Consider the following 288,358-nt stretch of genomic DNA (forward strand, 5'->3'; position numbering starts at 1 on the left):
ATCTTCTCTCTTATCTAATAGTTCAGTCTGTCTAGAGGTTTATTCATTTAATTGATTTTTTTTCAATAAACCAGCTTTTGGTTACAGTGATTTTCTGTACTATTTCCATGTTTTCAATTTCATTGATTTCTGCTCTACATTTTATTAATTTCTTCCTTCTGCTTGTTGTAAGTTCAATTTGTTTTTAAATGTAAAAGCTTAGAATTCTGGTTTGAGACTTTTCTTCTTTTACAATACAAATAGTCACTGCTATAAATTCTTCTCTAATTACTGTTTTAGCTACATAACCAACAATTTGATATGCTGTATTTTAATCTTCATTTAGCTTAAAATATTTCTAATTTCTCTTGAGACTTCTCTCTGACTCATAGTTTATTCAGAAATATAGTGTTTAATTTCCAAATATTTGCACACTTCAGACATCCTTCTATTATTGTTTCCTTTTTAAATTCTGTTATCATTCAAGAACATCATTTATGTGATTTGTATTGTTTTAAATTCATTAAAGTTTGTTAAGGTTTGTTTGTGGCTGAGAATATGGCCCATCTTAGAGAATGTTCCATGTGCACTAGAAAATACTGTGCATTTTGTGTTCATTGGGTGGAGAGTTCTATAAATGTCAATTAGGTAAAGTCAGTTTGTTCAAGCCTTTTATGTCCTTATTGATTTTATGTCTACTTCTATCAATTGCTGAGAAAGTAGTGTTTAAGTCTCCAATTATAAGTTTGTATTTGTCTGTCAAGTTCACTGATTCTCCTTTTGGCTATGTTAAGTCTGCAAATGAGCCTACTGAAAGTATTCTTCCTCTCCATCACTGTGTGTGCATATGTGTGTAACATTTCTGTTGATTCTTTCTCAGTTTTTACAGTTTCCATCTCTTTGCTGAAATTACCCATCTGATCTTGTATGCTGTCCACCTTTTCCATTAAGCCCTTAAACATATTAATCACAGGTATATTACATTCTTTGTCAGATGGTTTAACATCTACATCATAGTTAAGTCTTGTTCTGTTGGTTGGTTGGTTTCTTCACAGGGTGTTTATTTTTTTCTTTCCTTCTTGATGCTTCATAGATATTTGTTGAAAGCTAGACAGCTTAAGTAGGGTCATTAATTATTGAGGTAAATGATTGTTATGCTTCCTTCTACCAGACATTAATGTGGAAGTTTGAATTAATCTAGATAGAAGTTGGACTGAATTTGAGGTTGGTTGTTGCTATGGTTACTTTTAGTGCTCTACAGCCTTCAAATTTCTCTAGGATATCTTCTATTTAGTCTTTAGAGTGAGGGTTGATTTGCCAGGCCTTCTTCTCCTTTTCATGCATGTCTTCCCACACTCCTTAACAGCCTGACATATTTTACTCATACTTCATGTTTCAACTCAAAATTTATTTAATTTGTAAAGCTTTTCCTAGCCCCCTCAGGCAAATTTAAGTACTGTTACTATAATCTTAATAGAAAATCTGCTGTAATTATTCATTTTCATGGTTTTACTCTTCCACTAGACTGTATGCTTCATTTGAATCTAGAAAGGAGGCTGGAAAAAGGGTGATTTAATAAATATTTGGTTACTAAATAAATAAATTTATGGATGAATATGTGGTTGAATAGAAGAACTATTACTTAGTCTATAGTCACCTGATACATGAGGAATGCATAGATGCACTCACTAAGGTTACAGGAATTAATATAAGCTTATTTATTATAAATAAATTTAATGGGCATATATAACAGAGGAAGAAAAAATAGGAAAGTTGAAAATTTTAGCTATATTTATGCAGTGTTTACTATTTGTCAGAACAGCTTTAAAAGCTTTATGTATATAAATTAATTTTATCTTGACCACAACCATGTTTAATGAAGAAACTGAGCCAAGAAGAGGTAAAGTGATTTGCCTAAGGTCATACAGTTTCTAAATGGCAGAGCAAGAATTCAAATCAAAGTATTCTGGCTCCAGAGTCTGTTCTTGACTACTTTCCATTAAACTCACAAATAAGGACATTTAAGGACATTCTGTGGAGAATTTTTACAATGGAGAAAATGCAAGAAATAATTTCTGTGATGACTGGACTGAACAGCATTCATTTTAATGACTTAACATTTTCTTAGTCTATGTAAAGCCAGAGTTAATAAGATTTGCAGGGGCAATAGCTTTGAAACAATGCCTTATACAGAATTAAAATCCTGTAGATAAATGCTTGGACAGGTCTAAACTTTAAATTATACATTTAAAAAAATATGTTCATGTTAGTATAGCTATTCTAAATATTTGGTCATTAAGAATGCAAATAGATTTACTTTACAAGTTGCTGCTGGTTAAAAGAAATACTAGATTGAGCTCTCTTTGGCACCGGGGCTAGCTGAGGCACACATGGGTAAGTCTGGAAAATTGTTTGGCTTGGGCAATGGAATATATGTTTGTTTCAGGCTAAGATACCTGTTGCCAGAAAACTCAAACTTGGGGATGGGATAACTGTAGCATAATGACAATATTTTAGAGATTGAATGGACAAAGAAACAGCATTGTATGGTATACATCAATTTTATATGTATGTGACTGTCTTTAGGTACTCTTCAAAGACCTAATGAGAAAGGGATTTGAATCAAATTTAAAAGAAATCTTTTACTAAAAACTTTATAAGCAATAGAGATGCAGGAAATATACATTTAATAAACTTTTAATACTCTATCAGAATATGGCTTAAATAAATCATTGTCTTCCATTTTGGTGCAGACATGTAATGGCCCTTCAAGGCTCTATTCCAACTTATTAATTCAATGTTCAACATACTTAGACCATTTACATATGTTTATTTCAATGATTATGTATAGTTTACTTATAAAATTTCAATTCATCATTTTAAAAATATTCTAATGGGCAACTGATTAAGAAAAGTGAAAATGGTTTGTTGAGAATTCAATTTATATTATTAATTGCCAAGTGTTAATATATTTAATTTTAGTGTTTTATCTTCCAGGAATTTCTGAAAGCAATGGACTTATTTAAGCACCATGGTCTTCAAAACATTGATTTTAATTTTTAAATCTGTTGTTATATCAGAGGAGCATCTGTATTCTTGCTTACTCATCTTAACCAATTAATAATTCAGAATTCTCAACAGACAAAAAAATTAGTCATTTCTTGATATTTTGCTTCTCAGAACCTCCATGCCCAAAATGTTAACCAATTCTCACTACCACAAGAGAAATATGGATAACTGTATGGTATTTTTAATACCTCCTTTTAATTAACTGCAATAGAATTATTTTACTTTTTCCAACACCTTTTTCTGTCAATCCCCAGCTATCTCTCCAATAAGCTGAGCTACAGTATTTTTTTTTTTAATTTATTTATTTATGGTTGTGTTGGGTCTTCGTTTCTGTGCGAGGGCTTTCTCTAGTTGCGGCAAGCGGGGGCCACTCTTCATCGCGGTGCGCGGGCCTTCTCACTGTCGCGGCCTCTCTCGTTGCGGAGCACAGGCTCCAGACGTGCAGGCTCAGTAATTATGGCTCACGGGCCCAGTTGCTCCGCGGCATGTGGGATCTTCCCAGACTAGGGCTCGAACCCGTGTCCCCTGCATTGGCAGGCAGACTCTCAACCACTGCGCCACCAGGGAAGCCCTGAGCTACAGTATTTTGAGATACATTGAAATGTGCAAATGCTTGTTACCTTTACTTTGTATTACACGCAATGGATCCTCAATTATAAACTTAAAATCTATAAAACATTTTGCCATTATTTTTATGTTAGAAATAACTAAATTTATAACAGCATTTGACTTAAAAACAGCCTTCAAAAATCAACAAAATATAGAAACCCTGATGAAATTCAGTTCTTTATTAGTTCATTGAGATTTTCATCAGTTGCTCCTCTTTTCTTACGTTGGTTACCACTCTTAACTATGTGGTAGATTTTATCATGTGTACTTGTATTATTTATAAAGTATAATAATTTTTGATTTAAAAATGTAATAATATTTTTACTTTATGCAAAAAGTGTTTTTCTTGAAGATTATAGCTCTCTCAGTTTATCTTTTATTTTCCTATTTTATTAGAGACAGATTATAAGAATTTATCACTTTTTTTGTAATTCTAAGAACTATAGCACAAGTTATGATGATACATTGCACCTGACATTTGGTATGAACTGCAGGGAATGTTGGTTTATTAGCAATAGCTACTATTCAGCACTAGGTGATTGTTCCAAGTCTGAAGGCTGTCATATCTTCCAATTTTCCACAAAAATCCAGAAATCAGGACGTTGGTATGTAATCTCTTAATTTAAAAATATTGACAACAATTCAAATATTTAAAAAGCAAATCATTAAAGAGAAAACTGGACACCATTTTTGAATCTGTAACCCTCAAGTCAGCAGGTTGTGACCTCTGTTGTGAATGCATTGAGATTTGCCTCTGTTTATGATACATTGCCCTTTTAGTGGGAGATGGTAAGGAAATAAATTCCCAAGGTTGTTTTTTGTCATTTCCTTCCTGGGAAGATATTTCTTTTGTAAATTTCATGGGCTGGATATAACTAAATATAAAGTTTAATGTGTATGTAGTAACTTGAAAAAATAAGGTGACTTTTCACTAAAATAGACTCCTGATCTAAAACTTAGCATCATTTACAAGCATAAAGGACATCTTTATTATTCTAAATCAGGCTTTAAAGAATGATATTCAATAATGGGAGAATCACTCCATTCTTCATTTACAAGTGAATTAGCATAACAAAGCTGCTTAATGTGAGAGTTCACAAAGCTCTGATTAATACATTAATCCTTACATTTTACAATGGGATTTATTTTTGCAAATAATTTCTATTAGAAACTGCCTTTACTCTCATTTTTTCCTTTCTTTTAAAATATTAACTCTTTAGGAACTGCCACTTCACTGAGTAAAATATAAGTTTTGAACTAGGATATGGCATTCACTAGGAGGAATTTGGTGTGGGGAGAGGCACAAGGTCTTTCCCTCATTTAAAGAGCCTGTGAATGATGCTTCTGTAAGATGTTCATATTGAAACCGAGCAGGACTCTGCTGGGGTCCTCCCAGGTACAAACACCTTTCTGTGTCCCCTGTTTCTTACTTGCAGGATAAAGGTTTCAGTCTCCTAGACCTTCTTTAATACCAAAGAGCAGATTCAAATAGTTACTAATCAGGGAAGTAAGAGAATGTAGAAACAAAGGAAGAGCAATCAAGAAACAACGATGGTGCAGCTATTAAAGCAGGATCCTGGTTCCTGCACAAGGGATATACATAACAAAATCTTTGAGTTGTTCTGCAGGAACAAAGGCCCCCACCCAGTTGGAGGATGGTAACTTCAGAATGAGTGCAAGACTCCTGGAGCACCACCCCTTTACCTCACTACCAACCCATCAGAAGAAAGTCACACACCCTGCACCCCTCACCCCAAATTTTGCCTATAAAAACTTCTCCCGGACACCCATCAGGGAGTTCAGGGTTTTTGAGCACGAGCCACCCATTCTTCTTGCTTGGCCCTGCAATAAACCTTTCTCTGCTTCAAAGTCCGACCTTCCAGTTTGTTTGGCCTCACTGTGCGTCAGGCACACAAACTTTCATTCAGTAACAATTTCATATATTGCCTTTTCATTCTACGACAGATCCTGAAACAACTAGCACTCACTCAGCTCTTGCTGGACCAGTTCTGAAACTCTTTTTAATAATTTCTACAGTTATCATTACAAAATGCTTAAAAAATTCGATGAGGATTTGTTAGCTCTGTGTACATACGTAAAATACTCAAAGGGTTTAAATTCAGGTAGATTAATGTGTGGCTCAGGATTCTGGCTTTTCTTTTGGGAATTTTCTTGGGGAACATGGTTGGTTTGGAGCCCAGTCATCTAACCAGTGTTGATGCCTTTACATCCTTGTTGTAACTAACAAATAATTTGATTTATTGAATGTCTATTTTGGTACTTTATTTTATATTGATTTTGAAACCATAAAATTTGGGGAGAAAAAAACTGAAAACTTTAAAAGTGTATTTAAATGTGACATTGAGATCTTGTCTGACTGACTTGCCAGGAAATTGAATCTTAGTTGTTACGTTCACTCTCTTTCTTCCCCCAGGAGAATAAAAGAATTAAAGAAACTTGTCTGGATGTGGGAGAACTAGGGAAAAAACTCTAATCATTAGACTTTCAGTAATATTTATTTTTTAAAACTCACATGGTCACTTATATATGGGTCACTTAAAAACACACCACTATGGATGACAAGGGTGTCCTTTCCAGGAACTCTGATGCCTTGGGTCTGGTGGCCAATCCTCTCACAGAACTAGACATCTCCCTGGAGTTCACCCAGGAGCAGGACCTACCAAGCTTTATCTCCTCTACTGTCATTTACCACATCCTAACCCCCAGTTCCCTTTAACATTATACTGAAGGGGAGCAGAATTTGAACCCTATAATATGTCTCTTGGGCATTAAGATTACCTTGACCTGGCTATTTTCAAGAAGGTGCAGACATAGGAGAAGCTCTGAAAACCAAGTAGAAGTTACCCTTTTGTAAGAAGCCTTCATATTTACAAGGAAAATCTCCATTTGTAATGGCATCTCCCTCTCTCAGAAGAATGACTCTAAGTCTCTAGAAACTCCTATCAATAGAGAAGGCAATGACTTAAATCTGCATAACAACCTTACTGTTATTTACTGTGTTTTTCCCTGGTAACTTCCCATAATCCCCTCCCCCAAACATCTTTTGTCTTTAGCTGGAGATGGTATTTAAAATGGTGGCTTGGGCCATTTCAGGGAGTTGCTCAGTTTTCCTGGGTATCTCCCATGAATATAAGAGGTATATATGTTATTAAACTTCTGTTTTTCGCCTGTTAATCCGTCTTTTATTATAGACGTATCTCAGCCAAGAACCTAGAAGAGTAGAGGGAAAATTCTTTCTTCCCCCAAAATCTCATTTAGGAATCAGATACTCCAGAAAACAGAGTTTAGAAAACAGAGTGTTTAGGAGCAACTTGTGCTTTAGTCTAATAACAAAAATCCTTTCAGCCAGGGATGCACAAAAAACCTGGATTCCGTATTGGAAGCAGGTAGGATAAGCACAGAATACTATCTATCTCCAGACTCTTCCTATTGCATTATTCCCTTAAAGAACAAACAAACAAAAACAAAGTGTAGATTTTTTAATAGTAATGATAATGCCATGTAACATTTAATATTATATGATGCAGTTACTAAACGAAAATTTCCCAAACCCAAAACTTTTTCAACAGAAGACCCATACTATTATTTAATTTGCTCACAAGTTCACCTTTTTATGAGGAGGTTGCAGGGTTTTGAGATCTGGCTTTAGAATTGGCAGAATTTAATTAATTCCTGCTGTTAATTAAACAAGGAGGCCATTAGATGGAGGTGGTTCTGAAGCCTTAGCAGCCTATGTAACAAATCAAAACCTAAGCCTATAAATGCCTCAAGGTCTAGAAACCAAAACCTAAGGCAACCAATCACAACTAGGCTTTTCCAAGTAAGGTGAATGTTTAAGCTATAGCCAATTAAATAATTTCCTTTCTTTGTTTTCACCTTTTTTTTCTATAAGTTTTTCCTCTGGCTCCTGTCAGTATAGTGTTCCTAACAGCTTTAGCTTTGGCACTGCCTGATTCAAATAGATTTTTCCTCCAATACACTCTTAAAATTTTAATAGGCCTCAGTTTATCTTTTAACCCTGCCCAGGCTGTTGAATTTGACTATGTTTCATTAAAGCAACTAATCATGTGGCTGCCAATCTGTAACTTGTGATTATGCAATGTCCCCAGAATCAACATACAAAAGTATTTGGCCTATAGTCTGAAAATACATTATAACCTATATGTAGTATTTTTTTCAAGTGCTTATAAATTCTGTTGTGATTAATAAATTTCAAATTTATTTAAAAGTACTAATAAATGCATACTAGCTTTCTTAATTATGCATTTTTAAGTTAATGAATGAGGAAATTAAAATTGTCGTGTTGGGAGAAAACATTGTCTAGAATATTTTTTTTTAAATTTATTTTTAATTTTTTAATTGAAGTATAGCTGCTGTACAGTATTATATGTTACAGGTGTACAATATAGGGATTTACCATTTTTAAAAGTTAAAATCTACTTATAGTTATTATAAAATATTGGCTATAATCCCCATGTTGTACAATATATCCTTATAGCTTATTTTATACCTAATAGTTTTTACTTCTTAATCTCCTACCCCTGTAGAATTTTTCTTATTTTAAAATTGGTAGGGAATTCCCTGGTGGTCCAGTGGTTAGGACTGACTCTGCACTTTCACTGCTGAGGATGCAGGTTCAATCCCTGGTGGGGGAACTAAGATCTTACAAGCTACATGGTCAAAAAAAAAAAAAAAATTAGTAGTAAAGTAAACCAGGAGGACCAATGCTTCTACTGTTCCAACTTGAGAAAAGCTAGAAAATTACAAAATGAAATTCAATATTAAAGGTAGCAAAGAATTATGAAAGCAATGAAGCCTGGGTGAATTATAAGTATGGAGAAAAAATCACTGAAAGTGAGCTGATGATCGCAGGCTGTGCTGGCTCTGGGAACATTTGCCAATTCTGGGAGTGGACTAAAGACCAGTGTTAGCCTAGGGAGAAGGACTAGGAGCGACAAAGTTGACACTTGGGCAAACTCAGATGCATGGACGGTTGCAGAGATCGTGTGCGCTGTGGTGGTGTGGAGAGCTCAGCTGACCTCTCCTTAAAGACAGTGAACTTCCTCCAATCTCTCAGTGATGAGGAAACAAAACACACTAAAGGGAGAAAGTATGTACTTCTGTACGTGCTTGGCCCCCCTCACAAAACACTTCACAAATTTTGAAGCTACCTAGGACAAGATGCTGGAGAGGTAAGCTGAAAACCTCTGAAGAAGCAAGTTAAGTCTCCTGGTAAAATTCTAAGTTTCAGGAGACAAATACCATGGAAAGGCCATGCCCTACAAACAGGGTAAACGGAGGTAGACTTACAGAGGTAGAGTTTCACATTTTTCCTTGGGTATTTCCCATGTGTACATGAGGTATACATGTTAATAAAATTCTGTTTGTTTTCCTGCTTTTAATCTATCTTTGATTACAGGGGTCTCAGCTAAGAACTCAGAAGCAGAGAAGGAGAATTATTTTTTCTCTCCTACAATTTGGATCCTATGCGAGTAACCTCCATTTCTATCCCCATGGCCCATTGCATCGCCAACCTTCTCCATTCTGCTCTCTTCCCTAGAGCTTGACATCTGTGGAAGCCACCAGCTGAGCTCACCTGCACTCTGGGCTGTCTTCTATGGTTGACATCAGCTGGACTCCACGACATTCTGGCTCCCCCTTAGTCATAGCCACTAGGAGGTTCCTGTAAACCTGTGCCTATCAATCAACTTTCATTTGTCATCATCTTTGCCCTCTCCCATTCAATGTTATGGATATTTTTGCTAATCACACCCTCACCATCCCCCACCATGGAAATTTAATGTGATTTGAATTTTAATTTAACTTTTTCTAGGGTCTCAGTTCCGATTGTGAGAAACTGGATTTCAGTAACCATTCAATTCCAGTTGTGGTGATGGGCTCTCCCTTACTGCAGCCCCGTGGTGCTTCACCGTCCCTTGTGAGTTTCTGTACACACCTCCACATCATTAGACATTATCCTGACTGATGCAGATCTAGATTATTGGTGTCATGTTATGAAGCCTTAGAAAAGGGGTAGAACTACTCTGCATACCATTGGATGCAAATCCAGGACCCAAAGATTACATTTTTGATCTTTAAATTAGGGATGACGGTATAGTGGCCTACATTCAGAGATTCCTCCATTTTAACTCCTTCAAAGTATCCATCCTCTCTGGCAGGATTAAATTCAAATCTATTTCCTTTATATCAGGAACCACCAGAGCCTGACTACTATGTACCACTCTAGGCTTATTCTGCAATATGTTTATATTGGTTGTACCGAACTACATCAAATTCACTCCCTTAAGTGTCTCAGAACATATTGTAATTTCCACATAAAATACTTTCATATTCCCCTTTCCAGATTTCCTGCCTAAGTAATTTCTTCTTGTCCTTAAAAGGTAAACTCTATCATTATTTGCCCCAAGAAACCTTTAGCTGCCCTCTACTCCATCACATCTATTTTTTTTCCCATCTACTCATAGAGGATCCTGTGTAAATGGCTATTAGAGCAACTATTGCACTGTTTATAACTTTTGGTCTATTATCTGTATTCTCACTAGTTCCTTGTATTTGGGAACTACATCTTATTTGAATTATCTGTGCTTAGAACAGTAACTGTCATACAAGAATAGTTTAATAGATGTTGAATAAGTGAACAAATGGGAAAAAAGGGACTAGTATATTGCTTAAATCTCAATGTATGAAAACAGACCAATTTTCTTTCATGAATTTCATAAATGCAGATCAATTTCAAGGTTTCTGAGCCTTCTTTGTCCTATTTTGCCCAGATTCCTCAGAAGTCAAATATAAACATACTGTATTCCAAAGCACTGACTTATTGATGAAAAGATTCCACCCTAAATTCTCATCTCTTTTCCTATCTATCGAATCAGGCTGACAACCTAAATGTAAGCAAAAAATAATTTCCCTCTGTCTTTATATTTTAAGGTTTAGAGCCTTGTCATAGATAGGGCTCCCTAGGAACAGAATCTGAGGCTCTGAGATTTGGTGACTGAAGAGTGCTCTCATGAACACTAATTCTGAGGGAACAAAAGAAGCAAGAGTGGGCACAGGTAAGGTAAAATTGTGTTGTAGTGGCAATAATGGCTTCAGCCTTTCCCACAGGGAGCTCTGAAACTGGCCGGCCCTTCAGAGAATCTCAAATTGAGGAGAGGGACCCAGGCCTTTGTATTCCTACACTGTTTGGTCACTGGTTGCCAACTACCTAAGGAGGGGGGCATAACTTGAGTGAGGAAGCCTCTTTCAATGGAGAACAATTTTCACAATGGCCTGCAGCTGTGAGCTATCAGCAGCCAAGCTTCCCAGCCGTCAAGGGATGGAGTACTTCAGTCCTGAAAGATTTGGAAGATGAACCGCACCATCAGCTACAATCTACCGCTTGTGATGCTTGGATACACCTGCTTCACAGTCAGTTCACCGCATCTGGGAGCAGCTCCTCTAGGATTTTGATTGGTTTCTTATCCAGGGAAAACTAAAAAGAGGAAGATCAGGGAAATGAACTACAGCTTGTGCTGCTGCAGTTGGTCTCAAGTTTGGAAGTGGTTTTCATTTCCTCCCTCTTCTACATCCCATTCCAGACTCTCCCACACTTGACTAGAAGCTATGCCAATCTGAGCTTACCTGGGGCCACCGAGACCCTCATCCCTGAGGAATCTGAGCCTTTGTACAATGCCATTCTCAGGTGGGGTTAAATAGGTCTTACCACTTTGCCTTTTTTACTTCAAGAATTTTAACAAATAAAAAGTTAAAGAGTTGATATACACCCTCCCTCAACTCATTTCCTTCTTTCTTTTCCAAGGCTACTCACCATCCTAAATTTAAGGTCTCACAATTTCTTGCATGGCTTCCACTCTATCTTTACATGTTTGACATACGTATTCACATAACATGTAGCAAATTAAAATTAGTATCCAGGCTAAATGTCCACATCAATAAGAAAAAAGGTAAAATACTCAATAACAATGAAGGGAAAAAAAGGAACGTCACAAGAAATGAACCCAAATTGCCAATAAACCAATAAAAATATTTAAATAAAATATTAACTAGGGGATTACATATTAAAAGTGCAATGAGAATTCCTCTTACATCTATCAGATTGTCAAAAATTAGTGAGCTCCTCCCAATTGTTTTTTTCCTTCTTTTCCCAGTGATGCATTTGGACTGTGAATTAAATACACTTGGACTTTTTCTTTCACTCTTTTGCAGTAAAGACATCTTGTTTCTCTGAACTGATGCTATTCCAAAAAAAAGACACAAAGTCACTATTTTTCCCCTTTTTTGATACATAAAAAGAAATGCAAAAGCTTTACTTAAAAAAAATCACTTTCAAAGGGTTTTTCTTTCTTTTTCCATATTTATCCCTTTATATAGGAATAATTCATAAAATTATTTTAATTATTATACCATGCAGGTACATGTATTGATATACAATTAGTCCATATCTTTTTAAAATTAGCAGTTGTATATATTGATTACTATTTTTTACTGCAGGACAGTCATGAAACTAGCACATGGTTCAATTTTTTCTCTCTTGTGCTTTAAACTGAAGACTTATTGTTCCTCATTTGGCATAATGTTATTCTAAGTAAATATACTTTCACTATTTATTTGAAATGGGGCATATAAGAAGAACAAAAAATTCTTGTTTTTTGTTTTTTTTTAAATTTATTTATTCATTTTATTTGTGGCTGTGTTGGGTCTTCGTTTCTGTGCGAGGGCTTTCTCCAGTTGCGGCAAGCGGGGGCCACTCTTCATCGCGGTGCGCGGGCCTCTCAATGTCGCGGCCTCTCCTGTTGCGGAGCACAGGCTCCAGACGCGCAGGCTCAGTAGTTGTGGCTCACGGACCCAGTTGCTCCGCGGCATGTGGGATCTTCCCAGACCAGGGCTCGAACCCGCGTGCCCCGCGTCGGCAGGCAGACTCTCAACCACTGCGCCACCAGGGAAGCCCCCAAATTTTTGTTTTTGAAAGAAGATATGTATGGTGAGCACAAAGAGAGCCCAAATGGAATTGACAGTCCAGATGTAACTGCAGAACCAGCCCAAAGTGGCCCCATCCTGGTTCTAACAGGATACTGAGTTGTTTTTCAGAGACAACCAAACAAGACCACGAGTCATGCAGCTGAAGCATGCACAGAGGAGAAAATTTTGGCCTCAAATGACAAGGGCAACCAAAGTTTCTACGCTTCCCCTACGGAACTAAAAGACCAAGACAAGACTGGAACCTGAACTCTGGAACCCTTTGAGAAGTGAAGGGTCTGTTGTCCAAGGAAACCCGGGGCTGGAGCCCCTTTTACCATAACTTACCATAAAGGGCCAAGTTCCAAAGCCCTCTAATCAAAACCTGCCCTGCCAGTGCTTCTGCATACCAACCCACTCTCCCTTATCTCATAAAAGTTTGACCAGACCCCAGACTGGGGAGACAGATCTGACCTTTGCCTCCTGTCCCTTTGCTTGGATGCCCTGCAATAAAACGTTTTCTCTCTGCAAAAGACCTTTGCCTCAGTATTTGGTCTTTCCGTTGTGCAGTAGGCAAAAAGGCCACTTGCTCGGTTACACAGACGTATGTACTGTATGTAGTAGAAACCACTTGTGGTGTTATTCAAGAGTTATTACCTCTGAAAGATCCTGGAGAAAATTAATTAAAGTATCTAGCAAGTTGAGTTCAAATTGTATCTGTATCACCATCACTATGAATGTTAAATGGTAGTCATATAAGACTAAACTTGTCTGCAATAAATACATTTACAAGAAGTGGACACTGGCTTTATTATTATTTTTTAATTAATTAATTTTTTTCTCAGTCTTATTTTTTCCCTAACTGTATTGGAGTATAATTGCTTTACAATGTTGTGTTAGTTTCTGCTGTACAACAAGGTGAATCAGCTATATGTATACATATATCCCCATATCCCCTCCCTCTTGAGCCTCCCTCCCACCCTCCCTATCCCATCCCTCTAGGTCATCACAAAGCATCGAGCTGATCTCCCTGTGCTATGCAGCAGCTTCCCACTAGCCATGCATTTTACATTTGGTAGTGTATATCTGTCAATGCTACTGTCTCACTTCCTTCCAGCTTCCCCTTCCCCCACTAGGTCCTCAAGTCTGTTCTCTATGTCTGTGTCTTTATTCCTGCCCTGCTACTAGGTTCACCAGTACTGTTTTTTTAGATTCCATATATATGCGTTAGCATACAGTATTTGTTTTTCCCCTTCTGACTTACTTCACTCTATGACAGACCCTAGGTCCATCCACCTCATTACAAATAACTCAGTTTCATTCCTTTTTATGGCTGAATAATATTCCATTGTATATATATGCCACATCTTCTTTACCTATTCATCTGTCGATGGGCATTTAGGTTGCTTCCATGTCCTGGCTATTGTAAATAGTGCTGCAGTGAACACTGTGGTACATGACTCTTTTTGAATCATGGTTTTCTCAGGGTATATGCCCAGTAGTGGGATTGCTGGGTTGTATGGTAGTTCTATTTTTAGTTTTTTAAGGAACCTCCTTACTGTTCTCCATAGTGGTTGTATCAATTTACATTCCCACCAACAGTGCAAGAGGGTTCCCTTTTCTCCACACCCTCTCCAGCATTTATTGTTTGTAGATTTTTTGATGATGGCCATTCTGACTGGTGGGACACTGGCTTTAGAAATCCAACATTCACCTTTGCAAGGAAGCAAGCACCACCACCAGGTTTGTATCATTAGTTTTAGCAACATGGGTAGGACTTTGTTTTCTGTTCTGCTGCTTCCATATTAACATCAGAACACCTACTTTTGTCTTAATAATCCAACCTCTCAGCCTCATCTCTTACATACTGACCTTTGCTCAACTAACAATAGTCTCTGCAAAATTCCCCTTGGATGTGCTCCATCATTGCCTCATGGTATAAATTAAAAGGACACTATAACCCCATTAAATCAATAAATGTTAAAATAAAAAATGTCAAACAAGAAATAGGGTTATCTAAAGTTGGGGAGAAAAATAGAGAGCACTAAGCTACAAATTTACGCCAAAAGGGAAAACTTTTAGAGTTAGTTCAATTCAAATTTTTAGAATTAGTTGATTCCTTGTCACAGTAAATGGCATATAATAAAACAGAGTAGCTTTAGTACTTAAAGAAAGTGATTTTTAACATTAATTATGTGAAATTCTTAATATTTGACTATCTAATAACCCTTAATAGAATAATAACTTTGTCTGGAATATAATTTTTCTTGTGTTTTTCTTTTCTTAATAAATTGTGCTTCATAAGTTTGTTTATTTTAAATTAACATTATAAGCAATTTTAGTTTTTTCTTTTAATCTGATAGTTTAAGTTGCTGACCTAAAAGAAAATTTAGGTCAAATCTCCTTGATTTCTAAAGAAAACAGTTACAGATTCTGCTTTTTTGTTTGTATCAGTAAAATATTTATGAAATTATATGCATATTATAAGCCAGGTTTTATACTTATAGTATTTAGTTTAATCAGAAAATTAACCCTTTTTGAATTTATATTTTATAGGTAAGAAAGCTGTTCTTCAAAGATCGCATAAAACTAAGTGCTTGTTAGTTTTATGCTCAAATTCATAAAGCTAGGTGGTAACAGTTTCAGAACTGAAACACAGGTCTAACTCCAGAATTCACACTCTTTTGACTATTGTGTACCACATCAACACGATAAAGGTTGCCCCAAAGCAGAGAGTTGTGTGTGGTCAAAGGCACCACAATGGCATAATGTTCTCTTGCCATTTGAGAAATTCCACTTTGAATTCCACAGATACTAAAAGGAAATTGAAAGTTTATGCCATGACCCTTAAATGGAACCAGAAGAGGTTTCTCTACATTCATCATAACCAGCGTCATTCTTTCTCTTCCCCTAATCTAGTAATAGAGGAGTTCCAGTTAGCTAGAAATACTATCATTACAAGATGCCTATTTCCATTCCTAAGAGAATTATAGGGGAAGAAGCTGAAAATGAAGAGGTATACATGGCTGAATATAGGTTATTTTCCAGAGTGAGATCTTAAGTTGTAGCTTCTTGTTAAAGTAAGTTGATTTTTCTGTTTTATTCTTTATTTTGTTTATTTTGTCTTGTTTTATTTGTAGTTCATTTGGCCTTTTCCCTGCCCTTAAAAATGAAAGTGCAGTCTTACTTTCCTCTCTGGGCTGTGAAATATCTGGGTATAACTTTTAATTACCCTTGCACTGACATTAGTTTTCTAATCCCTAGTGCCCAGCTTTCTTCATCAGATGACTGGCTATTTAAGGTGAAGTGTTCATCAATGACCAGACTGTTTAGGAATGGAACTCATAAAACAAAATATGGAAGCTAATAGAAGGACATTGATTCTCTGTCCCACCCAAAGATAGGCCACAAATTAAGTAATAAAATACACATTGCTGCTCCTGACGTTTCATTTCTGTGGAGCTGGAATTAGCAATGCATAACCCATAGGCAGAAGCATTAATCTCACAAACTATCTTGATTGGAAACCGTACATTAACAACTTGATCTTTATTGCTACTATACCATGCGCATTGTAAAAATTTGTATTTTCAATAAATTGAGCCAAAGGTAACAAAGGGAATCAACTAGAACTTGCAGTTTTGTACAAAACAAGACTATTTTGTTCTTTTGGTTTATTGCATCTCAGTGCTGGCTTTGTCTCTCCAAATTAAAATTCTAATATTTTCATCTATGCATATAGCAATGAAGAGTAGTGGTTCTTAAAATTTGCCTCTGTGGAACCAGCATTTCTACATATCCTTTGGCACTCAGGGATGAAAATCTCAGGGAGGAACTGTCTAGGAGGTCTTCAAAAAAACGGTGATGGTTGAGCATTCTCCCCAAGATGACAATGCTTCTCCCAGTCAGATGGATGCATGGGTTGGGGTGGATAGCCTTCAAGCAGAGAAAAATCATACACATAGTGATGTGATAGTGTGTTGGCAGAATGACAAATATTTCAATATGAGAGCAGCTTTGGGGAACTGAAAGATAAGTGTCTGAAAATCTATGCAGAAGCCATAAAATGAAGGGGACCTTTTTTGCTCTGCTAAGAAGAGTAGAATCCATCCTGTAGAAGATGGGGAGATATTGAATGTTCTTCAGCCAGGAAATGAATTGGCAAGGATTACAAATTTGGATTCTGGAAACAGTCTGCCTGGATTCAAATGCTGGATATTTCCCACCAGCAGTGTGACCCTAAGGAAATTATTTAACATCTCTGTTAAGTTTATCAGTTTTCTTATCTGTAAAATAAGAAAAATACCACATATGGCAGTTGTGATGATGACATTTAAAAAATTAAAATATTTAAAGTGCTCTGAGCAGTTCTGGTATATAGTAAGTGCTATATAATTTTTTGTTATTCTAAAAATTGTTATTATTTATTATTTGAATCACTCCACATTCACTTTATTAACCCCTTTCCAAATGCAAGTCACTGTAATATTCAAACCTTAAGAATAAAAAATGAGCAAGATAAGTGTATGCCCTCTGAGAGTTTTGTATATATAAACCGTGCAGTGATAACTGCTAGAAAACAGGAAAATACCAGCACTCTACCAGGACTGAGATATAAGTTATTCTTCCTCGGTGGAAAAGTAAGGTTCTTCCCTTTAACTGAGTCTTATGAATGAATAGGTTTCCTGGGCAGAAAAGTGGGTAGGAGAAAATATCAATGTAAAAAGTGGCATGGCATCCAGGAAGAACCTATCTGGTTTGATGTTCCGGAAAATGAGTAATGTGGTTCCGGTTCAGAGTGTATGGGGGAGCCACCGCAAATATTAAAAACAGGTAGGAAGATGTCAAATCATTAATGACTTTTAATGCACAACAAATAAGATAGTACTTATCTTTAGGCTCAGGTAAATCTTTCAGGACTTTTAGTAAGGACAAGACAAGGCCATGGCAAAGCCATGAACTGCTTTAGGCATTAAAATTTTTTCCTTCTGATAATTGAGGGATATATCTACAATTCAAATGAAACTGCAGTATATTATCTTGTTTGTAGTTAGAAATATCTATGGAGAATTTTTCAAATAATAAAATTATCTCAGTTATAGTCACACGAACCACGCTAAGTACCTAAAAATAATCATCATCTTTATTCAATTTTAATTTTATAGAAAGGAAGAAAGGAAAAAGAAGCAAGAAATAAGCAGAAAAGAAAGGAAGGAAGTGAGAGGGATATAGGGAGAGGGTAAGAAGCAAGAGAAGAAGGATAAAAAAAAGAAAATCAAAATAGGTTTTACAATTACCGATGAAGAAAATTAGAAATTGTAGAATAAAAACTTCTTGGGTATAGCTGAAGAATGAACATTCATTTGCAAAATTGAAACAGTGCAATCTTTTGGTGCAATGAGCAGAATACCAAAAGATGCTTCCCAAACAGTAGTTCTTTAGTACAATTAATTCTCTGATTTAATTGCTCTTTATATAAGAAAAACCCTTGATATACATATGTGATAGAAGAATAATATATTTTTTCACCTGTAACTCTCACTTGGAAATGCATAAGCAGAATCTCCTACCCAGTCATTAAAATAGCTACAACTGAAATTTTAGTACATTAAAAATAACAACTAAATTGATGTAATTTCTGTCCAATTTCATCACCGTCATCCCCATTCAAATAATCAGACCCACCACATTAAGCTGCCATTTCTTTGTTAAATTTTTTGACTTCTTGCAAAGCCTTTTTTCCTCTCCTCCTCCTTATCCTCCTTCATTATGAACCTCTTCAGATGACTTTTTGTAACCCTTAACAGGACATGTCAAAATGGAAGCACTGAAGTGCAACTCTGCCGTGTTTCTAAGAGGACATGTCCGACACAGCTAATCAAGAGTCTTTGGTCCACAGGCTGAGAAACATTTTAAACCAGTCATTGGGCAGAGAAGAAATACTCTGCTGAAAAGCTGTTTAAAATTATAGTGCATGGTTGGTGGTTGATAAGAGAGAGTTGATTGTTTTTTTTCTAAATAGAAGCTTTTTTTCTTAGGTTGCAGGCTTTTTTGGGTAACTATTATTGAAGCATATGAAGTGCCTTCCTATCTTGTAAAACTTTGTGTACAATAATAATTGTCATATTTTCAGTGACAAATTAAATTATAAGTGGGAAAATAAAATATTCAGGGGATTTTTTGTTTGTTGAATGTTTGTGACATCTGCTTGTTATTTTGGCTTTCAAATTACAAGGCCAATCTTCCATGGGAAACTTTCTAATTCCTCATGGGAAGAATGCTTATAATTTGTATATCTTCCACTAAAAAGGAAGAGTGAGCGATGACGTTGTCAGCCCAGATCATCCTACTAGGTTTCCTTCAAGTGAGATAATTAAAAGAGAGAAGTAATATTTAATTTTGCTAGCCATACTTTTGAATCCTAAATCAGAGTGTATTTTTAAAATTAGAACCCATCCAAGAAAAGGCTCTAAATGAGGTCATCATAAATACATTATCCAATCTAAACAATGTGGTCTTTATTCACAAATAGTTTTACTGTCAAACAAAAGCAGAGATTAGGGCCATTATTTAATAGTTTTAAGAACCTTTGTAATTAAGACCAAGATTTTAGTCCTCCTGCCATGTGAGGACACAGAAAGATTTCCTGGCAGTGAACCAGGAAGAGGCCCCTCACCAGGAGGCAACCTTGCTGGCACCTGGATCTTGGACTTCCCAGCCTCCAGAGCTACAGGATCAGATATACACCCTCTAAATTCCAGTTCTTGGACTGACATCTTCAAGATGGCAACATAGGTCATTCTCGACTTCAGTCTCCCTTACAAGAAGACCAACTAGCAACTATCCGTAGACAAGACATTATTGTGAGAATCCCAGAACCCCAGGGATGAGGCTGAAACACCCCTGTGGACTACAGAGTCCAAGAAGGAGTTATTAGAAGGGTAAGAGGTACGGGTTCGTTCTGAACGAATTGCCTCTCCCCTAGGCCAGCACACAGCCTGCCCTGAGAGGGGTCTTCTAGGCCTGTGGTTTCTCCAGTGAGGAAAAGAAAACCCAAAGTGTGCATCCAGCTTCCCCAGCATTGCCAGACACCCCAGGAGGTACATTTGGATCTCTCCTCACGGGGATCAATGGGGAAATCTATGGAGCTTAACAACTGGGGATCAGATAGAAGAAGAGATGAGGGTGGGGCTTACAGCAACCAGGGCTCAGATCTGGGCAGAATCCATTCTTTCTGGCAGCCTGAGTAAAGATACCAAACAGTGTCTCTGCTCTTTTGCAGAACAAAGCCAGTGGCCCTCTCTGGCCAAGGAGTTGGGATGGCAATTCTACATGATTTGGGTCCCCAGTAAATGGGCCAGACTGGCCATGGAGCCTGTTCTACATTCATGGCTGGGAAGAGAAGTCAAATTGGCAGTTCTGCCTAACTACTGGGCATAACCTCCAGTCACACCCTGAAACCATAAAACTCCTAGAAGAAAACATAGGGAAAAATCTTCACATTGGTCTTGGCAATGATTTTTTGCCAAGAAGGGCAAGGCTACAAAAGCAAAAATAAATAAATAAGACTATGTAAAACTAAAAAGCTTCTGCACAGCAAAAGAAACAATTAACAAAATAAAAAGGCAACCTATTGAATGGGAGAAAATATTTGTACTCACATATCTGATCAGCGATTAATATTCAAAATATATAAGGAACTCATACAACTCAATAGCAAAACAAAAAACAAATAAACAAATAAACAGATTTAACAATGAGCAGAGGATCTGAATACACCTTTTTCCAAAGAAGATATACAAATGGCCAGTAAGTACCTGAAACAGTGTTCAACATCACAAATCATCTGGGAAACGTAAATCAAAACCACAATGAAATATTATCTCACACCTGTTAAAATGGTTGCTATCAAAAAGACAAGAGATAAATGCTAACTAGCATGTGGAGAAGAGGAAACATTTGTGCACTGTTGGTGGGAATGTAAATTGGTACAGCAATTATGGAAAACAGAATAGGATTCCTCAAAAAATTAAAAATAAAGTAAACAGAGGATCCAGCAATTACACTTCTGAGTACATATCCAAAGAAATAAAATCAGGATCTCAGAGACATATCTGCACCCCCATTTTCATTGCAGTATTATTTACAACAGTCAAGACCTGAAAACAACCTAAGCGTATGTCAACAAATGAACAGATAAAATAAAAAGTTATATATATGTATATGTATTTATATATATATATACACACACACAATAGAAAATTATTCAGCCTCAAAAGGAAGGAAATCGTGACATTTGCAACAACATGGATGACTCTTGAGAGTTTCGTGCTAAATGAAATGTCAGACAGAGAAAGACAAACGCCGTATCTTCCCACTTATATGTGGAATCTAACAAAACTGAACTCGCAGAAACAGCCTAGATTGGTGGTTGCCAGGGATAGGGTGGGGTGAAATGGGAAAAATGGGTTTAGGTGGTTAAAATGTACACACTTCCAATTACAAGATTAATAATTCTGGAGATCTAATGCACAATATGGTAAATATGGTTAAAAACCCTGTATGTACACTTGAAAGTTGCTGAGAGTAAATCTTAAAAGTTCTTACCATAAAAAATAAAATGTTAACTTTGTGTTAACTAACCTATTTATTAAACATTTCACAAAGCATATCAAATCATCACATTTTACACCTTAAACTTATACAATGTTATATGTCAATTTACTCCCAATAAAGCTAGAAAAAAAATCTTTTTAAAAGAGCAAGTTTTTAAAAATATAAGCAATGGATACTTAAGAAAAAATGCATATAATTCTGACTATATTTCAATGAGTTTAAAAGATTTTTCTAATCATTATGTCCTATAGGCTCTAAGTAGAAAACTGTTCATGAAACTTTGAAAGCAAAAACATATAAACTTTTCAGGTAAACTTTGGCACTTCTGTGATTTAGAATCGCTTTTGGCCGAAAGTTCTTAAGCGGTAGCTTCAATGTGTCTTTAAACTTCTATAGCTTCATCTAACCATTGAATCCTGATAGTTTATCAGATATAAGGTCCTGGTTAGTTTTCTGAATATTTCAACCTCTTTTGCTTATCTGGCACGTCCTTTATACCAGGAGAAATTGCTAAGGGTTGTACATAGTTGGCTGCTCCAAAGGAGGAGGCCTCAATTAGAAGAGGGAAATGAGAACAACCTCTGGATAAATATCTGCAGACTTCATGATTATCTTTTATTTCCAATTAGTTTCTGAAAATGTATATTTTATTCAATTCCTTCAAAGGCTTGAAATAATTTTGTCTTCCAGAGTTTTTGAAACAGTCTTCTTTCCTTAACTTTGGATTAAAATGCATTTAAACAGCAAATTTTAGAAAATTTTGGGAAAAACAGGAAGTCCCTCACATATCTGATAGGTTGCCTGTTGAAATTAAAAGAGCAGAAATATATCCCAGTACAAAAAGAGTAGGCCAATATATACAGCATTTCTATATTCTTTAAATTATTTTAAATTGTTTTAGATATTTGATTTAGAAAAAGTTCTATTATTTTAAGTTTTCCTTTGATTCTTCTTTGTGAATAAGGAAAATAAAGCAAAATTGTTAGATTTCCTGCTCTCCCAGTACAGACGATTTATTTCCATAACCAATTTTTAGTGCACAGAGTTTATATTAATATCCAATTATTACAGCAATGGAAGGATCCCCAGTGTTACATGTATGTGCATGGGAGAAAGGAATATGTTCCCCTCAGTGGTGGGAGAAGGTAGGTCTCTGTCTTAGTCAGTTCAGGTTGCTATAACAGAATACCATAGACTGGATGGCTTATACAACAGAAATTTATTTCTCACAATTCTGGAGATGGGCAAATCCAAAATAAAATCACCAGCAGATGTAGCATTAGGTGAAGGGTTGCTTCCTGGTTCATAGAAGACAGTCTTCTTACTGTAACCTCACATAGCAGAAGGGGTGAAGGTGCTCTCTGTGGTCTCTAATCTCTAATGAAAAGGCACTAACCCCATTCATGAGGGCTCCACACTCATGACCTAATCACCTCCCAATAGCCCCACCTCCAAATACCATCAAACTGGGGATTAGGTTTCTACATATGAATTTGTTGGGGCGACAGACATTCAATCTATAGCAGTCTCTGACTCTGGAACACAGCATAGCCACAGTAGACCTAACTGTTTTTTCAGAGGCACATCAGGCTCTGCATCTAATAATTCCTAAAAGATTGTAGGGTGAGAAAAAGAGAGGAGTGTGCTCTCTTTACACAGCCAGCTTTTGAAGCAGCACCTAATAACCCAAGGTGGGAATATTTTAATGGCTTATCACTCTCTTATCCATTCATTCATTTACTCATTCTTCCATTTACATGCATTATGCAAATGATGGTATACAGAAAAGAATAAAATACTGCTTCATCCTCAAAACCATTATCTAGTAATCTAAGAAGCAAATTATCCTGAGTTAAATGAACTATTAAAATTCAATATAATCACAATAAAATTTACAACAGTGTTCTTTTTATCCTCTGCCCCATAGCTTAAAACTGAACTCCATATGCTTCAGATAGAATATTTACTTAAAGAATCTTTAAGTCACGGAGTGACTTACCCACATGTCAAAATAAAGTAACAAAACCAAAACTAAAAAAAAAAATTGAAGATGGAGCTAATTTATCTAATTCATCCAGACTATCTATTTGCCTAAATTAGTTGCCTATGAGACAGTAATACTAAAATCATATTTTTAGCAACAAATCCCTCCTCAAAAACATTATAAAATGTCCGCAGGGTAAAATAATCCAATGTACTAGCTAATCGTCATAGTTTCTAAAGGTGATGTATTTAATGCAACATGTAATTAAAGGCATCCATTTAACTATATGCAAAGCATAACATTAGATACAAAGGTATATGCAGAGATAAAACATAATCTCTTCAGCTGGTAAGCTTACTTAATAAACCATCTTTTCAAATTTGAGTAATAATTGAACCCTTTTAAAAATCACAGAAAGTCTATTTCTGAGGCTATGTCCATGGAGCCCCAGGTTTCTAGATAACCCAGGTTGAGAGAAACTCAAACCCTCTAGCATATAGAGGCAATGCAATATATTAGAAAAGACTAGAATGGGGTAATTAATGTCTAACTAATGCAACTTTTCAGATATTTATTTATTCCTCAAAGCAACATTGAACGGAAGTTATACTCATTTAACAAATGTAGAAACTTAGGCACAGAGTATTTAAATGGCATGCACAGTCACACAGATGGGAAGTGTTTCTCGACACTAAATATTAAAGTGCTTAAACTCTTAAACCACAAAATGATAGGATAGTCGGAAGTATTATTTTATTATTAATAATTTATTCTTCCGCCTGCTGTTGCTGGTATTACACTTGGGGGAAGGATCCATGTCTACCTCCTTTTCTGAATATGTTTCCATGCAGCTCACTATATGTTAGGCTAAGCTGCTGTAACAAGAAATCCCAAAATACAATGACTAAAGAAGTTTGTTTATTTCTCTCTCATATAGCAGTTCAGAGGTACATAGTCCAAGGCTATAGGAACAGATCTGCCATGCTCAACATGAAGCCTCCCTCTCAGGTTCAAGTTTCCTCCATCTCTCAGCCACAGGAATGGAAAAAGAGACCAGGGCAGTATGTGGCCTGTTTTTATTAAAGGGTAAAACTGGAGTGCTGTATATAACTTCTGTTCATATGCCATTAATAAAATCGGTAAAACTCGTACTATATATTGCAAGTTACAAAAGACACTGAAAAATATAGGGTTTTTTTCAAGGTTACCTTTTCTAATATGGGTAAAATGTAACAATGAAAGAAAGGAACAATGAACATTAGACAGCCTCTAGCATTCTGCCACATTCACCATTTAATGGAAATGCAATCATTAAATGCCTGTTAGGTATATATATTATGCTAGATCCTTTGAAGTTTATGAAATGGTTTGTAATAAATTAATATAGATGCTGCTTTTCTTGGCAAGAGTTCTAGTTTTAAAATTAAGAAATCAATGCTATTTTGTTCCATTTTAATGCAATATTAAAGAGTCATGAAGTGAAAAATTCAGACATAGCCCATGAATAATATTAGACTAATGTTGGTTCTTCTCCACAATAAACTGAGGATCTTAACAGATGGTGAAAGTTTAGTGTAATATTGAAGCCTTCTGGGATGTAATAGTGAGGATAAATATAAATTTAAATTGTGTTTAATAGGTCTACACTGATCAAAGATTCCTAAAGCAATGGACAAGCCACGTGGTTTTCAGCAAGATGCAGGATGCACTGCCTTTCCTTGGTCCTTGTGCCTTCAGCACCGACATGTAGGTGTGAATGTCTAAGCAGATTGTTCCTGCTCCTTTTCACTACCTATTTGCTAATCTTATGAGCTAGAGCTCATTTCAAGAGAGTGTGGTTGCTTCAGGGTGTAGAAATCTGAAAGACTGTAGAAATTTATAGAATTTATGTCAATTTATAGGTCATTTTATGCTGCTGGGAATTTTAGAATATATTATAATATTTATTCACACTTAAAAAAATTGAGTGCCATTTTTACTGCTCAGTGCAAGATAGTATATTCTGGCCTTACTATGTCTTATACCAAAATGAATGCCATGACTACAGTGTTTGGCTTCTTTTAAAAATCTAGCAATGGTTAAAACTTATTTTGCCTTTTCCTTAATTTAGAATGTTATCTTTATCCTATCTCTTAAATTCTTTCTGATAACTGGGCTATGCACTAGAAGCTTGAACAAAATTTTGATTATTATTCTATTTGATCACTATACATTGTTATAACATAATATTTGGTTTTTGAACATTATTTGGGGGGATGATTTATACAATGTGGTAATCTATAGCTATTAAATAAATTAGATGTTTGCCTAATAAATTGACACTGGTGCAAAAAATCACCAATTGAAAAAAATCTCCCTTAATTCTTGACTTCCTCCACCAACTAGATGCATGACCTTTGGGAATTTACTTATTCTGCTAACCTTCATTTCCTCTTCCTTTCAGCAGGGATTATAACACCTCTGCTAATTATCTTAAGCTATTGTTTAGTCAACTGAAGTAAGGTAAATTCATTGGCTTTAAATTTACAATAAATATTTACCAAATGAAGGTTATGTCAGGCACTATAGTAGTCAAGTATCACAATTTTAACATGCAAATACCCTTGCCATATTTACCAAAGCATGCTCCAAGAAAGTCTTATTTCCAAGGCAAATTAATAGCTATTATAGAAAAAAAAATTTATGGGATCAAATAAGTTTGGAAAAATTATATTAAATCAAGTTAAACAGTTCCTTTAAGTCAGTTAATCTTAGAGCTTCTAATATATTTATGTGCACTGGGAGTCTCCAAGATAATATAGAAGGCAGAATTTTTCCTTATTTCAAAGGATACCTCTTAAGACTATTGTTCATTTGATCAAACTTCAGGAAAATTTTCTTTTATCATGAACTCAAAATAATTTACATAACACATAATGCATCTTGGGAGAATGTTGTGAGAGGTGGAAGTGAACTGAGGTTAAGAATTAAATGCCTGTATACTTCAATCTACTCAAATACAATAATCTACTTTTATTACTTAAAATATTAATGTTTCAAAAAATTTCAATTCTAATTTAAAAAAATAATCATCTCCTTTAATTTCTGTATTGTTCTCTTATCTTCCTTTCTCTTAAACATTTTTTCCTGTTGGGACTTCACAACTAAAAGTTTTTTTTTTTTTTTGAGAAACTAAGATTCTACTTCCTTATCACAAACTCCCCACCATCTTTCCAATTAAATAAGCATGAGAAGGAGAGATAAACAAGTATCATATCAGGAAGCTCTAAGGTCATAAAAATTGTAGAATAATGTAGCCATCGAAAATTTGGACCATGGGGGTCTTGAGACAAACTACAGAACAAAATTTTGTTTTGCCACAAATTCAATTCTTTTAGGCAAATATGAAATCAGAAAGGGAGAAAAGCTACAGTCATCACTGTGCAGAGGCTTCTGTCCTCTAGTGTTCTGCCAAGGACACAGAGCACACCTGGAGAATACAAGGCAACTGAAGCCAGCCCTTACCTGCTAGGCGCTTACACCTCGTTGAGCTGGCAGAAACTAGTCCAGTGGGCTCAGTAAATAAAAAGCACAGCAAGGAAATAAAAGCTTATTTAAAAGTAACTATTACGTGTTCTAAAGTAAGACAACTATCATCTCTCAGAGTAGACAAAGTGACTGACAATTTTTGTTGAATGCCAAAGGGACTTTCCACAACACCTTGTAAGTTGGCCAACACTTCTATGGTGCTGTTACCACAAAACCAGTGAAAAGAATTTTTTTTCCAGCTTAGATATACAATTAAAGCTATCAAATCCACGTCTCTCTTGCAAAAGGTTAGGAGGGAGGGATACATGCAATTACACAGTTCCCTGACAAACTGCTTCCAAATTTCCCTTCTAAATCAGCCCCATGCTTTCATAATACCTACAATTATAGAAGTATAGGATTGCATTAGTGACTTTATAAAAGGCAAGGCAAATAGTCACTTGTCAATTCCTCTCTACTTTGACCTTTCATGGCATTTGGTACTGTTAAGTATCTGCCTACTTGGTGAAACATTCTCCTCTATTAACTTCCCTAAAATTTGTTTTTTTCCTCTCTTTCTTTGATAATTTTGTTTGTTCCTTTTTTGGTCCTCAGGAGCAAAGTGTTGAGTTAATTATACTCCTCTTATTAGTTTTCACATTTTCAACATTTCTCATCTTTTCAAGGATATATGTATTATGCATGTAAGCATATGCATATGTAGGTTAATATTCATTTATTATTTTATACATTTTTTTCTCTGTTCTTCATTCACATTTTCCTTAGCTCCCACAGGCAAAAGTTGTAATGTATTTGATATGCTTTATTGAATTTGTATGTACCCTTTTAAAATATGTAGTTTGACTCATTTGTTATGTTTTTAATTTACTTAACTAATATTGTGTTAGAGAACTTACACTGTACTTCATTTTGTAAAATCACCACTAAGTATTTCAGATCCAAACATGAGTTCCAGTTACTACACGGCATTCCACAGAGTAACAGTCAGCTTTTATGAGCTTGTGCTACAATAAAAAACATCATCTGAATTCTAGTAACTCATAAAAACAAAAGCATAATTTTTATTTGCATTATATGTTGTCTGTGTCTTTGCTCTACATCCCTTTCCCACTGGGATCTAGGCGAAGGAAGAACCCCTCTCTAGAGTAGAGTCATTCTTGTGACAGAAGAAAAAGAGACACAGAAGACCCATGCCATAATTTTAAAGCTTCTACTTAGAAAGAGTACATGTCATTTCTACTCATATAACAATGGTCAAGATAAGTCACATTTCCAATTGTGAGAAAGTTTGGGTGGGGAATATAATATCACAGGATGGGCCCAATGTGGAGGATGTTATAAGGAGTATAGTGAATATTTTAACAATAACACTTCTGCTACACATGTTGCTTTGACTCTGCTGTCCATTGTGGTAACTACTACCCACCTTGCATTTAGGAGTTGAGTGCTGCCACTCGGCCCCCATTACCCTGGGATCCAATTACTACTCCCATTGCATTTAAGTTCCCCAATTCAGTGCCCACAGTTCTCACTGTAAGATCTGGCTTACAGAGAATAGCCATCATAGAACTCTTCAAGAAGTCTTAAAATATTTTTCTTACAGTCATGGGGAAAATTGTGTCTTCTCAGTCCTTCCAGGGTGGGTGAGTAGGTCTTAAAGGACAAATCTACTGTAACATTCCAATCTCCCCATATCTTTGAATATTTTCCTCTATAGTAAACCAAGGCAGGTCTGGCACTTCTAACTCATTTACTGTGGGCTACCTTTTGGTCCGTGTTTCAGCCAACCAACCAATGACCAGTTAGACCCCTTTCTAACTCCCTGAGCTGCAACATTAAAGGCAATAGCTGTGCTTAGTGGGCTCATAGAAATACATTTAGCCTGATCTAACTTTATGGTTTTTTCCACCATTATACCACTCCTTTAATATCCATCTTCATATATAGTCTCTGAATTTCTGTCTGTATGACTTAGAAAATTCAAGTCATTATTTTTAGCACAGCTCTTCAGGGTCACACTTTGTACCTCATCCAGGGGCCTGCTGGGCTCCCTGGATCTAGTTATAGGTCTAGTAGCAAAGAGGGGTCGTGGGGATGAGTTCTGAGGAGGATCAACATCATTTTGCAGAGCAACTGCTTCAGGGGAGGCCATTACAGTTTCCTCAAGCAGTGCAGGGTTAATTCCCTCAGATGAGGTGGTGAGGCTGCTTCTACTGGCAAAGAAGACTCAGGAATTTAGGGGCTCAGTTTCCCCAGCTTCATCTCAGGTTCTTCTCACACATCCAGATTCCAACTTTGAGGATCCCATCCCTTCCTAATTAGTGTCCTCACTTTGTAAAATAGATACCCTGTGAGGCTGGGAATTCAATTTGGGTTGTAATTCAGCCACTCACAGCATGAGGCTTTGGATTTGGTTTTCAGCAATCTCAGCCCTGTGGCTATAGGTGATAAAGGTCTCTTGGAGGGCACACATGGAAGATTTCAGGTCACTTACGTGGCACTTGAGCTGGGAATTCTAATCCCTGGGCACATTGTTTTTCTTCCCCGCTTTGTCCAGCAACTTTAGGAACAACCAGCCAATTTCATTTTAATTGTTAGTTTGACAAAAATATTCAAAAGTATCATATACACTGTCACCTAGATCCTTGCTTCTTACAAGTGTTTGATTATGAATATCCAGTTGTGATCTTTGCTTATCTGTATGGCCAGATAATGCCATGGACTATCAGTGCTCTATTTACTACTAGAAATAGAGACATTAGTGTCTTTAAATCTAACCAGATTAGACAGCTATTCTGGAAACCCCAGAATCAGTTAAGAAAACCCATACCTAACATTTTATTCCTCTAGAACCACTCTCTGTACCAAAAGCTGTGTTAGGGTTCTCCAGAGAAAAAGAACCAATAGGATATCTGTGTATTTATACAAAGGGATTTATTATAAGAAATTGGCTTACATGAGTATGACTTGAAAGCATTATGCTATGTAAAAAAAAAAAAAAAAGTCAAGAAGGACCGCATATGATATGATTCCACTTACATAAAATGTCTAGAATAGACAACTCTGTATAGACAGAAAGTAGATTAGTGGTTGCATATAGCTGTAGATAGGGGAAATGAGTAGAAATAGCCAAGGGTTACTGAGTTTCTTTTTTGGAAAAATGAAAATATTCTAAAATTTATTCTGGTAATAAATTCTCTTAATATACTGAAAGTGGCTGAATAGTAAACTTTAAATGGGTGAAGTATATGGTATGTGAAGTATATCTGAATAAAGCTGTTAAAAATTCTTATAAACTATTGAGAGACTAAAGAGAAATCATAAGGAAAATATTAAATTTTTTGAATTTATGTAAATGAAATACAAAGTATATTTTAGATGTATTATATATTTATATATTATATCTGTATGATGTATACATATAGTCTGTGAATTACAATTAAAACTAATTTTAGAAGAAAAATTATACTTAAATGCTTACATTATATAAGAAGAAATGTTCAAAACCAAGAGCTAAGCTTCCAATTAAGAAACTGAAAAAAAAAAGTGCAAATTAAATCTAAATTTATGTAAGAAGGAAGTAATATTAGTAAAAGTGTAAATCAGTGAAATAGAAAATGGACAACTATGAGAAAAACAAAAAATTTTTTTGAAAAAAATACGATCGATTAACCTTTAGCTGGACTGATCAATAAAAAGAGAAATGAAATGTTAATTACCAATATCATAATTAAAGAGAGAGCATTGCTGCATGTTTTAAACAGCAAAATGAAGATGAGGGAAGATGATGAACAACATTATGCCAATAAATTAACTAGCTTAGAGGCAACCAAAATTTTTTTGAAAATCAAGTTACCAGAACTGACTCGAGTAATTAAAAACCTTAATTACCCTATATCTACTAAAGAAAATGAAGTGGTAATTAAAAACCTTCCCACAAAGAAAACTCTAAGCCAATACAACAGCACTTGTGATATCTATAGAATATTTAAGGAAGCAATAATATCAATCTTACACAATCTCTCTCAGCAAATGGAGGAAGAGGGAAGGAACACTTCCCAACTGATTTTATGAAGCTAACATTACCATAACACCAAACCAAATGAGGACAATACAAGAAAAAAAAATTATAGATCACTTATAAATATTTATACAAAAATTTTAGAAAATCAAATTCGAAAATGTATTAAAAAATAAGACAACAATGTGAAGTTGGGTTTTTCCTGGAAATGCAAGGTTGGTATAATATTTTTAAAAATTGATAAAAATTTTGACAGAATAATGAGGAAAATCATGTGGTCATCTCAATAGATGCAGGAGAATCATTTGACAAAATTTAAACTGCGATCATGATAAAAGCCCTTCACAAACCAAAAATAGAAGGAAATTTCTCAACCTGATAAATGGTATCTAGAATTTATATGGAATTGCAAAGAAGCCAGACACAGAAGAGTACATACTGTATGATTTCATTTTCATGAAGTTATAGATAACATCACGAAAAAATAATCCATAGAAATAAAAAAAAATCTACAGAAATAAAAATCAGAATAGTGATGGCTTATAGGGTTATGGGGATTTAATGGGTAGTAGAAAAGTCCTATATCTTGTTTGGGGGTGTTGTTTACAGGATGTACACATTTATCAAAACTCATTGAGTTTTTCATTTAAGATCTGTGCCTTTCACTGTACATAAATTTTACATCAATAATTTTAAAATGTGTCACTCTCTGATGTGTCTAAGCAGGATTTTGCAGATTTGGTGCATAGGTAAAGATGAGATACATATGGGGAGGCATGAGAAATCCTTTAGAAACATTAATAAGCAAAAGGGCACCAAAAATGACAGCCTGGATGAAAGAGGAAAGTCAGGCACTGCTTGTGAAGTTTTTAATATCCTAAGCTGAAGGTTAGGAATTATATTGGATAGGTGAAGGGGTATATCCTAGTCAAGAATGGGATTAATGAGAGTTGAATTTGGGGAAATCTAGTTTATTAAGAAATTCAAGCAGCAAACCCACTAGGATACCAATAGCAGAGTTTTTGAACAACATGTTAAAGGCCTATGTTGGAAGTGGAAACAGAAAGGAAATAAGAGGAAAAGAGGAAGAGGAGGTGCTCACAATGGCCAATGGCAGCAGGACTGGTAAAACTGTGCAGAATTCTTTTTCTCAGTCATGCAGCATCATTTTTGATTCCAAGAGCCATGATTTCCCCTCCTGTGCAAGAGCCATGATTTCCCCTCTGTCTATGCATTTGCTCAAGCTGTGTGAAAAACTAATTCCCAATACCTGCTGATTTGAGACCAAGTGCAAGTTTAAGAAAGGTTTTCAGCTTGTCAATTTCCCCCGCTATGCTCTACGGAGAACTTGTGGCCTGGGCAGCATAACCTCACTTAGAAATCTGCCTGAGGTGCACAGTTTTACCAGGGGTTGGTGTAGGAAGGTGAAAAGAGTCAATTTATGTCATTTTTATGTTCCTAAAAGATCACAGTTAGCCCTATTTGATTTTTATGTACTCAGTGGGAGAGTAAAGGGGATAATGTTCAGCAGTACTTTGCATTTAAATGATTCCTTTATTCAAAGAGATTTACAAATGTTACATCATTAAACAAGGTTCCCTTTGAGATGCATTAGAAGTAAATACAAAATTGTAATGCTTATTTCACAGTGGGACAATATTATGTGGTTCAGGAAGAGAGGCCTAAAGAATGTCATTCAAAAACAGTGCACACTAATCAATATGTAGCAATAATAACTTCTTACATAGTTTTAGTTCTGCCTCTCTCACTTGCTCTAGAATTTTCTAATAAATGCTTGATCTTTTTGAAGATACTTGCCTTTATCTCTTAAATGGGGCTAATAATAACTTTCCTTTCCATCTCATAAATTGTTAGGAACATCAAGCAAAATAGTATATATGGAAACAGGTAAAAATTGTACAGATATAAGAGTGAATGAAGGAAGGATCATTTCTGGTTTTTCTTTCTATTAACGTGTGTCCTACTGACACGGTACCTTGTAGAGAGTAGGCTTTTAATACCCACTGCATTGTTGTTTTTAGCTAATAAAGTATCAGGAAAGTCAAGGCACCTGAATTAAGCTTTAACTTTGAACTGCATAGTTCTTAATATTTAAGGACATACTAAGGTCATTCACTTTGTTTTAGAAGACACTAAGAACTAGTGTGTTTATCTGGATTGCTGAATGATACATGGACAGTTAATGACAGATTTGGAATTAGACTCTAGATAATTTAGGCCTTAGCATATAGTGCCAAGCTGAGCATTTAGTGCTTTTAAAACTGTGGTAATAAAAAATTCTAACTTAGTTAAGGCAAGCTTTTTAAATGTTTGAATCATGCAAAGGAATTTCAAGAAAAAGAAAATATCAGAACAGCAAGCCTCAAAAATGAAATGACATAAAAAAATCAGTAGACAAATATTCTTGTTTTGGAGGAAGAAAAAAAAAAATCTATCTATCTATCTCAAGATAGTCATTACTTTTTAAAGCAGAAAAAAATAAATCTAGTTACAGAAGTCCAGACAGGGCCTGTTGAGAGACTAATGACCATAGGCAGCATAATTATAGAAGGAACATTATTCAGTGAAATTGCCTTAGTTAGACCCAACTGATTGGGAATTTTGATAATGTGTACAGGGATTTAGAGATGCCATTGTTTAGAGATGCCATTGTTTATAAGGACCTTAAAAGTACTAACTTCCATGCTTTACTTTCGTTCCTTGCTAATCACCTTTAGCTTGTGAAGGCAGAATTTTGGTACTTCTCTTTAAGCTAAGCACTTGTGACTAAAAAGTCATAAATGCTGATTCAGTTTTAAAAGCCTATAATTCAGATTTTGAACATTTTTAAATTGTCCAACTTCTGCTTACAAATTACCCAGAATCAGTCACTCAGCTAAAGGCAAAAGAAGTTGAAAGAGAACCCAAGTCTTGCAGATTTGGAGGCAAAATGATTGTCCATTAAATTCAGTTAGAACTTTGAGCACACATTAGGAAGGGGGAAGGGAGGAAGATTTACCAGCAGTCGGGATTAGAGATGTCCAAAGCATAATTGAGGAATTGTAAATTTGACTTTGAAATCCTTGATGAAAAAGCACTATAGGAAACATAATTATTAGCATACTGTATAATGTTTTAATTAGATGAATTTTGCTGCGCTGTGCCAAAGTGATTTTTGAAGTTGATTGTATTTTTGCCTTCCTTCCTATTCTTTAAAGATCAGTCAACCTTAGTAAGAGAGAAAAAGGAGATAAATTACATAAAAGAAGGGAATAGCTAATGATTTAAGAATGTGTGGTTTTCCCTCACATGAAACAGCACTCTTAAGTTTCTCATTTGGGGACAATATCTATTCTTTTCTAGAGAGAAGAATATTGTATTAGGCAGCAAATCATTATGGTGTCGGGTATTTAGAGGAATTCTCTTGGTTGTATTAAATTATCCTGGCATCTATACAATACTCGACTGGCTTTGATTATAAAGGCCTTTAATCATTGATAGCATTTATTTGTTAAGTGTAGCTTTCTTTGTGCTTGAATAAGCACAGTTGTCGGTAATTTCTAAAAAATTACCAAGCACAATATCAATGAACTATAACTTTAATTTATTTCATTATAATTTAATATTGATCAGTGTGGAAAATGTAGAATTTTTTTTTAAAAACTAAAAATTTTACAAGCATATGGTTTTATTTTGCTTACTAATTTTTATTTTTTTTTTAAACATCTTTATTGAAGTATAATTGCTTTACAATGGTGTGTTAGTTTCTGCTTTATAACAAAGTGAATCAGTTATACATATACATATGTTCCCATATCTCTTCCCTCTTGCATCTCCCTCCCTCCCACCCTCCCTATCCCACCCCTCTAGGTGGTCACAATTGCTTACTAATTTTTTAATACAAAAACTCAAAATACAGTCATTAAAGACTTACCACTTTTCTCTTTCAGCCATATAGATTTTTCTTTGCAATCACTCGGGGGAAAAAAAACGTAGTCTCAATTCATGTGAAATTTCTTTGATCTTCATGTAAATAAACAGGCTGCCTTCCTCTCATAGGATCCTTTCTTGAATGTGATTTCTTTCATCAAGTAGTTTATCTCATCTCTGTAAATATCAAGGTATTTGCTTCAGAACTTCAAACAAGCATTTCCTACACATTTACAGGAAATATATTAAACACTATAAATGGCAAACTTCCTCTCAACTTCCTAGCAAGACAGAGCAGGAGACAGTTTATGTTGCACGCCAACCGGTAGGAGGCACGTCCTACATTGTAGCCATAATATTCTAGACAAACACCAAGCATTCTCTTCCCTTGAAGGTCAAAAAAGGAAACGTGTATGCTGAAAAGGTGAGCTAGCTTGACAGAACATGGTAAGGAAATCAAGAATGGATTACTGTTGAGAAGCCATAGACTATGAAGAGTTTTAAGACCGAATATTTATTACACTAAGAAAGTTACATTAGAAAATTCAGTGAAATGGGTCCAAGTGTTAGACATAGTTTAGCTTGAGAGGGTCAGTGAAGATTTGAACTGTTCTTATTTTTCCAAACCAGGTCTAATTTGTCTGAGTTCTTTAACTCCCAGTTGGCTTAGCAATTTTATGATTCTTGGCACTGTGTGAAATGCATTTTTTCAGATCTTGGAAAGTTGACCAATTTCTTGCTGGATGAACCAGTCAGCCAGCTGTGAAGCCAATTTTCTTAGCTTCAGCAGACAGGACATATTTTTAAAATTTTTTATTCAGAAATTGAAGAATTTTTAATTAACTCTAAATGAGGATATAAAGCAGTGATATTTTCATGTCTTGATATTTAGATTGTAAACTGATAGTCTTATTAAGGAAGTTCTCTTCAGAATTTTTTTTTTTACTATGGCAGAATGGAAATAACATAGATCCACCTTATGGAATAAATATATATATTTTATTCTGAATTTTTAGGAAGAGTTGTTTAATTCATCAGTAATTATGACAACTGATAATATCTTTTAGTTGCTCTTGTTCTTTCTTTTGAAACTTTGAAACTCAGAAAGTGAAAGCACCCAGATTAGAATCTGAAGAATGGGCTTCTAAATTCTTTTTATATTCATCTGAGAATGATATCTGCCATTAGTTCTTTCTGCACATGTTATTGGAGACTCTCATCTATTTACATATCCTCTTTCATACCATAACTTCTTTATATAATCCTTTATTAAACATTCACGTGAACTAAATGTGGTTTAAGCCTTTAGCAAGGAGTTCTACCTACACTCATTTAGTTCATCTATTACATTTTTTTTGTAATTACATTACAAATAAATTTTGGTTGTAAAATCAGACTCTATATAGTATCCTGTTCTTATTAACAGCTTCCTCAAACATTTGACTTTACAAATGTCATTCAGCAAGAATGGTTCATTATGGGAAATTAGGTTTTTCTGACTGGGCATTTGAACTGTGCAGTTCTAGAAGACCAAGAATTCTGTAATTGTGATCATCTGCAAATACATGATGCCTAACTTTAGAGCCTAACTAAATTATTTTTTGCATTTAAAGTCATGCCAACCGTTATATCCAATAAATCCACGAAGTTCAATGACTTCACACTTCACATAATAAATGTATATTCCTCACTCATATAACAATCAAATGCAAGTATTAATTCGCAGGTGTCTTTCCTCCATGTAGTGGTTCTGGGACCCAGGATTTTTCACCTTGTGACATTCTATCTTCTTATGTCTCGGAGTTCTCTATTCCCAGCTGACAGACAGGTAAAGAGATGGTTTAGAAATAGGTACACCCACTTATGTAGTCACCTTGGTTGGGAAGAGAGACACATTACTTTTACTTAAATTCTACTGGCAGGAACTAGTCACACAGAGAAATGTAATCCCTGGCTAGGCAGTTTCTTCCTAGAAACAACCAGAGAGAGCACAAGGTTTTGGAGTTATCCACTGATTCTGCCATACCAATTATTTCTTTTGGAAAGTTGGAATGAAATTTCCACGTTATCTGGGATAACCTTGAATACTAATGATAACACATTTGTTTAAAAAGCTGTAAAAATATTGTTGGGAAACCTATGCCTACTTGTTTCTAGTTTAATAAATTTACGTTTTCCTTTTATTTTATTTGAGCATAAGAAAAGATGTATTTATCCATTTACTCTTTCATTCATCAAATATTTCTTGAGCGCCTATTGTAGGCCAAGCACAAATTGTGGTACTTGGGATACACTGGTGATTAAAACACACAAAGATCCCTGCCTTTGTGAGCTTGTATTCTAGTAGGTAGAGACAAACAGTAAATATTATACATAATAAATAAGCAAATTATTTTGAATATTAAAGTATGTTAAATTCTATAGAAAAAGGAAAGGTTAGTCAGGGTAATGGGAATTATGAGTGATTGAACTATGCTAGGTGCTGGTTACAATTTACAAAATGATTATCATTAAAGGACTCGTTGAGAAGGTAGCCCCTCAGATATCTGACTCAAGAGAATTCCCGGCAGAGAGAACAGCCGGGCCAGGGACCTTAATGGAAGTGTTTGCACATTGTGTTCAGGAAACAGTGAGGAGCCCGGGGTGCTTAGAATGCTGTGAGCAAAGAAAAGACTAGTGGGTGATGGTGCAGAGAAGAAAGATCATGTAAATTCTTCTTGGTAACATTTGTGCTTTTATTTTTAATGAAATGGGAAACCTTTATGGAGTTTGGAGTAGAGAAGTGAAATAATCCTTATAATTGAAAAAATTCTCTCCGGCTGTCATGTTGAGACAGACGGCAGGGTGCCAGATGTAAAGCAGGAAGGTTGGTTAGGAGGTTATGGCAGTAACCAGGTGAGAGGGGGTGGTGACTAGGAAGAGAGTGTTATCCCCTTCATGTGATGGAAACAGTGTTTAATATGTGTGTTGTCTACCAGCATTCTGATCTTTATTTGATATTAATGCCTTGAGAGTATTTTGACATGCTACATGTTAAATCTCTGGCCATCATTTCAAGGTTTCCATAAGAAAGAACCTAAATTACCCTGAAAACTGTTAGGGGAAACACCGACTGAAACCGCCCACCCTGGCTAAGCACCACAGTAACCATTTGCATGAGTTATCTTAACCAGGAGGTCCTGGTAAGGAACACGGAACTAACAAGCCACCACCAACTGGAAGAATTCGGGAAAGGTCAAAAGGAGACACCAGTCCATATGCCCTACAAACCTCCCAGAATCCTCTTCGCTGGAATCCATCTCGGCTGAGTAATGTGTGCACCACCAGGAAGGGCCCTGAGTCAGAATGATTGGCCAGAGACAACCATGAAACTAACACCATTACCATAAAACCTGAGACGGCTAGCCACGTGGCAGAGCAGTTCTCCTGGGTTCCCTTAGCCTCCTGCTCTCCACCCAGGTGCCCCTGCCCAGTAAAGTCTCCTGCTTTGTCAGCGTGTGTGTCTCCTTGGACAATTCATTTCTGAGTGTTGGACAAGAGCTCACTCTCAGGCCCTGGAAGGGGTCCCCCTTCGTGCAACAAAACTATAATGGACCACTGGTCATCAGGCAGAACTGGGGAGAAGGTACTAAAACAGTGCTGTAGCTTGAGATACATTATCCTAAAATGAGGAGAGATAGGAATTAATATTCTTGTTGGATTGAAGCAGATAATCCCTAAAGTACTAAAAACGTAAACTTTAAGCAAGACATTGTCTTTCTTGCCTTAATTTTTAGTTTCAGGTGACTCTTTCTAGTATGTCATAATTATCAAATACCTTCTGTGCATTACAGAATAAGACAACACATTAGATGGAAAGAAAATTGCCTCTTATCCAGCCCGGCACTTGCCACCATTAACATCAATGTTGATGAATTTACTTTGTTTTTTCTTTAATATCTCTATATTTACAAATTTATAATAAAATTTTAATCACTGTTTCCACTTAATATTATATAGTGAACATGATTCCATTTTCAATGCTTATGCTTCAAACACCTGCTTTAGCATATGAATAAAAATTAACACCTGCCTACACTGATATATATTTAACCTTTGCATAGTTATTGAAACATAATTTTTATTAATATAAATATACTTTATATGACTATATTTTTTTCAAAGTTCTGATGATTTTCTTAGAACATGTGAACAGACCAGATCAAAGTGAATAGGCAACCCATTAGTCAATTTCATATTGCAGGGAATATTTGAGCAAGCAGAATACACATAGGATCCAAACATCATGATTCTTGGACCTCTTGTACTTTGCAATTCAGGAGTTCAATTAAGAACTTGATTCCTGATACGAACCATAGTATTGAGTTACACTGCAGATACTGCAGATTATACCAAGTTACAGAGTTTTGATCGGTAACCTCATTGAGCACCTGATTACACCCATGCACCCATTCACCCCCATACCTTACACATGCCACAGAAAAGTGGGTGGCTTCTTATTCTAGTGGCTCTGCTTTCTTATGACTCAACCCATCTTTGTGTTTCTCTCTGTGTTTCCAATTCTTTTTCTCCTGTCTCTCTATGGCTATACATTTTGTATCTACTACTATATCTCTTTCACTATTACTCTTTATTTCCTGATATCACACTGAGAGGAAACTGATCAGATCATGCAATATGGTATGTTCTTACTGGGAGCTACCTTGAGGTCATCTCAAAGGCCATTGGGTATGTACATGTTTAGCTGATAGATATTACTTTTCGCTATGGCACTGATCCTTTTTAAGGTAGGGGAGTATGGCAGAGTCACAGAATGAAAAACTGACTAGAAAGAACCTCTTTCAGCTGTGGGCAGGGCTAACACTTAGAATTTCACAAACTTTTCTTTAGTATAAACTTTTTTTTTTTTCGCATTTGGCACCTTTATTTTTAAATTTTTTTAATATCTTTATTGCAGTATAATTGCTTTACAATGTTGTGTTAGTTTCTGTTGTACAACAAAGTGAATCAGCTATACGTATACATATATCCCCATATCCCCTCCTTCTTGAGCCTCCCTCTCACCATCCCTATACCACCCCTCTAGGTCATCACAAAGAATCGAGCTGATCTCCCTGTGCTGTGCAGCAGCTTCCAACTAGCCATCGATTTTACATTTGGTAGTGTATATCTGTCAATGCTACTCTCTCACTTCCTCCCAGCTTCCCCTCCCCATCCCCGTGTTCTTAAGTCCCTTCTCTACATCTGTGTCTTTATTCCTGCCCTGCCACTAGGTTCATCAGTACCGTTTTTTTAGATTCCATATATGTGCGCTAGCATACGGTATTTGTAGTATAAACATTTTTGATATATTATCCTCTGAAATGTACTGGTTGTGTGTGTTACACACCTCTCACTATATATTCTCTCTTTTTCTTTTTTCTTTTTCCTCAGAACTGTGTCTAAATCACCTACTGCAGTTTGACAATAAATTTTTGGATATTGAAGAATTATGTATTATTGATTACATAGAACTTCTACAATTTTATTCTGAGGTTACTCTTGACTGTCTTCTTAACTTCACACAGATTTTGTAGTTGAAATACATCCTTCTTGAGATCCCTGAATTTATGATTCCTTCCTATCAAGCTCTTCAACTCAGTGTGTCTCTAAATTCATGTCCAGTTTTATTATGTTCACTGACATATGAGAATAATAGTTTCTTCTCTAATGTGAAGTCTTTACCACGAACCTTTGTCCTCAATCATCCATTCCTCTTCCAGGACTATCTCATTCCCACAGTAACATTGTTCCTTTTCCCCAATATTTTCCTTTTTGTTTTAATCCATCAGTTCTTTTTTTTTTTTTTGGCCATGCCATGCGGCTTTTGGGATCTTAGTTCCCTGACCAGGGATTGAACCCAGGACTTAGGTAGTGGAATTGCTGAGTCCTAACCACTGGACTGCCAGGGAATTCCCCAGTTGTTCTTTTCGACTACCACCAAACATTCACAACTGGGTTCAACTGTCCTCTGTAGTTGTCTCTCTATTTTTGCTACATTTTTTGTTCTGAAACCTTGTGCAATGATTGATGTTGCAAACCAGAACTTCAGTTACTATGTGGTATATTGTGTAGTAATTTCTCTTTTCTTCATAATGCATAGCATAGTCTGAAAGTTAGTTGGCACTCATATTACAGGTTGTTAAATATCTCACTCGGGTCGCCATTGTAAATATTAGCTGTTTTTGTGTTGTTTCCCCACCCTAAAGATAGATGGTAGGAATCATTATTTTGAACATGATTTTGGTTACTCCCTGATGTGTCGCAGTTGATTTTCATGACAGGAGACTGATGCTGGTGACGTTGTTCCTGTCTTTTCCTCTCAATTATTTTTGAAAAATAAAGGAAGAACAATATTCTGCTGAACAGTTTGGACTATGGCAAAGAGCTGAGTGATATATTATCATTATTGTTACTGTGAGCATTAATAATTATGTCACAAAATCTACATTGCTAATAGTAATCTTCTATAGCCTTTTGCAAATGTATTCAAAACTCCTTATGAACTCCAACTGAGTCAGCTTCACCACATCTTATAAAGATAAGAAAACTTTCGATCAGGTAAAATTACTACATCAATGAGTCTTACTGTTTAATATTCCACTCTATGACCACAAAGACTTACAATCCTAGTTATTTTATTCTCTGAGTCTTAGTTCACTGACTCTGAGACTTCCAATTCCTGGACCCACCCTGCCTTTTCTCTAAGTCCTGACTTTAAGTCCTTTGTATTGACCTGAGACTTTCAGTGAATATTTAAACCATTTGCTGTTAGGCACCTCAATCTTCCCAGTCTTGTTCAAAGAATGAACTTACAGGCTATATGCATATTGAATGACCCCAATCATCTCTAGTCTCTACCAATAAATCCAGCCTTAGAGTTAAGGTTTGGGGTTGGGGTGTGTTCTAGTTATTTGATGGTGGATAACAGGTTACATAAAACTTATGGTATAAAACAATCATTTATTATGTTCCTGGACTCTGAACTGTCAGACATTTAAACAAGGCATATCTGGGATGATGTGTCTCTTCCAAAGTGTCTGGGTCCTCATCTGACTCATCTGGAAGGTTCCAGGATTGGTGGCTATAATCATCTCAAAACTCATTCACTCACATGTTCAGTGATAGAGGAAAGAAATAAAAACCAGTTTAGCTGTTACTATGTGCTAGGAGTTTTACTGGGCAAGCCATATTAATTAGCTTGTTTAATCCTTACAACAAATGATTGATATCGTTAATAGTAACCTTAATTTAGACATGAGAAGTCTCAAAAGGTTGCCTACCATTTCCAAGGTCACGTCTATGTGTTAAAAGATAAACTGAGGCATATTTTTTAAATTTTAAGAGTTTATTTTGAGGAAAAATGATTTAAATTGGGCAGCATCCAATGTAGCAGTTAGAAAGGAGCTCTGAGGACCTGTACAAAATGAAAGACTTTCATACCCAGAAGGGAACAGGAACAAGAAAGTTATACCAGGCAAAAATGGGTCTCTTATTGCCAGGCTAATTTCCTTTAGGAGACGACAGGGGTCTATCAGGCAGATGATTTAACTAGTGCTGATCAGGCGATTCCTAACTGACTTTTTAAAGATTCCATTTCTGGAAGAGCCAAAACTGTAATTAAGTCTCTGTTGGGGAAGTGGGTCTTAGCATAAGTGACTCCATTTGGGGTCTATTGTCCTGTTTTTTAACATATGAAATAAAAGATTCAACCTCTGTTCTTTGTTTTTTTGTTCAACGGCTCTTCCAATCACCAATGGCACCTCACTTCATGAATTATACCCTCTTCTAAATCTTTAATTTCATACAATATCGGTTTCTTCCCTCATCTTCTCTCTCACCAATACCCTCAGTACTTTCTCTCTAATGCTCCTCCTTTAAGACCACATAAAACCTCATTACAGCGCTTACAACATTATTTTTTTCAATTGCTCCTGTACAGATTTATTCCACTAGTCTCTGAATACATCAAGGCCAGAGATTATGTCTTGTTCATCTCTCATAAAGCTTGGAAAGCAGTTGGTGCTCAATCCCATCTGTTGAATGAAATTTTTTTTTGAATGAATTTTTAAAGAATCAGACTGAATACAATATTTCTGATTCTTTTTAACATAAACCATCTAAAGAATCTTGTCCATTCTACTTGTAAACATTTTTCAAGTGACTATATATATCTATTCCCTTGTGCATTATGCATTAAGTTTTAGCCCCAATATGATAGTGATGCAAACATACTTTGCAGGAGCCTTAGCAAGATACGCATAATGTCTTTCAGATTTAAAATAATAATAAAACCTGAACATCGTGTTTTTAATAGTGTCAAAATGGAAGCAGAAAGCTTTGAACTTAAGTTTATTTAAAATGCTGCTAGCAATTCGTAAATGTTACCACTGTATTGGGCATGCCTGTTGGAAAAAAATATTTGTATTTATTTTAATTCACATTTCATAGACATTTCATTGTAACCTGGGGGTTATTTCCTCATTTTGTGTGTGTGTATATAGTTCCTTTCCCGCTCAGTGTTTAAATAAACAATATTATCCTTCTGTGCAAAAACAATTCTATTGTTAATGCAATATATGTTTTGGTTTAAAGGTAGTATATAATATTTTGTATTTTACTAATCAACCTATGTATGTAATTTTTAATTCAACTGTATCAGTGCTATTTCATGAATAAGAGAAAAATTCTTTCTACTTTGAGCTCTAAAAGGAAACAAATTTTTAAGTCATTTAAAGTTGTAAGAAACCTAACAGTATGACAATACAGAACTGAAAGTTCAGATTAATACAATTTTACTTAAAAGAAATTTCTCAAATGATTGGAGAGACATAGTACATGCCACAACAATTTTAACCTACTAAATTTAGTTTTCACAATACTACCTAAAGGTCATTGTACAACCTTGAATCCTCTTAAATATTCAGTCTTGTCAAATGTGTGGCGTGACAAACTCAGAGGAATATAGTCAGACATTATTTCACAGCTGTACAATGTTTTTACGTCACAGGCAAAATCAAGATCAAAGCCTCATACAGTTTGAGGTGGGCATATGTTCCCACAAATTTGGACACCGACACCACTGATAGGATAGTTCTGGACACTGTTATTTCCTGATCTCCACTGACCCATGTCTGAGTTGGCTAGATGGATAGACCTCTGAAGGTTGCACTAGCTTAATTCTTTGCCAAAATATTACAAAAAAAATAATAATAACCTGAGTGTGAAAACAACTCTCCAGGACTGACTTTCAGACTGGATTCTGGAAACCAAACAAATGGAAAGGAAAAGAGTAAGAAGTAGGGTCAGCTCCCAGCTGGAACTAAAGTTACAACCAGAGTTCAAGTTGGAATGTGAGGTTTCCCCAGGCACCAAGGAGTCTGATATGTTGAAAAGCTATGCAACTCATTGGTCCCTGGGTCAAAAGGAAATTGCCAAATTTCTTGGCAGCTATAAAGCACTGCTGCACAAATTATTTCTCACAGATTGTCACCTTGAGAATATGTACATAGTTAGAAATATAAAAATATTCTGATGTATTTGAATGCAATTAGTCCAATCATGGTTTGAATGACAGTTACTGGGGGAAGGGGAGAAAGGAAGGAAAACCTTTTTTTGAGGGGGAATGTTTTATTCGCTTTCTGAGTTTTGGTTTTCTTTACTGTCAAGAAAGCATAAAGGAACCAATAAGGGACTCAATACACTCTGTTAGCCACTTATTGGGTAATACTACGTACATCATGCAAGAAAAGTGTTTTTGCTTTGAGTGACTTAGAATTGTATATTGTGCATAAAATAACCAAGCGATAAAATAACCAATTGATATTAAGAGAAATGATAAATGTTATAAATGTTATAAATCTATCTAATACAAATAACTGAAGACTTAATATCCATAGTTGAGTTGTATTTTGCCTATGCTAAATCCTTATCTTAGAAAGCCCTTTGCTCTCATTTGCAATTAGTAGAAATTAGAGTACCTACAAATACATACTGGAATATATGATTGATATATACAGGAATGATTTTATGTGTTTTCCCCACATTCCATCACCTCTCTTTCCCTACTTCTTCCTAAAGCCTGGTAATCTTCCGTTATTCAAAAGACCCGATTCCATCTGATAACTCAGGAGACCCTCACTCTACGTATACAGCTAGCTTCATCATCACATAATTTTGCAGCACTCCATCTGCTGGCTACACTCTGAGAAGAGCAAGGCACCTGATAACTACCTGGGTGTCAGCTTCACATATTACCTTTTAAAGTTTGTGTGTACCTGTGAGTGCTTGTGAAAATCCATCTTACCATTGGTAGCCACAAAAGCTCTTTAGCCCCTTATCACAGAAGGGCTGAACAAAGAGGCAGCCCCTGGTTTAATGGTGGATATTTATCTCTCTTCTTCAAGAATGTCTTATGTCACAATGGCAATAACTTATTATTAACAGAAACACCTTTGCAAAAGTGTCAGGTCATGAGTCTTATAACTGTAAGAAGAATTGTTTCAAAAATTTCTGGGTTACAGGTGTTTTTATAACTGCATTTCATTTCTCTGATTTTTATTAAAGTCTATGCATGTGATTTTATGCATTTAAAAGTATCGTTCTAGAATGGGTCCATTGAATTCATCACACCAACAAAGAAGTTTATGGCTGGAAAACAATAACTAAAAAAATAATAATAATAATTAGAAGTTCTTTGCGGTAGGAAAATAAAGGTCCCATAAGGAGTTTTAGACTGTTTTCTAACCTGGTAGCTATGTTCTAGACTCTTTCCCAAGGGATAGATATTACATTCATATAGTGAATTACTGGTTTTGGGTGCTCACTGCTTCTTGGGTTACTGATCCAAGTAGTGGTGTAATGGAAAGGACATTGGAATTGGAGTCAGAAAACATGAGTTTTCTCATTTTCAACATGCCTCTAAAAATAAGTTCAATTTGTAAAATCTTTACTTTGTGATAGACATTGTACTAAGCAATTTTCGTGTATGACAGGAGAACATTTCAAAGTATAGTTTGTAATAATGCTGCTTCTGCTATTGAAGTACTTCAATCATGTTTTGGGAATATCCCTATGCTCTGGCCCCTGCTCCAACCCAGATGGCTAAACACGATCTCCTTTTCTTTTATGAAAAGAGGATTGTTTAGACATCAGTGAGGGTTTGCAAATACCCAGGGTTTCATTTTATCATATAGCAAGAAATCGTTTTTCATTACTTGAAGTATAGTTGACATAAAATATCAGTTTCAGGTGTACAACAGAGTGGTTTGACACTTATATACACTATGAAATGATCTCCAAGCAAGTCTAGCAACCATCTGTCAGAATGCAAAGTTATTACACTATTGTCGAATATATTCCCTAGGCTGTAAATTATACCCCCCGCCCATGACTTATTTATTGTGTGACAGGAATTGTGTACCTCTTAATCCCCTTTACTTACTTTGCCCATTCTCTCACTCCCTCCCCGCTGGCAACCACCAGTTTATTTTCTGTATCTATGAGTTTGTTTCTATTTTATTTTGTTTGTTTATTTGGTTTGTTTTTTAGATTACACATATAAGTGAAATTATATAATATTTTGTCTTTCTCTCTCTGACTTATTTCGCTTAGCATAGTACCCTCTAGATCCATCCATGATGTTTCAAGTGTTAAGATTTCATTCTTTTTTTATAGATGAGTAATATGCCTTTGCATATATATACCACAACTTCTTTATCCATTTATCTATTGATGGACACTGGTTGCTTCCATACCTTGCCTATTGTGAATAACACTGCAGTGAACATAGGAGTGCATATATTTCTTTGTTTTTTGGGGGGATTTTTTTTGGCCATGCCATATGGCATGTGGGATCTTAGTTCCCTGATCAGGGATCGAACCCATACCCTCTGCATTGGGGGCATAGAGTCTTAACCACTGGACCACCAGGGAAGTCCCTGCATATATTTCTTTGAATTAGTGTTTTTGTTTTCTTCAGATAGATACCCAGAGGTACAATTGCTGGAGTCATATGGTAGTTCAATTGTTAATATTTTGAGGAGCCTCCATACTGTTTTTCATAGTGGCTGAAACAATTTATAGTCCCACCAACAGTGTACGAGGGTTCCGTTTTCTCCATATCTTGTCAACATCGTTATTTGTTGTCTTTTTTTTTTTAAATAAATTTATTTATTTATTTTTGGCTGTGTTGGGTCTTCGTTTCTGTGCGAGGGCTTTCTCTAGTTGCGGCGAGCGGGGGCCACTCTTCATCGCAGTGCACGGGCCTCTCACTATCGCGGCCTCTCTTGTTGTGGAGCGCAGGCTCAGTAGTTGTGGCTCACGGGCCCAGTTGCTCCGCAGCATGTGGGATCTTCCCAGACCAGGGCTCGAACCCGTGTCCCCTGCATTGACAGGCAGATTCTCAACCACTGCACCACCAGGGAAACCCCTGTTGTCTTTTTGATAACAACCATTCTAACAGGTGTGAGGTGATATTTCACTGTGGTTTTGATTTGCATTTTCCTGATAATTAGTGATATTGAGTATCCTTTCATGTGTCTGTTGGCCACTTGTATATCTCCTTTGGAAAAATGTCTATTCAGATCCTCTGCCCATTTTTTACTTGGATTACTTGTTTTTTTTGATATTGAGTTGCATGAGTTCTTTGTATATTTTGTATATTAACTCCTTATAGGATATATCATTTGCAAATATCTTTCCCTGTTTAGTAGGTTGCCTTTTTGTTTTGTTGATATTTCCTTTGCTGTGCAGAAACTTTTTAGTCTGATGTAGTCCCACTTGTTTAGTTTTGCTTTTGTTTGCCTTGCCTGACCTGAGGAGACAGATCCAAAAAGGTACTGCTATGACTGATATCAGAGTTTACTGCCTACATTTTCTTCTAGGAGTTTTATGGTTTCAATTCTTACATTTAAGTTTTTAACCCAATTTGAGTTTATTTTTGTATATGTGAAAGTGGTCCAGTTTAACTCCTTTGCATTTATTTGTCCAGTTTTCCCAACACAATTCATTGAAGAGACTGTCTTTTCCCCACTTTGTGTTCTTGCCTCCTTAGTCATAGATTAATTGACCTTATAAGAATCAGTTTATTTCTGGGCTCTGTATTCTGTTTCATTGATCTTTGTGTCCATTTTTGTGCCAGGACCATACTGTTTGTATTACTCTAGCTTTGCAGTATAGGTTGAAATCAGGGAGCATGATACCTTTAGCTTTGTTCTTCTTTCTCAAGATTGCCTTCACTATCTGGGGTCTTTTGTGATTCCATACACATTTTAGAATTATTTTTTCTAGTTCTGTGAAAAAATCCAATGGTATTTTCATAGAAATTGTATTAAATCTGTAGTTTGCTTTGGGTACTTCCAATTCATGAACACAGTGTATCTTTCTATGTATTTGTGTTATTCAGTTTCTTTCATCAATGTCTTATAGTTTTCAGAGTATAGGTCTTTCACCTCCTTGGTTAAATTTATTACTAGGTATTTTATTCTTTTTGATGCAATTGTAAATAGTATTGTTTTCTTAATTTTTCTTTCTGATACTCTGTTGTTAATATACAGAAATGCAACAGATGTCTGTATTAATTTTGTACTCTGCCACCTTGATCAAATAACAAGAATTCTTGAAATATGCAGTCCTAGGATGGCATCGTTGCTCAAAAAAGTTGTCAAAAACCAAAATTAATTCCAGTTCTCTGTGTTCCATCTTTTTATTTGTTCATCTTCATAGGATGAGCATTTCATATGCAGGCATTATATTAGTGCCCAAGACAGGAAGAAGGGGAGAATGATACACAGTAGACATGCCAAATTGGTCTTTTATTTATTTATTCTTTTAATCAGAAAAACAATAGCTTATCTGGAAGCCCCACCAAATCTATTTCTACTTATATCTTCCTGGCCATATTTAAGACATATAGCCATGTCTAGCCACAAGGGAATCTGGATAGATGAGGTAAGTGTTTTAACCGGGAAAACTGTCATCTGAATTCCATTGGAGTTCCAATGCAAAAAATAAGTAGAGAAGAGATGAGCAATAATAGTGTCTGCTATATTGTGGAAGTAGAAAAGAAATGCAAATCTTCCAAAGCCAAATTATAAGAGAGAAAAGTTATGGTGGGTCCCTGTAGATTGTGTGTGTGTGTGTGTGTGTGTGTGTGTGTGTGTGTATAAACTCTTGGACTAGATAAAAAAAAAATATTGAGATGAAGAATGAGATATGATTGAGAGACCCTGAGCATCAATCAAAGAGCCACTGTCTTTCACCAGTACAAATGAGCCACTTGTACGTCACTTGTAAGATAAGTCAGCAACAAGCTATCCTTCTCCCTACTATCTGCTGACAGACAATGTATAGACAATCACCAACACATTGCTAGTGGATTATCTGGCAGGACAACCATCTCTCTGAGCCTGAATTTTTTTTCAGATCTCAATCAAGCCCACTCCATTGGGTGACTCCACATTAATTGCTCACGGCATGTATATCCAGAGGGATGGCTCTATGAAGGGAAGTGAAAACTTCAACATATGATCAATATGCAATTAGATTAAATCTGTTTGAGGACTTTCCCCTCTCTCTGATTTGGTAATGGAATACACTGCTCTGTTATATACACTTTCTCTCTTTTATTCCTCAGAATAGAGCAGTGCTATTTGGAGGATCATTAGATAAATAATGAAAGTAAGGAGGCCTGGTGAGTTATAAAATGTTAATCTTGCCCAAGTCAAACGTCTAAGCAATAGGAATGAAGGTTTGTAACCATTACATTACCCAGGCTCCTGCACATATGCTACATTGCTCATATGGAGCTCAGCTGACTCTTCCATATATGTTATGGAAATAACATAGTTGAAATAGTTGATTTTGAAAATTTCTTCCAGTTTTAAAAAATGTTCTACTTTCCAGGTATCTTTGGGTTGAGTGGCACCATCCTGCATGGACAAGAGACTGTGGATACTGATAATAAGGTACAATGAGGCTTCACTAACCTCTGAGCAGAACTCTTCACCAGTGCCCACGTATCCACAGGCAAGGAGAAAGACTGTGAGGCAAGCTTCCAAAATGATTGAGAAAGCACTCCAAAACAATAATAAATCTGTCATATTAACAAAATTGTAAACTGTAACTGAATCTCTTTTTTTTTTAATGTAACATTCATGGCCAAGTATAACATTCTGTTCCCTAGTTCATATATATGAGATCTTTTGCAACATGAGGTCAAATGTCTATGTTATGTACTGAGAACAATAAGACATAATTTACTGTAGTTTTCTGGGTCTTGGTTGAGGCATAGGGTAAGAACCACTAGCCTCTTTGGCACTGATGTGGAAATTGTTCTTTCCTCAGTTGAAAGCCACTCATACATGTAAGAAGGTACAGTTTTTTATTTGATCCCCTCTCTTCATTTTTCACATATCTTTGCAAAATTCAGTAAGTATCCAATTATTCTTAATACTTGAAAATACATACTTAGAGAATAGCCTGAAACCATGTATTTTCTTATGAAAAAATAGAAACCAGAATAGTTTGTTACCATTGAAAAATTTTAAATATTTAGTAATATTCTAAACCACAGATATTATAGTTATTCAGTCTAACACAATAGGAAAGTCAATAAGAGGATAATTTGTCCTTTACTTCCTTGTTAAGAAAACAAAACCAAAAGACATTGATGCTGAAACACGGTATGTATTGGAGAAGTTAAAGACATAAACTGAGTTTGTAGATTTTTTTTTTAATTCAAATACAGAAAGATTGTTTATGAGAGAGAAACTCACTGCAATTGAAATAAATGATCTCGGTAACACAAGGTAAAAACTGTTCATTTATTTAATGCATTTCAATCAACTCAAGTTCAGCTCTAGATTTTTTTTTTCTTGAAAAATATTTGACATTCCTTCCTGCAAAAAATGTGATGTTAAAAGCAAGGCTTTTTAGGGATCTATTGTTCAAGAAAAGACAATCTAGTAAACAACAACAAAAAAGTGACACACAAAATTTAGTGACAAAATACTTTTTCATATTTTCTTCCTAACTATGTCGATATTTTGGTAGAACCATAAACGGTCTGTTAACTATATTAATCTTCCATGAGTTCTGAAGCCAGTTAACTTCACTCCCCAAATCTGAGGTTTAATATAAAGTTACTGAAAATGTTAATCAAGGAGAATATCATAGAGAAGTACAGTGTAATACCATTTGTTCTAATATTCAAAAACAAATTTAAATTTCTGCTTCCTTCAAAAGGTTCAATACCAGGCAGGATACCTGGCTTATCAAAGATATAAAATAATGTTGAAAGAAATTAATACACTGTGAAAATATAAGCTCCCTTAACCCTCACAATTGTAAGATGAAGTAGGTTCTATCATTATCTTGCTTTTATAAATGAAGAGATTGAGACCCACAGATCAAACATCCCATGTAGTAGGCTTTTGATTTGAACTGAAGTAGTCTGACCCCAGAGTCTATTCCCTTAACCACTATTTTTTCTTGAAGGCGCATTGGCCTTGCAGCCACTTTCAAATTATACGTGATTTTACCTTGAGCTCTAAGAGTATGTTTGGAGCTTTCTTTTTGTCGGAAAAGACAGAAAATAATTCATAATCTCCCTCAGTAAAATATCACTTTAACGTGATACATTTTGCATACAGTCTTAGACAAACAGTGAAGTCAGCCAAGTTTGCCTTCAAACTTCTCAGTGAGCAAGCTTTGTTCCTTCTCATCCACCCTTGTGGTACTATTTCCAGGTGGCTAGTGCCCTCATGTTTCCCTCCTACTTCTGAGACATACCTTTCTACCTCTCCCACCCCCAAACCCTCACACACCAAGAACTACACACAAGCCTTGCCACCCTGACCAGTCACCACTCTCAGTGCTGCGGTCCTCCCCAGAGAACAAGAGCCATGTCTAGGAAACTCAGAGGCTGTTTGCATGGAGTGAGATTGAGAGGGATAGATACACTAAACATGGCCCAGAGTTAATGGACAGCATTAAAAATCATGGGAAGAAATTACCAGAAAATATATTTGGGCTCAAAAGGAGAATAAATGTCTAAACCAGGGCTGACAGCAGGGGAACGAGCTGTCTCTGAAACAGCAAAACACCCTTTCACTGAAGGCATCCAAACAGCAGCTTGACCACCACGTGGCAGGTATACTGTAAAAAGAACTCAAGCATTTAAAGTGAGCCTAGGTTACATGACTTTTGAGGCCTTTTCCAGACTTGAATGCCTCTTCTAGGTAGCTGAAGGATTTTTTTCCCATTATGGAAATTGTCACTTGTGACTGGTCCCGCAAAAAAGCACGGAAAATGTGAGTTTTCAAAATTGGAAGAAAAAATTTTTTAAATCTATGAAAAAGAAAAAGGAACCAAATCTTAGCACCTTACAATGCCAAAGTTGGGAGAAATAAGTTGGGAACAGTTCAGTGAGGCTTTCTTGGCCATTCATGTTGTTTTATAGTCTGGCAAAGTTATAAAATAATTATGGTAGGTGTTCAAACTACGCTTATTTAAATACTGCTATAGTAGCATACTACATTTTGTAGATTAAAATGGGATCAGATTTTTGCTAGGTATATGACATGATGAAAATAGGACATGGTAGTGCAGTCCCAACACAACCCAGGTTTGTTCAAAACAGTGCTTGCTACTGTGGAGAGAAAAAGGAAGGAAGTTAAATATATCCATTGCTGCTATTATTTTGTTCATAGATTTCTTTAAAATAATACCTAGTCTCAAATATCAAAGGGATTTAAGAGTGGAAGCCTAAATAAATCCAACTTTTCCTTTTTGCTAGTAATTGTTATCAGAAACTAACTTATTTTTGTTTAGATCATGTATCTAGAAAACATGTTGGACTAATTTAGTGAGTAAAGTGCCTTTTACATAGCTTTCGTGAATCATTTACAAAATCTACAACTATGTCATTTTTTCCTAAAATAGAATGATTTTTGCTGATTGGACCTATACTGCCCAATTAGATGGAAAGTAAACAACTTATCCAGACATTTTACATTTTAAACAATGTTTTCTCAATTAGTGACTGCTTTACGTAATATAAGTTTTGCTTCATTTTTTAAAAAACGAAGATCCGATTGTTTCTCCTAATAACTGCATAAACTCTTTAAAGAAACCCTTTTAATTTTTTAACAAACCAAAAACTTAACTGGCAATTATATATATATATAGTAAAATGTATAATATATTCCAATATTGTAATGTATAGTATATATAATATATAATATGTATGATGATTATAATATATAATAGTATAATTATAGTATTTATACTATATTATATATATATCATAAAAATAGCTAAAGTGATAGAAGTAGTAATTACTGTCCAGAAATATATTATCAATTTGAATATCTGAATTCCCTTTACAGCTTGCTGGGGCAATGGGGTACTTGACAAGTGCTACTCTAAGTCTCATTCTTCATATGTTTACTCAAAGAAGCCTTTTCAGGTCTTCCAGAACTCCTAAATGGGGTTATGGCTCCAGATTATACATCTGTAGCACCCTTTATTTCTCATTTCCCATCATCAAATGTATTTTACCAAATACTTTCTTCCCAGCTAGGCAGTAAGGGCCATGAGAGCAGAGGACTTGGCTGTCTTGTTCTTCACTCACCCCCAATACTTCCTATAATGCCTGGCTCAGAGCACACACTCAACAGAGTTTTGGTGAATTCATGCCTGACTAAGGCATGTCTTGGGCAGCATGAAGATGAAGAGAAAGGGCATTCTGTATTCCAATTAAGAATTTTACAGTAGTGGTAATAAAAAAAAAAAAGTTGTTCAAGTAAAAGTAAGCTAGAAGCTATGTACCTAGTTAGGGTCCACTCCATATACTACCCCACAGGTAGGGAGAAAGAAAATTCCAATATGTCAAAGACAAAAATAAATGCCCCCTGTCATAACTGCAATCCCAATATTTGGAGAATTTGTTGATAAAACTGTATGTAATTAGAATGTCTCATGGTATCAAACCTCAGGAAATACTTCTTGACATTTTTGTTTTCACTCAAAAATTTTTATGCTACTCTTTGCAGTAACAAAAGAAAATTTCTCTAAGCTCACAGAAGAGTTTCAAGCAGTAGCAGTCCAGAGGAAACATGATGTTCTCTATAATCTTGGCAAAAATCTCAATAACCTTCCCCTAGTACTTTGGGAAAAAAAAATTGTGTAGATGCTTTCTCTTCCAACTATCATTATAAAGTAACTAGTGACCTTTCCTTTTATACTCACAATCATTAATGAGCTAGGTAGAAAACACAAAAATATTCATATGCATCTTTTCCTGAATCTTGTTAATATAAGCTATTTCTGGTGCTCAAACTCTTATGTATAAACAGGATTCCCTGATACTAAATGTGCTGAGTGACAACAGCAGTTTCTCAGCTTTATTCTCATAGCATTTGATCACCATCCTCTCTAAAAGTCACCTTTCCCTTGCACAGTCGCCGTGTCTTTCAATCTGCAAACAGAATTCATTGATTCAGCAAAAGTGCGTTGAATGCCTTCTATGTACAAGGCACTCTGTTAAGCCTCGAAGCTTAAAAAAAAAAATGAATAAGGCAAGGTCAGTGGTATATCACACAGAAAGACATAAATATATAATTTCAATACAATACAATAAATGCCATGATTGAGGCATTTGTGGCATTTAAGGGATAGCAGCAATATGAAGGAAAGAGATATGCTTTTTCTAAGGGGTTTTTTAGTTTTCTGCCTCCATAAATACTTCTGATATGATGTAATTAATTTTTATGGGAAAAAATGATATGATTTTCCATATGTTGTTTGCTTATTCATGAAGAAAACTTCATGCACGCTCAAAGGATTTGTAACTCCTTTCTCTAACAATCAGGGTTTGGAAATTTTCATTCCACCCTGGCAACCTCGGCCAGAGCCAGTTCTCACCCTCTCCTAGCTTCCCTCTTCCCTAGCAGGCAGGAATGTTGAGAATTGGGTACACAATGACTCGGCTCCCTTTTGATTAAACTTGCTCTGGTCCATGCTAGCCTACTGTCAGCTCCATTGTTTGCTCTATTTCAGCTCCATTTTTATAAGTCCAAGACAACCTATGAAAAGCCAGGGCTGTTATTTTGAGCAGCTTCCTTTGAAATCTCTCTCATGTGTGTGCTTCGTGGTCTCTAAACATTAGTTACACACTCAGATTCTCCTTTTTCCCTTTCTCTTTTCTATGGATGACATCTGCCATGATTTCTAACCTGTAATCTCTAAAAAACATTGATCCTGTGATTACACTGTGTACTCCTCAGATGACACCAGACTAAAAACAAAACCAACAAACAAAATAAGCAAAGGAAAAGTGCTTCCAGTTACAGGAAGTAATATGACCACAATCACTGAGGTATAGATATTGGACTTTTGGAAATAGAAGTTTAGTAAGAGTAAAATCTGTATTGATGGTTGCCTTAAAATTGGCTTGGTGACTAGATATGTGTCCAGACAAATGATTTAAGCTCTATAAAAGATATAACAATACCAACGCTGTGAAGCCATTGTGAAGATTAAACGAGATACTATACATACAGAGCCACATATATAGATGTTACTCTTTTTATTTATTTTTCATGTATAAAAGACATGCCATGATATTACAACATGTCTTTTTTTTTTTTTGATACATTTACAGTTTTTTGTTTTGTTTTGTTTTGTTTTAATTTAACTTCCACTTGTTATCCAGAATTCCCTTAGCTAGTTAGTGGTTTCATGGTCACACATTAATTTTACTACATTTCTAATTGTTGTTTAAATCTTTACTTGTTTAAGATAAAAAGCAAGCTAACCCAAAAGTGAAAACCTTTACTTTCTATCTATAGGAACACTTCACTTAAGAATATGATAAGCACAGGAATTTGAGTCATTATTTTGATATATATCTTTACCTATTTGTCCTGAACTTCATATCTTGACCTGTTTACCCCACACTCACCCCATTCCCTCAATTTCCTTTTAGTTTTCCAGATCTCCCATGATACAGTGTCCTATTATATGTCTTTCCAACAGAAAATCACAATCCACACTGTATTTTCATTCCTTCTACTATGAATGATTGCTTCATTCATCAAAAAACTATGTATTTAGTAGCTAGTATAAGTCAGGCACTATTCAGGTGTTAGAGACAAAACAAAAGCCTAAGCCTTCCTGAAACACATACTGTAAGTCCCCTACATACGAACGAGTTCTGTTCTGAGAGTGTGTTCATTAAGTCCAATTTGTTCTTTAAGTCCAACAAAGTTAGCGTAGGTACCCAACTAAAACAATCGGCTATATAGTACTGTACTGTAATAGGTTTATGATACTTTTCACACAAATAATACGTAAAAAACAAACACAAACATAAAAAAATAAATCTTACAGTACAGTATCTTGAAAAGTACAGTAGTACAGCACAACAGCTGGCTTAAAGGAGCTGGCATCGAGTGAACAGGCAAGAAGAGTTACTGACTGGAGGAGGGAGGAGAGGTGGGAGATGGTAGCACTGAAGGATCATCAGCAATAGGAGACGGAGGGCAAGATGCAATTTCATTCACTCCTGATGTTGATGGCAGAGGTTCTGGGCTTGAAATAAAGATACAGTACTTTTGTACTCTATACAGTACTGCACCGTAAAGTACACAAAAGCACAACCACTTGTAGAGGATGCATGCACGTGACAATGTATGCCAGACATCTGAACTTACTTACAGGATTGGATATGCGAATGCACATTTGACTCTTTGAAAGTTCGCAACTTGAAGGTTCATATGTAGGGGACTTACTGTATTTTAATGGAGGAGAAAGACAATAAACCAAGAACAAAATTATTGAATAATATCAGGTACTGCTAAGTGCTATACATAACAATAACAAAGACTTGGTTAGTGACATATATTAGGAGTCAGAGAGGGATTGTTTATCAAAGAGTATTCCTTTTTAACATATATGTTTTTAACTTCCTATGTATGTAATCACAACCAGATTTTGGATTTAGTTAACTCAATGCTCATGAACAAGGTATGTTCTCATCTTAATGCAATGGCTGGCTTGAGTCTAAGGTAATGCAGGCCTTAGTAAAAACATGTTCACATTTTACAACCACTAAAACTTCTAATTATTAACAAAAGATGTATATAACGAAGCTATTAATTTTAAGTGGTACAATTAGTTCCTGGCTTGGGGAAAAAACCTTAGATTCGCAGAAAAATGATATTTTAATGTTTAATACAATTTTAAATTTATCTAGCATTGTTTTTAACTCAGTTAAGATGAGAAGGAACACAATTTTCAAAGTCTTGAAATCCTAATTAAGTATTTCAAAGTCTAACTGTCTACATGTAAGTTGAAAAACGAGTTTAATTTTTATAAGAATTAGTTCAAGCCTGACAAGCTTTTTGATGTACTTAATTATAAAAATAAATGTCCTATAGCATTTGCAGATAGTGCTGTAGAATTTGTACCTAAATTCTACCATTTGATATCAGTTCAACTTAAGATTTAACATGGTTAAAAAGAAGTAGAAGAAGATGAAGGAGGAGGAGGGTGGGGGAGGACGAGAAGAAGGGGAAGAAAAACAACAGCCCCCAGGGCAGCAAATTATTTGCAACACTTTACTTATAGTTTCAAATTCTCCCAGGAATGGAATTTCTGGAATTTCCAGGTCAGCACTAATGAGGTAAACTTGCCTGAAATAGTCCTTTCTTTTATTTTGCGAATAACCTTTTCATCCTGCTCCATTTCTATAAAAGCTTTCCATTTTGTATAGTTTTTCAGAGTGCCTTTCTATTTATTAGACAGGGTGCTGTTTGATTCATGAATCATTGAATAAAGTCAATTAGATCTTCAAAGTTCTTGGTTGAATTTTGTTTTTTAACAGATTTGGTGGCAGCAGTGGGATCAAAGGAGACTTCTGGCAGCTTTAGGCACAATAAGAAACACACCTGCAGCACCCTGCAAACCCTTTGAGTTGAGGATTTTTCTGTCTTTCTCACCATTTCCGAGGACCAATGGTAAGTTCCTCTTGGTTTGAGCTCCATTCTCTTTGCATCATGTTCCCAATCTAACTGGCTTTCTTTTACAGAGCAGATCAGCTTCAGCTGGTAGAGGATTCTTCCTGGATCTCAATTAAGCTGGCAGATGGTTCTGCTGGGAGCCAAGCCCCTAGCCTTTCAGAGTGCAATTCCACAGGAATTGGTAGTGGTTACTGGCCAGAGTTGGACTGGGTCTAATTTAAAGACCAGCTGGGGACTGGGATTGCATTGGGTCCAATTTTAGCTATAATGTGTCCAATCTAAAAACTGGACTGGGTCTGATTTAGGCTGGACTGGGTCTGGCAGAATGCCTCAGCTGAATAAAGTTTTATTTAAATGGGGTTCTTTATATTTAAAGAGTTGAGCGCACTGCCTTCTGGCATACCTGCTTATTTTATGTGTGAGAACTGTGATCCTGAAAGCTGTTGAAGCTTGTTTTGTGTCCTGAGAGCTTGTCTTGGTAGCTGTCATGTTGGAAGCTCCAAAATATGGCTGAATAGAAATGTGAGTTGCATCCCCATTTGAAGCTAGGTGTGGCTGGACAGAAATGTGGGTTGAACTCCATTTGCAGCTGGAGACCTATCAAATTGCTGCCAGACCTCAGGGAAAATTACAGTGGCCATTATGGAAAATGTTCCAAATAGACAAGCTCATTTAAGAAGTGCACTTAAAAGCAAGGGCATCCAAATCAAACAAACAGAATGGGATACCTATTTTAATTAATATGCATCAGACCACAAAAGATTTTGAAATTCCAAAATAGCTTAATTGAAAGATTCATTGCAGAAGTCTAATAAAAAATGTAAGAGATAAAATGTACCTAAAACAAAAAAGCTACAATCCAATATTTTAAAGAGTTGGGAAAAACTATCTCTGTCTTGCAAAGCCCTGCAGGGCCAAAGGTATAAATCCAGAGCTGTAGAAGTTCAAAGTTTACCGGCGTTTTTTTTTTTTGTCAATCCCCCAAACTTCACCTATTTCTTTAAAAATGTTTGAAAATATCCGGAATTTGAAAACAGAATTGTCCTGCACGTAATCTGTCCCTTTCTGATGTAAATTTCCTACCCCCATCTTCTCATCTTCTCTAGAACCTGAGGCATTCTTTGAAATGCAAACTTTAGGAAGAAGTTTCTCATCAGAAGAGAGAGAGAGAGAGAGAGAGAGAGGGAGAGAGAGAGAGAAAGGATACTGAGAAATTTTACAAATCTTTCCCATGAATATTAATAATTGCAAGGTCTCTGCATCTGTCTATATGTTTGTGTGTGTGTTTATATATATATATATATATATATATATATATATATATATATATGTATGTATGTATGTATGTTGTAGATGTGTGATGTTTTTCTACCTTCAGATAATACTGAGACAGGAGATAGCTGGGCCCCAGGCTGAGCAGCTGGAATTTGTCTCCTGTAGACACTTCAAGATAAAGATAAGGCAGGAGCAGAGAGGAGCTGGGTCCTGCTTGAGTAAAAGATAAGGAGGCCACATGTTTCTCATTCTTGAAGTCAAGGAGACCTCCTAGACCACATATGCACAGAAAGCATCCTTAGGAGTCAGGGAAGGGTGAGCAGCCCATAATATGTCCTGCCAACCTCCCAGAACCCCTCATTCTGGAATCCATCTTGGTTAAAAGATGCACTCGCACATTGGAAGGGCCCTGAGTCAGACCAAATATGGACATGAGCCAGATGATTTTTCAGAGGGAACCCAGAAAACTGCCCACTTATAAGTGATTTAAACTACCCCTTTGGCATGTGCCTCTCTCTGAGTTCGCCCGTGTGTCCTTCCACATGTACTTTGCTTCTAATAAATGTTTTACTTGCTTTACTGCCTTTGCCTCTGTCTCTTTGCTGAATTCTTTCCTCAAAGAAGACAAGAACTAAAGTCCTGCTTCAAGCCTGCTGGCCCTTGTGGTCCAGTGGCTAGCATATGGTGCTTTCACCTCTGCAGCCCGGGTTCAATTCCCAGTCAGGGAACTAAGACCCCGCTTCAAGCCACTGCACCCTGCAGCTCCCCGAGATAACCCCTGGCACATTATATTCTCTCAAAAGCTTTAAATGTATATTCACAGCCACTAAGCAACAAGCAAATGATCTCCCTAAGACCAGAACATCAGAAAAGATTCAAAGAGACTAATCAGTTTAAAGATTATGAGTCTGGAACTATTAACTGTGAATGTTACACAGATAATAGGCAAAAACATGATGACCTATGGATACCACACCAAAGATCAACAAACCTGTGGAAACTATAGAGTGGTAGCTGAGAGCAGCAGTAATGCCTTAAATTTTGATCACATCTCTCAGTTAGGCTGAGAATTTGTTCAAAAGGAAAAAATTGTTTAAAAAATAAAAGAAGAAGAAAAAAGAAACAAAAGTCCTAAGGTCAAGTCACTCGCCCCCAGGACAGAAAACCAAAACTTGATTGCAGTTGCAACTTCTCCCAGGAATGGAGTTTCTGGAATTTTCTTGTCAGCATTAGTGAGGTAACCTTGGTGGAGACAATTCTTTCTTTTCCTTTGCTAATAACCTCCTTGTCCTGCCATGTTATAAAAGCCTTCCATTTTGTACAGCTCCTGGGAGTGCCTTTCTATTTACTAGATGGGATGTTGCCTGATTCATGAATTGTTGACTAAAACCATTAGATTTCAGATTTATTTGGTTGAATTATTTTTTTAATAAGAACCTATTTTTTTAAATTAATTAATTAATTTATATTTTGGCTGCATTGGGTCTTCGTTGCTGCACACGGGCTCTCTCTAGTTGTGGCAATCAGGTGCTACTCTTTGTTGGCGGTGCTTGGTCTTCTCATCGTGGTGGCTTCTCTTGTTGTGGAGCACGGGCTCTAGGTGCGTGGGCTTCAGTAGTTGTGGCTTGTGGGCTCTAGAACGCAGGCTCAGTAGTTGTGTTGCATGGGATTAGTTGCTCCCTGGCATGTGGGATCTTCCCAGACCAGGGCTCGAACCCGTGTCGCCTGCATTGGCAGGTGGATTCTTAACCACTGCACCACGAGGGAAGTCCCTGAAATTTGTTTTATAACAACATTTGTGTTTGTCTGTTTCTTGGTTTGTTGACATATTTGCCAGGGACTAAAAAAGAGATTTGCATTAGAATTTCATTTAAAAGATGTTTACACTACTAAACATACCTAGCACCTATATTTTGGTTTCTAAATTCCATTCCTCATCACAAGGAACCAGAGATCCTTGAAGAAATGGCTGAGTTTAGGACCAGGTTAGAGAAGGTACATTGGCCAGAAAGTAATAAATTATACTAAGACATATAAACACACACACACACATATATATATACACACACACACATATACAAATATACATATATGACTTTTTTTTAACACATTTAAGTGATTTGGAAGAAGTTTCTCAAATAAAGCAATATTTCTACCTTTTTTAAAAAAAAGCCAGCTTGAAGAGGCTCTCACTAACTAAATCTAGGAAAATGTAAGCACACAGCAAAATAAATAAAGGTAATAATGGTTTACAATCTACTTCCTAATAATAAATATAGAAAAAAAATGATGGAGTTAGAAAACTCACCATATAGTACCCATTATACTAAAAATTAATTCAGTCAGGAATTATTAATAGATGCCAAATTTGAGGACGGGGATGGATTTGAAAATTAATAGCATATCTATATATTCTCAAAGTATCTCATCATAAATTTCTTTTATCAAGGGTAGCCCATTCATTGGAAGAAAATATATTTCTTAGTCAGATACCCCCAAGAGTGTAAGAATTAAAATAGTCATTAAATGTAAACTAATAAAATTTTGCATAGGTCTATTACTACATTAAATGTGCTAAAGAGTGAATAAATAACAGTTGCATAAAAAGATACACATTTTACAATACAGCAGGAAAATACATATATAATAATAAGCAAAGAATTGATTACATTAAACACAGTTGTGCTAACAAAACCTTGCCTTCAATGTCAAGGTTTCTTGTTATGTAAAAAAGAATCACATGGAACTCATTATATTTAGTCAAATTTTCTAAATAGTTGTAAATGCAAGATTAATGCAACCAGTAAGTTGTCTCTTTATATATAGAAACTTCCTATAGTAAACTTGCTATTTCCATTTTAACTGGTTTCATAGTAATTGGGTCAAATTTAACCAGAAGTGGTATTCAGATGGTTATTTGATGTTGATAAGCAAGTTCTTAGGGCTTTCCTGGTTTTCCTTCTACTCCTTTGTTCACTGTCTGTCTCTTAGTCTCACCTTCCTCTTCCTTACCTTTAAATGTGAGAAGATCTCAACACTGTCTCAGCCCTTCTTTTCTTCTCATTTTCTTACTGTAGTCTCCTCATTATCCATCTTTATTCATACAGATGACTTCAATTACCACCTACATGGGGATGACACATACATTTTCATCATCATTCTAATTCTCTTTTCTGAGGTCCAATCTTGTAGGTACAGTTGCTTATTTAACAACTCTTCTTGGATCTTCCAAAGGGGTCTTAGTGCCTAACTCCCCCTCATACCAGCTCTTCTTGAAGTGTTCTTATCCCTGTGATTGTTATCATGTCCATCTTCATCTTCACCATTCATCCATCAGTTGCTGTCTCTACTATTAAACAGGCTTCTGATTGGATTGCTCTTACCCACCTGGGCCCCTCTTAATTCCATTCTGCACAGTGAAGCCAGAAATAGAGTCGTCTACTCCTGATTAAAATGCTTCCATGACTTTCTAATGCTCTCAGGATGAAGTGGTTCTTATTCCTACCCCCATCTTTTTGCTCCTCTCTTATCTTTTAACCTTTGTTACTCTCTAAATTTTAGACACTTTGCTTGTCAGTCAATTCTACGTAATTCCAAGCTCCTTTCCTGTATGGAGCCTTTTCATAGGCAGCTCTTTCGTATTGAAATTCCCTCTCCTAATGAGTCTTCAAAACTCAGTTCTAGCATTATGTCCTCGCTTGAGGGATCCCTCACTGATTCCCTTAATGTGATATCTAACTCTCGCAGATTCTCCAAGCACTGTGTACCTTCCCTTTATAGAAATCACAAGATCAATTTAACATATGTGATGATTTGATTGTCTTCCTTCGACTCTAGATTCCAAGCTCCATAAGAGCAGAGAAATGTTTATTTAAATCACTAGTGTGTCTTCGCACACTACAGGGTGTTTAGTGCATGTTAGGCGCTCAATAAATACCTACTGAGTAAACGAATGATTGAACGATCCACTTCTCCCCTTCCTGAGCAGTCAACCTCATTTACAAATGTATTAGAATGAGGCCCAAACTGAGAAATTATATGGAAACTGGAGGGATATCTGGCAGAAAGACTATTGCTAGGGGCATTGAGCCACACTGAATTGAAAAACCATCACATTTTATTTCCACAAAGGATAATGTCCCCCAAGATTCTCCTTTTACAAGTAAGGAAATTGCAAGGCTCTAGCCTAGCTGCTATGAGGGCAACGATAATAAGGTTTGCTTTCAGAAAATTTGTAATAATTTAAAATATGATAAGCACCATGCTAAGTGTTTATGTGCATAATATGATTGAATTCTCCTAACCAATTAAAATTAATCCAGTTTCACAGATAACAAAACTGTGACACAGGGTTAAACGACTAGCTACTGTTACATAGCTATTAAACTGCATCCAGCTTAGGTTTGCCCAGCTCCCTAACCCTGCTCTTTCAATTACACTAAAATAGTATTTCTATTCATGTCATTCATCTCTGCTCTCTTCAGGTGCCTCCTAAAATATAAACCCGTTTAAACACATTGTCTCATTCAGATGTTACATTTTTCACCAACCCTACATCTAGATTCACCTTTCATTTCTACTCTCTCTCTCAGCTCTTTAATCTGTGCCCTCTGGAACCCAATTCCATTACAAAACACTCCTATGGCATTTACCTTTTCATGGTACCCTGATTAACTGAAACCTGAGTCTTGTCAGTGGATATTCCTGGTATCTGCAGACTAGGGAGTGGAGCCTTGTCTTTCCCACTTAAGGATAAAAGTGTGTGTGTGTGTGTGTGTGTGTGTGTGTGTGTGTGTGTGTGGAGGGGGTGCAGAGAGAGAGAGAAAGGGAGAGACTGGACTCAGGGTGGTGGTGGAAAGATAACAATCAAGCTATCTTTTTCTATTCGGGAAAGGAGGCTGAAGTGGAACTTGAAGCCCAGCAATATTTGGTTGAGTCTTATAAAAGAAAAAGAAATGGAGGTAGTAAAATGATATAGGTGGAAGGGATCTTAGGATTCATTTTGTCAGCTCTTTAATTTTCCACATAAGGAGATTGAGGTCCAAACAAAATCTATCACTTGACAAGTTTAAATGAGTAATCCATGGCAGACCTGGGACTAAAATTTAGATGTGCCAACCAATAAAGGGTTAAAATAATCTTGCAGCTTTAAAAAAATAAAGCTGGATTCAAATATAATGACCTGTATCTTGAATATCTTCTCTATTTTAGCTGAAATGCTTTCCACATATACTGATTTTTATTTTATTTTATTTTTTTATTAATTAATTAATTTTATTTATTTATTTTTGGCTGCATTGGGTCTTCGTTGCTGCACGCTGGCTTTCTCTAGTTGCTGCAAGCGGAGGCTACTCTTCTTTGTGGTGCTTGGTCTTCTCATTGTGGTGGCTTCTCTTTTTGTGGAGCACAGGCTCTAGGCACACGGGCTTCAGTAGTTGTGGCACACGGGCTCAGTAGTTGTGGTGCACGGGCTTAGTTGCTCCACGGCATGTGGGATCTTCCCGGACCAGGGCACAAACCCATGTCCCCTGCACTGGCAGGCAGATTCTTAACCACTGCGCCACCAGGGAAGCCCATCCACATATACTGATTTTTAAAATAAATAGATCAGTTTAGTCAAGGTTCATGACACCATCACTTTTGAGATCGAAGGCCCATCATTATGTAAATTTTCATATGCTCGTAGAGACACAGACTGATTTGTTGTTGTTGATTTTTATTCTGAATCATCTTAGTATTTAATCAGAGCCACAAAGTAATAGAGCAGACTTGACTTAAAAAAGTTTTCTTAATCTGTAAACAAGATACCTTACTGTGTAAAAAAAAATATGAAGATGCTTTTTTTTGAATACTAAAGAGAAAAACCCTGGAATAGTTCAAGTTTATTATTTAGTCCCAAATTTTTTTCATTTCAAGAATGAATAGGATATTCTGACCTTCAATTTTAATGATACTGTTGATTAACATGTGATGAACATTAAAATACAATTATAACATTGTTTTGCCTGGGTGGTTATTAGCTTGCACTCATTCACAACTGTGTTCATTCTCCCCTATGACTACTTTTGACATAAATAACCTGATATACGAATGAAACTGGAGGAAATCAACTGACCACACTGGTATTAGGTACACAAGCTTGCTTCCCTTTTGTAGCAACTGAATGAAACCATTTACCCATGGCCAGGAAGAGTTTAAAACTACAGGGCTCATATTGTGAAAAGTGATTTTTAGTTAAGGATATTGAATTCTTTAAGCCTTTTCTACTGAGAGGGTTCAATGTGACTCAATCAATGGTACAGCCACCATTAATATCATCTATTCAATACACAGTGATTTGAGCACTTTCCGTTTCAAATGCTGGGGAAACAAAGAGACACAAGACACAGTCCCTGCCCTCCTAAAGCTCACAGTCTAGTAGCTAAGCCATAAAAGCAAGCCACCCAGGACACTGCAATATAACACATGTACTAAGAGTAAAGATCACAAGACACCGAGAGAACCCAGAGAAGGAAAATGCAACTCAGCACACAGGGAAGAGGGAGAGAGGGGAAGGGAGAGGGTGTTCAGAAGGAAAGCTACATGACTCGGACTCTGCTGTGTTAGGTCATGTAATTTGCTAGCAAGTTTCCAATGTCAGCTGTAACTGGCAGCTAGCTCATCGCAACTGACAGCTGATAAAGAAAGAAGGAGTTTCTTGGGAATGGCAAGTTAGTAAGATCTAACAGAGTTTCCTTTTGACTCATCATGTTATCCGTGAGTTGAAACAGATAGAAGGGATGTTGAGAGAGGGCTTTGCCACTGTGGCTGTGAGTTTCTCGATTATAGGGCCTGAGCTCATGCATTTTTTAAACCCCTACACAACGTAGCAAAAAAACCTAAGGAGTGGGGGAAAAAAAGTTCAATAAATTTGGTTAGATTAAAACACCATTGCCGGGAAGAACATTTTTTAGCTCTGACCTAATAACCTTATCTGAGCACTTGAGCTTAGCCATCTCTCTCTGACAGCTTGGGGCCAGTCTAGTGAACTGGCTCAAAGAAAGGGGAAATATTGCACTGGGGTGGCTGACTCTCCACTCTGTTTCCTGATACAACATTCAGCAGTGCCTACCTAAAATCAAACCTGATTCAAACTATCTGGATTCAGCTATCTACGGCATCAGCTCAAGGGAGCACATTCTATATACCATTTTATTTTTCTACAGAAAAATACATATAATTCACCACCAGCTAGTATGTATATCCTGTCATCCTTTTTATTTCTTCTTTTGCACCGAAGTGGTTTGTTTTTTTGTTTCCATTCTCATCCGCAGAGACAAAAGTATATTCATTCAAAAACATATTCTTGCGTAATTTCAAAGCGATATAAAAGTGTCATTTTATCAGATAATGGACTTAGGGCCTTTGGCCAGATGTACTCATCAACAAATATGAAAATAGTCATTGCTTCTTCAAATCTTGTTTATAAGTTATTTATACATTTACTTAGAACTTAGATTTATTATGGGAATTATTTTTTATCTGGAAGGTACTTATGAGATTATTTGGCCATACCCTTTATTTTACCAATGAGGAAATTAAGGTCTAAAGATATGTGGCAATTATCCCAGGTTCCTATAGTTAGAAGAGATGTGAGACCAGAGAGATTTCTGTACCCACCGTGCTTATGAGCCTGCCACTACACCCATGTCAGTAAAAGCCAACTCTAATTTCCTTTTCCTTAAAATAGATATGATCAGTTCTGCTAGAGTGATTGTTTTAAAAACACAAATTTGTCCCATTGCAAATGACATATGAAGGAACAATTTGGGCATAACACAAATTTCATGTTTGCTTATATACGATTTAATCCATGAGATGTACTAGTTGACCGAAGAAATAAACACCTGGCTAAACTGACCCACATAGGAATACACAGAATGCATACATTTCAAACATCTTCCAATTCCCTCAGTCCACCATGTATCTTACGAGCCATGTCCATAGGTGGTAGATGGGATAGGTCTCCAAAGGTATCAGGTCTGAATCCCTGAAGTTTGTGAATATATTATGTTACATCATGAAAAGGACTTTGCAGATGTACTGGAGGTTACTAATCACTGACCTGAAGTAAGAAGGATTATCCTCTATTATCTAGGTGGACCTAATCTAATTCCATGAGCCCTAAAAGCAGAGACGTTTCCCTGGCTAGAGCCAGATATGAAGCAGAAAAATGAGTCAGAGACATCCCAAGCATTGGGAGGGTTTGACACATGCAAGGACTAGAGAGACCCCTCTAGTAGCTGAGGGCTTCAGCTTACAGCCACCAAGGGAATGGGAACCTCAACTTATATTCCTCAGGAACGGAATTCTGCAGCAATTGGATGAAGTTGGAAGCGGATTCTTCTCCAAAGCCTCCGAAAGGAACATGGCCTCACTAACACCTTGATTTTGAAACCAGCTAAGTCTGTGCCCAGACTTCTAACTCATGGAAACTGCCAAATCTGTGAGAATTTTTATGGTTGCAAGGGAAAACTAATACACCTCTCCACATCTGGCGTTAACAATTTTCCATCCGATTTCAGATAACTTTCCTTATAGCATTTTACAATAGCTCACAAATTGCAACCTTTCAGATATCCACTTCTACAAGCAAACTTCAGGTCCTTTTCAAGGAAAAATGTCATATTTACTGATTATTTATATATTTCTTAATCACTTAACACATGTAAAATGACCACCATTTTTAACAGGTTCTTATCTTTTTGTGTGTGTCACTGATGTTTTTGAGTTTTGTACCTCAAACCCCATTTTATTCTAAAAGCATTGTGGTTTTTATTGGACAATTTTGCAAAGCAAGGAGATTGTTAGGAATGCATATACGTGTGTGTGTATATATACATATATATACACACACACAGTGGGATTTTATATATATATGGAGAGGAAAAAACTTTTCCCTCTATCCATCTTAAGTTCATTGGCTTGGGTACTGTAAATTAGACTAACAAAAGACAGATTAGCAAGTGAAAAAAACCCACAGGATTTTAATAACATATGCATCACACATATACATGAGAATACTCAATGATGAGTAACTCAAAGGGCTTGGTGAGAACTTGGGCTTATAGAGCATCTTAGCAAAGAACAATCCTTTTGTAGAGAAGTGGCAAGACAAAGGAAAGGAACTTTGAGCAGCTAGAAGGAGCAAATTGTAGGAAGGCAAATAAAGGGGGAACTAATAGTAGAAAAGGACTAGTTTTAGCAAGGCTTGTTTGTAGGTTCCTCTGGTGCCATCTCCATGCTGATAAGGGTCTAGAGTAGTCTCTTCCTGGTGGAGATGGGACGGGGATAGCTTTACAAATTTATGTCCTGCTTTTAAGCAAATAGGGGGAGGGCAGAGAACTTTTCTTGTATCAGCTTCTTTTCAGTTGCTTTCAGCTCACAATAATCTTTACGCTAAGGTGGCATATTTTGGGGTGACAAATTCTCCTACCCTTCAGGTTCTTCTAGGTTCTGGGAAATGGGTCTATTGGCTCTAATCTAATGTTATACAGAACTAATTTCAGGACATAAAGTCTCTTGACATGTAAAGAGCTTTGTAGTTGCTTCTCCTTTGAAGTGACATACTTTTATACTCCATGTCTCCTTGAAAATGCCCACTTACCCTTCAGATATCTGCTAAGATAGTATATCTCAGGAGAAGCTGTATTTCATCCTACAAGTAAGTGTTAGGTTACTTCTGTGGGCGTCTATGATACCCTATGCTATCCATATAATGACTCAGTCACATTTCAGTTGCCCTTTTGGTTTCCTATATCCCTGAAGGATTATAAGCTTTAAGGAGGAGGATAACACATCTGTTTTATTTTTCCATATTTGTATATAAACCCTCTAGCTTACTGCTTAACACATAACAGATATGCAATCGATACATGTTAAATAAAAATTGAATACATGGTTGAAAATACAAACAATAGACCAATGCCGTGTTTGTTCCTATATTGTCACAACATGGATAGCTGAGCAGACAGACTAATGTTTCTCTTAAATTACTGGAACCATTTGTGCCAAAGTCCTTTTAATGCAGATTTTAGATTATTTCCTCAAATATGTACATCTAACTTGAGTAACATCCATGTGGGACTTTGACCTACAGTGTGGAGCAAAATAATCATTGAGAGATAGAACATATAATTGGAAATGTTCCTTATCTCTTTAGGTCAGACTTCAAGTATACTGTTTTCTGAAGCTTTATAATTGCTAAGCATTGTTTAGAGAAAAAATTAGTTCCTTAATTTGGTTTAGGAGTTCCTCTAAGGTGGCTATGATGATAATGAGGCAGACCTCAATTTATGAGCAATCTAGGCAGGAGTGCTTACTCAACCTGCAAATTACTTGCAAAATATATGAAATGTTTACAGCTCAAGTTGAAAATACGGTATTAAGAATGTTTCTGGGGTCACATTAAAAATGACTGAGTGGTTTTAAAAATCTATTGGCCTGGTGGTTTGTTGCAGGAGAGAAAAGTCAGATAAACTGTTTGGTGTTTTGCAAGTAGTTTTTCAAGTCCAAGTGACCACAGGCTAGAAGCTAAAGGAAAATGTAGCACATTGTGAAAGATCGAATAGTCCAAGCTTTCTACTCCCATTGTACATTTCAACAATATTCTCAAAAGATGTCTATGGGAGTTAATTCTATTTGTATTAATTCTATCTTCAGTGGGTCAGGAATGACAACTCCTCGGCAGTCAACAGTGAGAATGAAAGAGGGGCAACAGAAGAAAGGACCCTTCTCCTTAGAAGATTTATAATCTATTAGAGACAGAACAAGAGCCTAAGGAGCATAGCAGCCAAGAAATGACCAGGCATGGCTAAAAGCTAACCCATGTGGCAAGATTCAAGCGATCTCAGATTCGAGAGAAGAGAACCAGAACACGGAGGACTGGAATACTCAGAAAGAACACTCTGCTAAGAGATCTCTTTGCTCAGATAAAAAACATGAAGCCAATGGTTTGTGACTTGGGCACCTGTTCACTGAGAACCCAAGTGAGCCAGTTAGCTTACTTTGCATACACCAAACAACCGGCAGCTCGTAAAAACTTTCAGCCTTTACTGACCTTGATTAGAATTCAGGCTAGAGCCAAGGAAAGAAAAGTGGGGTTTCTGCTTTCCAATTCCCTGTTGTACTCATTTTCTCTAGATCCTGGCTGTGGGCAAAGTTCTGCTTAATCACGGAGTACAGGAAATAAATGCAACCTTGTAGGTATGTAATAGCCACAACCATAAAAGAGGGCAAACACACTTATACCTGCAAGTGAATAGAGTTGCACAGATGGTACAAGAGAACCTTCCTATAGGTCTTGAGCCAGACCTCATTACTCTCTGCTTCATATAATGGCCCAGTGCAGTAACTGTGGACCATCACACTGCACAGATGGAAGAGAGAGTTAGAGGGCTATTGAACATGTGAATTTTCCCAGTGTGTCACAATTACAGAAACATCTGTGCTAAATATTTTCAAGCTGATCCACTATAAAAATTGGCAATGTTCAATAGCACTCGATGTCTTCCCTTTCCCTAGTGGGAAAGCTGTCTAATGATTGCATTTGGGACTACAGCATAAGGCATGTACCTATGCTGATTGCTTGATGTTTAAAGGGGCCTCATTTGCATTATGCTGTTTGCAATGTGCTTTGTTTATTCCTCAGCCTTTCTTTTTCGCTTGCAAATATAAACTGAAAGGGAAATCAAACTGTTGGCTGCATTTGTCATTGAAATGTTTCCCAGGGCTCAGTTAATGGAATGGCCTGAACAGGGGCAAGGAAAAGGGGAGAGCAGTAAGGTCTCTTGACAGTAATTGTAGACTGTGTTGCCTGTTAATTCTGATTATATTAAAATGGATGCTTGGCTGCCTCATCATTTGCTCACAAACATGCTACTTCATCCTAGGAATCTACTAATCAAAGCAAAGTTCACAGCATTTTTTGCCTATATGAATTCTACCTTCAAGACGATGGCAATCTTAGTCAGTGCCCTGCAAACTTTAATGTGCATATGAATTGCCTGGGATTCTTGTAGGATGAAGTTTCTGATTCATTAAATCTGGGAAGGGACCCAAGATGCTGCATTTCTAACCAGCTCCTACATGGTACACATGCTGTTGGTTTAAAGACCACATTTTACAAGACAAGGTTTTAGACTCTGAGAATGCAGGATGAAAATAGTAGATGCATTATTTGCTCTTTTCACTGATCAGGAATTTCAAATGTTCCTAGTAAATACGTTAAACAAAAAGCAGGATAAAAATGATCTGGGATTCCCATCTTGCTATAATGTCAATTTTCAATGTGTTGCAAATTTCCATTTACTCATCAAACATCATTTTACATACATGTATTGTGCACCTACTAAATGTTACCCTTCTTTGGAACTCAAAGTCAGTTGAAGAAGACAGATATGTAAGGAAATCATTGCAGTACATCTGGAAAGGGCAATAAAGAGTAGCAACAAGGAAAGGACAGAGAATGAATTTGGGAATCAAAGAGAACTGGCCACCCCATGTGCAGAGTATGTGACTCTGTACTAGTTAATTACTCCAAGACTAAGTTTCTCCATCAGTAAAATGGAAATAATAACCTTATTCTTAGAGTAATTGTGTTGAAAATACATGGCATGGTACTTACCGCATCATAATTATGTACTAAAAATTAGCCTGCTTCCCTTGTTTGATATATGAAAACAAAACAAACTAAACAAAGCAAAAAAACTACCAGTAGTGCAAAGATGACAGTTGCTATAAAAATAAATGACTTCATCTCTAAGGAGCTTACAATTTAATGGAACAGATAAAAAGAAGAGCACAGGTGACTATTAAGGTGTTATGCAAGGTAGAATGTGATAAATTCTATAAAATAAATTTTAAGGAAGTGCTATGAAAATAAAATGAATTGACTTTTGTGGGATTTAAGTTGCAACAGAAAGGGTGGGTAGGCTCACAGAAGGCTATGGGAGAAAAAGAGCATTTCCTTTAGAGAGGATGACAAAAAAAAAAAAGACTGGAAAGCACTTAGGGAAAATGTTTTAGCTGGAAGGTAAACTTTGTTAAATGGAAGTAGTAGGAGGTGAGGATGTAGAGGGAATGTGGGATAGAGCTTGGGAGTTGGAAATGTATTGCATGGGCTGTGGGAACTTGGTGAGACTCATTTAGAACAAAGTAGATTTAATACATGTGTTAAATTTGGCAGCATTGTGTGTAACAAAGAGTCAAAAGGAGAGACTCTGGAAGAGCCGTAAGTTAAGAAACAATGGCACTTGTTGAGGTTGGAGAAGGGGAAAGGCCAGTTGCAATAGAATTGAAAAGGAAGACAGCAGGTGTAAGGGAGAGAGGTCAAGGGCAGGATCTGGGGACTTACTGGAATGTAAAAAGTTGGACAATACTTCAATTTTCCTGAGAGGTGACTACGAGTACAGTTGTATGATTTTTAAGATATAATAAAGTTAGGAGAATGGATGGATCATTGATAACAGCAATGAAATGCCCAGTGTAATTGCAGAACTAGAGCTTAACATGGATAAGCTGAAGTTCAAACCAGATCAAAAGAAGACCTAAGACATTTCCTTAGGGAAGATATCCATGTGTATATAGGTAACTGTGGAGATAGGGCAGCTGAATGAAAGAAAAGATACTAGTGATGAGACAAGAGATAAGAGAAACACTCACAGGTGGGAGAATATTAGGAAAGCATACGGTAAGTGAAAGCAGGTAAGCAGAAGATTTAAGAGTTAGTGATGTGTAGAGGTAGTGACAGATCTGGAATTAAGCCAACCATTTAGTTGATAGGACAAAACAAGGGGACTGTTTTAAGGCTGTATGTGCATAGCATGGAGTTGTTACTTAGAAGGTATATGTATTCAAGGTGGCTTCGGTAGCTGTTAAGGATTTCAAAGGGTGTACAGTAAGTCCCCAACACACGAACCTTCAAGTTGCAAACTTTCAAAGATGCGAACGTGGAGCTTACTAATGAAGACCTGATGGAACTAGAGGTCCAGAGTAAGGATGAAAAGAGGCAAGAGGAAGAAGAAATAACTGAAGAACTGAAGAGATTCACAATGTAGGAAATGGCAAGGGGATTTTCTTTATTTGAGGAGGCACTGTTACTTTTTGAGGCACAGGACTCCAACGTAGAATAGTACATGAAGGTTGCAGCAGCCGTTCAGAATGCAATCCAGGGCTGCCATGTCATCTATGATGAGAAAAAAAGAGCTATGACCCAGACATCACTGGATCGTTTTTTCAAGGGGGTAGATAGAATTGAACCCAGCAAGGAATCAGAACCTGTGCCATCAACATCAGGCATGAGTAAAATTGCAGCTTGCCCTCTGTCTCCTATTGCTGACAATCCTTCAGCTCTACCATCTCCCACCTCCTCTCCCTCCTCCAGTCAGTAACTCTTCTTGCCTGTTCACTCGATGCCAGCCCCTGTATGCCAGCTGTTGCGCTGTACTACTGTACTTTTCAAGGTACTGTACTGTAAGATTAGAAACGTTTTCTATATTTTTGGTGTTTGTGTTTGTTTTTTATGTATTATTTGTGTGAAAAGTATTGTAAACCTATTACAGTATGGTACTATATAGCCAATTGTGTTAGTTGGATACCTAGGCCAACTTTGTTGGATTTATGAGCACACTCTCGGAATGGAACTCGTTAGTATATAGGGGACTTACTGTATTCTTATCTCCCAAACTGCTATTTGCACTTACTGTGCTCTTTAGAGAGAGGAGATATTCATGTCTTTGGATATTATGGAGCATCTTTATTTTTTTGAGTAATATAATTTACCTGGATATTGTTCCTAAATTTACCTTGCCTTAGTTTTAAATTTATTTATCTTAGATATTTGTGTTTCTAAATAGAGAAAATACAATAGAGAAAATATACTATGCTTAGTTATCACTCCGTGGTCAATATTCTCTCTCTCTCTCTCTCTCATTCTCTCTCTCAATCCCTCTCCCTCTCCCTCTTTCTCTCTCTTCCTCTCTTGTCATTAAGGATAGGATACTATTTAAAAAGAAGAAAACTGTACAACAGAAAACTGTATAAAATTCTATTCTGACACCATAAATAAATCCTATTTTAATATAAAACCAAACGTTTAATATAGTTATATTATGGTTCATTGAATAATGTCATACCACTTACTTATTAAAGAGAGATTTACATAATTTGAAGAATAGTAGCCAGTTAGAAAGCACTTTTTATGCATGTCATATACAATGCTACCTATTTACAAATCTCATCTCACTTACTATTGCAACAACTTAGAGAGGCAAATACTTTCATCCCCATTTTACAATGGAGAAACTAAAGTATCACCAAGCTTGAGTAGCACAGCTATTAACTTGAAGAGCCAGGACTCAAATGAAATCTGTCTCATGCCACAGCCCTAATTCTTTTCACTATATTGACATGTGGCGGGTTGGGGGTGGGGCAAGGTGGGGGGGAATCTCTTCCTCTCCCTAGCTGAGGTTCCTAAACTGGGACCCTGTAAACTGGACTGACAAAAGACAGATTAGCAAGAGAAAAGCACACACATTTATCTAGCTTTCATAAGGAAATGAAAATGTGAAGCATGGTTAAACCTGAATGTTTTTATACTAAGCTTGAGGCAGAGTGTAAAAAATGTGAGAGGAATGAACTAAAGGTAGTGATCTGTGGGAAACTTAGCAAAGCCTGTTTTTTTCCAGATTCTTCTAGGATTCTATTCCATCTTCAGAGATAAGGATGCTCTTTCCCTCTGGGTACGGGGAGGGCACCTCTTTTGAAGTAGGTCTTTTGACCTACTTCAGGGGAGATGGGGTTGGTCAGAGAGTCTGTCTTGCACTTGCCATTTTCCTTCAACATCAAATATTCAATACAGGGTAGCATAATATGGCACCTGAAACCCATAAGAAACATAGGCCTTCCATTTTATAGCAACCAATATAGAAGAGTTCTGTGCCCTACTGATGGCTCCGAAAGAGACGAGTTGAGTTACTGCCACTGACAGACAACACAGATCTATATACTGGATAGACCAGAATGCAAATTCGAAAACACTTCTCTCTGAAAATAAAGATGATAATGAGAAGCACCGAATGCAGAGAGATTTAATGACAAATTTTCAGCTAGATCCCTGAAGGCGTAAGTACTACAAGGTAGGCAAAAAATATCCTTGTTCTAGAACAATTACAAACATTAAAATGAAATCTTACACCCACAATTAGAAAGAACCTCACAAAAGTTTCCCTTCTTTTTTTAAAAGACTTTCCAATGAGCAGAAAATGTTTTGATCCAATGAACCATATTGGAGCAAGGCTAATTTTATTCATTATACTTTTGGTTTAAAATATCCACACTCACTATGTAATTTTTTACATATTAAGAAGACACATATGTTATATGTCAATAATATCTCAATAAAGTTGGAAAGCAAATAAATAAATAAGTACAGTGTGTCTAAATATAGAGTTCTCAGTTCAAGACTAATCTTGAGAAAATGTATGTAAAATAATTTTTAAACTATAAACTCTGTACAGATAAAAAATTTAGTATGACTATTTTAGTGTTCTTCATGGCATGTCCTCATTATTATCAGCCCTGCATATTTCAGAAGTTGAAAATTAATATGAAGAACTGGTTCCATAAATATCAGGAATTGGTAAAAGTGAAAAGATGAGTAGTTGAAATCAGAGAAAAGCTACAATCAGAATTTAAGAACTTAGAGGAAAATTATAGCTTTATAGTTTTTTTTGTAGTGGAGGTATCAAAGAGAACTAAAGCTGTATGGTAGTTAAAGTTTTTTGTTTATTTTTTCAGTAAAAAATACAGATTTTATTTAGGAAGTATTGCAATAAGGGGAAAGAGACCTTAGTATAGAACTGGGCTCCATTCCAAATACAACAAAGCAGGGAGTTTATAGCCAAGGAGCAGGTTGGAGGATCAGTGGATGGAAAATTCTTAAGAGGAGACATCAGGGGAAGGGAGAATTCTTGCTAAACTGACCTAAAAGGATTCTTGCTGAAGGCAGACAAGTCAGACAACATCTGACAGATGGAGGGGTGGTATGAAGAGTTTGATTAGACATCTGACGTGATCAGATATTGATGGTGAAGGAGGTTCTCTAAACTGCTTAGGAGAATTCTTGCTAAAACTGGGTGATGAGAGGATGGACATGGAAGTCCAAGGTCTAGGCCTAGTCAAGAAAAGGGAACAGAGGAGCCTTACCATAGTTTGGTCAAGGAGAGAGTCTTTGTCAGAGGTAGAGATTATTGATATTGAGCAGCTCAAGGAAACTTGACCCTAGCTGGTAGGGAAAGTCAGCAATGTGTGTAAGGGTGTAAACAGATGACAAGGAACAGGTTAGAAAGAACAGTGAACACCAACTCAGTCAGATGGATAGACAGACTTTGTTTAAGAGACAAATAAAAGATAGTATTAAGAATTCAGTTTGAAATCACAGCAAGATCCTTTCTGACCCACCTCCTAGAGAAATGGAAATAAAAACAAAAATAAACAAATGGGACCTAATGAAACTCAAAAGCTTTTGCACAGCAAAGGAAACCATAAATAAGATCAAAAGACAACCCTCAGAATGGGAGAAAATATTTGCAAATGAAGCAACTGACAAAGGATTAATCTCCAAAATTTACAAGCAGCTCATGCAGCTCAATATCAAAAAAACAAACAACCCACTCCAAAAATGGGCAGAAGACCTAAATAGACATTTCTCCAAAGAAGATATACAGATTGCCAACAAACACATGAAAGGATGCTCAGCATCACTAATCATTAGAGAAATGCAAATCAAAACTACAATGAGGTATCACCTCACACCAGTCAGAATGGCCATCATCAAAAACTCTACAAACAATAAATGCTGGAGAGGGTGTGGAGAAAAGGGAACCCTCTTGCACTGTTGGTGGGAATGTAAATTGATACAGCCACTATGGAGAACAGTATGGAGGTTCCTTAGAAAACTAAAAATAGAACTACCATATGACCCAGCAATCCCACTACTGGGCATATACCCTGAGAAAACTATAATTCAAAAAGAGTCATGTACCACAATGTTCACTGCAGCTCTATTTACAATAGCCAGAACCTGGAAGCAACCTAAGTGTCCATCGACAGATGAATGGATAAAGAGGATGTGGCAATATATACAATGGAATATTACTCAGCCATAAAAAGAAACGAAATTGACGGGCTTCCCTGGTGGCGCAGTGGTTGAGAATCTGCCTGCCAATGCAGGGGACATGGGTTCGAGCCCTGGTCTGGGAAGATCCCACATGCCGCGGAGCAACTGGACCCGTGAGCCACAACTACTGAGCCTGCGCGTCTGGAGCCTGTGCTCCGCAACAAGAGAGCCCACGATAGTGAGAGGCCCGCGCACTGCGATGAAGAGTGGCCCCCGCTTGCCGCAACTAGAGAAAGCCCTAGCACAGAAACGAAGACCCAACATAGCAATCAATCAATCAATCAATCAATCAATAAATCTTTAAAAAAAAAAAAAAAAGAAACGAAATTGAGTTATTTGTAGTGAGGTGGACGGACCTAGAGTCTGTCATACAGAGTGAAGTCAGAAAGAGAAAAATAAATACTGTATTCTAACACATATATATGGAATCTAAAAAAAAAAAGAAAAAAAAATGGTTCTGAAGAACCTAAGGACAGGGCTGGAATAAAGATGCAGACATAGAGAATGGACTTGAGGACATAGGGAGGAAGGGTAAGCTGGGACGAAGTGAGAGAGTGGCATGGACATATATACACTACCAAATGTAAAATAGATAGCTAGTGGGAAGCAGCCGCATAGCACAGGGAGATCAGCTCAGTGCTTTGTGACCACCTAGAGGGGTGGGATAGGGAGGGTGGGAGGGAGGAGATATGGGGATATACGTATATGTATAGCTGATTCACTTTGTTATAAAGCAGAAACTAACACACCATTGTAAAGCAATTATACTCCAATAAAGATGTTTAAAAAAAAAAAGAATTCAGTTTGAACGTATGACTGATTTTATTCTTTTAATTAAAAAAATATTATTTTATATTGGAGTATAGTTGATTAACAATGTTGTGTTAGTTTCAGGTATACAGCAAAGTGATTCGGTTATACATATACATGTGTCTATTTTTCAAATTCTTTTCCCATTTAGGTTATTACAGAATACTGAGCAGAGCAGAGACTAATTTTAAAAAGAACAGGTTTCTAATAGTCTTTAAATCCACCTCATTGGAAGGCAATAAGGAACTATGGTAAAATTTAGGTTTTAGAATCGGAGAGATCTGTTTTCTAATCACTGGTGCATCACTTACTTAGTGAATCTCAATGTCACAAACACTGAGCTCCCATTTTTCTCAGTTAGAAGTTGCTAGAAGAAATGTGCTCAGCATGTTACCAGGCACAATGTACCTGTCACATAGCGTGTGCTCAGTAAAGTAAATTCCTTTCCTCTCCTCCAATTCCAACATTTTTTTCTTACTGTAAGTTTATTCTCACACACATTTTCTGTTTTCCAGCTTAAGATTAATACATTCCATATAATAAAAATAGGTAATATCCACCTTACCTTTAAATTTCCTAGAACTAATTTGAGAAGCGAACTACAATTTTAAAGCTCATGCCAAGTGCATTTTCCATTTCAAGTCAGTTTTGTCAAGTAGATTGCTGGTTATAGGTTGTACTTTATCATCCAAAACTTTGCATACCCTCTCTTTCTTCCATATTTTCATAAGCCTCCAAAGAGTTCTATGCCCTACTTAGCAAATAGTCACAAAAAACTCCCCATATATTTACTAAGTATCTACCATGTAGAAGGAACTGTCATTGACACAACTCAAGAATCAAAACTAAATAAGAACAAGCCTTTGCCACAAGGAACAGCCTTGCATTGCTCAACTCTGTAAGGGAGAAAGAGAAGTCTTATCTCCTCCACCTTCGTATGAATGTTTCCAGAGTAACTCAATCAGTAGATGTATAAAAAAACCAACTTCCCACGGAAGGAAAACCAAAATAGAGTTGGTTTTGCTAAAAGAGCTTTCTAAATGGGAGCTGGGAGGCCATTGAGGAAGCAGGATGTAGGCATGCCTCAACCTGGCTGGAATCTGAAATTTGACCACTTCTTGTCTGAACACAGATATTCAGAACATCTACACAATGTTCCAGAAACTCAAGGTACTTATAGAACCCTTACCCTAAATAACTCATGACAGCCTATCCCTTAAGGACAAATGTTTCCTTTATGCATCAGAGCCAACAGTAATTTTTGAAAGAAAAGTTTAACAACCTGTGGCTTTTACCTTCATAAGCCCCTGACTCTTTCTCTTCCTTGGAACACTCTTTTGGTTTTACCCAAATCTGTGTCTCCCGAATTGCAATTCCTAAGACCCCAAGTAATAAAGCTCTTTACCCTTTACAGCCTTGATACTGATTATTGTCTGACGTTCCATTATACTTCTACTTGATTATACGTTGTTTTATCAGAGTAGCTGGCTTTGGAAATTTACTTTGAAAATCCAACTATTTTTACTCCCATCTAGAATTAAAAATCTGACTGGAGAAAAAATAGTTTTTTACACTCTTTAAGTGTCAGGCAAAAATATTATATGGAAGAGATTGGACTACGGCACACATTCTAGTATTTCCAAATATTAAACATCTTAAGTAGGGTCTAATTCCTACTAGATGTAGGCCAAATGAGGGCTACAGTGGGTTTTACTTTAGAGAGCTAGCAGATGTCTTGGATAGAGGGTGCCCTCTTGAAATTAAAGGGAAATTAATAATTGACATGCTTCTTCAAGTGTGATGTGGAGGTTTTATGTTTTATTGAAAAATCAATTTCTCAATCCTCTTAACATTCTTTGCTCTTTTCTGAACTGTTGCCTAGTTGTCAACATCTTTGAGGGTACTGAGGGAATGGAACAAAAAACAATATATTTAATGGAAACCTCACTAGGACTAAACAAAAGAGGCCTTTAATCTCTTTACCCAACAATTTGGTGTTTGACTCCAAACATCATATGGAAGCCATAGCCCAGTCCAAATGAATGTTAAATTACCCATCTAACATATCATCATTCTAAAGTGAGTATTTGTGACATTGGTGTCTTGGGGGGTTTTTGTTGTTGTTTTTGGGTTTTTTTGGCCACTCGTGCATGACTTCTGGGATTTTAGTTCCCCGACCAGGAATCGAACCCAGCCCTTGCCCGTGAAAGCATGGAGTCCTAACCACTGGACTGCCAGGAGTTCCCAGTATTTGTGATATTGTGATTTGTAATAAGAAATATATATTTCATCTTCATCCCATTTTTGGCCCAGGGCTCCTAAAATTCACTTGGAATTTCCTAAATGATGAGAGTGTTATAGGTGTCTTTTGTTATCTTAATGAGAAGACTTTTCGACCCATCTAAGGGTGGGGGCTGGTTGCTGGAAGAACCAACCAAATGATCAGAGGGTTGGAACTTTCAGTTCCACCCCCTTGACCTCTGGGGAAGGGAGAGGGGCTGGAGGTTGAATCAATCGCCAATGGCCAATGATTTAATCAACCATGTCTATGTAATGACGCCTCCATAAAACCCCAAAAGGAAAGGATTCCAGAACTTCCAGCTTGATCAACACCTGGAAATTCAGGGAGAGTGGCCTGCTCAGAGCACATAGAAGCTCTGTGTCTTTTCCTTGTACCTTGCTCTATGCATCTCCTCGTTTGGCTGTTAATCTTTATCCTTTAATATTCTCTGTAATAAACTGGTAATCTAGTGAGTAAACTGGTTTCCTGAGTTCTGCAAGACACTCTAGCAAATTAATCAGACCTAAGGAGGGGGTCATGGGAACATCTGATCGATAGCCAGTTGGTCAGAAGTACAGGTAACAACCTGGATTTGTGATTGGCATCTGAAGTGGACACAGTCCTGTGGCACTGAGTCCTTAATCTGTGGAATCTGATGCTATCTCCAGGTAATAGTGTCAGGATTGAGTCGAATTGTAGGGCACCTTGCTGTTGTCAGATAGTTGCTTGATAGAATGGGGAAAACCCCTCACACATTGGACTTGGTAATCTGAATGTTAGTAATGAATCAATTAAATGCTTGGATGTAATAAATTTATATATTTAAGGGACAGAGTTATGCCTAAGTTCTGGGATAAATGTACCTAAAAGACCATCATCTTTATGCATAAACAAATGTCTCTGAAAAAGAAAGAAAAATAATTAATTTATTTCCAAGCCAGTTCACCAATCCCTGGTGAACAGCCATCTTCGAGTACCTGTCTGTAAGTTTTTTTTCTTTTCTACCAAATGTAGCAACTGCCAACTTGTCAAACGGTGCAGCTTGTGCTTTCCCATGGCAACAGATCCCTGCACTGAGTGACATGATTTCCATATTGACAACTGGAAAATGTCCCAAATAACTCTGAAAAGCACCTGGAATTTAATTTCACATCTTAGCATCCAGAAGGAGTCTTTTTTATTATTTCTCACATGTTAAAGTGAGGTTATTTATATACCTCACAACTGATGGTGTGATGACAGCCAAGCTAAACAGAGTATTTGAAGGAGTCAATAAACTTAGCTTCCCTGGAAATGGTATACTAATGTCTTTCAAAAGATTTGAATGATCTGCCTAAAATAGCAAGGAATTTTAAGACATCCTTTCATTTAAAATAATAATAACATACCAGTATCTAGTCACCTTAACAACCAAAATGCTAAGGATGAATAATTTGCCACAAAAGACCTCAAGCTTTCCATGTCAATGTGTAAGTTAATGCTAGAGAGCAAGTGAAAAATACATAAGTATTTCTGCTGCAGAATAGGTATCTTTTAACAAAAGATGGAGAACCATATTTCTTTCTCCCTAATGGCAACTCTTTATCGCTAAAAATAGTGCACTGAAAACTGACAAAGTGGAGTGTTTTCGAATAAGCCTGAATTATAGATAGTGACCTGAATAGGAGCAATGAGCATGATTCAAAACCATGCACATGGCAGTCCCTGCCAGGACCGTAGTAATCTCTCAGCCACCTAATTCGCATGTGGGTGTGCACCCGCGTGTAAGTACAAAATTTTATTTGAGAGACATGATTTCCTTTGTTTAGCACACAATTTAGAGTCATATTTTCTATGTGGAGACATCGATTTCTCGTTAGATCCTACATCAAATTTTTCTAAAAATGGAAATTAACAACACTGCAATAGATTCTCATAAAATTGGAAATTGCTCTTCTTTTCTCACATCATTCCCATGTACAGCATCAGTCTTCTTTCTCTTCCGTCTCGTTTTGAAAAAGAAAATTAAACATGCTTTTACCGTCTAATAACCTTTACCCACGTTTCTTATTTACAACAGCAAAAGCTTTATGACCGTGATCGTGTTTTGTTCTCAGTTTGACAGACCAAAGGTTAAACTAAAGGCATTTTTTGATTACTTGACACTGGCTGAAGACCTCACTGAAAGGGTCAGCAAAATATACTGACCTTTCACCTTCTCCCAAAATTAATGTTTATGTCCTCTAGCCCTTTCAGTTTTCTTAACCGAGGATACTGTTGAGCTACCTCATTCCCAGCTCTCAAAGATCAGGGGCAGGACAGATGCTTAAGATCCCAAAGGAAAAAATAAAAGGAAGTACATTAAAGCTGCAGATCATATTTGGTCCTTCTCATTGTGTCGAACATCTGATTTCAATGTTTTTTCCCCAGTTATTGTGAAACATCGGTGAGTTGTGATTTTACTTTGAATCATCTTAAAATTAAGAAAAAATATTTCTCATGGTGGCAGGTGGTTAATTTTACCTTATCTTTTATTAATAACAGGGGGAATAATGACATTGTTGTGGCATATAATTCATCTCTATATGTTCCCCCTTTCTATGTTATAGACCACAATTGAACTTACTCATAAATACAGCCATTGTAAAAGAATGAACACTTTCATTCATTCCTCATTTCTTAAGGAAGTTAGCATCTTTCCTCAAGGATTCAAGATTATCTGCTGTTTGTCCCTCGAAACAAAATTACTACCCACTGGATTTTACAAGAACACTATACCTGTAGGGCACGGATTCTTAGTCAGGGGTGATTTTGCCCCCTTTAAGGGCATTTGGCAATGTCTGGAGCCAGTTCTGATTGTCACAAGTTGGGGACGTCTACTGGCATCTAGCTGGTAGAGGCCAGGGTTGCTGCCAAATATCCTTCAGTGCACAGAAGACCCCACACTACAAGGATTATCCAGCCTCAAATATCAATAATGTTGAGATTTAAGAAATTAGCCTAGCCAATCTATGATACCTGGAAAAAATCTTACACTTTCCTTCTTGTGTCTTTCTCCATGATGTCATTCTAGTCTTAATCCTGCAGTGCCCTCCTCCATCCCCTCCCACCTTTGAATCCTGCTCATCTCTGCAAGCACAATACAAGATCCACTGATAAACCTGTACAGAGGTCTTAGGCTGCCTAGAATGCTTCATCGAGTTACATCTCTAACTAGATGAAAGTTCCAAAAAGCCTTCTTTCCCTTTTTGAAGGAAATCCTTGCAAATAGCTTTATTTTTATTGAATATTGATGAATATTCAATAAAAATAAATGAATATTCATAATTGCTTGTCATTGAAATAGATCGAGGCAAACTGCACTTCAATGCTGCAAAAAGAGGACTGTATTTTTCCAATAGCCGAATAATTCTACATTTAATGTTCTTATGTGTGCAGGGTGGGGGAAGCTATTAAAAGAGAAATAGCCCTACCAAAAAAAAAAAAAAAGAAGAGGGAATAGGATTTCTGTATCTCATCGCATGCTTTTTGAATACAATTTTAGCATATTTCTTACTATGTTATATAGCTTCTTCATGGGCATAAAGGCAGATATGCTTCAATTTCTTTGTTGATAATCTAGTGCACAAAACCCTGGGATGTTAGAAACAAAATACATTGAGAATCATCTAGTCTAACTCCATCAGCTGAAGATATTGAAGCCCAGAGTAATTAATAATTAAAGCAGAGTTAAGTAGTGCGTACCATGTGTCAGTAACTGTTCTATGTACAAGGTGAGTACTATTTTAATATCCGTTTAACAGATCAAGAAACTGAGACATGGAGAGGTGAAATAACTTGCCAAAGATCGTAGAGCTTATCAGTGGTAGAACTGTGTTTCCAACTTAGTCCGTGGAGCTCCGATGTTTATGTTTTGAACCTCTCTACTGCATTGCTACTCCACTGAAATTTTGCCCACGGTCACACAGCAATTGAGAAAGAGAACTAGAATAGCAATTCATTTCGTCTCTCCCCAGATCTACTGTTCATACTACTCTGCAATACTATCTTCATCTATTGGAATAATTCTTTGTAAAAACAGAATAAACACTTTTTTCAAAGGCAGAAAAGCCATATAGAATCAAACTTCTGTTTGCATAATAAAGCATGTTTACACTAATTGGATTAACCGCTAATACAGCTGATCACCCAAGTACCATATAAAGGATAGTCAATAATTATAAAATAAATTAAACAACTTTTTTTCTAATTTTTTTTTCTGTATCTTAAGAATTATTTAATTGGCATATGCAAAGTTTAGAAAGATAAGCACATATCTAAAATGCCAAATTTTTATGTTAATATTGACAAATACATTTATCCTTTACAAGTATGAGGTAATTCAGTGTCATGCAGGTAGTACATGCAGAATAAGTGTTTTTATTTGTATCTATTGAATAATACAATTCAAAAACTCTTTGATTTGTAAAAATTTGCTATTGTCAGACCCTTTGAAATCCTTAAAGGGTCTTAGTTCTTTAAGTTCTAAAGGCCTTAAAGTTCTCTTAGACCACTCAATCCTACAGCATTCTTAATAACAAAGCATATTCCTAAGGTCAGAAAACTTAGCAAACTGTAAAATTTACCAACTAGGCTAAATTTTTTTTTTTTACATAATATGCATTAATGTGTCTAATACACACGTTTTTGATAACAAAATTTGGGTAATACTGGTGTAGTGTAGAACATGAATAAGAAAGGCAGATTATGGAATGAGACGTGTCTTATAAGAAGAGCAATGTGGAGGTTGATTTGGTTCACCCCTCTACTCAGTAAAGGAAGCCCACTGCACAGCATCTGACAGGAGGTCTCTACCTCAACATTCTGGGGGACAAAGTACTGGAAGTAAAGCAGCCCATCACATTACAAACCCCTTAGACAATCCTTAGATGACCTCCCTAATCTGACCAAATCCAAATGTACCCATTCACATCATGAAACTTAATTCAGGCCCTGGTTCTCCTAACCCTTGATATGCAAAATGGCAGATACCCTTTATCAATGAAATCAACCCAGATCTATCAGTTCTCTCTTTCCTTCTTAGTGATCTACCACATATGTTGGTATTTGATTGGATTTTCCAAGTTATTTTACTCTAATTATTTTATATGCTAATTCTTTTTCCTCCAAGTCTCACATACAATTCCTCTGCAAGTTTATAAAGAATGTTGGAACAGGGTTGAAGAAATACATGGCCGTGTAACCCTTCAGCCCAATGAAAAGTAGAAAACAAATATTTAACGTACACTATCCAAGCAAACCAAGTAGGTATGCTTAAAAGATAGACTAACCATGTCATTTTAATAAGGAGAACTCCGGGCATTTTTCTTTTTAATAATGTTACAAGATTTTCGTAATGCATTGATCAAAAAGAATCTTATAAGCAGGAAGGTAGAAAATTGGAACTATCACAGAAATTTAACTAGAAGGAGACAAGGTGACTTGAAATGGTAAATACATTTCTCTAATCGTTTTTAAACTACCAAAAGGGCATGAAAAGAAACAAGGGAGATTGATTTACATTCATTCTTCCTTGCTTGCTAACTAAAATGTCGTAAAATTATTTTTATGTACTTTCTCCTCTCTCTGCCACCATCTTGTCCCGTGTCAATGTGTCATATTCCTTTCTAATTATTTTTACTTTGGGTAGGATTTGGATAGATGTTGGTTGAAATCCTTTTATTCTTCATATTTTGATTCTCATCTTTTACTTAAGTGACAAAGACAGCCAAAATTGTTGAGTAATTGAACCAGTTTTGAAAGGACAGCAAAATTCTTCTGGTCCTATTTGCCCCAAATCCTTTATGTGTGTTAGGAAATAAAGGTTTACTTGGAACAAACATTTCTAAGAGAGAAGTTATTAAAAGAATAATCTGCTGTTTATCCCTCAGAGATGCATTTAATGCAGTAGTTTCATATAACGACCAGGACCAAAAATTGTCTGGGTTTGAATCTCCACCACTATGTCTTGAGCAAATTATTTAACTTCTCCGATCCTCAAGAAGCCTACAATCTTGGGGGCTATTAAAATTAGATTCCATACCCCCTGCCCCACTCCTACAGCTACATAATCCCTCAAGTAGCAGCGCTCTGAAAAAAATAAGGCATGAAAGGAAAGTTTATACTCTTTTTAATAAACACTTGCACAGTCATGTCAGGCAAAGTTCTAAGCACTTTACAAATGTCACCTCAGGTAATCCTTACAAAAATCCTGTGATCTATGTATCTTATAATCCACATTTTACAGGTGAGGAAACTTAGGTTCAGAAAGGTCAATGGCAGGCCTGGGATCCAGCTTAGGCAGCCTTACTACAGAGGAGCTTTTGCTTTACCAATGGCCAAAGAAATTTAAAAAACACTGGTTTAAATAGTTAAGTATGTTGCCCTACAACAAAAAGATACAAAGCTATTAATATGCTGATATGCATTGGTGAATCTCCAAGAAATGTGCATGGTAATCAGGATTTCCCATAAAGTTTGACCGCAGAATTGAAAAAAGTATATTCTTTCAAGAATCTTCTCATAGGAATTGTACTCCTTGAAAAAGTCTCTGGGAGGAAAGGAAAAATACAAATAAATAGCTTAAATCATATAGATTGTCCTCTGTAAAAGGGTTTCAGTAACAGATTAGAAAAGAAAATAACTATAAATGACTTAATTTCAAAGATGCTCAGTGGCAGTTTTAAGCAATTTATTCTGAAAGAAATTAAAAGCTTTAAGGTAAAGAATCCAGATTTAAAAAAAAAAAGTTTAAAATACCAGTGGGAAAAGCATTTCTCTTAATCTTGATGAGTGCAACTTTAAACATCTGTCTACTTGAACTTATTAAGATTCCAGGGCACATTTTATAATTCTGAGCGCTGTTATCCACTCTGCATAATTGTTTCCCTCCTACCTAACTCCCTTTAGAATGTCAGTTGAAAGAGATATTTCCACTTTCTGTTGTAAACCATTATAGTTATTGTTCCTATTAGGCGATTGATCCATTAACTTTCAAAAGTGATGCATTCCAATACTGGATAAAATATTTGCTTTTATATAATCTCATTAAGAGATCTCTAGAGCCTTCTGAATGATATTATCTACACGAATACTGATTTAGTAATTGCAAGTGCTACTAAGGCTTAGCTGGGAAAATAATAGACAACACCATTATAATTACAAACATGTTCATAATCCTTTAGCCTTTACAAAGTGCCTTCTCAAATTTGATTCTCAATCTTTGTGAAATAGGAGAGGTATCAATGTCCTTGCTCTGTGGATGAGAAATTTAAGTCCCAGAAAATAAGGAAATTACCAAAATTCATACAAATAGAAGATAGTAAAAATTGGATTTGTTTTCTTATTTTAAAATTTCTTGATGCTGTTTCATGATTTGTGTAAAAAATTGAATTATAATTTAGAATAATATCCTTTTCATTTTAAGAGAGGGTTGTTTCTAAATATAAAAATAATATAAAAAGTGTTAACATAAAATGGATAATAATCTTTCACATATCTTATTTCTTAGTGTGTTTGTTTTTAAATAAACAGATTGGAATGAGTAGATAATTTTCAAATTTGCTGTCTAAAATGAGTGGTGGGTTCCAGCACTTCTGACAGGGTTTGTATCTCTTTGAGTAAAATACATGTTTCTCCCCTGAATTCATACATTTGAATCCCTAATATAAAGCGGAGGGAAGGAAGGATGGAAGGAAGGAAGGAGAGAAGGAAGGGAGGGAATAGAAATGCAGAGACCTATCCTTGTCTTAAAATGGGAAATTCATTACCTCTGTTGCCATTTCTTACTTCTTCCTCCCAGCCTGCCAACTCATCCTTCAAACCCCAATCCTATACTATGTAAACATCCCTCATATGAGTTTTGTTCCTGGCTATGTGAACTTAGCTTTTATTTTTTTTTCAATTTTTATTTTATATTGGAATATAGTTGCTTTACATGTTGTGTTAGTTTCAGGTGTACAGCAAAGTGATTCAGTTATACATATACATATATCCACTCTTTTTCAGATTCTTGTCCCATATAGGTTATTACAAAATATTGAGAACTTAGTGTAATAACCCAGAATTTAGAGAAATCAGTTTTACTATGCTATTGCCATGCTCACTCTCCTGGCATATGTGATATTTAGTGCAAAAGAAGTCATTTTTGTGACAAGGATATTTGTAGCTATTAGTAAAATAGACTATACTTCAGGGAATTTATAGGAAAGGGCACTTAATTAAGGATTTGGGACTACACAACCCATAGTTCTTGAACATGCTCTTGGCAATGTGCTTGATTTTGTTGCCATGGTAAGCCATATGATATTTCCTCATTAAGTGCATTTTCTACAAGATACTTGGTTGCTTTTTAGTAGATAATGAGAGTGGCAAACAGTACCTTCAGTTTTCATTCCCTAGATCAATCATTCTATGTCTCTCTCATGAGTGTCAATATAAAATAAAAGTATCTAATTATGTCCAACAGGACAGGTAGTATGAGCTAGTCAGGTGATCATAAATAAATAGATTCAAAAATAGAAACTAGTTTGAGAAATAGTAAATAAGGGTCTTGTTTCTATTTCAAAAGTTGATTTCTTAACATCACACTGTTTCTCCCCTATACTGAGTTTACTTTTTTGCTAAAACATTTGTTTCTTTCAGAGGGCAGACCCTGGCACCTAACTATCTGAGTGTGTACTTGGATTTCCCCACTTAGAGAAACTGTAAACCTTAGGCAAGTTACTTAAGGTTTATCAGCTTTGCTTTCTTTATTTCTTAGATTGTGATAATAGGAATAATGCCTACTTTTTAATAAGGTATGAAGAAGCAAATGAGCAAATGCATGCAAAGTGCCATGGTGATTAGTATATAATGATTAATAAATGTTAGTTCCTATTAATATAGGTCCTAGGTCCAGCTAAGTTCAATACTTTAATGTAAGTACTACAAAGGGAGCCTTATGAAACAACAGATATTAAGATCCCATAATTATCAGAGAATCTTCGGTTCCCATTTCCTTCAATATTTTGAAATATTCCTTCAAAATATTTACACCTTTTTACAGTGTAATATTTTTCATCAAGAAAAGAAACAATGGGGAATTCTCTGGTGGTCCAGTGGTTAGGACTCTGTGCTTTCACTGTCGAGGGCCTGGGTTCAACCCCTGGTTGGGGAACTAAGATCCCACAAGACACAACCAAAAAGAAAAAGAAAAAAGAAAAAAAACAATGCTAGCCTAAACTGGGAAATGTTTCTAAAATATAATACTGCCTTATTCCTCAGACCATTTCATATAAACAGTAAAGAAAAGAGATGTTTAGGAAAGTCCAACTTTTAACATCTCCCAATATGTATTGATCAAAGAACTTACAAAGAATAAAGTAATGATTGTAAAGTATAATAAATTATCTGATTAGGAAGTAGAGAATGCTTTAGTAACATGAAAATAGGGGCACTACATCCAAGGTGGGCTGCCTGGGCCAGGGGAAATTTAGGGAAAACTTTATAAAGTAAGTAAAATTTAAGGTAGGACCTACAAATGTATAGGAAAGAACTAGATAAAGTGAGTGGTGGGAGTGAAACTTATAGGTAGGTGTGAGATTGAAAGTTCAGGCAGAAAACAACATATGTGAAGACTTAGAGGTAAGAATATATGGAATCTCAGGAGAACTCAATGAATTTCCATCTTGCTGGAGTGGAGAGATGGATGTGGGGTGATATTGTTGAAGTGGGTTGAAGTTGGGGTAAGAGTTGAAGTGGGAAAAAAGAAACGGGCTCAAATAAAATACATATGTTCAAGAGTTTGGACAATATCCTAAGGGCAATAACCTAGCAATAATTTGAATTTTATAAAGAGGGAATACTGAAGACAGGGAACAGACAGGAATGAATTACAAAACAGAGTCGGCAAGATCAGGTAAGAGGTGGAAGCAATAATCCAGAAAAGGGATGAGGATGGGATGAGGGAGTAATGGGTCATGATGCTAGGAATGGAGAGAAACATTGGGTGGGCCAAAAAGTGCCTTCAGGCACATTTTGAAGTAAAATTTTTTTTTTAATTTTATTTTTTAAGTAAAAATAAAAGACACACTTTTCATTTTCACCAAGAACTTTATTGAACAATGAATTCACCTTTTTGTTCCACTATCTTCTGCCATTTTTCAGGCAACTTCATAATTCCGTCTTCCCAAAACTTTTTATCTTTTTGAGCAAAGAACGGTTCTGGTGCCTTTTACAGTCTTCCAGGAAATTGAAATTTTTTCCATTAAGAGAATTTTTTAAAGACTGAAATAAATAGAAATCCAAAGGTGCAATGTCTGGTGAATACGGCAGATGAATCAGAACTTCCCAGACAGGCTGTAATAGTTTTTGCCTGGTCGTCAAAGAAACATGTGGTCTTGCATTATCCTGATGGAAGGTTATGCACTTTCTGTTGACTAATTCTGGACGTTTATCATCAAGTGCCACTTTCAGTTGGTCTAACTGGGAGCAGTACTTGTTGGAATTAATCGTTTGGTTTTCCGGAAGGAGCTCATAATAGGGAACTCCCTTCCAATCCCACCATATACACATCACCTTCTTTGGATGAAGACCAGCCTTTGGTGTGGTTGATGGTGGTTCATTTTGCTTGCCCCATGATCTCTTCCATTTCACATTGTTGTACAGTATCCACTTTTCATAGCCCATCACAAGTTGTTTTAAAAATGGAACGTTTTCAATATGTTTCAATAGAGAATCGGATGTGGAAATATGGTCAAGAAGGTTTTTTTTCTCTTAACTTACGTGGAACCAAAACATCAAAGCGATTAACATAACCAACCTGGTTCAAATGATTTTCAATGCTTGACTTAGACATTTTGAGTATGTTGGCTATCTCCTGCATGTTATAACATTGATTGATCTCAATTAATGTCTCCATTTGATTGCTATCAACTTCAAGTGGTCTACTGACCATGGAGCATTGTCCAGCGAGAAATCTCCAGCACGAAACTTCCAAACCACTTTGACATGTTTGATCAGTCACAGCACCTTCTCCATACAGTGCAGGAATCTTTTTTTGCGTTTTTACCTTTCTTGAAATCAGTTGCATTTTTACCTTTCTTGAAATAATAAAGCATAATATGCCAGAAATGTTGCTTTTCTTCTTCCATCTTTGATATTAAAATGGCTACATAAAAATTCACCAATTTTGATAAGTCTTTTTTTAAATGCATGCTGATATGACAGCTGTCACATACAATCTAACAAAATTGTTTCAAATGAAGTTAAAGATAATTAAGTGCTACTAGAGCCATCTTACGGAAAAAAACAAATGAACATTTTGGCCCACCCAATAGATTTGATGGCTATTTGGAAGGATGGAAGGCTAGGAGGCTGTGGTCATCTCTGTGATCCTGCTTATATGTTATCAGAAGCAGAGAAGATCCTCCCACAATCCCTTGCTCTCTTTCTTTCCAACCCCGGCATGGCAGGATGGCTCTCGCAAAGAAGGGTGGCGAGAAGAAGGGTCGGTCCACCATCAATGAGGTGGTGACCAAAGAATACGCTATCAACATTCACAAGCACATCCAAGGAGTGGGTTTCAAGAAGCGTGCCCCTCGGGCACTCAAAAAAATCTGGAAATTTGCCATGAAGGAGATGGGAACTCCAGATTTACACATTGACACCAGGCTCAAGAAAGCTGTCTGGGCCAAAGGAATAAGAAATGTCCCATACCATATCTGTGTGCAGTTGTCCAGAAAGTGTAATGAAGATGAAGATTCACCAAACAAGCTCTATATGTTGGTTACCTATGTACCTGTCCCCACTTTCAAAAATCTACAGATAGTTAGTGTGGATGAGAATTAACTGCTGATTGTTCAATAAAGTTATAGAACAAAATTAAAAAAAAGAAGCAGAGACGACTCAAGGAATAAGGTTCAGGATGGGGTTATGGGAGTAAATGGCTGAACTGGAATGGGAAAAATACTCCATGTAGATGAAAATGTCAAGAAATTGAGGATCAGGATATCGGTAAAACAGAAGTCACCCAAAATAGTAGAAGAGCCTAGTGAGAAGAGAAAGATTACCAGTCACGTGCTATTTTGTCTTTAAAAATTAATGCAGAAAGAGTAATTAAAACATCAGTGGTTGAGAACAAAGAAAAAGGAAAGGTTATAGTCTTATACCATTAGCCTCCAAGGCATGTAGAAGTCTAAACATTCCTAGAGGATTACGGTATGAATATGAGAGAGTATGAAGCAAGGAGGACACCTAGTGTATCTTTCCAATTCTGGGGAAAGGAAGGGATAAAACAGTGAGGCTGCTTCACTTGAGTGGGGAGGTTGTAAATTAGCTCTCATGAGCCCATGGTTTGTTCTGAACACCCATTCCCCTATAACACTCCAACCAATGTGGACAGGCTCATTCTTACAACTTGTTTTGTCCATCTGTCATTATGCAAGATTGGAGATGAAGGGAGTAAAAGAACTGAAGGGCAGTTTGTTGCAAATGGGTCTCCCGATGGTCTAGTGGGAGCATAGGGAGGATCAACTCCTTGCCTTGCTCTTCGCTAGCTCTCAATTTTGGACATTCTTGAACTTTATATTAAACATTAACCTTAATAAGACATTGTACAACTCAAGGTTCATTCCATCTCAAGACTCCCAGCATCTTATTCTGGTTCTAGTATTGTACTTGCATCATTTCAGGTCCCATTCTTCTACCCCTGCAGTGTCCCCTCTTCCTGCTCCTCTATGTAACAGATTTCCTCATTTCATGCAACAGTCTTCTAACTTAGTTCCTTCTTGTTTTGAGTTCAGGGTAGATTTTGTATGTAAGAAAGACTTCACAGAGTTTTATGATTTATTTTAAATTTAACTTTCTGAAGTTACAAATTCAAAACCCTTGTCAGGTACTTAAGTTCAGTTAGCAAATTCTATTCAACGTATAAGTCTAGAAAAACCATAATCTTTATAAAGGGACTTTGAATACTACTTCAAATATTTTAAACAGAATTTATAAATAGAATATATTTTAGATTCATTTTAAGCATTTCAGTTTTCTGAGAAAAAGCCTTCTCAAGTATTAGGGATTTTTATAAATCCAAGAAATTAACTTATAAATATGTTACAGTTGAAGTTTGTATAAATGTTCATAACATATTGTACATAAACTTAGCACGATTTCAGCTTACATCACCATTCTGAATCAATTACCCAATAACGTTTTAAATTGGGTTTACGAGGCTGTCACTCAAACTTGCCAAATTCTATTAAATTTCACATATACAAAAAATGATGTATAGATTCTATCCTAAGATAAAAATATCTAATTTACTTCTCTTAAAAATATCTCTGTACTTTATTCTAATTCCACCTAGAGCTGAAAGATGCATAAACACACTAAGAAACATACACACTAGACAGAGGTGACATATGGCCAGAAATTTTGGCTGGTCATGATCTCTGGACTTCAGAAATCCAGTTCAATTTCCATAGTTGAAACTAAGTCAAATATCATCCCAAATATTTTTGAATTTTGTCTATTATTATTTTACTGAGTGAATTCTTGTTAGCAACCCTGATCAGACAGACTAGACTCTATTTGGAGTTGTTATATTAATAATTACATAATACCATGAGGGATATGATCCTATGATCATACAGCCCTGACTCCTTGTTACACATGTATAATCACCTGACCCTTCTCTCATGCAAGTCAGTCTGTAGCTTCCACAATGGGGGATAACTAAGATTGGATTTTGCACTTATTTGTCTTTTGACAAACATACTCAAGTCTTTTAAACAAATACTAAAGATATGTGTGCTTAATAAAATAGTAAAATAAAATATCCTTCTGACTACTGCTAAAGATTGTTGAACTCAATAGTATCCTGCACTTATTCCATTTTTCTTATTTTCAGAACCATACAACTCTTATGAATATTAACATTTAACTCACCCATTTCTATGACCAAAGCCATGTATGGTCAATAAGTTGATAACTTACAGATGGTTTTCTTTCCATCCAAAACTCTTTTCTTAAACCCTGGCCCTCTGCTGAATAACGTAGTCAATATTTCCACTTGGATGCCTTTCAGTACCTCAAATAAAATTTATCCAAAACTGAACTCATTACCCTTGTCTTTATCTTGCCACTTCTAGGGTTCCCAATTCAATAAATGTCACTACTATTCCTCAAATTGCTCAAGACAGGAACCTAATAGCGATGCATGACACATCGTTTCTGCTCTACTCGCGCATAATGAATCACTTGTCAATGCTACCCCTTAACCATATTTTAAATCTCCAGTTTTCTCTCTCTTCCTATTTAAAATGATCTCTCTGCCTTAACTTTTGATTCTTGCAAATCATACCTCTCAAAGTATCAAATACTCTTTTAAAAAGATTATAATAGCCCTGCACTGGATTGCAAAAATTTTCCCCTGCCATTGAAAGTTGGAATCTATTTTTCCATCCCTTGAATTTGGGTTCGTTATGTGACTTACTCTGGCCAATGGGACATTAGCAAGCATACCAATAGCAGAGTCTTGCAAAGTTGTTACACATTGGAGCTTGCTTCTCATAGGTCATTCAGGACTTCCACCACCAGGTGAGAAAGCTCAGTTTAGTCTGCTGGAAGGTCAAGGGACATTTGAGACAAGCCATCCCAGTGCAGACTTTCCACAGTCACCTGCCTCTAGCCAACACAGCAGCTAACCGAAGATGCATAGTTAAAACCAGCTAAGACCTGGAAAAAAAGCTACCCTGCTGAGACCAACCCAAATTGCCAGCCCACGGAGTTGTGAGCTAATTAAATAATTGTTGTTTGAACCCACTAAGTTGTGGGATGGCTTGTTTCTCATTAAAAGCTTAACGATATAAGTCCCTTGATTAAAACTTATCAGTCACTTCCTATTTACCCTTTAAAATACATTGCAGACTTTTGGAAGAAGAGGAGATAGAGCACAGAGATGAAAAAGTACTTAAAAATAAAGGCTGAAAAATTCTCAAATTTGGCAACAGACATAAACCTAAAGATTTGAGGTGAGCAAACTCCAAATGGCATAAAACCCAAGGAATTCTATACTTTTATAAAACATCATAGTCAAACTTCTGAAAACTTAAGACAAAGAAAAAGTCTTGAAAGCAGTGAAAAAGAAATGACATGTTACCTATAGAGGGAACATAATTGAATGACAGAGGACTTTTCATTAGAAAACATGTAAGTCAGAAGGAAGTGATCTAACACTTTTCAAGTCTGAAAGAGAACTGGCAGCCCAGTGTACAGTGTCCAGTTAGCATATCCTCCAGGAGTGAGGGGAAAAATCAAAACATTCTTAGATGAAGGTAAATTAAAAGAATCTTTCACCAGCAGACCTTTATCCTATAAGAATGGCTAAAGAAAGCTCTCTAAACAGAAAAGAAACAAGTGAAGGAGTTTTGGAATATCAAAGGAAAAAAAACAACATAGTAAGCAAAAATATGGCTAAATACAAAATATTCTTCTTATCGTGAGTCTTCTAAATTGTTTTAAGGGTGACCCCAAAATTAAAATGCTTTTGATATGGTTCTAAAAGTCTATAGAGAAACTGTTTATATTTAATAAATATTATTTGATAAATAATATTTATTAAATATAAACATATAAATGAATATAAATATACAAGTACAATATACAAAATATATACATTTATTATAATGAATATAATTATAAATATTATAAATGTAGGATGGTAAGGAGATGCAGAGGGAGATGAGGTTTGTATACTTTTTGTTGTTGATTTGGTTTTTTTTTTGAAGCTTATTTAATTAAATAAGAAAAGACATAAAATATAATATTAATGAAAAAGTAGGACAATTCTCTAGATCAGTATAATTCCAAATTCACATAAATGTAAGACTATTTAATATACTAAAATATTTGAACTGGTTAAATCACAATACTATTGGACTATGATAAGTTATGTACATAAAATGTAATGCCTAGAGCAAGCACTAAGAAAGCTATACAAAGAGATACACTCAAAAACACTTCAGATAAATCAAAATGGTATTCTAAAATATGTTCGTGTAAACCACGGGAGGCAGGAAAATTAAAACAGAGAAACAAAAAGAGAGCCTTTTCAACAAATGGTGTTGGAGTAATTAGACATCTACAGGCAGGAAAAGTAAACCTTGACTTAAGTCTCTCACATGATACAAAAATCAACTCAATATGGATCATGGACTTAAATGGAAAATGTAAGACTATTAAACTTTTAAAAAAAAGGAAAAAAATTTAGTATCTATGGTTAGGCAAAGTGTTCTTAGACTTGACACTAAAAGCATGATCCATAAAAGGAAAAATTAACATTAGACTTTATCAAAATTTTAAATGTTTTGCTCTGTGAAAGACCCTTTTAAGAGATTGAAAAGCCAAGATACGGACTGGGAGAAAAAAAATTGCAGACCACATGTATCTAGAACATAAGAAAACTCTCAAGACACACATTAAAGTAAATAAACTGGGCTTCCCTGGTGGCGCAATGGTTAAGAATCCGCCTGCCATGAAGGGGACACGGGTTCGATCCCTGGTCCAGGAAGATCCCACATGCCGTGGGGTAACTAAGACCGTGCGCCACAACTGCTGAGCCTGCGCTCTAGAGCCTGTGAGCCACAACTACTGAGCCCGCGAGCCACAACTACTGAAGCCCGTGTGCCTAGAGCCCATGCTCTGCAATGAGAGAAGCCACCGCAATGAGAAGCCTGCACACAACAACGAAGAGTAGCCCCCGCTTGCCACAACTATAAACCTCATTTAAAATGGACAAAAGACACAAACAGATATTTCATATACAGATCAAAAATAAGCACATGAAAAGATGTTCAACATCATCAGCCCCTTGGAAGATGCAAATTATAACCACAATGAATTATTTCTATATACCTAAAAAATGACGATGCCAAATGTTGCAGAAGATGTGGAGAAACTGGATCACTCATATATTATTGAAGGGAATGTAAAATAATACAACCCCTCTAGAAAGCGATTTGGCAGTCTTAAAAATAATACACTGTAGGGACTTCCTGGTGGCGCAGTGGATAAGACTCTGTGCTCCCAATGCAGGGGGCCTGGGTTCGATCCCTGGTCAGGGAACTAGATCCCACGTGTATGCCTCAACTAAGAGTTTGCATGCCACAACTAAGGAGCTGGTGAGCCGCAGCTGAGGAGCCCACCTGCCACAACTAAGACCTGGTGCAACCAAATAAATAAATTTTTTTTTAAAAAGATACATTATTACAAAAAAATACACTGTAATACTTCCATACCAAGAAAAATTATTTGGCCATAAGAAAGGAATAAGATATTGATACATGCACAAAATTATGCAGAATATGAAAGGCCAATCACCAGTTATACACTGCATATCCCATTTATGTAGCATTTTTGAAATGCCAACATTTTAGAAGTGGAGACCACATTAGCAGTTCAGAGATGAATGTGGGGGTGGAGCAAGAAGGAAGTAGGTGTGGCTAAAGAAGGCAACATGAGAAATCCTTGTGAGGGAAATACTCTGCATCTTCACTGTATCAATGTCCATACCCTGGTTGTGATACTGTTCTATGGTTACTCAATGTGTAACCGTTGAAGAAACCTGGGCAACAGATATGTGGAATCTGTATTATTTCTTACAACTGCATTTGAATCTGTAATTACCTCAAAACAAAAAGTTTCCTTTGAAAAAACCTTTAGGAAAGCCTAACTCCATGAAGTTCTCTCCTTCTAGCCTCTCGTGTCACTGAATTTCAACTTCCAAGCACTTTGAGCACAAACTATATGATTTACTTTTAAAATTATGGTTTTCCTCAGTGGATAGTAAGCTCTATGAGGGTAGCAGCTATATCCCTCTGCTTACCATTGTACTTTCGGTGTTATGCTTGATGCATAGAAGACCCTCAATAAATATTTATTCTTTGGTTATCAACTGCCATTTCATCAATTTATTATGTCATTAATTTCATTGTCTTATTCCTCTACTCAAAAACATCTCTTTGTCTCTGGATAATGGTCAGACTCTGAGTAATCCAGTGTGATAGAAATTGTTCTCTTTCGGCTGCCTAACAGAGAGCCCTGTTCCTACAAATTTCCTTTTCCCACTATCCCTTCAAATGCAATTTTGATCTTAGTGCCTTTTGCGCCGTTTTTTTTTTTTTCTTTGCACTTTCTGAAATGATTTTAAACCTCCAATCTATTTATGCAAATCCTCCAATCCTTTAAGGCTCAGAACAAATCCCACCTCATCCACAAGACCAGCTTCCACTGATATCTTCCTCAGAGAATTCTGCTACATTATACCGTGAGTTAACATTAGGTGGTTTCTTCCCCTGCTTTCCTGGCTTACTGCTGTCTGTCTCTTCACGGTGACTATGTGGAGAGTATATGAATGACTAGGGAGAGTGCTCATGTCTGAGGATAATGACACATTTATTCAAACAGCTAAACATTAAGAAAGTTTTATTCCTACTTCAGGGTTTTCCCAATCTGCAACAAGTTTCAAGTAAAAAAGAGCTGGGTTTTCTTAAAGATAATTTTCTTTATTAAATACACACTATACTTAAAAGAGCTGGGATTTTTAAGTTTAATTTTTCATCGAAGTATAGTTGATTTACAATGTTTTAGGTGTACAGCAAATTGATTCAGATATATATTATTCTTTTTCACATTCTTTTCCATTATATGTTATTACAAGATATTGAATATAGTTCCCTGTGCTATATAGTAGATCCTTGTTGTTTATCTATTTTATACATAGTAGTGTGTATCTGTTAATTCCATACTCCTAATTTATCCCTCCCTTCCCTCTTTCCCCTTTGGTAGCCATAAGTTTGTTTTCTGTGTCTGTTGTATGTATATATATATATATATACATTTTTAAAAATTTTATTTTATTTAAGTATAACTGTTTTTGCAGCATTTACCACTAGAAGATATGAAGAGGGAATACGGGTATTAGCAGGGTAGGGATGTCAGAGGTTTGTAGAACAGCCTCTGGAGAGCCTTAGACTCTGGTAATTTATCTTTTCTTCCTCCTTTGTGCAGGGGTATGGGTAGAAGAACGTTTAATTATGTTACCCTGTAAAAACTTTCACCACAAGAGAATCTCCCTTGTAGTTTTGGGGTGGTTTCTGAGAAAAGGGCATGGTCCCAATTTATAATCTGTATCTTGATATACACACGACCTGCAGTGATGCCAGGGCTTGGGAGAAGTAATATACAATACTCACCAGGTGACATGATGTATTAGTTATCTATGCAGTTTAAGAAACTACTCTGATACTTGGCACTTATAAAATACACATTTATTATCATAGTTTCTATAGTTCAAAAAGCCAAGCATGGCCTAGCTAGGTATATCTCTGGGTCAAAGTCTCTCATGAGGTGGCAGTCAAGCTGTCAGCTAGGGCTGTAGTCTCTACTAAATATTTGTCATCTCTTCTGGGGTTTGGTCCATTTCCAAGCTTGTTCAGGTGGGCTCTGTTCATTGTGCACTCTTGGATTGAAGGAGATCCCTGCAGGTCCTACACCCTTCACTAACTGTAGACTTGAGTCTTCCCTCAGTTCCTAGACACGTGGACATTTCCGCAGGACTGCCACAGGACCTAGCATTGCATCTGACTTCCCCTAGCGTAAGCAGTCCAAAAAAGAGAGAAAGGGAGACATAGAATGAGAGAGAGAATAGCCCACCCCCTATACCATTCTCAGAAACTGCCCATCACATGGGAATCCTAGTTGGGATGGCATTGACTCCAAGATTTCTAATAAGCTCACAGAAAGCAATAGACAGTAGCTGGCACTTGAACCAGTGTGCTACTCACACAAACGACTTCAGGAAAGCAGAGAGAATCTGTGGCATTTCATAGAGACTTCGCTGCACTGGAGGGCCACAGCAGCTGCCCAGCTGAGGACTTAGGAACTCTGAAATGTTCTACAAGGTAGCCGGCATCATTTGCCTTCGGCACCAGAGGCAATACAGGACAACATGAAAACACCAGATGCCAGAAGCCACAGAGAAATGACATCGAATAAACCATACAGCTTCACGGTCCCTCGACCACAGCAGCAGATGACCTTCCTCCCTGTTTTCCTTGTTTCAGACACAAAAAAAAAAAAGTGTGGAGAATTGGGGAGGAAGCTCAGAAAGAAAACTTGGAATTGTGAACAATGACTGAGGGAATGAGACTACCTGAATTTGATTATTTCCGGGGAGAATCTGCTATTTTATTACCCAGGGTAGAATAAAAGTTATTGGTTTGGATTGAATTTGCCAGGTTGGTCTAAAAATAATTTCCCTTCTGCTGAGCAGAAAGGAGGCATGAAAAAGTTGAGTTTATCAAAATAAAGTACATTTTTGATCTTTCAAATTAACTGGAATAACTACTCTGTCATAGTACACCATTCTGGCACTTAATTTATTGTACTATGGCTTAACTTAATGAATTACCTGTATATATCTTATCCCCAGGTTGAACTTATGGAGATTGGGGGCCCAAAATAATTTTATATGCTTTCTCTCTCCTCTCTATGGCATGATATATACCTACATATTATGGTCTAGCAAAGGTTATGATCAGGATTGCGTAAAAGTGTGTTTGTTTAAATACTAACAAATTAGTTGACAGCTTCCTCCATTCTCTCTACTTGGGGTGGTTCATCTCTCCTTGATGGCAGAAAGGGCCATGGGGATCCTTTCAGGCAAAAAGTTGCCATATTTACTAGTAAATCACACCAAGTCATGAAAACTATTGTATGATTATGTCCTACAGTTTTTAGTCTAGAAATTATTTATTAGTTATCTATCATCATATAACAAATTACTCCCAAACTTAGAAGCTTAAAGCAGTATTTATTGTTTTAAGTATTGTTTTAAGTAAATAAATGTTTATTACTGTACAGTGTCTGTGGGTCAGGGCTCAGGATGTGGCTTTAGCTGAGTGCCTCTGGCTCAAGGTTTCTCATGAGGTTACAGTTGAGCTGTCAGCCAGAGCTGTGGACTCATACAAAGGCTCATTTAGAGATGGAGGGACTTGCTTCTGATTTCACTCAGGTGGTTATTGGTGGGAGTCAGCCCCTCACCACAGGGCTGCTTCACATCAGGGCAGCTAGATACTCCCAGGTAAAGTGACCTGAAAGAGAGATTTAGACAGCATGCCCAGACAGTAGCCATAGCTTTTTTATAACCAAATCTCAGAAGTGGCATCCATCACACAAATTCTGTCATATTCTAGTCATCAGAAGCAAGTGAATAAGTCCATCCTACATCCAAGGGGTGGAAATTACACAAGGGCATGCATATCAGGAAGTAGGAAGGATTGGGAACCATCTTAAAGGCTGCCTATCACAAATTTCTTCCAGGAAGAGATACCCACAGAGCAACGAGTTAGAAAAATTTAATCGATGCTAATTTGGTTTGACTCTGATCACAAATATACTACAGGGAGAAAAAACCAGCGAATTCTATAACCAGGTCACTCTCAGTGATTTTCTATGTGATCTCACACTTTGTATTCAACTCAAATCCCTTCTGTCATCCCCTCTGAGGATGAACTTCTAATATCATATGTTGTGTCACCCATACATATGTTCACATTTGCCTGTGGCTTTTCTTATTATAATTGCATTAATAAAAACAAGAATGACTAATACTGATATAAGCCTCCTATGGACCACATGCCCTTCTAAGCACTTTATATTTTCAACTGCTCTTCACCACTGCCCCATGAGAGAGGTACACACATTTTCCAGAGGAGGAAAGTGAGGCACAGAGATGTTAACGATCTTGTTCAAAATCATAGAATTAGTAAGTTTTGGAACTTGTTTAGGGACCCAGGAAGATGCCTCTACACCAGGGGTCCCCAACCCTTGGGCTGCGGACTGGTTCAGGTCCACAGCCTGTTAGGAACAGGGCCACACAGCAGGAGGTGAGTGGTGGGTGAGCGAGTGAAGCTTCATCTGCCGCTCTCCATCGCTCCCCATCGCTCGCATTACCGCCTGAACCATCCCCCCACCGCCAAGTCCATGGAAAAATTGTCTTCCATGAAACCGGTCCCTGATGCCAAAAATGTTGGGGACTGCTGCTCTAAACCACTTTACTCTTCTGCTATGACAGAAGGGAAGTCCCCATCTGAGGCAACTGGGACAGGAAACTGTAGGTTGATCTCAGCCAGGCTCCCTGTTCTGGTTGGTTAAATTTAAACAGTGTTCTTGCCTTACCTCTATTCTTTGACCACAAGAACAAAATTATTCAACAACTTTCTCATCGTTTCTCCTATATCTTAATCCTTCTTTCCAGGTTGAAAAACCTGTTTTTCTGTTGTTTCATTTGTCTAGCTTCACCTTCCTTTCTTCCACTATCATACCCCAATTTTCCTTCTTTCGTTCCATGTGGTTTAGTGAAATTGATTGCTTTCCACTTTCAAGGACAAGGGTGTCTCCATCATCCTGGAGAGCCAGTCTTAGAGTCCACACTCTTGGACACAGTGAATTATTCAAGCTTGGAGATGTGACACAGGTCACCTGACACCATTTCAGGAATTTGTGGCAATTATTGAGGAAGACACACTTTTTCCACCTGGGGAATAGGTGTAAAAGTAAACCTGGAGCTGTCCATCTCCGAGTATAGGGAGGCTGCCTGAGGATGAAGCCAAAAAAAAGGAGGAAAGCATAACTGAGAGGTAAACAGTGAAATTCATCATCCTATGGTATTTGAGCACCAGATTAGGACTTGATGGGAAACCTTACCCCTAGAGTCAATACATTCTCTTTTATGTTTAAGCTCTTTTGGATTAATTTCTATACCTGGCTATCATAAAGCCATCACTAATAAATTTATTGAAAAATATATGTTTTCCCAAATCCAAGAATTCATTAGATTCCATTTTTATTAACATAGACATAATAGTTCCAAGCATTCAGAACACATAATTATAACCTATGACCTCTCTAACTAAATATGTACTAGTTATTTAATCTGACAGACCTTCCTCCAAACAATAGTATTTTTTTTTCTTTCCAATACCCCCACTGGTCTCCCATCTGTTATGTGTGCTTTTCTAAATGTCTTCTATCCCTTTACAAAGTCCATCTCTGCATTTTCCCAAATCTTCTCTTTTGATCACTACCCTCACCAAATATTTACATGAATAAAGTAACAAAATCAATCCAGGCTGATTTCTTTGTTCTTATCCCAAAGCATGAACTCCATGCAGAGTGGCAGTCACTTCAAGCAAGTTTTTGAAGAAATATATTAATTCCACTTACTGGAACGGATTACTTCTATGTCTGAGATAGTATGGAAGCAATTGGAGAAAATATTCTTGCACAGAGGACATCCCCAAGCTGAAAATCCAGGCTCAGGGAATGAGTACTCTGAGATCTTGATTCAATTGCTCCTGTTGCCATGCCTGACAATGAAAGTCCCTCCAAGCCTGTTATGTTCCTCCTTCAACCAGCAAAGTTCTTGCCTGTGGGCGAGAATTAATTTCCAGGAGAATCGTGTTTCTGGGTGTCTAGTGAGCCATGTAGAAGTCATGGGGCTTTAACCTGAGCACAGGAAAGAAACAAGGAGTCAGTGTCCAGAATTCATTATCCTGTTTCACTGTTTATGGCTGCAAAGGATCCTGCCTGCCTTGTGTGTTACCACAGGCTCTAATCCCAGCCACGTTCTCACAGCAACTGAATATTTCCCTTTCTAATTTCATTTTCAAAGCTTTGTGTGTTCATATTTTACGATCTGAAACATTTCTTGCAATTGTTTGCACACATCTCCAAACTACACTTTAGAGTAGAAGGTACTTTGTTTTCATTCGTCTTCAATTAAGTAAATATTTTTAGCTCAATTTATGCTCAGTCGATCTTTTTTTTTTTTTTCCCAAATAAACTGAAAGAGCATTTCTAGTGGTGGAATTATCATGGCTGAAGATATATTCTTACACTATACATGTAGCAATAGTCCTTATATTGAATAAGCTCATAAGAAAATATAGTTTATATATTCCATGCTCCCATCAGACATACTGAGACAGACTGGCAAAGAAAAGGAAACCAGTATGAACACTGGTGCCTTTCTATCACCCCCCCCCCCCCCAGCACGAGAGCTAGTTCTCTTGAATTCACACTCTAATGTCTGTTTATGCTTGGAATCCTTTTTTAACGAAGATATGCTAAAATCCACAGACTGCTGTTTAAAAGGATAGACAAAAGGTAGCTGATGAATATTGGAAAATATTTTTAAGGAATTCAAAATCACTGCTAGGGATGATAAGTGTTTCATATTTCTCAAATTGTATTCAGTGATTAAAGGTATTATTTTCCTTTTATTTTTAAATATGATTTTTTTTTCTGTTTTTGTCCTTATGAAAATGTATTGATACTTCAGTATAATCTACATAGTTTGAATTTTTGGACAAAAGGATCCCAGATCCAGATTTGAGTCTAGCTTACCATGAATTAGCTGTATGACGTTGTGTCAAGTTTCTGAAAACTGTTTGAGCCTCAGTTCACTCAACTATAAATGATTATAATAATATTTACAGCTTTTAAAACATGAGAAATAAATACAGTGAGTAGCAGGTGTCCAAAAAATGGTAGCTATTATGGTTCTTTATCTTTTAAAATAAATAGATCAATTTGGTTACCAAATAAAAATATCTACTACTTTAGTAAATTTTCCACAATTTAAGAATTGTAAGTATGTAATAGGATTTCAAAATTTATTCATGCTTCTGCTCTGGTATGCAGAGAAAATGTAACTATTTATTTTGATTATAACTATGTGATCCTGCTAAACTGTTTCATGACCTGTCTTAATCTATCCAGACACGAGGCAAATTATTCTTGGGTGGGCTTCACTCTGAAACATTTGCTCTTTTGTGAAACTCATGTCCTTTCTTCTGTAATTCCCGACCCTTCTAAAATTTTCCTCCTCCATTTCCTTTACCTTTATCAGCCTTCTTTGCCGATTTCTCCTCGTCCACTCAACAGTTCAAGGCTGATTCTTCAAGATTTGGTTCTCAGCTTATTTCCTCCTCACACTATAATTTCTTTTAATTTCATGTACTCACATAGCTTTGATTATCACCTGTTTACTGACCACTACCAATCCAATCCATTCATCTTTTCTTGACCCCAGACCCTTATGTCTCTACTCAAGACTTAATCTGGATATTTCCTAGACAACTCAAATATGGGATGGCCAATCACCTAACACACGATCCTTCCCCCAAGCCTCCTCCTCCTCTTCCAGCTTTCCCAATTCTGTAAATTGTTCCACCATGCACTCAAGAGCTCTTTCGAAAACTAGGATTCATTCTTGACCTGTCCCTCTCTTGCAAGACCTCCATCCAGTCAAGTGCCAAGTTGATTTCTCTCTAATTCCACTGCTGTTCTCACTGTCAAGTCGGCCATACTCGCAGGCAGATTATTGTAAAGGCTTACCATTCTCCCCAATTATTTTAGAGGAATTTTTGTTGCTGAGTATTGGAAAATGAAAGGGGTGTGTGTGTGTGTGTGTATGTGTGTGTGCATGTGTGTGTGTGTGTCGGAGAGTAGGAAAACAATAAAAAATAATTCTCCTTTTATCAAAATAAATATGGGTACAATGGAGAAATGGCTCCTCGACTTTCTTTCGCATATAGAGCCAAGGTTTGTGCATCAGATTGCAACCTGTGGAGAAAGGAATCAAGCGCCTCCTACCATCCTTCTGGCCAGTGGGCTGTTTCTCCCTAACGTAGCGGAGCATGCATCATTATGAATCATGATTGTAATTCATCTTTCAGCTCCATTGGTTTTATAATGTGGAAAATTCTTGGCAGGTTTTGGCAATAGGGTGTCTATGAAAGTTAATTTTCATGGCATGAGGGTTTTTCGTTTGTTATGAATATCAGGAGACGATTGGGAGAAGATGAATCATGAACTACTGGCCAGCTCAATCCTAATCCAGATGTATATGTCTCCTGTTTTACCAACACATTATTTTCACAGTCCTTATCAACATTGAAAGGAAAGAAGAAAAAAATCAGTCCATAACAGCAAATGATTCCTTGACTAAATTGTTCTTCGTGTAGCCTGGCTCTTAAATTGAAATGACTAAGTGTGTTTATTTAAAAATAATAGCTAATACTTAATAGCATTTCCTGTATACCAGTCACTCTTCTAAGCGGTATGCACACCAACTTATCCAATCCTCACACAGGCCCTTTGAGGTAAATACCCTTATTATGCTTATTTTACAGAATAGAAAACTGAGGCACCAAACAGTTTAGTGATTTTACCAAGGACAAACAATTAGTATGTGGCAGAACCAGCATTCAGAACCAGGCTATCTGGCTGAAGAGCCCAAGCTCTTACACATAATACTGCACTGGGTATACTACTCAGTTTTATAGCTCTTTCACCGGCACTTGTATATCACTTTTGCTAACATTTAGGCTTAAATACACACTTTCTCAAACATGACTTTTCCTAGGAAAAAATAGACTTCATTTATAGCTTTTATGGTATGGGGTTTATGCCTTCATAAATGTCCTACAATTATTTCTTTGCAGAGCTATCACAGTTCTTCAGAACTATTTTCTGACATGACTTAAAGATAGTCAGAATGCAAACTATATATATCTATATCTGTATATATTATTTTTTCCATTAAGGCAGATAAATATTAAATCTATAGACTTTCTTTCAAATTACTGTATTTAAAGAATTGTAATCTTTCCCAGTCTTGAATCATTGACGAATAGAAGAGGTATCTTCTTCTCAAACTGAGGGTTGATAACTGAGTCAGAAATATTACAAAGACCATGTGTCCTTTTCAAAATATAAGTAAATCACTCATAGTCATCTCCAGTGTTCTGAAAGCTGGTGATTTTTAAAAACTCAAATGAAGAATTGATTGAAATTAGCAAATAGGATCTACAGTTTTTTCCAACATTATCTATGAAGTCAAATACTATGGACTAAACATCATTGTTTATACAGGAAATTAAAATTGAGTAATGTAATAGATTTATCATCTGCTTCCTGGCTTAAATTGATAATTAAGTGAGTAATATAGCCATAGTTTACTCATCTGTGGGCAAGGTTTCGTGAGCACTCTCATTCAGTCTGAGGGGAAAAGAATAGATATTTGGCTTGGCCAGTCTTTTTCTCCTGCAATAAATGCAGATAGACTAGTTTAATAGAATATAAAAAGTGATGTTTCAGTGACTTGCCTATAAGACTGGGAGTGAGAATGCTGCAAAGTTGTTTATTTGCAGAGTGATCCAAAAGCTGTCCTCATATAAAGCTTGAAATGACAGCAAAAAGGAGAGCATCTACCTATTTCAAATATTATTATAGAGACGTTGGGGATCAGAAGATTAATAATAGATGAAATAGAAAAGGAAAGTTTCTGTTCCATTTCATTAACTGTCTTAATTCAGTGGGTTGTGTAAAGTTAAATAAAGTTCGATAAATGCTATAATAAAGCAACTGTATTTGAAATCATTTTATAAAGATTAATATATTATCCTAGGACACCTGATAGGTATTAAATCATTTCCAGTCCCTGACCTCAATATACATGAGGACCACCTGTGACCTCATGTAAGTGACTATTTAATTTATGGCATTCATAAAAGGCTTGGGGATTTGGGGGTAGTGTGAAATATAGAAAAAAACAAACAAGCTTCCGAGAGCATAAAAATCGGACACCCAGAAGCTTGACTATATAAGAATTCAAAAAATCAAAACAACACTTAGAAACTATGATGTCCTCTCCACATTTTACATTAGTAATTGTGTGTTGCTTACCAGTATTAAGAAATCGAGAAAAAGAAAATACCTCGGTCACATTTACATCATTGCATTATAATATATGTATAATGTACTTTGCAATATATGTATAGTAGCCTTTATACAGCAATTGTTTCCCAACGATTTTCTTCTGGAATAGTCACAAATTTCCTAAAAATGGGTAAGGAACAGGTTCTTTAAACTTTATTCTAGGGTACCTATAGGAGGTCACTAGCATTGGACATCTTTCAGAGAACTAACCTTAGAAGCTTGGAGGGTGAGAGGTGAGAGGTATTGGATCATGGAGTATGATGGATGCATATTCTATAAGAAAAAAGAAATAGCCCATAATTTAGAAGTCTCAGTTCAGTTCTTTTACCAACCATCTGACTTGAGCAACTTAAAAAACTTAACTTAAAAAAAACTTTAAAAAGATCTGTCATCATAAATGTAAATGACAAATTGAAAATGATTTTTAAAGTTATTAATAGTAAATAGAGCTATAAAATATGTATTATATCCATATAGGTGTATTAAGGCATCACTGTAGGATAGTCATTAATTAGTTTATGTATTATTCTTTAATAAAGTTCTAGAAAACCAGAAAAAGAGTCAAACAATCAAAGTTATAATTAGGGATTACCTGGAATCCTTTTCAAGATTGAAGCTGTAAGTGATGCATGATAATAATTCAGAAACATCTTGGTCTTATTTCTTGAAGCCAGGTGAGAAAAGAGTAAGGCACTAGGAAAACATTGTTTTATGGTGGTTAAAAGCAAGAATGTTTGGAATCTGATAGATATGACTTTAGGTTCTAGCTCCACAGTTCTTAGCTTGAGAACTTGAACAAGTTAATAAATCTCTCTGGGCTTCAGTTTTCTCATCTGTGAAATGGGAATTAAGACGTTGCATCACCTCATGGGTAGAAGCAATGAACAGAGTTTTTGGTACATCATAAGTATCAGCCATTATTTTTATTACCTGTATTTCGCGTTCTCAGGCATCCACCATCTTTAGTTCCTCACCCCTCCCCCACATATGCCACTCATTTCTTGTTTAGAATTAGGGTTTCCATAGTGCACAACTTTAGGGGAGCCAATCACAGTGCCTTCTACGTGATTGATGCTCCTCTGGCCCAGTGTGACCCCATGGGCCTATAAATCAGAATGTAAATATTTAGGCATATAACTGTCTGATTAAATAATTGTCGTACTAAAGAGGTTGAGAGGCACTTGACCTTATTCTCCCCACACATCACATTATTATAATCGCCCTGACAGATATATTTGAGACCCTCTTAGGTTGCTCTATTCCAGTCTGAACATTTGCAAAAATAATTTTAGCCTATAATAGTAAATGTTTAATCTTTCTCCAGTGCTCAACTACATCTTTAGCCCTAGGCATTTGGCATCTCCAGAATATTTTTTCTCCTACTATGCTTACGCCTGCCACTTGCCTTGACTCATGATATTGTTAACTGAAGCGTCTCTTCCGTTCCTATATGATTCTTATTTATCCCTTATGGTTCAGCTTTTCCATGAGCCACTTCTCATTATGTTGATCTATCCCTTCTCTGATCATTTGCCTGCTGTTAATTAGCAAATATCCTCTTGGTATCATTCTCAAATAGTTTTATGTAAGTTGAGCTATTTGGTTTCCAAGTTTTGGAGGGAAGCCAAAGACAAAATCCATTTCAGGAAGACCATCAAAAAAGCACAATTTGCGTAAGCTATAGTTATTCTAAAATTCACTTATATGTCAAGACTACCTCTTTGATGTGTCATAACAAAAACATGGTTTCAATAAATTCACAGCACTATGTAACAATATGCCATCAATTTGTTTAGAAACTAAGAACTCCTATCACTATATACTCAAGGCTTCTGTTTCTCAGAATCCTGGTTCTTGACAATTGACTTCTTGTGATTAGGTAATCGGGGTTGAAATCTCGGAATCCAACAAAACAATCTTTAATTAGTAAATCAGGAGCATTCAAAAACAAGTGAAATGTATACACTGCTATGTATAAAATAGAAAACTAATGAGAACCTACTGTATAGCACAAGGAACTCTACTCGGTGCTCTGTGGTGACCTAAACGGGAAAGAAATCCAAAAAAGAGGGGATATATGTATACCTATGGATGATTCACTTTGCTTTTCAGCAGAAACTAACACAGCAGTGTAAAGCAACTGTACTCCAATACAAAAAAAAAAAAGCAAAACGGAACTGAGTATTATCAAGTGCCAAAATAGGTGAGAAGACTACCCACTAATCCAGATGTTTTTCTGAAATTACTGGTTGCTGAAAAATCTGGATCACAGAAACCCTCGTAATTAGCTTTGTTTCTTAATTAGATATTTTCAGGTACACTGTGTTACACACCTCTATGTCATCAAAATGTTGAGTAAATTATAGGCACTGGAGTCACTAATGTTTATTTCTGTTCCCCTGACACAGCAAAATAATACAATAATCCCATTCTGTCTCTGCTATGGGTTCAAAGACCAGGATTTCTGAGTGATGCCTGGCAGTCTCAATATTAAGCCTGCCTACAGCTCTTCCTATCTGAGACCCAGGAACCAAAAGGATACGCTATCTGACCACCCTTCCTGTATGTGCACATGCGTGCTGGTGAGCACACACACACAGAATACTCAATAGTGTAACAAAGTAATGATACATAATATATAGACTGCAATACATAAAATATCCAGTATAGTTGGTTATTTACGGTTTGATTCTTGTCATTTCTTCCACGTGTGAACACTCATATGCCCCTTTCTATAGATTTCATCGTGGATACCTTGAACCTGTCAGGTTTCTGTGGGAGAGTCACACCACTAACCACTTTTCCCTGAGCCACTGTTTCTTGAGCCACCTGACAGGTTTTCCTGGATTCCATGAAACTCATTCATGAGTTTTAGCTGAGGGTACAATGGGCAAAGTCTTGATTTTGCCCTTGTCTGAGGCTGTCACTCAAAAGGCCCCTCAGTTTCATCTTGTACTGATTTAATGAGAATCAATAGCATCATTCAAGCCTACAAGTCCCTGATTTTCTGAGCTGTCAAAGTGCTCTTTTATTCCTGCTTGTAAATGGGCCAATCTTCTTTTTTGTTTTTGTTTTCTGAGACCACCTCTTTGTTGCATTACCTTTTTAGAAAAAAAAAGTTCAATAAAAACTAACTCATGTTAAAAGCAGTGTCTTTTCCTACCTTTTTTTTTTTCTTTTAAACCTAAAGTAATAAGTTCATTAGGGACATTATCTACCTTTTACTTCATTGCAAACAATAGTTTTTTCCAAGATGTTTTCCCATAGTGTAACATCAATAACCTTTTATCCAGCTTCATATAATTTTTTTTCACTGCCTATAACCCAGTTTCCAAAGCCAATGCCTCACAGTGTGGATTTGGTTGTTGCAGCATCCCACTTCTATCATTGATTTCTGTATTTTGCAGGCTAGGTATGGAGGGATGCTGCAGTTATAAATTCCTGGCAGCTGATGAGAGGAATAACTGGCCCCAAGGATGTGCAGTAGGGTGGCACATTTGGGTTGCTATGGCCTTGGACTTTAGCAGAAGTTGGATTGGGGCCCCTGGGTTCCTAGCTGGAAGCCCACGTGACTGCCTGGGCTCCTTGGGCTCCCATAATGCTCCAGATTTGCAGCCCAGGGAATGTGCAGTGTACTCCTCTGTTTGGCTTGACATCCCTTCCTGGCACTGTGACTCTGAATTCCGGGGTGTAAATAGAGTGAGTCATCTACAAGCATTGGGGTTTGCCTGACAGGTGGTGTGAGACAGACTATTTATGGAGGAGTCTGGGATGGGGGCCTCTGGCACCTAGGGCACCCAGGTATTTCTCAGACCAAGACTCACCTGCCAGGCCCCCATAGATCTCCCGAGATCCCACGAGATCATTTCCTCTGGGAAGAGTGGTCTCAGGGGCAGTGCCTCCTGCACGATTAGGCCATTCCCTGAGTCGCCCTTAACATTCAGCCCATCTCAGCCTTCTCTCCTCTCCCTGCCCTTCATCAGGGCCCGCACCTACTCTCCCACACACCTGAAGTCACATAAGTATCCTGTGAGATCCATCTGTGCCCTAAAAAAAGACCTTTACTTTAATGGCAAAAAGAAATTTTTTAAAAAATTGAGATGTAATTGACATATAAGATTATGTTAGTTTCACTTATACAACATAATAATTTGATATTTGTATATATTGTTCAATGACCATGACAATGTCTAGTTAACATCCAACACCACACTTAGTTACAGGTTTTTTCTTATGATTACATCTTGTAATATTACTCTCTTAACAGCTTTCAAATACACAATACAGTATCATTAACTATAATCACATTACATGACAACCCCAGGACTTCTTTTTAATAACTGAAATTTTGTACATTTTGACCACCTTTACCCATTTTGTCCCCCCATACCCCACCCCTGGCAACCACTAATCTGTTCTCTATGAGATGTTTCATTTTGCTTTGCTTTCAGATTTCACATATAAGCAAAATCGTATGGTATTTGTCTTTCTCTGTCTGATTTATTTCACTTGGGCATAATGTCCTTAAGGTCCATCCATGTTGTAACAAATGGCAAGGTTTCCTTCTTTTTTATAAGTCCCAGCTATCAGTGGTTTACAATAATAATAATAATAAAAAGACATTTATTTCTCAATCACCTTGGGTTGGCTGAGTCTCTGATTCATGTTTTCTTCACTCCAGGGCATTGACAATGATCCACTTCATTAGAATTCATGGTCCATTGGCTCCAACAAGTAGTATGGCAATGTCTGATTTCAATAGAGTAGAAAGACCTGGTGTCCTTCAGAGAAGTGCACATAGGGCAGGAGAACACTAATTATGGCAACAGTACGACAACTTATCACAGTCACCATGTTCAATAGGTCCAGATCCATTTAGTAGCTCAGGATTCATTCATTATAACTCTTAGATCACATCTTAAGGGGACATCTTAAGAAGTGAGTGATAGATATGATCAGGGATGTTTTAAAGGAAATGCCAGTCACACTTCTGCTGAAGAGACCTTAAAAAGCACATGTCGTCCATGGATCCTAGTGGCTCTCACTGTAAAATTGCCTAGTGGATGCAAATGAGTCACAACCCTGCTATCTGTATCATGTCCTGCCATCTCTATCATGATGAATTTTACTCTGTTTGATTTGCCATGAAGAAGCCTTGCCTAGGATGATAGCAACTTCTTGTGAGTTACAGAGCAGAGTTCTGTAGCCACAGAAACAAGAAGACCTACCAGGATTTTGCCTTTGCATAAAAGGAAATTTCAAAATATTATCTTTATATTTTCAGTCTCCCATAAATCAATGCCTTCTCTTTCTGAAATTCTTTTTACAAAGCACATAACTTGCCCCTAATCTGCCTTTCCCATCACTGTGCACCAATAAAAAATTACAACCTGACTTTTATAAAATTAGATGAAATGAAGATAATATATACACTCCTTTTTTTTTACATGAAAATTGAAATGTCAGAGCCTTATCTTGATATTTTTTTCCTTTACTCTCAAAAAAAAAAAATTAACTGTAACAATACACTGATTGACTTGTATGAATCAGCACCTCACAAGGCCTTATTGTGCCTGGCATCTATCTAGTTCTTCAGAAGGCCTCAGAAAATTAATGTTCAGATGGTGAAATTTTAAAAAAATCTTTTACAGCTACTATACCAAACCCATTTGTGTGTTGGATTTCTAAATATTAATTTAACCAACAGGATTCTCACTCTTTGCTTTTCAGTGTGTGATTATGTCTTGCCCTCTTTAACCTTATATTTCAGCTTTTCTCCCATCAAATTATAACTGATTTCTTTTGTCATGAGACCTGATGATTTTTATCTTCAATTCTTTCATTTTTTTCTACCTCTTTGTCTGCACTGTAAATTGAATAAGAAGCCATTAAATGTCTAATGAGAGAAAGATATTTGAATATCACTTGATTCTAGAAAGTGAGCATTAACAGAACCAGTGTCGTAACTTAGGTTCTGGAGAGAAGTGTGATTCACAGTGCACAATATCTTTCAAAAGATAAAGTTTCAAGATTGGACTTTAAATCATCAAATTTAGAGTATGATGGAAATTGTTTTGATATATTTCTTCAACCCAAAACACAATAGATTGAAGATGAGGTGGATAAGATTTTAAAATAGAGGTATAACTGGGGAGCTTTCAGACATAATAGAGAAAGGCATTTGCGAGGGACTTCATTCTTCCCTACACAGAAAGGAAATGAGATCTCAGTGAGTGATTTTCATCATCAGTGAAATCAAGTGTCCAGGTGAAACTGCAGAACGATTCGTAGCTGCCTGATCAGAATGTCTATGTTCTCTGAGTCTCGTGCAGGCATTAAACTATATTTAACGTGCTCTGAAACATAGTGATACACAGAAAAACAAGTTAACTTGTGTCAAAATCCTGAACCAGAAGCATGTACTCATGTATTTTAATGACTATTTCCCAGTGGAATTTATCGACTCCCAAGTTTGTTTTTGAGCATGCAAGCGCAGTAGTATTAGAATGCAGAAATGATTTCTCACATGTATTTGAAGTTTTTGCCTTTAATAAAGACACAATGACAGCCCAATGATAACTGCAAATTACCATGTGATTGATGTTTAATGTCATTGCGCCTTGTCAAAGTTCAGGATAAGCTCTACATATCCTTTCAACTCAAGATCTTTCATCTATGACTAGAAAAACATTTAACAATCGAAACTATCTTTACAGAACTCAGATATTAGAAAATGAGCAATGTTGCCCTATTAAAGTATTTTAAAGGATAAAACTGCAACTTTTTAAAAGTATTGAAATGTTCCAATTACACGGGGCATCAGTTAGGATGGATGAGATCATGCTCCAGTAACCACAAACCCAATTCTCAGTGTCTGGATGCAACAAAAGTTTATGGCTCATGATACGTGTCTTCAAAGGTTGACTAGGGATCTCTGTTCAGTATTCCCTTAGTGGAGGACCCAGGCAGATGGAAAAGCCACTATCTGAAACTTTGCTGGGTCCTCACAAGAAAGAGAAAAGAAATTTGGAGGGTGTCACACTAGGAATTAAATTTAGAGCTCATTGGCCAGATCCAGGCACACAGTGCATCACCGGCAAGAAAGCCAGGGATATACTCCTATGATGTGCCTAAAAAAAGAGAAATCTGGGGCAAATTGCACTAAAAAGTCCCACATGAACACATGGACCTTTGACAGAATTTCAGCCAAAGAGGTGCTTTTTAATTTTTTTTTTAATTTTTATTTTTTAACATCTTTATTGCAGTATAATTGCTTTACAATGGTGTGTTAGTTTCTGCTTTATAACAAAGTGAATCAGCTATACATATACATATATCCCCATATCTCCTCCCTCTTGCGTCTCCCTCCTACTCTCCTTATCCCACCCCTCTAGGGGGACACAAAGCACCAAGCTGATCTCCCTGTGCTATGTGGCTGCTTCCCGCTAGCTATCTATATTATATTTGGTACTGTATATATGTCCATGTCACTCTCTTTGTCCCAGCTTACCCTTCCCCTTCCCCATGTCCTCAAGTCCATTCTCTACGTTTGCTTCTTTATTCCTGTCCTGCCCCTAGGTTTTTCAGAAGCTTTTGTTTTTTTTTTAGATTCCATATATATGTGTTAGCATACGGTATTTGTTTTTCTCTTTCTGACTTACTTCACTCTGTATGACACACTCTAGGTCCATCCATCTCACTACAAATAACTCAGTTTTGTTTCTTTTTATGGCTGAGTAATATTCCATTGTATATATGTGCCACATCTTCTTTATCCATTCATCTGTCAATGGACACTTAGGTTGCTTCCACATCCTGGCTATTGTAAATAGAGCTGCAATGAACATTGTGGTACATGACTCTTTTTGAATTATGGTTTTCTCAGGGTATATGACCAGTAGTGGGATTGCTGGATTGTATGGTAGTTCTATTTTTAGTTTTTTGAGGAACCTCTATACTGTTCTCCATAGTGGCTGTATCCATTTACATTCCCACCAACAGTGCAAGAGGGTTCCCTTTTCTCCACACCCTCCCCAGCATTTATTATTTGTAGATTTTTTGATGATGGCCATTCTGACCGGTGTGAGGTGATACCTCATTATAGTTTTGATTTGCATTTCTCTAAAGATTAGTGATGTTCAGCATCCTTTCATGTGTTTGTTGGCAATCTGTATATCTTCTTTGGAGAAATGTCTATTTAGGTCTTCTGCCCATTTTTGGATTGGGTCGTTTGTTTTCTTGATATTGAGCTGCATGAGCTGCTTGTAAATTTTGGAGATTAATCCTTTGTCAGTTGCTTCATTTGCAAATATTTTCTCCCATTCTGAGGGTTGTCTTTTAATCTTATTTATGGTTTCCTTTGCTGTGCAAAAGCTTTTAAGTTTCATTAGGTACCATTTGTTTATTTTTGTTTATATTTCCATATCTCTAGGAGGTGGGTCAAAAAAGATCTTGCTGTGGTTTACGTCATAGAGGGTTCTGCCTATGTTTTCCTCTAAGAGTTTTATAGTGTCTGGCCTTACATTTAGGTCTTTAATCCATTTTGAGTTTATTTTTGTGTATGGTGTTAGGGAGTGTTCTAATTTCATTCTTTTACATGTAGCTCTCCAGTTTTCCCAGCACCACTTATTGAAGAGGCTGTCTTTTCTCCATTGTATATTCTTGCCTCCTTTATCAAAAATAAGGTGACCATATGCATGTGGGTTTATCTCTGGGCTTTCTATCCTGTTCTATTGATCTATATTTCTGGTTTTGTGCCAGTACCATACTGTCTTGATTACTGTAGCTTTGTAGTATAATCTGAAGTCCGGAAGCCTGATTCCTTCAGCTCCATTTTTCTTTCTCATGTTTGCTTTGGCTATTCAGGGTCTTTTGTGTTTCCAAACAAATTGTGAAATTTTTTGTTCTGGTTCTGTGAAAAATGTCATTGGTAGTTTGATAGGGATTACACTGAATCTGTAAATTGCTTTGGGTAGTATAGTCATTTTCACAATGTTGATTCTTCCAATCCAAGAACATGGTATATCTCTCCATCTGTTTGTATCATCTTTAATTTCTTTCATCAGTGTCTTATAGTTTTCTGCATACAGGTCTTTTGTCTCCTTAAGTAGGTTATTCCTAGGTATTTTATTCTTTCTGTTGCAGGGGTAAATGGGAGTGTTTCCTTAATTTCTCTTTCAGATTTTTCATCATTAATATATAGGAATGTGAGAGATTTCTGTGCATTAATTTTGTAGCCTGCTACTTTACCAGATTCCTTGATTAGCTCTAGTAGTTTTCTGGTAGCCTCTTTAGGATTCTCTATGTATAGTATCATGTCATCTGCAAACAGTGACAGCTTTACTTCTTTTTTTCCGATTTGAATTCCTTTTATTCCTTTTTCTTCTCTGATTGCTGTGGCTAAAACTTCCAAAACTATGTTGAATAATAGTGGTGAAAGTGGACAACCTTGTCTTATTCCTGATCTTAGAGGAAATGGTTTCAGTTTTTCAACACTGAGCATGATGTTGACTGTCGGTTTGTCAATTATGGTCTTTATTATGTTGAGGTAGGTTTCCTATATTCCTACTTTCTGGAGAGTTTTTATCATGAATTAGTGTTGAATTTTGTTGAAAGATTTTTCTGCATCTATTGAGATGATCATATGGTTTTTATCCTTAGGTTTGTTAATATGGTGTATCACATTGATTGATTTGCATATATTGAAGAATCTTTGCATTCCTGGGATAAACCCCACTTGATCATGGTGTATGATCCTTTTAATATGCTGTTGGATTCTGTTTGTTAGTATTTTGCTGAGGATTTTTGCATCTATGTTCATCAGTGATATAGGCCTGTCGTTTTCTTTGTTTGTGACATCTTTTTCTGGTTTTGGTATCAGGGTGATGGTGGCCTTGTAGAATGAGTTGGAGAGTGTTCCTCCCTCTGCTATATTTGGGAAGAGTTTGAGAAGGATAGGTGTTAGCTCTTCTCTAAGTGTTTGATAGAATTCGCCTTTGAAGCCATCTGGTCCTGGGCTTTTGTTTGTTGGGAGATTTTTAATCACAGTTTCAATTTCAATGCTTGTGATTGGTCTGTTTATATTTTCTATTTCTTCCTGGTTCAGTCTCAGAAGGCTGTGCTTTGCCAGGAACTTGTCCATTTCTTCCAGGTTGTCCATTTTATTGGCATATAGTTGCTTGTCATAATCTCTCAAGATCCTTTGTATTTCTGCAGTGTCAGTTGTTACTTCTCCTTTTTCATTTCTAATTCTATTGATCTGAGTCTTTTCCCTTTTTTTCTTGATGAGTTTGGCTAATAGTTTATCAATTTTGTTTATTTTCTCAAAGAACCAGCTTTTGGTTTTATTGATCTTTGGTATTGTTTCCTTCATTTCTTTTTCATTTATTTCTGATCTGATCTTTATGATTTCTTTCCTTCTGCTAACTTTGGGGGTTTTTTGTTCTTCTTTCTCTAATTGCTTTAGGTGTAAGGTTAGGTTGTTTATTTAGGATGTTTCTTGTTTCTTGAGGTAGGATTTTATTGCTATAAACTTCCCTCTTAGAACTGTTTTTGCTGCATCCCATAGGTTTTGGGTCATCGTGTTTTCATTGTCATTTGTTTCTAGGTATTTTTTGATTTCCTCTTTGATTTCTTCAGTGATGTCTTGGTTATTTAGTAGTGTATTGTTTAGCTTCCATGTGTTTGCATTTTTTACAGATTTTTTCCTGTAATTGATATCTAGTCTCATAGCGTTGTGGTTGGAAAAGATACTTGATATGATTTCAATTTTCTTAAATTTACCAAGGTTTGATTTGTGACCCAAGATATGATCTATCCTGGAGAATGTTCCATGAGCACTTGAGAAGAAAGTGTATTCTGTTGTTTGAGGTGTTTTTTAAAATCAGTGAATTGGATGGAGAAAAGTTCCAAGGAAATGTTCCCCTGGTTATGAGGAATGAAGGTTTACAGTTTATTTTTACCAACTGATTAAACTCAACAATGGAAACATTATGCAATTTAATAGGTGGAAAACCATCTTTGTCGCACCATGCTTCTCTGTTTGGCCTTTGCTCCCCTCAATAACTACGCCACACCTAGTAATGGGAGAAACTTGAGAAAGCATATTAGTTCTTTCAAGTTTTTAGGACATCATTTGTCTGCTTGACAAGTTATAAGCTGAACCTTAGACAATTGCAGATATTCAGAAGACCTTGCCAGGGATTAGAGAACAGAAATGGACTCTTCCAAGATGAGACATCAAAATTAAATCCCAAAAATAATTTAATGAATTAATAACCTTAATTGGGTAGCTTAAGGAGGACACTGGAATACATCTAATACACTTGTTCTGTCAAAGAATCCTGTAGCCATGCAGTATATCAGCCTTGGAGATCGCTGAAGGTCAGGTAATACTGGTTTTCCACTCACTGCTTCATTGAGACTCACAGCTGCTGCCTAGTTCTCTGTGTTAAACAGTTTATCAAAGTGCCTCTTAGCCTCTCCTGACTCCTCTCTCTTCTGACACGCAAAACATTGTGAAGGCTCAACTATGGATTAAGGAAGAAATGTATGGAGTGTTATGTAACATGCAAAATTTCATATTTAGAAAATAGCAAGTATGATAACAGAACTGAACACAAACAATATCACTCTTAGAAATATATGATAAACTTTTAAATTCAAAAGAATATATAAACTAAAGAATGAACGGAAAAAATGAACACTGAAAAAAATAAAACACCAATGGTAACAGAACAAGCTCAAGGCAAAATAAATTATTTTATTTTAAAAGGATTTAAAACTCACTCTTAATGACTATTATTTCTTTAAAACATGGAAACAGAAAAGAAATTTTGAGCTTGAACCATGTATACTTTGGACTAAATGTATACCTTGGGCTATGTTTGGACAGTTTGAATGAATCAATTGGTATCTTTCTAAACAGATTCTGAGATACTATGTGAAAATAAGGATCTGTAAATTTAGGGACTTCCCTGGTGGGGCAGTCGTTAAGAATCCGCCTGCCAATGCAGGGGACACGGATTTGATCCCTGGTCCAGGATGATCCCACATGCCGCGGAGCAACTAAGCCCATGCTCCACAACTACTGAGCCAGTGCTCTAGAGCCCACAAGCCACAACTACTGAGCCCATGCACCGCAACTACTGAAGCCTGTGTGCTCTAGGGCAGGTGTGCCAACACTACTGAGCCTGCGTGCTGCAACTACTGAAGTCCATGCGCCTAGAGCCCATGCTCCACAATAAGAGAAGCCACAACAATGAGAAGCTGGCGCACCGTAACCAAGAGTAGCCCCCGCTTGTTGCAACTAGAGAAAGCCTGCATGAAACAACGAAGACCCAAAACAGCGAAAAAAAAAAAAAGAATCTGTAAATTTAGATGGCTGGAGAAACAATAATTTGTGGTTCTTTTTTTTAACTTTCTTCATCACTTTGTATATAAATTTACCTACACATTAGTAGTAACTTGTCTTCAAGTTTGCCAGTTTTTTTTTGTAATGTATGGGACTACCTAGGAAAAAAATTAGTATTTTCTACTAGCCATGATAATTTCATAGAAGTAATAAATTACCTGCAAATGTTAAATTCCTCCATGCTTTCTGAGGACTTGAAATAAAAAACAAACATATTTTTTTCAAATCTTTAAAAAGAGTCATCTTGCTTTTTAACTGGAGGATACCACTCTTTCTCCTGGCGGATGTTAGAAGCTAGCCATACAGGAGGAATTATTTTGAGTGGACAGTCTTGACAGAGTGAATTTTGCCAAAAGCTAAAAAATAACACAAAAATTAAAAAACTGTCCAGAGGTAAGAATAAAACAAAGTTTAAGGTCAGTATGCCAGATAAGATAATGCAAAGGTTGCACTCAAGAGGGGGCTGGCTGATTCAGAAGTCGGTATCTAGTAAAGGAATAGGAGGCAGTGGGGTAGAAAGTCAGGAAGGTGAGAGATGGGAGGAGAATACAAGGGGTTACCTCTCTGCTGGCTTAAATGAGCTCACAAGAGCAAGACACAGCACTGGATGAGTAGAAAGAATGGATGAGACCAAGTTTGCATACTAGATACCACTTCAGGACAGAAGAGGGCTCTGCCCCTCTGTTCACTGCAAATTAGCATCTTGATCATCTATAGACCCCAGGGCATTGGTGTTTATCTTAAATAATATATGCATGTATGTGCTTGCCCTTCCATGGAACCACATTGGAAGGGCAGCTGGCCATCCTGCTGAGACAGCCCATTTCTCGGATCCCTGCTAACTCTAAAGTGGTTTATGGATCCCATTGCACTTCTGTGGGTATATATAGGGCACAACAGTTCTATATTCAGCTATGGAGAACAGTGATGCTAGCTTTTCTTTACACTCCAGCACATAAAGATACTTTATTTAGTAATGTGGCAGCTTGCATAGGGTGAGGAGAAAAGCTAAATCCTCCTGAATTGGGGCTAAAACAATGAGAATTTTTTTTTTCCTCTCACAACTAAGTTTTATTAATTCTCTGACAGGACTACTTACTCTCTGTGCATATTATGTTACATTATTTCACACTAAAATCACTGCAACATTATCAATTCAAGCAGGATTGAGAATATGAAATATTAATAAGATTACCACTCATCTAATTTTCAAAGAAATGTCTTAAATATAGGGCAGGAACTTAGTCCCAGAATAGATTTGGTCTTCTGAGCAGTGGAGAAGGACTCACAGAGCAATGATATAATGACTCAGGCTATAAAATAAACGTGATCATATAACATTCCAACAGGAGGTAAAAAGAATTTTTGCTTCTAGAATATATATGTTTGGGGCAAAACAGAAGTCAGGAAAGAAAAAGGTAATAAATTTGGTGTGATTGATTCCCAAGGCTAACACGTGTGCTGAAATAGGATTGGATGTGTAGCTATAGGACCTTGACTCCAAGTTTAGACTCTGCCACCCAATATTGTATTAACTCAGGCAAAGTAATAAAACTGAGCTTTAGTTTTTTTCACCATTACGTTTGTAATGAGAATACAAATGTTCCCTCACAGGGATGTTGCCATGAACAAAGGAGATCAAATGTATAATAAGTAGTTTGGAAACTTTAAGGGTGTATACATTCTATTGTTATTCATATGAGCGTTATTGTATTTCTCTTTATCAAGTTATATATTTTTAAAAGTTTAATACTACCATTCATTCAAACATCTGTTCAATTATTCCGCAACTATTTTTTGAGTACCTACCATCTCCATGGTTTTACTTTTTTTTTTTTTTTTTAATAATTATTCGTAACTGAGCACCTTAACACACCAACTTTTTTTTAACTTTGGGTTTATTTATTTATTTATTTTTGGCTGTGTTGGGTCTTCGTTTCTGTGCGAGGGCTTTCTCTAGTTGCGGCAAGCGGGGGCCACTCTTCATCGCGGTGCGCGGGCCTCTCACTGTCGCGGCCTCTCTTGTTGCGGAGCACAGACTCCAGACGCGCAGGCTCAGTAATTGTGGCTCACGGGCCTAGCTGCTCTGCGGCATGTGGAATCTTCCCAGACCAGGGCTCGAACCTGTGTCCGCTGCATTGGCAGGCAGACTCTCAACCACTGCGCCACCAGGGAAGCCCTGGTTTTACATTCTTAACTCATATTTGAATGTTGTAGAATAGTACTTCATTCATGTATAGAAAATGACATTTACAAAAAAAATTTATATAAAGAGTGTAGGTTCTGAAATCTGACAGACTTAGGTTCAAATTCTGGATATGCCCCATAAGATCTGTGGAGAATCTAGGTAAATTGCTCATATATTGTACATCTCATCTTCATCACATGTAAAAAAGATAGGAAACAAATTATCTACTTCATATGATATCATCAATATTTAATGAAAAATAATGTAAAGTTCTTAAAACAGTGTCTAACATAGTTACTATTCAATAAATCCTTGCTATGATTTTTATAGTAATTATTGCTAAATTGTAATTTAAACACAAACTATGAGGCATATGTATATGAAATACAGAGTCAATATAAATTATGTTTATTAGAACAGCTCAATTTTAACTTTACTAGACTTCATATAATTTTTCTGAGAAAATTACAATTATGTTCTGTCCATTTCATCATAAATTGTACTTACAGTTTTTCTTTAGAGATAGTCCAAGATTACTTACACTTTATCTTACATGCAGTCATTCTGTGAGAAAAATAGCAGAGAAAGTAATGAGGTTTCTCATTTTTACATTTCTTTATTTCTATTTCCTTAAAATTATTCATTATTCCTATACCTTGTTTTTCTCCTAACAACATTTCCCATTGCCACCTTCACCCCACTGGGATGTTCACATAAAGAAAGGTATTTTGGGGTCTGATTCTTCTCTTCCCTGCATTAAATACACTGGGTCTGCTACAGTTTCACCAGGAAAAACCCTATATTTAAAAAATAGAAAAAACACAGCCTTTGGAGTCTGGCAGACCCAAAGTAGATCATTTCTAGAGCTGTGACAGTAAGCTACTAGTGCATTGCTTAGTTTGGCAGTTTTGTGAAGTTTAACCTATGGCTACTGTCATAATGTATGATGGTTCCTGGTGCCACAGGTAACAGAGGAGGATGCCCAGCCCTCCAGGTAGATGATATAGAAGCCTTATCATCTCTGGGTTCTGAAGGATCCTGTCTTGACCACTCCTTTGGGAGGTAACCGAGTCCATGTGCTGAGGACTGAAGGAGAATATGAGGGTGACTTAGGACTAATGGTTTGAAGGTTATTTGTCTGCTAAATAAGACACTCCAGCTTTAGGATGTTGCATATATGGAACGTTGCTTTCATTATTGGTAAAGTCAGTTTTCAGTCACTTAAAGAGAGAAATAAGTCATATATTTGCATAGGCAGATGACGTCCTTTAATTATATTTGTTCGATTAATATTAAGATAAGTTTATATTTCTGAACACATTTTACTGAATAAGAGGAAGAGGAGGGCTTCCCTGGTGGCACAGTGGTTGAGAATCTGCCTGCCAATGCAGGGGACACGGGTTCGAGCCCTGGTCTGGGAAGATCCCACATGCCGCGGAGCAACTAGGTCCGTGAGCCACAACTACTGAGCCTGCGCGTCTGGAACCTGTGCTCCGCAACAGGAGAGGCCGCAACAGTGAGAGGCCCGCACACCGCGATGAAGAGTGGCCCCCACTCGCCACAACTAGAGAAAGCCCTCGCACAGAAACGAAGACCCAACACAGCCATAAATAAATAAATAAATAAATAAATAAGAGGAAGAGGAGGTTATAACAATTCTAGATGTTAATATAAAGCCCGATCCACAATTAAGAATTTGTCATAGATAATCCAATGCATTAGGTTTATTTGGATAGTTGAAAATTTTAACATTTCAGTGCTATTTCATTAATCATATGACCATTAGGAATTGAGGTCAACATACCTGAGTCTCTCAGAAGATAAAAAATAATCAAAGATTCAAATGCCATTTTAAAATGGCGTTTTAATTATTTTTAAAGCAAATATAAAGTTACACATTTCTGTTTTAAAAACAAGAATGTTACATAGAATTTAAATATTTTTAATGATTCCTTGTCAATATTTTGAACACTGCTACTTTTGTAGTACTTTTCCATGCTTATTTTTTAGTTTTTAATTATATTTTTCTTTTGAGGAACTGTTACGTCTTCTGCCATTGTGTCTGCTTCTGAAAGCTTCTTCCCCACCTTTCTGAGTGTTCTTTTTAATACGCTGAGAAATTTCATTAAAATTTTGTAAAAATTTAATATGCCTCAATTTAAAAAGACTCAATAAGGTACTTAATGAAGATCTGAGAAGTAACATGCTTCATTTCAAGCACAGACATTTCAAAACTATTTAAGAGAATAAAGAAGTTCTAAAAATTTATTCCTATGTCTTTTCTTCAAGTGTTCAGGTTCTTGGAAGATTCTGTACACTTTTAATGAACACAGTAATTTTATGTCTCAAGTTCTGCCACATCTTTTATTTTATCTCAGAGGTGTACCTCTATGATCTAAAAGCAATTAACACTCTATTTTAAAAGCAGGAATCAGTACTAAGGAACAGAGAGTTTAGACAAATTAATGAAGTTAATAGAGTTTGTTATAAGGCTTAACCTGGCACTTTTAAGGCCATCTTAGCCCTTCTAAGGTCCTGCCCTGGATCTCCTTGGAACATGGTAGACTGTGAAAAGAGAAGCCCTGCAGGATAAAAGTAGAGTTCCCCAAATTAGTATGTGCCTCATTTTATCTCTCTACCACAGTCTTTATGAATTCTTTTCAGATTCTCTGCGTAGCACCTACAACAAGACACGATACTGGATAGAGCACATGAGTCCGGCCTTAGTTTCCTAGGCTGAATCAAAATATCTTCCCTAACTCTAATCTGTTAACCCCAGTACAGTCTCCTTTTTAATTACTTTTTAATTCCCCCCATATATTTGAGCTTCCCTCCTAGACTCCCATTACAGATAAGGCCTAACCCTTTGGCTAAAATAGAACAGAGCCCATCTTTTCCAGCAGTTATGCTAATGCTATGCCACTTCCCTAGACAAGTATCTGCAGCTGATTTTTAGGCGATAGGTCAAATAAATATAAGAAATTGAGCCAACATGAAAAGTTGGTCCTATACTTGGGTAACTGGTAAAGTTCAAAGTGAGTTTGAATTCTATCAGTACGTAAGCATGAAATATAAGCAGCATGATACAACTCTCTGGGAATTTCTTCCTTGCTGGCCCATGGCTTTTGGTGTACTCTACTTTTTGGGTTCAGGTATTAAGGGAAAATGGTATAAAAGCTTGCAAAATTCTAATCACAGATTTGAAAAACACTCAATCTTTCTGGCTTGTCATTGTTACCTCAAACAGTTTTAAATAGTCAGTGGCACTCAAAAGGCCAGACCAAGGCTAGTCCAGGGTAGTGCATGGATAAACTAGAATCCTAAAATAGTAAAACCAAAACCAAACTCAACTAGTGTAATGTGCAGCTTTCATCTTCCTACACTGTCTTCTTAGGTGGTGGAAGATTTATTTGCTAACCCTGTGCTTGACTTGGCTTGGATTCTCTAAACCACATTAGAAAAATAAGTTATCTGCTAAATGCATAAACATCCCTCCCACACAGGCATGCGCACACAAGTGTGTGCATGTGTACACTTACTGATGAAAACAAAAAGACTTTTTTCCAAGAGATTTTTATTCCTTATAGGCGTGTGTTATGTAAAGAGTCAAGGGGAAAATGTGAGTTTGATTGAGTTCCTGAGAAGTGGTTCAGCCTCGCTTGCTAAAGATCATAAATAAAGACACCACGATGAGCTTTCAACTGCAGAAGGGGTTTGCCTTGGTCCCTCCCTAACCCACTTCCACCTCCAGGTTCACAGAAAATTTTTTTTGCAGGAAGATCCAATTTACACAGAGCCAAGCAGTCCCGTTGTCACCATCCCTTTGCCAGTATGTTAATCAACAATCTGTAATGCTAATCTGCCTTCAAATTATTCCAACAGTTTGGAGCCTTACAGTGAGCTGTCGATTAAACAGCTTCCTTTTCTCATTCCTTTGGAAACCCTAAAGGAGGAGAGAGAATCACCCTACCTGGTCACAACTGGAGATATTTTTGTACCTACAGTCTTATACATCCTTAATAAAATGTGAAAGTTACCAGGATGTTTAAAATAGATGAAATACATGGATTAAAAAAAAATCAAGTCTCTTCCAAAAAAAAAGAGAACAGAACTGACTTGAAAATATTGAAGCAGTGGAGGCCAAATATAACAAAAGAAACAGGTGGAATCTATATTTAGACATTCCTACTGGTATCTTGTATGATAACACTGAATTTTTAAAGCTTAGTGAAATGAAGAGATATTGGAAGACTAGGATACAAGAGTTGACGTTAGTACATCTATCAATTTCTAATCTCCGTCTAATCTAATCTTCTCTGAATTCTCTGAAGCTATTTTTTTTAATATGAAGACCCAAACAATCAGCCTAGAGCTAAAGAAGCTGATTAGTAATTATATATCAATCTCTTATAAAAACTAAAACATAGATCTGAATCTGTTTTGTTTTTTTCCTTTTTCCTTATATAAAGGAGGATTGTCTAAATAACCTTTTAAAGAGAAAAGAAAACTGGGTGTTTAATTTTATCAAGTGGATTTATTTTACGAAGAAAAGAGAATCTGTTTTTAATGAGAATTTTCACCAAGTCAAAATATTTAGTAGTGGTAAATGGCAGCTGTATCTTGAGACTCCAGGTGGCTGTCTCCAAAGTGGGGTGTACACTCACAGAAGTGGATGCAAACTGTTCTTTTGGGGTATGGGAAGTAAGTATTAGAAATTCCATTTCTAATTTTTTTCTGAACATGCAGAAGTAATTAAGCTTCATTCTAGTCTAATTAATGTACTGACCTTGATGCTCTTAATGGGTCCATTTGTCAGAGTCACTTATCACCTCCAGTGATAAGGAGGGCTCTGGGAAGGGAGGGCTTGGAGGAACGTGGAGGTGTTGGCAGCACCCACTTTCTCAGCCATTCCGCTCCAGTGCCATATGTCACACTGCAGTTTACATATGCCAATTTATGTAGATTTATCATTCTATGAACCTAAATCACAGCATCTTTACAACACTTTGTAATATGATAAGGAGCATTATGTAAAGTTATATAAGGCAATATTTCAAATTTAGTAATGGTTAGGAACATCTGTAGGGGAGGAAAAAAAATTTTCATCCGCCCTCTTAGGTCTCTGATGGGGTCTGAAAATTAAACCAAGAAAGACAGATTAACAGGAGAAAAGCATACACATTATTCAACTTTTACATGTACGTGGGAGTCTTCACAAGAGAATGAAGACCCAAAGAAGTGACCAGAGCAGGAAGCTTTTATAACTTTCAAACAAAGAAACAATTAATTTGTGAAGAACTGATAAGACAAAGGTTTAGGGCTAGGAGTAGTACATGGTGAAGAAGTGACTGGGAAGATAAGGGTTATTTTAATAAGGTTTGTTTGTACAAAGTTCTTGGTCCCGAATTCTCCATCTCTGGTAATACGAATGTCTTCCCTCCTCCTGGTTCAAAGGGGGGAACTTTCACATGGGAGTTTTAGGACCTGTTTCAGGCAGGAAGGGCAAGGGTGGGGGGAGGTCAGAGTGACCTTCCTGTTTCTGCTGTGTTTTTTTTTTAAATTCCTTCAGCTTAAGATATTTAATATGCCAAGGTGCCTTATTTTGGGGTAGTATGTTCTGAATCCCACCAGATGGTGTCCAGAAGATATTTTAGAGAAAAATTAGCACACTTAATTTGTCCCTTCAAGATAAAAGCAATGTTTTAAAATTATAAGAATGTAATAATTTTTAAAAAATATCCATGCTATGAAGAGAGCACTTTGAAAAAAGTTGTTTGGAGATGTTTGGAGTTAGGTTACCACTTTCCAAAATTTACCTAAGAGGGTAATCTATGTACTTATCAATATGAAGCCACTAAAAGCAGATTTTTAAATTTGTTTTAAGATATTCCAAATGAGAGGTTTAGGAGAGTTTAAACCTATTTGTTAAAAATATAACCATTTAACTCTTTCAAAGTTTGAATAAACAATTGGTGGACATTAGGAAAGATAGAATTCGACAAGCTGAATTTCAACAAAATCCTTTCCATAATCGCTCAGATACATGAAATTTAAAAATAAATATTATGATTTGATAAGTGTAGCTGATGACTTCTTTTTGCATTTGGATATTTGTGTCATTGTAAGGTTATCATTTTCAGCTATGAGAGCCATGAAAATCAAATAAATTAACTTCCAATGAGAAATTTTGTCCAACTGTGTCACAAAGTATTATAGCAATATTTTCCAGAAAAATGTGATAGAGTAAATAATATTGCTGGCACTAAAAGCCACTATTATTAGGTATCAATTAATAATGTTATAGTATGAAAAAATTTGGAACACTAATAAATAAAATATAATGTTGAATATTGCTTAATTTATCTTTACCTTATATTTTAATATTTCTATTTTGCATGTGTTTTATGCATATAATAATTAGTAGGACATATCTATTATTTCAAGATAAATATGTATGCATATATTGTAAGCTCAAAACATTTTAATAATGGAGTGCTGTGTTAAAAGTATTTGCCTATAACTTCTTTCTGAATTCAGCTGCAGTCATCTGCACATATAGAATCAAGAATCCATTATACTATTAAAATAGAAAATGTTATTCTCAAGGATTAGGAAATAATATTGAGCTACTACAAATACATATTATGAAGTATATTTCTGTAATATTTAGGAAAGAAATAATAAATTCTGAAAGTTTTCCCTTGTATCATGAAAAAGTGTTACATATCATTCATTTATTCATTCATTCAACAAATATTTATTGTGTATCTACTATATGGAAGACACTGTTCTGGGCCCTGAGGATATATTAGGGAACAAAACAGAAGCCCTAGTCTTATAGAGCTTATATTCTGGAAGCAGAGGATCCAGACTCAAAAGTATGAACAAAAATGTCAAAAACACCAGGCTGATATTCTGCTGGAGTGGGCTGGCATGGCTGCACAGATTGTGAAAATATTGAAAGATTTTGTGCCACATGGTAAGTAGTTCCTCAAGTGCACCTCCTTCATCCTGGCGTCCTAGAGAACCCCCAGGCTTCCTCTTGATCTCAGCACTAAAGGATTAATGTCCTGCCCTGTAAGAGCCTGGCAAGCATCCACTCTGATGGTATCAGCATCTCTGTGCATCCCTGTTAGTTAAATATTTTGACTTTTACTACAGGTTAAGTATTTACCCAGGGTGATAGTCTATAAAAGAAGAGGAGGATAGGGGTGGAGAATCAAGGAGCAAGGAGCTTTTGGGGCAGGTGGTTAGGAAAGACCCTGGGGAGGTAACATTTGAGCAGAGAGTTGAAGGAAGAGAGAGGAGTGAACCACAAATGTACAAGAGTGAAGAGGGGAACCAACAGCAAACACAAATTCTAGAACACTCCATGGTGTTCAGGCGGGGCTACTCATCAGAATGGAAAATTTTAAAAGCCACTTCAATTTTATAAAACAATCAGAAATTTGGGTTTAGGTGTTGAATGAACCACAGATCTTCCCACTCACCAGTCAAGCTTAATCTGAATGACGCTTTTATATAGAACTTTTGAATGGATCAGTCCTGAATGGATCTAGTTTTTTTTTTTTTTTAAGTTTCTAGAACCCCTGAACTCAAATTCAGAATACCAAGGCTCTCTTTTATAACAAAATTTGATGTTTACTATTGCATCCTCTTACATAGTTTCTTCCTTGGTAAAACACAGAACTATTTAAAATTACCCAGTTGTGTGCACTTTATTCCCTTCATTCAATAAACATATATTGAGCACTAACAGTTAGGAGCTGGGAATGTCAAAGATCCCTGCTTTTTAGGTTTTAACAATTTAGTTAGGGAGACAGTCCTGTAAATGGATAAAACAGAGTAAGAAGTGGTATATCCAAAATGAACATTTAGAATGCCAAGTAATGCTGACTTTCCTCCCATTTTTTCCACATAATTAAATAATTTTTTCTTGTCACTTTTCATTATGTTCAACGGAATGTAAACCTGAGAATAAATGCAACACGCCACCTCATATTTTATTATTTTAAAATTACCTTGGTAAAATTATTTTACCAAGTAAAATAATTTATAGAGTTAATGAGAAAAAAAAAAAAAAAAGGCGGGAGAGACCTATGGTTGGTTGAAATCCCTTAATTTTGAAACCCTATTTTGATATAATTTTTTTTGTTCCATTTTAGGTGAGTTAGACATAATGAAATTAAAGAGTATATAGAGTCTTATAAAGCATGATGATCTGAAACCAGCCAAACTTTTTAATAGTCAAATTGATTTTACCTGCATGGCCATTGGCACTAACCACAGGTTGGCTAGCCTTCGTTTTCTCCCTCTCTCTATTTTTTTTCCCTAGTGGCTCCATCCTCTAACACAGGGGTTCCCCAGCAGGGGGTGAGTGGTGGGCGAGCTTCATCTACCACTCCCCATCGCTCCCCATCGCTCACATTACCGCCTGAACCATCACCCCCCTCCCCCATCCGTGGAAAAATTGTCTTCCATGAAACCGGTCCCTGGTGCCAAAATGGTCGGGGACCGCTGCTCTAACATAATAGAATCCATTAACCACCTACACTATAGTATAAGAAGGAGGTTTGCACAGTTTTTACCACATCCATCATCATCTTGAATATTTAAAAAGTCACACATGGCACTTTTATTTACATGCCAGTTCGTTTCCCTCCAGTTGAGACACAATTACATGTGTTTTATTATTTCCTCTGTATCTTCTGCACTTTACTTTTTATCAAAAGCCTGTTGATTCCCAGAGTTTCAGTTTTCTCCCTGGCTCAGGGAAGAGGGAAAAAACACAGTTCCTACGGAATAAAGTCACTGTTGCTTTTCCGGGCTCCTCCATAACACTGTTCTAACGCTGCCTATCAGGAAAAATCACATTTTTGTGTGCCTTTGGCTGGAGAGGAAGGGAGGCGGGGAAGAAATATAAGTTTTCTTCTAAAAGTACATTTGGGCTGACCTTGTGAAATTGGCACATTCTTTTACCTCTACATCCACGCTAATTCCCAAACGCTTCTCTGAATAAACTCCCTCTAATGCAGGATACCCTAAAACTGTAGTGATCAAAGTGTGGAACGGGACCAGCAGCATGAGTGTCATCTGGGAACTGTTAGCGCTGCAAACCCCAAGGCCCCACCTCAGACCTACTGAATCAGACGCTCTGGGGATGGGGCCAGAGATCTGAATTTTAACAAGCCCTCCAGAGGATTCTAATGCACACTCACTTTTGAGAGCCACTGAGCCAGATTACAGAAAGTAAGTAAGCAAGCATGTGTGAGTGTTATCTGCCATCCTGTTGCTTGTTTATCTAATTTCATGCCACCTAATCTTTTATGCAGTAAATAACCTTAAATTATACCCCAGGTATCAGAACTATTAATACCTCTTACAAACTTTATCTTGGATCCTTTAGACTCATCGCACAGGGTCATCAGGGTGAATTACAATGAAAGGGGCATGATATTCATGACTTCACATTTTTTACAAAAAATAATGTAATTTGTCTATTATGTTGTACAAGGCCAGTGAATAAAACCTGCACAGTAATATATAATTTTAGAATTTATTCTAAGAATGTTTCTTTTTTTTTTTTTTTTTTAAGGTTGATCTGGCCAACTTGGTCATCTTTTTTTTTTTTTAATTTATTTATTTTTATTTATTTTTGGGTGTGTTGGGTCTTCGTTTCTGTGCGAGGGCTTTCTCTAGTTGTGGCAAGTGGGGGCCACTCTTCATCGCGGTGCGTGGGCCTCTCACTGTTGCGGCCTCTCTTGTTGCGGAGCACGGGCTCCAGACGCGCAGGCTCAGTAGTTGTGGCTCATGGGCCTAGTTGCTCCGCGGCATGTGGGATCTTCCCAGACCAGGGCACGAACCCGTGTCCCCTGCATTGGCAGGCAGATTCTCAACCACTGCGCCACCAGGGACGCCCAGAATGTTTCTTAATTTGCATTATTGGTATGCTTTCACTGACCATAATATAAAAAATTTATAATGTATTTCTATTTTCTGTGGTTCCCAGGAAATTAAAAATTAAATTTAATGTTCACTGAAAAATAGAGATTTAAACGAATTATATTTTATAATCAGTCAATAAATAAGCTTTTAAACAAATACACAAATTTAAATTTCTTGTGAACAATTAGTAAATATAGTGTAAAGTTTCCATTATATATGTATATTTACTTATAAATGTGTGTATATATATGCTATTATATATATGCTAATATATATGTGCTGATATATATGCTGCATGGAATAAAAAGACCAGAAATTGAGGCCAGGAGGCTCTTATTATTTTGTCACTCTGAAGAAAGAAAAGTTATAGGAAGTTACAGGTGAAAATTAAATGTTATACAAGAAAGTGTTTAAGAGAAAGAAAAGTAAAAAATTATGGCTTAATTTTAATATGGAATATGAAAGAGTCCTATCACACCTTCTTCTATCATTGGCTCATTTATGTATTCTTTGAAAAGTAACTGTAAGATTTTAAACATGAAAGGTATAATTCTTGCTTTTCATGTCCTGTACCAGGTGGATACCAATAGATATTCAACAACACTCAGAAACTTCTCTGATGGGAGGACCACACAGAGAAGCTTGCAGAGCTGAGTTTCTTCTAGCAGGATGTTAGTTTCTCCTAACAGGGTGTTTCACACTGGACCCTTTTCTGACTTGGTAGAACTTAAGGTGATGCTTTAGGGCTCTTCTCTGGAACAGCAACACTCTCCTCCAATAAAAATGACAACAGCAATTTGAAGAAAACCCAACCCAACTATGCTATATACCTAGAATGGAAGCTGGAGTGCATAGAAATTTAGGTGATGATCACTGGTGTCTGAAAGTAGTTTTAACAAACAGAAGGACAAAATTACACAGAGAAGGATTTCCTCGTCTGGGACAATATTTATCTCAGATACCCTTCCCTTTCCCCAGACTCCTGTTTAACCTAAGGTTTCATATCTGAACATAAAATACCAGTAGAGTGAGCAGATGTAAAGACTATGTATTTATAATATTTAGAAGAAAAGTATAAGGTGAAGTGTTATTGATTTATTGGAGAAAAAAGTAATAGCAGACTTATTAAAACTATAACAAAAAAGACAAAGTATTTAAAAAGTAGATAAAGTACATGATTTCTAAAAATATATTAGACAAGAAACAAAATTAAAAATTAGATGGAATCTGCTTTGTTCCTAAGGAAATAAAGATAAACATGATTTTCATGAAAAAGACATTAAAATGTTTTGATATGACAATAAAAAATGGGGTTGGAAAAGTTCAAGAAAGAAATGCGAAAATGTCACAGCAGAATTTTAAATGATATTTGCAATAGCATTGCAAGAATCAGTCATGATAAAAAGCAAATCTGTGATGTAGGAAGCATGTTTGAGAGGCTTTTCTGAGATGCAGAAAAAAGGGTCACAAAAATGATAGAAGACCTGAGACAATGTGATAATGATGTGATGAAAGAGACCCAACACCCAGATGGTCAATATTCCTGAGGAAAATACAGAACAAACAGAAACAAACTAATAGTCAAAAAAGGATAGAATAAAAATTTCCTGGTCAGATACCTGAGAACTCAAGTCCAGGAAGCACAGGTACCAGATAAAATTAAGTAAAAGACAATACAGGACCTGGGTGTTGATAAAAGCACTATCAGACTTCCTTCAAGGATGGTTTAATCCCAGGTAGGACTGTTGCAGAGTTGTGATAATAAACACCAAACATAGGGTGAAACATGTTGATTGAATTGGAAATATCTTCATAATAGATGGTCAACAGCCAAAGATAGTCAACAAAACAGATTGTACCATACAATGCCATTTTTACAAATTATGTGTATTTATAAGAGAAAGTAATACAATGAAAACATTCATAGTGATTTTTCTACAGTAATGAGTAATCTTTATTTTATTCCTGTCCATATTTATTAAATGTATAACAAAATATATATCACATTTGTAATAAGAGACAAAATAGCGTATCTTAAAATAAATTGCCAATCTGAATACTGTGCAAAATTATCTCATACATGGAAGAACTCTTTCAGTCCAGGTGAGAACTCATAAAGGCTAAAAGAAAGTGAAATGTGCTTGGGTTAGAAACATAGCTTTGTAGCTGTTATTGAGAAGAAAACTATTATGTGGTGTGGCCAGTGTCTCCTGGATTTATCCCTGTTATTTTTTCTTCTCTTCAATTTATTGTTGTTATTGTCTGTATCTCATTTGACAAAGAAAAGGTGAAGAATATTATTAGTTAAGTAAAAAACTGAATTAGGTATAATCATTTATTTACTAAAACCTTGATTTATTGAAAAAAGTATTGACCTATAGCATAATGCACTTAATGTGTATGTAAATATAGATTAGTATTTGACCAAACATGCACTATTTAACACAGACCAACAAACTTAAACATTACTTATGAGGTCCATCAGTTACTTGTTTTGAAATTTTAAAATGAAATCCCCTTCACAATTTTTACTTGGGTAGAGATTTATATTTAAACGATTTTATAAATACCATCCCAAAACATTTATACTATGGAGCATATCATGTGCCTTAGTATTTTTCTTTTAGATGCAAGGAATATTTGACACTTAGCAAGCTAACATAGCACAGGAAACTTTCAAGCTTGGTTGTAAAAAAAATGTTTGCAAATTCAGAAGCAGCTAAATCTGTGGATAACCCAAATGGTCACTGCAGCCCGCAGTTATGCAATTCCAACATCTTTCTATTTAGTAGATTGGTCTATGCCATCATAATTGGATAAAGTCAATGTCAAGATAAATTCAACACCTATGTTAAGTCCACAAAATCAAGAAGAGATTCTAGGAAACAAATGATCAAATTAAATTTCAAATTTTGAATTTTCCAATGTGATGAAGACCTAGTGGGAAAAGACTCATAAGCTTCTTATTTGCTAGTTTCTTGGAGCAAGTTCAATTATGAAAGGTGACTGACACATTGAGCAGTTCCTGAAAGAGTTGTTTAATTTGAAAATGCAATGAAATTGTTAGCAGGGATCTGGGGGATTTCATTTTATTCCAGTATTAAGCATTCCTTTTTTTTTTTTTTAAAATCAGGTGCTTTTTCATTGACAGAGTCCAAGGCATTTATCTGAAAAAGTCCTTTCTCATTCATTCTGAGAACCTAGAAAAGCTTTCACTTTCTTTCTTAGTGTTTCTTTTCCCCCTTTACCTATTAAATTGTCATTGAGAGCTAATTTGGTAAATGGGGAGAAAAAATTTTCTGACACAGAAGTTATGGACTCAGTTATTCATCCATCACTTTGAAATGAGCAGACATTCTAGGTTTTAAATGAAATAGAGACTAGTTATTCAACATGCATTTTTCAAATTTAGATGTGAGACTGAAAATAAGTAGAACTAACTCAATGTGTAGTCCTTAAATTATTGAACATATTTTATTTTCTCAATAAATATTTAAAAAAACAACCTGTAATACATAATATCACATTTGATCTGGTGCGTAGTATGCTTAAATTTTGCCAGATATTTTTATATGTATCCAAAAAGATTATTAAAATGCATAGATGGAATACAACCCTTGCTGTTATGTCACTATTAAAAAAAAATAACATCTAAAGCAAAAGAAAAAAACTCTAATTCTCAGGCAATTATTCTGTATTCTTTGACTTTCTGAATCTTCTGTGCCAAAGCTGAATCACTTCTTGCAGGTATATAAATAGAAAGAGGAGGAAGGAGAATCAAAGCAATGAGAATCAGCTACAATTGATATATTTATATTCATCAACAACCAGGTCATTGACAAATACAAGTCAATTACAGAAGTTCTCAGGTATCCATGCATTTATGTAATTATGGAAAACCTCCAACCTCTTCTTTCTTTGTTTTTCTGATTGATATTGGACTTACTAATAACTCAGACTTCAGTCATCCAGGATTCTAAGTTCGGATATATTGTATCAAGCAATATAGAAAAAAAAGTGGATGGGATTTCTATTCATACCTAACTTCAAGCACTATCAAGCAAATTAGGAATTCGCAATATCTTCAAAGATATCATAATGTAGAAAAATATGAATTCATATTTACATATGCCTAAAGGCCTCAGCGGCCAGCAGCAAATTCTGAAAAATAAAATGAATAAGCAACATTTGACTATGTCCAGAGACATTTGCAGGATGAAATAAGATGCACATAGAAATACTATACTAATGCAGTATCATTTTTATGTTGACATTCTGATTCAAGAACTATATGACAATTCTTTGTCTTGTGTTTTGACTATATTCACTGAGTAGTGGTAATATTTTACAGTGCGTTGAACTTCTGAAACTTTGTGTGAATTGGGACTCTGAAATATGAATCAGAGAAGAGTTGTCAGAATTAATGGCTAAGTGAATAATAATACTAGTGACATGCATGTCTCTTTGAGACTGTGCTCTCAAAGGTCACAGAACAGCTACGGCAGGTGTGGCCTTTGATCTCTACCAAGTGGGAACACATTTAGCCTGGCCTGTAAGTTAAAATAAGAATAGATTTTGATAAGATAATGTAAAAAAAATTTTTATTGAAGTATAGTTGATTTACAATGTCCTGTTAGTTTCAGGCGTACAGCACAGTGATTCAGTTATATATATATATAACTTTTAAATAATCTTTTTCAGATTCTTTTCCCCTATGGGTTATTACAAAATATTGAGTATAGTTCCCTGTGCTATACAGTAGGTCCTTGTTATTTATCTATTTTATGCATAGTAGTATGTATATGTTAATCCCAACCTCCTAATTTATCCTTCCCCTGCCTTTCTGCTTTGGTAACCGTAAGTTTGTTTTCCATGTCTGTGAGTCTCTGTTTTGTAAATAAGTTCATTTGTATCTTTTTTTTTAGATTCCACATGTAAGCGATATCATGATATTTATCTTTCTCTGTCTGGCTTACTTCACTTAGTATGATAATCCCTAGGTCCATCCATGTTGCTACAAGTGGCATTATCTCATTCTTTTTTATGGCCGAGTAATATTCCATTGTATGTATGTACCACATCTTCTTTACCTATTCCTCTGTCGATGGACAATTAGGTTGCTTCCATGTCTTGGCTAGATAGTTTAAAATAGCAGTAAGGTAGTCAGTAAGTTATTTATTTACCAGTAACAATGTAACAAGGCAGAGTTTTATGCCAAGGAATCTGCACTGAACAAGAAAGGAGGTAGCTGCACTGAAAAGGATTAGATTTTACTTGGCGGAAAGAAATAGACATAAAAAACAAAAGAGATAATACATTTAGACAAATTTAAATCATGACTGGTGCTCTGAAGCAAGCAAATTAGTGTAATGGTGAAGAGTGATTGGGGAAGGGCAATATTTTTCTTAGGTTGTCAGGTGTGGTTTTTGAGCTGAATCTGAGAATCAACTTAGCTTCTTCTCTGCTCTGTACCTGATATTTTAAAAAATATCCCTAATATGTGGGAGAGGATTCTCAGTGTCAAAGAATCTCCCTAGAATTTTCTGCCTAGGACTGTATTCATTCCTGAGCTTGATAAATGAATACAACGAAATAATGTATAATAATAATGTATAATAATAATAATAATGTATAATAATATAATACTAACTCTGTGCTGAGCACTTTGTAAGGCCATTTATATATATTTTGTATAATCTTTATCAGAATTAAATGAAATAGATCTTATTATCATTGCTTCTCAGACAACACTGAGACTGGGAGAGGTGCAGTGATCTGCTCCTGGGGTTACACAGGTGAAACCTGGATTTGAACCAGGCGTCTTGACTCCTAAGCATAAATTATTTTTGGTATTCCACATGAATCATTCCATTCCACATGAATCATTATTCACAAAACTTCGGGGAATGGGTTTGTATTTTTCCTTCTTTTTTTTTCTTGTGTATCTTTTTGAGGTAACACCGTTGTTACTCTATCTTGGTCCCTCTCCTGGCTGGTGCATCCTCCCTCGGTTGCTCTGAATGATGATGGTTAACTTCGTACAATTGTACCCCTTCCCCAGAGACTTGCTGGGGAGACCGAGCAGTCTTGCTTGAAAATGTCTGGGATTTTTTATATTCCCGCTTTCCCCAGGAGGTCCACAGCTAATAACAGAATGAAATAGGGTACAGAGGGCCTCAAGAACGAATATCTTTGGGGTTGTCCCTTACACTCCAGAGCACACTCCTAGTATCAGCTAAATCAAGACCGCAGTTGGTCACATATTTACTTGGTTCCCTTCCCTGTTTCCTATCCTGTTTCCCTCACTTACTTATAGTTTCTCCTGAGAGCTCTCCCTCAATAAATCATTGCAAAAGAATTTCGGTCTCAGGCTTCACTTACAGGGAACCCAACTTAAGACATTTATTCAACAAATATTTATTGAACACCTACTTTCTGTCAGGTTTTGAGCTAAACTCCTGGGATTCAGAAACCAATATATTATGGTTCTTTCTTTCTGGGATTCGGTTTGGGGGAGGGACAGTTTGTAGACAGCTAATGAAATATGAAAAAGACAGTGAGAGGCGCTCTATCAGAAAAATGACACAGGGTCAAAGAAAAGAGCACAGCTAGCTGTGCTTGGAGTGGAGAGAAAGGAGAAAGATAATGAAAGACCTTGTAAAGAAGATCATAAATGATAAATAGGAATTCATCAAGTTGATAAACGTAGAAAGGGTTTAAAAGGAAGAGGGATGGTCTTGTGGAAAGATGTAATGACATGAAAAAACAAGGTAAGACTAAGGGAATCTCAAGCCATTTTGTAAATATGTGTTCTTACATGAGATGGTAATTATAAAAGACATAATATTCTAAAGACTTTGGATTGTACAAAATAAAAGCTATCGAAGATGCAAAGGAAAATCCAAAAACTACAAAGTTAACACACATTCTATATGTCTTTTGTGAATATCGGATCTTCTATTTGTGTGAATTTAATTGCTGACTTTAGACCAAACAGTATTTTATAAAGTGTAATTGAGTAATAAGGAGATATGTATTTCCTAACTCTATAATGTGACAAGAATTGTATTAGTCAGAGGCTTCCTAACTTTCTTATTTATCACTGAGTAGACTGCATTTTCAGAATGTTCTGGTTAAACCTGCTATTTCTTTAATATCTGTGTGGAAGTTTGCCATTGTGGGTCTATAGCAAGATGCTTTTATGAAGTTAGCACAAAATCATGTAGTTGCTAACTGGGTACAGTTCAAATTATCTGTCATGTTCAGTTATTTTTATAGCCAAGTGTGCATCATTTGACCAAGTGAATCCGGCACTGATTTGATTTGCTTATTATGAAGGCTAAAAATAACTGGTCTGACCTGCAGTGAACCATTTACTTTAGTCATTAAATTATGACCATTTTTCCATTGTCGTTTTTCATTTTATATACGAGGCAAGGTCAGCACTGAGGAAAAATTATGATGTACACAATACCCTCCTTCACTGCCCCGCCTCCAGGAGTCTCTAACCAGGCAACTAGTTGTTTTGAAATTTTTCATTTCTGTCTACTTTCATCTAAATACTTTTCCCAGTCTTCAGGAGCAGCAGATTGACACCGACGTGTGAAGGGCTGATAAATCTGGAGATTCTCTTCCCAGGGATAAGTAGGATGGGTATGGTACAGTGATAGTAAGAAGTTTACATAAGCTGTTTCACGTTCAAGACCATGAGGGAAATTCCACATTTACTTGTGACAATAGTATGTAGGCTATTTGATAAGTGAGTTTCATTTAGTTGACAAAATCTTTCAAAACACAAAACCCATACGACAAAAGGCAAAAAACAGGGGTGGTAAAAACGATGAGAAAAACGCTACAGTTGGAAGATCATTAGCCTAGTAACCTGAAGAACGGGTGTCTTATCCAAACTAAGTCACTTATCAGATCTGGGACTTTATGTAAGTGATATAATGTCCCCCAAACTCATTTCCCCCCTCACTGGTCACAAGAAGAGAGTACCACCCATCTAAGCTGACTCATTTAGTTGTTACAAGGATTAAATGGACTCAAACGCATTTATTTTATTTTATTTTTTTTTTTTAACATCTTTATTGAAGTATAATTGCTTTACAATGGTGTGCTAGCTTCTGCTTTACAACAAAGTGAATCAGTTACACATATACATATGTTGCCATATCTCTTCCCTCTTGCATTTCCCTCCCTCCCACCCTGCCTATCCCACCCCTCTAGGTGGTCACAAAGCACTGAGCTGATCTCCCTGTGCTATGCGGCTGCTTCCCACTAGTTATCTATTTTACATTTGGTAGTGTATATATGTCCATGACACTCTCTCACCCTGTCACATCTCACCCCTCCCCCTCCCCATATCCTCAAGTCCATTCTCTAGTAGGTCTGTGTCTTTATTCCCATCTTGCCACTAGGTTCTTCATGACCTCTTTTTTTTTTTTTTTTTTTTCCCTTAGATTCCATATATATGTGTTAGCATACTGTATTTGTTTTTCTCTTTCTGACTTACTTCACTCTGTATGACAGACTCTAACTCCATCCACCTCATTACAAACACCTCCATTTCATTTCTTTTTATGGCTGAGTAATATTCCATTGTATATATGTGCCACATCTTCTTTATCCATTCATCCGATGATGGACACCTAGGTTGCTTCCATGTCCTGGCTATTGTAAACAGAGCTGCAATGAATATTTTGGTACATGACTCTTTCTGAATTATGGTTTTCTCAGGGTATATGCCCAGTAGTGGGATTGCTGGGTCATATGGTAGTTCTATTTTTAGTTTTTTAAGGAACCTCCATACTGTTCTCCATAGTGGCTGTATCAATTTACATTCCCACCAACAGTGCAAGAGTGTTCCCTTTTCTCCACACCCTCTCCAGCATTTATTGTTTCTAGATTTTTTGATGATGGCCATTCTGACCGGTGTGAGATGATACCTCATTGTAGTTTTGATTTGCATTTCTCTAATGATTAATGATGTTGAGCATTCTTTCATGTGTCTGTTGGCAATCTGTATCTCTTCTTTGGAGAAATGTCTATTTAGGTCTTCTGCCCATTTTTGGATTGGGTTGTTTGGTTTTTTGTTATTGAGCTGCATGAGCTGCTTGTAAATCTTGGAGATTAATCCTTTGTCCGTTGCTTCATTTGCAAATATTTTCTCCCATTCTGAGGGTTGTCTTTTGGTCTTGTTTATGGTTTCCTTTGCTGTGCAAAAGCTTTTAAGTTTCATTAGGTCCCATTTGTTTATTTGTGTTTTTATTTCCATTTCTCTAGGACCTGGGTCAAAAAGGATCTTGCTGTGACTTATGTCATACAGTGTTCTGCCTATGTTTTCCTCTAAGAGTTTGATAGTGTCTGGCCTTACACTTAGGTCTTTAATCCATTTTGAGTTTATTTTTGTGTATGGTGTTAGGGAGTGTTCTAATTTCATACTTTTACATGTACCTGTCCAATTTTCCCAGCACCACTTATTGAAGAGGCTGTCTTTTCTCCACTGTATATGCTTGCCTCCTTTATCAAAGATAAGGTGACCATATGTGCGTGGGCTTATCTCTGGGCTTTCTATCCTGTTCCATTGATCTATATTTCTGTTTTTGTGCCAGTACCAAACTGTCTTGATTACTGTAGCTTTGTAATATAGTCTGAAGTCAGGGAGCCTGATTCCTCCAGCTCCATTTTTCGTTCTCAAGATTGCTTTGGCTATTCGGGGTCTTTTGTGTTTCCATACAAATTGTGAAATTTTTTGTTCTAGTTCTGTGAAAAATGCCAGTGGTAGTTTGATAGGGATTGCATTGAATCTGTAGATTGCTTTGGGTAGCAGAGTCATTTTCACAATGTTTATTCTTCCAATCCAAGAACATGGTATATCTCTCCATCTATTTGTATCATCTTTAATTTCTTTCATCAGTGTCCTATAATTTTCTGCATACAGGTCTTTTGTCTCCTTAGGTAGGTTTATTCCTAGGTATTTTATTCTTTTTGTTGCAATGGTAAACGGGAGTGTTTTCTTAATTTCACTTTCAGATTTTTCATCATTAGTATACAGGAATGCAAGAGATTTCTGTGCATTAATTTTGTATCCTGCTACTTTACCAAATTCATTGATTAGCTCTAGTAGTTTTCTGGTAGCATCTTTTGGATTCTCTATGTATAGTATCATGTCATCTGCAAACAGTGACAGCTTTACTTCTTCTTTTCCGATTTGGATTCCTTTTATTTCTTTTTCGTCTCTGATTGCTGTGGCTAACACTTCCAAAACTATGTTGAATAATAGTGGTGAGAGTGGGCAACCTTGTCTTTTTCCTGATCTTAGTGGAAATGGTTTCAGTTTTTCACCATTGAGGACAATGTTGGCTGTGGGTTTGTCATATACGGCCTTTATTATGTTGAGGAAAGTTCCCTCTATGCCTACTTTCTGCAGGACTTTTATCATAAATGGGTGTTGAATTTTGTCGAAAGCTTTCTCTGCATCTATTGAGATGATCATATGGTTTTTCTCCTTCAATTTGTTAATATGATGTATCACGTTGATTGATTTGCGTATATTGAAGAATCCTTGCATTCCTGGAATAAACCCCACTTGATCATGGTGTATGATCCTTTTAATGTGCTGTTGGATTCTGTTTGCTAGTATTTTGTTGAGGATTTTTGCATCTATGTTCATCAGTGATATTGGCCTGTAGTTTTCTTTCTTTGTGACATCTTTGCCTGGTTTTGGTATCAGGGTGATGGTGGCCTCGTAGAATGAGTTGGGGAGTGTTCCTCCCTCTGCAATATTTTGGAAGAGTTTGAGAAGGATAGGTGTTAGCTCTTCTCTAAATGTTTGATAGAATTCGCCTGTGAAGCCATCTGGTCCTGGGCTTTTGTGTGTTGGAAGATTTTTAATCACAGTTTCAATTTCAGTGCTTGTGATTGGTCTGTTCATATTTTCTATTTCTTCCTGGTTCAGTCTCGGCAGGTTGTGCATTTCTAAGAATCTGTCCATTTCTTCCAGGTTGTCCATTTTATTAGCATAGAGTTGCTTGTAGTAATCTCTTATGATCGTTTGTATTTCTGCAGTGTCAGTGGTTACTTCTCCTTTTTCATTTCTAATTCTATTAATTTGAGTCTTCTCCTTTTTTCTCTTGATGAGTCTGGCTAATGGTTTATCAATTTTGTTTATCTTCTCAAAGAACCAGCTTTTAGTTTCATTGATTTTTGCTATTGTTTCCTTCATTTCTTTTTCATTTATTTCTGATCTGATCTTTATGATTTCTTTCCTTCTGCTAGCTTTGGGGTTTTTTTGTTCTTCTTTCTCTAATTGCTTTAGGTGCAAGGTTAGGTTGTTTATTCGAGATGTTTCCTGTTTCTTGATGTAGGCTTGTATTGCTATAAACTTCCCTCTTAGAACTGCTTTTGCTGCATCCCATAGGTTTTGGATCGTCGTGTCTCCATTGTCATTTGTTTCTAGGTATTTTTTGATTTCCCCTTTGATTTCTTCAGTGATCACTTCGTTATTAAGTAGTGTATTGTGTAGCCTCCATGTGTTTGTATTTTTTACAGATCTTTTCCTGTAATTGATATCTAGTCTCATAGCGTTGTGGTCGGAAAAGATATTTGATACGATTTCAATTTTTTTAAATTTACCAAGGCTTGATTTGTGACCCAAGATATGATCTATCCTGGAGAATGTTCCATGAGCACTTGAGAAAAATGTGTATTCTGTTGTTTTTGGGTGGAATGTCCTATAAATATCAATTAAGTCCATCTTGTTTAATGTATCATTTAAAGCTTGTGTTTCCTTATTTATTTTCATTTTGGATGATCTGTCCATTGGTGAAAGTGGGGTGTTAAAGTCCCCTACTATGATTGTGTTACTGTCGATTTCCCCTTTTATGGCTGTTAGTATTTGCCTTATGTATTGAGGTGCTCCTATGTTGGGTGCATAAATATTTACAATTGTTATACCTTCCTCTTGGATCGATCCCTTGATCATTATATAGTGTCCGTCTTTGTCTCTTGTAATTGTCTTTATTTTAAAGTCTATTTTGTCTGATATGAGAATTGCTACTCCAGCTTTCTTTTGATTTCCATTTGCATGGAATATCTTTTTCCATCCCCTCACTTTCAGTCTGTATGTGTCTCTAGGTCTGAAGTGGGTCTCTTGTAGACAGCATATATATGGGTCTTGTTTTTGTATCCATTCAGCCAGTCTGTGTCTTTTGGTGGGAGCATTTAATCCATTTACATTTAAGGTAATTATCGATATGTATGTTCCTATTCCCATTTTCTTAAATGTTTTGGGTTTGTTATTGTAGGTGTTTTCCTTCTCTTGTGTTTCTTGCCTAGAGAAGTTCCTTTAGCATTTGTTGTAAAGCTGGTTTGGTGGTGCTGAACTCTCTCAGCTTTTGCTTGTCTGTAAAGGTTTTAATTTCTCCATCAAATCTGAATGAGATCCTTGCTGGGTAGAGTAATCTTGGTTGTAGGTTTTTCTCCTTCATCACTTTAAGTATATCCTGCCACTCCCTTCTGGCTTGCAGCGTTTCTGCTGAAAGATCAGCTGTTAACCTTATGGGGATGCCCTTGTGTGTTATCTGTTGTTTTTCCCTTGCTGCTTTTAATATGTTTTCTTTATATTTAATTTTTGATAGTTTGATTAATATGTGTCTTGGTGTGTTTCTCCTTGGATTTATCCTGTATGGGACTCTCTGTGCTTCCAGGACTTGATTAACTATTTCCTTTCCCATATTAGGGAAGTTTTCAACTATAATCTCTTCAAATATTTTCTCAGTCCCTTTCTTTTTCTCTTCTTCTTCTGGGACCCCTATAATTCGAATGTTGGTGCGTTTAATGTTGTCCCAGAGGTCTCTGAGACTGTCCTCAGTTCTTTTCATTCTTTTTTCTTTATTCTGGTCTGCAGTAGTTATTTCCACCATTTTATCTTCCAGGTCACTTATCCGTTCTTCTGCCTCAGTTATTCTGCTATTGATCCCATCTAGAGTATTTTTAATTTCATTTATTGTGCTTGTCATCGTTTCTTGGTTCCTCTTTAGTTCTTCTACGTCCTTGTTAAATGTTTCTTGCATTTTGTCTATTCTATTTCCAAGACTTTGGATCATCCTTACTATCATTATTCTGAATTCTTTTTCAGGTAGACTACCTATTTCCTCTTCATTTGTTAGGTCTGGTGTGTTTTGACCCTGCTCCTTCATCTGCTGTGTGTTTTTCTGTCTTCTCATTTTGCTTATCTTACTGTGTTTGGGGTCTCCTTTTCACAGGCTGCAGGTTCGTAGTTCCCGTTGTTTTTGGTATCTGTCCCCAGTGGCTAAGGTTGGTTCAGTGGGTTGTGTAGGTTTCCTGGTGGAGGGAACTAGTGCCTGTGTTCTGGTGGATGAGGCTGGATGTTGTCTTTCTGGTGGGTTCGTCCACGTCTGGTGGTGTGTTTTGGGGTGTCTGTGGCCTTATTATGATTTTAGGCAGCCTCTCTGTTAATGGATGGGGCTGTGTTCCTCTCTTGCTAGTTGTTTGGCATAGGGTGTCCAGCACTGTAGCTTGCTGGTCGTTGAGTGAAGCTGGGTCTTGATGTTGAGATGGAGATCTGTGAGAGATTTTCGCCGTTTGGTATTACGTGGAGCTGGGAGGTCTCTTGTGGACAAGTGTCCTGAAGTTGGCTCTCCCACCTCAGACGCACAGCCCTGATGCCTGGCTGGAGCACCAAGAGCCTTTCATCCACACGGCTCAGAATAAAAGGGAGAAAAAATGGAAAGAAAGAAAAAAAGAGGATAAAATAAAATAAAATAAAGCAATTATAATAAAAAATAAGAAAAAAAATTATTAAGAGTAAATTTATTAAGAAAAAAATTTTTTTTTAATTTTTAAAAATAGATTTATTAATTTTTTATACTAAAAATAAGAAAAAAATTATTTAGAAAAAATTTATTAAGAAAAAAATTTTTTAATTTTTTAAAATAAAAACATGAAAAAACTTATTAAAATTTTTTTTAAAAATAGAAAATAAGGAAAAAATTATTAAGAAAACATTTATTAGGGAAAAAAAAAAATTTTTAAGCCAAAAAAAAAAAAACAAAAAAAAACAAAAAAAAAACGGACGGACCTAACCCTAGGACTAACGGTGAGAGCAAAGCTATACAGACAAAATCTCACCCAGAAGCATACACATCTACACTCACAAAAAAAAGGAAAAGGGGAAAAGTTAATATATCCTGCTCCCAAAGTCCATCTCCTAAATTTGGGATGATTCGTTGTCTATTCAGGTATTCAACAGATGCAGGCACATCAAGTTGTTTGTGGAGCTTTAATCCGCTGCTTCTGAGGCTGCTGGGAGAGATTTCCCTTTCTCTTCTTTGTTCGTACAGCTCCCGGGGTTCAGCTTTGGATTTGGCCCCGCCTCTGCATGTAGGTCCCCTGAGGGCGTCTGTTCCCCGCCCAGACAGAACGGGGTTAAAGGAGCAGCTGATTCGGGGGCTCTGGCTCAGTCAGGCCGGGGGGAGGGAGCGGTACGGAGGAGGCGGGGCGAGCCTGCGGCGGCAGAAGCCCGCGTGACGTTGCAGCAGCCTGAGGCGCGCCGTGCGCTCTCCCGGGGAAGTTGTCCCCGGATTACGGGAGCCTGGCCGTGGCGGGCTGCACAGGCTCCCGGGAGGGGCGGTGTGGAGAATGACCTGTGCTCGCCCACAGGCTGTTTGGTGGCGGCAGCAGCAGCCTTAGCGTCTCATGCCCGTCTCTGGGGTCCGCGCTGATAGCCGCGGCTCGCGCCCGTCTCTGGAGTTCGTTTAAGTGGCGCTCTGAATCCCCTCTCCTTGCACGCCGCGAAACAAAGAGGCAAGAAAAAGTCTCCTGCCTCTTTGGCAGCTGCAGTCTTTTTCCCGGACTCCCTCCCGGCTAGCACCGAAGCCCGAGCCCCAGCTCCCAGGCCCCGCCCGCCCCGGCGGCTGAGCAGACAAGCCTCTCGGGCTGGTGAGTGCTGGTCGGCACCGCTCCTCTGTGCGGGAATCTCCGCTTTGCCCTCCGCACCAATGTGGCTGCGCTCTCCTCCGTGGCTCCGAAGCTTCCCCCCTCTGCTACCCGCAGTCTCTGCCCACGAAGGGGCTTCCTAGTGTGTGGAAACCTTTCCTCCTTCACAGCTCCCTCCCACTGGTGCAGGTCCCGTCCCTATTCTTTTGTCTCTGTTATTTCTTTTTTCTTTTGCCCTACCCAAGTACGTGGGGATTTTCTTGCCTTTTGGGAGGTCTGACGTCTTCTGCCAGCGTTCAGTGGGTGTTCTGTAGGAGCAGTTCCACGTGTAGATGTATTTCTCATGTATCTGTGGGGAGGAAGGTGATCTCCGCGTCTTACTCTTCCGCCATCTTGCCCCTCCTCCCCGCATTTATTTTATATGTTGAAAAGCTCATGGAAAATATTATGCTCCATCCAAGGCTGTAACATTGGCTGCGGTTCTCACTTAAAGACGATCCCTCCTCCCTGTAGTAGAGTTCTGTGCAGTCCTGTCTGTACCCTGCTCATACGTCCTGGGCAATCGTATAGTTTACCAAAGTCATAGGTCAACCCCTATGGAGGTTTATGAAGATCAATGTTTAAATTGTTTAAAAAACTCTTGCCTGTGGTACAAGAGACTTTATATTAAAAAATTTCAATAAGAATATGCATCCAATGTTTTTAATCCAGCATTTATTTAAAATGGCAGTGCTGTATAATTCATGTAAACACCACATTCTTTTTGGCAAGACGGTGAGTAAATTTGAATATGCCATTCTTTTGTTCCATCTACTTTTATCAGTATATGCAGAGGAAGAATGATAAAGAAAGACTGTCCATATACAATTCTTAAAACAGAACGTAAATGTTTTTTTCAGGTTAATTTCAAGCGTAAGTGTCTAAATCATCCTCATGCAGCTTACTCCATGAGTGTCAGGTATTAGATAATTTTGATGCTTCTCTCCTTCCCTTGAGTCTGTTTTATGTGATTTCATATATCCTCCTGATTTTTTTTTGTTGTTTTGACAAGATGAATAAAATGCACTTTATGACCAAATCCATGTATGTTTTGGACTGCTTCACTCAGAGATGCTTGGGGGAACGTAATCAAGAGAGAGTTTATAGAGTTTAATACAGAAAATAAAGCTGAGAAAGTAAGCACTGAAAATAAATTACCTTGAAAATGGAGTAAATCCTTTTTATCTGTCTGTCTATATTTAATTTCTCTCATTTTCACATGAAAGAGGTTGCTGCTTTGGAGAAAAGGATTTTATCTTCAGGTTTAACATACTTATTCTGATTTCCCAAGCACAGGGATAATAACATCGTGGCAATCAATCATTATGGTCTTTTATTATTTGCCACCCAAAACATTACTTCTGCTTTGGTTATTTTTAAATGTTTGCTGTAGAAATGTTCCTATTTCCAGTAAATCGCCAATATTCCTGAACCACACCATCTAGACTGTGTGCACAAATTAGAATATGTGGACAGAAGGAGTCAATTGTAGTGAGAGACTACATTCACATCTAAATTGCTAATTGCTCTACTCTGAGAATTGAATCTAAGAGGCCATGATGTTGATAGAGTTTGAAATCATAGGCCAGAAAGGAAACTAGCCACAGCCTTTGTTTTTCTAGATATAATTCTGAGAATTTTCTAACCTAGGTTTTCATAAATATCGTTTGACTTTTTTTTTTTTTTTTTTTACCGTGAAAGAACTACTGCTATTGTTAAAAGTTCTAAAAATCCAGAGCAACCCTTTATCTTTGTCTTTCCCTCAGAAGAGAAGAACTCTTCTTTGTAGAAGCGTCATCAAATTAGGGCACAGACTACCCAAAATAACTCCATCGTCACCCTGTAGCATTTTATAGGTTTTACTTTATTTAGTATTTTAAGCTTCAATTTCACTGATAGCTCTTTTTATCTCTAGAGCCGGGCTCTGCAGATTTGGGTCCACTTTCTTTTTTTTTCTCTACCAACCATTCCAGTCCTAGCTGCTGCCCAAAGTCGCATACTTTCACCAGAAGAGGCTGCATTTGGATGAGGCTGCATTTGGATGAGAATCACTTCCTTGGCTTGGAGGCGCTTATTAAATTTCAAGCTACACTATTTACAATAGCCAGGACATGGAAGCAACCTAAGTGTCCATCGACAGATGAATGGATAAAGAAGATGTGGCACATATATACAATGGAATATTACTCAGCCATAAAAAGAAATGAAATGGAGTTATTTGTAGTGAGGTGGATGGACCTAGAGTCTGTCATACAGAGTGAAGTAAGTCAGAAAGAGAAAAACAAATACCGTATGCTAACACATATATATGGGATCTAAAAAAAAAAGAAAATTGTTCCGAAGAATCTAGGGGCAGGACAGGAATAAAGATGCAGACGAAGAGAATGGACTTAAGGACACAGGGAGGGGGAAGGGTAAGCTGGGATGAAGTGAGAGAGTGGCATGGACGTATATACACTACAAAATGTAAAATAGATAGCTAGTGGGAAGCAGCCACATAGCACAGGGAGATCAGCTCGGTGCTTTGTGACCCCCTAGAGGGGTGGGATAGGGACGGTGGGAGGGAGGGAGATGCAAGAGGGAAGGGATATGGGGATATATGTATACATATAGCTGATTCACTTTGTTATAGAGCAGAAACTAACACACCATTGTAAAGCAATTATACTCCCATAAAGATGTTAAAAAAAAAAAATTTCAAGCTGCATAAAATGGCAAGGGAGGTAATTCAAAAAACAAGCTCTTCCCTGAAACCAGCTTCATTAGGGAATAGTTCTGCCCCATGGTGGTAATTTACACCCCTGTCTTTACAAATCCCTTCTATATCATTTTCTGTTTAGCTTAAAAGCTTAATGTGAGTTCTGTTGAATTAGACCTGAATCCCTGGGCCATGGTGTTTGGCTCACATCTGCCCTAAGCACCGCATGGGAAAGCAGCCGCAATGTCAATAGAGTCCTATAAAGATTAATGGGGCACCTGAAAAGCAACAAGGACTTTGAGTGATTTCAGGGATTTCAGACTCCAGAAATCAATTTCTCTGAAAAAGCCCTTGCTAATTTAACTGATAGTATTTGACACTCCTCTTACATACTACAAGCAGTAAGTAAGTAGGAGAATCAAGACTTTATTTTGACCGAGGATACAAATTAATATACACAAGAAGATAGGTAGGTTTCAACATATAGATGTATATGTGCACATATATGAACCAATGTGGAAATCGAGCACAAGTTTTTTTTTCAAAATCAACTGTGCATTTCTCTATAAACATTTAAAGAATAATCATCCCCTACAGGGATGGAATCATTCAGATTGGACAAAATTAAGCAAAGGTTATTGTTTTGCATAGTTTATTGCCATTTGTAAGAACAGTGCTCGACTACATCCTTAATATTTTGAACTCAGATGACTAAAACAAGACAACTTTGGAATCCCAGTAGAAAGGATTGTATTATAGTTTCATGACATATTGATAAAGGCCTAATTTATATTAAAAACTCAAAAAAAAGAGAGAGAAATCACAAAATTGAGTGCCTTATGGAAGTTTTTTGAAGCATTTAAGTGATGTTTATGTACATATCTTTTAAGTGGTTCAAGTGAATTTTGCAATTATTTAGGAAGAATTGTTGTCCTTTTATCTGCATAAAATGAGGACACTGTGATTTATAAGTGGACTTCTTCATAAGGTGGTTTTTTTTTTAAGTCTGTATTTAATAGATTTTTAGTTTTATCCTAGCACCTGGATTTAGTAACTGCCTCTTCTAATATTTGGGAAAACTTTGTGAAAAGACAGTCTGAAATGAAAAAGTTGAGAAAAACAAAAGATAAAAGTAAAGGTTTTGATGACTTGTGACCTTGCCTGCTACTGCCAGCTCTTAATAAGTATACTTTTTGAAGTCTCATTGATCCTTGATTTGAGTTCCCAGGTTTAGTAATAAAATATGACATGATTTCTCACTCTGGTGCAGGGCAATTTACTACCAAAGAAAATGCAAAATCCTGCCTTGTGTAGGGTTCTGACCTATTCAGAAAATTCATGAAGTTCATCAAAACTGCCTATTATAACTCAGAACTCCCCATTTTCAATTTCGTTGTGACATGAAACTAACAGAGTGTGATTTAAGTGGCTTGCGGTCCCGGGAAGTAATGCAGCTGACTACTGAAGCAAGTCTGCGGAAGTGAAGGATGTGATTTTCCAGGACCTGCTGCCTGCCTTTCTCTCTCTATTGTACACATTACACGTACACTCATGGAGCAGTTTTCTCCTCACTCCTGTTATCATCGTGGCTTCTGTGTTCAATTACACTACACCTACCACCAAGGTCTGCAGCCCAGTGCATCAAGCTTTCCCAAGCAGCAAATCTAGCCAAGTCCTTTGATTTTTTTGCTTCTTCTAAGGCTCACTTGACTTGACTCTACTGATAAAAAGTCAATGGAAATATTTTGAAGGGGGGGAGAAGAAAAGCATTGCAGAGCAGATAGACTTAGTAACGATTGTATTATTAGAAAAAGGTGCCAAAGGATTGATTGTCTGAAGGGCAAATAACAAGAAAGAAAACTTCCACGTGGATTTATACCGTAGAGATAGTGAAGGAAGGAGAAATTGGTATAGTCACAGCCGCATGGGTATGAAATTCAGGGTGGTAGATTTCACCGTGGTGATTGACAAAAAGGAGCTCTGCTGAAGGGACATCAGGACATGGGGAGGGAAAGACCCACCACATGCTGCTCTGCCTCTTGTCATTACCAAACAAATTGCCCGACAAGGAGGTAAGATTGTTATTCACCACCCTTCTCATCAATGACGGTCCACAGTGAGTTTTAAACTCTAGCCCAGTGCTGCTTGGAGGCTCAGGCCACAGCTAACTCTTCAGGTGTCAGGCTTAATTCAGAAACGGAGCTATCACAAAATCATATCGCACTTTTCTGGATAAGCCAACCCTAAATGGAAATGGCTGACAACAAACTGTTTTTGGTTCGCTAAGACAGTTCCAGAATACACTTATATATTGCGAAAGACAAAAGAGCCAATGAAGGTCTGGCCTTTGAACTATTCAGACACCCACCAGATTTCTATTCTGTAAAACAGAATGAATTCTTCTTAATTTATTCACAAGCCACTTTATGTTAGTGATAATACGAACTCAAATTCAACATCACGTAACTCATACCTAAGCGTTTTTGGCTGAGACACTTAAGTAGAACTTTTGTTTTTGCTCTTTCCTTCTATAAAATCTAGAATGAAATATAAATTAGAGGAGGAGAAAAAAATCAGATGTTATCAAATATTCGATATTGCTTCTGAAATTTTGTCATCTTTTCAAAGTGATGAATACAGACTTTTCTTCAATCCTCTGTTTTGCTGGCACCTTTCCTGGGGCAGGGGCCAGTTGATTCAAAGGTGAATTACTACAAATGAAATACAATTGTCCTCAACCCCTGGGAGAAATGATCGCTTATTATGATGGAACTACAGGAAATGTGCTCCAACAGCTAGAGAAGCTGCTGATTTTCTGTAACATATTTTTCTTGTTTTCTTTACTAAAACAGACGTTGTCCTCACACAGAGGATTTTTGTGTGCGTTATTGCTGCTTCCATTCTCACCTGGACACGACCACAACCAGCTGCATGCATGGCCCCCTGCATGTAGATTCTGCAGAATAAACATGAATAGACAGAAATATATGTTATTTGAGAAGTTACAGCTTTAACCTGTGTAAGACACAGTAGCTGCGGGTCTCTGTATCCCTCATATACACTACCATGCTTTTTGGTTCCTTCATCCTTTTCTCAGTCTGCTTATCATCATCCCAAATACATCACTTTAAGGTCTCAACAGGTTTATCAGAAAAGAGGTAAAAGAAGGACAGGTGATCAGGAGGATGGATAGGGGCACAAAGGTATGCCAAAGGCCTCTTTTATTTTCAACTGCTACCTGAAGCTTTGCTTTGTGTGGCCAAAGTTTTGTTCTGACCTGGCATCTGAATTAATTATTTTTGTCCCTCACAGAACACACAAGGGATAAAACACCCTCTCACCAGTGATGTGGCTTTCTACCAGCAAAGGTTGAGGTGGCTTGGAGAGGCGAAGTATGTGCAATTCGGAAATTTGGTGCAAGAAAGCACTTCCCACAACTGGAAAGATTGCCTGGATATAGTGCTTATGAGTTTGACATATACAACATTCTTTACTGTCATTTTACCTGTTTTTCCACTTATTTTACATTAACAAATGATAACCAAATATAAAATGCACTGCTTTTTAAAAAATTTTTATTGGGGTATAGTTGATTTACAATGTTGTATTGGTCTCAGGTGTACAAGAAAGTGAATCAGTTATACATATACATATATCCACTCTTTTCTTCAGATTCTTTTCCCGTATAGGCCATTACAGGGTATTGAGTAGAGTTCCCTGTGCTATACAATAAGTTTTTGTTAGTTATCTATTTTATATATAGTAGTGTGTATATGTCAATCCCAATCTCCCAATTTATCCCTCCCCCTCGCCCTTATCCCCTGGTAACCATAAGTTTGTTTTCTACATCTGTGACTCCACTTCTGTTTTGTAAATAAGTTCATTTGTGCCCTTTTTTTAGAGTTCATATATAAGTGATATCCTATGATATTTGTCTTTCTCTGTCTGACTTATTTCACTCAGTATGACAATCTCTAGGTCCATCCATGTTGCTGCAAATGGCATTATTTTGTTCTTTTTTATGGCTGAGCAATATTCCATTGTGTATATGTACCACATTTTCTTTATCCATTACTCTGTTGATGGACATTTAGGTTGCTTCCATGTCCTAGCTATTGTAAATAGTGCTGCAATGAACACTGAGGTGCAAGTATATTTTCAACTTATGGTTTTCATCTGGTATATGCCAGGAGTGGGATTGCTGGGTCATATGGTAGTTCTATTTTTAGTTTTTTAAGGAACCTCTATACTGTTCTCCGTAGTGGCTGTATCAATTTACATTCCCACCAACAATGCAAGAGGGTTCCCTTTTCTCCACACCCTCTCCAGCATTTATTGTTTGTAGATTTTTTGATGATGGCCATTCTGACCGTTGTGAGGTGATACCTCATTGTAGTTTTGATTTGCATTTCTCTAATAATTAGTGAGCATCTTTTCATGTGTTTGTTGGCCATCTGTATGTCTTCTTTGGATAAATGTCTATTTAGATCTTCCAAGCATTTTTTGATTGGGTTGTTTGTTTTTTTGACATTGAGCTGCATGAGCTGTTTGTATATTTTGGAGATTAATCCCTTGTCGGTTGCTTCGTTTGGACTGCTTTCTTATTTAAAAATAAAAAAAACTATAGCCCAATATAAACATTACAATGCAAGTTTTTCTGCTTAAGAATAAATAAATGATTTTTTAACATGTCGTAAGGAACCACATTGCATAGATAGCTTTGTTATTTCTTCAGGAAAAAATCACAAGCTTGGGAATTAAAGGGTAAAAATCATTTTTCAAAAGATATCTACTCAGTGAAACGTCATCAATTCTATATATAAGTACATATATGTATGTGTTTGTATATTAAATATACATGTTTCCATACAAACTAGCAATTGGATACTAGTAATTTAAAAATATGAATGAATAAAATCTTCCAGTTAGGATAGTTACATTTACAATTTTTCCACTTTACCATGACACAAAAGCAATTTGCATTCAGTAGAAACCATAGTTTGAATTTTGAATTTTGATCTTTTCCTGGGGTAGTGATATATGCAGTATGATATTCCTTTGTGACGCTGTGTAGTGGCAGCTCCCAGTTAACCAGTAAGGTAAACAATGAATACACTTGCAACCATTCTGTATCCAGACAACCATTCGATTTTTCACTTTCAGTCCAGTATTCAATAAATTACAAGGGATATTCAACACTTTACTATGAAATAGGTTTTGTGTTAGATGATTTTCTCAACTGGAGACTAATGTAAGCATTCTGAGCACGTTTAAGTTCGGCCAGGCTAAGCTATAATATATGGTAGGTTAAGTATATTAAATGCATTTTCAGCTGAAGATGGGTTTTTCAGGATGTAACCCCATAGTAACTGGAGGAAAATCTGTAGATACGATTAGTGTGTCCTTATGAATTAATTTGTATTAATATACAACTAAAATTCATGAATCTTCTTAATATGTTTATATCTCTTTATGAGTTATTTGCTCATCCTTTTGATTTATTTGCCTATTGGTGTTTATTTCCATCTTCTTGTGAGGAAATTCTTCACTACTTTTCACTCTTTGACAGTAAAACTAAATGAAGTATTTTATATTAGCAACTTTTAGAGTGAGGAAAAATATTGCAAAAATTAGGGAAAATGTTACAACCCTTTTCCCTGAAGTTCAATTCCTAATATTGTATGAAAAGTATACAATACTGTTAGCTTTCAAACTCCACAGACCAACAGAAGCTAATTAATAACAACTATCACTAGACTTATGAATATTATACTGGCCAGGAAGAGTTAAATACCCTTCTAGAGATCCCCAGCAAGTAATATGGATACTAAGATAATTAAAGTAATTATATATTTATGCACAATGGGATATTTGGTAGGAAGTCAAATAAATTCAAGGCATTTTATATAAAGCTATTTAGGTGGTTTCTGCTATAAATTCACAGTGAACGTTTTCTACTGAAATTCTAAACCGCCTGAACAATGTTAAAATTTGTGTATTCCCACTGCTGTAGCTATATAGCGAGAAAAACTATATTCATTTATGAAATAAGTCTATTTTCTGTGATGACAACTATATATATATAATTTAAAAAGAACAATTTTTCTTACCTTACTCCCTGATCCTAGTGGTTGCCAATATATTTGAACAGATGTATTGAAACATCCAAAACATCATGCATATGTATACATGCATACATTTGCATTGCTATAGAATTATTACATGATGAATTTGTAAATACTAGCACTATTTTCAATAGTGAAATCTAAAAATGTTAACCATTTCTTAACCCAGAAGGGTGTAATAATATTACACATATTTTCTCTCCAGTTTCTACAGATCTGTTCCTAAGTCAAGATTCAATTTGTATGTATGAATACATTTTGTTCCCACTAGGCTTTAGTTTGAGCTTTTTTAATAATTAGTATGTCTCCACTGGTGATTATTTTATCTATTTTATACATTTTACACAGGCTCATAACATTTGAAGATTAAATACAAGTTGCAAACACAAAAACATGCCATCTGAATTTTTTTTTAAAACCAAAATTCATGCATTAAATATCAAATTAAATTCTGCTTTGAAGAAAAAGCATTAAACATTCATTGGATGGATTGTGAGAAAATCCATTTCTAACGGTGACTTTATATCAGTCAACAGGGAACCCTATCAATGCACAGCTGGCTAATGACTATCATTTTCAGTTGATTTCATTAGTATTTAAGTTGTAGTATAAAGCACGTGCCCAGTGATATTCTGAAAGTCAGTGACTTATACACATTTAGTGTGATGATTTTGCTTTGGATAATATAAAAGTGATTTAATAGCTAAGTGAAGATTTTGTTTTGCCTACCTAAATCCACTTATTCAAAAATAAATATTAACTTTAATATTTATTTTTATAAAATATTTTTATAAAATAGCATTTAATGCATTATTGCCACCCATTAAAAACAAAACATATAATGCTGTCTGCTGACCATCTTCATGTCAGGAAACTACACTCTTACAGCCTTCTTTCTGGCTGAAACACTTGACCTTTTTGATTGAGAGTGTATTTTTAGGAACGATATATGCTTTTCTTATACAGTAAGCTAGTTGAATGATGCTGACCCACCAAATAAAGAAAGCAGTTGTTACGCAAAGAGAGAGAGAGAGATCCCACCTAACTGTTTGATATAAAGGAAAATATTTTATCCTCTAGGTTTTAAAATAACAACAACAAAAATAAGTGCTGCTTGGACGTTTGTACTCAAATATGGTTCCATGTCTGTGATGTGTGTTTTTCGGTTCTAAGAGATACTAAAGGTGAAAAAAGCAAGTTGTGGAATCAGCTCCTGCACACTAAATATCATTCTGTGCAATGAGGTTTCCAGAGAAATAAAAACTTTATTCTTGACATCATGGAGGGGACCAGAGGCCACTGGCCAAACAAGCAACATAATCAGTAAGTATCATGAGTTGGAGGGTGGCCTTGCTCTTAGAAGAAAATCAAAAGCGTCAGAAGCAGATATCAGATACTTAAAAATATTCTGTCATCTCACTCTAAAGTATCATTTCCTTGAAATTTATAGGATTCATGTTGTAAGGATTAAATGAGAAAAATGTTTAATATGTTTTGAAAAGCATGAAGGTCTATCTTCTAAGACCAAATTCAAAGAAAAACCTCAGTCTGCTTTATTTTCTGAGTAATTGATATTTTCACCATATTGTTTACTCTGGTGGAGAGTTTTTTCATACGATTCCTCAGAAACTAAAATTAATGTTTGGAAAATGTCATTAGTAATGTTTAAGCAAAATAATTATGATTGTAAAAATTTCTTCTGTTTCAACTAGGTCATCCTCACTATGTTTTTAGCATAGAATGGGAATAGTCCAGATCCCTAAGGATAGTGCATTAAAAATAGTTCGTCAAATCAGATACACTAAGCACTTCTGGCCTCTACCTTTTTGGTCCCATCTAAAGAAAGTGATTGATTTGGCCCAATCTGCTTTTCCTTTTACCTTTGATTTCAACACACACCCACACAACTAGATGTGGAATGCATTTAGGTAGGCTTTCTGTTAACTCACCCATGAAATGGGGCTGAAATTTAACTCTCTCCCACCTTGGTTACATTCTAATTCTCTGATCAAAGTGCTTTCTAGGACAGGCAATTATTATATCTGTGTTTGTTTACAGCTGCTAATCAGCTCCCTGGAGTAAAGTAGTATTACTGTGGGAATAAACCTCCAAGGGAAACAAGTAAATGCTTTGAATAGAGACAAAATTTACTTTAAAGTTTACAATACTGAAGTTTCATCAAGAATTTGCCTTGGGGTATCTATGTAAAGTTGCAAAGCATCTCCTAACTTCTTCCAATTAACAATCAATCAAAATTTTCTGAGACAATATAATTCAAATATTCGTTTCAAGCTACTCATTGTAAATGCTCCAGTATATAAGCTCTGAATTCCCCCTGAGTTATTTCAGAATAACACCTGCATCTAAAGTCATTCTGGCTATGCTTCCACTTGGGGAACTCTGGAATGTGACTAAAGCAGCAGCCACAAGGCACCAAAGCTGGTTTCTAGAACTTTAAACAGCCATGGCAGAAGTGAAGTGCTATATCTGTTAAATCCTAACCAGGGGAAACCTACAGCTGTGGAACTATCTGTTTAATTCAAACTGACTTTGCTCTGAACTGTAGACAATTGTGCCTACCCGAGAGCAATCTTCAGTCTGTTTTGCATATAAGACTGATTGACTCCAGACTGATTGAATTCTGCTTTAAAGGGAAGCTTATTGATACCAGGGAGAATATTAATGAAAGCTATTAACATCCCACTTTATCATTTAGTCCACATATGCTTTCAGGCATCAATTAACAAGTATCTTTATTTCTATCTTATTAAAGTAGGAGAAGAAACAAAGAAAATTAAACTGATCCTCTGATGGAATTGAAGTTTAACCTGGGAAAGGGTTACTCATCATGGCTATGAAATGAACTAGTGTCCAAATATCACAAGCCTGTAATGTTGATCTTTAGGACAAGCAGCCTTCAATATGCTCACAGTCAACCTGGGATAACAAGTTTTGACAGGACTCTTTTTGACCACCTTTCTTCATTACCACGCCCAGCTGTTAAGCTCCTCTAATTTCCACCTGCTGGCTTTATTGTTTTCAACAATGCATTGGTACATAATCTGCTTCACAGACAATCAAATCCAGGCTCCTTTGAGATGACAGTTCCACAAATCGGTGTTTGACATTTATTCTGACTCCAGGAGGGCTGTTTCCCCAGTTCACTTTGGCAAACTAGCCAGCCTACCATTTCATCTATATCTCCAATTAATCTGTCAGTCTCCTTCCGATGCCTCCCTGCTCCACACCCCAAAACCACTGTTTTTGGAGAATGCTCTTAGGCTTGAAGTTCTCCAAATTCTATTGCAAATGAAGTCAATTCATTTGGAGAGTAATTGGAGGTCTCTCCCCTGTGTCCTCCTTCTCCCAGGCAAAATCTCTGAGCTACGGCACTGGTGCTGGGGATGGGAAAATAATGCACTTCTGTCTGAGTGATACCCCCATTTAGGAGCTGAGCTCTCCATGGATGTGGGGACAGCAGCCCCAAGTCTCTTTGCTTTGAATATCTTTACATGGAACCCCCATGCCAGGATTCAAAGCAAAGGTGACTGGGGCCCCAGTATTATCAGCAGGGCCACATCTAAGATGAGCCTCTGTCCCACCAGAGGGGGCTGGGCGAAGAAGAGAGCCACCATTTATTTTTTTGTACTAGAATTTAGCCTCAGCAACAGATAGCAAGATAAGGAATGTTGTCCCAGCATTCCCAGTAAGATAGCCCTCCAACCAGGATTCAGAGGAAGAGGGAGCCCTGTGTTCCTTACCATGTCAATCTGGAGAGGACTTTCCATGTTGCTGAGTAGGGAGGTGGGAAGTAGAGCGTTGGTTTTGGTTCGTATACCACAGATCTTTGCAGTTCTATTAAGTTGTAGTATACTTTCTTGAATAAATGTTTTTTCATTTGTTATATGCCCTTAAGGCCATTTCCAAATACTTTAAATGGTTGTTTTCAAAAAATGATTTCACCAGTTTTGATGGGCAATGTGTCTGCAGAACTTCTCACCCTTTTATGTCAGAAGTGGAACTCCCAACCTAGATTTCTATATCAAGCAAAAATGTGTTTCAAAAATAAAGGTAGTCCCTTAATGACCAATCATGTTGAATATATTTTCATGTGCTTGTTGGCTTGTTTCTTTTTTGAATAAATATCTATTCAAGTCCTTTGCCCATTTTTAAATTGGATTATTTGTCTTTTTGTTGTTGAATTGTAAGAGGACCTTTTAAAATATATTCTGGACACTAGACCCTTATCAGATATAGGGTTTGAAAATATTTTCTAACATTCTGTAGGCTGACTTTTTATTTTCTTGGTAATGCCCTTTGATGCACATATTTTTTAATTTGGATGAAGTCCCATTTACCTATTTTTTTCTATTGTTGCTTGTGCTTTTGGTGTCAAATAAGAATCTACTGAAAAATCTAAGGTCATGAAGATTTACCCTTATTTTTTTTTAAGAGTTTTATCATTTTGGCTCTTATATTTAGTTCATTGATCCATTTTAAGTTAATTTTTGTATATGTCATGAGGTAGGGGTTGGAGAGAGCAGCAAGAAGAAGAAGGAGAAAGAAGGGATGACAAAGGGTGATGGGGAACTTTTTAAGTGTGCTGCATATGTTTATTATCTTGATTGTGATGTTGGTTTCACAGGTATATATATATGTTAAAACCTTCAACAATTTATACTTTAAATATATGCAGTTTATTATGTGTTAATAAATATCAACAAACATGTTAAACAGAGAAATTCATGAAAAACATACAAACCTATAACTTTAAATCCAGCTACCATGAAGCTCCAAGAAAGAGAGTGGAATATAAAAATATTTTAATTGACTTCTCAGCTCACAATGATCTGTAGTATGAGATCAGAAGGCACTTTAACTAAATGTTCACTACAGTTATACCCTTTGAAGTTCGGTTCTGACCATGTTTCTGTGCTTAGCTTTTCAGCCTAGGTTAAGCATGCACATGTATCCCTTTATTTATTCATATGTAAGTGTAACCAATATTCACTGAGTGCATTCTATGTAATTAACAGGGCCAGCACCTGAAAGTCAGAAGTCAGGCATGCAGTAGGTATTTGATACATCATTATTAATTGAGTGAATGAAGAAGAAATTTATAATAGGTGGCACTTCAGATACAGAGGTTAGAGAAACAGTCATGTTTTCTGGTCTCTTGGAACAAAGATCAAAAATTATCATTTGATAGATCAAGTAGTAATGCAGAAATTTTATATTTGCTTTTTTTAAATGTTTACTTAGAGCATACTGAATCTTTCATATTAAGTGTTTGAATCTCCTATTACCATCTGAATCCATGCCATGCTTTTGTAGCATTTTAAGAAAATATCTACTACTGAGAAATTTAAAACAAATTTCCTTTCCTTACTGAGAACAAGTCTGCCCTGACAACTAGAAAATAGGCCTCTTTGAGCAATACGCTTTCCTTTGAAATACCTGTAATACCTCTAAGTGTCTTCATTCATCACCATAAAGAAAGTTTCAAAAGTGAATTGCAGTATTTGAGAGGGAGAAAGTTCTGAATTAGAAAATAAAGAGACAATGTCATAAACATCTAATTGTGTACATCTTTAAAAACATCTAATTGTGTCCATAAATCATTTTATTAAATATTCAAAATAAGTGTGCCTTATATGGTTAAGCCAATCTGCATTTAACAATTCTTAAATTAATATATTAAATAAATCTCAAAAATGAAATGTAAGTGATTAATTCAAAAATCGTATTCATATTGTTTAAGCTGATTTGTTATGGTGTGGAGCCAAACCATGATTTTTAACACAATGTCTTAATTATTGTAGCTTTATAGAAAGCATTGAAGTCTATAGTGTAAATCCTCCAATTTTGTTCTTTTTCATCAATATTGATTTATCTATTCTAAATCCTTTGCATTTCCATAGATATTTTAGAATCAGCTTATCAATTTTTAGTGTAAAAAAGGGCCTTCTGAGATTTTTATTGAGTTTGTATTGACCCTATGATCATTTTGTCAGAGCAGAAAAAAAGTTCAAACGTAAAATTGAAAATAAAGGAAATAAAATTAGGAATTTTTTAAAAAAGTTGAATATTAACTGAAAATGCATTTATTTTCATTTTGAATATGTTTAAATTTTTACTGAGGTAAAATTATACAGAGTGAAATGCACAGTTATATGAGTTTTGACAAGTGCATATTTTACCCATCTAACCACACCCCATTTAGATACAGAACATTTCCATCATCCCCAAAAGTTCTCTTATACCCTTTCCCAGGCAATTGTTATACTCCCTCCAATCAGAGACAACCATTTTACTGATTTTCACTAGTACTTTTTGACTGCTTAAGAATTTTATATAAATGGACTCGTACAATGTTTCTGTCTGTGTCTTAGCCTGCTTGTGCTGCCATAGCAAAATGCCATCGACTGGGGGGCTTAAACAACAGACATTTATTTTCTCATCGTTTTGGAGACTGGAATTCCAAGATGAGTGCCAGCTTTTTTGAGTTCTGGTAAGGGCTCTCTTTCTGGTTTACAGATAGATGCCTTTTCACTGTGTGCTCACATGGCTTTTCTTTTGTGCATGCATAAGGAAAGAAAAAGAGAGTGGGGAGGAGAGAGAGAGGGTGAGAGAGAGCACACTCTGGTGTCTATTCTTATAAGCCCATCATAAAAGATCAGCACCCCCCCCCCACCGACTTCATCCAACCATTACTACTTCCCAAAGACCCCCCATCTAAAACACCATCACATTGGAGGTCAGGGCTTCAACATATTAATTTGGGGGGGTGGGCACAAACATTCAGTCCATAACAGTCTGTTTCATTTCTTTCTTTTTCCTTCCTTTCTTCTCTCTCTTTCTCTGTCTCTCTCTTTTTGTTTCCTTAGCATACTTTTGAGATTCATTCATGTTATTGTGTATCTGCTGTTTGTTACTTTTTATTGCTGACTGGTATTTTTCTGTATAAAGATCCCACAATTTGTTGATCTCTTTTCCTACTGATGAACTTATTTTTTTTTTCAGGCGGGGCTATAATGAATAAAGCTCGTATGAACAATATTCTGTGATGTGGAGCTAACATCTGTGAAAGAAGAGGCAGGAGGAAGCATAATGAGGCAGGGAGAGCCTCCGACTGCAATGCAGATCTGACAAAGCCTCAGCCAAACAATTACAGTCTTCAGAACAAAGACTGCCCATTAGAAGACTCTTGTTTTGCAGATAAATGGCCAGGTGATGCACAGGTTTGGAAGCAGCACCCAAGAGTATGGATGCCTTCAGTTTGAACACTAAGGTGAATCCTGAAGATGACGCAGCTGGGTGCTGGTAGCTAACTGCACAGCTCTTAGATGAAACGCAAGCTCTTTTATGAAGAGAGATCAGAATGGTACAACTCCATGACTGCCTCAAAGGGTTAAGCGTTAAGCGTATGTTTAACTTTAAAGAGACTGCCAAACAGTTTTTCACTGCAGTTGTTACAGTTTACACTGCCTTCAGTAATGCATGAGAGATCTGGTTGTCACATAACATTTGTTGTTGTCAGTCTTTTAAAATGGTATACATTCTAATGTATGTGCAGCGGTATCTAATTGTGCTTTTAATTTGTGTATCCTTGATAATTTATTCTGTGCATTTTTATAGCTTATTTTTCATTACCTGCTTCTATGAACTGACTCAAGTCTTCTGCCCGTGGTTTTTTTTTTTAAGTGGATTGTCTTTTTAGTATGAACTGTAGTATAGTTTTTCTTTTTTTTTTCTTTTTTCTTTCAGTCTATGTATGGCTCACTTATTCACTCACTTTCTTAATAGGACATCTGATGAGCAGATATTTGATGAACATCAAATGATCAATTCTTTTATTTTTAGTGATTTTTTGGTATGGCTAGTGATTATTCTACAGAAACTATACCTATCTACAGGACATATGGATTTTCTCTCCTGTTTCATTTTTTTCCAGAATTTATATAATTTGAGCTAATATGATTAGTTTGATGATTCTTCATGAATTAATTTTAGTGTGCATGGTATGAGGTAGGGGATGTATTATTCCCTTTACATATGAATGGCTTCAATTTTGTAATATTTCATTTATATTCATCTATAATTATCTTTTCTTCTGATGCCCTAGTCAGGTGTTTGTATCAGAGTTTTATTCTAGCTCCCAAAAATGAGTTAGGAGGTGTTTCTAGTTTCTCTATTTTTATATTTTGAACATGTGTAAGTTTGGGTCTATTTTTAAAAATCTATATGTAAGATAAAATTCACCCACGTCACTGTCTTGGATTGGAGTTTGCTCAGTGGACAGGCTTTGTAACAGTTCAATTTCTTTAGTAGCTGTATGATTATTAAGATTTTTTACCTTTTATAGGATCAATTTTGCTAAATTGTATTTTTTAAAGAATTTGTTCATTTTACCTTAGCTATATAATTTACTGACATAAAGTTCTTTGAGATATTTGGTTATGATACTTTTAATGTCTCTGGAATCTCTAATATTATTCTTTCATTGTTTCCTCCTTTTCTGATCAGTCTTCCTAGTAATTTCATCAATTTCTTTAAAAACCAACTTTGGCTTTGTTAATTCCCTCTGTTTGTCTGTTTTTTATTTTACCTTCTTCTCTTCTTATCTTTGTCATATCCTTATTCAACTTAAAATTTATTTTGATCTATTTTTTTTCTAGCTTCTTAACATGAAAGCTTGGAGAATTTATTTTGAACTATCATTTTCTTTGATATATGTCATAACTACTATGCATGTTTTATTTATAAACATTGCTTTGATTACATCCCTCAAGTTTTATTTCAATATTTTTTTAAATTAATTTATTTATTTATTTTTGGCTGCATTGCTGTGCATGGGCTTTCTCTAGTTGCAGCGAGCAGAGGCTACTCTTCATTGTGGTGCGCGGACTTCTCATTGTGGTGGCTTCTCTTGTTGCAGAGCACGAGCTCTAGGCACGCAGGCTTCAGTAGTTGTGGTGCGTGGGCTCAGTAGTTGTGGCTCACAGACTCTAGAGCACAGGCTCAGTAGTTGTGGCGCATGGGCTTAATTGCTCTGCAGCATGTGGGATCTTCCTGGACCAGGGCTCAAACCCATGTTCCCTGCATTCTTAACCACCACACCACCCAGGAAGCCCTCAATATTTTTTTATTATCATTTAGTTTAAAATATTTTTTAATTCCCCTGGTCTTTTTTTTTTTTTTGGTAGCTCAATTTACAAATATTTGGTCACTTACTAGGTAACCTTTTGATGTTGATTCTTAATTTTGTTCTGTTCTGGTCAGAAAATGTCCTCTGAGTTATTTCAGTGCTGTGGGGTTTATTGAAAACTATTTTTTATGGCAAAACATATGGCCCACCATGGTGAATGCTCCATATGAAAATAATGTGGATTCTTTGAGTCATTGGTAAGGCATTCTATAAATGTGAATTAGATTTAGTGTGTTGATGGTTTTGTCAGTTGAAATCTTGAAATCTTAATCTAACTGTGTTTGTCTATTTTTCTATTTCTCCTTCCACTTCTGTCAGTTTTTGCTTCATATATTTTAAAATTCAGCTATACAATGTGTGCACATTTAGGTGTGTTATGTATTTTTGAAGGATTGGCTCTTCTGTCATTTTGGAATATTTTTATTTTTCTCTGGTTATATGTCTTTTCTTGAAGTCCATTGTGTGTGATAATAATAGAGATAACCCAGCTTTCATATGATTAGTGTTTGCCTGGTATATCTTTTTCTATCCTTTTACATAAAACCAGTCCTAGGCATCATATTTCAAGTGTATTTCTGATAAGTAGCATAAAGTGGGTTTTTTTAATCCAAAGTGAAAATCTTTCTTTTCATTGGAACATATAGATTGTTTACATTTACTGTGAACATTGATATGGTTGAGTTTAAGTCTACTATCTTGCTACTTGTTTTCTTCTTGCTCCACTTAGTATTTCTTTCCCTTTTTTTCCTTTCCTATCATTTTTTGGGGATAATTAAGGGTTCCTAGTGTTTAATTATGTCTCTATCTGATTTTTAGCTACATCTCCTTGTTTTATTCTTATAGTTGTTGCTCTAGGGATTATGATATTTATCCTTAGGTCATTGTAGTCAATAGTAAATTAATATCGTGCCACTCAACATGTAACATACTAATCTTACAATGGAATATTTTCATTTATTTCTTTCCATATCTGGTATTATTTTTGTCATATATAATTCTTAAATATGTTATAATGTCACATTGATACACACACAGTGATATCACTTTAGTTTTTAACAGTCTGTTATCTTTTAAATAAACTAAGATACAAGAAGATAACATAAAAAGCGTATTTATCCACATATTTAGAATTTCTGACACTCTTCATTCCTTTGTATGACTCAAAGTTTCTACCTACTATTATTTTCTTTAAGATGAAGAACTTTCTTTAACATTTTCTGTAGATCTGCCAATCAGCAGTTGCTATTTAAAATGTTTTCATTTCAATGAAATTTTTGAAGAATACTTTCGCAGGATTTTTGTACAATATGTTGAAGGATATTTTGCATGACATTTATAAAGAATATAGAATTCTAGGTTGACTATATTTTTATTTCCCCATTCAGCATTTAAAAAATACAATCCCATTGTCTCTTGGCTTGCATTGTTTCAGAAAACTAGTCATCCACCTCTATAATAGTTTTCCTATATTTAATATACTTTTAAATTCTGATTGCTTTTAGGATGTTTTCTTTATTTTTAGTTTTTAATAATTGATTGTCATATTGTCGTGTATGGTTTTCTTATCTTTTCTTACTTAGAATTGTTGAGCTTGTTAGACAATTTTTTGATCAAATTTGGAAAATGTTTGGCTATATTATTCCTTCAAATATTTATTTCTGCCCAACATTCTCTTGTTTTCTTTTCAAGATGCCAGTTAATTCTTTGTTAAACTTATTGATGTTGTCTCAAATTTCATTGAGGTTTTTGTTCCCCATCTTCTTTTCCTCTCTGTGTTTTAGTCTTGATAAAGTTGTTTGACTCATTTTCAGCTCACCAACCTATTCTTTTTTAATGTCAAAGCTTCTGTTAAAACTACTTAGTGTCATTTTTTATTTCAGATATTGTATTTTTCAGTCCCATAATTTCCTTTTTTAAATAATTTCTATTTTTCTTTTGAAACATCTGCTCATTTATTGTGTCCAATTTTTGCTTTAAATCCTGGAACGTATTTATATCTGCTTAGAGCCCTTGTCTTCTAATTTCAACATCTGTGTAATCTATTGATCAGAGTTTTTGTTTGTTTTTTCTAGTTATGGGGCACGTTTTCCTAATTCTTCATATTTTAATATAGCATGGACATTGTGCATGCTATGTTGTGGATTTTGTTTGCTTTCTAATAAAAATGTTGCATTTTCCTCTGGCAGATAGTAAATTTACTAGAATATCTGTTTTGTCTTGTGGAGAATTGTTTTCATACTTTAAATGGGTGGGTCTAGAAAATGTCTTTTTTCTACGGTATGGTATGGCTCTTCTAGACAGTCAAATGAATGCCTAGACTATTTAGCCTCACTTCTCCACTCTGAATGGTTGGAACTCTAATGTCTTCTAGTACTATATGAAATCTGGAATCTTCTTTCAGCACACAAGTCTCCCAAAAGTTGTTCTCTGTCAAGACCTCTGTCAATGTGCAGGTGAATATTTGGCAAAAAATTAAAAGGGGTCCCAAAGCATAGTTTTGGAGCTTCCTCTCTAAGCTGTACCCTCCTCTTAAATATCCTACCTTGAAAATTCTAATCACCTCAACAACACTGATCTTTGATTGCTATTCGCTCTGCCCAGCAAGACTGTTTCTCTCTGTTTGGATCCTATTCCCACGTGCTAATGTGTACAAAGTGCCACAGGCAGAAAGTTGGGGGAAGTGAAGCTTGCTTCATATTTTTTTCTTCCCTCAAATAGCAAAACAGGTACTGCTTGTTGCTAATACCTGAAAATAGATACCTCATCTTTTTTTCAATTAAAAACTCATTTACAGTGGAACAATGTCTCATACCAGCTACTAAATTATGCCTGGGACTAGAATTCCATATTGAATTTTTTTAAACTGTGAATCTCCAAAGTGTTTCAGCACTAAGTCTCTATTAGAGACAAAATTCAGATTCAAAATGTTAAATTAAAAATATTTTTCACCTTGCCATATTAAAGCATTACATCTTGTCAATGTTCAAGTAATTAATTAAAAATGCTAACTGAATATCCCAAGCCTTATAATTGAAATTATTTCCTTCAAGAGTTTTCAATCCCATAATTTAAAAGTACACATCTATTTGTTTTATCTTTGACTTCCTTAAAAAATTATATTTCAAATATCCAGAGAAGCAGAATTGGCATCATAAATTATAATCAATCTATACACGTAATATCAAACATTCACATTATGTAATGTCGTAATAGCATAAAGGGTGAAAAATCATAAGATAATAAATTATAGTACAAACAGGCAAACATACCAAAGTCAATATTTTAAGTGACAGAAAAGTTGAATAAGCTAATATCTGTCACAATTTCCAAGAATTTTAGCAATTTGACTCTGTGACCCATGGAAATGCATAAAGACATTGCTAAATCAATTGGCTTCTTCTTGAGTAACCACAGCCAACCAGGTCTCATCAGGGAGAGGCAATATAGTTCTGTTATTACCATTACTGACTTGTTACAGTGCGATAGCTTTGGGGTCAGTGAAAATCCTAGTTTAATGAGGGAAGCTATCTCCCTTGTGACACATTTTTTTTTCTCCAAGGAGAAGTTAAAGTTTTTGAGAATTTCAGAAAGTCCTAAGGGCAATTCCTAAAAGGAATGATAGCCTTGGACCTTGGCAGCTCTGGCAGCAAAGTATATGGATTTTGTACAATGCTTTATATTTCTAGGCCAAAATAGCTATGTAATTATTTTGCAATTATAAAGCAATCATTTACTGGCAACTAGAAGTTTTTCATTTTTTATGGTAATTCCAAGTTTAACTACCATAGAACTCGTAAGAAAGAAATAGCTGTGCAATTACTCTGTATTAACACAGTAATTACCAAATATGTCCAGGCTTATTTGTGTCTTATGAAATAGACATTCCCACACCTGCAAACTGCAAATTACATAGCAGCTATGTATGCTTTCTTCATGTGGTCTATCATAAAACAAAAGGCTGTGGGGTAGGTATTCATTTCATCATATCATTGTATTAGGTTATCAGTTGAATGCAGTATTTTGTCACAGCTTTGTCTCTGTGGTTGCAGTAGAATTACTCCTTCAGAGAAAAGTAGAAATAATTTCAGAGCTGCAAGAAAAAGATAGTACAGTGGAAAGAGCAGGAGTTTTGAAGTCAGCTTTATGTTTGAAGTCTAGCTTGCTTACTTTCTCACAGAGTAATTTGGACAAATTACTTTACCTAATTTTCTTTGTCTATAAAATAAGATTTATAAATTTATAAATTCTAGGGATGTTATAAGACTGGATAATAAGTATTATGTATACATTATCTATCTTCATGACTGGTTCATTTAGTCAAAAGTTCATTTCCCAAATATCTATGAACCAGTCACTCTATTAGGCACTAGGAACACAATTATGAGGAAAAACAGATATAATCCCTGCCCCCATAGTTCTTAAGGTCAAGTAGAACCTATTAACTGTAACTGAATTATCACACACATGTAAATGTAAAATTGCAACTGTGATAAGTGCCATGAAGAAAAGAATACAATGCAATGACAGCATACCTTCCCTGAGATAAATCTTAACTAGAAGAGTTAAGCGCGATCATACAAAAACCTGTACACAAGTGTTCACAGCAGCTTTTATGTGTATATATATTTAAATTTATTTATTTATTTTTGGCCGTGTTGGGTCTTCATTGCTGCACCTGGGCTTCTCATTGCAGTGGCTTCTCTTGTTGCAGATCAAGGGCTCTAGGCGCGCAGGCTTCAGTAGTTGTGGCACGCAGGCTCAGTAGTTGTGGCTCGCGGGCTCTAGAGCACAGGCTCAGTAGTTGTGGTGCACAGGCTTAGTTGCTCTGCGGCATGTGGGATCTTCTCGGCCAGGGATTGAACCTGTGTTCCCTGCATTGGCAGGCGGATTCTTAACCACTGTGCCCCCAGGGAAGTTCCCACAGCAGCTTTATTTATAAGAGCCCAAACTGGAACAGGCCAGATGTCAGGTGGAACAGGTGGATGCTTCACCAAATTCTAGTGCAAACATATCATTTGGCAATAAACACTACTCGGCAATAAAAAGGAACCAACTATTTGATACATGTCACAACCTGGATGAATCTCCAAGGAATTGTGCTGAGCAAAAAAGTCAATCCCAAAAGATTACATACTGTATGATTCATTTATATATTTTTGAAATGGCAAAATTTTAGCAATTGAGAGTCATTTTATGGTTGCCAGTGCATGATAGGGAGGTAACTGTGTTATAAATACAAAATACAAAGGATGCTTGTGGTGACAGAAATATTCAGTATCTTATCTGTGATGGTGGATACATAAACATACACATGGAATAAAATTGTATAGAATTAAATAAACACAAATGAGTACAAGTGAAACTAGGGAAATATTAAACAGTTGGACTTATCAATATCAATATCCTGCTTGTGATATTGTACGGAAATAATTTGCAAAATGTTACAATTGGGGAAAAGTGGATAAAGGGCACAAAAGATCTCTCTGTATTATTTCTTACAACTGCATATAAATCTACAATCACCTCAATAAAAATTCAATTAAAAACAAGCTTGCATTCTTGTAATCCCTCCCTCCTCAAAAACAAAACAAAACAAAGACAAAATGATAACTCAAAGATGGAAAGAGCTAAGAAGAGCTATCTTCACAGAAAATGAAGCTTCTGGCTGAAAACATTACATACGAAAGGAACCAGAAAAACACCTGTGTGTGTGTTGAGCAGAGAGAAAGAGAGATATTAGGTTCTTGTATGAGATGGGAATGAAGAGAATTCAGAGGCCAGGTTATTCAGAGCTTTGGAGGCAACAGTAAAAGATTCAGTAAAGCAAAATGACATCAGATTTAAACTTTGAAACTTTCATTCTGAAAGATATATGTTTAAAGGAAACAGAATAAATATACAACTGTTCACCTCCTTTCTCTTCCAAAACTAAAATATTGAAAATGATGGCATTTTAAAAGTATTACCTACCCACAAGAACTGAGAAATTAGAGTAGGAGACAGTAGCAGATGAGGTGCTTTAACACTATTTTGAAGGATAGAAAGAAGATTAACAGATAACCTATTCAGTGAAAGAAAGAAAGCTTTAATTTAAGGAACTTCAGTGGAGATAACAGATTTTATTCTTCAGATCCCTAGGAGGCTCATGTCTTGGATTCACCAGGTAACACATGAAGCGTGAGTGAAGCTGTAGCTGGGAGGGGAGGGAGAAGGTTGTTTGGAAGTTTGTATGCAGAGAAATTGGTTGACTTGGTCCTGGTTCTCTCCTACACAGTAAGGACACAGCTATCCAGGGAGAAGCTCACCTCCCTCCCAATACGCTCAGACCACACATTTTACCTTCTCTTATAATTTCAGTTGCCAGACATTCGTTCCACTCCAACCCACCACCACCTAGGCATGAAATTCAAGGAGAGAAGGAGAGGGAAAAAAGGAGAAAATGGAATAAGAAAGAAGATAAAAAGGTTAATTCCAAACAACTTATAAAAAGAACAAAAGAAAGATTAGAATTAAAACGATTAAAATAAAAACAAATGTATAAAACATGTTCTTCCTCTCCCTAGCACATTGAGTGGTGGGTTTATTACAAAAAGCTTGAAAAAATAACAATTTAAACCTCTCATTGGAAACATTTGTCAGAATCAGCAACAGATATTCCAAAAATTGTTAAAAGATTGTATTTGGCAACTATGATGCCTAGGGAAACAGTTCATGTTGCTTTGCTCTTGACTGTGCTGACTTTCACTGGTGGTCCAGACTCTACATCTGAATGGTACTTCCCTTCCTTCTCAAAGTGTCCGGTTTGGATGATAAATTATATGATCACCATAACTAAGTATCAACTCCCTTCTAAACACCATGCAAAATACCTGATACTGGGAGGTGAGCCCTCAATATACCAGCTTTGAGGAAATTATAATCTTTTATTGGCCAGAGACCAAATATCTGACATGGACGATGACAAATTATTGGCAATGACCAATCTAACATGTTTAAGCAACTTTCACATGTTAAATTATTTTAAAAGAAAAAAGTACAACTTAAAATTTTAAATAAGTTCAGTTTTCAAGGACTTTATATAAAGACCCTATCATAATAGAGTTTTGAAAAATGTTTATTCAATTCTCCTCCCTACATTGAACAATTGAATAGGAAAAAACAGGACTAATATTTAAATTTTAGAGATTCATTTTTAAAGCTCTCCCTCTTGCATTTTATTGAGGTGTCAAGTATTTTTTTTTTGCATAGCTGGCAGAATGAAGTTTCTCATAATTTATTGAAATTCACTTAATGCTCTGTCAGCCATCACAATTTATTTCAGTATTGTCCAGATGAGCCAGAATACAATAATAGAATACAAGATGATATATTACAGAGTAAGCCAAGAAAGGAAGAGCTTCAACTAGACAGGAAAATGAGATTATTTTAAGGAGTTAAAACTAAAAGTGTGTCTATACTTCATAATTTCTCAGCCCAAAATAACCTGAAGTTGCAAAGGAAAAAAAGAAGAATAGAATAGATTTTTTAAACTATTGCATAATTAGGAGGCTGTCACCATCTCCTCCAATAAGTCTAGAGTGATATATGTTCCAATCTGATTGATAGGTAGCAAATGTCAATACTCCCTAGAGTGTAAGTTACTGCAAAAATACAGCTATTTTAACTATGCCCATGACTATGAGCTTGCCTTGCTAACCAAACTAGTTGATAAATGATGTTTTGTTCTAAAAAGCACCTGTGAAGTGTCAGTGCAGCCATATCTATCACACTCTAGTGTCTGAAACTCTTTTGTGTTTTGTTGTTTTTTTTTTTTTAATGTGAATTTTAAGTGGAAAAGGAGAACTTGGCCAGTTAGGGAAAGTTAACTCACTCAAAAAATAAAAAGAAGCCACATTTCTGTAAATTATTCAAAGGACACCTAAAGGCAGTATCATGATACAAATAAAAATCTTCCTATAGAAGTAACCTTGTGTTACAAGAGGTGTTCAGCCTAAAGAAAATGCAATTGTCTGGAGTATCTTCCCTTTCTACCTTCTTCTTTGCCCTGAATTTGATGAGTCACACATATCAAATAATAAGAAGCACAGAAAAATAGAGAGAAAACTACATATTGATGGTTTAAAGAAAATTTTGATGGGCTGTCTGGTAATAATAATGATATTGTGACAATAATATTTTGAATACTGTTCACTGAGTATTCAATGAGGCTGTGTATGTGTGAGTTTATTTACTTAAAGACAAGTCCTAAGCCCCCATTTTGAATACTATTTCCAAAGCCGTCCTAAATTCATGAATTTCTGAAAAATCCCTACACGGGACATTATTAAACTCACACTGTTATCATTACCAAATAAACTGATATAGTAACTAAAAATATCTGTAATGATAGTATAAAAAATGGAATTTTTCATTATCTTGGATCTGGATGTCAGATACCATTTTTTAAAGTGACAATGAAATATTAGATTTAGAGAAGAGTGAACTAATTTGAATACTTCAAAATGTCAATCTGGGACTATGAAATACTAGAATCTGAAAGGAGAGTCAGAGAAAGACTCTTCACAGGAAATAGTCTATTCATTGCACATTTTCATCTCAACTTGTCCCTATAACCTCTTAGAAAAAGAAAACAGAATATTGACCACCCTTCCAAAATACGTTTTTCTAAGAGAAGCAGCCTTATGTTTAGTCTCTCGGCTCCCACCCCACCTGCAATGGTGTGATTTGGCTCTTTGGCAATGTCTCTGCCTCAGCATTTTTGTCATCCTCTGAACACAGCAGGTGCATGATACAATTTGACCGCATCTTCCTTGCTTCCCAGTTCAGAATGGGCATATGAACCATATCATACCTCTTAACAGAGTTTGCAGTGACTAAAATGGTAACATTTCCATTTTGTGGTTGGAGTTTGAAAAGCTTAATCAATGTATCGGTAGGGTAAACTGGGGTACACACTGCCTTTTCCTCCAGGGCTCAGATCCTGTGTGTATCACAATCACAGACTTCTAGGAGCTGAGGGTAATGCACATCGGCACTGTAAAGGGCTGTTGTTTGCAGCTCTTGCTGCCAATTTTGGTGTCATTTCTTCCAGTGAATTTCAAGTATATCCAAATTTGCTTGACAAATATGAAAACGTATTTCCACATGTTCTTGGATATGAGATTTGGGGTAGAAAGAAACCTTGTTTAAAGTATTTCCTTTCCTATTCATTGTTTTCCTGTACCATGGAGCTTACTGATGGAAAGGTTGAACAATGGAAATACAAGGACAGAAAGAGAAGAATGAGTATTAGGAACAGAGAAGTAGGAAAAAGATGTTGATGAATGTAATCAATTTATTAAGTAGTCTTAACTCATTGTGAAATAAACACTAAAGAGGATCATTTTCCTCTAATTGCTGCCTTACACATACTACATCAGACTTCTTTTCTTTCCCCTAAATGATATCTTGGGTACATTCCATCCTTTTATGATCACTTTTGGTTCTGAAGCTCAGCCCGATTTAAAATTTTTATCACAAATTTTATTATAATAATCTCCTTTCTTCCCTTCTCTCAGTGGAGCTGGACCTCTGATCCCGACTTCTGGGTGAACAGGGGAGGGAATTTGTTTAATTTGGAATAACAGAAGAGGGAAGGGTGATAGTCTCAGAAAAGCAGTCACATCCTAAATTCCGTAGAAAAGTGGAACTAGGATTTGGGATTCTTGATCTTGAACAAATGTTCCATGTGCTTTTGGGCTGTACACATTTGATTTCATTTACCTTTTCTGGAAAAATGGGAATTTCAGGCACAGTTGAATTGCTCTCCTGAATTTTTGAAAAGTGCTTTTTAAGTTGCGGGTCAGTTTCGCAGTGTTTCTCAATTTTTTTCAGTTGTCCCCATTTTTTTTCTAACACCCCACCCACATGAAATGTTAATACCACAGACACACTGTACTGTATATTTATGTACTGTGACCTCTTGGAGGGTTACAAACCATTGTGCAAAGTTTTCTTTGCCCCCAAGAACCCATTTTTACCCCTTTGGGGGCAATATCACTCCCGTTGAGAATGCTTGGTTTAGAGGATTGCTATCAGCATTTTTTTCACATAAGCCTGAAAAAGAATAGAAAATGTCATTGTATATCACAAGCAGTATAATAGTAGGTATTGTTTTGTGAAAATGTTTTTCCAAAATTATATAATTGTGTGTGTGTGTGTATTTATATACAGTCACAAAATAAAATGTTCTTCTTACTTTAAGCTTCTGTTAAATGTTGAAAGTCAATGTTGTAGCAAATAAATACTGGACAAGAATATACAATACACACCCACACCTTCCCACCCCCCTTACACACACACAGTATTTCCTAGTTCTGCAGCCAGAAAGGAGCTAAAGCATTCTCAGCCCAGATGCCATCCCACCTTTAATAGACTGCTTTCCAGATTTTAAAATACATGTTTTTAGACTTTATTTAGAAAATTGGCAATTTTGGCAGTGTTATTGTTATACAATTGTAAATACCATTGCTGATTATTTTTGAGAAGTTTTTCTCTATTCAAAATACTTTCTTCATGGCTCTGCCTGCGATTCTCATGGTTGTCATAATCTGTGGATGAACGAACTCTGCCACATCCTTTCCCACAATGAAATGCAGTTGATCCATCTGTACAGCTGATTGCCAGAAGCCAATCTCATGGTCTGATCAGATCTTATAGCTCTTTGCACATTTTCTTTGCAAAGTCTCTACTCTGCCCATTCTTTAACAGCTACTTACGTATCCTGCCCTCAACCATGCTCTGAATCCGGCTAGTGCAATAGAGCAGGGCAGAGCTATAGCAAGAAGGGATGTTCATTAGAGATAAAAAAGCTGTTATCAAATTTTGGTGCTTTATTAATACACTCTCCAGTTTGGGGTTGGTAAAGCAGATCATAGAGGAAAATGCAGGATATCTGATCAAGGAAGCCAATCTATCCTTAGAAAGTCAGTGGGGAAGCAACAAATAAACTAGTGCTTGCTCTTAAAACAGCTGAAATTATCATTGGTATTTTAGATATTTTTGCCTACGGGAGGAGTTTAGGTAAAAATAGAAAGAGGTATTTCAAAATAGTCACTTTAGAAGTAGAATTAAAGTATCCCAATTTATCATATTAATTTAATATGATAAATTAATCATATTAATTTATATGATATTTCATATACTGTAGACACAAACCTTGACACCACTTTGTCTGACTCCCGTAGTGAGCCCTGACCCCCTTCTCTCTGTCTTTTCTAGTACTTCAGTGCTTTCTGTGCCCAATTCTTTAAAAGACCCGTTTCTATACAAGGGCTATTCATTATTATATGTTTCATAATCAACTCTAAGAATTTGTATGAGATCTGAGAAAATACAAATCTTTAACACAGCTCTAACTGATTTTCTTTTAAACTAACTGGTGGGTTCATTGTCAGCCCAAATTCCCTTGAACCTTTACTATTTCTGTGATTACCTCCCTTACCTTTGAAATAGATTTGCTTCAATTTGCCTGTAAGATTCGACTGCTAGGATTTTAGTAGATTGCTACTCCAGGCTACTGGAGCCGGCATTTCCGACAGTTGGCAACCCCGTTGGGGGCAGCCTTACCTAACCAATGAACAGGAAGTGAAGAAGTAGAAGGCTCCCTTCTCTGTCTTCAAGGTTGGGGGCCTCTGAAGTGTAGCAGACAAGCCAGAGTTCCCCCCAGGGAAGAAGGGCTGAGGCCACCCTCAGGAAAACTTGGCTGGATATTGCACCTTTCTGGCTTCCTCTCTTTTCTTATTCTTCTCTGTCCCTGCCTAACAGTGTCTCCAGGAAGGATCTCATTCATGAATCTCTTGCACACAAATCCTCATCTCAAGATCTGCTTCTAGGGATCCAGATCAAAGATGGCGTCTTCTATAGTGGGATATAATGCCTCTACTGAGAGCCCCTACTAATTCATCATACGGCATCTTGTCTTATTATTCATGAAAACTTATGTAGGATTCTGCATGGCTAAGAAATGACAAGTATATGATAACAACTCAAACAAAATAGCGTATCTTTGGAGAAAGGTCATGGCTATTATCTCCTTTTTAATGTGGTTGGGAAGAGGTAAAGCAGAAGAGAAACTGGAAAAATTAGTTCAAGCTGACAACAAGCTCCTAGTTGAAAAGCTGACATTGACGTGTTTTCACCACGGGGGCTTCTCAAGGCTGCTCCGGGCTGTTCGCTATCAGTGGTTAGCTGAGGGAACTACAGAAAAAAGAAGGAAAATAGCATAATGTTCCAACCTCCTGCTTTGTTTGAAATTACTAGTAGTGAAGGCTGAGCTGGTAAGAGCTTTTAAAAGCATCTGTTCACCAAATCTTTTGAAAAGTTCTGTAGACTTCCAGCTCAGGCCAAAACATGATCTTCTTTTTCACCCACTTTGAAAATAAAATCCTTTGTATGATGGCAGAAGCTCCACATTTCATACCAACTTAGAGAGAAAGACTGTCAACTCTGCCCTCACCATGCTTTTATTTCACATCTCCATCCTAACAAAACTCACTTGCGATTGATTTCTGATTTCTTTTTGATTAAATTAAGCCTTACATATGGCTATATGCTTCCAGAAGTGAGTTCACAATTTCCATCCAAAAGTAATGTAGCCTTTAATTACAGAAAGCGCTGTCAGTGTAGAACACACTTTATGAGCTCTAGGGAATTCCAAAATACATCTTATTCCCTGTCAGAGAGATAAGACAAATAAAGCAATCTCAGCTTGCGGCTCCCTCTTTAAAACCTTTCAGAGATGGAAGGGGCAGTTTAAAAAATTAACTCACAGTCTCTTTCCTCATAATAGAAACTGCTTGCCTTCAGATATTATACCATACTTGTCTGAAGTAATGTGGGATCATGGAAAGAATCCCAGACATTGAGTCAGAAGATTAAGGTTCAAGTTCCAGTTTGGTCATTTAATTGCTTGGTTGATATGCTTGCTTTTCTTTTTCCTACTGGCAGAAAAAAATTGCCTCATAGTGTTTATATAAGAACAACCCACGGGGCTTCCCTGGTGGCTCAGTGCTTAAGAATCCGCCTGCCAATGCAGGGGACACGGGTTCGAGCCCTGGTCCGGGAAGATCCCACATGCCACAGGCAAATAAGCCTGTGCGCCACAACTCCTGAGCCTGCGCTCTAGAGCCTGCGAACCACAACTACTGAAGCCCACACGCCTAAAGCCTGTGCTCCGCAACAAGAGAAGCCACCGCAGTGAGAAACCTGCTCACCGCAACGAAGAGTAGCCCCTGCTCGCTGCAACTAGAGAAAGCCCGCACCCAGCAACCAAGGCCCAGCACAGCCAAAAATAAAATTAAAAAAAACGCATCTCCTACCTCCCCGTTCCCTCCCCCCACCACCAAAAGAAAGATTAAGAGTATTTCCTACTAATCATGTATCTACTTTGGTGTGTTGAATCCAGTGATGCACATATGAAGTGACTCTGATGAAATGTTCAGAAGATTAAACCTGGAATAAAAACATTTGAATTTGATCCTTTTTCGTAATTTATAAGCTATCTAAGTTTCTCTAATATCTGACGCCCTTAACTTTTCTTCATCTGCATTCCCATCTATAAAGTCTCAATATTTTATTACCCATTTATCAGATTTGTTGTGCGGATCAAGTATAAACTCTCATCATCTATTTAACATTATTATCAATATCATTATTATTATAGCAACCAGGAGTAGCTAAAGGGGTAATAATAAGAAAAAAATGTATTAGATTTTCCTTTCACACACAATTAGCAGTCCTCTCCTTTATAAATTCTCCTTTCAGGGGTACTCATTGCTCCAATGCCTACATTTATTGTCATAAAATCCTTTTGGTGTTATATCCTAGTTTTCTCACAGCTTATTTTCATTTCCTTTGCCCTGGCCAGACCTTTATAGTTTCTATATTCTTTTCACATCCTTTCTTGACTAAACTGTTGCAACAGCTTCTATGCCCCTCCTCAAGTCATTCTCTTCACCTGCTGTTTCCTTCATAACGGACAGAAATGATCAAATCACTCTTCCGTTTATAATCTTTTTATTCATTTCAATTACCTACATGGTTAATACCAAAACCTTTATAATGGCTTTCTAAACCTCTGTATGCTACTTCCAACCTCCTTTTTTATGCCTGCATCTTTATAAGAATTTGAGTTTTCCAAGAAACTGGGATCACCTGCCATTTCCCCCCATCCCCTTTCTTACATTCATACTTTTACTCCTGTCTTTCCCTGTCCCAGGATTCATTCCTCCCTTTTTTCTGCCTTTCATGATCCTATTTACTCGTCCAGGCAGAGCACAAATGCTGGCCCTCCTTTGAATCCAGCCAGGCCACCTAAGAGAAGATGAGTTTCTAATTCCTCTACTCACAAACAGTACTTTACTTAAATCACCATGATTTCATTACCAATGATCTCCTCATATTACAACATAAATACACATACAAATGTGTATACAACACAAATAAAAATACACATACAACACAAATACACTTTATATATATAAATATATATATATGTATATATCCATATATATATATATAGTGTATATATATCCATATATATATATATATATATATATATATCTCCTCATCTCTCTAAGGGCTGATAAAATAGAAAAAAAATTTATTTGGTCTTCTAAAACCATAGTACCTTGAATAGAGTAGGCAGTCATTAGATATGCATTGAAAAACAGCAGTTGCATAATTTAGTTGCAGATAAAAGGAATGGAAGAAATTTTCTATCTGTTCAAAGACGTTTACCTGAATTTGGCTCCTTGCAAAGGATGTCATATCCTTATACCTTTCCTTCCCTGATAAAAACTTACATGTGTTGGTATCTCTTTGTAACACTGGCAACCAGCTAATTGGATAAACTGATTTATAATGTTTGGGTAGTGAAAGCTAATAGTTGAATAAAAATTAATATACTGGAGTACAATGATCTCAAAAGTGAGAACTCTAGAAGCCAACAGCAAATGAAAGAGACATCTGGAAAGGGAGGCCTTTATGGACCCCTTTTATCAGATGATAATCAACTATCTAGTCTGCCTCTGCATAAAGCATCCTGCTCTGTGTACAACGCAAGAAGAATCAGTCTCTCACTGCGTAAAACCTGAGAGGTATTAGCCGCCAGTATACAGAGAAACGGACAATATATTCTAAGATCAGGATATCTATCAGGAAATAGGTCAGTAGTCTGCCCATCTAGTGCTGGGACACCAGGAAAAAGCTGGTGATGTGAAATTTGAATACAAAGGTGATCTTTGATCTCAGGATGCCAAAGTAGCATTTTTCTTTAGTGCAACAGTCCACACCTAAATTGAGGTTTTTGCCAATAAGTTCTAACTCTCCATTCCCAAATTTGCTATTACAACAGGTGAGTTATCCTCAATCTAAAGGATTGCCCTTAGCAGATCTCACTTGTGAATGAAGTTCGCCTGCATTATTTAAGAATATAAAACTGAACTGACCCTAGATGCAATATTTTCGACTCCTAACAGAGTTGAATGGAAGTTGTTAAAAACGAGCTTAAAGGCAGAGCTGGGTTCTCACATTCAGTAATCCTTGATGTTTCTAGGGCTTTTCTTCTAACCAGGACCAACACTGCATTTAGATTTTTCACACATGCCTGCTGAGAGGGGACATTTTCCTCAAATGCTCCTGGGGTCAGTGTGAAGTTTTTGAAATGCTGCCAAGCCAAGTCTACAATTAATAGGTTTATTGAGACCATGCTATGTAGTAAGCTGCTATAGTCCTGCACTTTAAAACTCAATCATGTGTAAAGAATGCAAAGGCTGACAGTCCTTTATAAAACCCATTAGCAATCACTGCTTGGAAGGCTCATCAAGCATGTTTCAAGTAGACGAAAGTCCAATATAAATAGACTTCGCATAGAAAACTTCAAAAGGGAAATGCTTTCACTTGCACAAAAGTATGCAGTATTATTGTGCTGAAGTGAAAAGCCCCAATAGCAAAGAGGTAGTAATAATAGTAATAATCAATATCACAATAGGTCACCTCATATATACAAAGATGAAGGCAAAGTCACTTCAATATCTCTATCTCTAAAACCTTCATTTTTGGACTTCCCTGGTGGTGCAGTGGGTAAGAATCCGCCTGCCAATGCAGTGGACATGTGTTTGAGCCCTGGTCTGGTAAGAACCCACAGGCCGCAGAGCAACTAAGCCTGTGCGCCACAACTACTGAGACCGTGTGCCACAACTACTGAAGCCTGCATGCCTAGAGCCTATGCTCCACAACAAGAGAAGCCACCGCAATGAGAAGCCTGCGCACCGCAACCAAGTGTAGCCCCCGCTGGCTGCAACAAGAGAAAGCCCGCACGCAGCAATGAAGACCCAATGCAGCCAAATAAATAAATAAATTTTAAAAACCTTCATTTTTCTTATCAGTAAAATGGGGATAATCATACATCCTATTTCTTCTCCAGAGGACTCTTGTATGAGCATCATTAGATCATTAAAGACGATTATTAAACTGGATGTTACTGTGTGAACAATGGGTGATTATTAATATTACCTTCTTTCGTAAGAGAGCTTGCCTTTGGTGTAAATGCATTTGGCAGATGCTGTAAGTGAATGAGGTGAACTGGAGACCTTAGTGATGCCACACAGTCAGGATAAAACAAAGCATGAACCAGAAATTGAACGACTCGTGTCTACTTTTAACAATTTTTACAATTTGCAAATCAGTTTTATTTTAGGTCATAGTAAAATCTTAAGATGAAATGGGTTTGATATCTCAGTTCTTAGAGATGTCCTGGTAGAGTTTGAGATTTGGTCTTGGCAGTTGTGTAAAATCAACTTTTATGGCCCAAGCAGTAAACTGCAACAATGGTTTCTCATCTCATCTCCTGGCACCTAGCTCTCTCCAGAAAATTGTCCTAAAGAAATTCTCCAAAACCTAACAATTGCAGGAGTCACTTGGATAATATTGTAGTTTTAACCTACAGAAAATTAATTTTTTTATTGAATATATGCATATATATACACATATGTATACACATACTCACTTAGCTAAAGCCAGAATAATCAAATAAAAATGATTTATAAAAATGTTATTTTCCCCATGTGATACTAACAGCTATTGTAAGAGTTTGGTTTTTTAAAATAACTAAAACGTCTAATTAAAAGACTGAATTTTCTGAACTGACCATAAGTTGGATCATCATACAAGTTGCCTAAATATAATACAAACACAAAAGGAAAAAAGGAACCTATTTTTCCCTCCCCGAAGCATATCTGAGTTTCCAAAGCCATGGAGAATGTGATCTGGGGAGCTTACCACTATTTTCAAACTAGAAGACTTGATGCATCACTTTGGAATGAGAGGCATAACCAGATGTGTTCCTGACAGGGTTTCCTTTATTCTCTCAGCTCCATGCTGGGAAAGCTTCGTTGTCATAATTCTATACATCCTGCCCTGATACTTTTGATCTCCTCTTTTAGAAAACTCAAACCAAACTTGATGATCCTGGTTTTAAAAATTGCATAATACGAAGCTTCTGATGTCTTTTATTATCATTGCTTTGGGTCATTTGAATAACTGAATTTTTTGAATTTGGTTAAGGACTCCTCTAAGACTAAGTACTGCTAGAAGCTGCTCTAAAAGATGAAAGTACCAACCATATAAACTGAAGTAAAATCAAAGTGTAAAGGCAGTTATTTAAGACGCATTAAACACAACATAGATAGCACTGCCTTCTTGTTATGACTTATTTTATATAAATATGGTGCTTAAGAAACAGAAAAGAGATGAGCAATTGTTTAATAAGTAAAATAAACTTGAAACTATTAAAAGGTGTAAATATTTAACAGAAAATGAAAATGTTAGAGAATATTGCACATATTTGCTGATGCTGTACATATTTGCTTAGATTTGTTATTTAATATGTGACCTGATTTAATGTAGTTCAGAGCCAGGTTAAACGCATGCCTTGAATCCTTATAAGCAGGCTGGAATTTTCCTAATTTATTTATAGTTGAAGGCTCCAGAACTGTCAGACTATTATACTACAAAACCTGCATTCCCTATTATTGTTAAGAAACAGCATTGCAATGTAATTTTGGAAATACATAACTTGTGTTATTCTCTCCTTGGTTGGGTACAGATAAGTAGTATCAAGAAAAACCTTCTATAATAGTAATTTTGAAATAAAATTTATTAAATTTAAGTACTGTAAACCTAATTAATGTGGAGCTAATTTAAGAATTCACGATTAGTACAGTGCCACATGCACTGCTTTAACGGTATACAAGGTTGCAAATAATACCATCCCTAAAAGTTTGACAAGTATAATAAATATACTTTAATTTCAGCTCAATAAAAAAAAACAACTATTTTCCTTTCATCTTCCTAGGAACATAATCAACTCTCAACCTATGCGTTCTGTCCATACTTACCCTTTCTCTAGTTAATTCCTATTATTCCTTCCAATATCAAGGTGTCACTCTCCCAAGGAAGCTGTCCTCAAAAGATATTACTATTTCAAAGTTCCCCAGAGTTCTCCCTGGTTCCTCTCTCTTCTATTCCTAATCTAGTCTAGCAGCTAATCCAGTTGCACTACCTTGAAATTACATCCAGAAAATGACCACTTTTCACTACCTATAATGTTGCCACCAGTTTCTGAGCCACCCTTATTTGTGCCTAGAATATAAAATGGACTTCTCACTGGTCTTCTTGATTCGACCTTGATCCTTATGACCAGAGTCATCTTTTTAAGACACGTCAGAGACCATGCCACTTCTCAAATCCCTCTAATGCTTCCCATCTTGCTAGGCTAAAAGCCAATACCTTTGAAACCGGCTAGAAGGCCCTGCTTTTTCCATCTCCCGCGCTCCACTCAGGGCCTCTCTGACCACATCTCCTCTTATTACTCACCACACTTCTCCTTGGTACACTCTGCCCTAGAATCTACCTACTTATTTTGGTTATTGCTTCTCCGGAAAACAGATATTTTGCCTACTTTATTCAATGAAAACAGATTTTTTTTTTTTGCCTGTTTTGTTCACTACCATAAATCCGGAAGGGGAAGAGGCACACATAGCAAACAAAAAATATTGTTTAAATGAATAAATCTCTATACTTGTCTCTCAAGGCACTTGTACAGACATACCCACCACCCCCACCCCATGTTTAGTGTGATTATTTGTTTAACGTTTGCTTTCCCTACACTCAGTGCTGACGTAAGTACTTGGAGTTCAGAGACCATATATGTTTTGTCTACCTTGTATCCTCAAGTCCTAGCACACAAAAGACCCATAATATGTATAATATATATTTATTTATTAAATGAATTAATGAAAAAAATCGTAGGCTATCTTCTTTTTCTTTATTTTCTAGTGAGCTTATATCAATATTAAAATATTTCTGTAATTAGTAATATACCAGCCATAAATAACTTATCTGTCTCACAGAAGTACTTTATTTAAATAATACTTTTGTTATCTGTCTTGCCTAAATACCTTATTTACAAGATCAGTACCTGTTTTTCTTTCAAGAGGCAGAAATAGATTTAATATATTTTTCCCTTGCTTAGAAGCATAGTGTAATTTTGCAACTATCATTTTAATCCATAATGCTAAACAAGGAAAATATTTATGGCACTTTGTTGTGTGCATTTACATGAGCAGCAAAAAATAAAACGAGCATAATATGATCAGGAAAAGATGCCGTGGCCGTGTGTAAATGAGGAAGGTCAGTGTGCTCCAGACTTTGTCTAGGCCTGTTCTCTCATCATCAGGTTTCTTGCTAGAAGCAATCAGTTAAAAGAGGGTATGCTGTCTGTTTTGTTTCCCTAGCTGAAGGCAGGACTCACTCCACAGTAGCTGGCCCTGCCTGTGGTCAGGTGCACTAGGACTTGTTAACATACGTACCCTTACGATGCAGCATGGCCACCTCTCCATCAATTACATTTGGTTTAAGGGGACTTGAGTTTCCATTAAACAACTCCAAAAAGCAAACCGCAGGTGCAAGAGTAAGTGTAGTGATATCACATAGGCATAACATGTTTTCAGTTTTCTTCCAAAATGGGTTTTGGGCTAAGGTCTGTCTGTGGTTGATGGCCAATGTAGACAGCTGTGTGAGTCACATTCTGCTTGGCTTGCACTGGTCCAGCCAAAATGGAAAATTCTGTGGAGTCCTCATGTACCATGTAATTAAAATACAAATTTCATATTCCAAATTTGTTTAAACTTTCAGCTTCTGAATTTTGAAAGAAAATGTTTAATGAGCCTCTACTTTCTGTGAATCACTAATTTGTTAAGAAATTCTAGGATTGTCATTGAAATTAAACTTAAAAAACACTGTATACCACCCTAAGAGAACCTAGGTGGGGACACTGACAGCATTTACCTAATTATATCTTTTACCAAGGTTCTCATGCCTCACCCATGTACTTCTTTTATAATTGTTCAAAATTTATTAATGATCTTTAATATAAAAAGATATAGCACTTTAACCTACATTTTTCCCACTGAGACAATTTACAAACAATTGTAAATTGTCTAATTACCAGTATAGGAATAGCTCTGGGCATAACCACAGGTTATCTTAAGTCTTATTGTTCTTTTTCCCTCAATTCTTCTGTGATTCTTCCACCTTAACTCTGATGTCTTCGATATAACATCTAATTTATATCTGAGTGGAAAGATGATGGCTTTAAATAGGGCTAGTGTATGTCAGACTTTTAGAAAACATTCAACAAAAGCATTCTGAATGCAGGAATGGAGGGATGAATTAATGGATATATTTGAGTACATTTATAGCCACCAAAACTGAAAATATATAATTAAATACTGTTCCCTTCTAGTGCATAGATTCATTCAAAACATATTTTTGAAAACCTATTTGTAGGATCTGAGAACACAGCAGTGAACAAATTCCCTGTACTGATGCAAATCATACCCCGGTAAGACAGGAATAAACAAATACTTTTTTGTTTACTAAAAATAATAGTAATAATAACAGTAGTTGTATTGAGAATAATATATAATACTTCTGTAGTTTTTTGTGCTAAGTGCTATTTCTATCATCTATCTATCCATTATCTATCTCTCTATCTACCTATTCCTTTCTCACCATAACCCTTTACGGTAGGTCCTTAAAATGGGTATGTGTATCTCATTTTACAGATGTAAAAACTGAGGCACAGAGAAGTTCTGTCTCTGGTTTATTTTGTCCAAGGTTTTGTTTCCTATAAGTTGTACAATTGGAATTTGAATTAAGACAGTCTGGTCTCAGAGTCCATATTCTCAACTTCACTTTGTTGCCTCTTTAGAGATATATCATGAGTGGCATAAAGATAAACGAAGCAGGGTGATGGGTAGGAAGGGTGACCTATGGGAAATATAGTTACTGTAATGATGATTTTTAAAAATATGACCACAAATTGTTTGATCCTCTTCCCTTCAAGAGGTGGAGCCTGATTTCTTTTCCCTTGAGTGTGGGCCAGATTTATTATTCCTACAAATAGAAGAGGGTGGAAGAGAAGGTGTGCTGACATCCAAGAGTAAGATAGAAACCATGTTGAGGCTTTTTCTTTTTTCTCTCTGTCTTGGAGCACCCACTCTGGGGAACACCAGTTGCCATGTCGCAAAGACACTCAACCGTCTCCAGAAGATGTCCACGTGGTGAGGCACTAGGGCCTTCTGCAGACTACCAGCATTCACTTGTCAGATCTGTGAACGAGCCACCTCTGAAAGGGGATATTCAGCTCCGGTCAAGCCCCAGATGACTACATCCCTGGCTGATGTGACTGAAACTTCTCTGTCAGAATCATCAAGCTAAGCGGCTCCCAGATTCCTGACCCATATAAACTATTTGATAATGAGTACTTACTGCTTTAAGCCACTACAGTTTGGGATACTGTTTACACAGCAATAGAAAATTAACATGGTGGTCAAGAAAAGGTCCTCTGGTAAGGTAACATTTGACCAGATGCTTGAATCAAATGAAGAAGCAAATGCCAAGAATGTTTTCGGGAAACCATTTCAAGCAGTGAGAAAAAAATATGTACAAAAACCTTGAGTGTGTTTATTGTGTTCAAGGAACAGTAAGTTGTCCATTTGGCTGGAACAGAGACAAAGAAGAGAAGAATGGCAGGGGCTGAGGTTGGAAACTCTTATTCCTTTATAGAAGGATTGATCTCACTCTACCTGTGTTATAGATCTGTTGAATGGTTGTGAACAGGGAGTGATTTACTGTGAAAAAGATCATGATGGCTGTTGGGTGGAGAACAGACTGGAGCAGAACAAAAGTAGAATCACTGAGGTCACTTAGGAAGCTGCTTTAATAACCGTGGTGAGACACAACGGTGGCTTAAGCTAGGGTAATTGTGTGGAAGTGGTGAAAAAGGTCAGATTCAAGATTTAAAGAGGGAGCCAATAGGACTTGCCGATGGATTGGATGAGGATGAACTACATGGATCCTTGGTAAATCAGCGATTTCAAGGCCTCCTATTTCCACTGGAAAAAGTATTTTGGAGGTAACCCGGATTGGAATGTGTTGGCATAATCTCTTTTTTTTCCCCTTATTTTAATTGAAGTATAGTTGGTTTAAAATGTTGTGTTAGTTTCAGGGGTACAGCAAAGTGATTGAGAGATAGATAGATAGATATAGATATAGATATTATTTTTCAGATTTTTTTCTCTTACAGGTAATTACAAGATATTGAGTATAGTTCCCTGTGCTACACAGTAGGTCCTTGTTGGTTATCTATTTTATATTTAGTAGTATGTATATGTTAATCCCAAACTGCTAATTTATCCCTCCCGCCCTTTCCCCTTTGGTAACCATGAGTTTGTTTTCTCTGTCTGTGAGTCTATTTCTGGCACAATCTTTTCCTTGGGCTTTCAGCGAAGAGAATTGAAATATGAGGGTAAATTAGAATAAATATTCATTTTGTTTTCTTTTTCTGTTCTTTTCAAGAATATTGTACTATATCTTCTGGCGAGGTAAATGAAATCTGTCACTCCAAGGCATGCCCTTATGAGATGTGAAATTAAAAGTGAAGAGAAAAAACATAATAAAGGCCATATATGACAAACCCACAGCCAATATCATTCTCAATGGTGAAAAACTGAAACCATTTCCTCTAAGATCAGGAACAACACAAGGTTGTCCACTCTCACCACTATAATTCAACATAGTTTTGGAAGCTTTAGCAATCAGAGAAGAAAAAGAAATAAAAGGAATGCAAATCGGAAAAGAAGAAGTAAAGCTGTCACTATTTGCAGATGATATGATACTATACATGGAGAATCCTAAAGATGCCACCAGAAAACTACTAGAGCTAATCAATGAATCTGGTAAAGTAGCAAGATACAAAATTAATGCACAGAAATCTTTTGCATTCCTATACTCTAATGATGAAAAATCTGAAAGAGAAATTAAGGAAACACTCCCGTTTACCATTGCAACAAAAAGAATAAAATATCTAGGAATAAACCTACCCAAAGAGACAAAAGACCTGTATGCAGAAAACTATAAGACACTGATGAAAGAAATTAAAGATGATACAAACTGATGGAGAGATATACCAAATTCTTGGATTGGAATAATCAACATTGTGAAAATGACTATCGTACCCAGAGCAATCTACAGATTCAATGCAATCCCTATCAAACTACCACTGGCATTTTTCACAGAACTAGAACAAAAAATTTTACAATTTGTATGGAAACACAAAAGACCCCAAATAGCCAAAGCAATCTTGAGAATGAAAAATGGAGCTGGAGGAATCAGGCTCCTGGACTTCAGACTATACTACAAAGCTACAGCAATCAAGACAGTATGGTACAGGCACAAAAACAGAAATAGATCAATGGAACAGGATAGAAATCCCAGAGATAAACCCATGCATATATGGTCACCTTATTTTTTATAAAGGAGGCAAGAATATACAATGGAGAAAAGACAGCCTCTTCAATAAGTGGCGCTGGGAAAACTGGAGCGCTACATGTAAAAGAATGAAATTAGAACACTCCCTAACACCATACACAAAAATAAACTCAAAATGGATTAAAGACCTAAGTGTAAGGCCAGACACTATCAAACTCTTAGAGGAAAACATAGGCAGAACACTCTATGACATAAATCACAGCAGGATCCTTTTTGACCCACCTCCTAGAGAAATGGAAATAAAAACAAAAATAAACAAATGGGACCTAATGAAACTTAAAAGCTTTTGCACAGCAAAGGAAAACAAGACAAAAAGACAACCCTCAGAATGGGAGAAAATATTTGCAAATGAAGCAACTGACAAAGGATTAATCTCCAAAATTACAATCAGCTCATGCAGCTCAATATCAAAAACACAAACAACCTAATCCAATAATGAACAGAAGACCTAAATAGACATTTCTCCAAAGAAGATATACAGATTGCCAACAAACACATGAAAGAATGCTCAACATCACTAATCATTAGAGAAATGCAAATCAAAACTACAATGAGATATCACCTCACACCAGTCAAAATGGCTGTCATCAAAACATCTACAAACAATAAATGCTGGAGAGGATGTGGAGAAAAGGGAACCCTCTTGCACTGTTGGTGGGAATGTAAATTGATACAGCTACTATGGAGAACAGTATGGAGTTTCCTTAAAAAACTAAAACTAGAACTACCATACAACCCAGTAATCCCATTACTGGGCATATACCCTGAGAAAACCATAATTAAAAAAGAGTCATGTACCACAATGTTCATTGCAGCTCTATTTACAATAGCCAGGACCTGGAAGCAACCTAAGTGTTCATCGACAGATGAATGGATAAAGAAGATGTGGCACATATATAAAATGGAATATTAGTCATAAAAAGAAATGAAATTGGGTTATTTGTAGTGAGGTGGATGGACCAAGAGTCTGTCATACACAGTGCAGTTAGTCAGAAAGAGAAAAACAAATACCGTATGCTAACACATATATATGAAATCTAAAAAAAAAATGGTTCTGTAAAACCTAGGGACAGGACAGGAATAAAGACACAGACGTAGAGAATGGACTTGAGGACACGGGGAGTGGGAAGGGTAATCTGAGATGAAGTGAGAGAGTGACATGGACATATATACACTACGAAATGTAAAATAGATAGCTAGTGGGAAGAAGCCACATAGCACAGGGAGATCAGCTCGGTGGTTTTTGACCACCTAGAGGGGTGGGATAGGGAGGGTGAGAAGGAGACGCAAGAGGGAAGAGTTATGGGGATATATGTATATGGATAGCTGATTCACTTTGTTATAAAGCAGAAACTAACACACCATTGTAAAGCAATTATACTCCAATAAAGATGTTTGAAAAAAAGAAAAAAGTGAAGAGAAATGTTGTTAATGACCTAAGAGATTCTCTTGTGTTTGCCCTACGTGAGAACACTGGAATTATCCTACTCCTCTTTCAAAGTTAGAAACTATGATATCTGCAGCAAGATAGCTTTTGGAAACGGGGCAGACACTGTTTGGTGTGGTATGGCAGTTGTTTGGGACAATGTACCCAGTAGGGGTGAATTATTCCCATAATAGAGCCAACCCTACAAGGTGGCCATTGAGAATAAGACTGTGGCCACCATGCCAATCCACAGCCATTAATAATTGCATCCATATGCAGTTACTCTAAAAATTTAACAAAAAACCTAACCACCTGGACCAGAGTAAGCAGTGATGAGGGACAGTGTGACACAAGTATTCCCTGAGCAGTCTTTTAGAAGGTTTTGGAGTCTTGAGTAGACTTGAGCAAGAAACATACACAGTCACCTGTCATCTGTTTTGTTTTTTAGGCAAAAGCTATTAAGTTTTTATTCTGAAAAACAGCACATAGGCATCTCAGAAATTCATGGTCCATATTCTTTTTTTCCTAATTCTTTCTCCTCCTTGTTCTGCAGAGAAGAAAATATCCTTGATAGCAAGACTGACCCTAAGCTGAGGTGCAGGAAGACTCCTAAGAAAGGACATTCCATTAAATCAAGCAACTAGGAATCCAGGGGATCAGGTCATAAATTCTCCTCCACTCTCAGCACTGGCCAGCATGTCTATGACTCCTACACGTGTCCTTTTCCATTAGGACTGTGGAAATATAGTCTATGTCATTTCTTTTCAGCATGTGAGTGTTGTATTTCCTCCTTCCCTTTGAAATTAGTCATAGTCATGTGAATTGCTTTAGTCAGTGAAAGGTAATCTGAAGTGACATATATTTCTTCTAGGCAGAAGATTTAGGAGTCAATGTATAGTTACCACATTCCCTTTTCCTCCTTCCTGGTTATTGCAAAAGCACGTGTCAAGATAGATCTTCTTTCAGCCTGAGTCCCTATGTAATTACAGTAAGTGGGGGCCCCCCGTGCCCCATCTCCCCATGCTGCCCAGGTGACGTGAGCAAGATATAAGCCTTTGTTGGGTTTATGCCCTCAGATTTGAGGGTTGTTTGTTATTGCAGCAAAACTGAGACTATCCTGACGGATATAGTTCCCAAACTATACTCACATGTTTAACACTAGGAAGATGGAAGGGACATTAGAAACAGAGAAGTCTGAGAGCAGGTTTCGAAATATCCTAAAGTGAACCTCAGATGGGCCAAGGGGCTCCAAGGAATAAAGAAGCAATTTGTCTATACTCATTTGCTCGCGTTCATGCATTGATCTCAAGAAGAGCTGCCTGGTCCTCTTGGTTGCCAGAGCAGCCTCAAGAGAAGTCCCTGAGGAATGCTTCACCCCACACAGAGGTAGGTTTTAATAGAAATAACAGGACTCAGGCACCATTTGCCAAATAATAGTCTCCTGATTTTTCTGACATGAAGCAGGCTCTGTTACATTTAACAGAAGCAGACAGAGCCTCCTATGCCTTTGCACTCATCATTGTGAGAGCGATAGCTTTTCCGTGCTGTTGACATTGCTGGGTTCTGTCATGTGTAAAGCGTACAGCTCTATGGGCTAACTACCTCTCCTCCCTCAGAGATTTAATTAAGTATATCACATGCCATGGCCCTCTTTCTATCTGTTTGATTAGTGTGCGGTGAAAATTTTATTGTTGTCAAATCTCAGGGTGATTTATTTTTCTCTAGGGTCTGCAGAGAGTACTGTTTCCCCATATTCAGTTTGTGGTTGGGGGTGGTGGTGTGTATATTATGGAAATAGAAACAAAGGGCTTGTGATGCTTAGTTCACTCTAGTGATTTCCTGTCTTGTTGAAAGTCAGAATACCATTGTCTTGTTCGTCACTGGCAAAAATATACCACTGGATTTTTTCATACCAAAAATTATTTTTGTTTTTTCTTTATTCCAGATATATGCAGTCATATGGTAAATAAGCACACTAACTTTGAACCTCACGTCTAATGCTACTACCAATGTGTTGTGTGATTTTGAACGTGTTACTTAAACTTCAGTTTCATCAGTTATAAAATAGAATGATACCCCCTGTTTCATAAAGTTGTTATGAGGATTATATGTTAACACATATAAAGTATCAAGTACAGTGCCTAGAATATTGTTAGTACTAAATAAATGTTAACATTTATTCTTTTATATTTAAGCTATTGTTCCCATGAAGGAAATTTGCTAATCACATGTGTTATATCTCTGCTTAAAGTAGAAAAAGAGAAAGAGTAGATTGGGAATAATAGTACTTGCACTCATATTTTTTCAAAGAGTAAATAAAAATAAATGCATTCTTTGATGCTCTGTGTAAATAGGTATGTATATTTATTTACATGATCATGTCCCTTTGATGCTAACAAGAAAAATATTGATATTTGAGGTCAGGGATCATATTTTTTCATCTTTGCATCCCCTGCTTCTACCTAATACTGTACATATGATAAAACATCTCTTCATTTAAAAAGAAGAATAAATGAATGAATGACTCCCTCTTACTTTTTATATTTTAAATTCCCATTAAAACAGTGGACCGGCTTCCCTGGTGGCGCAGTGGTTGGGAGTCTGCCTGCTAATGCAGGGGACACGGGTTCGCGCCCTGGTCTGGGAGGATCCCACATGCCGCGGAGCGACTAGGCCTGTGAGCCACAACTACTGAGTCTGCGCGTCTGGAGCCTGTGCTCCGCAACAAGAGAGGCCACGATAGTGAGAGGCCCGCGCACCGCGATGAAGAGTGGCCCCTGCTCGCCGCAACTAGAGAAAGCCCTAGCACAGAAACGAAGACCCAACATAGCAATCAATCAATCAATCAATAAATCTTTAAAAAAAAAAAAAAAAAAAAAGTGGACCTCCGTGTCCTCAACTGCATTTTAAAAAATTTCCAAATTTAGCTGCTTATCATTATGAGAAGTTGATAAACACACAGATTCCTTGGCCCTACCCTGTCAGGATTTGATTTAGTATAACTGGGATAGAACCCAGGAATGGGTATATTTTGTAAGCTTCTTAGGAGATTCTGACCTCTTGTCAGTTTCAGCAATCATCCTTCTCAGGTCTCATTCAACTCCAACACTGTATGAGGCTAGGCTCAGCTGAATCTCAACTCAAGAGATGGGTGAAGGTTTTAGATATAGCCATCCCAACTGGTTATATCAGAATTGGAAATCTGTATTGTCTTTTCTCTTTATAACTTCCTATTACAACAAGTTCTCAGATAAAATCAGAGTAGGTAACTCCAAAATTCCCTTAGGCATGCTTTTTTTTCCTTCAAAAAACATTTTAAGGATAGAGCTATGTGTTCCGCTTAAAGATTTCTATATAAATTATCACCTGGCTATAACAGTTCTAAAAATCAAGGAATCCCGCCACATAAGAGAAAAGAGAACTGTTTGAGTAGTAAAATGGTTATTTAGACGACTCAAGTCACCGAAGGTTTATTCTTCCACTAAAAAGATAATAATAAGTGCATAGATTCAGACATTTGCCAAGTTGCAGTATTTGAAAAGCCATAAATTACAAAGCTGACATTTCCTTTGACACGTGATTCTTAACAATCTGCAACCAAACCCCTTGTTGCCCCAACTTTTAATTCTTTACCTTTCCAAGCTAAAATAATTAATCAACTTTGGACAGAGTAGGAGGCAGAGTGATATACGTTACGTGTTCATGACCAGCAATAAAACTAAGTCATTGCAATTGAATTATTAGAAATTTTTGACCCAACAGAGATCATCTGAAGCCAAACAGGTGGCATGTTAGAATGCAAAGGAAAGGTGAAAATAAATATATATTATGAGCTACTTTACTTTTAAGAACAATAGTCTCTTAAATCTATGTCATTCAAAAACAGTGACCTCTTGATAAGCAAGTAGTAAAATCATCAAGCTTATCTAAAATACGCCACCCTCTGTTCAGCCCCTTGTTGGTTTTTTTCATGCAGTTATTAAAGGTTATAACTATTTTATTTATGTGTGTGTGTTTTCTAACTCCCCACTAGAACTGAGCTTCTTAAGGGTAAGGAATACCTTCTTCATTGCTTTGCCCACATCACTGAGTATAGTACTTGGCACGTGATACGTAGCCAAGAAACATTTGTTGAAAGAATGCATGCAAGTTTTGTTTTGTTTTTTTGATGCAGGTATGTTCCTAGCACTGGACTAATTATGCAGAGATATTTTATTTTTCCAATGACTCTGTGAAATAAGCATTCACTTTATTTTAGAGGAGAGGAAATTATAATTCAACTGGATGTAATTTGTTCAAGATCTCCTGACTTCCAGTCCAATGTACTTTCCACTAAGCTCCCCCACCCAATTAAAAAACTTGATATATAACCGTTGTCTCAAAATCCTAAAGCACTTTTCAAAGCACTTGTGAATCCATTCCTAACCTAGCAATGAGCACTGTTTCAAGGCAACACCATACCATAAAACTGAAACTGAAACAGATACTAATATAGTTGGTTCTGTTTTATTGAATCATATAATAACAATAGAAAGTATCAATATAAAAAGTATAGGAAAACAAAACTCTTAAGTATTATTAACCAGTCAAATGTTTACATTAGTCCTGGAGTTCTCAGTTGAGAATTTAATAAGTCAATTGCCAAATAAAAGCTTTGGTTTTCTGGGTGTGGGAAAGCAAAAGCCAGTTAGGGTCATGTTGCCCATTGATTTCTGGCTGAAACTCTTGATGGTCTACTTTCCCCATGTCACCGTGAGTGAAATTCTTGACTTCTTGGACTTCCTGAAGATTTTTGCAAATTTCCTGGACTACATTTGCCCCTAGTCACCCTTGACTTGGTTTCTAGTTTCCCCTTGGAAAGTAAGAATGAGAAACCAGTAAGTTAAAATTGATTAGATTTTCATTATTCAAAGTATCTCATCCATTCTTAGCAATTTTCTTTACTCTACTAGAAAGGAACTCCTCTCATCTCTTTCACCCCCTCTGCTTTTCTCCACCCATAAATTTCTGTTCACGTCTCATTCAGAGTGTATACTTTTGTTGGTGGTATTATTTTCTCCTCACTCCTCTTCTTCCAGCTTCTAGAAATACCAACAACAATACCAACGACAATAATGATATCTAACATTCATTTCACATTTATCATGTTCCTGGCACTGTGCAAAGTGCTTGAAATGAATGAATACTCTCAGTTGTTGCCTTAGTGATCTGTGAGGTATTGTCATTAACTCCATTTTATATAGAAGGAAGCAGACACAGAGGATTACTTTTCCAAGTAGGTTATCCCATCTAATGTTGTGTCTCAAGGTAATGACCTAAAGTAGGCTGTTCCTACAAGAAAATTTGATGATGGCTAAAAAAAAAAATCATTTATCATCTCACTCCACCCACTACATTTTGCTACCTAGTCTTGACAAGTCTTTTTCAGCCATGGTCCCAGAAAAAGAAAGATAACCAGCCATGTGCAATCCAGCCCTACCTTACCTGGATAGCCTCAATCTCTCAGTGTGCACAGGTTAAAACAGAGAGAGCCCTGGTCTGGTACTCAGGGCACCTGGACTTGGCCTTTTCATCTGTAAGATGAAGATTCAAATATCTTCTTCCCTCTAAGAGCCTGTGTCCTTCAAACACTCATTTTTCTGGCCACTCAAAACTATTGAATCCTTCACTACATCCATTTAAAATTTACAAAGCCATCACTGCTTATATTATTCTTTCATCCTGGAATGTTTTTCACCCCTATTTTTATTGAAGGCTTCCTTTACCCTTCAAATTCAACTTCCATGCTACCATATTTTCTTCCAAACCTTCCTCAAATCCCCAGTGTTAACGTATTATTCCTTCCCCCTCACGATGCTCTACAATGCTATTATTCCCTTTGATTATGCAACATTGTTATTTGTCAATACTTTTCTCAGTCACTTCATGGAGATTATACGCCCTTGCAGACAGGGACAAGGTTTTCCTTGGTTCTCTTCTCCATATATTACCAAACACATCATTTGTACCTAATTGTACTGCAAAAACATTTGATTCATTAAGCAAATAGGCAAGATTATCCAGAAGCAGAATTTGCCTTCCTGATCTTCAAAGCTGATACCCAAAAACTTTGCCATTTAGGGTGCTCAAGGATAAAATATTTGGCTCAATCACTTGAATGACTTCAAATAAACTACTATTCCAAGAGATTTTCTAGAAACCCCATGTTAGGGGCTGTGCCTATTAATTGAACAAAGGAAAGTGTTTTCTACCAAAATGTGCCGACCACAGTTCACTGATTCTGGAAAACATCAATTCTTAGTTATTTTCCGTTACTTTTCTTCATCCACAACTGCATTTCATTTACTTAAGATAGAGTCCAAATCAAGAAGTAGTTAATTTCTATGACATTTTGAGTGGGGATAGCTGTGGGTTGTTTTTGAAAACTGTGTCCTAGTGGTGGACCTTCAAGATAGCGGAGGAATGTGACATGGAGATCACCTTCCTCCCCACAAATATATCAAAAATAAATGTACATGTGGAACAAATCCTACAGAACACCTACTGAACTCTGGAAGAAGACCTCATATTTCCCAAAAGGCAAGAAACTCCCCACGTACCTGGGTAGGGCAAAAGAAAAAGGAAAAAAACAGAGACAAAAGAATAGGGATGGGACTTGCACCTCTGGGAGGGAGCTGTGAAGTAGGAAAAGCTTCCACACACTAGGAAGCCCCTTCACTGGATGAGATGGGGTGGTGGCGGGGAAGCTTCAGAGCCACAGAGGAGAGTGCAGCAACAGGGGTGCGGAGGGCAAAACGGAGAGATTCCTGCACAGAGGATAGGTGCTGACCAGCACTCACCAGCCCGAGAGGCTTGTCTGCTCACCCACCAGGGCAGGTGCGGGCTGGGAGCTGAGGCTCCGGCTTCAGAGTTCAGATCCCAGGGAGAAGACTGGGGTTGGCTGTGTGAACACAGCCTGAAGGGGGCTAGTGTGCCACAGCTAGCCAGGAGGGAGTCTGGGAAAATGTCTGGATCTGCCTAAGAGTCAAGAGACCATTGTTTTGGGGTACACAAGGAGAGGGGATTCAGAGCACCGCCTAAACAAACTCCAGAGATTGGCGTGAACTGCAGCTAACAGCTCGGACCCCAGAGACAGGCATGAAATGCTAATGCTGCTGCTGCAGCCACCAAGAAATGTGTATGCAAGCACAGGTCACTATCCACACCTCCACCCCCAGGAGCCTGTGCAGCTTGCCACTGCCAGGGTCCCGTGACCCAGGGACAACTTCCCCAGGAGAACACATGGCATGCCTCAGGCTGTTGCAATGTCACACCAGCCTCTGCTGCCACAGGCTTGCCCCACAATTCCAGTTATGGCTACCATACCCCTCCATCCCTCTGCCATGAGTGAGCCAGAGCCCTCTAATCAGTCACTGCTTTAAACCCGTCCTGTCTGTGCGGGAACAGAAGCCTGAGGGTGACCTACAACACAGAGGTGGGGCCAAAACCAAAGCTGAACCCCAGGAGCTGTGCGAACAAAGAAGAGAAAGGGAAATCTCTCCCAGCAGCCTCAGGAGCAGTGGATTAAATCTCCACAATCAAATTGATGCACCCTGCATCTGTGGAATACCTGAATAGACAACGAATCAACCCAAAATTGAGGCAGTGGACTTTGGGAGCAACTGTAGACTTGGGGTTTGCTGTCTGCAACTCACTTGTTTCTGAATTTTATGCTTACCTTAGTATAGTTTTAGTGCTTGTTATCATTGGTGGGTTTGTTCATTGGTTTGGTTGCTCTCTTCTTTTTTTTTACTACTTCTTAATTTTTTTTATTTTATTAATTTATTTCATTTTATTTTATTTTTATTTATTTTAATTTTTTTCTTTCTTTTTTTCTCCCTTTTCTTCTGAGCCATGTGGCTGACAGGGTCTTGGTGCTCCACCCCGGTGTCAGGCCAGAGCCTCTGAGATGGGAGAGCCGAATTCAGGACATTGGACCACCAGAGACTTCCCAGCCCCAGGTAATATCAATCGGTGAGAGCTCTCCCAGAGATCTCTGTCTCAATGCTAAGACCCAGCTCCACCCAACGGCCAGCAAGCTGCAGTGCTGGACATCCCATACCAAACAACTAGCAAGATAGGAACACAACCCCACCCAGTAGCAGAGAGGCTGCCTAAAATCATACTAAGTTTACAGACACCCCAAAACACACTACCGGATGTGGTTCTGCCCAACAGAAAGACAAGATCCAGCCCCACACACCAGAACACAGGCACCAGTCCCCTCCAACAGGAAGCCTACACAACCCACTGAACCAACCTTACCCACTGGGGGCAGACACCAAAAACAACGGGAACAACGAACATGCAGCCTGCAAAAAGGAGACCCCAAACACAGTAAGTTAAGCAAAATGGGAAGACAGAGAAGTATGCAGCAGATGAAGGAGCAAGGGAAAAACCCACCAGACCAAACAAATGAAGAGGAAATAGGCAGTCTACCTGAAAAAGAATTCAGAGTAATGATAATAAAGATGATCCAAAGTCTTGGAAAAAGAATGGAGAAAATACAAGAAAAGTTTAACAAGGACCTAGAAGAACTAAAGAGCAAACAAACAATGATGAACAACACAATAAATGAAATTAAAAATTCTCTAGAAGGAGTCAATAGCAGGGTAACTGAGGCAGAAGAACAGATAAGTGACCTGGAAGATAAAATAGAGGATATAACTACCGCAGAGAAGAATAAAGAAAAAAGAATGAAAAGAATTGAGGACAGTCTCAGAGACCTCTGGGCCAACATTAAATGAACCAACATTCGAATTATAGGGGCCCCAGAAAAAGAAGAGAGAAAGAAAAGGTCTGAGAAAATATTTGAAGAGATTATAGTTGAAAATATATATCCTGTATCCCATACAGGATAAATCCAAGGAGAAACACACCAAGACACATATTAATCAAACTATCAAAAATTAAATATGAAGAAAAAATATTAAAAGCAGCCAGGGAAAAGCAACAAAAACATACAAGGGAATCCCCATAAGGTTAACAGCTGGTCTTTCAGCAGAAACTCTGCAAGCCAGAAGGAAATGGCAGGACATATTTAAAGTGATGAAAGGGAAAAACCTACAATCAAAATTACTCTACCCAGCAAGGATCTCATTCAGATTTAATGGTGAAATTAAAACCTTTACAGACAAGCAAAAGTTAAGAGAATTCAGCACCACCAAACCAGCTTTACAACAAATGCTAAAGGAACTTCTCTAGGCAGGAGACACAAGAGAAGGGAAAGACCTACATAAACAAACCCCAAACAATTAAGAAAATGGTAATAGGAACATACATATAGATAATTACCTTAAATGTAAATGGATTAAATGATCCAACCAAAAGAGATAGACTGGCTGAATAGACACAAAAACAAGACCCGTATATATGTTGTCTACCAGAGACCCACTTCAGACCTAGGGACATGTACAGACTGAAAGTGAGGGGATGGAAAAAGATATTCCATGCAAATGGAAATCAAAAAAAACCTGGAGTGGCAATTCTCATTTCACACAAAATAGACTTTAAAATAAAGACTATTAAAAGAGACAAAGAAGATCACTACATAATCATCAAGGGATCAATCCAAGAAGAAGATATAACAATTGTAAGTATTTATGCACCCAACATAGGAGCGCCTCAATACATAGGCAACGGCTAATAGCCATAAAAAGGGAAATCGACAGTAACACAATCATAGTAGGGGACGTTAACACCCCACTTTCACCAATGGACAGATCATCCAAAATGAAAATAAATAAGGAAACACAAGCTTTAAATGACACATTAAACAAGATGGACTTAATTGATATTTATAGGACATTCCATCCAAAAACAACAGAATACACTTTCTTCTCAAGTGCTCATGGAACATTCTCCAGGATAGATCACACCTTGAGTCACAAATCAAGCCCTGGTTAATTTAAGAAAATTGAAATTGTATCAGATATCTTTCCTGATCACAACGCTATGAGACTAGATATCAATTACAGAAAAAAAACTTTAAAAAATACAAACACATGGAGGCTACACAATACACTACTAAATAACCAAGAGATCACTGAAGAAATCAAAGAGGAAATCAAAAAATACCTAGAAACAAATGACAATGAAAACACGACAACCTCAAACCTATGGGATACAGCAAAAGCAGTTCTAAGAGGGATGTTTATAGCAATACAATCCTGCCTCAAGAAACAAGAAAAATCTCAAATAAACAGCCTAAACTTACACCTAAAGCAATTAGAGAAAGAAGAAAAAAAACCCCCAAAGTTAGCAGAAGGAAAGAAATCATAAATATGAGATCAGAAATAAAGGGAAAAATAGCAAAAATCAATCAAACTAAATGCTGGTTCTTTGAGAAGATAAACAAAATTGATAAACCACTAGCCAGACTCATCAAGAAAAAAAGGGAGAAGACTCAAATCAACAGAACTAGACATGAAAAGGGAGAAGTTACAACTGACACTGCAGAAAGACAAAGAATCATGAGGGATTACTACAAGCAACTATATGCCAATAAAATGGACAACCTTGAAGAAATCGACAAATTCTTAGAAAAGCACAATCTTCCAAGACTGAACCACGAAGAAATAAAATATATATAAACAGACCAATCATAAGCACTGAAATTGAAACTGTGATTAAAAATCTTCCAACAAACAAAAGCCCAGGACCAGATGGTTTCACAGGTGAATTCTATCAAGCATTTAGAGAATAGCTAACACCTATCCTTCTCAAACTCTTCCGAAATATAGCAGAGGGAGGAACACTCCCAAACTCTTTCTATGAGGTCACCATCACCCTGATACCAAAACTAGACAAAGATATCACAAAAAAGAAAACTACAGGCCAATATCACTGATGAACATAGATGCAAAAATCCTCAACAAAACAGTAGCAAACAGAATCCAACAGCACATTAAAAGGATTATACACCACAATCAAGTGGGGTTTATCCCAGGAATGCAAGGATTCTTCCATATATGCAAATCAATCATTGTGATACACCATATTAACAAACCTAAGGATAAAAACCATATGATCATCTCAATAGATACAGAAAAACTTTCAACAAAATTCAACACCAATTTATGATAAAAACTCTCCAGAAAGTAGGAATATAGAAAACCTACCTCAACATAATAAAGACCATAACTGACAAACCGACAGTCAACATCGTGCTCAATGTTGAAAAACTGAAACCATTTCCTCTAAGATCAGGAATAAGACAAAGTTGTCCACTCTCACCACTATTATTCAACATAGTTTTGGAAGTTTTAGCCACAGCAATTAGAGAAGAAAAAGGAAATGAAAGGAATCCAAATTGGAAAAGAAGAAGTAAAGCTATCACTGTTTACACATGACATGACAATTCCTATACATAAAGAATCCTAAAGATGCTACGAGAATACTACTAAAGCTAATCAATGAATTTGGTAAAGTAGCAGGATACAAAATTAATGCACAGAAATCTCTGGCATTCCTATACACTAATGAAGAAAAATCTGAAAGACAAATTAAGGAAACACTCCCATTTACTATTGCAACAAAAAGAATAAAATACCTAGGAATAAACCTACCAAAGGAGACAAAAGGCTTGTATGCAGAAAATTATAAGACACTGATGAAAGAAATTAAAGATGATACAAACAGATGAAGAGATATACCATGGTCTTGGAATGGAAGAATCAACATGAAAAATGACTATATTACCAAAAGCAATCTACAGATTCAATGTAATCCCTATCAAACTACCAAAGGCATTTTTCACAGAACTAGAACAAAAAATTTCACAATCTGTATGGAAACACAAAAGACCCCAAATAGCCAAAGCAAACTTGAGAAAGAAAAATGGAGCTGGAGGAATCAGGCTCCCGAACTTCAGACTATCCTACAAAGATACAGTAATCAAGACAGTATGGTACTGGCACAAAAACAGAAATATAGATCAGTGGAACAGGATAGAAAGCCCAGAGATAAACCCACGCACATATGGTCACCTTATCTTTGATAAAGGAGGCAAGAATATACAATGGAGAAAAGACAGCCTCTTCAATAAGTGGTGCTGGGAAAACTGGACAGCTACATGTAAAAGAATGAAATTAGAACACTCCCTAACACCATACACAAAAATAAACTCAAAATGGATTAAACACCGAAAGGTAAGGCCAGACACTATAAAACTCTTAGAGGAAAACATAGGAAGAACACTCTTTGGCATAAATCACAGCAAGATCCTTTTTGACCCACCTCCTAGAGAATTGGAAATAAAAACAAAAATAAACAAATGGGACCTAATGAAACTTAAAAGCTTTTGCACAGCAAAGGAAACCATAAACACGACGAAAAGACAACCCTCAGAATGGGAGAAAATATTTCCAAATGAAACAACTGACAAAGGATTAATCTCCAAATTATACAAGCAGCTCATGCAGCTCAATATCAAAAAAACAAAAAACCCAATCCAAAAATGGACAGAAGATCTAAATACACATTTCTCCAAACAAGATATACAGATTGCCAACAAACACATGAAAGGATGCTCAACATCACTAATCATTAGAGAAATGCAAATCAAACTACAGTACGGTATCACCTCACACCAGTCAGAATGGCCATCATCAAAATCTACAAACAGTAAATGCTGGAGAGGGTGTGGAGAAAAGGGAACCCTCTTGCACTGTTGGTGGGAATGTAAATTGATACAGCCACTATGGAGAACAGTATGGAGGTTCCTTAGAAAACTAAAAATAGAACTACCATATGATCCAGCAATCCCACTTCTGGGCATATACCCTGAGAAAACCATAATTCAAAAAGAGTCACGTACCACAATGTTCATTGCAGCACTATTTACAGCAGCCAGGATATGGAAGCAACCTAAGTGTCCATCAACAGATGAATGGATAAAGAAGATGTGGCACATATATACAATGGAATATTACTCAGCCATAAAAAAGAAACAAAACTGAGTTATTTGCAGTGAGGTGGATGGACCTAGAGTCTGTCATACGAGTGAAGTAAGTCAGAAAGAGAAAAACAAATACCGTATGCTAACACATATATATGGAATCTAAAAAAAAATGTTTCTGATGAACCTAGGGGCAGGACAGGAATAAATATGCAGACGTAGAGAATTGACTTGAGGACACAGGGAGGGGGAAGGGCAAGCTGGGACGAAGTGAGAGAGTAGCCTTGACATATATACACTACCAAACGTAAAATCGATAGCTAGTGGGAAGAAGCTGCACCACACAGGGAGTTCAGCTCAGTGCTTTGTGACCACCCAGAGGGGTGGGGTATGAAGGGTGTGAAGGAGATGCAAGAGGGAGGGGTTATGGGCATATATGTATACATATAGCTGATTCACTTTGTTATACAGCAGAAACTAACACAACATTTTAAAGCAATTATACTCCAATAAAGATGTTAAAAACAACAAAAAAGAAAACTTTGTCCTAAATAGGATCTCAGGATCACACCTAAGTAGTAGGGTGAATTCTGCTACTCTTCTTATGGCAGAAATATTCACCTGAGTTTGTCATATGATCTCCCCTATGGCCAGCACACAGGAAGACAGTATTTCCCAGCCTCTGTTGTAATTAGGCTGCAGACAAGTGCCTGAGTTCTGGTCAATGGTAGGGGAGTGATGTCACCTCTTCCCACACTGCTCTTTAAAAGTATCCTAGGCAATGCTCCAACAGGCTTCTCCAGCTGCTGCAATCTGGGCAGATGAATGTACATATGGTATAGTTACAAGATGGAGGGATTTCCTTTGTCCTACCTTGGACTTGATGTGATGGAGAAATAAACTTTAACTGTGTTACGCCATTGGGATTTTGGTATTTATATTGCAGAATAGCCTAGTTTAATGAGATTAACTGATGGAAAACACCAACACATTTAAGGAGGGCCATCCCTCTTTGGGAGGTGTTGGCTTCCCTGGAGCAGCGATGAGTTTAGCTATGAAGTAGCTGTGACACACAGCCTACAAAATCCAAAGTCATTTCCATGGCCCATGTGGGCTCTAATGATCTAATTATCTAGGATGGCTCTTAGCCTTTCTTTACTGAGATAAGAATCCTGGGAGACTTACTTAGCTCAGGTGTTGAGACTCCAGAGAAAATTTTCTTGACCTTCTTTTCTGGATTAGGTGCCCCTGTTATGTATCTCTAGTGCGGATGTGCTTTCCGTCATCATAATACTTACTTCATGGTATTATTATTGTTTATTTATTTACTGCCCTCCTCTACCCCGACGAGAGTTCCTTGAAGATAATGTGGTTTTATTCCTTTTTGTTTTCCCAATGCCTCGCACAATCCTTGTCATACAGTGTTTGATAAGCCTTTGTGGAAGGAAGAAAAGAAGAAAGAAAATATGCTTAAACAAATTATCCAAACACAAAGATGATTTTCCAAGCAGACCTACAGGGAGAGATTCCCTCTACCCAACTGTGTTTTATGAGTCTTTGTAATAATAAAGCCCATATCTCCCAATGCAGGAAGAAGAATCTGATGCATTATCTTCCTGTTTCCACCTCTTACATCATTGTCTCAGTATGAGTGTATGAAGGAGTGGGGGGGAATCCACAGATGGCACAGGACGCAGCTCACAGGAGACTGCCGACACCCACACATAGGAAAGAGCATGAGTAGAATCGCTACACAAAATTACGGTTCCTGCCCACTTCAAAAACAAAGTAGGGACCACTGACTGTGGGTAGATAAGGCGTAGGTTTTTAGCATCACTTGGGTTTTGCCCACATTTTTAAAGGCAGTATCAGTCATGATTGTAGATTGTTCAAAGTCCTAAAATGAAAAGTGTAATGAACACAGGACTTAGAGAAGATCTGGGCTCTGCTGAGAGATTTAGCCCCTCTGGGTCTCAGTTTCTTCACCTACAAAATTAGGATAACTAGATCTCAAAACACCAAAAATACTATATTTTTGTGAAATTTCATTGCAGTATATTTATTTTGCATATAGGTGATATATAGTTTTATCACAACTAATCTAAAAACCTGCCATGGCTATGTTTGTGACTGTGTTTACAATTTTAGGAGATTACATGTGTTTTCGTAACTGGTCAAAGTATCATTTTTCTTTTTCTAAGCGGTTATTTGTCCTATGGTTTAGAAAGGTGAAATAGTTTTGAAAATCATATATTCAGTTAACTTGATTGACTACCAAGAGTTCAAAATTGTGTCTGCAGAACATCTAAGATCATAGTCAATTTGCTTTTCAATTGATTATTTAAGATCCCTGTATTTACCTGTGAAAAGAAAATATCAAGTCAGAAATTCAAGGATTAGGGTTAATGCCTTGAAAATATGCAAGCGAGCACACCCACCACCACAGATACACACAAGGTTTAGACAGCTGACCCCTATGGAAAGGAAATTATTATTCAGGGAGAGAGAATAATGATAGTACTGGAGAAAGACGACCTAAAGATTAAAAAAAGAAACTTGAAAGAAGGAAGAATATGGAACAATTTAGGATATAGCTCAAAATTGAGGCAAAATAGCTCTGATTTCTAGAGAGATAGTCCAGTGTGTGTATTTCCAGGGTGAGCGGGGTTGGAAAGAGAACAGGGGAGTGGAGAGGCCAATGATTCAGAAAAGAAGTACCCGAGCAATATTCTAGGTTTAAGGGACGTGAAATGAAAACTAACAATCCAACATGAACACAAAATTAGAAATTGAGATAAAAGCATAAACAATAAAAAACTGTAAAAACAGGAAATATAAAGGGAGAATGAGTAGTGGCGATTGTGGTTATTTCAAAGGATGTGGAAGCAAATAGCCAGATGGTTGGTCCCACTGTTGATGGGTAACATTGCTCAGACAGCACTGGGTAGTAAGAGATTGTGGGCCGGCCAGAAACCAAAATGTCTAATTGACCCTCAAAACTGTGACAGATTCTGCTCCCAGACAGTCTAAGATTAAATCCTTTGATGGAAAATATTGCCGGTCTGTTTCTCTCCTTGTGTAGGCTATAAGTGTGAGTGTTCTTGGTTTGGTATGCTAGAGTTTCTGTGATTTCATTGCAATTGTTAATTGTTCCCTGGAGCCTTGTGTCGGAATTTTACTGATTTCCAACAAAGGTTTATATTAAATCCCTCAGTTAAGAATGCTGTAAGGGAGATTTATACCACCATCTGTCAGTGCCCTCCATGTGACAGAGTAATTTCACTTACATAATAGGGCTAATATCTCTTTCCTGATATGGCATTTCCTGCAGCTCTCTGTCACGAAGTTCTAATTTAATGCTAACAAGGAAAATCCATATTTCCTTTTTCTCTAGGCAACTACTGGTAGGTTTCTTTCTCCTCTCTATAGATGCTTAACAGGCAGCAGAAGACAGATGGAATGTTTTTCCCTGATTTAAATTGCCACCCTGAAAACTAGTCCCATTTTCAGGTGCTTCCTTTCTTCACATGAATGTCTAAGTTATTCATTCATTCCTCTATCCTTTCCACATATATTACATCAGTCTCAACACTCCCAGACAAGGACTTAGGCACTGAGAGCTGGTGGCCAGGTCCTCTTAGAGCTGATATTCTAGGACAAACACTGGACAGTTAAACAAATAAATAAACAGTATGATGTCAGATAGTGACGTGTGCTAGGAAGGAAGGATCTGGAGGAGGGGTAATATGGGAGTGAGAAGAATTGGCTGCATTTGATGGAAAACTCAGTGAAACCTCTCTGAGGAGGTGATTTTGAGCTGAAACCTGAAGGATAGAGAGTCAGCCAGAAGCGTAGATGGGGTGAAAGCCTTGTAGGTAATTTTGGCTCTCTCAACATACTGACTAAAATCTTCTTTAAAAAAAAAATTTCTGTCTTTTTTTTTTTTTCCTAGACAATTGAACACAAGTAGATATAGATTAAAAATATATTTAGATGAGTCAAAATATAGAATTGCTTTTAGGTCTCTTGTAATCCTCACTCTGGTAAAATAAAGTTTTGTTGTTATTTTTTAATTCCTGTAAATAAAATGGTTTTATTTTAATTTATTTTATTATTTGTTTTTTTTTTTTTTTTGGTATTGATACTGTTTATTCCCTGCACTCTAAAAGATAAGCAGGTTTTTCTTATTGTTGATTTGTTTTCCATTTAAATGATGTTTTGCTACTCCAGGTTTCCCAAATATCTGTATTCACAACAGTTACAGGTAATTGTTAATATTTGTCTTTAAAACCTGGTTAATTAATTGCCTACTGACCGCATAGAGGGAACTTCAATGTTATTAAAAATGGATAATATTTTCCCTTGATTTTTTTTTTCCCCCACACACACTGTATTTTATTTTTACAAGAGATAAATAGACTGACACCAAGCATTGTACATGGATTATTTGGTATATCTTGAGAAAAATGAGATATGTACTGATAATCTAAAAAGCATTGAGAATTGTTGTCCTACTGAATCAGGACCTTGTCATTTCATTGGTCAGCTTTACAACCTCCCTTAGCAAGCGGTATATGGAGTCATAGAGGAGGGCACAAGTTTTACTAGCAGTCCACGGAACCATAATCTTAATTCAGAATGTTCATAGAAGATGTACATAACTGACAATGTGAAGGGTGCTGTATTGTTTCATAGCAACAAATGCACCATGGATTGTTCTTAAGCAGATCATCATAATCTTTAATAATATGTCTGGGTAACAAAGAAATCAACTTATTCTGTGAAAAGCAATCATGGAATTCGTAGGATAATGCAAGGTATTCTGGCTTCTGTAGAAAATGTGGCATGAAAACATCCACTCACAATTTTCTTCTATGGACGAATGCAAATGGTCCACTCACAGCCAAGCTTATTTCTTTCATCCTTAAAGATGCTCTACCAACTGTGTTTCTTATTCTAGTGTCTTCTGTTTACTGTTTACTATCTACCATCTAAGCAGCCACCAGCTGATGGCAATGCCTATCATTTCTGCTTTGGATGACTTCGGTAGTATTCTAAGTGGTATTTTGGTTTGGTTTCATTTTGGTAGCTCCAGATACAGAGGAAGTTAAGAGTGGAAATCCCTTTGGAAGGGTGGGGCTTGGCAAATGTCTTGGAGGCTGCATTTGTGGAAGAAGTGAAGTGTAACAAGCACCAAGTTTACTTGGTTCTCTGGTTTGCTTGGGGTAGAGGCAAGTGATTACTGTTGGAGAGGGGTTGTACTTAGCAAGCACTGCTTCATCTTCTCCTTTTCCTGATCCCTCTTCCCTAACGAAACTAGGTTATTTTTCTGTTTTGCTTTTTTTTTTTTCAGGTTATTTTTCTGAAACACAAATTGGATCTCAGTACTCACTGTGTAAAACAGCTGATAAGTTTTTTTCCCTTTGTTTCCTGGAGAATGGTATCCAACCTCCTTAAATGGAGGAAAAGCTGCCTCTAGCTCACCTTCCAGCTTTTCTGTCCACCAGTCCCTCCCTGCTGTCCAGCCTCTGCATCCTAGATGCTCCAGCTACACTAAATCTCCCACAATTCTCGAATATTTCATGTTTTCTCTTATGTCTTTTTATCTCTGCGTGGTCCGCTTTTCACCGGAGCACTTTTTACAGTCCTCAAACCTTGCCAGCTACTACTTTTCTTTCAATATTCTTTTCATGGTTGTTTCCTTTGCGAAGCCCCAACTAACTTTCACAGGGGGAGGTAATCATTCCTGAACCTGTATTCCCACAGCACTAGTCTATACCTTTGAATAACACCTCTCATACTGTTGTGGTTATTTATATCTTTTTCTTGCCCTTTTGTCTCTAAACTCTTCAATAAGATGCGTCTTAACTAATTTTTTTATTTCTGCCAACTCATAAATCTTTTTACTGCTTGTGGAACAAAATGAATAGTAAATTAAAATAGAAATCATAATAATATAGAAATATTTTAAAAGCTTAAATACATCAATTAATTGACATGTTTTAAATTGTACTAGCCTTTGTGAAGAGGTATATAACACTAAATGGATATTTCTCGCACAGTAGACAATAAAGAGGCCAAGTTTAGCGGGGCTACCCATGCAAGAACCCTCTAACGGACGCAGGCTGACCTCCTAAGTAGGTGGCTTGCCATTCCAGCAGATGGACTCCCACAGTGGCAGCAAGAGAACATGTGTTTATCAATCCTTTTTTGTAATCTCTATTCATTTGCAAACTCTTTGCATGCTCTGTTCATTTTAAACTTTGATGTCTGGGGTTAAGTGGTTAATTCTGGAAGTGTGATATAACAGCAATAAGTGTAGCTTTGAGAAGAACTTTGAAGATGTTATAAAATAAATTTTGGAGTTTATTAACTTGTGTACTTGGGAACAAAATGAGTTACAAAAGGATGTAGTTTATACTCTGTGAATGACGTGCTCACGCACGTATCTTATATATTATCTAATATTACAGCAATGTTTGTTGCCTTCTCCCCTTTCATTTAAGCAACGTACAGATTTCAACTTACTAAATGAGGCAAAATGGCATAATAGAGTAACTATGAAGCCAGGATTCTGAAAATTTGAATCATGGCCGTGTTTCTGACTGTAAGGAAATAATTTAACTTCTTTGTTTTATCATTTGTACGATAAAGGATTGTAATTAATAAATCCTAAAAATTGTTTCTTACTCAAAAGAGAATTAAAGGTATAGTCTGTAAAAAAAAGTGTGTGTGTGTATGTGTGTTTTTGTGTGTACACTTCATACATCCAGGTGCGATGTGTATTACTTCTTTTTACCTTAATCACTGTTTCCTGACTTAACATTTTATCATCACTAAGTTCTGGGTTCCCTGAGGCAGCATTATCTTACACAACTAAATTTTGTATAGTTACTCCTTCACCCAACTCCAGACAATAGTGTAAAAGCTTTAAAAATAAATAAATAAATAAAACACAGTGTGGTGCCTTTGTAAAAAATAAAAAATGATGTGTTTCATAAACAGCAGAACCAGTAAAGTCATCAACATTTATTTCTATGACATGTATTCAAGCCACTCCATTTCTTTTCTTTTTTTGAATTTTATTGGAGTATACCTGATTTACAATGTTGTGTTAGTTTCAGGTGTACAGCAAAGTGATTCAGTTATACATATACATATATTCATTCATTTTTAGATTCTTTTCTCAAATAGGTTATCACAGAATATTGAGTAGAGTTCCCTGTGCTATACGGTAGGTCCTTGTTGGTTATCTATCTTATATATAGTAGTGTGTGTGTGTTCATGAACGTTAGGGGAGGGATAAATCAGAAGCTCCATTTCTGAACCCCTCCATTCTCTGCCTTCACTTTTTTTCCTTCCTGTTCTACTTTGCCTTCACCTATTCCACTTGATAATCTCCTGGTTCTTGGCTTCACATTATCACAGATATGCTTTTACTCCATTACCTTAGAAAACGTATTTAATTTCAAAATTAAGCCCTTCGTGCAGACTGATTCTTTTGGCTCATCTCAGAGACCTGCCCTCAGTAAGTCTCTGTTCGAATTCCATTGCTGCCTGAATGAACTCAGATTATTAAAAAATCTAATAAGCAGTCACCCAGTTTGGTTATCAAATGAAGCAACACAGTCACCATTCTGTTTCATGATGATTTCCATAAATGTTCATTGTGTGAATAAATACTTTCAGAGGAAGCAATGGATCCCTGAATAACCAAATATCTAGTAGATCTAAATGTTCATTTCTAGCTATTAAGAATTCTAGAAATAATCAGAGGGACAGAAAAATGCACCTACTTTAATCTTCTAAAATATTTCAAAGTAATATATCATATACAATAACAAACTGCCAAAGTACACATAATATATCTTAAGAAATAAAATTCTGCATCCTGTAAAAACTCCTTGTGAGTCCCACAATTGCACACACTTTCCCTCCCAGCAAGAGATATGGTCCAAGGAACATCATCACACAGCCAAAAATAACAATGAAAACACACAAAGCAACCAAATACCATAAGCTAGAGACAACAGAATAAGACCTAAGGTTTCAGATATTAGAATGAGCAGAAAAAATATATAATAATACATGTATTATGTTAAAAAAGAGATGAACTAAAAAGTGTATGAGGGATTATAAAAATGACCAAATAGATCTGAATAAAACCAAAGATAATGTTTTCATTGGAGAAAAATATAATAACGAAATTAAAAATTCAACAAAGGGTTAGAAAGCAAACAAGACAGAGATGGCAAAATCAACCTACAGGGAGAATGACCTAAGAAAGTATACAAAATGCAGCACAAAGATACAAAGAGGTGGAAAAAAAATAAAAGAGGCTAAACGAATGGAAGATGGATTGAGAAGGTTTGGCATCTATTTGTTTAAAATTGTAGATAGAGACAAGAGATATAATTAGAATGGTCAGGCCTGGTCCAAGAAGCCTTCTTTTCATAATATCTAAAATCATACACATGATTTCCTTAGGCAAGCAGCTACAAAACTTATGACATCTTTTAAGCTTTGGTATACTTTCTATAAAAAAAAAAAAGCAGCACATCTGTAGTTATGTTGATGTTCCTCTAAAAGCTAAAATAGCTGTAGACCTTAGAAAAACATGAAATCTTTCTCCATTATATTCAGCAGAGAGGCACTGCATTTTATACTAAATAACTCCTGTCTGCTAAAATTATTAGTGAAGTAAGACTGTGGCTTTGCCATTATGAGGTCTCACCTCTAAGCCATTTTTGTCTAGCCTTCACCCCAAAACATAAGGGAATAACAATATTTAGTGTGATGTCATTGGATTCATTCTAGTGGGTCACAAGTACCCTCATAAAAATGCATTCTATTATCCTAGGAATCAGCATCAAACCATTAACCACAGGTAACAGAAAGGACAGCTGTTACCACTGCTGGTCACTAATTCTATCACCAAACTCTATTTTTTTCTTCCCTGAGATTCTTAGCTCTAGAAGATTCCAGAGAAGTGTACACTGTCCTATAGTGAAGAATACCCAGAGGACACATAAGGAACCATTAAGCATAACCCCCAAAGGCAAACATATCCGCACTGTTTACTATGCAATTGCAGAGTATTGTAACATCCTCAAATATGGGTAGGCACTGATCACCAAATCTTTTAGACACTCCTTAAAGTTGGAAGATTGCTCCCAAATTCTCTACTGTAGTCTCCCGGAATTTTATCACTCACAACTCTGGTGTCCAGCACAGAACCTGACCCAGTGTAGGCAGCATATCATGTCTGTTAAACCTGGGGCTCTGGAGGAAGACAGCTGGGATGGAGCCCAACACTGCAGCCCACAGCCACAGGACTCTGAGTAGTTAATACACATATCCAGGGCTCAATGTCCATAGTCCATAAAATTGTAATCTGTTAGTTCCTACCACATAGAGTTGTTGTGTGGATTAAATAAGATGATGAATATAAAGGATTTACCACAGAAGCTGCCATTAACATATCAAATTATCATTTCAATAATGATCACCTCATCACAACTGAATACTTACTGAATAACTGTATTAACTCCAGAGTGTCTACTTTCCTTTTGCAGTTGAGGTAAAAAAGCACATTTATTTAAACTTATATTGAGAATCAGTCATCCTTAGAAACACAAAAGACAATCTCAGAAATATCTTTTGTTTTCTTTTTACACCCATAAGACAAGATGAATTTCATATTCTCTTCCACATTTGCTGGTTGGCTTCAAGTTCCTTTATCTATGAGCCTGTAATAAGGAAGAGCAAATCTGACCTCATATTGTATCTGTTCCTTTTACTTTAACCTCTGTATTCTATTGCTTTTGCTCTAAAATAAGAATGTTGCCTATAGCCTAAAATATACAGGGTAGCCCATTCTCAACGTTCTGACCTTTAAAGTGTAACACTTTTTTGTTCATATAGAGATAAAAAGTTGCAGAACAGAGAATAATATTTGTCTTGTTGGAGGTTTTACAGGAACATCTTGACCTGACCTAGGTGGACATCTGCAAGAACAAAGGATTCTGACACCAAGAAGTCTGCAAGAACCAACCACATCCCCTCCCCTTTTAGTATAAAAGAAGTCTGAGTTCTAATTCAGAGAAAATGGTTCTTTGGGACACTAGTCCACCATCTTCTCGGTCTGCTGGCTTTCTGAATAAAGTCGCTTTTCCTTGCCCCAACAACTCATCTCTCAATTTATTGGCCTGTTGTGCAGTGTGCAGTTCATAACAAGCCTTATGGCCTCATTTCCCTACCACTGTCAAATCACTTACCATGTTGTCTTGTAGTGGTCTGTTAGCATGTGGTTCAGCCACTACTTTCACAAAGGTTTCACTCATCCTTGTATTCCCAGCACTAAGCATACTGCCTGTCACATAATAACTATTAAATATTGCACAGACAGGTAAATGATGTCTAGTAGACATTCAATTGACATTGGTTAGTTAGATAAATGGAGGTATGAATACATGGACAGAAGAATGGATGGTTGGAGGGTTGGATGGATGGAGAGAAGAAAAAATACATTCTTGTGTTTATTCTAATAAAAAAATTTTTAAAGAACAAACATGCTACCATTAGGCTAGAGTCTGATATAAAGGTCACTTGCAAAATGATTTAAGAGAAGTTTTACTAATTTTCTTAGAGTAATAAATATAGCAGCTGCCTCTGTTGAAGTTGGAATGATTAATGAAATCGTGGACTGAATTCTTCTCCTCCCTTCGCCAAAAGTACTCCCTGGTAGTACGTTAAAGCATTTAGGGACATGCACCAGCTTTTTCAAATCCTCATTTAGTTCTGCAGCTGGCTCAAGCCAGGTTTTGGCACAATCACTTTCATCTGAGAAGTAATGCCATCTTTTAAATTAGAGGGTGCAGTGAACTGAGCACCATACCCAGAGGACACAAATAGAAATCATTCAGAGTTGCCTGATCTTTCCTTTCGCTCAAAACCAACACAAAACAAGCTAGTTCAGCAAATTGAGGCTATAAATAATGTACAACACTTCATCATTTCGGTTACCTCTTTGTACAGCATCCAAGATGCCTACAGGCCTGGACAGAGCAGCCTTATTAGAACACAAAGGAGACGGGGTAGCCACTAGCCGGCTAAACACAATACTGTCAAATTGCTACATCAAACGACTATAATTCACTGAATAGGGCAGTTATTAAAATTCCAAGCTCTCTCTATGATGTGACCAGAATGATAATGGCAATACAGTCAGCCTTCCTTGCAAACAATGAGACACATTAGGAAGGGCATAGGTCCTCCTATCTCCAATATCTGTTCCGTGAAAGCTACCCTCCAATAAATAAATGGCATGATGAGTTTCGTACCTTCCCTGATATGAAAGCGTTTGTGCAGAAGAAAATGTCCCAATTCCACTGAAAGCACTGATATAAGTTAAGGTCTTAACGTTTTATAAATCACAGCACAGAACTCTGCACTAAAACCACCTTTCACAATTAAGAAAAGCAACAGCAAATTGGCTAATTAGCATAAGAATCAACAAACACTGTTGTCTCTTAAGTGCCGTTATTAAGCATTCTAAATATAGTCATTTCCATTGTAAAATTTACGAATTATTTTCTTTTTTCTTGTAATAAATCTTGGCAACCTTGTCATAAATGCTATGATCCTCACTAGGCAGAAAAGCCCTAAGCTAACATAAAATGAACTTTTTATGAAACCTATGAATATAGAAAAGAAGCAATTGAATTAGTCCTGGCACCAACCTAAAACACACTTAGATTGGAAAATTACCAAATTTAAGCCAGTGAAACTCAGTTATGGTTTAATGAAAAGCAGTTAAAATAAATTTTGAATTAATCATTCTTCCTGATCATGGAAAAAATACACTTATGAAAAACATAAAACTTCATAACAATGATTAGAGAATTATTTTGTTCTGAAAACAAATTAGTTAGAACATTACTACCTGGAAGCATAGTTTGAAATCACTTACTAATGATAAGCTTCCATTCTGTATGAGGAGACAGGTTGCAAAGAAATATCAGAGCACTGTGTTTATTCTGCACTGTTTCAACTATGGAAAATGGTAATAGTGAGAATTCTTGTTTACTGAAAAGGTATTTAAACTAATAAAATTGAACGTCATTATAAAAGTGGTAGTTGAATTTTCTTTTTTCTAAATTCTCCATTATGAATAGATAGATGATAGAAGATAAACAGATGATAGATGATAGGTAGGTAGATAGATAGATAGATGATAGATGATAGATAGATAGATAGATAGATAGATAGATAGATAGATAGATAGATGATAGATAGATAGATAATAGATAGATGAAATATAAACATAAAATCATTAACTTCTAGATTTGGAAAGGCATCTTTTAATCTCTGTTGTATCAAAATTCAAACCTGACATGAGCTGGATTAAACCATCTCTTCAAGGAGGGAAATCCCTCAAGGCCAAGCATTTAAACAAAGACTCGGGGGCACACTGGACCTCATCCCTCTCCCATCCCCAGATAAAGTGCAACCCGCCAAACAAAAAACAGATTCTTCTCTGATGCAATTGTTCCCAACCTGCGGGATATGGAGCACTAAGGGTGTTCTGGTTATTGCAAAGGGCCTGAAAACTTATTTGAGTTTCACCTAAATAAACTGTATTTTATTTGATTAAACAGTGGTTATATATTTGCATATTAATGTTCTTTAAGGGTTATTAATAAAGCATATCCATTTGCATATCCAAGGCAAAGACAATTTACAGGCTGGAAATTTCAATTTTGCAAAGGTGACCATTCTACTCCAATTAAGCCATAAACATGATGCATTGCCAACTCAGACCTCAATAGACTTCTTTCAGGGGTAGCGAGGATCAGAGATTATCCAAATAATTCTAAAGTCTAGGTAGAAGAGTAAATGTCTGAGAAGAGCAAAGAAGGTTTGTGAAAATGAAGACTAATGTGGAAGAAATCGTCCTGAATGAAAAATACATTAATAAAGATGTGGTAACTTAAAAGATATTATGGGAGTTTAAAGCTCATATACCCAAGGCATTTCCTTTCTAGGTTTTGCACTGTGAGCCCTGCTCGAGAAGGATCTCCCAAGTCAAGATTTAAAAAAAAAAAGAGATTCCATTTATTATTCTATTCTATAGTTATTTAATTTTTAATATTTGGTTATTTGGTCCATGCACAATTTATCATTGTGTAAAATATGATAGGAATATCACTATTTTTAAAGTACATATCCAGTAACCCCACTAATGGATGCTGTATAATATTTGTTTCCCCATTGATGTAAAGCATTATCCTTATCATATATAAATCCTCATAAATGTGTAATAATCAATGAAATTAAAGTTTTCTTAGTAGAAAACTGATTAGAAATAAGAAGAAAATAAACTTACAGTCTTATTATAGAATTTTTTGCTGCCACTAAAATAATTATTTAGATAAATATTTATTAATATTCAATATCCCCTTCATTAAGTTAAAAATGCAAGTTTCAGAACAAAATGTATAATATCAAGTTTTATAAGATACTTTGGTGTGTGTCTGCATATACATATTATTTAGAGAAGAATAGATGTCAAAATGGATTTGTACTTGAGCTTTATTTCTCTCTTTATTCTTTTCCGCATTTGTTAATTTTGGTTTTTACTTTTTGTCAATAAATACTTCCCTTTGCTCAATCTCCACATGGTTTATCCCTGTGGATACATCCCCTTACAACCTATTTTAGGCTAACCCCCTCAAATAAAGTGGGTCCCTGGACACTTAGCCATGTGGTGATGGGGGAAACCACACACATCTGCACATCTGTATTGTGCAGCTGAACTGAGTCAACCTGAGCTCTCCTACCTATCTATTAATCTATCTATCCTAAAAGAAATGCTTAGCAATCCCTTGAAGAAGACAGTTGGAACTTGACATTTTCATTTTTGCATTTGGCAAAATACTATGAAACGTAAAAATGTCAATGGCATTAGAATTGGAAAAAGAGATTGCTAGAAGAATTGGCTTGGCCTCACCAAGTTTCTCATCTTTCAACATCACAGAAGTATTGATCTCTTGCTTAATTTTTAGATGGTGTTTGTTTTATTAGATTATATCAGTACATGGCCAAACACATTGCCGGTATGAGATTTTATTTTGCATTGTACAATAACCATTTGTATATATGGCAGCATTCAATCACCAACTCTATTTTAAATAAAATGTTCAGGATTCATTAACTCAAAAATCCCAAACTCAAATATTCTTCTCTGATCACAGCCTTCTTTCCTTTAATTTCTATAACATGATTTTCCCCCAATACAGCTGTTTATTAAAAAGGTCTCTAAATCTCCACTATTTACATTTCCTTGCCTTAGAAGCCTAGATTTTACTGTCCACCACTTCAGTCACTCCCTTGACAGTGTTCTTTGTTGAATCTTCATCCTTCCACTGTACTCAGTTGACAAAAATCACAATTCTGGAAAATTCAAATAGTCTGATTTCTCAATTGTTATACAAGGGATGCTGAATAAGCCTAGAGAAAAAAATTGCACAACTTTGAGAATTGGAGGTGTTACAAATTCATGGTTTCCAGTTCGAACTGGGCCTTCAGTGCTAATCTTAGTGTCAGGCTGGGATCCAAGCATCCTGCCATGTCTCTTCAATCACTGGCTTTCTTTTGCTCTATTTCATGCTTCCACAGTGGCTATTCCAAATTATCTCCACTTCGTTAAATATCCTACTCTACCACCTCCTTCTTCCTCACAGCCAATATCATAGTCTCTTAACCGACAAAGAAGATAGGACCATCAGAAAAGGACTTTACTTACTTCTCACCTCACTTACCAATTTTCATGCATGTATATTCATCATGTCACCATTTCTACTGTCAAAATTGTTTCTTTCCTTGGTAAGCAACATGCTGCAATTAATATTTCTTCTTTCTCCTGTATTAGAAACATCTTAATCTCTAGCTGCTTCCATTCAGCATTTCAACATGTTTGTCTCTTTATCTTAATTTTTCAGTCCCTCCTTTAACCCAGTGTGTCTTTCTCCTCTTCTTCCTCACAAACCTGTCTTGTCTCCTAAGCCAGTAATGACCCCAACTTCCATTCAGTTGTTCAAGCAAGAGATCTGGGTGACCCATTTGATTTCTCTCTTCCTTATGCCTTGTCAACCCTACTCTCTTACTATTTCTGTTTCATTCAATTCATTCATCTCTATTAGCACAACTACACCTTCAGATTCAGCCACCAATTTCTGTTTTCTACCAATGAATGAAATACTTTTCTAACAAATGTCACAGTCTAGTGTCTTGTCCTCCAATCTTTCCATGGCAACCAGAATTATACTTCTAAAATGCAAATCTGATTATATCAATCACCCTATTAAACTTCTTGGTATTTGGGAAATTTTCCAAACTCCTCATGATGGCTTTTAAAGCCCTTCCTGATCTTGGCTCTGTAGTCTCCTCATTAAACCTCACTCTGTATTCTAAGTTGCAGACATACTAAATTACTGGCTATTCTCTAAATTGTATACTTAATATTGCTTCAGAGATTCTGCACTACTGTCCCCGGTGTCTAGAAGGTACTTCCCCTACCCTATCTTTTAGTTCCAGGTTAAATATCAAAACCTCAATAAGGTATTTCTGATTCAGAAATAGCAACACAGCACTTATTGTAATGTATTTTAATTGACTGTTAACTTGCCCATAACCCAAGTAAGACTGTTTGTTCTTTAAGGAGACACAATGTCTTTTTCTAATTGTGTTTCTAGTGCTCACTGCAGTGCCTGGCTCCACCTGGATGCTCTATCAACACTTGTTGGATGATTGATGTTGGTCAGTTGCCCAGAAACTTGTGAGATAATAGAGAAAAGAATTGTGACAATGGGGTAGAGTATTAGGCAGGTCAAAGCACCTGCAAAATGAAATTAAGTATAAATCAAGATGTGTTGTTGTAATAGATATATTGACCAGGTCTGGTGAGAAGTTATGGGAAGCACCTTGCTGACTGGGGATTTTTAACAGCCCCATATCTCATCATCATGTCCATCCTAAAGCCACTGGTCCCTTGTCAAGTGGCTCACTTCAGTGGCTCCTTCTCTACCTACTCCAAACAGTATTGAGCGGAGGAAAGACATATCATATCTACTTATGGAATTTTTGTTTTTTACTAAACTAGCTAATTGAGGATGTAGTTTGGACATATTCTGCTTGCATTTGGCTTTGCCAATAGCTCTAAAGCAGTGATTCTCAAGTATAGTTAGTATCATACTCACTTCTTTGGTAGAGAGGTATATCAGAATCATCTCCAAATTATATCAAATTCCACCTTCATGAGGATACTCAAATCCCATCCATCATCGGTGAGTGTCTCTGCCTTAGAAATCCAATGGTAGGGTGGGCAGAGTGTCAGAACAGTGTCTATCTGTTCAGGGTGGTTGGTCATTACTGATTTAAGGTTATATAGATTTATGGTCAAGTAGAATGTAATGAATTCTTGTTATAGAAACCACAAATAAATTAGCTGTTCTGCTTCTAAAAAGTACAAATAATAGCCTCTAGTTACTATAAAATTCAGATCTTCAAGAAAAATCACCATAAAGGATATATGTATAGAATTTCCAAATTATAGATCTAGAATGTATATTAGAGTCAACTACAACAAATAAAACACTTACTATAAGCCAATCACTGTTCTAAGTGGTTTTTATATATTAACTGATTTTACTTTCAGAAGAACTCTGAGCTAGAGTCTATAATTAGTCCTATTTTACATTCAGAAAGATCAATGCACAGAAAATGTACTCAAGGACACATATCTAATAAGTGGCAGAACCAGGGTTTGAACCAGGAAATCTGGAACTAGCATCTCTGTCTTAACTAGTACTCAGTTCTCATCCAATTTTCCCATTCTTTTTTTTTTTATATATATAAATTTATTTATTTATTTATTTATGGCTGTGTTGGGTCTTCGTTTCTGTGCGAGGGCTTTCTCTAGTCACGGTGAGTGGGGGCCACTCTTCATCGCGGTGCGTGGGCCTCTCAACTGTCGCGGCCTCTCCTGTTGCGGAGCACAGGCTCCAGACGCGCAGGCTCAGTAGTTGTGGCTCACGGGCCCAGTTGCTCCGCAGCACGTGGGATCTTCCCAGACCAGGGCTCGAACCCGTGTCCCCTGCATTGGCAGGCAGATTCTCAACCACTGCGCCACCAGGGAAGCCCCTCCCATTCTTTATATAATAAGAAACAGAGTTCTAAAAAGTTTAGACAAATTGTCTAAGAACTTTAATATCTCTGTGTTATTAATTTTATATATGTATATCATTGTGCTTATTTTATTGGTAAACATTACTAATTCTATAAAGTGCTGCCAGTTTCTTTGGAGGCTCTTTAGAGGAGAATGAAAATTATATGCATCTTAATAGATATAAAAAGTTCATTCAGCTCTAAATGTAACGTGGAACATAGCTATATGGTCTGACATTTTGAACTCTTGACAATTATCTGGATAGCAATGGGAGGACTTTGTGATAATTCGATTTCTTTATTCAGCTAACCAAGCTTGATAGCCTTCCATTTCCATTATAAAGGGTAAGATAACTATTTCACAGGAAATGTTTTCACAGTTGAATTCCATAATACCTTTGTCAAGTGCCCTGTGACTAGCTGGGACTCTGTTCTGCATTGAGTAAAACAGACTATATGGAGAGGCCATTTGATAAAGTAGAAAGGTCACGGGCCTAAACATCCAGAGACCAGGCCTCTAATACCAGCTTACTTATTAATGAGCTCAGACATGGCTTAAGCTTTTTGATTTTGCTGAGTCCTGGTTTTCTTACTGGCGAAATGTGTGAGGAACCTGGAGTTGTATGAAAAGATTTAATAACTTCTTATCCTCCACTGCCATAAGAAGAGGTGAAGAGGAGGATAGACGTCAGCTTGCTTTACCCACATGACACAGATAGGCCAGTGGAATTCCATATCAGGTCACAAGATACAATTCCAACTTCTGACACAGAAACTAAAAATCTTTGGGGGAAAGAAAGGTAATTTCAAGGCTCCTCAAAGACTTGAACTGACACATAGGAATGTTTCACAAAAAGAGAGGTAGAGAGACAGGGTTTGACCCATTGAATGAGCCGGGAGCTCATTATGTAGAAATTCTCACAATGTCCAGGGAAATGCCTTCTTAAAAATTTTCTATAGAAAGTTGGTCTGCCTCTATCTAAAGCTCTTTCAAGCCTAGTGGCCTGGATCCTGACTCTATACCTCCTGTTGCACTTCAGCCTTATTTGATCCTAGTGGTGATTTCCTTGACCCCTGATACCTGCCACTTGTTCCAACCCGCTTTCTGCTTACCTTTAACTATCCCCCAAGCCTAGTCTGATCCATATCTAGCTTTACTTGACTAACTTCAAAGCTTTCCACTCATTTCCACTCCTATATTACAGCCACTGCAGCCTTTCCCAAAGCACCTGGCCTGTCTGTATTCTACAACCACAAAGCAAAGCATCTAAACTCATTTTGCTATTTATATATGTCAGTGAAAAAACTGGCACGGATTAAACATCATGACATTGTTAATATGAGGATATGCTACAATTCATCCCTTCTTTAGGAGCTAAACATGAAATTTAAATATGCATTAGCACATTTGTGTTTTCCTTACTCTCTCTTTTTGCAAGGAATGTGACTTTGCTAACAATTGTCGTTGTGTGATTGATTGTTACTTGTCCGTGGCTCTCTGGGAAATCGACCATCTTCGAGTGATAATGTCAGTGGGATAGAATGTGTCACTGAATAATGGTCTCCTGCTGCTGTATAAATGCCAAGGTAAGCCAAAGGTATTTATGGGGAAAAAGTTCATATCAAGCTAAGATTTTTATCTTCAATGCAAAAGAAACTGAATCTGTGGTCAGCTATTGCTAGTATAGCATAAGCTAGATGTAGATTTAATGAATGTGTATAATGGCTATTCAAGGCAGACTATGATAGTCAAGTGATCAGTTCTTATGTAAATCCAATATTCTAATCAGTTTTAAAACTTGAGTTATTATGCATTTGCCCAAACCCTAAATAAGATTAGTTTCTCAGAAATAAAATACTTCCCTAAATATAAATTTTTAGCAATTAGATTCTCTTAGATTATATTGAGCACGTTTGAAATCTATTTTTTTATATACCAAAAATAGTTGGATAAATAACACAAACATTTTGCCACTACATGATCAATTTATTTTATAATGAAAAGGTATAAGATATTGATATCAGTGGGACACTGCGACATATCAAACAAAAATTTAATTTATATCATGTATACTGTGTCTTGTGAGAAAACATAAGTATATACTGCAAATATTTAATAGAAACTTTATAATTATGATTCATTAAGAAGACGTTCCATATAAAACATAGGATAGTATAGGGGAGTTATACATTTTTCTTTCTCTGAATTTGGTAAAAAGTCTTACTCTTAGTTTTGTATTATACTACAACCTTTTAAGATTGAATTTTCTCCGTAGGGGAAGCAGTAAAATGAAATATAGATCCATAACATAGAATACATTGGCGAATGAGAAGTGTAAGTTTGGGTAACACTATTTCCTCAGAACACCCTAAGATGAGAAATTGCCCTGAAATATGTCGATACAGTAGTCCACTCTGAGTCTTTTGCTGGTGGCAGTCGTTAAAGTAGAGATTGATATAATTTGTAACCAAATATATATAGATATATATATTTGGATATGTAACCAAATATATATACCCATATAAAAAACTATTTTGTGAACTGTCTGAAAGAGGTTAGTGGAAGTTAAAAGTAATATCATCCATATATACATACCCACACCACTGAGATATCTGATTTTAAAGCACCAATATTTCCACCTTAGAAATCCAAGATAGCTCAAGCAAGTTCCTCGCCCCTGATGATTTGAAGGCAATTAGAAATGTGATAGAATATGTACATTTTATTTGTTGAGTTTGTGTGTGTGTGTATGAAAGCCTTTCTGTATATAAGGTGTACATACTTGACAAAGCACAAAGTTCCACGAAAACTATTTTGTAAATCTACTCCAATGTGTTTAAAGATGTATTTGTCATTTCAGGTAAAGGTATTTGAAATTCTCTATTAATTTCATACAAAAGTTTTTCAAAAAATAAAGCTTCATGCAGCAGTGTCTCAATCTCTATGTCAATGTAAACTCGATAAGCCTTTTAAATGATATAGACTTTCTGTTAGTTGTGCCTCGTGGATTCCTACACTTTAACTACATATTCTAACACTTATGCTAAAGTCAAGCTGTTTCCATCTGTTTAGGCTACACATTGCATCACTTAGTCGTACAAAAAGAGCAGTTTTTCTTCGACTCCTGGGACCAAAATCACACAGAATTCGTAAGAGATCCAACACATAAAAATTCATTTCCTGAGTGGAAGCACTTCCATGCCATGTAGCAAAAACGCTTACTTTTTTCATTGTATTTATAATAAAAAGTCAAGCAATTGCGCTCTTTAAGGCTGGATACCTCACCTCACTTGAACACAGTCCCAGCGCTCAGCCATGGCATGTGGAGTTAATTACTCTGGACATTGGAACGCTGTGCACCAAAATGACCTTATTTGTGACTCTGCACTGTGTGCATGATGAAGTGATTCTTCGACTACCTACACACACAGGGACTCTGAATGGAGCGATGGTTCTGGCATGCTGGAGGACATACAACTTCCATCTCAGAGGGACACTTGTCATCCCAGGTAACCATTTGATGGAGACTGACAAGTCTTCAGTCAGACTGTCATCCTTCCAGTTCAGTTGGTTTCACAATCAGCTGAAACTTATGGGTTCAGCAAGAATCTCAGCATTGTAGTGGCTCCTTCAACATCCCGTGGATCTGTCGCCTATGAGGCTGGGTCATTCCAGGAGCAATTTCTACTAGAATTGTGCAGCCGTGAAAACATGACACTATGCAGTTCTGTATGCACAGCAATCCTGGTGACTGTTATCTGCTGAATTGCAGGAACTCAGGCTTATTAAAATTCCCAGGAATCACTCACTGGCAAAGGGCTATATTTAACCCTTTCAAAAGTATTTTTGTAAATGCAATTTGGTGGTAAAATAATCTTCATGCAGCAACAGAATGTATGTGCTTGGGAAGCCGAGGAAAAATGTAAAGTGGATGAAATGTTTATTTGTTTACTTATCCCCACTTTTCTTACTGCCATCTCATCCCTGTTATAGAACCTCTATTATTATCTCTATGCCTCTGATCTCACAGATGGAGATAGTGTGAAGAACTAATTGATATTCAAATATTAATGACGATGTGTTGTGGTATCTAGAGATACATATGTAGAGATATATGAGCCTCTTTATATTCTTTTAATTTGTTGTTACTTAAAAAATCTCCACAGTAGCCAATGAATGTTTTTTAAAAGGAGACAGGGGAGACAAGAAGGAAAGAAAAAATATAAGAAAGGAATGAAGAAGGAGGAAGGGAGGGAGACAGAAAATATACGACACAGTATTGGTAGCATCTAGAGCTAAAAAGTTGGATGTGAACTGTGCTTTGTTACTTGACCATAGACTAGTTAGCTAATCTCATAAGACATCAGTTCATGTCCCAGTACATATATATTTAAATGTTTTTTCCAATTCTACTTACAGGGCTTTTGTTATATTCATTGGGAAAAATCCCAGCTAGAAGTACATTTTATTTAGGAAGGTAAATTTAATTTCCATATAGAGAACAGAACTTATTTATAGGTTATTCTGATTATATAACAAAAAAAGAGGTGCTCATGTTTGCATTAGTATATGACTTAGATGACTGTCCCAATAATTGCTTGCAATATTCATCAAGATTTGGAGACCTAAATTGAAGATGGTCACTTGCTTTTTATTTTCAGTTATGGAGAAAGGGAATGACTGCAAGAAAATGAGAAAAGACAAAAGTTAATATATATCTGTTTAAAGTTAATACGATATAAAAACACAACATATTTTATGTATTTTATGATTTGAAATAACTAGTTATAATAAGCTACTTAAGTCAGAGAAGAGAAGAAATATAATTCAATAACAAATGGATTATGCAGGAGAACTGATGAGCATAGCTTAAGGCAGTTATTAAAAGCATTAATCTAAAGGATAAAGAAGAATAGAGAAAGAGAACATGGTGAGAAAGGTGATGAGAAAGAACTACAATATGTTTAGAGTTTTTTTATGTTCTTTCAACTATGATCTTGGAATGTGAATTTAATTATTGTGATTGATCACATTATTATTCATCAACTCTTTACTCCCCTCCTCCCTCCTGATGATGAGTTTGACCATGTGACTTGTTTAGGCCAATAGAACATGTGTGCCATGTCCAAGGTTAGGCATTAACAAGTATGGCATCTTTCCATTCCACCCTTTGGGGAAGTGACCTTAATTTCCAAATATTGAGATTGTTTGAGGATTATTCCTCTTAGATATCAAATAATACATTCTCATGTCTGTTTTAGTATGGGATCTGGATTAATAGATCAGTACTATGCTGCAATATAATCAGATCAGTTTCAGAGCCTTAGGGAAGGGAACAGGTATTAAAGAAACTCTGAATGGAAGACCTGATGTGCTGATGTGTTTTTCCAAGTTGTGAGGAAAGAGAACAAGAAAATGAAGACAGAATGAGTAATGAAACACATCTATGCTCTCTACTTTTTAATAAGGGAACTATGTTGTTATATGATGTACTGGGCCTAAGACATAAGCTATGTTTTAGTTATCTATTGCTGTATTACAAACTACCCAACCTAATGGCTTGAAACAACAAACATTAATTCTCTCATATTTCTATAGATTACAAATTTGGGTGCAGTTTAGTTAGGTGGTTCTGACTAAGAGTCCCTTATGAGTTGCAGTCAAGATGTTGGCTGCGACTGCATCTTCTGAAGTCTTGAGAATCTGCTCTTAAGAAGGCAGATTCACATGGCTGTTGGATGGACTCCTTAATTCTTCACTAACTGGAAATCTTAGTTCCTCTCCATGTTGCCCTCTCATAGGGCTGCCTGAATGTCCTTAAGACATGGCAGAGAGATAGAAAGACTCCAAGGTGGAAGCGGTGACCTGGTGACCTTTATAACCTGATCTAGAAGGGACATTCATCACTTCTGCCATATTCTATTGGTCACATAAGTGAACTTTGGTAAATTGTAGGAGGGGACTCTGCAAGAATGTGAAGACCAGAAGGAAGAATCATTGGGGACCAGCTTGGTGGCAAGCCACTACAGAATGGTTATACAAACAGTGGGGCAAGAAGGAATTGACTTAGGGTAGTGATGTCAGGTACATCAAAAGTAGAGTGGCTAAAGTTGGGTAGTGAGCTACCTGAATGAATAAGAGCAAACCTGAAAGCATATCTGTTCTTAGCTTCACAGGAAGTGATTCCCATGGTTATATCAGGACAAGAACCAGACCCTAATATTATTTTTCTTGTATGTTATTGGTCACCTACTGATTACCTTGCTCCATTTTCTGAGTTGGTGCCTTTTTATGGATTCTCTAATATAATCTCAAGGGTGAAAACTTTCTCTGAACTTTTGGTCTCTGCAGAGCCCTTCCTTTCGTGCCCACTCAGCAATGCATTTTAAAAGATGCTCTGTTATATTTGATCTTGCATTTTTTAAATTAATTAATTAATTAATTTTTATTTTTGGCTGCATTGGGTCTTCATTGCTGGGTGCAGGCTTTCTCTAGTTGCAGCAGGCAGGGGCTACTCTTTGTTTCGGTGCGTGGGCTTCTCCTTGCGGTGGCTTCTCTTGCTGTGGAGCACGGGCTCTAGGCCTGCAGGCTTCAGTAGTTGTGGCTCGCGGGCTCTAGAGCGCAGGCTCAGTAGTTGTGGCGCACGGGCTTATTTGCTCCACGGCATGCGGGACCTTCCCAGACAGGGCTCGAACTCATGTCCCCTGCAATGGCAGGCGGATTCTTAACCACTGCGCTACCAGGGAAGTCCCTGATCTTACATTTTAATTGTTGCAATTGGGAAGGACTTTCAAGGTAGCTATTTTGCTATACCCTCAGAACAGGAAGTCCACCTCTTTCTACCTGACAATATAGTATATTGAATTAGGGTTCAGAAACTGGAATTAAACTGATAGGTTTGAATTCTACGTCTACTATTTATAAGCAGTGCAATTTTGAGGGAGTTATTTAACTTCTCTGTACCTTTGTTTCTTAGCTCAGTAATATTAGGGTAGTAAATTATAAGTTATTGTGAAACCTAATTTGCCTGTCTATATAATCTACTTAGAACTGTATCTGATACATAGTACACATTTAATAAATAGCTACCTTTAAGGTTTTAATGGCTGTTAAATGTTAAATATTACCGTCTATGTGAAGCCTAATAAAAATTTTCAGGTAAAATTCTTTCTTTTTTTATACTCCTAAATACCTTTTGCTCCAATGTCAATTGTGATATTATTTTTAAGTATAATTTACTTGTCTACATGTCACTGTTCTCAACTTTATTATCAAGTCTTTCATTACAGGGACTGTGTTTTATGCACTTTTTTATGTGTTTCTTATATGTACATACAGTTTGCTGAATTGAAGGGTGGATGGATTGATAGATGAATGGTTTTATATAGTGGATGAAAAGAATCAATAGATCCAGCTGGAAGGACCTAGTTGAAAACTTGGGACATATTGAAGCACTGAGCCAATAAGAGAAGATTTTAATAACAGGGAGAAAATTGGTGTGTAATTGTCCTTTGTTTAGGGAAGAGGGCCGTAAACAATGTTAGAAGGCCACTAAAATCTCCGTAGTTTTTATGTTTTCTTCCTCTGTGTCATTGCACCCCAAGATACTGACTTATCATCCAGAGTATTAACTTTTCTCAAGGCAGCAGAACTTTAATTCCTTACTCTAGGTACAGTGTCTATTTTGGAGAAAAAAATATATATTATTTTAAAAAGGAAAAAAAGTTATTAGCCTTCACAAAGCCATCCTTCTGCAAACCAGTAATTTTCCTAAAAATGAAAATATGATTCAATTTCCAATAGTCTATTTACTTAGCTATTTGAATTTTTCTGAAAGAAAAAGTATTTCTGTTGAAAATCTCCCCTAAGTGAAATGATGACAAAGTAGCTAGAAACATGATGACAGCAAACCTGGCTGATATGTTTGATCTTTATTCCTATTTAATTTTTGCAGTTACTTTTTGTTGCAAGTTCTAGTGCCTCCTAGGACCTAGGTGGAGTTATCCTGACCAGGTGGGAAATGGAACACACAGTTGGGATTGTCTTTTGCTTGTGCCAGAGGCTGACCTCGCTGCTGTTAGTTTGTCCTTCTGCCATATTTGTTCCCACACCAGCTAACAATCCACTTCCAGATATACTCTTTTTTTGTTTGTTTTGTTTAACATCTTTACTGGAGTGTAATTGCTTTACAATATTGTGTTAGTTTCTGCTGTATAACAAAGTGAATCAGCTATACGTATATCCCCATATCCCCTCCCTCTTGCGTCTCCCTCCCACCCTCCCCATCCCACCCCTCTAGAGGGTCACAAAGCACCGAGCTGATCTCCCTATGTTATGCAGCTGCTTCCCACTAGCTATCTATTTTACATTTGGTAGTGTATATATGTCAATACTACTCTCTCACTTCCTCCCAGCTTACCCTTCCCCCTCCCTGTGTCAAGTCCATTCTCTAAGTCTGCGTCTTTATTCCTGTCCTGCCCATAGGGTCATCAGAACCACTTTTTTTTTTTTTTTTTAATTCCATATATATGTGCTAGCATACGGTATTTGTTTTTATCTTTCTGACCAGATATACTCTTGTGTCACACCTTTCCAGATGTTTGTTAGGAAGAATTTCTTCTGCTCTAAATCTCCCAAGTGGCCCCAAATGATGCATTTTTTACTGCTGACTTCCATATTTAACATGCACTCATATACACACCTGTGTCAAACTCATTGGCATGATCATTGTGAAAAGAATAGCATTGAAAACCCAGGCATGACCTTGAATGGTTCATAAACTACTGTCAGCATGCCTGTTAAAGGAAGATGAAAAATCAAATGAAACATAAGCAAATGATAAGAGGCCAGGTCTCATTATTCTGAAGATGTCTTTTGGAAGAGTCTTTTCTATGGGGAAAAGAAAATAATGGAACTAGTCTACCCCTAAATAATCCACAGGTCAAGTGACAAATTGATCAGTAATTAAACCTGTACTTGCTGGTGCTCCAAACCTGATGCATACTAAACAGTGATGATTCTTTCACACATCCTCAGAAAACAATGAGCCAAAGAATGTCATGTTCTATTGTGTGCCAGCTGTGTTCCCACTCATCAGAAGCTGCATGGAACTTTTTTTTTTTCAACTTAGTAATTTTTCTATTTACTTCAATTTAAAATTTGCAATACTGCCTGAGATTAGCAAGCTTTTTCTAAAAGGAAGAAAATTAACATGCTTACAGAGCAGCAGGTTTTCCTAAGCTATCACAGAACTAAAAGGCAGCTGTCAACTCCCCTGAAACAAAAGCATCAGCAGAATGGGGAAAAAAAGCATTCCAGAAAATCCTATATTCTGTTAGCACCTTCGCTCTTAAACACAAAAACCTTAAGCATCAGAACAGACAACCATGAAGGTGACACTTCAAGAAGACTAAAGGAGGTGAGATCTCAAATGGTTTTGCTTGAATTGTCCATTTAATGCATATTTGACCCAGACTAAAAAGAAAATATCAAGTTATCCTGACACAATTTCCCAAGTTGCTTGAATTTTCCTTTAAAGAAATTTGAGAAACATGCATCGCCTTAAGGTGGGACAACACATATTTTGTGTGGTGTCAGGAATTTAAAAGGCATCTGTAGTATTAAATGTTTAATATTTGGTATTAAATACATTGTTTCCTACTAATTTCCAGAAAATCAAATCTATATATTTGAAAATAACTCCACTTTTATTTTTACTCCACTCTCAACCCTCTTACTTTAGTTACAAAAGCTCAAGATTATTGTCATTTATAACAGTGTGTCTGTTTGAGCATTTTTTTTGATTCCTTGTTTCCCCAAAGTTTATAAAGGAAAGCACTTGCCATTAATCTCTCTAGACAGAACATCTGAGGGTTAAATATTACTTCTGTTAATATTGGTCACTATTTGGAGAAAGAAGAGTGTTAGAACATTTACACCAATGCATTTACCACATCAATTATATAAATGGTGAAAGGAAACACTTCTGAATTATGGAATAACATTATAAGGCAAACCATTCTGAGTGTGTTCAAACAAAGATTGAAAACTGACCAGTAATCTGTGAAATCCACGTTAAATGCAGCTGGAGCTCATATGATGTGTGCATTACACTGAAATCTCAAAATTCTGTGCCATGTGTATAAATGAGTTTTAAGAGCATGATTTTCTTAATATAAAGTCTCTAATTTATTGAAGAAATTAAAATGTCCACATTGATAGTCTTATAATAGAGGAAAATTAAAATTAACAATTTGAAAAATCTTTCTGACAAAAACTATCTCTCAAGATTGTTGGTTTTTTTTTTTTACATATGCACTAGGATGGAAATGTATTAGTCTGTTCATAAACTCACGAAAAGCTACAGATATTTTCTGAATAGAGATGTGCATTTCATGGAAAAGTTGTGAAACTCCTAGAGTACTATTTAAATTTTTCTATTTTGGACTATAGGTGAGTATATTGTTTTTATTTCCCCATAAATATGGATATTTATGCAACTATCTTTCTGGAAGGAAAATCACATGAAACTTTATCACAGCCAAAATCAACTCATTGATATTTCTATACAATTACTCTACTTTGAGTGTTGTATTTTGAAGCCGAAAGTTGAAGATGTGCATTGTCATCCATACTTTGTACACATATAGTCGTATTCCATAAGTATATGTGTGAAAAATATTGGTAAAGCATCATTAAATTGAAATGTTGTGATTTATAAGGTGCTCAGGTGCCACTTTTAAATCCACCACATGAATGTGACTGGACCTTAGAACATATATGTATGGAAATATTTCGAAGATAGAGGAGTTATCTCTCATCCACCATGTAATATAAAACTGAATGTCGCCAGACTTTAAGAAGACTGGCTTTGACCCCGTTCAGTCATCTACTGATACATAACAAACCACCTGGAACTAAAGGGCTTAAAATGACAAAAAGCATTTATTATGTTCACAAAGCTGCGATTTGGGCAAGGCTTAGTAGGAAAGTTTATCTTCACTTCATGTGTCATTAACTGGAGTAGCTCAAAGGCTAGAAGCAACCGAAGGATGGAGCTAGCATCATCTAATGTACAAGCTGGCAAACTACAGCCCGTGGCCCAATTCTGACCCACCACCTATTTTTGTAAAGTTTTATTGGAACACACCTTGCTCTTTGTTTATGTACTGTTTTTGGCTACTTTTGCCAAAAAAATGTTACTTGTAACAGGACAGCTGAGTATCTATGGCAGACACTATATGGCCACCATGTAAATATTTATTAGCTGGCCCCTTACAGAAAAAAAAATGTGCTGACCTCTGAAATAAAAACTCACTCACTCACATGTTTGGAAGTTGATATTTGGCTGTTGACTAGAACCTCAGCTTGGCCAAAAATCCTACACAATCCTTACCATGGAACCCTTATGATTTTCTCATATTGTAGTAGGTGGGTTCCAAAAGTGACCATCCCAAGATGTAGGAAATAGAAAGAGTTAGTCTCCTAAGCTCTGTGCAGTAACATAGTCCAGACTTAAGGGCAGGGGCATTCATGCTCCTATCTCTTGAAAGGAGGAGTATTAGTGAATTTGGAGGTTATGTTTTAAAAGCACGACAAACCCATGACAACATTTCAATGATACATATTCAAAATATTTATGGCATAGAAATTACTTATATAGTCTTCAAATATTTACTGAACCCTTATAATGTAGAATACATACATCTTTAACACAAGAGGTATAATCCCTGCTCAAAGGAGCGTATATGTTAGTGTGGGTGAAAGGTGAATAATAACCATGTAAATGAAAAATGAACATGACAATTTCAGAGAACAGTAAGTACTACAAGAACGATTGAATGGAAGGATTAGGAGTGGGACTACTTTTGGTCACGGAGAGCCTTGCTCTATCGATGACATTTTAGCTGAAAAGAAATAGCCAATCCTGGAAAAAGGTGATTGCCAAGCACAGGAGACAGAAAAACAGCAAATGAAAACACCATTAAAAAAGAGAGAGCAAGCTTGAAATATTCAAGAGGCAGAAAGAAGACAAGAGTGACAGGAGAATAATTGGTAAAGGACCAAAAAGAGACCCAGGCAGAGAGGTAGACAGGGATCAGACCATGAAGGTCTTACAGATAACGTGGGATGTTATTCTAAGCCATTTACTGAGATGGAGAAGAAAACGAGCAGCAGGTCTTATGTGTGTGTGGAAAGGGGGAAGGAGAATGGGAATTAAGAATTTCATTTGACCATGTCAAGAGTGATTAGCTATTACATATTAAAGTTTCAGAACTTTACTGAAGTAGAGAACTATACTGAATCACAGAAGCTCCCAAGACCACTAAAAACAACAGAAATAAATTTAATACCATCACAAATACACCATCAGTCATCACATATCCTCCATTGCTTGTTATGAGAATGAGAGTTCTTGGAACAGGCTGGTAAAGTCAGGCAGGTAAGCTCACTCCTGGGCTTCAGAGCCTTTGATGGTCTCTGGTCTCTATGAGCTCCCACCTGATAGAGACAAAGGCACAATTTCTACCATGAGCTTTGGGAAGTGGTAGCCTTGGAAAGAAATCAAATTAAAAACAAAGAATTTGAGATATTAGGAATATTTCCTCACAGCATTCTGCCCCAGAAGCTGGGCTTGATACGTAAACAATATACAGAAAAATTTTACAATTCTCCCACCCAATTTGGTGACAAACAGACTAAAAGTACAGGATTTAGTCCAAGGGAAAACACAGGAATCTCTTCAAGAGCAGAAGTCACTTCTTATCACCTCATTTTTTTTTTTCCACTTGGAAGAAAGGCTGAGAGGGAAGACAGAATGAAGAAAACCTCAAGAGCTAATTATCTCCAGCAGTGAATTCGAACTCAGCAAAAGTCAAGACCTACAAGAAACGAAAGGATCCTTATGGCACTAAAAGGTGAGCAGGGGATATAAGAAAAGGGGCATGATAGCCCTCATTGTGGGTCCTCTCTATCCACTCTGGATTAGTGATCCTTAGGCACATCCTCGGGTTCTCCTGGGTTTTTCTCTTTATTCAGGAAAGGAGTAGGAACAAATCCTGCAGAGTGGCAAGTGGAGATGGGTGTGTGTAAGCTTACCTTCTGTCCACCTCTGAAATCCTCTAAGAGTGTACTCTCACACTGAATTCAGAAAGCCATCCAAGCCCAAGGATAACTCCCATGAATTAAGACACATCCAACTATGAGATATAATCTTCATCAATTTGTTTTAAGGTTAAAATGAGTTAATTCATGGTCAAGTACTTGAAACATTCCTGGGCACATAGCAAATATTCAATAGCTGTTAGTTAACAGTATTATTTCTATTTTAGAATTGCCAATGTCCTTGATTTCAATTATGTTTCCTGTTAACTTTATTTCTTGACAATGATGTAGGCATTTACAACTGAAAATCTGGTGCCCTGGCCTGTAGGAAGTGACACTCCATTAGGAAGTGATTTTCAAGCTGGTAAAACAAAACTTCACATTAAAAAAGAAATGTCTGAAGCCAAGAATCTGTACAATAGAAGACAGTTTACACACGTCTGAATTCAGCTTCTCCTCATCTCACTAAAAGTAGACACAACAAGTGCTGAAATAATACATTTGGATGCTTTACCCCGAATGCGCTGTGACAACATTTCAAGTATGTTCAAAAATACTCTCTCTGCTTCAAGATATAGCTCCAAATTTTGATGACGAACAGAGATGCTAGTATGCTTGCTTGGATTTTAGTCTTCACATTTGCTGAAACATAGCCAAATGAGATTTAGGAAGACACGAGACAAGTAACCTTGCACAAAAGATTTCAAATCGAATGGCTCTGCTTCTATTTCCAGCTGTCTACGTGTACCTTTTTGCAGCTGTCAACTTCACTACTGCTTTCATAAAAAGGGAGGGAGTCCAGTGGCCCTAATTCATAGTTCCTCAGGCCTCACCTCAGGAATTTTTCTTCTCTGGCCAAGACTGAAAATGACTTTAGGGCCCTGTGCCAGTAGCCTGTAAGTGAACATAAATAATAACCCTGGAGAGATCATCTTCAATAGCCCGGGTGCCAGGAGGGCTGACTTTATGTTTCAGTGACATAGATGTTTGCTCATGTTGTATGGTTCAAAGGAACTAAAAATGACCTTTTGGGAATTCCCCAAATCTCTTCTACATATTTTCTGATCACAGAAATTTTTCATAGAAGAAACAGAAACTTAGAGTTGACAACTAAAAAATTCTGATGGAAAACAAGCCTGCACTTAAATTCACTTTATGGTCATTTTACCTATATGTGTAATGTGTACATGTGTGTGTGATACCTATTCTATACCATCCAACAGAACTTCTCCCTTATATCAGGTATTGCTATGGGAGAGGGGAAGAGGGGAAGGCACAAGGGTCACACATCTCTGAGCTGGAGAAAGTGGGGGCAAGACAGTGAGTATCACATTGGGGGCTAAGGAAAGGAAGGGACAGAGCACAGAGAGGGGAGGCTGGGAGCATAGGAAACAGATTTGGCTTATGTGGGATAATAGAAAATACATATTGGTTTCTGCCCCTGGATCCTGGCACAAAGCTCCTGAAACCCTTGTAAATCCCTAAGTGATAAGAGCATCTTTTGTTCTAATAAGACAGGCATCCTGAAAAATCCTGTAATTTCCTAGGTAACAGGAGCATCTTTTGTCTCATTGAGGCAACTCTGGGTGGGATCCTGGGTGGCTCCCGGATAGGAGGCTGGTCACTGGAAAGACCAAACCATAAGTAGAAGCTTGGAATGTTCAGCTCCACCCCCATTCTCTTGAGGAAGAAAAAGGGGGGTTGAAAATGGAGTTAATGATCAATCATGCCTACATTCTGAAGCCTCCATAAAAATTCAAAAGTAAGGGGTTCGGGAGTTTCCAGGTTGGCAAACACGTCCATGTTCTGGGAGGATGACACATCCCTTCTCCACATGGGCAGAAACTCTTGTGTTTAGGACCCTCCCAGACCTCAGCAGACGCATCTCTTCATCTAGCTGCTCATCTGTATCTTTTACCATATCCTTTAATAAACTGATAAACATAACTGTTTTCCTGAGTTCTGTGAGCCATTCTAGAAAATTAATCAAAACTGAGTAGGTGGTCCTGGGGACCTCCAATTTGTAGCCAAGTCGACCAGAAGTTGTGGGTAACCTAGGGACCTACTATTGAGATTGGCATCTGAAGTGGGGGAGAGCAGTCTTAAGGGACTGAGCCCTTACCCTGTGGATCTGGTGATATCTCCAGGTGGATAGTGTCAGAATTTAAACTGTAGGACACCCAGCTGGTGTTGTGGAGAATTTCTTGGTGTGGGGAAAGAAACCCACACATTTGGTGACCAGAAGTGTCAGATGTAAAATGTTCTGTGTGAGGAGGAAAGGAGACTGGTAGGAAGGAAAAACTGTCAGTTTCTCTAATACAGATTTTGTCTATTCTTTGGCAAAAGACAAGGATGTCTTTAAAGATTTGTTGAGTATCAGGACACTTTCAGATTATGCATGCTGTCACATAATTTTCCAAGAAACCTATGAAATATATACTTTATGCTTATTTTACTGATAAAAAACTGAGGCTCAGAGAGATTGTTTTCACTATTAGTGAATGTAATATTTTCTGCCATTTGTTGGGTGCCTTCATTCCACCAATGCTTCTCATTATAATTCTTGGAAAAACTCTATGATGAGGAAATTATTGTCATTTTTCATACGTGAAAACCAAGTCCTAAGGTGTAAATAATTTGCACATGGCAAAACTGCTAATAAGTAGCAGAGCTGGATTCATGTTCAAATTTTGTGACTCTGAGTATTGTAACTCATTCACACTCATCATATTTCCATAGAGCGGAATGCATTTCCGTTGCAGTCTCCAGAAAGAAAACTTACTGGAGAGCATTCCCAGTTTTTCTCCACCCCCTCACTCCCTTCCTTCAGTAATGAAGTGACTTATCTGCTTGGTGATCCACGCTGAAGGAATAGAGGTCAGGTCTCTGGACCTCCCTCTGTAATTTCAGAGCCTGCTGGACCACTGTTCACATGCCTTCTGTCCTCTTCTGGTTCTAAGTCTACAGGGACAGAGTCACTGTAGCCAGTGAATGAGGGGGATTGTAGAACAAGATTGTGTAGGGCTTTAAGCCATGGGATAGAGAAACGAACAGCTTTTCCTCTGGGCATGGATGGCTTGGTGACTGAGAAATCTCTGTTCCTTCCGCATTGGTACTGTTCCATAATTGCAAAAGGGACTAGAGGAGAAAATAGATATACATTCTAAATATATAAGGACAAAGAAATGGGGCAGTTGCTATTTCACCTTTAGAAGAGCAATAAATGTAGAAGATAAATCATTGCACTCAGTCAGTGAAATGAACTCAGAACCAGCTACAGATGTGAATGTGTAGCTAATGTGCATTACATATCTATTTTTGAATTTTTATTTGCTTGGATCTAGGTATATAGGCATAGGGAGAGATGCAAAAGGAGTAACAGCGTCTAACAGCAGGTAGGCACTTACTTTTTAAAACTTCCTCGTGAGCAAAAGGGAAAAAGATGACATCTCTTAAGAGAGTTCATGACTGTTTTCCGCTATCTAAAGATATTTGCAACCTTTAGATCTGATCTAACTTGGAGAAAATATAATGTGGATGCTGACTGACAAGAGCTCTAGAACAATCTTCTTTTAAATGATACACTAATTGACAGATCCTCTAGAACAAGCTTTTCTGTAATAGCTGACTCGACGACAGCTTGGAAAATTGGAAATTATTTGAACCCTGGATCAAGAGAGGTGGTAGCTGATTAGGAGGCCCTGGTGTGAGGGTCTCTGCTTCAAATGGTCATAAACTAGCTTCCCATGACCGCCTTTGACCACAGAAGTGCCCGTGAGTAAGAGCATCAAATCTCCTCTGTGGCCAGAGTAATTGATGGCATCTATGTTGGAACTTTACAGCCCCTTAACCTTTCCTTCTTTCCTCAGGTTTCCTCCTATAGGCATTGGAAACCTAGTTTGCAAGACAGAATTCCATGGCAGGGTATAAAGCACACCCCTTTTCCCACTGTGAATTCCTGCTGCTGGTAGCTGGCCCAAGTCAGTGAAGGGGAAAATTCTGACGGAAGTTCAGAATACTGACTGGACTGGACTGGACATAATAATTATTGATCAGGGTTAAAAGGACTTGGAGACCATATATTATCTGAAAGTGACCTGAGCCTGACCTTACTAGCCCAACAGTAAGGATATTAAGTGGATGTTATCAGAAAAGAGTAACCTTGCTTTCTCTTCCATTCTAAAAATTCAATTATTTTTAACAAAAAATCACAACTAATTTTATCTCAGGTTTAGATGCTGGTAGTTCATTGCCACTCTTTTCCTAAGTAGCTAATATGGGACCCACTTAAAGTTAGACATAAAACCTCTGTAAGAGAAAGGCAGCTGTGGATACACATGGCTCAGTTCCCAGGGAGAAGAGAAGGCATAGGCAGTGGCCCTGTGCATCGTCTTGTTGGGGTTGAGTAATATTACATGGGAAAAGAGAAATGTCCCCTTCAATGTAGGCTAAGAGAGACAGAGGGAGAAAGAATGGAAGCAGTCCCTCTAGAGATATCATAGAAAGACTCTACAACGTGAAAAACATTGTGGCGATTAAACGTGCCATGGCACCATACTCTTTGAACTAATGAGGACAGCATCATACCAACTTTAGATCCAGCAGTTACCACACTTTTTCCATTGCAGATAGCTGCACGACTAGAAAAGACAAAACAAAGTCCAATATCAGATAACATATGCAATTGACCATAATGGAGTAAATGCAACAAATAGATAGTTTGACATAAAACTGAAATTCCCACATATCCCAGGATTGTGCTCCTTAAAGAACAGAAAAAACCCTGGAATGACTTCTCGTCTCCCAAGTTTGGAAATTAAGAAACTTTGAGCTCTGGAAAAATATTTCTGACCCAGCTCAACTTATGGGTGTGAGCCCATTATGTCTTCCCCAAGCCACAGAGGCTAATCTTGTCATGGGGTTTCTGCTCACTTGTTTTTGTATTGAGCCTGCCAACCATGGATTGTCCTGCTGAGACTGAAATCCCATAAGCACTCTTCCCTACCCACCTACCCAGCTTCTTGTGATCTGTATTACCCCCTGGGCAACCATTGCCATCCAGCCTTTCCCTCTGCCATTTCTCCTGACCAACCTGCTACCTACTAATTGCAGAAACCACTCACATGGCAATGAGTCTGACAAGCTTCAGCTCTGTCTACAGCTTCTATCCTGGCCATGCCTGTGAATAGAACAATTGCCTGTGTATGGCCGCAGAGTCTCTGAGACTTGTACATGTCTACTATAAAGACTGAATTGAAAAAGTTCAATCCTGTGTGATTTCTAGAGGGACACAATCTAATCACATTTTTCCTGAACCAATTATCTTTTCACCAAGGCAGGAATCGGATTCATTGCCAGGGGGCTTAACAATTTCTACCCAAAAGTTTTTTTTTTTCTCATTTCACATAAGTCTTAAAAGCAAACCATGATTTTTCTTTGCAGACTCAGATTCACTGATCACGTGATGTCTATTACTGATGATGCTATTACATACAATGACTGACGTGGAACAGATCACTCGATCTGATATGTGCTGGTTGAGTGGGACGATAATTCACACATACTGGACTTCTGCATTTCCATTGCTTTATGTGTGATATATGATATGTACTTATCTAATCAGAAACACAGCCATTGAGGCAGTTTATGGTTTTTGCTGAGTTTTTGAAGTAGCATTGGTTTTTTTCCAGGCTTATTCCCATCCTATACTGGGAAGATCTAGTTTGTATCACTCATTTTATTGTTAACCTAGTTCTAACATATATGGGTTTCACATGAATAATTTCTTGCTCTCAATAATTTCTTGATGCATCAAAAATGCTAACATAAACTTTGGATCTAATGGAGTTAGATACAAACATACAAATAGAATTATATTTTGGTTTTATAGATATACAAAATACATAGATATACAAATAAAATATATATTAGATTAGATAGATTTTGGTTTTGGTTTTACATAGAAACTTTCCATCTATAAATCTCAAGACACTGTAGGCAATAAATTCTAAATAAATTAAACTGTCAAATGTGCATTTGAACACTTGTTCTTAACATATCTTCATTAGATTGTTATTTCCTAAAAAACAAGGAATTAAGTACTTTCTCATTCAATTTAAGTACTACCCAATGAGTATTTCTATATCTTATATGAAACTTGAAAACACATATTGGATCATAACAATGATGGCCAAAAACAAATAATAATAATAAAGTATTATTACTTTATTACTTTATGGAAAGTATGTTTTCCTTAAGTGAGAAACAAGAAAGTGAATATCCAGCCTCAGTCACTGCCCTGGCTGTCACATCAGTGCAGCGTCTGATCACATAGAGGGTGTGTCTTGAAAAGCCACAGGAAAGTGGCCCAAGACCTAAAATGCATTTTTCACCCATCAGTCACAGTCTAAAAGTCCCACTCTTTAAGATTAATTCATTTAAGTTAACCCCTATGATTTTTTAATATCCCCTCTTAAAAAATGCAAATTTCTCCAAAAGGGATAAAACCTTACGTCACTTATAATTCAGCCAAAATGAGTTTATTCAACACTACTCATTATGACAGGAGAAACACACGAGCAGCATAAGGTCATTAGCTGTCACAGGAGTGTAAGAAGATTAGACAATGAAAATTGGTACAAAAGCTGAAGATAAACCTTGCTAGCTTCAATTTTTCCCGAGATGATCCCTATTCAGTTGAATATGTCTCTAAGGAAAAAATCACAAACTGTAACTTGTCTTAGTCTATTTTTATTTTGCTTACAACTATGTTCTGTCTTGACTTCTGGGCATGTTTATCCATGACACTTAAACCCTAGTTGAGTTTTAAATGTAGCCCAGGTTTTGGGTCAAACCAAATGGAGTTGAATACCAGCTGTGCCACCTGAAGACTATGGATTTTGAACAAACTCTTCGGCCTCTTGAACTCCATTTTCCTCAGGGATAATAATATCAAGCTCTTTGGATTGCTGCGAGGATTAAATAAAATGAAGCCCATAAAGGGCTTAGCAGAGAACCTAGCTCATAGAAAATGTTCACGAACTGTAGTAATTACTAGATTTATCAGGGTCATAGACAGAATGGCTAGCAGGACAATGTAAGTGGTCAAGACAGTGACCTGTGAAATAAAGAAGAAAAGGAGGTGGAAGAGATCCTTGAAAAAAGAGCAATGACATAAATCAGACTTGCCTACAGTGTTTGTCTTGTTTTAGTTCAGTCTCAGTGCTGAAAATGCTCTGTCTTCCAATATCCAAAGGCACCCTTGAAATTCCTAATGGTAGAGAACATTAAAGAGGCTGCCCCCCAACATGGTACACAAGCCTAGGACCATCTGGAACTGACTCTGTTACTGAGATATCTGTATATAATGTTTTCCTCCCAACCCTCCTCTTTTCACCATGGAGGCAATTCTCCCAGAACAATAGATCCTCAGTCCCCGTTCCTCACATCACCATCACAAGTACCATTCTAAACACCATTTTAAAATCACTTTTTAAGGTAATTGAAGGAAAAAATGAGGATTGAAGTAATCATTGGACAAATAAGAATATCATATAAAAATAAAGGCCCTGCACATTCAGTTAATAAGAAAATCAAGTTATCCAAATTGCAGAAAATCCAGACTTAAGAAAATCATGATTAATTTATATTTGTATGGACTCGGAGATCTATGGATAGATTCATTCTTATCAGACTAAGAATTATACTTGAGACACAGCATGATGACATTTAATTATGTTATTATGTTTGTATCCCTTTTTTTTTCATGTGGGTACAAATGAAAAATATTTAATAGTTTCCAGCAAGCTATGCATTTCAAAAGAGGGATTATTTTAAGAATCAGTGTCCTAAGAAAAAGTTTGGCATAGAAATTATATCAGTAAACTGTGTAGATGGCATGAAAATGTGGTGTCTGGCTCTGGAGACCATAATATGTAACACCAGAGCAACAGCTTCTCATCAGAGGGTGGACAGCAGGTTAGAGGCCAGGGAAGTATCCATTTCAAAGGAAGATTGACATCACAATCATATATAAAGTGACACTAACTGAGGTTATTATTATTTTATCCCTTCGTTTCTTTTTTTTATGTGTGTGATTTTTTTTTAACATCTTTATTGGAGTATAATTACTTTACAATGGTGTGTTAGTTTCTGCTGTATAACAAAATGAATCAGCTATACATATACATACATCCCCATATCTCCTCCCTCTTGCATCTCCCTCCCACCTATCCCACCCCTCAAGGTGGTCACAAAGCACCCAGCTGATCTCCCTGTGCTACGCAGCTGCTTCCCACTAGCTATCTATTTTACATTTGGTAGTGTATATATGTCCATGCCACTCTCTCATTTCATCCCAGCTTACCTTTCCCCCTCTCCATATCCTCAAGTCCATTCTCTACATCTGCATCTTTATTCCTGTCCTGCCCCTAGGTCTTTCAGAACCTTTTTTTTTTTTTTTAGATTCCATATATATGTGTTAGCATCATGGTATTTGTTTTTCTCTTTCTGACTCACTTCACTCTGTATGACAGTCTCTAGGTCTATCCACCTTGCTACAAATAACTCAATTTCATTCCTTTTCATGGCTGAGTAATATTCCATTGTATATATGTGCCACATCTTCTTTATCCATTCATATGTTGATGGACACTTAGGTTGCTTCCATGTCCTGGCTATTGTACACAGAGCTGCAGTGAACACTGTGGTACATGACTCTTTGAATTATGGTTTTCTCAGGGTATACGCCGAGTAGTGGGATTGCTGAGTCGTATGGTAGTTCTATTTTTAGTTTTTTTAGGAACCTCCATACTGTTCTCCATAGTGGCTGTATCAATTTACATTCCCACCAACAGTGCAAGAGGGTTCCCTTTTCTCCACACCCTCTCTAGCATTTATTGTTTGTAGATTTTTTGATGATGGCCATTATGACCGGTGTGAGGTGATATCTAATTGTAGTTTTCATTTGCATTTCTCTAATGATTAGTGATGTTGAGCATCCTTTCATGTGTTTGTTGGCAATCTGTATGTCTTCTTTGGAGAAATGTCTATTTAGGTCTTCTGCCCATTTTTGGATTGTGTTGTTTGCTTTTTAGATATTGAGCTTCAGGAGCTGCTTGTAAATTTTGGAGATTAATCCTTTGTCAGTTGCTTCATTTGCAAATATTTTCTCCAATTCTGAGGGGCTGTCTTTTCATCTTGTTTATGGTTTCCTTTGCTATGCAAAAGCTTTTAAGTTTCATTAGGTCCCATGTGTTTATTTTTGTTTTTATTTCCATTTCTCTAGGATGCAGGTCAAAAAGGATCTTGCTGTGGTTTATGTCATGGAGTGTTCTGCCTATGTTTTCCTCTAAGAATTTTATAGTGTCTAGCCTTACATTGAGGTCTTTTTTCTTTTTTTTATTTATTTATTTATTTATGGCTGTGTTGGGTCTTCATTTCTGTGCGAGGGCTTTCTCTAGTTGTGGCAAGCGGGGGCCACTCTTCATCGCGGTGCGTGGGCCTGTCACCGTCGCGGCCTCTCTTGTTGCGGAGCACAGGCTCCAGACGCGCAGGCTCAGTAATTGTGGCTCACGGGCCCAGTTGCTCCGCGGCATGTGGGATCTTCCCAGACCAGGGCTCAAACCCGTGTCCCCTGCATTGACAGGCGGATTCTTAACCACTGCGCCACCAGGGAAGCCCTACATTGAGGTGTTTAATGCATTTGGAGTTTATTTTTCTGTATGGTGTTAGGGAGTGTTCTAATTTCATTCTTTTACATGTAGCTGTCCAGTTTACCCAGCACCACTTATTGAAGAGGCTGTCTTTTCTCCATTGTATATTTTTGCCTCCTTAATCAAAGATAAGGTGATCATATGTGAGTGGGTTTATCTCTGGGTTTTCTATCCTGTTCCATTGATATATATTTCTCTTTTGGGGCAGTACCATACTGTCTTGATTACTGTAGTTTTGTAGTATAGTCTGAAGTTAGGGAGGCTGATTCCTCCAGCTCCATTTTTCTTTCTCAAGATTGCTTTGGCTTTTTGGGGTCTTTTGTGTTTCCATACAAATTGTGAAATTTTTTGTTCTAGTTATGTGAAAAATGCCATTGGTAGTTTGATAGGGATTGCATTGAATCTGTAGATTGCTTTGGGTACTATAGTCATTTTCACAATGTTGATTCTTCCAATCCAAGAACATGGTATATCTCTCCATCTGTTTGTATCATCTTTAATTTCTTTCATCAGTGTCTTATAGTTTTCTGCATACAGGTCTTTTCTCTCCTTAGGTAGGTTTATTCCTAGGTGTTTTATTCTTTTTGTTGCAATGGTAAATGGGAGTGTTTCCTTAACTTCTCTTTCAGATTTTTCATCATTAGTGGATAGGAATTCAAGAGATTTCTGTGCATTAATTTTGTATCCTGCTACTTTACCAAATTCATTGATTAGCTCTAGTACTTTTCTGGTAGCAACTTTAGGATGCTCTATGTATAGTGTCATGTCATCTGCAAACAGTGACAGTTTTACTTCTTCTTTTCTGATTTGGATTCCTTGTATTTCTTTTTCTTCTCTGATTGTTGTGGCTAAAAATTCCAAAACTATGTTGAATAATCGTGGTGAGAGTGGGCAACCTTGTCTTGTTCCTGTTCTTAGTGGAAATGGTTTCAGTTTTTCACCATTGAGAACGATCATGGCTGTGGGTTTGTCATATATGGCCTTTATTATGTTGAGGTAAGTTCCCTCTGTGCCTACTTTCTGGAGGGCTTTTATCATAAATGGGTGTTGAATTTTGTCAAAAGTTTTTCTGCATCTATTGAGATGATCATTTGGTTTTTCTCCTTCAGTCTCTTAATATGGTTTATCCCACTGATTGATTTGAGTATATTGAAGAATACTTGCATTCCTGGGATAAACCCCACTTGATCATGGTGTATGATCCTTTTAATGTGCTGTTGGATTCTGTTTACTAATATTTTGTTGAGGATTTTTACATCTATGTTCATCAGTGATATTGGCCTGTAGTTTTCTTTTTTTGTGGCTTTTTGTCTGGTTTGTTATCAGGGTGATGGTGGCCTCATAGAATGAGTATGGGAGTGTTCCTCCCTCTAAATATTTTGGAAGAATTTGAGAAGGATAGGTGTTAGCTTTTCTCTAAATATTTGATAGAATTCGCCTGTGAAACCATCTGGTCCTGGGCTTTTGTTTGTTTGAAGATTTTTAATCACAGTTTGAATTTCAGTGCTTGTGATTGGTCTGTTTATATTTTCTATTTCTCCCTGTTTCAGTTGGAAGGTTGTGCTTTTCTAAGAATTTGTCCATTTCTTCCAGGTTGTCCATTTTATTGGCATATAGTTGCTTGTAGTAATCTCTCATGATCCTTTGTATTTCTGCAGTGCCAGTTGTTATTTCTCCATTTTCATTTCTAATTCTATTGATCTGAGTCTTCTCTCTTTTTTTCTTGATGAGTCTGACTAATGGTTTATCACTTTTGTTTATCTTCTCAAAGAACCAGCTTTTAGTTTTATTGATCTTTGCTATTATTTCCTTCATTTATTTTTCATTTATTTCTGATCTGATCTTTATGATTTCTTTTCTTCTTCTAACTTTGGGAGATGTTCGTTCTTCTTTCTCTTATTGCTTTAGGTGTAAGGTTAGGTTTATTTGAGATGTTTCTTGTTTCTTGAGGTAGGATTGTATTGCTATAAACTTCCCCCTTAGAACTGATTTTGCTGTATCCTATAGGTATTGGGTCATCGTGTTTTCATTGTCATTTGTTTCTAGGTATTTTTTGATTTCCTCTTTGAAATCTTCAGTGATCTCTTGGTTATTTAGTAGTGTATTTGTTTGTATTTTTTACAGTTTTTTCCCTGTAACTGATATCTAGTCTCATAGCTTTGTGATCAGAAAAGATACGTGATACAATTTAAATTTTCTTAAATTTACCAAGGCTTGATTTGTGACCCAAGATATGATCTATCCTGGAGAATGTTCCATGAGCACTTGAGAAGAAAGTGTATTCTGTTGTTTTTGGATGGAATGTCCTATAAATATCAAAAAGTCCATCTTGTTTAATGTGTCATTTAAAGCTTGTGTTTCCTTATTTATTTCCATTTTGGATGCTCTGTCCATAGGTGAAAGTGGGGTGTTAAAGTCCCCTACTATGATTGTGTTACTGTCAATTTCCCCTTTTATGGCTCTTAGCATTTGCCTTATGTATTGAGGTGCTCCTATATTGGGTGCATAAATATTTACAATTGTTATACCTTCTTCTTGGATCGATCCCTTGATCAATATGTAGTGTCCTTCTTTGTCTCTTGTAACAGTATATTTTAAAGTGTATTTTGTCTGATATGAGAATTTCTACTCTAGCTTTCTTTTGATTTCCATTTGCGTGGAATACCTTTTTCCATCCCCTCACTTTCAGTTTGTATGTGTCCCTAGGTCTGAAGTGGGTCTCTTGTAGACAGCATGTATATGGGTCTTGTTTTTGTATCCATTCAGCCAGGCTATGTCTTTTGGTTGGAACATTTAATCCATTTACATTTAAGGTAGTTATCGATATGTATGTTCCTATTACCATTTTCTTAATTATTTTGGGTTTGTTGTTGTAAGTCTTTTCCTTCTCTTGTGTTTCCTGCCTAGAGAAGTTCCTCTAGAATTTGTTGTAGAGCTGTTTTTGTGGTGCTGAATTCTCTTAGCTTTTGCTTATCTGTGAAGGTTTTAATTTTTCTGTCAAATCTGAGTGAGATCCTTGCTGGGTAGAGTAATCTTGGTTTTACGTTTCTCCCTTTCATCACTTTAAATATGTCCTGCCACTCCCTTCTGGTTTGCAGAGTTTCTACTGAAAGGTCAGCTGTTAACCTATGGGGATTACCTTATATATTATGTGTTGCTTTTCCCTTGCTGCTTTTAATATTTTTTCTTTGTATTTAATTTTTGATCATTTGATTAATATGTGTCTTGGTGTGTTTCTCCTTGGATTTACCCTGTATGGGACTCTCTGTGTTTATGGGACTTGATTGACTATTTCGTTTCCCATATTAGGGAAGTTTTCAACAATAATCTCTTCAAATATTTTCTCAGTCCCTTTTTTTTCTCTTCTTCTTCTGGAACCCCTATAATTCGAATGTTGGTATGTTTAATGTTATCTCAGATGTCTCTAAGATTGTCCTCAATTCTTTTCATTATTTTTTCTTTATTCTGCTCTGTGGTAGTTATTTCCACTATTTTATCTTCCAGGTCACTTATCCGTTCTTCTGCCTCAGTTATTCTGCTATTGATTTTAGAGAATTTTTAGTTTCATTTATTGTGTTGTTCATCATTGTTTGTTTGCTCTTTAGTTCTTCTAGGTCCTTGTTAAACGTTTCTTGTATTTTCTCCATTCTTTTTCCAAGATTTTGGATCATCTTTATTATCATTACTCTGAATTATTTTTCAGGTAGACTGCCTATTTCCTCTCCATTTATTTGGTCTGGTGGGTTTTTACCTTGCTCATTCATCTGCTGTGTTTTTCTCTGTCTTCTCATTTTGCTTCACCTACTGTGTTTGGGGTATCTGTTTCGCAGGCTGCAGTTTCGTAGTTCCCGTTGTTTTTGGTGTCTGCCCCCAGTGGCTAAGGTTGGTTCAGTGGGTTGTGTAGGCTTCCTGATGGATGGGACTGGGGCCTGTGTTCTGGTGGATGAGGCTGGATCTTTTCTTTCTGGTGGGCAGGACCCCATCTGTGGTGTGTTTTGGGGTGTCTGTGAACTTATTATGATTTTAGGCAGTCTCTCTGCTAATGGGTGGGTTTATGTTCCTGTTGCTAGTTGTTTGGCATAGGGTGTCCAGCACTGTAGCTTGCAGATCGTTGAGTGGAGCTGGGTCTTAGCATTGAGATGGAGATCTCTGGGAGAGCTTTCGACATTTGATGTTACGTGGTGCCAGGAGGTCTCTGGTGGACCAATGTCCTGAATTCGGCTCTCCCACTTCAGAGGCCCAAGCTTGACACCTGGCCAGATCACCAAGACCCTGTCAGCCACACGGCTCAGAAGAAAAGGGGGGAAAAAAAAGAAAGAAAGGAAGAAAATAAAATAAAGTTAGTAAAATAGAAAAAAATTATTAAAAATTAAAAAAATTAAAAAGTAATAAAAACAAGAAAGAGAGAAAGTAAGAAGAGAGCAACCAAACCAAAAACCAAATCCACCAATGATAACAAGCGCTAAATCTATACTAAAAACAAAAAAACACAACGGACAGTCAGAACCCTAGGACAAATGGCAAAAGCAAAGCTATACAGACAAAAATCACACAAAGAAGCATGCACAAACACACTCACAAAAAGAGAAAAAGAAAAAATATATACCTATATAAAAATAAAAAAGGGGGAGTTACTAATGCAGCTGCTGGTGGCAATAAATTTGATGGGTCCAAAGCATGGGTAGAGAGTGTCTTGCTGTTTCGTTTAGAAAATCATCCAGAGGGGCCACCCGAACCAAGATGGCGGAGTAGAAGGACGTGCTCTCACTACCTCTTGTGAGAACACCGGAATCACAACTAGCTGCTGGACAATCATTGACAGGAAGACACTGGAACTCACCAAAGAAGATACCCCACATCCAAAGACAAAGGAGAAGCCACAATGAGACGGTAGGTGGGGCACAATCACAGTAAAATCAAATCCCATAACTGCTGGGTGGGTGACTCACAGACTGGAGAACACTTATACCACAGAAGTCCACCCACTGGAGTGAAGGTTCTGAGCCCCACGTCAGGCTTCCCAATCTGGGGGTCCAGCAACGGGAGGAGGAATTTCTAAAGAATCAGACTTTGAAGGCTATTGGGATTTGATTGCAGGACTTTGACAGGACTGGAGGAAACAGAGACTCCACTCTTGGAGGGCACACACAAAGTAGTGTGCACATTGGGACCCAGGGGAAGGAGCAGTGACCCCAGGGGAGACTGAACCAGACCTACCTGCTAGTGTTGGAGGGTCTCCTGCAGAGGCAGGCGGTGGCTGTGGTTCACCATGGGGACAAGGACACTGGCAGCAGAAGTTCTGGGAAGTACTCCTTGGGGTGAGCCCTGCCAGAGTCTGTCATTAGCCCCACCAAAGAGCCCAGGTAGCCTCCAGTGTTGGGTTGCCTTAGGCCAAACAACCAACAGGGAGGGAACTTAGCCCCACCCATCAGCAGTCAGGTGGATTAAAGTTTTACGGAGTTCTGCCCACCAGAGCAACACCCAGCTCTACCCACCACCAGCCCCTCCCATCAGGAAACTTCCACAAGCCTCTTAGATAGCCTCATCCACCAGAGGGCAGACAGCAGAAGCAAGAAGAACTACAATCCTGCAGCCTGTGGAACAAAAACCACATTCACAGAAAGATAGACAAGATGAAAAGGCAGAGGGCTATGTACCAGATGAAGGAACAAGATAAAACCCCAGAAAAACAACTAAATGAAGTGGAGATAGGCAACCTTCCAGAAAAAGAATTCAGAATAATGATAGTGAAGATGATCCAAGACTTCGGAAAAAGAATGGAGGCAAAGATCGAGAAGATGCAAGAAATGTTTAACAAAGACCTAGAAGAATTAAAGAACAAACAAAGACAGATGAACGATACAATAACTGAAATGAAAACTACACTAGAAGGAATCAATAGCAGAATAACTGAGGCAGAAGAACGGATAAGTGACCCGGAAGACAGAATGGTGGAATTCACTGCTGCAGAACAGAATAAAGAAAAAAGAATGAAAAGAAATGAAAACAGCCTAAGAACCCCTGGGACAACATTAAACGCAACAACATTCGCATTATAGGGGTCCAGAAGGAGAAGAGAGAGAAAGGACCCGAGAAAATATTTGAAGAGATTATAGTCGAAAACTTCCCTAACATGGGAAATGAAATAACCACCCAAGTCCAGGAAGCACAGTGAGTCCCATACAGGATAAACCCAAGGAGAAACACGCTGAGACACATAGTAATCAAATTGGCAAAAATTAAAGGCAAAGAAAAATTATTGAAAGCAGCAAGGGAAAAATGACAAATAACATACAAGGGAACTCCTATAAGGTTAACAGCTGATTTCTCAGCAGAAGCTCTACAAGCCAGAAGCGAGTGGCATGATATACTTAAAGTGATGAACAGGAAGACCCTACAACCAAGATGACTCTACCGGGCAAGGATCTCATTCAGATTTGATGGAGAAATCAAAAGCTTTACAGACAAGCAAAAGCTAAGAGAATTCAGCACCACCAAACCAGCTCTACAACAAATGCTAAAGGAACTTCTCTAAGTGGGAAACACAAGAGAAGAAAAGTACCTACAAAAACAAACCCAAAATAATTAAGAAAATGGTCATAGGAACATACATATCGATAATTACTTTAAACGTGAATGGATTAAATGCTCCAACCAAAAGACACAGGTTTGCTGAATGGATACAAAAACAAGACCCATATATATTGCTGTCTACAAGAGACCCACTTCAGACCTAGGGACCATACACACTGAAAGTGAGGGGATGGAAAAAGATATTCCATGCAAATGGAAATCAAAAGAAAGGTGGAGTAGCTATACTCATATCAGATAAAATAGACTTTAAAATAAAGAATGTTACAAGAGACAAGGAAGGACACTGCATAATGATCAAGGGATCAATCCAAGAAGAAGATATAACAATTATAAATATATATGCACCCAACATAGGAGCACCTCAATACATAAGGCAACTGCTAACAGCTATAAAAGAGGAAATCGACAGTAACACAATAATAGTGGGGGACTTTAACACCTTACTTACACCAATGGACAGAGCATCCAAAATGAAAATAAATAAGGATGCAGAAGCTTTAAATGACACAATAGACCAGATAGATCTAATTGATATTTTTAGGACATTTCATTCAAAAACAGCAGATTACACTTTCTTCTCAAGTGCGCACGGAACATTCTCCAGGATAGATCACATCTTGGGTCACAAATCAAGTCTCAGTAAATTTAAGAAAATTGAAATCACATCAAGCATCTTTTCTGACCACAATGCTATGAGGTTAGAAATGAATTACCGGGGAAAAAACGTAAAAAACACAAACACATGGAGGCTAAACAATACGTTACTAAATAACCAAGAGATTACTGAAGAAATCAAAGAGGAAATCAAAAAATACCTAGAAACAAATGACAAACATGACGATCCAAAACCTATAGGATGCAGCAAAAGCAGTTCTAAGAGGGAAGTTTATAGCTATACAAGCCTACCTCAAGAAACAAGAAAAATTTCAAATAAACAATCTAACCTTACACCTAAGGAACTAGAGAAAGAAGAACAAACAAAACCGAAAGTTAGCAGAAGGAAAGAAATCATAAAGATCAGAGCAGAAATAAAAGAAATAGAAACAAAGAAAACAATAGCAAAGATCAATAAAACTAAAAGCTGGTTCTTTGAGAAGATAAACAAAATTGATAGACCATAAGGCAGACTCATCAAGAAAAAGAGGGAGAGGACTCAAATCAATAATATTAGAAATGAAAAAGGAGAAGTTACAACAGACACTGCAGAAATATAAAGCATCCTAAGAGACTACTATAAGAAACTCTATGCCAATAAAATGACAATCTGGAAGAAATGGACAAATTCTTAGAAAGGTATAACCTTCCAAGACTGAACCAGGAAGAAGCAGAAAATATGAACAGACCAATCACAAGCATTGAAATTGAAACTGTGATTAAAAATCTTCCAACAAACAAAAGTCCAGGACCAGATGGCTTCACAGGTGAATTCTATGAAACATTTAGAGAAGAGCTAACACCCATCCTTCTCAAACTCTTCCAAAATATTGCAGAGGGAGGAACACTCCCCAACTCATTCTACGAGGCCACCATCACCCTGATACCAAAACCAGACAAAGATGTCACAAGGAAAGAAAACTACAGGCCAATATCACTGATGAACATAGATGCAAAAATCCTCAGCAAAATACTAGCAAACAGAATCCAACAGCACATTAAAAGGATCATACACCATGATCAAGTGGGGTTTATTCCAGGAATGCAAGGATTCATCAATATACACAAATCAATCAACATGATACACCATATTTACAAATTGAATAAGAAAAAACAAATGATCATCTCAATAGATGCAGAAAAGGCTTTTGACAAAATTCAACACCCATTTATGATAAAAACTCTCCAGAAAGTGGGCATAGAGGGAAACTACCTCAACATAATAAAGGCCATATATGACAAACCCACAGCAAACATCATTCTCAGTGGTGAAAAACTGAAAGCATTTCCTCTAAGATCAGGAACAAGACACTCACCACTATTATTCAACATAGTTTTGGAAGTCCTAGCCATGGAAATCAGAGAAGAAAAAGAAATAAAAGGAATACAAATTGGAAAAGAAGAAGTAAAACTGTTACTGTTTGCAGATGAGATGATACTTTACATCGAGAACCCTAAAGATGCCACCAGAAAACTACTAGAACTAATCAATGAATTTGGTAAAGTTGCAGGATACGAAATTAATGCACAGAAATCTCTTGCATTCCTATATACTAATGATGAACAATCTGAAAGAGAAATTAAGGAAACACTCCCATTTATCATTGCAACAAAAAGAATAAAATACCTAGGAATAAACCTACCTAGGAAGACAAAAGACCTGTATGCAGAAAACTATAAGACACTGATGAAAGAAATTAAAGATGATTGCAACAGATGGAGAGATATACCATGTTCTTGGATTGGAAGAATCAATATTGTGAAAATGACTATACTACCCAAAGCAATATACAGATTCAATGCAATCTCTATCAAATTACCAATGGCATTTTTTTACGGAACTGGAACAAAAAATCTTAAAATTTGCATGGAGACACAAAAGACCCCAAATAGCCAAAGCAGTCTTGAGGGAAAAAAACGGAGCTGGTGGAATCAGACTCCCTGACTTCAGACTATACTACAAAGCTACAGTAATCAAGACAATATGGTACTGGCACAAAAACAGAAACATAGATCAATGGAACAAGATAGAAAGCCCAGAGGTAAACCCACGCACCTATGGTCAAATAACCTATGACAAAGGAGGCAAGGATATACAATGGAGAAAAGACAGTCTCTTCAATAAGTGGTGCTGGGAAAACTGGACAGCTACATGTAAAAGAATGAAATTAGAACACTCCCTAACACCATACACAAAAATAAACTCAAAATGAATTAGAGACCTAAATGTAAGACCGGACACTATAAAACTCTTAGAGGAAAACATAGGAAGAACACTCTTTGACATAAATCACAGCAAGATCTTTTTTGATCCACCTCCTAGAGTAATGGAAATAAAAACAAAAATAAACTAATGGGACCCAATGAAACTTTTAAGCTTTTGCACAGCAAGGGAAACCTTAAAGAAGACAAAAAGACAACCCTCAGAATGGGAGAAAATATTTGCAAACGAATCAACGGACAAAGGATTAATCTCCAAAATATATAAATAGCTCATGCAGCTCAATATTAAAAAAAACAAACAACCCAATCCAAAAATGGGCAGAGGACCTAAATAGACACTTCCCCAAAGAAGACATACAGATGGTCAAGAAGCACATGAAAAGCTGCTCCACGTCTCTATTAGAGAAATGCAAATCAAAACTACAATGAGGTATCACCTCACACCATTTAGAATGGGCATCATCAGAAAATCTACAAACAACAAATGCTGGAGAGGGTGTGGAGAAAAGGGAACCCTCTTGCACTGTTGGTGGGAATGCGAATTGATACAGCCACTATGGAGAACAGTATGGAGGTTCCTTAAAAAACTAAAAATAGAATTACCATATGATCCAGCAATCCCACTATTGGGCATATACCCAGAGAAAACCATAATTCAAAAAGACACATGCACCCCAATGTTCATTGCAGCACTATTTACAATAGCCAGGTCATGGAAGCAACCTAAATGCCCATCGACAGATGAATGGATAAAGAAGTTGTGGTACATATATACAATGGAATATTACTCAGCCATAAAAAGGAACGAAATTGGGTCATTTGTTGAGACGTGGATGGATCTAGAGACTGTCATACAGAGTGAAGTAAGTCAGAAAGAGAAAAACAAATATCGTATATTAACTCATATATGTGGAACCTAGAAAAATGGTACAGATGAACTGGTTTGCAGGGCAGAAATTGAGACACAGATGTAGAGAACAAACGTATGGACACCAAGGGGGGAAAGCTGCGGGGGGTGGGGGTGGTGGTTTGATGAATTGGGTGATTGGGTTTGACATGTATACACTGATGTGTATAAAATTGATGACTAATAAGAACCTGCTGTATAAAAAAAAAATTAAATAAAATTCAAAAATAAAAAAATAAAAAAGGAAGAGAGCAACGAAATCAATAAACAAATCTCCCAATTATAATAAGCTCTAAATACTAAACTAAGATAAACATAAAACCAGAAACAAATTAGATGCGTAAAGCAAACCTCTAAGTCTACAGTTGCTCCCAAAGTCCACCGCCTCAACTTTGGGATGATTTGTTGTCTATTCAGGTATTCCACAGATGCAGGGTACATCAAGTTGATTATGGAGATTTAATCCGCTGCTCCTGAGGCTGCTGGGAAAGATTTCCCTTTCTCTTCTTCGTTCGCACAGCTCCTGGGGTTCAGCTTTGGATTTGGCCCCGCCTCTGCATGTAGGTCACCTGAGGGCATCTTTTGGGAAGTCTGAGGTCTTCTGCCAGCATTCAGTAGGTGTTCTGTAGGAGTTGTTCCACATGTAGATGTAGTTTTGATGTATTTGTGGGGAGGAAGGTGATCTCCACGTCTTACTCCTCTGCTATCTTGAAGGTGCTCCCCCCTTTGGGTTTTATAATAGCTTGTTTTTCTTCTTCCTGCCTCTACACATTTAATTCTATCTTCACATCATGACCACGCTGATTTTCCAAATAGCGCATTTCCAATAATTTTATTTCCTGTTTTAAAAACCTTGAGTGTCTCCTATATAGTATTATTTCAGTGTATCTCCCAGTTTCAAATATGCAAATACACTCAGCTATCAAGCCAATTTAAATGATTCATTTTCATTTTGTCCTTTCCCCCCCATCCCCATTCTAAAATGAACTCTCTGAGTCCCACTTCCACTGAGTAAAATTATATGGAAAGATAGTGCGAGAAAGTACGTCATAGTGTGTTTTTTCAGTGTTGAAAACACTAGAGCTCAAATAGACATTCTACCTGATAATCTTCTTTTCATCCTGGAAACAAAATTACACAAAAGACTCTAGCACTTCCAAAAAGCATGAAACCGGGCTAGTAATAACCTTTGCATCTTTGAATCTGGGAGAATAATTTGGACTCTAAGATTGTAGGGAAGATTAATGAGGTACTTCATGCAGTGCTCTTAGTGTAATGCCAAGCACATAGTTCATTCTCTATAGATGTCAACTCTTAATAATGTTATTATTAGTAGAATTATTTGTTTTGAAGCCCAAAAGAATATCTTCTTCATTCACAATGCTTAATTTACGTATCCCTGTCTCAAAGTAATGTGAGCACCTATATCATGAGAGGTAGGTAAAGAAGCATGGTTGTCAGATTCAACAGTTTAAACCTTTGATTTGATGGTGAGTAATTGAGTAAGAGAAAGCCATCATCAAATCTGTAGTCTTTAAAGATAATACATAGAATAGTGTATAAGCTATATCAGAACAAGGAGACATGGCATGAAGGCATCCCATTTAGGAGGTCATTAGAAAAGTACAATAAATGGCAATTCAGGTCTGTCTGTCGGCAGTGACAGGAGACACTGTGGAAGCAGATTAAGTACAGCAAAGAAAATAATATCATTCTTTCATTCCAAGCTTGAGTAGAAACAAAATATTGGAGAATAAAGTGAGGGATGTGTGTTTCATTGCGTTAGATGCCAGGAGCCTCAGACTATCAATGATAGATAGGTGCAGTCAGCGATTAAAAGCAGGATTCTAAATCATAAGAAACAAATCAAAGCTAGAGACAAAATGTCACATGCACATATGGTTTAAAACCATAGAATTGAATAAACCAATTAAAAGAACATAGTATTCTGCTGATGTCAAAAAGTTAAGGCGCTGGTTAAGAGCATTAAATATATTAATGAGAGGAACTGAAAAAAAAAAAAAAGAATAGCAAAGGGTGTGGAAGACAAGACAAAAGAGATTTTTCAAGGAAGTGTGGCGGAAACTTGCACCTGCATCTCTAAACCCATGTTTGTTTGTCTGTTTCCTGGACGCACACTTCCCAGTCCTGCCTCACACTTAAACGTAGCCATGGAACTGAATTCTAGACCATGGAATCTGAGCAAATTGATATATTTCATTTCCACACCTGGGCCGAGAAATCTGCCACCTGCATTTCTCCATGTTTATCCAGCTGGCTGACAACTCTTAGAGCAATCTTGGCAATTTGTTGAAGATGGTGAAGTATTGAAGATAGCAGAGCTGCTATCAACCTAGGCCCTAGAATGAAAGTGTGGAGCTGAACACACAGCCCCAAATCCCCACTTGGATCCCCATGGGTCCATGACAAGAATGAGAATTAAAATTCTACAGTGTTTAGCCACCACTGAAATTGCAGGCTTTGTTTGTCACAGCACTGAGCCTTCCATAACTAATATTGAAAGGCCATTTATGAGTCCTGACTGAAGAAGATGGGGACTGAGAGGCCTGGAGATTTAATGTTCCACAGGGAGTAGTTTCAGGAAAGAGATGAGAAAAAAAAACCCCTCTGTTTTTGTAAATTAAAGAGCAATTGGGAAATGTAGAAATGAAGGCAATGAATGCAATTTTTTTTGGAAGGTGGAAAGATTTCACGCAGAATAGAAAGTAAGAGATGGTACAATAACCTGAGTAGAACACAGGGTGAGAAAAGGCTTTGTATATGGTTATGGATAAATTACACTATTTAAATATTAGACAGGAGGGAAAAGTCCATGGAGATGGAGACATTGACAATGCAAAAAGGAAGAAAGATTGATCAAGCAAAAAAAAGGGAAGAGAAAGAGAAGACAGACGGGTGGTGCGTCCATCATTTTAAAGGAAGTAGCGCCTTTCTTATTATTATAAGAATAAGAATATCCAGGAAGGAGACAATTTAAGAAGAGTGAGTAGATTTTTAAAAATCTGGGATTTACCATGTAATGAGCGTTGTGTATGCGTAATTCAATATAGCAGTAAAAAAGTCAAGCTATGTTTTAGCTTCTGGGATTGTGATGGGGGAGGAGTTCTACTGTACAAATAACTCTAGAAAAAGAAGGCTTGATCATGTTGTTGATACTTTGGAATATCTGCATGGGTAATGTAGATGTGGTTTTCCTCTCTAACCTGAAGTCTACTAAAATCTATGTAGATAGCACAATTTGACAGTTTCACTTGGAATCCGTAGCCATTTCACAAATATTTATTGAGGGTCTACCATGTGTTAGCACTGCAGGCATAGTTGGGAAAGAAAAGCAGCAAATAAGGAAAACAATGAATAATTAGAGATTACAAATGCTACCAATGAAAGATCTGTTAACTTAAAGAAAGATGAAGGGGGGTAGTATGGGGAAAGATGATCTTTCCTTCTACCCACCACCTTATATCAAAACTGTTTTTACTTGTAAATTGGTAAATTATGAAGGAGGAAGGAGGAATTATGAACTACATGTGAAGCTGTAATCATTTCAATAATTTGTCCAAAGTTATACCATACTGGCCATTTATCCTAATTTCTGGCATCATCTTTATGGCAAATTTAATTTTAATTAGACTATGTTTGAACCTATAGAGTTTCAGAAAATAAAAAATACTAAATAATTAGTTTTGCAGTATGTGTCTTAATAAGGTATCTTAGTAGCATTTTATTAAGGTACTATTCCATTCAAACAAATTGATAGCTTTATTTTAAGAATTTTGTTTTGATAACATATATTTAAATTATATGCATGTACACACATATGCATATATAATATAAACATGAATATATATTAATATTTAATAATGAATTTATAAATCACATAACAACATTGCTTGGGCTGTTATTTAACGTCCTTTGTTTATCTTTATGAAAAACTTCTTTCAAGAAGGTGTAACAACAATAACTCTTTTTCAAGTAACTTGCTCTCAGTGTATGTGAGTTTCTGAGAAAATTCTTTAGCTAGTCAGTTTCCCAACATATTTTTTTACTTCATTTGCAGAAATAAATTATGAGATAAATCAAAACAAAGATGGAAAATAAGAAATAAATAATATTCTATATGTGATTGATTTACTTTTTATCTCTAGAAGCACTATTTTTCCTTTATCTGCTGTGAAGCTGTAGTCAAATGGCCAGTAATGTAAAGTGTTTATGGTTTTCTGGATTGGAATTACAGTTTCTTGACCTATCTGATTCACGCTAGATCCTTGTCACAGTTTTTCATTTTAATGAATAGAGAAAACTTTTGAAGATGCTTAGATTCTGATTTTCTTTTTATACTGGAACTTCAGAGAGTTTGAAAAAAAGTTCCTCTTCTAAACGTAACTACAATTTCACAGATTGTATTCATTTCCGTAAAAGAATACAGCACATTTCAAAGTAGCCTCTGGTTTTCAATGGAATAAAATAATGAGTTATTTTCAGAATATCTTCAATTTTTAACATCATAAACTTTACTTCCTTACTCATTCTTCCAAAATAATACATAAAGTATTGAATACGTAAACAACTTCATCTACTCTTTTCTCTTTCCTATGAGAATCTTTGCCCTGATTTTGAAATTCTGTATTTGAAGAAAATAAATCATTCCAGATTTATTTGCTTTTACTATATTTATTATTCTCATTTATACACAAATTCTTAAAATAATGTAATTTCACTTTGCTATCTTGTTTGCTGTAATTTCAACCTCCTCCAGTACTAATTGTATACTTCACAAAATGACAGATATAAAAAAAGTAGACTTAAATGAAGATTTTTACCAAATCTTAGGCCATAAAATGGTTTTAATTCTCAGTATATTTTGCCATCTCTTTTAAAAATGTTCTTTAACTGAGACATCAAAAAGAATGATTAATGATAAAAGACGGGAGTCATAAATTTTAATAAAATATCATGTTGATATCAAATATTATGTTTTTACTAGTAGTACCTTAAATTATTTTGTAGCAATTCTTATTACTCAGACTGGAATTATATATGTACATATACATATGTATATATATATATATATCTCCCAATCAGATAAAATTCCTGTAAGCTTTTCCTAAGGGAAACCAGGAGCCACTACACATATAGCCCTAAAAACAGACAGGGAACTGTTTTATTGCAACCTCTATAATTTGAGGACCAAAACTGAATTTGAAGTGGGGATTATCACACACTGAAATTTCTTTGCATCAAGTTTTCCCCATTTGCTGACCCTCAGTGATGTCTATAAGCTGGAGTTAAAAAGTATTTCATTAACTGCACAGTGTGTATGATATATACATAAAATGCATATTTAAAAATAAAATATTGGAAGCCTTTGAAATTCTCCCCTACACTGGATGACAACTGCAGTAGACTGGATCACCACTAAGAAAATACTTCACCCATACACCCCACCTCTATAATCCCCTGCTTTTTTACTTAGGAAAGGGTCATACAACTCTTTTAGTCAATAAAAAATTAACAAGATTGAAATAAGCTTGCATGTTTGAGCTTGTCCTCTTGCCCTTTTGCCATTTCTGTAAAAAGAACTTGCCCCAGATAGCTTGCTGGTCTCAGAGTTTTGAGAGACATTGGAGCAGACCTAAATCCAATCCATAGCCCAATACCAAGCAATCAAGTCCAACTTAGATCAGCTGAACCACAGCCAACCTGCAGACATATGGGTGAGAAATAAGTCCTTTATTCTGTCTACCACTGAGACTTTTGCTGTTGTTGATTATGCAGCAGTAGCTACTTTTTAAATTTTATTTATTTTATTTATTTATTTTGACTGCGTTGGGTCTTCGTTGCTGCGTGTGGGCTTTTTCTAGTTGCGGGAGCGGGGTCTACTCTTCGTTGTGGTGCGCGGGCTTTGCATTGCGATGGCTTCTCTTGTTGCGGAGCACGGGCTCTAGGCACGCGGGCTTCAGTAGTTGTGGCTCACGGGCTCTAGAGTGCAGGCTTAGTTGTGGCACATGGGCTTAGTTGCTCCGCGGCATGTGGGATCTTCCTGGACCAGGGCTCGAACCCATGTCCTTTGCATTGGCAGGCGGATTCTTAACCACTGAGCCACCAGGGAAGCCCCAGCAGTAGCTATTGAAGACAAGAACATTTGGGGAAAAGTGACTGACTCACACATTTCAAAGGAGAATAAAATAGGCAAACCTATTACTACTGATCTTCTACGATCAGAAATATTATTTCAAGGTACCCATATGAATGTTTTTGTTTCTCATATGTGTCACTGCCTCTATGAAGGGGAGTAATGTTATTACATATGCTATCTCTAATCCTCACAAAACTGCTTCATACACTGTGGCATGACTTCCATTTTATAGAGGAGCAAATTGGCCCAGAGAAGTTAAAGGAATTTTCCTCATCCACACAGGTGATATGACACACACTGCTGCCTCAGCTGATCCAGAACCTGGTGGAAATGCACGTCGAAGAGATGAAAAGAGACATCTGAGAAAGATATGACAGTGAGGAAAGAAGAACTCTTCTGGATACTTATTGTAAAACAGTGCAGAGCAGACAAACATCTGTAATCTGACATTTATCTTTCAGTCTAGTGTGACAAATGAGAATACTTTTTCGAATTACTTCAGTGTTCATCATGCAATCGTTGTTCACAATATTCTCTATATATTTTGGTTTCAGAAATGAAAGTCATGCCATGTACAATAAGAAAAATGATATCACTGCATAGATACATAAGGGGCAGAAAGCCGTAAACACATAAGACAGTTCCAGAATCCACTAGCCTCACGGTCTCATTCTATCTAACCATGCATCTAATTTTATCTGAAGTTTTATTCCTTGTTCCCAACTGCCCAACCCATCTTGAATTCTCTAGTCAAAATTATGGAAGGATGCATTCTGTTTGCCTTAGTAAATTGCTACTGTTTTGTCTTAGAGATCAGAATTTAGAGCACAGAATTATTACGTAGGGCTATTTTACAAATGAGATACCATAGGGTCAAATCAGGTCCAATTCATAGCAACTGTTGATCAAAGAATAGTCTAGGCTCTCTGTCCAGGATGCTGTGGACAGTGCAACCAGGAGGGCTACTGGACATCCCAGATGTTGACGGACATGTCTAGTTGAGGAGTGACCGTGATGCTGAAGAACAGACCGTTCTGAAGAAGAGTACGTGACATTTGTTTCCTCACACCTACGTGGGTTCAGGTCTAAGCAGGTTCCTCTAGCTTGTGGTACTTTCTATATTTCTAAATACTGAAGAGCATAGAGAAAATCAGAAAACAAATGTCTTACTCTTTTTTTAAAATTTTACTTTTATTGAAGTAGAGTTGATTTGCAATGTTATGTTGTCTTACTCTTAATAACTTAATTATAACAAAAATATGCCATATACAAATCTTAGCTCCTGTAAAATTGGGATTTTAAAATAGAACAGTTGCTGTTCCCTTTTGATTTCCAACAACTTCCAAAATATGCACATTTCCCCCAGAATCGGGACATTTTCAACCTCTATGGCAAACAAAACACTTTGATGAGCAAATCACCAGTTTGTGAGAAAAGGGACTCTGTACAACAGTCATGTCAACCGTTCTGCTGCTGTTCCTTTAAGCCTTCTTCAGATGCTCCAAGATTAATTTGCCATCAGAGCAAGTGACAAGCATTCATTTACCAAATAATGATTTTCTAAATTCATAATTTATCATGTTATGTGATGTCATTAATTAGGTAAAACTATAATTTACAAGGGTGGAAATTCCTTTCAGCTGTCATTGGTTTGAGTAGTTGGCGGGGGGGAATGAATATTTCTCTATACAATGCATTCTAGAGTTGGAAGCCTGGACAAAAATGAAAGCCAGGGTCACATCTGTCTTCCCCATCATCATATAAACTGCATTATGAAGGACTTATCTATAAATATGAGGCTGCAAGGAATATTAAGGGAAGTATAAATGTGACCCATATGGGTGTTAGGAGAGTGTGCATAAACATTGTAAAATATGCTCTGGAAGGCAAGATATATAAAAACAAAAATAATAAAACAAAGAATGTTGTGAAAAGTCAATTCAGAAAAGGAATTGGAGTGGTATTTTATCTAAAAGAGTTTTAATATGTCCACAGCCCATGGTTCATCATATTCATAGTGTGCCTTTTAAAACCACAAAGAAAGGTAGTATGCTAAGAAATCTAATAACCCGTGTTATAAAAGTAAATCTCAACCCAGACTGAGGGTGGCCTTTACATAGTCTAAAAGTTCTGAGTTTTAGAAAGTTTTTTCTTTAATATACTAGTTTTCTGTGAGAATATAATCAAAAGTTGTCACCTCCCAAGGACATACATTGAGCTTATGCTCCATATATCATGAAAAGAAATGATTATATTAGTACTGATACTAGATTTCTGATAAAACAGTAAAGCAACACCACTAAGAGATGTTTGAAAGCATTTTAAAGAACAAGTGGGTGCTTCCCTGGTGGCGCAGTGGTTAGGAATCCGCCTGCCAATGCAGGAGACACGGGTTCAATCCCTGGTCCAGGAAGATCCCACATGCCGCGGAGCAACTAAGCCCGTGCGCCGCAACTACTGAGCCTGCGTTCTAGAGCTTGCTAGCCACAACGACTGAGCCCGCGCGCCTTGAGCGTAACAAAAAGAAGCCACCGCAATGGGAAGCCCACGCACCGCAGCAAAGAGTAGCCCCCGCTTGCTGCAACTGGAGAAAGCCCACGCACAGCAACGAAGACCCAACGCAGCCAAAGATAAATAAATAAATAAATACATTTATTAAAAAAAAAGAACAAGTGAAAAAAATATGATTGCTAAGTGAATAAAATGATCTTTCTTATATCATTTATGCATACTAATTCCCATTTAAGAGGGGAAAAGCCACTATGTATTTTTCCCAAAATTGCTGGAAAATTTTTTTAACCTGCTACATTAAGATTTGTATGGACATTTCCTGAATAATAAACTCCAAATTCATGACATTCATGTCAGTATATAGTTTAGGGCAAGTGAGAATTGTTTAATTCAATCAAAATATTATATGATAAAATTAATTTGATTCTTTAGGACCAGATTTTTTTATATTCTCGGTGGTATTTTTTCAGAGGAATAATTTGTAACTTTGTTCAATCAGTTCTATTTTATGGGACCTTAATATGCCACCAGAATGGACCTGAGCTTTATATTGCTTTTTCTTACTCTTCTACAGCCTTTGCTCCTTTTAATATGTTTAGTTAGGGTATAATACACATACCTTCAGAACTAACTCAAGGTTAGACTATAAGTCAACATATCAGAGACCTTCCTCAGCTTAAAAACAGATGCTTACCATTTATATTCTCTAATTAGTATTCTAATTAGTATTCTCTAAATAGTATTTTCCCCAAATCCAATTCATATGAATAAATTGGCCAAGCTGCACATGTTAACTAGTATTCTGATATTCTATTTCCTCCAAGGAGAGGATTTAACTTCACAGCTGAAAACCACTGCTTGGAGCATTGTGCAGTGCTAAAGGTCCATCTGACTGAGGAGCATTTATGCATATCACATCTAGATTCTTAAACATTTTTAAGTTAAATTATATACTGTTAGTGAATAAATTAACCTCAGAACATTTCTGGGTGCATGCATTGCAGTAAGTTTTATCATGAAAACAAAACAACACAGGGAGATGCAACATCCATTAAATCTGGTGAGGAAAACAAGATGGCTAAATAAATAATTATAGTACAATATAATACATTTTGCAGATGGTAGACATAAGACATTGTAGAGCCCAAAGTTGGGAGCCTTTATCTGGTGAGATGGAAAGGAAAGATTCTTAGGAAATCTTCACAGAAAATGGCATTTTAGCTGAGTTGGGAAGGGTAATTGTAGTTTATTAGATAGATAAAAAGTAAGGAAGAAGAAGTTCTCAGCAAAGAGAACAGCCTATGGAAATGCACAAAGACACAGGGGATAGAAGTATTAGCTTTGTCTGAGGAAGATTTGAATTTTATTCTACTCTCATCCACGTATTCTTTCTGCCACATTGGATACCTTATGTAGCCTCTCAAAGCCTCTATTTTTTCCTTTTAAAATGGGGATAATGATTATACCTCCCTCTTAAAGCTGAGCAAAGATTAAATGAGATAAAAATGTAAAATATTTTACTCATCCTATGAGTCTACCTTCCAAATATTCCTTCCAGTCCCCATGGAGGTACTGAAGCAGGTAATGTAACTAGAAAACTACAATGTAGTTCAGTGCAGGTAAGTGTTGCAAGAGATGAGCCTGAATGATAACAGGTATTTGGATGTTTGTGGTAACAGAGGAGTGCCAAGGTAAACATCAAACAGAGAAGAGATGTGACCAGACTTCTGTTCTAGAAGTCTAACGCTGGCAGTGTGAAAAATGAACACATGAGGGAGGTGAGCAAAAGCAAAGACACCACAGAAATAATGAGGGAAATGAACAAAGGATATACACATCAGGGTAGAGTGAGGTAGAATCTTCTTGAAACTTAATGAATGATTGCTTGGAGAGAGAAAAAAGAAGAGAGAGAGCACAGCAGGGAGAGTGGGAGTCCAGAAAATCTCCCAAATGTCTGAATCTAGCACCTCAATAAAATAGAAAGCAGATAATTACACAAAATAGAGTATAATAAACTACAAACTGTTATGCAGGTCTAACTACCAAATCTATAGGATCCAGGCCTGGAAGTGGTTTCTGGAAGCTAGAACAATAAGAGAGGTGACCTCATAGAAGAAGATGGTCCTGAGTTGAGTTTGCTATATGAATACGATGCACATGGGTGACCAGAGAAATGAAGTCATAAAATGGATTCACAACATAAATGTGCTAGGCTGGATTGACACGACTGCAAGTAGAACACATGCTTATTTGTACGTTTAATTCTGTATTTATATTTAATTATGTTGCATGTGATTTCACAGAAGGTTGAAAACAACTAGTGGTTCCTATATACCAAACCATAGTTGGAAAGAGTTAAGGATAACCTAAAATATTGTGAGGAAAAGGTGCGTTAAAACAGAAATGTCAAATAATATAGTACAGCAGTACTACATTAGTTTGCCAACAGTTGGGAAACAATTAATTTGGCACTGGTCACTTTGAGCAAAGGTACTTGGCAACTGAGAGGCAACGAAGCAGGGCAACCAAGAAATCAGGACTTGGAATAACAGGTTCACTTAGTCAGTTCTATCATACTCAAATTATAATCATAGATCTATTCTTTAAAATAAAATTACCTACAGACACACTATTTTTCCACGCGTTATATTTAACATGACAGTGGTCATTAAACCACATTTTACAAAAAGTCCTATTTATTGTGTTTGCTATTGTTTTAGGTTAAATCGTATTCTATTTTTACTAATGGAGATTCTGTAAGGAACTAGAGTACTTAGAAGAAGTTAAATGTCAACTGATCAAATAAACAATCCAACCAACCACAATGAAAGTAGTAACTTTTTAGTCTACATCATAAACACTAGAAGTATGAGGGATTCAAGTCATGTAATATGATGAATGGTGAAGCAACTAGAGACATTACACCCAGGTAGAAACGTTTTTTTAAGGGGACATGGTAGTTGACCTAACATATTTGAAATGATTTAACCAGAATTTGGAACTATATGCTTTATATGACCCCAAAGAGTAAAATAATTTTGTGGTTGGAAATTATACACTAATTTGCTTCAATAAAATATGGATAAGAACTTTTTAAAAAAAGTGTTGTCTAGGAATGAAATGATTTGCATCCTATGGTACTCATGTCCACATTTCTGAAAGCTCAAGGAAAGCTGAATGACCTCTTTTCTGCGTGTTATAGAAGGAACACATTCCAACCCGATCCAAGGAGCTCCACCACTCACTAGCAGGAACACCTTAAACACGCTCTATTCTTTTTGAGCTTCTTACTCATGGTAAAACTGCAAAAATACCACATATCCTACAGGGTTATTGTAAGGAATATATATGATTAAAGAATCAGAAGTTTCCTAACACATAATGGGCCCTGAAAAAATGTTAGCTGAATATGAATCTGAAATACTCAACTGAGTTTATATCAGGCACTGGCTAGAAGATAGCTCGAGGAACAAAGCAGACAGCTTTAAAAGTACCTATTAAAACATTTGCAGATGGAGAAATCTGTATGTGTCTATTTTATCAGTCTTTTATATCTTTCATTAAGCTTTGCAGTTTTATCATTACATATATGTATATAAAACTTGCAGGACAAATCTTTCTTGCTTCACTTCAGCAGAAATCTAGAGCAGAAACAGTATAGTTTCAGTAAGCATTAAGTTCACCAGAGACAGCAAAGAAACTAATAGTTAATCAAATCATAGCAATTTATTTCTCTCTTGGATAAAAGAAACTCCTACTAAACAGTCCAGCTGTAGTGTGGCAGCTCTTTTTTCATCAGGCTCCCAAGGTGGCCTGACCACCTATAGTATATTGTCTCATTTTCTGGTCATAAATTTTACATTTTAGTCATTGGGAAGGAAAAATAAAGGGATCCAAGAAGTAAATATTTCAGAAGTTGCACACAATGCTTCCAGTTACAACTTATTGGCCAAAACTTGGTCATTGACTATATTTATCCACGAGTGATGCTAAGAAATAAAATCTTTTAGCTGGTGGGCAAAATGCCTACCTAAAAATCGAGGTTCTCATTGGAATAAGGGGGCAAAGAATATTCGAATAGCACTTCTGCCATGAGTGAACACTCAAAATGTAGACTTTCCTTTAGGAAGGAACTTTGGACCTGTTTTAACACCTGAACAAATGCAGACAAATTCACAGTTTCATATGATGAAGTATGGTCAACATTATTTTCTCCTGGAAAACTTTCAAAACAAGAGTGATCACTAATCCAAGGAGAGAGTAGAAAATATCAAGACTCTCAGTTTACCCGATGCTCAGAAATTTGATTTGCCACCATACTTACTAGGATGAACTATCACAGCTTCAAATATCCTCCCCTCACCTTGAAAACCAAATTAATGGACTTGTTACATGGAGTTATTAGATATAAATCATTTTGGGGATTAGGAAACCATCTATCAAACACAATTCTCTTAGTTTCAGAGAAGTAAGTTTATTTTTTCCTTAGCAGTATCTAATAAATAAAATCAAATATTTATATGTAGTTCATTTCTTTTTTTTTAATAAAATCATGTCATCAGCTTATAGAAGATATTTACTCTTATTTATTTGTTTGGATAGTTCATTTCAAAATAATTTCAATTGAAGTAGTTGAACTGTAGGGGAGGAAGAAAAGAACTTCCCTTCTACCCTTCTAAATTCTCTGCTGGGAATCCTGTAACAGAAGACAGATTGACAAAAGAAAAGCAAACAGAAGTTTATTAACATGTATACGTCATGTATACATGGGAAATACTCAGGGGAAAATGAGTAACTCTCGGAGTTGGCTTAGAATACTTAGAATACCAGGCTTAAATACCATCTTTAGCAAAAGAGAGGAGAGTATACAGGAGGCCAGTTGTGGGGAGGTGACCAGGAAAGCATGGTAAACAAGAGTAAGGTTTATCAAGTAGATTTAAATTGCTGCCTTCTCCATTGAGTTTCTTGTAGCTTAGTCATCCTTCTCTTCTTGGTACAGAGAGGGCGATACTTACAAATGGAGATTTCCTTTATAAATGGAAATTTTCTTTACAAAAAGATAATTTTTAAAGCTTCTCCTCTGTCTGCTGTTTCTCATAACAATCAGCTCAAAATAATCCTTATGCCAATGAGACATGTTTTGGGGGTGGCATATTCTTGCCACCCTTCTTTCACATGAACAATGATCCAAAATACAGCATTGTTTGTTTTATAGGATTCAGGATAGGCTTCTTGTCTACTCCACTGATATTCTTCTTTACTGTGATTCTTCTGCTAGTGTTTATGGACAATTGAAGCCATATTCATATTATCAAAGAACAAAAAATAATTTTAATCTGCATCCTCCAAAAGTAAACATTATGCAGCAAAGGAAAAATTTTACTATATCTGTTTCTAAAAATTTAATATGTTCAGGTAAAGGGATTGTTTTTTATAATTCACAGTCATTCAGAAGACATCAGTCACCAGGAGATTGGGACTGACATATATACACTAATATGTATAAAATAGATAACTAATAAGAACCTGCTGTATAAAAAAAATAAAATAAAATTCAAAAACATGTGTTTGAAAGAACTGGAAAAAACAAACAAACAAACAAATAAATAAATAAAAAGAAGATATCAGTCATCTAAAAGTTTATTAATAAAGAAACCACCAAGTCTTTATCTTTTTCTTTTTGTATTACTTCATGAATTATTTTTTTAAATGGATTTATACTATACTATGATTTCTCCTTTTCAATACATTTTAAGAAATACTTATGAAATACAAAAATATTTCATTTAGATTATAAACAATTGTAACTTCACTCCAATAAGGTAAATCTGCCTTTGAAATATAACCATCCTATACAGCACTAAAAAGAAATGAACTATCAAGCCATGAAAAGACATAGAGGAAGATTAAATGCATGTTACTAAGTAAAAGAAGTCAATCTGAAGAAGGCTGCATACTGTATGAGTCCCACTATATGACATTCTTATAAAGGCAAAACTAGGGAAACAGTAAAAAGATCAGTGGTTGCCAGGGCTTGAGGGCAGGGGAAAGTAATAGGAGAAGCAGAGAGTGTTTTTAGGGTAGTGAAAATGCCATAAAAATGGATACATGTCATTATACATTTGTCCAGACCTATGGGATGTACAACACCAAGAGTGAACTGTTATGTAAACTATGCACTTTGGGTGATGATGACATGTCAATGTAGCTTCATCACTGGTAACAAATATACCACTCTGGTGGGGGCTGTTGATAATAGGGGATGCTGTGCACCTGTGAGGGCAGGGGTTATATGGAAAATCCCTGTATCTTCTCCTCAATTTTGCTGTGAACCTGAAACTGCTCCAGAAAAATAAAATCTTAATTTTAAAAAAATCTACATTGATGCACAGTAATTTTGGATTATCTGTCCAATTCTCTCCTTCATATCATATATATTTCAATTTATTTGGAATAGAAATTTTCATACTATAAAAAAGAGCCTTAAAGGAGCTAGAAACACAACCTTTATCTGAGATATGAAGATGTCTTAAGACAAACATATATTTTAAAAGAACCTTTAGAAATATGCTTAACATAAATGGATATTAAATCTGCATTGAACTCAGCATTATTAGCAAATGATAAACCTCTAAAATTAACTTTTTGTCATCTGGTTAAAATGTAGGAGAACTCTTTAAACACTCAAAATTTTCATTCTTTGACTTTAATGTAATACAGTGATAATGTCATTGTACTGTAATGTTCAAAACATTCCTAAGATACGAAAACTATCCCAAAGTTTAAAAAAATTAATTTTGCTATCAAGCTGACATTACAGTTTACAAACAATTTTATATAGGAATTATTGAAGTTTTTAATGGTATCCATCTTCAAAACAGCTTCTGTTTATTTCATTGAAAGTGTATTTTGTTTCAAAATCCAAAATTTATCAATTGAAAATATTTACAATTAACAATTATAAGTAAACGTCCTTAATCATTATCTCTCCAGAAGACTTCCATAACAGTTCCCAATGGGTCTCCCCCCTCAAACTCCCTGCAACTGACAACAAAAAGGATGCTGACAGGACAAAATTTGGGGACATTTTAGTGTAAATTTTTTTTGAATATGTCAAATTAGCCAATACCATTTTTTGATTTATGTGTACACTGTTGAAAAAGAAGTTATTTTTTTCTGTATGCATCTTTATTCACTATATTGAAATTCTAAGCCGAGAAAATAACAATCACCATCATTCTCAGAGCACATACTAAATTCTGCTTTCAGTATTAATAACTTTGCTACATGATTTCACCTTATTCCTACATCACTATAAGAAATCCACTGCTCTTCTAAAACAGAATCTTACAGAAGTTATTAAAGTGGCCTGAGCTTTTGTTGCTAATAATTAATGGCTGACTGTGATTCAAAGCCAAATACATGATTCTTAATGATGTTTTCTTAACCATAATACTCTACTGCCATGCAGATATTCTTGACAAATATAAAGATTAAAAATCAATCATTTTAATGTATTTGCATATTCTGTTTTATAACAAGGTTCTTTTGTTTTTAATTTTATATTTAATATTTCTAACAATTAGAGACTTTTAAGGTGTAGGTGAAAGGGAAGTAAATTTGAAACTCTTTCCTGTGAAGTGACTAAGTTTCACATGTTTAAGACATAACGGATGGTTTCACAAAATAAGAGCCTCTTGAAAAATATACTAAACAAATAAAGATATAACCTTGCGTTAATAACCTGAATTGTTCTCATTACAACATAGCTTCCTCTTACAGATATATGTTGTACCAATTCTACACCAGAGAATATCCATTCTATCTCTTATTCTTCAAATATTGGAATATTATGAAAATTACTAGGATTTTATAGATTTGCCACTTCCAATCAGAAGATTGGGGTGGGCTTAAGGTCCCCTAGGGCCTCACCAACATTTGTGTTTATCGTGGTCCTCACCTTTTTAATCTTATGACAAGAGGTTAAGCTTCTTTCTTTTGATTAAATTTGAAGTGCCGGTCTCCATCCATTTTTATTAATTTGGAGAAAAAAATGGATGAAAAAGATTCTGTGATTTGGCTTTATTTTACCACCCTTTACTAAGCGATCTGTTAATAGCATTTTAAAGATGATGAAATAGGAAGAATTTATATTCCAAGTGATTAACAAAAGAGAGGGCAAGCTGTAGGCATACCTAGGATCCCATTTCTGCATTTTCAGCTGTTTCAAAGTAATGGTCCAATTGATCATTATCCTGAGAGCAAGTAGGCTTGGGTTCCAGTTACTCTGCTATTAACTGGTTATGTGTCCTGTAATGGAGAGTCAATCTTTTTGGATCTTAAGTTCCTTAATTATAGATAGAGTTATATAACTGACATATGGGGTATCTTCTAGTTTGGAAATCATACAAATAAAATTTTTTCTCATGCTTAAGAATAAAATGATATTTAGTGTATTATCCTTTATAGATTGAGTTTCAATTCTGTTCAATAAATACATGTTGATCACTAACCATTTTACCAGGCATAATGGAGAAAACAAAGATAAGGAACTAGAATTCAAAGCCTTTCTTAAATTGAAATATGTGTTTCAAGAAATAAAACACAGTGATTCCATTGAAATCTTTTAGTTTTTCTCATATTTTTTGATAAAATTAGAGGGATCTTCAGGAAATATTTATCAAAATATTTACAGTTTCTTCAGTTTCTTTGTTAGCTTTAATAACCAAGTCAAAATAAGTTGAATAATCTTATTAGAAGAGCATTCATAGTATGATCCTATTCAATAACATTTTTTTCTCTCTATCAAATGATCTCATTATGTATCTATTCTTCTAACTGCACATTTGAAGAGAATAACATCTGAAAGTTGTTAACTTAATAATAACAATGGTTGTTTTGGGAGTGTTTATTTCTTTCTTTGTATTTTAGTCTACTGTGTGAATTCTTTATAATGAAGCTGAATCATACATGTCTTTATATTTAAAAAAATAAAGAAAAAGAAAAACTAGTAACCAAAAAGTTATCTCAAAGGAGAGTAAGAGAAGAAACACAAATACTTATTAATGTCAATGAGGAGAACCCAATCCAAGTTTTCTTCTGTACACGTTGACAGATATTTTCCAGAATATCTGAAATCCATGACTATATCCTCAGATTAGTGTGAGTTAGGCCCCCGAGGTGTTTATCTCAAATGTTATCACCTTGTCCTCTCTCTGCTCACTCTTTATATGACAGGAGGACTGTGGTCAAGTCTAAAAGAACATCTTGTCCATCTCTGTACCCTTTGAATTCTATCTTCTCAAGATGCTTATCCTCTTTTTCCCTTTATTTGATTTCTCAGTGTACGCTATAGTGCCAAATCTGACTGTATGCCCAGAGTGGTCCAGGCACTTTCAGTTTATCCACTTCCATGAAAATCTCCAATATTTATCCAGACAAGCTCAGTGTGCCCCTTCCATTCCACTGTATCTTTGCTCTAGTCTTTTCTAGATTGCGGTCTCCCAACCCACATCCCACAATTGTCATATTAAACTTCAGATTACCTTCTGATCATGTGTTAAGGTCCCCTTTGATGTGACAAGCAGTTTGACCTAATTCTTAGCGTACACCACACACTCGATTCTGGTGTCCATCCTGTTTCTGTGCCCTGGTGTATCTGGACAGCTCCACTATCTCTCCTTGCTTGTTCCCACTGGCATAAGGCACCAGAGGGCAATTCCTGAGGGATCTGTGAGATAAATAAAGATCAAGCAAATGTTATTCAAGAGTGTTTGTAGAATTAATAATCAAAGACAAAAGTAGTAGCCAAGAAAAGGAACTAAGCCAGCAGACCAGGTGAAAAGACATTAAACCATCAGAGTAAAAAGGCATAAATAGAAGATGAATGAACAGGTCACTAATAAGGGAGATGGTATAAGAGTTAGAATGAAAAATAATTCCAGAGTGGCAATGAATTTAGGTGGTTAAGAACCTAAACTGGAGGGCTGTTGTAGGCCTTAGAGGAGTTGAATCTGTGCTTGTAGGAAGGAGTGCAGAATCCTTCACACATTTAGGACTGACTGTGTGAACCTTAAGCTTAAAGTATGGCTCCTGCAGCTCTGAGTCTGGCTTAAGATGTTGGAATCCTTAAATGGAACCATGTCTGATGTCTGGTACAACTTCTAAAATGCACAAGATATCTGCTATAGAATGAAGCACATTAGAAAAAGCGTGGTGTGTAGCCTTCAGTCTTTGCTCCACTAAATGAGATCTCAGAGCCCCTGTGTCATCTGAAATAGGGCAACTGAGGGTCTAATTCCAATTCTTTTAGTTGGTTTATTTTTTTAAGTAAATTATTGTCTGGAGAAGCCCAGGATTCCTCTCAGCTTTGCTCTTCAGATGGGCCCAAATGTAATCGGGGCTGCTCTAAAGACCAGGACACGTGCCTCTCATAGACTCTTGGGTGTTGCTCACTATTGGTTCCTGACACTGAAACCAGCACACCGAAGCTTTTTCTCTAGTAAGAAGAGCTTTTTTCAATGTCTATGATATGGTAAGGCCACAGTCAAGAAAGCAAGTGGGATTTCCTTCCTCTGGCTGACGGTTGAATTGTCTCTCCCGGGCAGTTCTCCTGAATCCATCTCATAGATGCCTGGTACACAAGTCCATCTCTAGATAGATAGATAGATTGAGAGAGATAGATGATAGATAGATAGAGAGAGAGAGCTAGTTATATATAGATATATAGATATTTGAATGCAGACAAAATGAGGACGGGTCTTCAACTGTTAGGTGACATGAAAACCACTGCCCCTAACATAAAATGGAACTTAGTGTGAACTGGTTTCTAGATTTTATATGTGGATATGATATTCTTGTTCTTCCATTCAAAAGACTGCTGCATCCCACCTGCAGTCTATTTGTGGCATTTACTGGGATGCTTTCCAGATTTCCAGAAGCAGAGGATGAACAAAACTTTCCTGGTGTCAGGGAAGAGATCTCTGAAAGACAGAAGGCTTGAAGGGGACTAGGTAAATAACAGGCAGTCAGGGACAGCATTCCCAAGCAAACAAAGCAACCACCCATCTCTGAGGCAAAGAGTAGGCTGGATTCTGAGACAGCAGGACAGAGGCTGAGCAGCACACACCCAAGGCAATCTTTCTTGATGCCACTACGAAGCTTATGGTATTTAGCTTAGTGGTTAAGAGCACAGCTCTGAAATCAAGCTCAGGAATGACAGTGACTCTACCACTTACTGGCTGTATGAACATGGGCAAATTGCTTAAACTCCCTGTGCCTGTTTCCCCATCTGTAAAATGGGGCTAATTTTAGTACCCACTTCTAGCTATGAAAGAATGTTAAATTAGAAATTTGTACAGAAAGAAATGTAACTGCAATCAAAAAGACTCATCAGAAGAATCACAGAGAACCCCACATTGTACGTTACGAAAGAGTCAGCTTTATACATCAGTCAGGCTCAGAGAACATGAAGCCAGTACCAGGGAAGTAGGAACCATCTTAAACTCCTGTCCCACTGTCCTCCCCAACCAAGAAGAGGTCAGAAAGCAGACTGGGGAGTAACGGACATAAATGAGAATCAGAGGAAAATCCAATTACACCCTCTTCCCAAAGGCAAGCAGCTCACCTAAAAATGGTCATAGTGGGGAAGGAAAGAGGTTGCCTTAGCTTTCACTGAAAAATGAAGTGTTGGTTAATATAATGGAACTGCCATTCTATGTCCAATAGAGATGATATTTTGAGAATTAAATGGCCAAATGATTTATTGTCTGAGAGTCACCAGAAAAATGACAGGACTTCCTGCATTTTCATGCAGTGGCTAGGGTGAAACCACTCTCATGGGAGATTTAAATGGTCTGTATGGATGAACACACAGATGATCTCTGTTTTCTTTCCATGGGTCCTGCTTGCTCCATACATGGAAGGCTGTTGTGAGGATTAAATTAGCTGATCCATGTGAGTTGCTTAGAACAGCACCGCGCACAAGTAGGAGCTCAGAAAGCTAAGAAATAGCACCATCATCAACAACATCAGCTAATACTATAATAGGACACGTCTATGTTATGCATTACAAAGCTTAGATTCTGCAACTTTTCTCCTCGCCAGCCAAAGTCCTGCCCAACAAAAAAACAATTTTTTTTCAAGGTAGACAATGCAAGCAGACAGTTTTCTCTACCTTCCTTAAATCCAAGCATTTCCTCCTTTCTTTTCCTCTTAGTCCATATTCAGGTTTTAATCTTGGTTCTGCCATCTCTGAGCTGAGAAAGGCGTTAATCAGGTGGCTTTACCTCTCTGAGCCTTTGTCTCCTCTTCTGTAAAATGGGTGTGTTAACACATAATTTTACAGCAGAGTCATAAATAGTTGAGTTACTGTACTTGAAATGCACACTGCCTGATAAAATACTGGTGTTTCTTATTTTTGCTTCTTTAACTTGCTCAGATCTCTAATCTTAGCTTTTATTGAATTCATGAAAGAAATAAACATGTTAAATAATCAAAAAAAAAAAAATACTGGTATTTCAATGGCCTAAAAGGCCCAAGGGAGACATGGCCATGAACATATCTTCTTCCTTCTCATTCTTCTATAACAAAGGAAAGGTGAAATCATGTCACTCTTCTGCTCAAAACTGTCCTATATTTTCCTGCCTCACTCTGAATAAAAGCCAAAATTCTTATGGTGGCCTATGAGGCCCCACAGGATCTGGCTTTGTATCATATGATCTATCATGATAATCATTCCCTTGTATGCAGGTTCAACGCCCTGGTCCCCCTCCCTCCATGATACTAGCTGGGTCAACGCCAACCCTGGAAAAGCTAGTTCTCTATTAACCCTTGCTGGTACCTGAGCAACTGAACATGGCTGGAGAAAAACACACTCATGGCGACTAGGACACAAACCTTAAATGCCTGTTCTCAGCATTCTTAATAGAGAGCCTCTAGTCAATTTTCTTTCCCTTTCTTTAAATATCTTCTTCACACTTCTCTTCTCAAAACGTCAACAACATCTGGCCCCTTCATCACTCTCAGTAACCAAAAATGAACTTCCTTTCACTTCTGCCCATCAAATCTACCAGCCTGTATGTATCTATAAGGTTTGTCTTCCCTTTAGTTATAGCAGACGAATGCCCTGTGTTCCAAGACCCACCTTTCTACTGAAATCCATCCCCAATCGCTTTCTCAAGGACTTTACCTCTATAATCATGCTCAGTCTCCTCTGCATCACCTCCACCAGTATAAATGCACACTGCAATTTCTCCTACATTAAACAAAAAGGTTGAGCCCACATGCCCATCTAGCTCTGAAATCTATCTGCATTCCTATACAGCAAATGCCTCATAAGAATAGTTTGCACAGATAGGCTGCATTTCCTCATCTCCCATTCTTTCTTGTGTCTAATCTACTGAGGCTTTATTTTCAAAACTCCACAGAAAGCATTTTCATCAAGGCCACCAACACCTTCATATTGGCAAATACAATAGTCAAGGGACTCCATCATACATTTTGAGATTTGCATCTGAAATCTTTTATATGAAATTTCAATGTGAATGGTGACTTCAGAAGGTTTACAACAGAGTAGGTCCTGGTATCATTTTTTAGGACTTAATTTTTATGGTCAATATTATTGTTACATATAGTTAGGTGTATTTATTTTTACTGTTGATAATATTTGACTGTCTGAATGTAACTGTTTATTCATTCTTTTATTGACTGCATTTTTTCTTGTTTTTCTATTAAAGACATTTCTAAATGTCCAGTGAAACATTCTTGAACATGAATTCTGGTATATATGTGTAATGTTTTCACTTGGGTGTATCTTAGGAGTCCAACTGTATGGTCATTTGGCATGTGAATGTTCACCTTTACAAGCTAGTGACAATGTGTTTTCCAAAATGATTATTTACAGCAATTAACAAGACATATTTTTAAGACACATCTTCTCCAACATTTTGTAGCATCAGACTAATCATATTTTTGTGCAAATGGAATGGGTATAAAATATTTATATTTACAGTCTTGATTTGCATTTCTCTGATCCCAGAAAAGGTAGAACCTCTTCCCACATGTTTATTGACCAAATGCAATTTACCTTCTGTGAAATGCATGATCACATCTTTTGCCCATTTTTCTAGTGAGCTGTTGATTTTTCCATTAATTTAAAGATTTTATTTATATATTCCTGACATAAGGGTTTGTCAATCATATAAATTGCAAATATATTATCTCAGCTTATAAATTATTTTTTTACTTTAAGGTGTTGTGATAAATTATCCAAATTTTAGAAATAAGGCTAAAATATGGGCAGCATAACCTTCTAAAATCATTCAGGGGCAAGGACCACCCAATGATTATTTAGGAATATATATACTTAGTTAAACTCACAATTTACCACTATTTAAATTCCTGAGATTTTGAGAAGTTTCGTGTTAACCTGTAGATGTTGGTCTTGTAGAAATGAAAATAATTTCAACCCTCAGAAACTGATAACCCCAAAGATTATAGTTTATTGCCCTGTTGAACATTAACCAGTTTTTTATCTAATTCTGCAATCTTACCCTAACATGTCTTTATTAAATTTCATATTGGTTTAGGAAGGTTCAACCAGAGAAATAGAACCAGTAGGGGACTGTATATATAATATATATAATACTTACACATAGACATATATACAAATATTTTAAATGTCTTTTTGATTGGTTTTAACATCATAATGCTTTTATTTTACTTAATAAGGTAAATTAAATTTTTGAATGAATTCATTTTATATTTGAATAAAAATAATGATGTTACTACTTTAAAAATTATACTTTACTGGTTTTTGGAGCTTCCACTAAGATGCCCAAGTAGATTCACCTGATGCAGCCCAGTAAACTCTCTTGCCAAAGAAGTGCACACATACAAAGAGCAAATGGGTATTTTCTTGCCTTTCAGGGTAAACGCCGACCTTCAAAGGAATTTTAATTTTGTTTTTTTAGTTGTTTTTATTTTAAATGTAATTTTGTGTTTTATTTATGTTTTTGGCTCAAACAGGTGATAAATGATTCCCCATTTGTGGTAACAATAATTAAGGATTTGGTTTTATAGGTGACTGTTTGGTGATCTTTGTTGAATAGATGATTGCAACCATATTCCTTGGAGTGAGTGATGACAGAGAATCCAGTTTGTTAGTCATTTTGTTTGTATATCTATTTATGATTTCAAATCAATTAAAAATTTATGTTCACTGGGAACAACCATCTTTGAGATCTAGACTGGAGATTTTTTGTGAGTCTATGTTTACTTGTAATTTGTGGCTAAAGTGGTAAAACCTGTACGGCATTTTCTGTAGTTTAGAGAAGACTTCACATCTTTGTGAAAGTGTAAAATATTTTTCTACATCTGGAAAGCTCTAATAAAATAAATTATTTATAATATCTCTTAAATTGAAGGAGCTCTTTTGAAATTGCCTTGTAGAGATTAAACAAGTGCTTATATAAATCACATATACCAAAAATTCACAGAAAATACAGAAACTAATCTATTATTTTAAGCATGCTAGCTTTTTTCTTTTAGAATTTAAATTCTAAAAGGATTTAAATTCTTTTTAGAATTTATTATTTAGGGCAGTTTTAGGTTTACAACAAAGTTAAGAGGGAGGTACAGAGATTTCCTATATATCCCCATGCTCCTACACATGTATAGCCTCCCACATTATCAACATCATTCACCAGAATGGTACATTTTTTTTTACCAAGAATGAACCTGCATTGACATATCATAATCATGCAAAGTCCATAGTTTACACAAGGATTCATTCTTGGTGTTGTACGTTCTATGGGTTTGGACACATGTGTAATATATGCGTTCATCATTATAATACAGTAGAGACCATTTTCATTGCCCTATAAATTTTTGCTCCAACTACTCTTCTCTCTCCCACACCCTCCAGCAACCATTGATCTCTTTATCATCTTCATAGTTTTATCTTTTCCAGAATGTCATGTGGTTGGAATCATTCAATATGTAGCCTTTTCAGATTGGCTTCCTTCTTTTGGTAATATGCACTGAGTGTTCCCCCATGTTTTTTTATGGCTTGATAGTTTATTTCTTTTTAGTGTTGAATAATATTGCATTGTTTGACTGTGCTATAGTATATTCATCCATTCACCTACTGAAGAACATCTTGTTTGCTTCCAAATTTTGGCAATTATGAATAAAGCTGCTATAAACATCTGTGCGTAGGTTTTTGTGTGGACATGGATTTTCATCTCCTTTGGGTAAATACCAAGGGGTGTGATTGTTGGGTCATATGGTAAGAGTATGTTTGGTTTTTTAAGAAACTGCCAAACTGTCTTCCAAAGTGCCCGTACTATTTTTTCAATCCTACTAGCAATATATGAGAGTTCCTGTTGCTTCACATCTTTGCCAGCATCTGGTGTTGTCAGTGTTCCAGATTTTGGCCATGTTGATAGGTGTGTAGTGGTATCTCCTTTTTATTTTAATTTGCATTTCCTGGATGACATGATGTGGGCATCTTTTCATATGCTTATTTGCCATCTGTATCTCTTCTTTGGTGAGGTATCTGTTAAAGTTTTTGGCCTATTTTATAATAGAGTTGTTTGTTTCCTTACTGTTGAGTTTTAAGAGTTTTTGGTATATTTTGGATGCCAGTCCTTGATCAGATGTATCTTTTACAAATATTTTCTCTCAGTTTGTGTCTTGTTGTCTCATTTTCTTGATATTGTCTTTTGCAGAGCAGAAGTTTTTAATTTTAATGAAGTCCAGCCTATCAGTTATGGCTTTCATGGATTGTGTCTTTGGTATTGTGTCTAAAAAGGCATCACCATCCCAAGGTCATATAGGTTTCTCCTATGTATCTTCTGGGAATTTTATAGTTTTGCATTTTACTTTTAGACTTATGATCCATTTTGAGTTAATTTTTTTCTGTCACTCCAATCTTAAGGGGAGTGGTTTGCCCTGCATCTTCCCTTCTGTTATGGATCCATAAAGATTTCTTGATTTTTCAGTCTGTTCAGCTTTTCACTTGCTGTTAGGATGGAGTGAAGACTTCCAAGCTCCTTCCTTGCTATGCTGGACTTCTAAGGGAAAAAAAAAATCTATCTTATAGAACTGCTGTCTTAGAAACATCTTAAGTATTTAAGTTCACACAATTAGGGCAAGTCTTTGAATGAATTAGTTAATCTATGCTTCCTGAATTCCTCTATTCATTTATGGATTAAAGAAGATAACATTACTGCTCAACAATGTTTAAGATTATGAAAATATAAATTTATGTTCCATTAAATTGAATCATATTTCTGACAAATGTTTTTATAAAAGTAATTGTTTTCTGTTAACTTAAACATAATTTCTAGAATCCTTAGGAAACTTTAAAACTTGAATTACTATTAAATTGAGTTAAATAATGAATGAACTTTGGATACCTGGATGATTTCTAAAAAAAGATAAAGTATGAAATAATGATGACTAAGCATATTTCCATCTTGTATGATGCTTTCTATGCTTATACTGCTTACATGCTATAGAGTGTTATATATTTGGGTCATGTCAATAAAAGCATTCACTTCTGTCATTTTAAGAAGGCATAAAAGAATGCTGTCACCTGTGGAAAGTCATGATATGAGTCTCTTGAGTTTTGTTAATCTGCAAAAATGTTTGTATAGGAAACTGTTCTCCATGATCTATCTTCCAGTTTTCTCCATGAAACAGAAATTATTACTTAGATTAAAAGTTAAAATTAACATAGGTGGTTGTGACTATGCTACAATCTATAAGTGAGACACACAGCTGTGTATAAAAGATAATGAGATGGTTTTATTTTTCAAGGGAAGAAGAGAGTTGTTATACTATAGTGAATTGTCAGTTTGTTCCACAATATGAAAAAAAAAAATGCTGAACGACAAAACTTAAGAAAACTTTAGAAACTTTAGCAGGTCTTAGAAGGATTGAGCAAAGGGAATTCTTTGTGCCTTAGTTTTGTATTCACTGAGTCTGAAGAGAAGCTATGAAGATATTAAAAATTTAGCAGAATTCTCTCCATATTAAAGGTCCATTTACAAAATAATTTCTCAGAGGAACTCTTAAACCTATAATGCCAAATAATATCATCATGCAAAACTAGAATTTGGCTTTTTCTTTGTTAAGAGAATAAACTGATTTTAGAATTCTTAATAAGGGATAGTAAAAGGTTTTTTTTAACATTCAGTGTAACCTGCTTAGAGAGCAGATTCCATATTTCACTGGAATAATCTTTGCTGCTTCTTGCTGATTTTATCATGCTCTTGCTTAATAAAAAACAAACAGTTCCTTACTTATAGAAGAGCTAAAGCTTCTCACAGTTGCACATTTTTCTTCTGTGTTTTATTTTAAAATTTACTACACTTTAATCATTAAGTATTGTTTACCCAGCATCCAGGAACCTGACTTCATCAAGTGATCAAGTCAACTCTGACAGCTCCTTTAGATTTTGCCTTTCCAAGACTGAATCACAGAAAAAGATAAAGTAAAATTTTAGGATAGCTTTCACACCTCAAACTATTTTTGAGCTTTCCCCTAGCAGCCATGGACACAATCACAATGATTTGTTATAAAAGGAGTAAGGCTAGAAATAATTAAGATTTTTTTCTCCATATTTCTTAATTAGCTCATACTATTGTCAAAACAAGCTCAGACTTCCCAAGATTAAGTTTGTATATTTAATGGGAAGGCCTTGGAGATTTCTGAGGATTTGTCAATGCCCTTGTTTTAATAGGTTCTTAAAGGTGATATTGATCAAACTATTATGAAATAATTATATATTTGACCCCAATAGAGATTATACTCTCCTCAATTCTAGGTTACTGTAATAAATTAACTCAGTTTTTAGTCTTATTATGAAATATATTTGCTTCTCTCTGATGTTTGCCTGAAGGATCTGCTAAAAGTTATAGGATAGAACTGTGTATCAAGCTTCAAAAAAGGATTATGCTAGGTACTATGAAATTATTGGTGCTTCAAAAAATAGGCTCTTGGGTAGAAGCTCACAAGCTGACATCCCTTAGATAACTTTCACACCATACCAGCAGACTGATTCAAAATTTCTAGACTTCCTTTTAGTTCACAAGTAGTCATTTAGATTTTAGTTAATTTACCAGATATGTAGTGGTATCTCATTTTTTAAATTTGCATTTATTCTAATGATTAACTAATGATGTTGGGCAAGTTTTCATGTGCTAATTTACCATCCATGGATCTTCTTTGAAGTGTTTATTCAAATTTTTTGGCTTTTTTTAATTGTATTTTTTTATTATTGAGTTTTGAAATTACTATACATATTACCAGATCCAGGTAATCTGTCAGATATATGCTTTACAAATATTTTCCCTGAATGTGGTGCTTGTCTTGTCATTCTCTTAACAGTGATTTTTTTTTTTTAAAAAGTGTTTGACTTGATGAAATCCAATTTATTATTTTTTCTTTTATGGATTGTGCTATTGGTGTCATATGTAAGATATATTGTCTAACCCAAAATTACAAAAATTTTCTTTGTTTTTGTTTTTAAGTTTTAGGTTTTACATTTAGATCTATGACCCATTTTGAGCTAATTTTTACATTGTGCATGACGGATCATATGTCAGTGTTTTTGCACACGGTTATTTAATTGTTCCAGCACCATTTATTGAAAATTAACTTTTCTCCACTGAATTGAATTTGCATGCTCGTTAGGTTAGGCTCTGATAAAAACCCCAGTAAGCTCAGCTACGATAAAATAATTTCTTTTGAAGGCAAGCCTTGTTAAGAACAGAATGCCATGGCGTATTTCAAAAAGGTTCTTTATCTTCTCTTGCTGCTGGAAACGTAAGGGATTTTTCTCTGACATTCATTGTGAGGACCTGGTAGAGCTCTTGGAGGTAAAATTTACAAAAGGGTGGGGGTCTCTCTGTGACTGGGCCCCTGGAATTTTTAACTCTCAGAGTTTGCCACACTGAGGCTCCAGCAATTCCCCAGTTACAGTTTAGATGTGCCTAGCCAGCACAGGTACCCGGGAGATTTCTCCTTGTGGGTTTCTGCTCCAGTAAGTTGTGACTCTCTGCATCCAAATGTCTGTCTCTCTAATTTGGGGGGCAGAGACTTGCCCTGTTACCTAATTTCTCTGATGGATCTTAGCAGAGTTGTTGATTTTTCAGTTTGTTCAGCTTTTTACTTGTTTGTAGGGAGTGCAACTTCCAGGTTCCTTATACGCTGAACCAGAAACTGGAAGCCTTGATTATCATTGTAATATCTGTATTATCTGTAGTGTTGTCACTGCTCGCATTTTTGATGCTGGTAATTTTTCCCTCGCCTCCTTTTTCATAGTCAGTCTGGCTAGACATTTATCACTTTATTGATCTGTAAATTTTAGCTTTTGTTTTCATTAATTTTCTCTAACTTTTTTCTATTTCATTAATTTCCACTCTGATCTTTTTATTTCCATTTATCCGCTTACATTGGGTTTTATTTGCTCTTTTTATTTTTACTAGTTTCTAAGGTAAGTCTTTGTCCCTTTTACAGAATACCACTTAGCCAAGGGCTTTTCTACATTTGTCTAAGTATGATCCAATGTCTCTGTTTCCATGCTAGTAGCTTCCTCAGGTTTTTGACCTAATTAGAAGATGAAAGCCAGCTAATTCCTAAAGGAAGCCTAGGTTTTCTCAGTTTGGAAGGTAATAATTTCCCTCCTATAGGTAGAGTTAAAGCCGTAGACAAATCTCTTCCCATCTTCTGCTTTTTGGAACCCAGTGGGCAACTCACAGAGAAGTAACAAGAGGAAGAGAACCAAAGTGCTTCTATTTACAGAGCACCCAGCACCAACTGCAAGCCATGTGAAGAGCCATCTTTGACCTTCTAACTCAGTTCATTCCCCTCATGACTTGGGGCAGAAAAGCCATCCAGCTGAGCCCAGTCAACCCACAGAGTCAGAAGCGATAAGAACGTGCTTGTCATTTTAAGCCACTTGAGTGATTAGAATTGCTATCCAACAGTAGAAAACTAAAATATAGACTGACTGCATATAGATTTTAAATTTATCGTTAGAAAGGTTTCAAATAGAAATTCTAAAAATTCTGCTTCCTTCTCCCCTACACAAAACATAAGTTAAACACAAGAGTTCTCTTGAGATTTTTTTTGGGAGTCAATACATGTGAGATTCTTTATGAACAGGCTAATATTTGTCATAATTTTCCATGCATTGCAAAGACTGTAGGACATAACATGAGAGAAAAGATAGGGAAGTAAAGTCCATGAAGTAAGATTAAAACTTTTGGCTGCTATGAAAGTAGTTTTATTGCCTAGGAAAGTACTTAAATATTCACATATGTAAAGTAACAAAATACATTGAAGGCTTTGGTTTCCTTTCTAATATAATTGTCATGCTTATCAGTAAGATGAATCAAAGTTATATGTCAAAATTCACAATTATTTTATCTGTTTTAGTCACAGAATAATGAGAAGAGAAAACTTAAAAATTAAAATGGCCTGAATTCTTGCCTCAAAATTATATACAAATAAAGTCTTATTCAAAACTTCTTGAGCTTCCCTGGTGGCGCAGTGGTTGAGAATCTGCCTGCCAATGCAGGGGACATGGGTTCGAGCCCTGGTCTGAGAGGATCCCACATGCCGCACAGCGGCTAGGCCCGTGAGTCACAACTACTGAGCCTGCGCGTCTGGAGCCTGTGCTCCGCAACAAGAGAGGCCACGACGGTGACAGGCCCACGCACCGCGATGAAGAGTGGCCCCTGCTTGCCACAACTAGAGAAAGCCCTCGCACAGAAACGAAGACCCAACACAGCCAAAAATAAATAAATAAATAAATAAGTAAAAACTTCTTTAGTTACTTATTATAATTGTAACTGTTTTAGAAGAATATGAGCAAGAAGCAGCTATGCTATATGGAGTATAGAACATTTTGAAAAACACCAGAAAATTATACAACAGGCCAACATTAACTAATTAGAAATAAAAATATCAATCTAATTCTGATATACCGTGCACGGCAATATAAAATGAAATGATTTTGAAAATTTGATTTTTAAGAGATTGAGAGATTTAGTATTAAATTGATAACAGGCCCATAAAAAGGAAATAGGGTCAATGTTACCTTAAAATTATCTCCCTTAGACTTTCTGTAGACATTCTCTTTACTTACTTGAGCAATTTTGTCAGTCGCACACGTGAGTGATTTCTGACCTCAACTGGCAGCATTTGGTCATGAAACATCCCACTCTAAAATCTTTCAGCTTCTAGTTCTGTTGGCGAGGTAAGTGAAGGTTACCAAAGCAGTAAATTATCATTAAGCAAGAGGGGATACGATCAATTCTAAACAAAAAAACATATTCACAGTGAGCGTAGTGGAGTGCTTTATGGCATATATGAAATATGTTGGGAAAAACAAACAGCATTGCCCATCCATTTGGACAATATTACATTTAGAGAAAATTTCAAAAAACTTGTGAGAAAAACTGGCAGGGCTGTACAAAGCGCCTCCAAGCCACTCTTCAGCTTATGTATAAAAGGAAAGATGGCCGTTGTTTAGCTCTACTAGTGAAAAGTTTTAAAATGCACATACTATCTGACCTACATATTCCATTTTAAGGAATTTATTCCAAGAATAGACAGGCAAAAGTTTTTCAAGATGTTTTTATAGGGATGTTTATTGTAACACCTTTTGTAATAGTATTTATTAATACTATGAAATAACAAAGTTTTCATCAAGAAGGGGCTTTTAAAATAAATTATCATATACATACAATGGAATAATATGCACTCATGAAATACAATGGGATAGACCTATATGTAAAAATATGGTAAATTATCAAGATACCAAATTCTAAGGGGAAAAGCAAAATGTAGGAACATAAATATAGTGTAATCCTTTAGGGGAAAAATGTAAAAGAATTCTTGCATAGATACATGTATGTAGGTGTATACATTTATTTTATAATGGAAAATGACTAAAAAATTCCTAATGGCAGCTACTTTGGGGAAGAGTAGGCAGGATGAAGAGGATACACGGAGTAGAGAAGGTATCATTTACATATTGTACTTTTGCATAGTGGTTCAATGTTTGAACTTTTATTTGTATTAATTTTTTAATTAATAAAATTATCTGGTGGGGAAATAGGAGGCCACATTTCTTCTTCGAGATTATCTACATTAAAAGTATTTTGTTAAATTAAATATGCAAAATGCTTCATATTTATAGTCATCTCAATTGCTTGTTCTGTCTCAATTCTGATTTTTCCTATGAAAGTATCATATATTTTGGTTAAGCTAGTGTCAGGATTATGATTTACTCAAGTTGTCTCCATTTGACATGCTCTTCATAGGGAAGTTGAAGAAGGCTTCAATTAAAAGTTTCTTCTATCATTCAAAAAGGATTTATTAAACATCTACTATGGATTAAGCACTAGATAAGCATTGTATGGGACATTTAAGCTAGGTTTTTAAGATTCAATTCATTTCCTAGGAAGTAAATGTGACGCAGATCGTTCCTAAGAGAAGGGATGTAAATATACAAAATCCATGTCGTGAAAGGAGATTACATGTTCAAGGAACAACACATTTAGTATGATTGTACGGGGTACAATCACAAGTGAGAAAACCACTAAGGTAGTTTATGGTCATACTGTCAAGTGTTGACAATACAATTTTAAAATATTCCGACTTCCTCATTTCTCTATTGACCCACCTATTCAATAAATACTTATTGTGTGTTTATTTCAATTTTGGTTTCCAAAAATAGACCTGGAGAAGATGTTTTGGGTAAAAGCAATTTATTTGGGACATGATCCCAGGGGACACTGTGAAGGAATGGGGAAGCCAGACAAGGAAGGTAAGGAAGCCGGTAAAGCAAGTGATGACAACTCTGAACACCTGGGGCTCAGTTTCTCTTAGGAACCTTCTCACAGACTCTGTGGAACTCACCTCAGAATTGTCGCACTGAGGGGCTAGAAAGTTGGGAAGTTAACCAAATATTGGTTTTCAGTATAAAAAGAAGGTATAAATGGATATATTATAAATAATGTGAATAATAAATAAATATCTGGGAATATTTATTCCATGAGAGAAAGAAAATTGAAAAACAAGAGAATCAATAATAGAATCCCAGGGAACACTGACATTTATGGGACACATTGAGAAGAGATTGACAGTGAAAAGGGTTGAAAAGGATGATCACAAACATAGAAGAACATGGAGAAAGTTGAGTTCTGGAAGTCTGGGGGAATTTCAAGAAGAATTGGATCAATAGCAATGAACAAATATTTAAATGTTTATTAAACGGCCACTGTGCCCTAGGTTTCATTGTGGCAGTTGTGGATATGATTAAAAATAAGTTATGCCCCCTCGTCTACAGGTTTTACCGGGAGGATGCACCAGAAATGTAGGTATATAAGGGAACACAGATTTTGGGATAGGGTGTCTCAGAAGACCAGACAGGAAATCCAACCACAGTAGGGAAAGTTAATGACCAATACAGAGCCAAAAGATTGAAGAAAAAAAGGGGCTGGAGGTATGGATATCTTCATGAGAAAAAACAGCAATTGAATTTTGAGTGTTGAGATAGTTAGAATATCACAAGCAGTAACTAAATATATCCACTCATTTGTTGTTCAAATAATTGAATGTCTTCTATAATCCAAGAACCATATAAAGCACTGAGAAAAAACAATGACAAATAATTGGACAGACGTTCTGCCCTTAAAATGCTTTCTTGGCACTATCAGAATTATCTTACTTCTACCTCATGCCATCATGTGAGGTAGAGACTATTAAAACCCTGTTGTATAAATGAAGAAACCACGCTTACTGAGTGGAAGCAACTTGTTCAGTGTCACTCAGTAAGTTGTTTGTATTTTAAAAGGTCATTCTGACTCCGGTGTCCAATCTTCTAAACACAGGAGAGACTGTTAAAAATATAAATGCACCAAATGATTTCAATTTGATATTTTTAACTTATTGTTTGGTGCTTCCTGGATCTCACATCTGGATAACCCTATCATCTGTCATGAAAAATTATCTGTAATTTTATCAATCACAAGTTGGCAGTTAACCATGATAACATTATGTAAATAGCAAACATTTAGCAATCAAAGTACTAAATAAAATGTAAGAACCTAAAATAGAATTAAGAAAGTGCATTTTGACTTTCAAGGTAATGCC

At 36.5% G+C, this 288,358-nt stretch overlaps 1 protein-coding gene across 1 annotated transcript; it reads left to right on the forward strand.

The window, feature by feature from the left end:
* Positions 1–91,854: 91,854 nt before the first annotated feature.
* On the forward strand, positions 91,855–92,229 carry LOC133075714 (large ribosomal subunit protein eL31-like). Its single transcript, XM_061170060.1, has one exon. The coding sequence runs from the start codon at positions 91,855–91,857 to the stop codon at positions 92,227–92,229; it is 375 nt and encodes a 124-aa protein (XP_061026043.1).
* The last annotated feature ends 196,129 nt before the right edge of the window (positions 92,230–288,358 follow it).

Source organism: Eubalaena glacialis, chromosome 15, assembly GCF_028564815.1.
Source record: "Eubalaena glacialis isolate mEubGla1 chromosome 15, mEubGla1.1.hap2.+ XY, whole genome shotgun sequence".
NCBI classification, from domain to species: Eukaryota; Metazoa; Chordata; class Mammalia; order Artiodactyla; family Balaenidae; genus Eubalaena; species Eubalaena glacialis.

Excerpts from the sequence above, each read along its gene's own strand:
- LOC133075714 (XM_061170060.1), top strand. The coding sequence starts at position 91,855 with ATGGCTCTCGCAAAGAAGGGTGGCGAGAAGAAGGGTCGGTCCACCATC.